Here is a 226614-nt window from a genome sequence, read left to right as displayed (position 1 = left end):
TTCAAGAATAAAAGTATAATAAGATTTATATTAGTAACTTTCCATCTTTAGATGTTACTAATAAATAGAAGTTTTTTAATTTTGATTTACATTTTACTTTTCTCTTATTATAAGGAGGAGAAAATAATTTAACATGAGAAGTCCTTCAATTATTGGACATGATATAAAGGGCCACATACCTCTTGATTTTTAACAAAGCCACCAACTATGACTACTTCTAAGTTACCTATCTAAATTGACCATGTAGACATGCTCTTTTTTTAGGTTTTCAGTCGTTGTTCGGAGTCCGTGGAGCCCCGATTAAATTTGGATCGCACATTGTAGGGCCCATTCAAGGGTGGTGCTCCCAACATAATTTTTTTCATACCCAGGACTCAACCCGAGACCTCTAATAAAGGGTGAGTCAATCCCACCACTACACTACAACTCTTGTTGGTATCATGTAGACATGCTTACCATTTCTTTCCTCCTACATTTTAAAAAATTCCATCTGGGAATTGATACTTATTTGGAGATTCGATTGATTTAAATTTATTTTAAAAAAATATATTTAAAAGTAAAGAGCTTCATACTAAAAACAACTCTTGCTACCACACACATTAATCTATTACTTGATAATTGGTTGGTGCTTGGAATAAGTAAAGAGAAGTATGATCATTAGTTTTTCTTTATTTAAAAATTGAAAAATAAAAGATTGTTTAAGTATAATTGATACGCTGCCCTTTTAAGCATGTAATATTTAATACTTGTTGATCCGATAAATTCAGCTTTACATCACATAGGGTCATGAGGGAATAAACGTACGTTTAAAGATTTTTGCATTTTCAAAACACAAATACAAAACTTTTGATTATGAATGAATGTTAAACTCAATATCTTCTGAGTACGAATGAATGCATACTTAATAGCATTTTAGCCCCTTTATTATTGAATTAGCAATAAAATAAAATACTAGTATGAACTGATTTTACTTCCCCCTTTTTTTTCTTCAAAAATCATAGTAGCCATTTGGTAGGCTCCCCTCCTTGGGCACATGTTCCATGATATAAGAAAGGTATATAGTACAATATATTTTCTACTATATTTTACTCCCTCCGTCCTTATTTATTTATCAAATATTTTCTAATTTAATTTTTTTTACTTGTTAATTTTAACAAATCAAGATAGGATAATTTTTTTCTTTCTATTATACCTTCGATTTATTAACATTGAGTTAATGTCTTCGAAAAATGGAGTGAGAAAATATATTTAAAACTCTATCAATTAATAAGGGTAAAATGATAAATTCACTATACCAATCATTATTTTCTTAATAGGTGTGTCAAGTCAAAATTTGATATGTAAAAAGGACTGGAGGGAGTAGTGTTCTAACCCGTATAGAGTTGCTTTTTCTTGGAACTTCTTTTTATGATGTATATTTGTCACGATCCAACCCACCGGGCCGTGCGGGCACCCACTATACACCCTAAGTAGGAGAACCCTTAACCATTCTAGAAAAAAATTACGGAAGTTAAAATCAAAGACTTGAACAATTTAACCAAAATTTCTAAGGAAAACTATATTTAATCTAACTTATACAAGGTTAAACAAAACCCCCAAAGATGCTGGTCTAAACAAGTACAAGAGATGCTAAGAGTAGAAATAAATTAAAGACCAATGACCCAGCTTCCACCAAGAGAAGGGAAAAATAGAAGCTGCTAGAGGATCACCTTTGTCTTCACCTAAAAGACATAGTTGATCCTGCAACCAGACTATGCCAAGTGGCATAGCAAGAGTAGTATCAGTACAAACAACACGTACTGGTAGACATCATCGTTCAATCTGATACCCACCGCATAATATATGAATAGAAAAATAAGAGATATCATAATAATTAAACTTTATCATATTGTTCATCCCAACCAAATAAGTACACTCCTTACTCCCACCTTAGGGTGTTCCCCACTCTAAATTTCAGAGTTCCACAACCATTCTAATTACAATTTGATAACCGTGGGTTTAAGCCTACCATACCACTGTTCATTTACTAACAGTCCCACCTAACAACCTTAACCACTCAATGATTTCGCCTACCCATCCCTAGTCCTAGTCCAACTGTCTTACAACATAAAACACATCCCTCTCACAACCACACTCTTCCAACTCACCTGAGTTATAGGTAGCCATTATCCCTACCTCAGTTATTCATGGACATCACAATGGTAAAACTCTCTGGCAATTAAAAATTACAACTTCTACGTGTACAATTATACCATATAGATCACATCCAGGCCTAATAGGGCCCATTCTCTTATCCACAAATCAGTTTGTTTCAAGATCATCACCCCTAATAACCAATACCCCTCAACTCAAGTTTCGTTTACAAGTCCTTAGTTCAGGACTCATTTACCACTAACCTTATTAGTTCATGAAAGTACAAATATCACCAAGTCCAACCACATTCAATAATATCACAACTCAATAGTTTCCACATGTTATAGCTTCATTCTAGGGTCCTCTCACAACCTACAAACAATTAATTTTATGTCGAAACGTGACACTCGATCCAAATATGTGTCGGAATGTGACACCCGATTCAATTATGTGTTGGAATATGACACCCGATCAAAGCATACCACAATCATGATTACATTGAGTATTTACAATATTTATATCACTAAGAACAGGTTCATCACCAAGAACAGGCCAGCAAGTGATCACTTCATACATAATCTAGCATGTTTCCTTATTCATATGCACACATGCATATCTGAAGCAATTTAACAAGTATATGAACACATATGGGAAACTAGACCATCACCTACACTATCAAACCTTTAAGGTTTATCAACAATCTTTACTTAGTTTATAGTCCTGTATACAACACTATGCATGTTATCAAATAACCTTCTTTATGCAATAATGTCACCACTAAAACACTTTTCCAAATCATTACAGCACCTTTTTACCAGGTCACATTCGAACCAGACACCCATACGACCAAATTTTTATCCGTGACCCGTGACCCACAGCTTAGTTATATGATTTCTCATTAAAAAATTTTCTACACTACACAGTAGGTATAGACTTATTACTCAGAAAAGAAAAACCTAGCCTACCTGGGCGCCAAACAATCCGTGGAGAGATAGTGTTGTTAAAACTATTGATCCTCAACGTCACGATAAGACCGGATTGAATTTCACTAATTAAAGTCTTTCGAATGCAGAGATTTCCTTCCCTCTTCTTTCCAGGTCAAGAGCAGCCTTTTTGGAGGGTTTTGCAGAAACCCTTGCCTCTAACCTCCATTTGAGAAAAGTGGAGAAAATAAAAAAATTCACGATTTAAATTCTGTCCTACGACTTCCTGCTTTGGCGATCTTATTCCCGCTCTGGCGAGGTGAGGGAACCCAATCAAGCCAAATTCTTGCGAATTTCTTTTTAATTATGATTAACGATGGCTCCGATCGTACAATATTTTCTTTTGGTCAATAACTCTTAGAGTGGTCGTAAAATGATCTAATAGAATAGCACCAAAATTCTAAAAAATATAAAATGGAGAAATTAATAGCCCTTTTGGTCAAATTTTCAAATTTTCTTATTTTGTTTATTGTCAAAAATATTTTACGAAGTAGAAAAGTTCTAATCCTATATCAACGTTGTCAAGCCAAAGAGGGGGGAAAGGGAGAGGGGAGTAGTTTAGTTATCGTGAAGTTAATCATATTTCCATTGTTATGGATCGAATTTGTTACCTAATACATATTGTTAGTAGATATAATAATTATTTAATAAAATTAATTAAAATATGTGCAAACTGATTCGGACCGGACACTACGAGGGAAAAAAAATACTCCTATGTTTGAAACTTTATGAATTATTATTATTTGGTTTTAAGCCTTTTGGGATACACACCAAAAGGTGACTCTCTCAAATGTAAAAGTCCAAAAATAGGCAGAACCATCCAAAATTAATTTGTACCTCAAGTCTGACAGACATCTCATCTCCTAAGCTGCTACTTCTGACATTGTTTCCTTCCTTTTAAAAAAAATATTTTTTTGTCGATGTCTATTTTGAAGTTTTGATTAATTAAATTCATGTTATTTTAATCCAATTAAAGAAAAGAAGTGTAATTTCTAATTATCTAAGTTTTTTTATGATATGATCATGTGTATACTTCACCATGATGTTAGAGTATATGAAGTTCTGAGTTCGAGTTTCAACATCATTCACCAAAAAAAAAGGAACTTTATGTGATTAATCTATGAAAAAGAATTAGATTTGCATATAAAGAAACATATTGATGATATAATTAAATAAATAAAAATATAATCTCAATTATATATTCTATATAAATTACTGGAAAAATCATATCGAAAAAGACAAAATCTAATAAAAAAAGTTATCGATGAGTTAGTCAATGTTTATTCTCCCAATATCGTTATTTTACTTCTTCTTGATTAGAGAACGGGAGAGTATATGAAAAAGTGAAATATTATAAATGTAATGTATTTAGGTGGATAGTTAATGTGAACTAATTTAAAATAGCTACAAGTTTCTAATAAATTAGCTAGTATTATTGTGGTCATAGATTATATCTATACACTTCAAAGAAAAATAGTGAAATAATTGTACAGCATGGTTTGTCTTAAGAGTCCTTTTTTTCCTTCTTTTTTTTTTTTGAAGATGAAGAATAATAAATGTTTATTTCAAATGTAGTAACAATTTTGCCAAACTTATTGTCTGAATATTGTCCTTTTTAATTAATGATATTATGAATATTGGCTGGTTTGGAAAGTAGTATCCTCCCAGTTTTAATTTGTATGCCAAAATTTGAATAAATATGGAGTTAAAAGATAAGTTTTTTTTTTGTATAACTATGCTGTAAAAAAAGTTATAAATATTTGTAATTTAGAGTCCTAATTATTTTTTTTAAAAAAAAGAAAGGGTAGGAGAGGCGGAAAGCTTTCCCAATGAGTTAAATGGAGTGCGAATTTAGATTAATTAGATCCAAAATAAATATCAGATTGAGAAATAATAACAATTATATGAATCCCCGCTTCATCATTTAAGCACTATAACAAAATAGACATTTAGTAGCAATAGATTTTTTAAAAATATTATTACAAAAATATTTAATGACAATTGAGTTAATAATAGAATCGCTAAAGTATTTAGTGACATTTATATAGAGCATTGATTAAAAATACCTATATTTCTAAATTTTAATTTAAAAAAATCCTAGTGACAAGTACAATTAATGAGCACTTCTAAGGAGATATATATTACTAACTCAACATATTTCAAAATCAAAAACTCTGAATAATTATTGTAAAAATTTGAGTGTCTAGAATATGAAGTACAATGAGTAGGTTGTGCTTGTTGTTGTGATAACTGATAAGATATGTTAGGAATAAAGGGAGAAACAATTGAAGTAGAAAAGAAAGAAAGATATATAATTGTTCTAACAACTAACTTTAATAGAGTTGATTTGTTTATTTAAGAAATCAAATCATATCTTATAAATTGATATCATTCATAGAAAGCCTCCATAATCATGAAGCTTCTTGGTGCATGGAGTAATTGAGAATTGATTAACACACTACTTTTGTTCTCTTTAAGTACAAATAATTACTTTCTCTTCTTTCTTGGTGAGCTAGTGGTGCTAATTAAGTAGTTTGTTTTATAAAATGAGTTGGTATTCGAAATTCATTAATCTGACTAATTTATATTTGTGTTGAATATAATTTATTAACGGAGAAATGATTCATATCAAGAATTTCTCTATCCATCATCAAATTCCTTAGTGTCAGTATTACACTCACATCTCTTTACAGCGACATGATTTGTCTAAAATATTTTTAGCGGTTATAGTGAGATACTGTTATAAAACATATAATATAACATAACATAACATGAGGTAGTATTTTCAACCTAACAATTATCTATGTTGGGTATTGTACTAAATGTTCTAATATGTGTACTTCGTTTAAGATGTGAATACATAATTTATTGTGCAAGTTTTATAGAATCAGTAACTTTAACTATATTCGGTATATAGAAATTCATCAAAAATATGTACATATAATAAGTTGTAAATTCAATAGCATAAATGAGTTAGGGGGTCAATGACAAGCAAGAAACTGTCAAAATTCATAAATTTTAAATTTTGACTCCCGATTTTTGCTTCACTGAAAGAATCGAAACCACATAATTCATAGGTCTACAATATTATTTTGGGATAGGATGTTGATAAGACTGAAATTATACTAACATCTATAAATATTCAAATAGAACCAACAAAAGTTTAAATGTATAAAATTTAAATCTCATCATGTTTCATAATTGATCTTTTTAATAGCTCCACCTACCTATAATTGAGCTGTTTCCTTTTTTGGTAAACTTTTCTCCAATCTGTTAATAGTGTTTGAAAAGACCATTAATTGCCTGTTGTTATTAGGCCTCTTGAGTAAAGTACTAAGTTATTGAAAATTATATTACTATTTATTTGCAATTACATAAGGAAGTATCCAATTTCCCATCAAAATTGAATGAATAATCCTTTGGACAAAAGATTAAATAATTGTTACTTGTGAAAAAAAAAAATATTGCTAAAGTAGTATCTAATAATCAAAGGTCATGTTATGTTAAAGAAAAATAGTATTCTCTTCATTTTAATTTACACGACAATAATAAAATATCAAAACTTTTGATTCTATCTTTTTTTTTACCCTTCACCCCATTTTCTCAACTATAATACACATATCTCTTTTTGTTTAGAGTTCATTAGACATGAATAAACTCGACTAGACGTTAATTATAAAAAAAAAAGAGATTTTTGAAATTTGTGCTCTGAAAAATAAGTTATAAATATTTTTATTATTAAATATCTTATTGAGGAAAAAAATGAAAAAATTAAAAGAAAGAAAGAATATGCTACATAAATTGAATCGGAAAGTATAATATTATCAAGAAAAAAAAGGTGTGTGGGGATGGGGGTGTCTCTATATATTAATAATAGAATTGGATCACAAAAAGTAGAAAAAACGAAAAACAAGTATTAAAAATTGAAGGAATAAAGCATCCTAAGAAAGTTAATATTTATTATTATTTTCAAAGCAAAATGTTAGAGATCAAGCACGTTATGACTACCAAATAAGATTTCTAACAACATTTTAATTTTACTCTAATCAAATAATTTATTATACACCCATCTTCTAAACAAAAAATATTAAATTAATTGCCTATTTGATATTTTTAACCAAACATAAATATCCCTTGATTATTGATAAAGATAAACTTTGATTCTTGTGATATTTGAAGAAATAAATTTAGATATTAATTAGCTGAAATGTACACTGTCACGATCCAACCCCGTAGGTCGCGATTGGGGTTCGACCTGGACCCCCGTATACATATTTATCAGCTGTGATCAAGTCGAACTATAAACAACGTAATACCATGCATCAGAACCCTAATGGGTTATAACATTTTCATAAACCTGTAGCCTCTTTTATTTGTATCACATCATGAAAGGGCACGCAAGCCGACAAGGCTGTCATACCATAATAACACGTATCATACATCATGTAGACCCAGTTGAACCAAACTAACATACACAACCCACATATACATGTCTGCAGACCTCTAAAAATATTAACGATAATATATGGCGGGACAGGGCCCCCGTCGTACCCCTGAGTAAACCAAAGCAGTTATATACATCAGCGGTTAGTACCAAAAACTAGGCTTCGATACCGTTGACACCCAATTTTGACCATCCACAATGCAAATTAGCTATCGAGTTTCTTTGAATTCGAACATTTTGAAATAATTAGCTTATATATATATATATATATATATATATATATATATATATATATATATATATATATATATTTTCATATTATTCTTAACTATTTTTATCTTTATATAAATTTTAGTATAATATACATATTTCTATATAACTATATCTTTGATTACTATTTATGTGATTATTCGAAAATTATCTCAAAAGATTTTATTTTTTACTAAATACAATGTTAGTTAGGTTAGTTATGGTTTGTATTTTTGAAATTTTTAGTTTTTTCTAAAAAAAAAAAAAAAAAACTAAAAATGCACTTATCCCACATCGAAAATACATTGAAAATTTGGGGTTTTTGGAGCCTATATAAAGGCTCATATTCTCATTAGGAAGAGAAGAATGAGGAGGTTTTTTAACCACCCTAAAGTTAGAAATTTTCTTAACTTGGCTAGGATTTTGGACTTTTGTCCCCAGCCTAAAAGTTGTGAAAATTTCTAGCTTTCAATCTATATTTTCTTCACGAAAAATAGGAGATTGAAGTTGAAATTTAGGCTAAGAACCCACGAAGGTTCGAGTCTAAACTTTTTTTTTTTTTTTTTAATTTTTTTTTCTTTGTTTTGTAGATTGGAGTTCCATCAAGCTATTGAGTGGTGGTGAAGTTGTCTTCCGCTCATCGTTTTCAATCTTGGCCCGAAAAGAGGTAAAATATTTTTTCAGTTTTATTTTATTTAATTATTTCATGTTTTATATTTAGTTGATTCATAGTCTTATTTTTTTTAGTTAGTATGTATATAAGAATAATTAGATTAATGATATAAATTTGTTATAGTTAGCATGTGTTAGGATTAATTAGCTAGCATGTGTTAGAGTTAATTAGCTAGAATATGTTAGGATTATTTCATGAAAGCACTTAGTTTTGTTCATTATTTTTCCAAATAGTTTGATATTATTATTATTACTATTATTATTATTATTGTTTGTTCTTATTGTTATTGTTGTTGTTGATTACTATTATTATTATTATTGTTTGTTCTTATTATTATTGTTGTTGTTATTATTATTGTTTGTTGTTGATTACTATTATTATTATTATTGTTGTTGTTGTTGTTGTTTTTATTATTGTTGTTCTTGTTCTTGTTATTATTATTATTGTGTTCTTCTTATCGTTGTTGTTCTTCTTATTATTGTTGTTCTTATTATTATTATTATTGTTCTGATTATTGTTGTTGTTGTTCTTGTTATTATTATTGTTGTTCTTATTATTATTATTGTTGTTCTTATTATTATTATTATTATTATTATTGTTGTTGTTGTTGTTGTTGTTGTTCTTATTATTATTATTATTATTGTTGTTGTTGTTATTTTTATTGTTGTTATTGTTGTTATTATTATTGTTGTTCTTCTTCTTATTGTTGTTGTTATTATTATTGTTGTTCATGTATTATTTATTGTATTTATATTGATTCGGGTTGTAATAATTTAGTTACTTATGTTAGTTATACTTTCTTAGATAATAATTTTAATTTATTTTAACCTAATTAGATTCCCCTAAAGATAAACCAATTCATGTTAATTTTACTCTTTAAATGTTTTTCTACCTTTACTTAGTTATTTGATAAACTTTTACTTTTTTTATATATACATCTATATTATTTTCAATGTTTTTTTTCTTCTAAAAAAATAATTCTAAAGTCTTCATATCATTTTAAATTAATATTTTCAAAAGTTAGTCAAATAATTTTCAAATCGTCGGATAACCGCGCGTTAGCGGCCACTTTGAATGCTTAACACCTTCTCAAAGTGGAAATAAGAACCTCGTACCTTTTTCTCTGAATTTTTAAGACTTAAATCTGTTAGGGTCTTTTAAATTAAGTTTTCTTAATTTCTTTAAAAAATTAAGTGGCGACTCCTCTTTTACTAAAATTGATTTTTTCTTATAAAGATGAAATTAATTTTGCACTTTGTCCATTTTTCGACATAACAGATACAATGGAACCTCTTCCAGCTGAGCTGAGCGGAATCCTAAGCTAACGGACTTCCAAAACCTGTATCTGTACCTGCGGGTATAAAATGCAGCCCCCCGAAGAAAGGGGGTCAGTACGACATATGTACTGAGTATGTAAAACATAACATAGTACAACTGAAAACATATCTGAATAAAGAGGCAGGGGATAAAATATCATATAAGAAACTTCTGTACCTGTACCCTGTGAATCATAAAAACATGTATGCTCAAATTATACAATATAGCCGGCCCTTTCAGGGACCCGGTGAATCATATCTGTAGGACCATCGTAGGGTCCGGCGCCATGACCACCTTATCACATCACATCATCAAATATATACATACGTACCCGGCCCTCTAGTGAGGGACTCGGTGAGTTGTTCATGTCACTGTAGTGTCATGTCTTCATATAGCGTATCCGACCCTTTAGTGAGGGACTCGGTTGATAATGCAGTGAACTGTGCACGATTACATACCCGGCCCGGGACTCAGTGAAAGAAGTGTTACAGTATACACGAGTAGAGTAGTGAGTAACTATATGCAATTTAAATCAATCAGAGACTCGATCGTATAAGAAAATTAAGCTATCGTCTGAGAACCCGAGTAGTAGTGTAGTCCTCTCAAATGCTCTCTAAATGCCATTAGGGGATATATCACTTAGAATCTCGAGGACCGTAGATATGTATTAAAGTAAGGCCAAATCGCTTATGGAATCAGAAACACTTGTTATCGTATAGTCTTTAAGACTTGGAGCCTGTACATTTGTTATCTCTTTAACATATAGAAGTTTAAGGAAAAATAGTTCCACTACCATAAGAGTTCGATATCCAGAAGTAAATAGGAGATGCTTAAGAATGGAATTACCCAGAGATTGTATCATGTTCTACTTACGTCTAAGACATGCCAAAAGAAGAAAGAGGATAAGCTTTACATAGTCTGTACTTTCCTTCATGTGGTCATCATGTACATATTTCTTACCCGGCCCATCATGGGGCTCAGTGAACAACCATGGCATCATAGCCTCATTTTCATGCCAAATACATGTCAAGAGAAGGGAAAGATAGCTTCCCATACACTATTTTTTAACACGTAGAAGCCTTGAAAGGCAATACTCAATTCTTGCAGGGGTTCCAATATCAAGCAGTGGATAGGGATTATGAGGCGTACTTAGAGTTCTGGGGATGGAATTATCCCCACATTTCACATACAACTCACTTAAAGCTAAGACACGCCAAAAGGAAAAAGAGATAGCTTTACATACCTCTTATGAGTTACTCTTTGTCATGTTCGCCTCTTCGTTCTTTGAACCTATTCAACACGGAAGCAATATGAATATAAAAAACCCTTGACTTTTCAGCATCTTAAGTTGCACACGAGTATTCATAGAACTCATTTCCTCGCTCGTCTCCTCGACTAGTTCTTTAGTTAGTTAAGGAGTTAACGGAAATTAGGCAGCACCTCCCCTATAACATGCCCTATCCGAATTTCCAATTACATCCCTAATCACTACAGCCAACCAACAACAATAACCTGCAGCATATATACAAGCAATTCACATCAACATTACACAATACAAACTCCAAACGACTCGCTCAAAATTACGATACCCAAAATAGGGTTTCTAGTCTCTATTTCACAAAATCCTTAACCATACGAAATGGAGGATCGTGTGGCTGCAACCAGCAACACCCACTCCTCTTTTAGAATACTTTTCAGCCCTGCAACACACCACCACACCACCTAAAGCAGCAGCACCCCAAACACAACACCCTACTCGACTTCAATTTAACTATAAACTCCAAATTAAGAGGAAAGACCTTACCTTATCCGAAATTGGCCAAAACTCGCCAAAACCCGCCTCGAAAATCTCTTGATGTGCTGAAACGAAGTGGACTGTTTGTGTCACTTCTTCGCTGCCCCAAATAGTGATTTTATGCTATTAAACAGAGTTATGTAACCATGAGATACCTTAAATAATTAATTCACGGAATGAAAGTCGGAGGCTTACCTTTTGGGGGCCAAATCCGTAGCCCTCCTCTTCCTACTCCTAACGTTTTTCTCTCAACTTTCTCTTATTTTTCTAAGTGTAAAGCTGAAGAAATGACTCCTTAGTCATCATAAGGTACCTATATATACCTCCACGTGATCGAGGAATAGCTTAGATAATTAATTCATGGAGAAAAATTGGAAACTTACCTCAAATTGGCCTTGGCCGTAGCTCTCTCTCTAGTTCCTTAGGGTTTTCTCTCAACTTTGGCTAAGTTTAAGTTGATGAAATGAGGAATTAGTCATCAACACATATTATATACCTTTTTGGATAGTGACACGTGTCAACCCCTAAGGGTGGCACGTGTCACGCCCTTAGGCAGCCACGTCATCTCATGCAACCAATCACATGCTGCCACATGTCCTTGGTGGGCCCCACCCCCGATGGGTCACCTTCTGCCACGTGTCACTTCACCACACTGCCACGTGGCGCCTCCTCTTGCTGCCACGTGTCGCTCTTCTCCCTCTTCGTGGGTTTGTGATTCTCGTCTTACTTTAAGAACCCGTGTTCTCCTTGCTACGTAAGCTCGACTTGCATTCAAGTAGCTTAACTTTGTAAGACTTCCGAGTTGGTAGCTTCCGTAAGTAAGTCGAGTCCTACTATCCATTTCTTGGCTTCCAATTCCTTTCGAATTCTTATAACCTATTTCCAACCTTCCCTATTATGGAGCATCACCTCCTCCTTCCTTAGAGGTATTTGATGTGTGTGGAGAGTAGGGGTCACATGGCCATTTTCAAGAAAGTTAGGAACACGTTTCAAGGTACAAAAGTGCGGGATATAACATACACTTTTGATTCTTATGCTCATAGATGTTCACAAATTGAATTCTTATTTTGTATTTTGATTAACTGAATCATTTTTTTTAAATCATGAATTCTTATGCTAACTATTCGAGAGACGTTTTTGAGTATATTTTGATACTTGACTATAATAGGTCCAGTTATATGTTGTGACTAATAAGTATTGGTCAATAACATTGATTCTTAGATCATCAAATTCAAACTCAGTATGGCAGAAATTTTCACGTGAAGTGAATAAGTGACAGATTGATACTAATAAAAATCACTAAGTCCCACCAGTCATGTTGCCTTCTCATACAAAAATTATGCTTATTAAGAAATTTGTAAGATAATCATCATTTTTTTAATGAAGTAATCTTCATTTTCATTTCTAACTTTATGTATTTTTCTAGAAGACTCATTCCTTGAGTATTTATATATATATATATATATATATATATATATATATACATCGAATTGCCTAGTATTTTATACTCTTCAATCTCTTGTGTCAGACATGATCGATTAAAGCTTGTTCTTTTCCGTTTAAAGAGGGTTAGTCTCAAAGTAAATGAAAACGGTTGATTTGATACTCAAAGTAAATGAAAGGGGTTGATTTGATACTCTTCAAAAAAAGTTAAAATAGTCACGAATGCAGTATTAGCACTACCCTACTTTCATCCCATCTCTCACTATTTTTTACCTATGTTGACATTGCTATTTGATCACTAACGATTTAATTAGTCATAATTTTCTTCTTCTGATGAGCACTTTGCCTTCTTATCCAGCTTTAAATCGATATCGAGTTGAAATAATTTATTCTTTTCAAATATCTTGATTTAAGACTAAAGAATTCTCCGTTATCGCCACATGTATTCCTCTTGGTTATTTTTAGAATTATGTCATTGAGTATGAAATAATAATACAAACTTAATATAACACATCGTTAATTAAGTGATGTAACAAGTAATAACCATAGTAACATTGTGAATATTTACAAGTAAATAAATTAAAAAAATATATTTTAATTAACTGAAGATTAAATATACTTAGTCAAATATAAAAAAAAATTTAAAATTACAATTTATTTTTAAACCACTCTATTACTTAATTATCGATATGTTATATTTTGTATCGCTAGTTTATTATTCTATGTTCGAGGGGAAACTAGTTCTGAAAATAATTTTTATATAACATATATACTTCCTACATAAAAAAACTAAAATTATATATTTCAATTGATTAGAAGTTAAACAATGATCAAAATCAGAATCGTCTAATTTCATCTTTTCTAAATTAATTTTTTTTTTCATCTTTTTTTTTTTTTTTTTTTAGAATCCTAAGATACATGGGACCCACTTTCTACCTCCAGGGAGTGGACCCCATGTTCTGTAGAGGGACCACATAAATGTTAGAAAAAAAAAACATAGAAAGAAAGAAAAAATATTTCAGTGTATGAAAATGAAATTAGAAAAAAAGAATAAAAAAAGAGAAAGAATGGTGTGTCCCTTTCTCTCTTCTTCCTCCTCTTCACATATTTGTCTACTGAAATAGCATAATATACAATACCCTTTTTCTTTCTCCTTTCACTCTTTGAGAATCTGAAACCATTTTTTTCTGTAATTTATGAAAGTTTTGAGCTCTAGATCTTTCATTTGTATCAGTTGCATTTGGAGGTAATGTCTTTTTTTTTTCTCTTTCATATTTTCTTGATTTGCTTAGTTTTGTTGAGCTTTCAACTTTTTGTTAGTAGTTTTGGACACCCTTTTGCTTAATTAATGGTTATCTTGAGTTAAATTTCTAATTTGCATTGATTTTTAAGCTATATAGATTTTCTTGATTTGCTAGTTTTGTTGAGCTTTGAACTTTTTGTTAGTAGTTTTTGACACCCTTTTGCTTAATCTTAGTGGGTCTTTTTGAGTTAGCCTTTCTAATTTGCATTGATTTCTAAGCTATACATGTTTTCTTGATTTGCTAGTTTTGTTGAAGTTTGAACGTTATGTTCAGAGTTTTGGACACCCTTTTGCGTAATCTTAGTGGGTCTTTTGAGTTTAACCTTCTTTGCATTGATTTGTAAGCTACATATTTTCTTGATTTGCTTAGTTTTGTTGAGCTTTGAACTTTTTGTTAGTAGTTTTTGATACCCTTTTGCTTAATCTTAGTGGGTCTCTTGAGTTAACTTTCTAATTTGCATTGATTTCTAAGCTATACACATTTTCTTGATTTGCTTAGTTTTGTTGAGCTTTGAACTATTTGTTAGTAGTTTTGGACACCCTTTTGCTTAATCTTAGTGGGTCTCTTGAGTTAGCCTTTCTAATTTGCATTGATTTAAGCTATACATATTTTCTTGATTTGCATTTGTGGGTTTGAAATTGTTTTTCTTTCCATTTTCTCTTGCAGAAATGGTGGAAGTTGAAAACTAAATCCATTGAACCTTTTTTTCTTAAAAGTTGTAATCTTGTTCTTATTCCAAGCAATTTGGTGTACTTCAGTTGAAATGGATCTATGCCATTGAACTGAATGTATATTCATTCATTGCTGAGTTAGGCTTCTAAGGACCCCTTTTGACACTTGATTAAAAGATAGGGTATTAACACTGCCTAAGAGTTCTTTGAGAAATATAATACTCTGCAAGTATTTAACAACTGTACATTTCTGTATTTATCTAATTCTGAGAGGAATATGGCAATGAAAAGAGATCTGATATTGTGAAAAAGATTTCATAGCACCATAAATGGATCTTTGGCCTCAAAATTTTGGCCAATGGTTACTGAGACCTTAGCAACTTGGGTTCTTTAGATTTATTCCTGAGTAATTATATCCGAGTTCTTGAACGAGTGTCTAAAATTTTGTTCTCTAAATGAAATGCTTGGTAGTCATCCATCTTCTTACCCTCATGATTTATAGCTATTCTGTGTGTTTGTTCTAAGCATTTTATGTGACGATGATTCTAATGTTTTAAGGAATACAGTAGCTGGTAGTTTTACTTATTTCATAATAGAGTTTAATTGTCATTACAGGTTGAATGGTAGATAGAAGCATGATTGGGTTGAACACATGAAGGGATTGAAATTAGAAATTTGGATTATATGTGACGTATGAAGCTCGTGTATGGTTGTACAGGTGGTTGTCAGTTAGAAGATGGTTCTATTTAGACTTCCAAAATTATAATCGTGTTTCCTTCTGATTGCCGAGTGCTTGGTGATTTGTCCGACCATTTTTTAATGATGGGTTCCTATTCTGGTAGTTGTGAAATTATTGAGGCAAAAGATGAGCTGGTGTTTTTCCAACGTTCTGAAAGGTCTGGACAAGTACGAGAATCAGGCAGAAAACAGAAGCCTCCTTTGGTTAGAAAAGGACCTAATAAGTTCTTAGAAGATGATATTAATCATCTTTTTGAATCCATCAATCTAAGATCATCAAAAAGTCTGGATTTGTCGGATCATGTGAGAAGAGATGCCTCAAAAAGGCCAATGAGGGGCGGTGGATCTCATTCTCCAGGAATTGGGTTTTCAGAGCCAGTCTCTCTAAAGAAAGCCTTACGGGGCTTATGCATTTCGCAGGCAGCAGAAATGGCTGCAATGAAGCGGTTATCCAAGCCACCGGGTTCTCCAAGCATTACAGAAGCTGGAAGGACTACAAGCTCTTACAGGTTTGCAAATACAAGTGAATCTGCTTTCTCTCATGCAGAAAGACTAGTACAAGATGAAAGCACTTCAGGAACATTCGACAAAGTGCCCCATTACCGCCAAGAACTGTATGTTAAATCAGCAAACCATAGTCCCCATTCTTCTCCACGACTTGTCGTTAAGCCATCCATCTCAATGCGCCAAAATAACAGAATAGTGCCAGCAGAAAGCACGTCTAACTCTTTACAGAGGACGCCTCAGTACATTGGAGATCCAAAGCTAAAGTCACCAGGTCAAAGTAACCTTTGTTCTCCTAAATATGTTAGTAAACAGACTATTAAGAGTGCAGAGTCCATTGCCAAGCAAAATGAGAGATTACTTCCGGAAGAAAATGTTCTCAACTCCGGTAAGAAGGTTTCTCAACAGCTTACACAAGCAAAGGTGAGGTTACCAAACCAAAACACTTTACATTCGCCTAGACTTGTTGATAAACCAGTCATTATGTCTGCTGAGTCAACTGCACGGCTAAAAGAGAGGACAATGCCAGTAGAAAGCACGTCAAGCACTTCACAAAAGATGCCTCAATACCCTGAGGAACCAAAGATGAAGTTACCCGACAAAAGTGCCCTGTCTTCTCCTAGATCGGTTGAAGCACCAATTATTCAGAATTTTAACTCCTCTCGCCAGAAAAAGGAGAATGCATCTGTGTCAAATCATCATGAGATCCAATCACTACGAACTGTGTCAGTTGAGGAAGAAGTCCAAACTTCAGCTGCATCCTCATCGTCATTTACCTCTGGTAATGATATATTGGGGTCTGGACCAAACGATTTGCAGTGTAATTCCAATAGAAGTGTGGTTACATCATTTAGAATAGCAAACAAAAAAGCTCCTAAGCTGAGACGGAAAGCCATGTTGCAAAATGTCTCTTCATCTAGTGCCACGAGAAGCAACAAGGAGAGTAAATCAAACAGAAGCATCACTCATACTACAAAGACAGCAGTCAAGAACAAGACCATTGTCAAGAAGAAAGCAAAACCGGAAGCAACAGAAACATCCGGCACTTTTAATCTGACCTATGAAGGAAAAGGTCCTATGGAATCACCTAAGCAACTTATCTGTCAGCAATGTCAGTGTGCTCTCAAGAATGTAGGAAATGAGTCTGGTAAGGGACCTGCAATTCAAGGTTCTGGATGTACAGCCGCTGAAGCAAGTGAAAATAGCAATAGCTGTCATGCTACTAAATCAGACTTCGCCAATAACGGCCATGATGACAGGGTTACCCCTGTCTTGAAATTCAACAAGGCATCAAAATCTAGAGAGCAAGGGGACTTTTCACAGAGCTCAAAGAGTAGTATTGGTGATTACAGTTGTAGCACAACCATCAGTGACGAGAGCAATCTAAGTGGGTCTAGTAATGGGAATAGGCCACACATGTCTAAAGACGGCAGGTGGGAGGCTATCAATCAGGTGAGGAAACATCATGGATTCTTGGGGTTAAGTCATTTCAATTTATTGAAGAAGCTTGGTTGTGGAGACATTGGCACAGTTTATCTTGCTGAGCTGCTAGAAACTAACTGCTTGTTTGCAATAAAAGTTATGGATAATGAATTTTTGGCAAGAAGGAAAAAGTTGCCAAGGGCCCAAACTGAAAGAGAGATTTTGAGAATGCTAGATCACCCTTTTCTACCAACTCTCTATGCGCAGTTTACATCAGACAACTTATCCTGCTTAGTGATGGAGTTTTGTCCTGGTGGTGATTTGCATGTCCTCCGGCAGAAGCAGCCTTGGAGAAATTTTCCTGAACCAGCAGCACGGTATGATATGGTCCAATTTAATAAATTATACTCAAACTACTACAATGAAGCTTTGGTAGGAAAAATGTGTATTTCAGCATAAACATAATGTGTCTCTGTTCTCTTTTGATTTGTGCTCGGGGGTGGTAGAATGTATAAATTAGTCTGAAATTTTTGCTGGAATAAATGGATTTTGACTATACATGGGTGATTAAAAGTTGACAATGTCTTGTTTTCTTTTAATTTCTATTTACAAAGCACTAGTCTAACTCAACACCACTTGATTGACCCCCCCCCCCCCCCCCCCCCCAAAAAAAAAAAAAAAGGAATGAAGAGGAGTCGAGTGCCATCTTTGTTGTGGCTCTGATATAGAGTTTGACGCAGACTTGTTAATAAGTTTGTTAACTTATAGACATTAAGTCAGTATACCCATCACCATAAGCTTTAGTGGTCTAGTATGCCCCGCCTATTATTACATTGTCAAGTAGCTACACAAATGTGGTGGGAGGTTTTGAATTGATTTAGAATACAGTGGGTCATGCTGATTGCTGAGTACAACAGAGGCACTGAGAGCTTCAGAAGAACAGAAGACCCAGGACATGGGATGTACCCCCACTAGCTCTCATATAAGTATTATGGAGGGACTGGAATAGGAGAGCTTTAGAAAGGGTCCTTAATGATTTTCTTCATTTGAGGAGTAGCCTCGTGTCTCTAGTTTCTTTTTGTGCACCCATGAAGTTCTTGGTTGCACAGACGATTGGATCACTCTTTCTAGATAATCATATTTTGGTCTAGGTTTCTCTACTTTTTGGTATACTACTTCTATATGGGGATTTCTCCAATGGGAATATAATTATTTACCTTGAAAAAGGAAACTTCATTGATTTTAGCCTTACAATGTCTTGAGGCTTATTGACAATGCAAATTCTTTAATTTGCTGGCTCGTTTCTTTGGCTAGATATGTCTTCCTCTGTTCCTCCTAACTCAACTCAACCCACCTGACCATCCCAAGCCAAAAAAGGAGAAAGGAAAAAAGGTAGAAATTGAACTCTGCATTTCTTCCAAAAAAAAGAAAAAAGATCAACAAGGAAGAACTGAAGATTGAGAATTCATTTGATCGGAAAATATTTTGTGGTTGTCTTAGATGTGGATGATTAGTTTATCTGTAGTGGGCACACAGTTAATTGATTAATATTTTGAATAAGTCAGATCAAATAACTTTGTGGTGAGGCTATATTAATTTGACATGGGCCTAGTGGGCAATGCCGTGGGTTGAGAACCATGAGGTCCCTGGTTCAATCCCAGCAGAGACAAAAACACTAGGTAATTTCTTTCCATTTGTCCTAGCCTTGGTGGACACAGGTACCAGTGTTGTTGGTGGTAGGTGGTATGTATCCGTGGAATTAGTCGAGGCGTGTAAGGCTGGTCCCAACACCACGGTTATAAAAAAATAAAAGAAAAAGAGAGAGAACTTTGGACTATTGTTTTAAAAGTTGTCTTCGTCATGACTGTCTTTAAACAGGGTTGAAGGATTATTGACAGCATCAGTTCTAGTAACCATTTCCTATATGGAAGGACAAGCAGAAACTTCTTTCATCTATTGACCATGTACTTCTCAAAGTAGTTTTTACACTTGTACTAGACATGCATAATTATAAAGCTATTTATCTCCATCTCTTTGGGAAAGTGACTAACATCTACCCTTGGTGAAAACTATGACTAACATCTACCCTTGGTGAAAACTATGTTGTTGATCAATCTGTTGATATGTTTATCTGTCAATTTTGTGGAAGACTTCTCTTTTTGTTCAGTTCTCTGAGGATACACATATGGTCTCTGAAGTTTTATTAGTTTCGAAGGTCGTGCATAGATACTTTGGTTTGCATTATTAAAACTTTAAGCACGGGATAACAGATTCATTGTCATATTTATCTGGCTTCCTCATTCCTGTATTTTGTGATTAGTGAGTACTTTCTAACTCATGGTACTTGCAGGTTTTATGTGGCTGAAGTCCTCCTTGCTCTGGAGTATCTGCATATGCTTGGAGTTGTATACCGGGATTTGAAACCCGAAAACATACTGGTCCGGGAAGATGGTCACATCATGCTTACCGATTTTGACCTCTCACTAAGATGTTCAGTTAATCCTACTCTTCTAAAATCATCTTCTCTGGGGGTTGAAGCTCCCAGAATTTCTGGTCCATGCACGGGCTCTAACTGCATTGATCCATTTTGTTCTGGACCGTCATGTCAAGTTTCTTGCTTTAGCCCCAGAATTTTACCTGCCACCGCACGAGCAAGAAAGCTGAAAGCAGAAGCTGCAGCCTTTAACAGATCATTGCCTCAGCTTGTGGTAGAGCCAACAGAAGCACGGTCCAACTCATTTGTTGGTACACATGAATATTTGGCTCCCGAGATCATTAAAGGTGAGGGCCACGGGAGTGCTGTTGATTGGTGGACTCTAGGTGTTTTTCTTTACGAGCTTCTATATGGGAAAACACCATTTAAAGGTGCTGGAAATGAAGAAACTTTGGCTAATGTGGTCATGCAGAACCTCAGATTTCCCGACAGCCCGCTTGTCAGTTTTCAGGCAAGGGATCTAATCAGAGGACTTCTTGTGAAGGAGCCTGAGAATCGATTGGGAACGGAAACAGGAGCTGCTGAGATTAAACGACACCCCTTCTTTGACGGTCTGAACTGGGCATTGATAAGATGTGCCATTCCACCAGAAGTACCTGATCTTTGTGACATTGGATTTGCAAAAGTAGCTCATCAGGAGAAGAGCAAAATGTTTTTAGAGTATAGTTCCAAAGAGCATTTAGAATTTGAGTTGTTCTAGTAAATCTCATACCACTGCGGTAGGATGTATCCTCTGCATCCACTCCTTGTAATTATGTCATAAAAAATGTTGAGAACATGGGGAATACATCACAAGAATGAAAGTTACATAACATCTATCTATGCAATTACCACTTGCTTTTCCTATGAAAAATGGTTTATTTAGCTTTTATTTTCTCTCGAGAGGATCAGTAGTATTCCCACTTACCTCGAACCGGTCAATGGTGGATATATTGTTATGACGCCTGGAAAGATCTATGCTTCTTGTTTTGGGTTAATATTTCCTAGTTTTGCTTTGGTGTTTATTGCAACTAAAGTTTATGTTTTTTCTCAATATTGACAAAGTGAAAAGACAAGAATGTCATGAATGGCGTTTAGCAACATGAACTACTGAAACTAGAGCAGTAATGTCCTTTGTTTGCTTTTGGCACAAAAATGTCACTACACTTGGCCAAGTAGAGTTAGAAATTAGAGCAATTGTATGCTTATTTGATTTACCTATATTGTTAAATTGTTCACAAATTCCACCGGATTGACATGATTTTGTGCGGCTTCAATTGTTCAGTCAGATTGGCATGAATTTTTGCTCTAACTATTACACCTATCTTGTTAAATTGTTCACAAGTCACGCCCAATAGTATAACTTTGTGCTTGTACAATGGTTCACAAGATCCCGCTAGATTGGCATGAGTGCGTTCCATACATTCTACCTGTTAAAAATTATTCACAAATCCCGTCAGGAATGACACGATCTTTCTGTGTTGTTAGACAAGGTCCATTGAATGTGCAAATAATGCTGTATTTGCTGCAGTATTATGTTTATACACTTGCATGGATTGGGATAAAACTATTTCAAGATAATAGGTAATCCTCACATAGGATTCCATGTATTAGTAGATGGCAGTGCATTTCTCTAGCATAAACTATACCATAAGAGACGATACATTGTAAAGGGACAGCAGGAACATAACAAACAAAAACAATCCACTTGAAATGAAATTCACTTGCAACTGCTGAGAAATTAGTGAACAACATCAAGGGAATTGCTACAAAAACTTCCCCTTTTTGAGAATTTCAGTTTTGACTTAATACATAGACTACGTATATATCTAAGGAAATATTCGGATTAATGGAGAAATACAAGTTAAAATCAAAAGCTATACAGATTCTAAGCAATGGAGCATGGTGAAGCTTAGTTGCATAGGTTTTCTTTTTTCAGCTTCTGGGATTTCAGGCCACTTATAGTATAGGTATAGGTTTAAAAGGGACGAGAAAAGCTATACAAGTTTCTGGGTATTATCTAGTCCTAAATCTTCTAGCACACCTACCGATAGGCTGATACACAGATAAATCACATATACATGCATTTCTACACTTTTGAAGATAAAAAGTGACTAGTCCTGATTATTGCCACTTGTACCTAGTGCAGGTTCTGCTATTTTAGCAATGGAAAATGATAGCTTTCTTGAAATGATATTAGTTGGTCATAACACACTTCATTTTTGCCACCATCATTGTTTATTTCTTCACTGCTCACTGCTTCCAAAAGTCGAAGCGGGCATCTGCTGCGGAGACCAGGTGCAAATTCCTTCACTGCTGACCACATCAGCAAAAGGAGAATATGGTCTAGTCACTTTTGTTTTAACCAGTGCCTGAACATCAGGGGGAAACAATTACACTAACATATATACACGAATAGACAAATAGTAGCAGCAATAATCACATTGTTGTGCATCTTCCAATTATTCAGCAGCTTATTTGCTACTCTGGAGTTACCTTAGTCCTTGGATCACAAAGTGCTCTTACTTTCTTACACAAATCATAAGCATATACCTTTGACTGACTTGGTCCATAAACGATCTTCGCTTGCTCGATAGAAGAATAAACTTCAAATGCTTGATTCGAATCACGATGGCACTTTATGACACGAACTTGGTCTTTTGCCTCCAGAGATCGACTTTGCAGATACATTATAAGCCGTGAAGGGGGGCCATTTGGAAGATCTTTCTTTCCATGAGTCAATTCCATTGTCACCAGGTCTTCCAAGAGGACATCCCATAAAACTGAACATGGATCTCTAGCCGGATTGAACCTCTTTTGTGCAATAAGATTGGAAGGTTGCTGGCAACAAAAAGGAAGAAAATATTTTCAGTGCGAGACAAGTGCACGAAATAGTGCAGAACTGTGATGGCAAAAGAGTTCTAATCCCCTTTCAATTATTCAAATGAATTAACTTATTCACTTACTTGCAACAGAATGACCCTCCGGTGAGTAACAAGAATTATTCTTCCTTTAGGCAGCATGAAATGATCTTCATAGGCATCAGTCAAGGCAAACTTTGCACGTACTCTGAAAAGGTCAACTTGGCCAAAAAATGATCCAGATTCTGCAAGTTGCAAGATTGCCTTCACAGAAGGAAGAGAATAACTATTAGTTTATAGTTGACTGTCAATCTCAACCCACAAATAAGGCCATAAAAAGTAAAACACGCAACATGAGGAACAAGGAAACATGGATCAATGCAGTTAGATATAGAACTTAGGATTACTTGTAAACATCATATAAACCCCAAAATGCTTGAGGGAATAAGCAAGCAATTCATTCTCAAATCTATTCTTTCTTTGCAGTTACACCCACAATTTTTCCAAGCTCCTCACCAAATCTTAGCTCATCACTATACCCATTTATGTACATCTTTTTTCTGATAAGGTGACTTTTTAAATTTGCATCTTAATCTCTTATTTTTTATGATGATTTACCCCTTCAACTATTCACTTCTTTGCAAAATTATACTGGACTTCATTTTATGAGGGGTAAGTAGGAATTACATAATTAAAAAAAGAAAGAGTTGTAAAAGGAGGAAAAAGGGTCGGATACTATCTAGGAAAACTCACCATAAGTGGGTTTAGCTTTGATACACCATGTTATTTAAGAAAGAAATAACCCAACAAGTTATTGTGCAAAAGAATCACTAACTAGTGGTGGCTATACACACTCGGGGATTTTACGAATGAAATTTGAGATCTTACGGGAAACACATAAACTAGAAGACTGTTGCACGTGAATGGTCACTATTTACAACAACATACCCAGTGCAGTCCCACAAGTGGGTTCTGGGGAGGGTAGGATATATGCGAACCTTTGTGGGGTGGGGGTGGGGGTGGAGGCTGTTTCCGGTAGATCTTCAGCTCAGAAGAATTGTAATCAAAGTAGGATAGGAATGAAAATAACGACAACAAAATAGCGAGATAGAATATATTTCATAACCTCGAATTTCCTCAAACCCCCGCTCATCATAGCCCTCGATGACCTTATAGGTAATCAATTCTACTTTCTGACCAAAGTAGAACTACCAAAATAATGTATATTTTTTTCGAATATGGTAAAAGTTTACTTATGATAATATTCTTGCATTAGAAGTCATGATCTACGAAATTTTTAAGTCTTTAAAATTTGTTTCTTTCAAAATCAAAGTTAGTGCACATTTTATGATGGCTCCTTTATAGTTTAATTGCTTCATGAAAAATATCTTATCCTTTGCTTAAGTAATGATGTATTTTGTAATTGTAAATTGATATGGATATACATTGCTATGCCCCCCATCCCCTAAAGAAAAAAGAATTGGATGATACATGATTTTGAAAGCTTGTGTTTGTTCATGATTAAATTTGATTGTGCATCAAATTTTTCTGCAAGGGACCTTTGTGAGGGACTTTCACAAATTATTTTTCAATTATTCTTTGTATTGTGAAGGAACATTTTGACGTGACTGTTGATTGGTCTTAGATATATCCCATATACATTATTTGATATACACGTGCAACACACCTATCAAAAACTAGTACAACTAAAGAAGGAAAAGGGGAGACTAGCCCCTTTCCTCTCCCACATAAAAGTACGACAACACTCAAACACAGGCGACGGGCTAACTACTGCCATTCTACCCTATTTATCCTCATCAATATTATAGAGAGAATCTAAGACTAGAAACCCTATCTAGAGATGAGAAATTGCACTATGATTCATGAAGAAGAGAACAATTTACTTCTGGCACCTTTTGAGCAGCAAGAAGGGGTATTTCCATGGGTTTGCCTTGGTATCGTGTTCATACTGTTGTATTGAATGATCCCGGTCGGTTGCTTTCTGTTCATATAATGCATACATCTCTAGTTGCTGGTTGGGCCGATTCGATGGCTTTGTAGGCATCTTCCTGGCTTAGAAATAGATCAAAAATCCACCCTTCGCCCACCTCTCCTGGTTTGCCTTCTGTCTTGACTGAATGGACTGAGACCGAGGAACAGACAGATCAACGGCACCGGGCATGGGATACACAGGCAGGAGAGCCGATTTGACCGCGCAGACCAAATGAGCGAAATTTTTAATACTAGAGGGCATAAGAGCATGTGCAGGGGATACCAGGGCCAGATGGGTACTCCATGACTTTCTTTAGTCAGTGCTGGGACACCATTAAACCTGATCTGGTGGCTACATTGCAGAATTTTCACGAGGCAGAAATGTTTGAGAAGAGCATTAATGCCACCTTTGTGGCTTTAATTCCTAAGAAAGTGGGAGCTATGGACCTGACATACTTTAGACCTATTAGTCTAATAGGCAGGGTTTATAAGATCATAGCTAAACTTTTGGCAGAAAGGCTGAAGAAGGTGCTACACAGACTTGTAGACAGACAACAAATAGCATTCATAAAAGGTGGACAAATAATGGATGCAGTGCTGATAGAAAATGAATGTGTAGAATCCAGACAGAGAAGTCAATGCCCTGGAATTCTATGCAAGGTTGATATTTAGAAGGCCTATGACCATTTAAACTGGAACTTCTTACTACTTATGATGCAAAGGATGGGTTTTGGAGCCAAGTGGATTAGATGGGTGAAATTCTACATAAGCACAATCAAGTTCTCTGTTTTAGTCAACAGAACTCCAGTGGCTTCTTTCCATCTCAGAGGGGACTGAGACAGGGTGACCCCCTGCCACCCTTCTTATTCATTTTAGCCATGGAAGGCTTGAGTAATCTGATTCAGACAGCAAAGGTGAAGGGTAGGGTAAGGGGCTTCCAGGTGGACAACAGTGCACTAAATGACTTGGTGATCACTCGTCTACAATATGCAGATGATACTTTTATTTTTTGTGAAGCAGTGAGAGAGCAAATGTTGATTCTAAGAGTAATATTCATCATCTTTGAAACAGTTTCTGGATTACACATCAACTGGGGAAAGAACTTCATTTATCCCATTAATGAAGTGGCTGAGGTGGATAGTTTGGCAGAAGTTTTGGGTGGTAGAGTAGGGGAGCTACCAATTATATACCTAGGTATGCCATTGGGGGCAAAGAGAAAATCAAAGGGGATCTGGAATGGAGTGATAGAAAAGTGTGAGAAGAAGTTGACCAACTGGAAGAGCCAATATTTGTCTAGGGGAGGTAGACTAACTATGGTTAACAGTGTGCTTGATGCATTACCGGCTTACATGATGTCTGTGTTCCCAGCACCAAACAATGTCATAAAGAGGATAGATGCTTTGAGAAGAAACTTCTTATGGCAGGGAAATGAAGATAAAAAGAAGTTCCATTTAGTCAAGTGGGAAGAAGTCATAAAAAAACAAGAAAGAGAGGGGAATGGGGATCAGGAACATGAAAAGGCAAAACAAAAGCCTTATGTTAAAATGGTTGTGGAAGTTTATGACAGGAGAGAATATGCTATGGAAAGAGGTGGTCAGAGCAAAATATGAGATGAAGAATAGGTGGATGACAAAGATGGTGAATACACCATATGGATGTGGTATCTGGAGATCAGTAAGAAATCTCTGGCCTCTGCTTATATCTAGAATCAGATTCCAGGTGGGTAATGGCATGAAGGTGTTATTCTGGGAGGACAAATGGATAACCCAAAGACTCCTGAAACAATTATTTCTAGACTTGTATGCACTAAGCCTCCAGCAAAATGCAACAGTGTCTGGAATGTGGACAGGACAGGGGTGGAACTTGCATATTAGGAGGAACTTAAATAATTGGGAGATGGGAAATATAGAGGCTTTTCATGACACAATGGCACAATTTAGTAATCTGGCTGATAGGGAAGATAAGGTTGTTTGGAAGATTGGCAGCAAAGGGGTCTTCAGTGTCAATTCAGCTTACAAAGACCTCAATCATTCAAATGACAGGATGGAGCACTGGCCATGGCAGATGATCTGGAGAACTAAAATCCCATATAAAGTAAATTGCTTCACATGGTTACTAGCCAAGGAAGCAGTGCTGACACAAGAAAATATGAGGAAGAGGAAGTTCCAACTATGTTCAAGGTGCTATTTATGTGAGGAACAGGCAGAGACAATCAACCATCTCTTTTTGCATTGCAAATGGGCAGATCAACTATGGAGGATATTCAGCAGTCTTAGGAAGATCACTTGGGCGAAACCAAGAAACATAGCACAACTTCTAAATTGCTGGATCAATGTGGGCAAATACTACAGTAAAGGAAGAGAGATGGAAGATTGTTCCAGCTTGCATATGGTGGACAGTGTGGAAAGAAAAGAATCAAAGGTGTTTTGGGAGCAAGAAGAACAATTTACAGGTTTTTAAGATGAATTGTTTAGCTCTTTATTATTTTTGGTGTAAACAGGTAGTATTAGTACAAGCAGAAGACCTTTTTGATGTTTTAGACTATTTGTGACAAAAAGCACAGATAGAGTCTGTTAGGTTGTAATATGTTTTGAAAGGGGGACTACATTGATCTAGTATACCTGTGGATATATAGATGACAAAGTTACCATTTAAAAAAAAACATAGAAAATATGTAAGTTGAAAATTTTAATATTATTAAAACATATCAATCAAGTTGAACCATTTTAGATTTTTCATTTAGATGCAAATCTGTGCTTTTAAATTTCTAATTTACTATTTCTAGTGAGCAGCATATTCATTCATAACCTGTCCTTAATAATTAATATATCACTTTGTCATCTAGATCTATTACTTTATACAACTTTCAAAAATTTCATCAAATTGACTTTATTTCAAGTTTAAATTTCCATGTTATGTTTTCTCAATCAAACTAATTTTCAACTACTAATAAATATTTACAACTACAAATATATACACAAGTGAGTTAACATCTTAAATTGTCTTCAATCAAATGGTATCACATACAATGAATAGAGGCAATATAAAGTTCTCTTCTAAATAAGCTCTGTGGTTCTTCAAGTAGATTACTGGAGTTTACATGTATAGTCCTATGTGACCAATACACTGTAAGGTGTCGTTTGGTTGGGACCAAGTTATCCCAGGATTAATTCCTAGGATAAGATGGGATAACTTATCCCACTATGCATATGGGATAACTTATCCCATCACTATGGTATAAATGGTGGGATAAGTTATCCCAAACTTGTCAACCAAACAAGACACCAAAATTTTATTCCTGGACTATTTTTTTATCTCAGAACTATTTATGTTTATCCCTTACACCAAATGACCCCTAAGTTAACACTTCGTCAGAGTAACTGAAGAATTACCAGAAACTAATAGCTCAGATAATTAATCAGTTGATCAGATGCAACCACCCATTGAAAAATATTTATGCTTGCACCCTACTATTAACACAATTATGCACCTCTGGTTTGACTAGAAATAAGGCTTAAAGAGACTGAAATAAAATGTGTACACATAATTTGAGAATATTTTGATAACTATACTGCTACTGCATTTCTGGTTTGCACTAGAAATAAGACTTACAGAGATGAAATAAAATTTGTTTATACCTTGGAAAACATTTTGATAACTTTAAGGCTACTAGTGTGATTCCTACCGGACATCTAGAGATTTTTCTATTACTTGTTACCTGTTGAGAAATGATGCTGACTTTAGGACTGGTATTTGACTCTTATACCACGGCTTTAGAAAAATCTCAGCAACATGTCTTAGATTATTGCTTACCTTCTTCTGTAGCAAATTAGTACAACACGAAGCTTCAGATTGCTCTATATTCAGATAGTTAGAGAGAAACAATCTTAACTAACAATAAGATTCATGCTCAATGCTCATCTATAATGCCATACTTTCTCTGCTCTACAATGCTTTGACCATGGTAGGACCTATCATCTACCATTATTTCCAAGTGCAGGGAGCTTATAATTCCCACTAACTCAGTTAAGACTTACATCACTGGTACCATTCCTATTTCAATGACTCAAATATTTGGAATTTCCCTTTTCGATCTTATGATCAAGTATATTGGTATGTCAAATAGTGGGAAAGAAAGGAAGCAAGGGTCCATAACAGCTGGTCCAAATTAATGTGTGGCATATTGCTTTATTTCCTTATTAAATCTCATGTTCAAGAATATTGGAATGTCACAAAGTAGGAAAGAAGAGAAACAAGAGACACTCCAGCAAAGTAACAACCAAGTTCTCTACCTGTCCTTGTGATTTATACTCATCATACGGTCGAACAAGATTATCACCACTTATCACTCGAGGCAGCCTCCTTCGAAGGAGTTGATCTTCAGAAGCAATAGCAGATGCTATTTTCATTCTCATAGCATTGGCACCTTCAGTTGTTTTTGACAAAAGATCCAAAACACCACTAACAGGCTGAGCAGCAGCACCAATTAACCCTTTTCCCACACCCTGTACGAAACCCTCAACCCCTGAAGCTTTAGCACCTTCCAAAGGTTTTGTTAAAATTCCGGTGACACCTCGGAAGAGACCCTTTGCAAATGCTCCTCCACCTTCTCTAATAACATCACCAAAGTCTTCCACACCTTTGCTTTCCTGAAACAAAAGAATGGACCAGAGAGAATGAATACCAAACAGAATTGAAATTTCAGCAACATAGATGTAACTATAATGTAGTAACATAACATTTAGGAGCAAATTGACATTATTTGGAAGTGTTACCATGTCAACAACAACATACCCAGTCAAATCCAACAAGTGGGGTCTGAGGAGGGCAGAGTGTACGCAAGCCTTACCACTACCTCATGGAGGTAGAGAGGCAGTTTTCCAAGGACCCTCGGCTCGAGTACAACAAACAAAGTAAGTATGGAAAGAGAAACGACAATGACGAAAATATAGCAACTAATATGAAAACAGTAACAATAAAATAGTGCAATAACCAGAACACCATAAACAACAGATGGTGATAGAAATCAATAGAAAGACACTACAGGAATAAAATACTACGAAAAACACCACCAAACCTAAACCCGCTGAGAAGAAAGACAACATTCCACTACCTACTAAACTTCTACCCTAATTCGTGACCTTCACACCCTTGTATCTAAGGCCATGTCCTCGGTAAGTTGAAGCTGCACCATGTCTTGTCTAATTACCTCTCTGTAGTACTTTTTCGGCCTACCTTTACCCCTCTCCTCGTACCCATTATATCCAAACTCTCGCACCTCCTCGCTGGAGCATCTGCGCATCTCTTTTTCACATGCCCAAACCATGTCATAAAGAGGAAATTATGTACATTACAGAAAAGGTAAAAACGAAGATTTTTTCATATTGAGAAAGGTAACATATTTGTATATATAAAATTTAGCTACACAAAGATTGTGTAGTCTCCCATAATTACAAGGCGGAGTGCATTTTACCTTGGGAGCATTTTAATGGACCCTATATATCTGTGGGTAAAAATGAAGATTTAGATTTTCTAAGTTTCAGCAATTTTACACGATTTGTAAATCAATGAACTAATCCCATTCATTCCTCTTCAGTAACTGGAGTGAAAATATTAAAGAAGTTTGACTGAGGAAAATCATATAAAAAGAGCCCTGCTAAATAACATGTTAAGTTGTGGTGCACCATTGATCAGAGTTCATTGGTATCATATTCTTGTTCCTACAGGCTACAGATTCCTGTTTTTCTACGGTTCAACATGCACATTACAGATATGGTTAAAAAAAAGATTTACGTGTTCTAAATATTAGCAATTTTACATGAGCTGTAAATCCATGATCGAATACATTATTGTTATTCAGTAACTGGGCAGCAAAAAGATTAAAGAAGTTTCTGAAAAGAAAGTCATACAAAAAGAACCCTTCTAAATAACACGTTAAGTTTTTATGCACCATCTCATTGATCATAGTTCAATTGCGGCATTCTCTTATTCCTACACCTTCCTGTTTTTGAACAATATTTCCAAAAGCTAGAACGTCTTTTGGTACTATATTGCCATCCGAGAGATGAAGTTCCATGCATTTTTTGCAAAATTCACAAAGAAAATACAGGCAAGAAAATAGAAAACAGTTGAGAGAAAAGTTAGACATTGGTGAACCTGTTTCTGCCGACTTTGAATAAATTTCTTATCCATTGACAATGCAGCAACACCTTTACTCATGTGTCCAAGTGCGCTACTTGCATTGCCTAATATATCAAGACCAGAAAGTAGTTGGAGAGGCTGGCTAAGAAGATCCTTCTTTATGTTCGCAATAGCACTACCAATCATAACACTATGCCTCGTGCATATATTTTCCACAAATCTTTGGTTTATCCGCACCTGATATGATATAAGAAAATCACACAAAACAAATTCAAATTAAATAGCTATCATTACAAAGGGGTTGCCAAAAAATGACTTGACCACTAAGTTGAAACAATCTTACATAATGGTCCTAGTATTGGGAAAAAAGAAATAACAATCATGCAAGCTGAAAACTGAAGTGGTTGGTGAGTAAGAATAAATTGTTAATAAGTGATTCATTTGAGCAAAGTAAATACATGAGCACAAAACTTTTCTTAATGACAGAATGCACATATAAAAGGGTGCAGGTTTTTCTAATAAAAGAATTATTGAAGGTCTTAGGACTTGAGAGATGTCTCTCTCTTTTAGTAGTTTATTTTTTAAATAAGTTAGAGAGGTCTATTTTTACAAATAGATTTTACCCTAGCTCAATAAGAACATTAGGATTCCTGATGTAGATCCAGGACTCCAAACTGAACCCCAGATTATAACCCCTAAACACAGCAACCAAAAAATTCAAATCTTTGAGTTGAAGCACCAGAAAATGCTTACAGTCATATTTTCAGTGTTTCCAAGCGCAGTCATCAGACTCGCCCAAAACCCAAGAACACCCACTGGCCGTTGTGTTGGGGACATGATCATAGAAACCTTCAAGCGAACTTCGGATATGTTGAGAACACTGTCAATAAGAAAAGGTCTTCTATAAAAAAAGCTTAGGACACTTCAGAAACTAAAAAGTAGCATAATGAACTGAACTTTTACCCAATTTGTATTATGGGATCAACAGACACTGAAGTAGTTTCTGTATCGTACAATCGAGTAAGATTGGTTTGTTGAATCATCCCATGAAGTCGCCAAATTATTGGTTCATGAATCTTAATTAGAAATGCAGAATTTTCAGGTCCCTGAAAGAAATTTGCCCCATGATATTAGCAATACTAAGCATAGCAAAAATGAATATATGGGAACAGACTTTTCAGAAAAGAGCAATGGTTCATCTACTAACTTGGAAACCTATGTATGGATATACACATAGATCTAACGATCCATTAGATTGCTGCGTCAGTGAAAATTTCAAAACATAATCATTCTCTTGTCCAACTCTCTGTGGCCGGAAGAGAACTGGAGTTGGAGTTAAAGGCAATTGATTGTCCACTTGAATACCCCTCATTCTTACTTTTAACCTGACTCATAAAATTTGAGATCTGTTAAACAAGTAGCTTCATAGATAATTATTGTAAGTTTGAGAAGAAATAAAATAGTATAGCCTCCATCACATAAATAGAAGGCACAAATATATTATTACCGGCTAACTCCAGACCCCAATCCTGTTGAATATGAGAGCACAAGACTCTGCACCGACAGATATAGTATCTCTTCTGGCGTATGATCAATAACTGATAATCCAAGCTCCGCGACCTCAACAATGACATGGAATTCACTCTCTGAGTTAGAAAGTGTTTGCTCTGACACAGAACTAGTTCCAGAAGAGGGTAACAAAGAAGGATTTCTATTCAAAATAGTGTAGGTTGCATTTTCAGGCATCCAATCACTGATTTTGACTACATTAACTTTCTCTTCTTTTTGGATAATGACATGTAAAGCTTTCTTTGGTCCTCCAGAGACATGGATGGGGTGATGATCAAATATCTCATCAATATTATAAGTCAGTGATGCAGCAGGATCAGATCCATCAATCATGACTTCCAACAATCGTCGGCGACCAAGATCTTCCCAGGAAAATGATGCTGAAGCATTCGAAGGAAGAAATTTCCATGAATCGTTAGCACCATCGACTTGCCGAAAACGTATAGGAAAAAACAATGAGCGGTTTTCGACCCTGCAAACACGTTTAGTCAGTAATTTGTCAGAGAAGGTCATGACAGAATATTTAAATCTGATAATCTTTAACGATACTGAAAGTAAAGAAAGATAAAATTTCAGTAGTAGTCAATGGGCAACTCTAACTGTCCCATATCCTGCCAGCCATTTCATAAATGACAATGGACACATGTGATCTGAAACAAGGAGGAGAACAAGCAAGATAAAAAAGAATGCCATGTCTCCTCGTCATAATGAATAAAGCAGCAATCTCCAGTTCTAATGTTGAAATCACTTGGTTCATATCTCTACTCTAGCCCAGATGACTAATTCAACAGGTTTGGTTATTGCGTATTAAACAATGAACTTAATACAAATGACAGTTTAAACAGGAGAATTAAAGGGACCCAAAAGGAGTATCAAAAGTTATTGATTGCTGTTGAAAAGGAAAAAAAAGGCAAAGAAAAAGAGAAAGGGAAAGAGGAGAAGAACATCTGTTGATACGAATCTGAGATCATCCAAACATATCAAAATACAATTTATCCAAGTTTCCAAAGAACGGGAAGAAAAAGAGACAAGCTTTACAGGCCTTGGTATCTCTATCACTGGTGACATTCTATCTCAAGCTTAGAAAACGTAAGGATTTTCTAGCTCAACATCAAACATGATGGTGCTATCTCACTAGAATGAAGTACAATACAAACACCTAAAATCAGAAGAAATTAATGACACAACTCAAGGATTAAATGTCAAACCCAAAGGGAAGAAGCATCACAACTGAAGTATGTGATGACAGTCAGACCTGTAAGGACTGGTGAAGGAATTGGGTCGAAGTATCACTTCATAGCGGGAACTTTTTGTTCCACTTCTCACTTCAACCTTGAGATGCATCAGGTTATGCGTAGTCTGATTTTTCAAGCAAATACACATAACACCTTCACTATCAACACTAAATGGTGGACTCCAATCATATCCATCAAGCCGCAACTGAGAAAGAAAAATAAGAATGGAATAACAGACTACATTGAGGGAGATTATGAACAACAGCAAGGAGAATGTTGATTATATACGAACCTTTAAAAGTTCCACTTTATTAGACTGCCATGAAAAATATTTTGGAGGATCTGTAGGATGAATCCACTCCACTGACTGAGAATCACACTGACGCAAGCACACACTACATCCTACCCTATTGATGAATAAGCTATGTGGTTGAAAATGCACAACCTGCAGATGAATCCAATAACTCATTCAGTATGAAATTGACATCTCAGTCATTCCTTTTCATTTGACCTCTTCAAGGACCAGCTATTTCAGAATACATGGATATTACATGTTTCAGATCTGTCGGTTAGGATGTGGTAGGGATATAAAAGTAATTCCTATGCACATCCTTCAAAGACCAACCATTTTCTGTACAATAATTGATTTTCTCACTTGATGTCACAACTCCTAACAACTTGGTAGTGAGAGTAAATCTTGTATTATTCTGATGCTTTGGTCCCAAGCTTGCTACTCTTGAGCAATGAATTTTCTAATATGATGCCTGATGTTAAGGAACCTTTACTGAAAGAAAATCTTCCTACTCATATGTTGGCATTTTAAAACCTGTTTCCAAAGCCAAGTCCTACTTTAGCATAGTCATTTTGTTGAGAACAGTAACAGTGTATTTATCAGCATTACTTAATGATGGACATCATAGCTTTTCTTTGACTTTTCCATGACTAATTTAGTGCCCGAACAAACAAGAGGCTAGGTATATCTTTTATTTTAATAAATACACAAATTTATTAATATACACAAACCTTGTGTTTGTCGGGGCCAGACATGTCACAGTAGTATGAGGTCAGAGCTAAAATGTTTGAACTTTTTGAACATCATGCCAAAACGTTAAAAACTCTAGGAAGATGGCCTCTTGTTTAACACAGTTCCCTTTTAGTCCTAAGTGGGGATCTGATACTCAATTCTCAAGCCAGGTATTCTCTCTATATCTTTGTGAGGGATTTTTTTTTTCCTTTCTCTATTTTCTTAACAAGATTATTTTCTTTTTATAAAAGTGAAGCACATACAAGGAGGAAAAGATGTCCTCAGGTGACAAAATCTCAAAGGGTGTGGATTAGCCAGCTAGTAGAAAAAGCTTGTGTGCTGTAAATTCATACAAATAAAAACACATTTTCTCGATGTAGATGTATATCAAGTGCAGGATACTTGACTACTCAAATAAGCTCCTTTATCCATGAGGGAAAACTCACCCAGTTAATATGATAAGGAGTTACAACAATTGAGGATACCTTTGTTCTGTCTGAAGTCATGCGCAGCACCACCGAAAGCTTGTAATAAAATCCATCCACACCAAAGGCCTTGACATCAACACGTTGCTGCAGGAAATCCAAGTTTATTGAGTGCCATAATTTTATCCATTGTCAATAAACCAATCTTTATCCATATTACCTTCTTTTCCAGCTCAAGAAGAGATATCCCAAAACTGAAGTTCTCAGAATTTTGAAGAGCGACAGCGATGCCCACCCGTGATGAAAGATAGGCATCATTACGCGATGAAAACAACATGACACCACCACGGCCAACATAGTGTTGTGGAGAAAGCATGCTGGGAGTTGGACTCAAATCTTCAATAACTTCAAGTACTTGAATGTTTTTCCTTGCACCAATCTGTCTATTCACTGAAGTAGGGGGATTTTTCAGTGCTAGTTTAGCTGATTTGACAGCTCTGGAAAGAGAAAGTGAATCTACATCTGAGCTTTCCAACGGCTCAATTTCCACAACTTGATAAGCCAAACATAAGAATGAGTCATTGCTAATCCAATATGGAACAAAGAACCGTATGGTTTTAGGAGCAGCAGTAGTTCCTCCCATGTCACGTTCAACACTGACGTGCAACCTCCTGTACAAGATACCACTCAATAGAAAATTAGAATCACACATAGTCTCCCGTAAACAGATAATTTCTGAGGAAATCATGGGGTGTGAGTGTACATACACAAAGAGACCTATTTCCCACATGGCATAGAAACATAGTTTTTTTCCTTATAAATTAACTCATGTAAGAATTGCAGCTTCTATGTAATGGAAAGACTGAGGTCTAGCATTTCACTCCTGAAACCAGCTTCTGCCAATGAGTTCACCCATGTAACACTCACTGATTCACAGAGGAAGAGGAAAATAATAAGGGAGGCAAAAGGAAAGGGACAAAGATACCATACAGGTGACAAGTGAGAAACACATTGATATAGCTCCTCTTCAGAATTCTAAGATCATATGCAAATTATTTTTCTTAAAGGTCAATAGGAACAGAGAAGCTCATGGCAACTACTAATTCAAATTATTCATACTATAGAGCGAGGAGTATCAAACCAGGTTTTTAATATGGTCTATATTGCAGGGATGTGCGTGATGCATCGCATATGATAGAATCGAGAATGAAGAACGGATATTTTCCTATTCAAACACAAAGCATTTAATAAACACAGGTTTTACATTTCAAACTTTACTAGTCATAGAGTTTGTTTTCACCACATTCAATCAAGATTCTATTAATTGTAACGGAAAGATAAAAGTATCCAACTTTAATTGTGTTAAGTGTCCCACATTAGTTGGGGGAATAATGTTGCCTCCTTATATGGTCTTGTGCATCCTAATCTCATGAACTAACTTTTGAGGTTGAGTTAGACCCAATATCCATCTCTATTAATGATTTACCTCATGTATATTGTTCACGCACCAAATGTCCAATCCTTGATGTGAGGAGGAAGGGGTGTTAAGCAACCTATATTGGTTGAGGGAATGAATTGTTGTCTACTTATATGGTTTCTGACAATCCTGAAGTCATGAGCTCGTTTGAGGTTTGAGTTACGCTCAATGTCCATTTTCTTACAATTTTCATTACAAGAAACATCACTATTTTGTAGGCTCTTTTGATTTTGATGGCATAGTGTTTTCTTTTTGTTGTAATAATAATAAGGAACGTAATTAAGGGGCAGAAAGATTTCTATGATAACATTTCCTTCAAGGTGAGGGAGGGCAATAGAGTTAGTTTTTAGGGGGGAAAATGCTGCGGAGACTTGATGCTAAAAGTTGATTTTCTGGGCTTATATAGGGTCTCTTGCCAAAGAGAATTATCTGTTGAGCAGGTTAGCGGAACACACGGGAAATACTTTTTGGGATCAAAGGTTCAGGAAAAATTTTCATTTCGAGGATTGGGAGGTGATAGAGCTTTAGAGATTGCTAGCTTTACTTCATAAGTATAATGAGCCAGTCGCCAGACTCTATATTTTGTGTTGGAAGGTGGAGAATAACAAAGTGTTCTTTGTTAAGTCCTTCTACGAAAAGATTCTGGTTAGGGAGGAGGATAGCTTTACATTTAGTTCGGTTTGGATACCTAAGGTGCCAAGGAAGGTGTGTTTCTTCACTTGGTAACTGCTAGAGGGGTGATATTGATGATGGAGAATGTTAGGAAGCAAAAGATTGTTTCCATACGTTGGTGTTTTCTCGGTAAGGAGGCAGGTGAGGACTGCAAGCTAGCCACGAGGTTATGGCGGGATATTTCAAATGGTTTGGCGTTTCATGGGTAATGCCAAGATCTGTGAAGGAGTTGTTGTTCAAGTGGAAGAGTGGAGTTATGAGAGGAAGGCACAAGGTGTGGAATGTCACTCCTCTCGCTTTGATGTGGGTCACTTGGAGGGAGAGAAATAGGACAACTTTTGAACGGGTGGAGATGAATTTTGCTCAATTAAGGAGTAGCCTCCATTCCCTTATATTTTACTTGTGCACCCATGTAGTTCCTGTTTGTATTGAGGATTGAGGTGCTTTTGGAGAGAATCATATTTTGTAGGGTTTCCCCTTTTTTGGTATGCCCCTTGCATATAGCCAAGTTGACCTTGTTATTATTAATGAAATCTTTTACTTGATTAAAAAAAGATAATGATAATAATAGTAATATTAATTATAAAAATATAAAAAGATTTTTGATAAGACTAGAAAAGAGAGCAAGCATTCTAGATGTGATCTCTTTCTGCTTTTCTTAGTTTCTACATCCAGGGAAGTCTCTTTGTTAAAAGCTCTTGGCATTCTTACTTTGCTTTTTGCCTAATTAGTTTTGCATTAGGGTGACTTTTATGCTTCGGCCTTTAATAAAACTGTTAATGAGCCTTGTATTTTATTAATAACTGTCAGAATATTTAACCAATGGGAATTGTGAGAAATATAGGAGAAAAATATTATTGAATTGTGTATGTACATTATTACACAAAGTCCCTATTTATAGACTCTACAATACAATTCTTTTGCCAAGTAGGATACTATTTACTATTTCTATTACTACTACTATTTATATTCCTATTAATATTCTAAGTAGGATTGTATATACCTATTCCTATTCTAACACTCCCCCTCAAGCTAGTGCATACAAGTCATATATATGCCTAGCTTGTTACAAATGTAATTAATACAAGGACCGATGAGGGACTTGGTGAGATATCTGCAAATTGATCACTCGACTTCACAAAATTAATAATCAATCTCAATGTGCTTAGTATTCTCATGAAATATTGGATTTGATGTATAATGCCAGTCAATCTCAATGTGCTTGGTCTTCTCATGAAATACTAGATCTGATGCATATGTCGATAAAACACAGAGTGATAATTTCTTGAATTGCAGTGTTGAACTTTCCAACCCAAGCTTAAGAAGATTATTTCACTTCATAGAGTGGCTTACACAATCGACATACAAGGCTAGCAGACTCCCCCTGAGCAACAAAATCAGGTGGTTGCTCTATATAGACTTCTTCCTCGAGATTCTCGTGGAGAAAAACATTCTTAATGTCAAATTGATTAAAAGGTCAATGGAGAACGACAACCATAGATAGAAAAAAGAGACATGTGTTATTTTAGCCACGGGAGAGAAAACATCACTCTTATCCAACCCAAATATTTGAGTATATCCTTCTTCTTCTTTTTTTTTTGGCAAAAGTAATTTGAAACAGAAAGAAAACACTGCAAAAAAGCTTAGATTTGTCGGAAACAATGCAATGGTCGTTGGAAAGTGCATGAAATCTGGTATAAAATATATGGAACGTCTCAAAATCAAGAGATGAGTAGATTCTAAACAAGAAAGTCAACGTAAAACTGGCCGGAACATGCTCATGCGCTGGATTATTAGATTTGATGGCTGAAAGTGGTCAAAATCTGAGAAATAAAATTATATGGGTAGGAATGATGGCATGACCTTATTGAGAAAGAGAATGATATGGGTAGGGTCGGAATGATTGCACAACCCTTCTGGAAAATAGAAATTATATGGGTAGGATCGGAATGATGGCACGACCCTACACAAATATGAAAGTAGTCCGAAAAATTACACGGTACTACGCAGATTAAATATGAAAAAGTAGTCACCGGAAAGATGCACAGTGCTACGCAAATTAGATATGAGAAAATAGTCATCAGAAAGATACATGGTGACCCTGACTTTTGCTAACATAATCATTGGCCAGACGGGCGGCATATATGGGTAATAGCCACCCGCCGACAGCGGAGGCTCTTTGATTCTCTACCAATATCGTAGAGGCTCTGATAACATGTGAGAAATATAGGAGAAAAATATTATTGAATTGTGTATCTACATTATTACACAGAGCCCCTATTTATAGACTCTACAATGCAATCCTTTACCAAGTAGGATACTATTTACTATTTGTATTCCTACTACTATTTATATTCTAAGTAGGCTTGTATATACCTATTCCTATTCTAACAGGAATAATTTGACAAAACATCATGCTAAATTCTTTTCTTTAAAACAATGATGTTGTTCATACCAGCTTGTGCACCTTGACTATTCCACCCAGTACCTGATGATAAACTATCTTACCACTTATTTTGTTATCATAGAGTTCTAGCCGCATCCCTATAGTGAATGAACTATTATTATAATTGGTATAATGCATATTTATTTTTAGAGATGATGATACGAAGGATTAATATAGCCAAAGCCAACTAATTCCAGTTTGAGGTACAATTGATAGTTTGACGTATTTATTTCATTTGTTTCTTTCATATATTTTCCAAAGTTCTATTAATGGCCAATTTTTCTGGTGACCAATTTTGATACCAAAAAGAGAGTGCAGTGAGAATGTTAGAGCCATTTCTTGGTGCATATACTTCTAGCAACATGTAAAACAATACAAACCTTTTCCTTTGTTGGTGAACCATAGAAAATGAGGAAGCATGATTATTATTCGTAAGATCCAAGATCAGCACAGAGTCCTGTTTACATGGAGGAAAAAGTAGATCAGAGCAGGTCTACAAACAAAAGCCCTTTGTTTAAAATGTACAAATGCTATGTGCATGTGTGTGTCCGTGTGAGGACACGAGTATTATTATATCCAGAAGCATAAATATGCACATATTTACTTCAAGAACATCTACCTTTTCCATTACCCAACCACCTTGAACAAATAACATCAGATATATAGGATTCCGCACATCAGCAGAATATATGTGCACAGTCTCCCGTGATGCCATAAAACCCCGATGTCGCTCTACAGTGTTTCCATCTTTCAATTTTTCCCAGATTGTAAAGTCAGCTCCGCAAGGAAGCCGATTCTCCAACTTCAAGGGAGAACTAATTGATAGCTTCCAATCATAAACCGGGGCATTTAGCTCTGTATGCAGAACTGATGCATCTGTACCAACACAGAGCCAAAGCTGCTTACCATTGCCACCAGGACAACACAAAAGTAGATCCATTTTCTCAAGCTGGTTTAGCTTCAGTGCAGAAATAGGTATCTTGTTTCCATGCCTTACAGTATTTTGTCGAGAAAATGTACTGCTCTCAATAGGCGTTTGGTCCTTACCCAAGGCGAAGGCAGAGCCCACAGCTATAGGACGACCCCATGAATAAGGAGTCTGAGAATAACCAAGGCAAGGACGGACTTGTAAACAGTGGTTAGAGCCCTTGGAGATGCATGCCCAAGGTAAGATAGCCGAAGAACCAGGACAAGTAACAATATTGTCTGTGTTATTTGCACCCCTCTCCTTAACTTGCTGCCTTGTACGAGTCCAACGTCTTCGACGTACAGTATTGTGAGCTGACTTTGTGCTACACTTGGGAGAATTTGGTGGCCACCTCAAGATTTGAAAGTCAGGTCCATAGGCCCATCCATCAACGTCAACAAACTGAGATTTGTCAACAGTCCAAGACGATATCCATTTCCATCCAGGAGGTAGGGTAGGTTCAAAAAAGTCCTTCATGATAGAAGAGAAAGGTCAACAAAAGCTAATCAACATTAACTAAAAGCAGAAGTCAGGAAATACTCACATTTGAGGAATAGGCGAAATCCCTAGTGCTCCACTGCCCTGGGTCTTTTACACCAGAAGCTGGATGATTCCGTTGATTCTCAAAAATCTCTTCAACATATATACTATAATTTCGACCTTCTGAAGACAGATCTTGAGTATGAATCATGGACTCATGACATGATGAAATATCCAATGTGATATCTGAGTCATTGCTAACTGTAGCGAGAGCCCGGAAAATAACATGTTTTTTTCCATTTTTGGTGACAACCTCCAAAGCCACATAATCATCGCCCAGTGTTTTGGTGACCACTGACAAGGGTAGGAAGGAGCGGATGCTCTCCCATGGACCTTTAGGTGAAAGTCCTACCCAAAACCCTATATCACTAGCACCAGTCTTTTCTCCCTCGTCATTTTCATAGTTTAATGCTATTTCCTTCTCAAAGTAAGTTGTTGAGACAAAAAGGCAGCCGCAAGAATTTGTGTCATTACTGTTAAGTTGGCCCTAGAAATGATATTAATATGAGTACACAAGGAGGTAATATTGACCACAATAAAATTTCCAAGTCGAGATGCATTCCTTAATAAAACGAGATGGAAAAAAAAATCTACACATATGAAGTACTGTGATATGTTTAATAGTGTGGGGAATTATGGGGGAAAAACTACAGAATAAAAAAACGAACCAAGACGAAAGAGCCAGCAGTGCAACTAACCCTTTTTCTTAGAGGATAACATCCAAAGTTTTCAACGTCAGACACTTGATGCAGCATTCTGAGTGAAGCAACCTTCTTTAAAATACTTGGACCATGTCCAACGGAAAATGACGATGCACCAACAACCTCACCTGTGTTGACCAGATTCAAACTACAAATTTTAGAATCAAGCAATTATAATTTAATTAAAAAACAAAATTCAGCCTTGCTGATCTGATTTTGAAGAAGTCAACCTACTATTTAGCTTTTCTGAGACCAAGAAAAAAATATTGTTAAGGAGATGGAGTAGAATGAAGGAGGCTAAGGTGCACTGTAGTGATAAAATTAGCTAAGAAAAGAAAAGAAGAACTCCAAATCATATGACTATCTGCAACAAAGAAATTTTAAGTTCCGCAAACTACTGCATTTATCTGATGAATAGTCCTTCAGAAAGAAGATACTTCATTTTCAGTTAAGCTATAGAAAAACTAAGCAAAATTGAGTTTCTCCCCTCCAGTTTTGATTAGTCTGAATCTGAATGCACATTTGAATATTAAGATGTGCATTAAGATTGTCTGAATCTTAATTCACATGTGATGTTTATTTTAATAACATCTGAATATAGAAAAATTGTCTTTAAAGGGGCCGCCTGGTGCACTAAGCTCCCGCTATGTGCAGTGTCCAGGGAAGGGCCCGACCAAAAGGGTCTATCGTACGCAGCCTTACCTTGCATTTCTGCTAGAAGCTGTTTCCAAGGCTTGAACCCGTGACCTCCTGGTCACATGGCAGCAACTTTACTAGTTACTCCAAGACTCATTATTTTTAAAAAAATAAAAAAATAAAAAATTAAATTGATCTAACATTATACCAATAAAATATTCTTAAATAATCAATGACAGTAGGAGGTGATGATCGCTAGGGATAGTGGTTGTGGAACTGATTGAGGATTGTGTTGGGTGACGGTAGTTCTTGGTAGTAGCTAATTGTGATTGTGACTGACAATAGTGATTAACAATGGTTGTTGATTGTGGTAGATGGTGGTGGAAACTAATAATTGTGGTGGACGAGAGTGATGGCCAAAGGTGATGGTGATTAACTATAAATAGTGGTGGTTGGTTGTAGTGAATGTCGTTAGTGATTTTGAAATGGTGGTCGGAGGTGATAAATTGTAAATGGTTGCTAATGATGGTGACAACTGACTTACATGATTTAGTGGTGGTGGTGGTGGCGGTGGCTGATGATAATGGTTTCAGGTGGTGGGTTGTGGTAGTTGATAATGGTGGGCGGCGGTGAAAATAGATGGACTAGCGATGACCTGCATGCCATTTTTGTAGAAACCTTTGAATATGCATCTTAATGATTCATACTCATTAAGTGGTAGTAAATTATAAGAACAAATGGACTGAACGATTAAGATTCAGACCTAAAAAACAAACGCATTTAATGACTAAGATATGAATGATTAAGATCAAGACCTTCATTAAGGGCAAACAAACGAGGCGTAAAAGCAAAATATCAAAATGCCAAGGGAGTTTCAAAATATAACTTTCCAATTACCTTGACAAATCAAGCAGAATAGGAGTTTATATGGAAGAATTATATGCTTGAAAGCACCAATTTACCTTTTCCAGCCTTTGCAGAAAGGTTTGTCACCTCCACTTCCAGCTTTGCCAGCCCCTATAAGAAAATGCAAGGTTGATTACAAGAATGACAAATGCTAATCGGAAGTGCCAAAAGGAACGTAATCGTAATGCTCCCAGTACAGGTGGAGGATTAGGACCGGAACAAAATTAAGAATTTTCATGTAGGAGCATGTCTTCAGGTTATTATGGGATAGAACAGGTTTTTGAGCATTCTGTTTAAGACTGCCTTATGGTGTTCAAGAATAGCCTTGAAAGACCTCCAAAGATATGGGAAGGGCTCTACTAAAACAGTTATACATATCCTCCATCTTTTTTTTTTGAAACTGGCAAAAACAAAAAACGAAATTTCGTAGAAGTACACATCTCTCTTTATTCCGATCAGCCGATTACCTTCAGAGGAACTTCAAATATGAAGAGTTCACTCCATTTAGCAGTGGCTTCATCCACATTATTTTTTCTAGTAATTAGTGGCTTCACACATTTGGTCCTTGCACTCTGAGGAAAAAGCTTTTGTTGATTTGAATCCTGATTCTCCACAACCAAGCGCAAAGCGCAGAAAAAGTTATGGCTATTGCCGTCATCATTGACAGGCAGACCCTGTTGGAGAGAGAAACAAAATGAGAACTCATAAGTAACTAAAGTTCATTGACAGCAAACCGCACTCATAGAAATCAGTAGGTCGACAACCTTGGCTTCAACTATCTGAACAGCAGCATAATGTCGAGGTTCCCTTGATTCATTGGCAACATTTAATCTATCAGAATACCTTGTAGGTGGAATCCATACAGAAACAGAATTATCAGGAGGCAGTAACTCAAATGCATCTGAGATTTGCTCAACTTTTTTCAGGTACATATCACATCCAAGTTTATTTTCAACCACCACCATCCGAAAATCATCGTCATCAAGTGCCACAAAACTAGTATTATCTTGATGTGCATCCCCACGAAGAGCTTCCTGCAGAAGCAAGAAATAATCAGAAATTGAAACATATCAACAATGACTGAAGAATATCTTGATCATCACACATTGTCACCTTAATCTTAATTGCTTTCTTCTCGAGTTCTCTCTGCTTTCTCCATGACTCAACAGCTTGCCCCAATACATCAAGATTTGCCGCACTCAGATTTACGTTTAAAATACTGGTTGCAGCAACTCTTACCCTTGTACCAACTCTGGAAGGCGGATGTAAATTGGTCTCATAAGTCTCAAACCTGTAAAATGAAGAATAAAAGTTGTGGTAAAGCAGCAAAAACAGAAGAAAAATGAGTCAACATAGTAACAAAATGACTAAGGGTGGATGGTGAAAGATATTACTTAAATATTCCATCAAAAGGTTCAACAAGTGGCTCCCACGCTTCTAATTGTGTGTTGAAGGTGGATGCAGCCATTGAAGAAATGAGAACAGCATTCATTGCCTCTAATCGCCCATGTGTTGCAAGCTTAATATTGGTGATTGTTGCATCAAAAAGAGGTGTCACCTGTAATACATAAATGCACTGATAATCAGACAAAAAAGGAGAAAAAATCATATGGGTCAAGAGAGTTTGTTGAGGGCTGCAGACCATTCCACATAAGCTGTCCAATAGAGTCACAGAAAAGCATCTGATTTTCATGTCAGCTGTTATGTTGTCTCTTGTCTTTGGCTTCACTGAATCACCAAGAGTAAATGCCAATCTACTAGAAGGTTTTTTCAGATCAGAGCGAGCAAGGAAAGTACAAGCCTGCAATGCAGTACAAGATGATTGTGTGATCAAGGAAAGTAAGCAGCAGGTCAAGAAAGTAGACATTCCAGGAGAATATATAGCAACAATGCAACAGATACTAAAAATTGAGGATGATTAAGATGCTGTAACAAAAGTGGTCATCCAGAAGACAGTATCTCTGACCTGATTGTCAACTTTCCAAATGCTCCAGCACTGAGAAGCCCTGGAGCCTGAAGATCTTGAAATGGGCATCTCAAGAACATTAGCTTGACTAACAAGATCCATCCTTGGGCAGCAAAAGTTATCCAAATTGGGTGCTTCATTGCTACGTGTCACTACACATCCCAAAGCAGCGTAACCAGGAGGAGCAACTGGGTACCAGAAGAAAGCTTCCTCCAGTCCTTTGCCCGCAATATGAGCAACTTTTGTAAATTGCACAGCCTTTGCAGAAAGTTCAGGGTTGTCAGCCTTGAACATTATACCCAGGGGAGGTGGTTCTAAGCTGAAACAACGAATGATCCCACATGTCAAAAAAAAAATTGTGCTGGTGTAAAGCGGGCAACTAAATATCAACTGAAAGGAAAGCAAATTAAGTGTTTACCCTTCAGTAATACAGTCACCCAGTACTGCATAACCAGGACGTCTTATAGGTCTCCATATAGAGACTGCAGGGCGGAGATCACTACCCCTGTCCCACCAGATCCGCTCAAAGTTTGGGGTTGAAATATAACAAGAGGTTGCTTTAGAAATCGATCTGATAATGTCCCATCCTGATGAAGTTGCACTCTGTTTACTTGGCTGGTGATGCAGGTGCTCGCTCTCACTAGTTAAATCAACAGTAGGTACTTTTAATGAAGAAGTGTACCAGCTTGAGCTCCAAAGAAGAAGATTATTTAGATCAAAACAACAGCTTTTCTGAGGATGACTACTAGTTGGATGGGCGTAGAATGACCCAAGAGCATTATCCAAACGCCAAATACTGTAACCTGATGTGAATGCAGTATTAGCAGCAACACTGAAGATACATTCCAAAAGCTTCGTTGATGTTACCAGATCAGAACGTATGCAATGAACTATGTGATTAGGAGGTGGTTGTGTTCCTGTATGAGCAACACAACCCATTGCGACATATCCAGGTGGCGCAATAGGCAGCCAAAGAGAACAATCACCAACATCTTGTGCCGTCTCAGATCCTTGAATGACAGAAAATAGGCCTATCAGCCTGAAGTCAAGTGGCTTCCTGACACGCCCATACATATTGCTCACAGCGACAACTGCTTGTGAAGGAGGATTGGGTCTGAGAATGAGAAATTATATGCATTAGGCAATACATCAAAACTTTCCAGCAAATAGCAAGTCCATTAACATGCTCTTCGAAAGGCAACAGTAGAAGCAGTTGAATGACACAAGAATACCAAAGAAAAACTATGTCAACAAAAAAATCTACTATGTTTCATAAAGATGTTTAAGTACACATGACAGTTGAAATGAAATTGAACTTGTAATGACTGAGAAGATATTTCAGGGCATATGGATGGAGGAAACATCTAATTAAAAAAGTTCACAGTTTACAACCATACATCTTGCTGAAGGTTCATGGTTTAATCTTAGTCTACAAGCTACGGAAAACCTGAAGCAAAATTACGCACCCCAGAGAAGAAAATGCAATGCTTTACTCTCCAAAAAGGGTCCTTGTCAACAATTTTTTTTGTGCATATCAGTACTCAACCAGCAAAGTAAAGTTCCATTTTTTACTTTAATTGTTTATGATTTTATGCATGGTAATTATTCTGTTGGTGCAGAAAAAATGAAATCCTAACAGTGCTTTAGAGGATCATTTAACTGATCAATCTTCTGAAGGAACAATATAAAAGGGTGTTTTACTTGCCCATAGTTATCTGATCAATCTTCTGAAGGAACAATATAAAAGGGTGCTTTACTTGCCCATAGATATCCAGGCGTCTTGGATGCTATTATGGAGTATCACCAGCATGATATTTAAAAGAATAGAAAAAACTACTACATAAGTTTCTTATTTCAGCAAAAACTCTCATAGAACTATATCAGAGCAATTTTTTTTGAGAAAAGTAACAAATGTATTCATCAGCACCAAGTTGGTACTGGAATCAATATTTTATATCAGATCACTTTGGAGCAGGGGGAAATCATTATCACTGAAATTGTACCATTATCAATCCTATTTCAACTCAGCCAGATGAAATGAGAGCATCAATCTGACATCCTCCAAAAATATATTAACCAAGAATCAGGTATCAACACTGAAAATATTGCATTTGAATTCGCAAACAAAGACAGAAAGCTATAGATAAATCAAGCGCATGCACATTTTATGGCTTTTCTAACCTTGATGTGACACAATCTCCCAAAATAACATAGTTTGACGGGGCTCTGGGTCTCCAGAATGTGAGGTTGTTAAGACGCCCGTGTTCTGCAGAAGTGCAATAGAATCAAACATCAAGATCTATTACAACTAGATTAACGAAAACAAACTTGTAAGAAATGGAAAAAGAAACACCTCTGGGACAAACCCAAATTCTATCAAATTGAGTACAAGGCAACAGGGGATCAGCACTCCCAAAATGTAAAGCTGCGGTTGCCTGATTCTGCAAATTGAGCAGAAGAGAGACAACACCAAGAGAAAGGTGGGCACATATATCCGTTGACAATAAAGAAATATTTGTTTTATCCTTAACAGAAGTATATCCGCCAGATATATCAACTGGATCAAGAATAACAAGACCAGAACCAGCCTCAACCGTTAAATCCTTTACAAGTCCCCGGATCCATGTATCATTTTCTTTTGCTGCATACCTGTTGCATCAAATCAATAAGTATCTGGAAAATGAAGGAGGTACATAACTATGCTGCTCAACGTGCTCTTCGCCTGTTCGCTACTTTTAATGAGCTTCTCATCATTCAGACCGTAATGATAGAGTTATAGCCACAGTGAAACAAATGGTATGACATTAAAAGTGCCTGACAGTGTGCAAGAATGGAGAGAGACGAAAGAACACCCCATTCTTAGCATCAAAATCAGCTGTTGTCTGGATATAAATGCAAGTAAATAACAGGATCTGTACACTGATGATTTACTTCCTCATTATACGTACTACATTAGGGCAAACATAAAACTACACCTCAGTATGGCCAAATCTTATCAGCCTCCAGTGATAACATGCTCATACTTATTAAAAAAGAAAAACTGGAAAATAAAAGATAGCTTTTAGTGACAAGGATCTTACATGAAGTTAAGGTCCATTTTCGCCCGGAGGAGTTTTTCACCATGAGCAAAGTCATCCAAAGATAATTTACTGCTATCAAAAAATGTGAACTCCGGAGAGACAACCTAAGAGAGGCAATATAACAATCAATCAATTATGCCTCAATCTAGGAAAAAAAAAGTAAGAACCAGAATGATATTGAAGAGTGTATTACTCTGCAAATGAAATCAATGAATACCAAGATAACAAGTTGAAAAAGAAAAATAAGTCCTACTGATAAACTATCGAACATGAATAGTGTTTGTAGGGAATTAATTGAAATCAGATTACAAAGATCCAAATATCCATCCCTAACAATGTACTGATTATGACCGAAGGTGAGGACAAAAAGATGGAAAAACTTTTTATGTTGCTATCTTGAGTTGGAGGGGGCATGTTAGATATTTAGTCCCTCTTCTGAACATTGCCCAGTCACTGATCCAGAAAGTCTTCTTCTTGATGCTATTTTGACCATTGAATTTCCTGTCGGTGTTCCCAGGGAACAAAAATTCTCCTCATGAATTCACCATGGAGCCATTATACCATTATTCTGCACGCACCTCAACTGATACACTACTAGGAAGCCTACTATGGACCACACGCACAGGTTCGGATTGAACTTGTAAGATGGAGCAGATGGGCTCACATTGATGTTATTCCTATGCTTCAATCACTCAGCCATTTCACTGGCGACGAGAATAAATAATATTGTGTGTTTAGATACGTTGAATTTAAATAGCTGAATATTGGAGAACATTACATAATATTTTCTCGGATACTGCAGAATATTATGCATTTATAGTAGAATACTTAACTTGCTAGAATTAGAGAATAAATACTTACTATATTGTACTAATTTAAGACTAAGGAACACTTCCTGTACATTGTTATTCAAGAAAGTCATTAAGAAGTCTTTTCTTTTCTCTCCTTTCACGGTTCTGTATAGACATACAAGATTATAGGGTACGGTTCGGGAGCCGAGCCCCTGCGCTTTCTCGAATTCGCTTTCCGTGGTGACTCATCAGATTCTAGAGTGAAACCTTTAGCTTCTCTCACTCCATATGACCAAAATAACCCACAAAAGAATGTTCGAGTTTAGGACCCTCATTCTTTTCTTTACAGCAGCTAGAGCTCTAGCTGTGTAAATCAACCTTGTATACTTGATGGGTAAAGAAATAGTTAACATTAATACTAAAGACTGAAAGCCCTCTAATAAAATTAGCTAAAAGATGGTTAAACCTATGAAATCTATTGACGATGCATTTTATCATTTTCATAAATCAATATCACTAGTAAGGCACACTGCTTCACATCTTGTAAAAAGGTACTCAAGCATTCTCATGTAAGCAAACTCCATCACACTTCCAATCATTCATACACATCTACCCCTAGCCGCACAGAAACAGGAAAACAGTAATTTTAAGATTAATGGGATATATTTTCCAGAAATGAGGTCGATTATAACCATGAAATAACACTTGAGAGAGTAGGAGCTCGCATAATAAATTCAATTAAGATACTAACAAGAAAGGAAGAACAAACTCAGTTTTCAGGTGGTACGTCTTAAAGTTAGACAGTGTTTGCTTTGTTTATTTATTTTTTGACCCTTTTGTTGCTAGGCACCCAATTGTGTTCAGTATGTGCAAATGAAGCTAATCATGAGAATTATATCCCAAAGTACAACTAGTCTGGAAATATATAAACAAAGGCATGTCATTTCCACAATTTACATATGAAGAAAAAATATATATATATTAGATCGCAGAGAGAATTTTAAAATAATTGATTTACCTGGGCCTCAAAACTGTAACTTTGTATTTTACTAGATCCATTCGGATCAAAGTCGGAAGCATCTGAATTATATAACAATTCTTCCATGGACTTCATACTTTCATCATTGTCAGAATTACTGTCAGAAATCCTTACATCAACACCATCTTCTTGGCAGACCGAGTAGCTGCTTTCGTTGCTTAGGTAAGTATATCTCCTTAAAAGCAAGCCATTCTACATAATAAACATATTAAAAGGCACGAGGTCATTTTCACAGGACTACAAGCTTTTCCATGACTAGGAAGATGGTCATGCACCTTCAGTATTCACAAATGCAACAAGTCAACACAAAAAAATAATATTTAAGTGCAGCATAATGGGTGCTCTCCAAATTGACATTATCCAAGCCAGTACTGAGGCAGAGTAGTTGGTACCTCAATTTTCACATTCACAAATCTCAGTCTCTTGCCACGACCAATAATGATAATATGTTGAATTCCCGGTGAGTGGAACCCCTTCACTTCTAACTTATCAGTCAAGCGTATTGTTTTTCCACAACCATCATAGGTGTACTCATCAATCCCTACAGCATCCGCAACTAGCTGTCTATAGGGAGATAATAATACTAAATCCTCTTTCTGCTCATAAAGAGGCGTGGAGAGGATTATGCTGTTACTTTGACTAATCGGATCATTCTTCGGATCCATCATCTCCTCTCTACCAGTCATTGCTCCCAAAGATGGCACAAAAAATTCACAAACAGATAGTAAGAAGTCTGGTACAACAAGAATACGAGGCTGCTGTATCCGTAGAACAAATGATTGGGATGCCAATCTCCATCTGCAGTCCATCACAACCATTGTTGAAGTTGGAAAGTCAACACCAGTTTCAGGAGAGTTCTGTCGATGAGCTTCAATGCATGACCCAAGCATCAGCCTCATTTCAGCCTTTGTATCTGGGCGAATATCTAAAATAGAAAATTTTGGGATAGTAATGTAAAGGTCAGCCTCCGATAATGATGTCATTCGGTAAGACACCCAAAGATCTTCAAGCTGCAAAAGACAATGACTACAGTAAGGTAAAATGTGACAAGGATACAAATTGCAATGATACAATGACCAAACAACAACTTGCTACTGAAAGAAAAACAGAAGAGAATGGGAGAGAAGACAGTAACTAATTGTTAGACTAAGCTGAAATTAGACTCTTCAAGTTGAGACCGTACACATCATAATTTAGTGTCACATACAAAATGACTCACCGCGACATGAGCCAAGCATGACCCCTCATGAGCGTCATTCCACAACTCCAACAAGGCATATCCCACTTCCACAGCCATTATAGTAACCGTTCGTGATAGGAGTATTTGGCTGTTTACATTCACTTTATCAGCTAGCATTTTTATTGTATCTTTTGAAGCAGAAGTGCTGTTGCGGAAACTAGGTGGAAGTGTCGGATTCTCTGAGAAATTCATGTAGAAACAATCAAGAATGACATTATATTCTTTATCTGTCATCATTCCATGTAATAATCCAACCTGTTTGAAAGGTTCAAAATTAACATTAAGACTTGTAACATAAGGAATCAAAAATCATATTCAAAACTCTACTTTTGGGATCTTATGAAAATGAGAAAATAGCATTTGCTGAATCAATAAACCTCTGCCCAGCAACAGCCAAATAATGGTAAACTGACTTGTATATAAAATAACAAGCAATATGAGTCACAAATAAATGTCTTTTACAAAAAATAATAACAGTATACAATCTTAAGAAATTAATATTACACAGAAGGTACTACGAAACCACTAATAGAAAGGTTGCTGACAGAACACAACCTTTACTTCCAGAACAAATGTTGGGACCTTCCTGAAAACATCTCGCAAACTGCGCCGAACATAAACATGAATATCCCTGCCTTCACGTATCATTGGTTTGCCTATACGTCCATTAATTCCCACAGCCATGTTAATCCCCAGAATCTGAATGTTACAGAAGATTTTAGAAAGCACTATTTTTTATTCCAGAATTGTTGACCATTAAAAGCAGAAATCAATTACCTCTGCGTCAAGAATATCAAGATGGACAGCTGAAGGATCTTTTTCGGGAAACCCAAACCAACGAAATTCATTTTGGACACGCAGATGGCCAAGATCAAGTTGCATGAAGCTGCACACAAAGGAAACATATTTGTCATTGCAAATTAACCTGGAGAAAAATCAAGAGAACGAGTAAACAAAAGCCACAAGTGCTAAATCCAAGAGAAAAGAAAACCTTTGTACTTCATTCAAGCATACAAAGAATTTGCTAAAATTCTTTGGCTAACAACGAGCAAAATATATGTTCAACAAAAAAGTCAGGATAAAAGACAAGGAAAAGATCAAGCACCACTTTGTAGAACACAGTGACAATGGTCAGCTGAACATCAAATTATGTATACAAATATTTTACATGAACCTTATTCTTGCTTTAGTTAAAATATATGCACACACAATTAGCTAGCCGATTGGATGATAGAGAGAGCAATGTTAGTCAGGATTCGTGGAAGTACAGGGTGGGAAGAGATGGTTAATTTCAGTGAAGTCATTTTATCATAAGCTTCTAGCGAGGATTATAAGTTTGGATTCCTAGGACACCAGGAAAGGTATGTTTTCACTTGGTTGGCAGCACGGGGAGTTAGATTGAAAGTTTAAAATTTGAGAAAAAGGGGGATTGCATATCTCAACTGGTTCTTCATGTGCAAATGTTCAGCTGAAGATGTGGACCATTTTTACTACATTGTGGCAACTCAGTTGTGGTATGAGATTTTGAGATGGTTCAGGATGCAATGGGCAATGCCAAGCACAGTGAAAGAGGCACTCTCCAACTGAAAATTTAGAAAAAGGAAGAGAAGTCAAAGAGCCTGAAATATTGCCCTACTAGTACTCATGTGGCACCTGTGTAAGGAAATAAACGGAGAGCTTTTGATGGAATATAGAATGACCATGTACATTTGAGAAATACTTTCAGGTTCCAGTATCATACAATATTGTGGATTCTCTACTTTTTGGCATACTGCTTGTATACAGGTATATGTAAAGCTATTTATGAAATTAAATTAGTAAAGAAAATCGCCCAGGAAATAAACCATCAACCTTCAGTCCAACCAATTGGGAGAGGAATCAATAGATTCATTTTAGGGACGTCCCATTAATTATAAAAAAAAAAATACTTTACGAAAAAATGATAGAGAGAGCATAAGACTAACAAAAAGCAGTGAATAATTAAAAATACAGAAAAACTGGTAAAACAAACAGGAGTCATCTTAAGAAGAACAATTATGTGTAAGTAAGCCTGTGAAATTTTAACATGGAGAGAAAGCTATAAATAGAAGTAACTTAGTTCCAAGGACTCAATAGAGAGAAATAGACCTCGATTGGGAATTTAACTGTCAGAATCATAAACTCAGAGACAGTAAGAGTTGGGATTGTCAACAATAACCGTGAAGATGATCTTTTAAATGGCATTCTAATATTGTTACCAGTGAGCCACAAATGCCACAACATTCCAACTTGAAATTGCTTAAGGAACAATTCAATATTATGTTGCATATCCATCAAGGAAATATATAAAGAATGCAATAGCATAACTTCCTGAGCATAACAAGGTATTCCCAACGGAAAGTCAGAACCTTCTGTCATAACTTCCTCAATTTTGGAGGGTTTTTGGTAGTGCCAGATTCTGGACACCACCAAGACTTTCTGTAACTTTTCTAGTAGGAGCTCTTGCCCGATAAAGACAAAAATAGTGCAAGAGAAAATGGCAAAACACTGCAAGATCATCATCCACAATGCCCTATTATCATCTTTGTAGCACATACAATCATTGGGTCAAGCATGGTTCAGTTAGCTTAAGTACTTCAGGAATTAGTGATAAGGTGGTATATTGACAGATACTTGTAAGAAAAAGGTCAAAAACAAAAAAACACGTCTACATCAATGTACACAAAAAAACAGCATAGCATCAAGCAATGAAGTCATTGTAAAAGTCCTAATTATCAAAGGTCCTCAGGACTTTGGTTCAGTAGTAAGAGCGCCATGATGATATCATGAGCTCGCAGGCTAAAACCCTGGTATGTAAGTGGGAAAGGGTGGAGGAACAAACCCATTTCAAGCAATTGTCGAGCCGTGCACCGAAACATCAGCAAAACAGAGACAAAGAGTCGAAATTATCTAAAGCTATTGCATAAAGTCACTTCCTATTTTAATGTGAGGCATCTCAGTTTCAAGGGAAAAAAATACTCTTAATTGAGAAATGCAAAATGCAGACAAATCAGAGTTTGAATAACTAAATAGCTGGAAGATGACATTCAATGTTACGCATCCTATTCTCTAGGACAGACAAACTATAAATTGGAAAACGCATAATATAGACAAGCTAGAGTTTGAACAATTAAAGATAGCTGGATAATGACTGACTCTTCACTTCTGGAATTCCTTGGGACAATTATTAGGGGGGTGTCGAGTGAAAGGTCCAGCTTTATTGCAGAGGCGCCATCGACCTCATATTTCTGAATCAACCATTCAATCCCCCCGACCTTATCAACGAGTTTAATGGCTTCCTCAGTATGGGGAGTGGCAAGCTCCATGAAATATGCAGTAATCTGCAGGTTTAACAAAGCATCCCATATAGTTTACATGTACATAATAGCAGAATACAAGTTTAATGCTAGGTCACAAGAAGCAAAAGGAAAGAGCAAGTTAAATATGTTAAAAGAAATAAAACGCTTACCTCTTGAACAAATCTATAAAGGAAAACTATACGAACTGCTGAAAGCCGACCACGCAAGCTGTAGTCATATCCTTCATAATCATCATCTTCTGTACTATGAGACTTAAATACAAACTGAACCAGGGGAGAAACCATCTCAGTAGACAGTAATGAATTTATATTTTAAAAAGATATAACAAAAAGGTAGCCAGGACGGAGCCCAAATGCAATATATATATATATATATATATATATATATATATTTAATCAAGTCCTTTTCCTATGCTTCTATTGAGCCGCGGGTCTTTCGGAAACAGCCGTCCTACATTGGTAGGAGTCAGGTCTGCGTACACTTTACCCTCCCCAGACCCCACGATGTGGGATTTCATTGGGTTGTTGTTGTTGTTGTATATTTAATCAAGTAAATATATTTTGATTAATGAAATGGTAAAATAGTCATGTAAAGAATTCGATAATGGGTCTAACTCAACCCCAAAAGCTAGCTCAAAAGGCGAGAATTTCCCAAGCCATATAAAAGGACCACCCATCCCATATTTGACCGATGTGGGACTTCTTCAACGCCCATCCTCACACCCAGGCTTAGACATCTAGAGTGTGAGCAATTTTAATATGGATGCCCAACATCGTGAACGGGAATTGGGATGGGTCCTGCTTTGATACCATGTAAAGAAATGGATCTTGGACCTAACTCAACACCAAAAGCTAGACCAAGAGGTGAGGATTGCCCAAGCCATATAAACAGAGCACCCATCCATAATTGACCGATGGGACTTCTTCAACAGGCCACATACAAGAGGTATACCCAAAATAAAAGAAAATCTATAAAAGATATGATTCTCTACAAACGATACCCAATCTTCTATACAACAAGGAACTACATGGGTGCACCATATATCAGTAGGTGATTCTGAGAAATTACGTGAAAAATTGGACAACTGACTTTCGTTGATAAAAAAACTGGTAGTCTAAAATTTCTGTTCAGAGAATAACTGAATACCTGAATGAGCGATTCAGCCCCTTGATTGCGAATATCGCATAGCCAACCCCATCGCTGGTCTGAGCCAAGCGTTAGATCACATAGCCTGAAGTTCCCAAGGGTTCCTTCTATGGAGGTAGAACTTGGATGAACCTTGTTAGATATAAAAGTAAAATATCAAGACACAACAAAAAGGCACAAATTCTAAAGCTGGGATCAGACCAGGAGATAGAAGGAATCCAACAGAAATGTCTCTGAATGACCAATCAAAATTCAATAGAGATAAAAAGCAATATGAATTTAATATCATGCAAGGGGCGCACCTTAATATCCAGAAGAAAACTTTCTTGCACAAACATAGCAAGCTGAGAACCATCCTCCTTATTGAGGAACACTGTAACACTGTCGACATTCATGTTGAGGACAAACACAACACGGTTTTTTCCATGACCAAGCAACCCTTTGACATGTGTTTGGCCCAGTTCTTCTGTTTTCTCTTTGATCACTGAAGATTCATCGGGATCTTTCGGGAGATCTTTACTAGTTACCATGTTATTTCCTGAACTCAGATCAAAGCCAAAATCGATCAAAGCAACAAGAGTAGGTCTGTTGCAAAAGAATTCCAGCTTGGACATACTAATACTCATCTGAAAAAATTTGAAGGGTAAAGCAACAGTTAAGTGAAGTTCAGTATAAGGAATCTCTCCAGCTTTTGCTCCTCTTCAAGAAAGCAATGTTTAAGACAAGTATGCTACCTGCGTATCTATGCCATCATAGTCAGGGGAATCAGGATGCCGTGTTGTAAATGTTAGAGAGACAAAATCAGAGTCATCAGACCCCAATGCCTCATAGAAAATATCACTAGCAAGACTTCTTCCCCTTGATAGCTCCTTCTCAGGGGTGGTAGCTTCAATGGAATCTGTAAAGGACAAGAAATCTGGCAAGGCATCCTTGAAAATATCATCCTCGTCAATTGCCATTAAAGGTGGCTCTTTCGCATGAGGTTCCAAGGGATCAGAGCAGCTGGCAGCACCATGATCCATTAAAACAGAGCAAGCCAGATATTGGAGACCCGGACATAAAGAACCTTGAAGTTCATCCTTAATTTTCAAAGAGTGTAGTTTCATCTTAACTGCCAAGTCGCCTTCAGAATGCAACACACGCACCTGGTAAAGAATAAAACTTCACTTTATGTTCAATTTCTAACACAAAGATGCACAGTAGCAAATGATTTTCAGTTTAACTGGTCAAAGCTAAATTGTGGGAGTTTCACAAGACCACATGTGAAGCTAAATTGCCAACGGGGTTGTTGATAACAACAATCTGTACAGAGAAAAGGGTTATCGTCCAACATGAACATGAGTAAAGTCCACTATGCTGGAGTCTCTACTGAATACATAACATGCAGGGTAGTGGTCTATCAGACAGCTATTGCAGTGTATACAATACAGTTACAACAACAATAACAACAACATACCCAGTGAAATCCCACTAAGTGGGGTCTAGAGAGGGTAGGGCGTATGATGAAACCATAACAGTAAATACAAAAGCAGTGTAGCACCTATTAGAAAGAAACAATAGCAGCCGCAAAATAGTGTGATAATCCAAACACAGTACACAACATATGACGATAGATAACAAAGGCAAGACAACACTATACCCTTATTAACTTCTACCTTAATACGCGACCTCCACTCCTTCCTATATAGAGTCATGTCCTCGGTAATATGAAGTTGCGCTATGTTCTGTCTAATGACCTCTCCCCAATACTTTTTTTGCCTAGCTCAACCCCCTACGCGTACCTCCTACAACCAACCTCTTGCACCTCCTACACTGGAGCATTTGTGCACCTCCTCTTCGTATACCCAAACCATCTCGGTCTCGCTTCTCCTTATCTTGTCCACCACAGAGGACACTCCCACCTTCTCCCGGATGACGTCATTCCTAATCTTATCGCTTCTAGTATGCCCACACATCAATCTCAACACTGCTCATGTTCCTAATACAATAGAGTTATGAATCTTAATAATATTTTCCCATGCCTTTATTTCACAAACCCCTATGTTCCAACTGGGAATTTTGACTTTTATCCGTGAGAGGAATGGCATTTCCCTCTCCTAGTCTTCTTTTCTCCCCCATCATAATTCACCACGCATATCAACTTTTTAGCCTCAGTTTCGCACCCTACGTTTTAATTTTTCATCTCCCCTTCTCATAGCTTGTTATTTTTTGATTGAACTTGTCTCCTCTGCTACATCCTCAGGATCATGTCAAGAACTTCATGTTCAAACCTACTATAGCTCCAAAAGTCTTGCATGCTTCAACCAACATCACTCGGATGTCTCAATTACCGTCGAATTATCCTATGAACACCGAAATCGTACAAGAGAAGAGAAAAATAGTTGTCGAAGGAATGCAATGAGTACCAAATTGCAAGAGACATCAAAGAAATCTCTACAAGCATCTCGGATCATTTTGAAAAGCTTGAAACACCACAGATGAGCCAATAGACCAATCACATTCACAACCACGACAACATCCCTTCTCTGGTTGAAGCAACCAGATTTCTAACACCATCTATCAAGCAGAAGATAGTTCCCCCCAACCATATTTGAGTCCTTTACCAACATTCGCAAGGCTGCACCTCGCTAGCGAAACGAAAGACAAACGTTTTATCCCCCATCCCTGAAACTTTCGGCCAGAGGTCACATCCCACGTGTCAGTAGCCCATTCAATAATCATCTCCCTGTTACCAACCTTGTTCTCATATCTCCCAACTAAGTCTTCAGAAAATCCTTTCTTGCCTCGATATGCCTCCCTGAAAGCCTGAAAGTGAGCTCAAAGCCTTCGTCAATTCTCGCACTGTCCCTCTAAGGTCAAAGCTGGCTACCCTAGGACTCCTCTGTACGACAGGGAGTCCATCTTCATAGCTTCTAGAGAGAAGTATACATAACAAGTTGCTCTATCTTGAATGACTACCTGATAAAAGTAATTTACTTTTTTTTATATAAAGGTCCTATTCAGATTTCACTACTCGTTGTCTTTTACTACAGCACACACCACAATATTATGTTTAAGTCATTACAGATGAGATGGTTAATCAATCCATGAAGCTGTTAAATCATCACTATTTAATCTATAATGAATGTACATTACTATGGCAGAATCTAACTTAAGAGAAAGGAACTTCAAACGTCATAGGCCTCTTGATTGACCAGGGATTGAGGATTTGATCAAAGAAGAGAAAATAAGTTTTTAAAGACGCTGACTTAGAGAAAGGCAAAGTTCTTCATGAATTAAAGTAAAATGGAGCGAACTTAGTTTTACTCCGCGAATGGATTATTTTTCCAAGACTTGCACACAGAAGCAGCAACGCTTGGTTCATTTCATCAATCATGCTCATCTCATGCATCAATAAAAAACCGTTTGAAATCTCTCCGCACCCCCACCCCCACAAGAAAACACTGGCAAATAATTTACCTGCGCAAAACCTAAAAAAACGAAATTACTATTTAGAACACAATAAATATAACAAGAACCAGAACTTGTACTAATGTATAGGAAGTCAGGAAAACCTTTCCACCAGCAGCAAGAACATCAAGAAGTAGTGTCTCATCAAGTCTCTCTGCCAGATCATCTACAGCCTGCAAATTTGATCGGAAATGAAATAGAAGAAGAATAAGTCTTTGTAGATACAACTACTTGAATCATCATGATGGAGGACAAGAGCAAAATATTTTTATACAAAATATGGACAAAAGAAAGATTAGCAGGGACGATATCCTGACAACCAACCTTTACATATAATGATAACTTCATCTCAATCAGTGTTCCATTAACAACAAGCTCTGCTGTCCTAGCATTTACAGCTCGAGATTCCGCAATATCCATCACGTCATCACCTAGTTCTCCAAGTATGTCCATTGGAGGAGGAGCCTAAAACCAAAGACATGTAAAGAAAGTATTGAGTTAGGTGGTTATAGGATGTAAGACAGAGAAGAACGAAAAAAGCAATTGACGTTATTTGCATAATCATACAGAAGCTCGATAAGTGGCTTTTGTAAGTTCTCTCAGCCAAGTAGCTTTCATCTCCTCATCACGGAACTCTAATATCATGGTGTTAGAGGACTCCAGAACCTAATGAAGAAAAGTAGAACACAAAAAAGGAAGAAGAGTTGCACATAGACTCAGAACCTAATGAAGAAAGTAAAATACATAACAGAAAGAACAAAAGAAACACATTGGTGGTGGTATCACAATATTTACAACGAATTAAAATAAATGAGAAAGAGCATTATTCATCCTGTACATGCAGGAACAATTAGTGTTTAAGGATTAATTTAGCCACATCTACTATGTGAGCATATAGCTAAAGCACAAAGGTTTGGTTGCAATCATGGAAAGATTTCATCGGAATGAACCTGTTACAGAAATGGACCTTGGCCTAACCCAACCCCCAAAAAGCTAGTTCATGAGGTGAGGATCACCCAAGATCATTTAATAACAACAACAAAAACAACATACCCAGTGAAATCCCTAAGTGGGGTCCGGGGAGGGTAAGATGTACGCAAACCTTACCACTACCTCATGGAGATAGAGAGACTATTTTCGAAAGACCCTCGGCTCAAAAGTCACAGTCCCAAGTAAGAGAGAAAGACAATATATATAGCATAATGGCCAAAATAAAACGAAAAGCGATCACCCAAGATCATTTAAAGAGACCAATTTTTTCGTCATCCCACATATGTGAAACTCATGTTACACCCCATACTTTTGTACCTTGGAAGGTTCTTAAGCTTCTTAAGTTTTTGGAAGGATTCTTAAGTTTCTTAAAGCTTCTCAAGCTTCTTAGAAGTTACCATGGGAGCCGGATAGTCCATAACGCTATCAAACAACTCTAAGGAAGGGAGAATGTGACACCTCATGATAGGGAAGATTGGAAATAGCGTTGTAAGAATCCGGAAGAAGTTGGAGACCAAATAATGAGTCGTAGGACTCGACTTACTTATGTAAGCTACCAACTTGGAAATCTTACATACTTAAGCTATTTGAGTACATACCAAGCTTACGTAGCAAGGATTACATAGGTTCGTAAAGTAAGACGAGATTACGAACCCACGAGGAGGAACAGAGAATGACACGTGGCAGCAAGCGAGAGTGTCACGTGGCAGCAGCTGGAGCAATGGGGTGGACCCCCACCTGCCAGCAGCCTATGGTAAGAGGAAGGGATGTGTTGGCCCAATGAGGGCTTAACACGTGTCACCACTTAGGGCTTGACATGTGTCACCACTTAGGGTTTGACACGTGTCACCCCCCTAAAGTAGCCTATATATATGTTATGACTCATTCTTATCTACAAGAAAGTCATTTATCTTCCTAAGAGAAAGAAAGAAGAGAAGAAAAATCTAGAACTAGAGAGAGAGTAGGTTCGGCGAAGGAGAAAGAAAGGTAAGTCTCCGATTTCGTTCTGTGAATTAATTATCTAGGGTATACCACGATGTTATGAAGATGTTAGTAATGTAAATTTATGGTTTGGAGCAGCACCAAAACGTTAGCAAGCAGCCACAAAGTTTTAGTTGCGCTAAAGGAACTTCCAAGGCAAGTTTTGGCGAATTTGACGAGTTTCAGGCAAGGTAAGGTTTTCTCTTTTGAACTAGAGTTTATGATGTTGTCATGAGGTGTAATACATGTCTTAAATGAGGTTGGAAGTGGAAAAATTGCATAACGATGCTTGATGTTAAAAACAAACTAAATTGAAGTCGTTATAGTTAAATCAAAGTCGCGTAGTACGTTGTGATTGTGGGCTGCGGTTGTAGCTGGTGTGGTTGTGTGTTGCAGGGCTGGAAAGGGTTCTAAAAAGGGTGTGGGTGCTGCTGGTTGCAGCCACACGACCCTCCGTTTGGTATGGTTAAAGATTTTGTGAAATAAAGATTAAAAACTCTATTTTGATATCGTAGTTTGGAGCTAGATGTGTGGAGCTTGTATTGTGCAATGTTGAAGTGATTTACTTGTAAATATGCTGCTGGTTGTTGTTGTTGGTATGGTTGTTGATATTTTGGCCGAGTCGAAATCTCGGGGATGTTGAAGTTACAGGGGAAATGCTGCCCGATTTTCGGTAGCTTCGGAACTAGTAACAAACTAGTCGAGGGTAATGGATAGGAAATGACTCCTATTAGTACTTGGTTGTAGAGTGGGATATTGAAAAGTGAAAGGCTATTAACTTTAGTATTACTTTCATGTCAAATAGGTTAAGGAGGTATCAAGACAAGACGGATTTCAATTAATCCCTAAAAAGGTATGTGAAGCTTTCTCTTGGCATGTTTTTGACACAAGTATGTAAAGCTACCCTTCTTCCCTCTTGATATGTCTTTGACATAAGTACGATGTTATAATGCTATGATTACTCACCGAGTCCCACCATGGGCCGGGTACGTTATATGATGGTATGGTAAATAAATGAGAAAGTTATGATACCGAGTTCATGACGGACCGGGTACGGTATATGTATATAATGACTCTATGAGGGAAAGTAGAGGGTATGTAAAGCTTATTCTCTTCCTTCTTTTGGCATGGCCCATAGAAAGCCAACGGACGAAGAATGCACAAAGTCTACAAGAAGCTTTATTCTTAAGTACACTAGGATGGCTAACGTTTTTAATTTCCTAGAACTTATGTCCTTTTGCCTAGATTCATGTGAAAGTGTCCAACCATCCTAAGTTGGTATAATTTATGTTGTGGTATAAAGCATGACTCTTATTCACTCCTTCAAGCTAGGACTCTTCCAATAATTGAACTATGGCTTCTCAAGTTTTTCTATACCTTGAGAGGTAGTAAGTAGGTAAAGTTACTCTTCTTTTTTTGGCATGAACTTTATGAAACGAATAGATGAAGTATATGTGATCCCAAGGAAGTCCCCATTCTCAAAGCCACTAAGATGGCCATTTTCTTGACTTCCAAAAGATATTTTATTACGCCTTGATACGAGTAGATGATTTCAAAAGTGCTACTCTGATGCAAACCATAATGACACTCCAAAGGTACTTGTTATGGCGATTGTCCTAATTTTTGAATGATAGTTCATTTTGATTATTTCAATAAGTCTCCAATGATGATTTAAATTGCATATGGTTACTCACTACTCTACTCGTGTATACCGTAACCCTTCTATCACCGAGTCCCGGGCCGGGTACGAAATCGTGCGTAGTTCACTGCATTATCCACCAAGTCTCTCATTAAAAGGTCGGGTACGTTAATAAAGACATGGTAATGCAATGACATGATCCACTCACCGAGCCCCTCACTATAGGGTCGGGTACGTATGTATATATATGTGATGATGTGATGTGATAAGGTGGAAATGGCGTCGGGCCTATGATGGCCTACAATTATGATTCACCGAGCCCCTGAAAGGGCCAGCTATATTATATATGTGAGCATGCATATTTGCTTATGATTTACAAGTATAGGTGCAGTGCCTTCTTAAGTATCACATTTATTTCCCTGACTCTCTCTCTACTTCAGTTATGCTTTATATACTCAGTACATATGTCGTACTGACCCCTCTTTCTTCGGGGGCTGCGTTCATGCCCGTAGGTACAGACGTACGTTTTGGAGACCCACCAGCTTAGGAGTCCTACGAGCAAGTTCGGGGGAAGCTCCATTGTATCGGAGCCTAGTTGTGGTACTGGTCTCTTGATTTGTACACTCGTTTTGTCTATTCAGGGGTACGGCGGGGCCTGTCCCGCCTTATGTTATCATTATACTCTTAGAGGTTTGTAGATATGTGTGTGGGTTGTATATGGGTTACATAGGTATGTATGTACAGTCGTGCGGATATAGTTTATGTTTTGGGGAGGTATCCCCCGTCGTGATGGCCTTGTCGGCTTATATGTTTTCTTGCATGTTGTATACTGTGACTCAAACAGGGGACTGGTTTGCTTATAGCTGGCAAGGGTATACGCGAGTGTCCAGTTCGGGCACCCATCACGGCCTACGGGGTTGGTTCATGACAACTCAACACCCCCGCATGCCCAAAACAGGACATCTGGAGCGTGGACAAAATAAGATTGGGACCAAACATTAGATGAACAATAAATTAGGATGGGCCTGACCCTGATACCATGTTAAAGAAATGGACCTTGAGCCTAATCAACCTCAAAATCTAGCTCATGAGGTAAGGATTGCCCAAACCATTTGAAGAGACCAATTTTTTCCTCATCCCACCAATGTGGAACTCAACAGAATCCTTTTCCTAACAAACCAAAACCATCAAATATTCAACTCGTTTCCTAACAAAGGTGTATTCAAAGTAGATATTTTTATAAGTATAATCCAACTAAGAAGCCTGTGTTTTAGCTTGTTAGGCTCTAACTCTAGTGTTTATTTGAAAGATGTTAAAGCAATAAGTTACAAGAAGAAACAAAGCATTATCCTACACCTCCTAAATACAAGCCCACTCCTATACATTTGAGCCTATGTAAAAGATCTAAGCCCATTAATTTTCAAAAATTAAACCATGTACAGAAGCCCCTTTATAGCAAAAGACCATTAGATGGTTACAAGTGGAGATGAAATTTGTAACAAAGATTTGTATCCTTTGAGAATTCCAAGCAACTCTATCTAGTCAATCAAATTTATGATAAGATAAAATTGTGTGAAATTGTCTTTCCTTTGTCAAAGGATGATCAAATCCTTGTTCCCCATTTCTTTTTTGATGGGTAATTCCAATTCCACTATTTAAATATTGAATTTCTTCTTGGAGATGAGTGACTGTCATTGTTGCAGTGTCCATGTGCTCATTGCACCCAATCTAACTATCTTCTTCTAGCATTTATAATGATATAGGCCCAAAGGTGATAAGGATCTTTCTCTTCATCTTATTGCTTTGTTTACCATTTTACTTATTCATCATTTCTTAGAAATTGAGGAGCCTAGATTGTGGTGCCGTGAATTATTTTTCTATAACCATGTATCAACTCGTGCTCCCTTCATTTCTTATCCCATTTTTCTTATTCATGCATGTTAGAATAGGAATAGAAACAAGAATAGCATATACAATCCTGCTTAGAATAGAAATAGGAATAGGAATATGAATAGGAATATGAATAGGAATAATATATAGAATCCTACTTGGAAAAGGATTATAATGTAGTGTCCTAGTTGAAAAAAGAGTCTAATGTGGTGTCTATAAATAAGGTCTCAATGTAATAATGCAAAGACACAATTCAATAATATTCTTCTCCAATATTTCTCACATGGTATTAGAGCCTCTACGATCTTGGCAGAGAATCAAAGAGCTTCCGATGCCGGCGGGCAGCTATTACCCATATATGCCGCCTGTGGCCAATAATTATGTTAGCAAAAGTCGGGTCACCGTGTATCTTTCCGATGACTTTTCGTCATATCTAATTTGTGTAGTACTGGGGGCATCTTTCCGGTGACTATTTCTCATATTTAATTTATGTAGCGTCGTGCATTTTACTGGACTACTTTCTAATATCTGAGTTGCACAGCACCGTGCCATCTTTCCAGAGAGAACTTTTTTATATCTAATTTGTGTAGCACCGTACATCTTTTCGATGAAAACTTTCTCATATCTTATTTGTGTAGTACCGTGTCATCTTTTCCGTGACTACTTTCTCATAACCAATTTATGTAGCATTGTGCCATCTTTTGAGTGACTATTTTTTCATATCCAATTTGTGTAGCACAGTGCCATCTTTTTGGTGACTAATTTCTTATTTGTGTAGGGTCGTGCCATGATTCTGATCCTACCCATATAATTTCTCTTTTTGTCGTGCCACTAATTCGACCCTACCCATATAGTTTCTATTTTTTAGTCGAATCGTGCCATCATTCTGATCTTACCATACAATTCTCTTTCTCAGTAGGATCATGCCATCATTCCGACCCTACGCATATAATTTTATTTCTCAGATTCTGACCACTTTCCGACATCAAATCTAATACTCCGACACATGAGCATGTTCCGGGCAATTTTTCGGTGACTTTTGTTTAATGTCAACTAGTCTACTAATTTCAAGACGATCCATATATTTTATGCCAGATTTTGAGCACTTTCCGACGACTGTTACACTGTGAAGAAGTCTACATGGAGCAACCACCTAGTTTTGTTGCTCAAGGGAAGTTTTGTGCCTTGTATGTCGATTATGCAGGTCACTCTATGGACTGAAGCAAGTCTTCTCGAGCTTGGTTTGGAAAGTTCAGCACATTAATTTAGGAGTTTGGCATGACTCGTAATGGAGCTGATCATTATGTGTTTTATCACATTCTGTATCAAATCCAATATTTCATGAGTAGGCTACGCACATTGACATTGCATGTCAATTTTGTGAAGTCGAGTGATCAACTTGCAAATATCTTCACCAGTCCTCATGTTGATTACATCTGTAACAAGCTAGTTACATATGACTTATATGCACCAGCTTGAGGGGAGTGTTAGAATAGGAATAGAAACAAGAATAGTATATACAATCCTACTTAGAATAGGAATATGAATAGGAATAATACATAGAATCCTACTTAGAAAAAGATTATAATATAGTGTCCTAGTTGAAAAAGGAGTCTAATGTAGTGTCTATAAATAAGGTCTCAATGAAATAATGTAGAGACACAATTCAATAATATTCTTCTACAATATTTCTCACAATGTAGAGGGGTCTCAGAATAACACTGCAATTGCCCAAACTTTTAGTCCGACTTCCAAATTGCATTGAACCAATTTCCATTTAGAATTTTCTTCAAATATGGTTTTCATCACACAAGACCTCTTTTTAATATTACTTCACTGTTTAATATTAAGATGTTCCTCTGAAAACTCCCATAGAGCAATAGCTTACGTGCTGTCTTTCTCTATCTGCTTTTAGGTCTTTATGAAATAGTTGCTACACACTTTTTGCCTCAACATTTTCTCTTGATTCTCAATTTCTCTCACTTTCCACAACCTATCTTCCTATACTGCACTTTTGCAAGTGCGTGCCTGCTCATCTATGTGTTGGGGAAGGTTTTCAATGAAGAGACTTGCATACCTTCTGCAGATCCATGCCTCTCGCACTGATGCTGATACAGGAAAAGCTACCTCCGATGTTTGCAGGAGGAATTTCATGAACTTGCTTACCAGCCATACTATAGGATTCAAAATGACAAAACAAGTTGGACAACTTCCATATACAGAGGTGAAAGAAACAAGGCAGAGGATAAAAGTACGGAAGATGAATATCTAAAATCTAAAATATGCACCTTGAGCATTTAAGATAACTGTGGGAGAGCTCAGAGTCCAAGGCATAAAGATATAAACCAGATAACAAAAGATAACATGGTTGCCATGAAGCAACTGAGTAGCCAATCCCCTAATTCAAGTAAACAAAGTAAAGTTAACGATATTAAGCCATTGATTAATATAGTAACTGCAATTCATACAACACCTACATACCTTCCAAACAAGGATCCGAGCCTCAGTTGCAAGATCAGGGGGATACCATGGGGCATATTCTGGTGGAAGATTTTCAATAGCAGGCTGCTCGGTTTCTGGCATTGTTCGATATAGTATATCTAACAACTCCATCAGCCTGCGATATCTTGCTGGTGAAAAGTGAAGGCCAAAATTAGGAACTTGAACAGAAACACGCATTGATGGATGGCCGGGATGAGGCACCTTAATCTTCACAAAAAGATAAACAGTAACAAAATTAAGCAACCACAAGAAGAGAACATCAGAATCCAACTGCTAATTGAACACCATTGATCGTGAAGTCAAAACAGAATAAACTATTTTAGTATTTTGTACCTGATCCACAATAACAGCCATTCCACACCTGTCAACAAGAGAGCATAAGTTCTTGGCATCTTCCAGGTTATGACATGCCGAAGGCTGACATGACAAACTGCACTCCCAATTATCAGAACCACATTCTGTGAAAGAAGCTGCTATGTCCCTTCCAGAGATATAAAAACGAGAATACAAACTTTGATTCTGATCACCCAGTAGGCCATCTCCCTATATCCAAGACACATATGCTAATTAGTTGTGTATAGGAAAAAAATAACTTAGCTTCTGGAACATGACATACCTTGGTATTTAAAGTAAAATGCCCCAAATCCAAAAGAAGATGGCTATCACATTGGAAAGAGCCATGTGGTCGAATAGGAACTCTGACTTTTGGAGCATCAAGATCAATATCAAGGGCGAATCTGAGAAAAAAAGTTATCAGCACCAAAGAATAATCCACCCCAAGAAGCAAGAACCAAATCATAAGAATTGAATATCAATCATGTGATGTTAGTAAAAGTCATCGCTTAAAGCAATAAAATGTAAGGTCATTGTTTAATTCGCGAAAGCCATTAGCTTTAGAGAGGCGTGTGCTTCGAACAGTAACACACGAATTGATCTCAATGAGAAGTGACCAATTCTTCGAATCTAAACTCTGAGAAGTTGGACTAACATCAGTAGTAAATAGGAAACTAACATTAGTTATTTTAATTGCAGTTTCATTATTACACTCCTATATTCTTATACATTTGGTACTTATAAATTTCCAGTAACTCGCTTTTGATGAAGTAACAGAATTTCATTAAAGGGACAAAAGCCGCCCGTATACCAGAGGTAAACCAAAAAAGTAAAAACCCTATAAAAAACATACAGTTTTACATGAATGATACCCAACCTTCTACACATATAGCAACTTTGTGGGTGCATCAAAAAGATAAGGGATAAGAGACTTCCTCAAGTTAACATAAACTATCTATCTACTCCATCAAAAGTTCTCTCTCCATATGTTCCACATAAGCGCTAGAGGAGTAACATCTCATGCCCTACGTCTTCTCTTCTACAGGTCCAACAACAACAACATACCCAATGTAATCCCATAATTGGTGCCTGGGAAGGGTGGTGTGTCCGCAGCCTTATCCCTATCTTGTGAAGGTTGAATTCTAAGCAATCACCCCCTCCGAAAAAGGTATTCTAGTCTATGCAAAAATCTCTATAACAATTTTCCCACTATCGCCTTATTAAAAGCCTTAGATCTTTGATTCTAATCCACTCCAACAATTTGGTATGGTGACGGTCTCCAAACTTACCAAGTGAATTTCCTCCCCCGTGCTTGTAACGTCTCATAGAAAATCCCTCGAAAGTTTTACCAAGTTCCTTGTACACTGACTGGAGTGAGCACAAAGACGTGAAGTATGTACAATACGTGATAAGGTTCTTTTAATTGACACTTACTTTCACCATTTGAACAATTATCTTATTTGCCAATCTGACATCATCTTTTCTACCCTTTCTATAACCGAGATCCAAGCTACTTGGTCCTTATTAGATGCTCGTGGTAGTAAACCTAGATATGTCGTTGGTAGAGCCCAACCGTGCAATTTCAGACTTGTGCTTGGACCTCAATATTGTCCATCTCCCAACTCGGGTGATCTCGCATTTCCCATAATTTGTGTGCTTCGCTTCTCGCTTGTTAATTCAAACTCCTGGAACAATGTCATCTTTTTGTGCTTCTCTTGTAAAAACACCGGCAACATGCTCAATCTATTATGTATTTCACGAAAGCATGTTTTGGAAACCACATGAAACTTCTTCAATTGTACATTTTTCCCTGTCAATAGACTGTCTTTCCAAAAAATGGGAGAAAAAGGATGAAAAAATCTTGATCCAAGGTGGGCATTTGTTGATTGATCACTTCTTATGAATTACACCTCAACTAATAACCAAATTATATATGGTTGTGATAGTTGTTTCGTGGATCAGTCCCATGTTTGGCTAATCCAAATAACCAAATTATCAGCCGCAATTTGCTTGGTTGTCAAAGATCCATAACTGCATCATAAACCTCTTAGGATTTTAGAATGTTAGTTTCGTACGAAGGGACATCTCACGAAAGTTAAGTACCCATGTGTAAGACTATACTAGGTATGTCCAGTGTTGTCAAAAGCGCTTTAAGCGTGCTTAAGCCCTGAAACGAGGCTCAAAACGTGTTTAGCGCTTCACCTCGCTTTATGTGCGCTTCAGTGTGGTCATCAAGGTTCAAAGACAAACTTTTCCTTGCCAATGAGCCTCTTTTGAAGAAGTGACACCACCACCAACAACAACAACAACAACATACCCAGTGAACTCCCACAAGTTGGTCTAGGGAGGGTAGAATGTACGCAGACCTTACCACTACCTCATGGAGATAGAGAGGCTGTTTTTGAAAGACCCTCTGCTCAAAAGTCACAGTCTCAAGTAAAAGAGAAAAATAATATATATAGCATAATGGCAAAAAACAAAAAGCGATGCAAATTTTACAAGACAAGAACAATAACGATAGCAAAGTTGTGATAATCAAAGGCAATAACAACACAACTATAAAGGCACGCCTAGACCTACGACCATGTTAAACCGACATACGGCCAGACAACATTCTATCCAAATCCGCAACCCCCACTCCTTTCTATCTAAGGTCATGTCCTCGGTGATATGGAGTAGCGTCATATCTTGTCTAATTACCTCTCTCTAATAATTTTTCAGTCCCCTACCCCTCTGCATGACCCCCAAATCTAACTGCTCGCACCTCCTAACTGGGGCGTCGACACCCCTTCTCTGCACATGCTCAAACCATCTCAGTCTCGCTTCTCTCATCTTGTCTACCACAGATGTCACTCCCACCTTCTCCCGAATAACCTCATTCCTAATTTTATCACTCCTACTGTGTCCACACATCCATCTCAACATCATCATCTCCGCAACATGCATCTTTTGAACATGAGAGTTCTTTACTGGTCAGTACTCCACTCCATATAACACTGCTTTATCATACCTTTTTTCAATTTCTTTGGTCATATATTTGTCATTCATGTTTATAAGTATTGGTCTTGAACTAAATATATATATTTGTATCTTTTTCTCCTTTTGCGCCTTTTTCACTAAAGCTCACACTTTTATTTGCGATCTGCGCTTAAAGCCCTAATGGATCTTATAGCTTTTTTGCGCTTTTCGCCTTTGATAACACTGGGTATGTCATTGTTGTAATCCACTTAAAGTAATACTAGCATGATATTCCTTGTGTCAATATTCAGCAAATAACAATCCTTACAATACGTTTTTTTAGATGAAGTAATTGATTCCATTCATGGCATCAAGAAGATGCAAAGTAGTTAGAAAAGAGTGAGCACTAGTATGTTATCTTTGGTACACTATCATAGAGCAAACAAAATCTAAAAAGCTAACATGGGAACCCATTGGGACAAAAAGCTAAAAAGCTATCAGGGGAATCCCTACAATACTATTCACCTCATAACAATCCTGCATCATTATTCACCCAATTAAGTATACAACTACTGGATTGTAATCTTCACAACTAGTTATGTGAACCTAAAAAAAAAAGGGCAGCCCGGTGCACTAAAGCTCCCGCTATGCGCGGGGTCCGGGGAAGGGCCTGACCACAAGGGTCTATTGTACGCAGCCTTGCCTTGCATTTCTGCCAGAGGCTGTTTCCAAGGCTTGAACCCGTGACCTCCTGGTCACATGGCAGCAACTTTACCAGTTACTCCAAGGCTCCCCTTCCAAAATAATTTGCCTTTTAAAACAAATTAGAGATTCTCCAAAATAGGAATTCTCTAAATTCCATTTATCCCTATGCAGATATAAAACTCTGGAAACTAAAATGTCCCTAATAACCAATGGCCAAATGGTAGAGTGGCAACAATAACAACAGTGCCTAGTTGATATTGGAATCCTTTGCTTTTCCATTTTGTCCCATTCTTGGCTAAGTTTCGCATTAATATCAAAATATTTAAGTAGTCAAAGAAAACTTTTCACCATGTGATTTTAGGTCTTCTCATCAATTATCACCACCTTCAATGATCATTTAGTCACACCTATGGACCAAAGCACGCGAAGGTCTAGGAAGACATGTTTAAGCAATCTGAGGCATTTCATTTTCTCCTTTATGTGTGCTACAATGTGAACATTAGATTTGTCCAATGTTGTATAACAGCAGAAAAATTAACATTCATGGTTTCATCTACTGTATGTGTTGAAACCTTAAGACCGAACATTCACTCCCATAAAATATTGTTAGTTGTTCTAAACTTCGCCATTACTTTAAGGAAAAAAGAAATAAAAAATAAAGAGCAATACATAAAGTAACTCAAAACTTCTTGAATTCAAACACAAGGTTTGGTCCAAGACACACATAATTATTCAGACCAGATATCATAGGAAGGGTTATGCTGCTAACTACTTTTGCCAGGAAACATATATGTTCTAGGATATGCTTTTACCTCTATCACATTAGCATGTTAAACGCGAAAAAGAATAATATATAGCCCTTGGGCATTGGGCACTACACCTTCCACGTTAGAACAAGGAAAATATGGAAAAATCATACAGTAAATTAAGTAACCTGCTTTGCTTCTTGAGTACCATCTGAAATTGCTCCTGAGCTCTGCGAGTCATCTTTTCAATATTTTTCTGCATTAGCCATTAACTATGAAAGATTAGCTTCATTCACAAAATGCTACAGTTACATGGAAGTAGAACATAATATACTGGATATTTAGAAAACATCACCTGTAACACAGTTGCAGTTTCTAATGCTACAGTAGGGCTAACAGCATTGCTCCTTTTCATAAATTCTAAAAACCGGTCATAGGTTTCCCTGAAAACCTGTCAAGTAATTTTGAAAGATAAGTGATATAGATTCGTTTGATATTCACATGCAAACCGGGGGCAGCCCGGTTCACAAAACATCCTGCGTTAGTAGGGTCCGGGGAAGGGCAGCATCCCAAGAGATGTGATATAGACAGCCTACCCTAATGCAAGCATTAGTGGTTGCTTCCATGGGTCAGAGACAACTTTCTCCAAGGCTCACCTTCCAATGCAGTGCCCAAAAACACAAAATAAAATAAACAATAACAACCTTGACATGAGAACCAATACAATGCATATGCAAAATTGTGAATTCGACATGGAATCCAACAATAATTATTATTTTTATGCACGTTATTTTTCTTGGGACATGTATGTCACAATCTGACAGAGATGACAGGGCAGAAAATCAGCTTAACGAAGGGGACAAAGAGATACATCATTTACTGTTTGTTCACACTATCTGCTCCATTGTCCATACAAATACTACTGCAAAACTAAAATTCCTTTTTTCCCTTCCCATCAATTCTTAATGATAAACAGAAGTAAATTCAAAAGAAAAAGCACCCATGGGGATACCAGTCACATACAAAGAATAGACAAGATCCCAGTTAATTTACGAGAGATCTTATATCATAATTTTCATAGTACTCTGACTATATGTTTTACTATGTTAAGATTACTTCATAATTGGAATACCAACTTAAGAGTCATGCTTAACTAGGTTAACACTATAGACAAATAATATAAATTCCAAAAGAGGTTCCATATAAGAAGAAAAACTAGTCAAATGTAATGCAGAGGTGGTTCAAATTCAGTAGTTGAGATACAAGATATTATAGTATATGAAGGTTTTGAGTGTCCCACATCGGCTAGGGATGAGAGATTTGGTCTCCTTATATGGACTTGGACAACCCTCATACTATGAGCTAGCTTTGGAGGTTGAGTTAGGCCCAAGATCCATTTCTTTACATTGTATCAGAGCAAGGTTCATCCCAATTCATTGTTTACAGATGTTTGGCCCCTATATTAAAATGGTCAACGCACCAGATGTCCAGCCATGGCCGGCTAGGGATGGGAGATTTTGTCTCCGATATGGAGTTGGACAATCCTCAACTGATGAGCTATTTTTGAGGTTAAGTTAAGCCCAAGATTCATTTCTTTATGGAAGGTAAATTTGTAGAAGCATGACATTATACAATGGAGAAGGTGGAGAACATAGAACAGATTACTGGTGTCGTTAGGTATAATGAGGATTGCTTCCTACAACTTAAGATTACTTACAGCTGGGTGCAATCCTCAAAGATTCTGCAGTACAGAAACCAATAATAGAGTAGAGAAAAAACTAACAAAATGACCAACGAGATTTATAGGAAGGTGGAAATGAAATATGATTAAGAGTAAATATCTAGCCTCTCTACCGACTCGTTATGTTATTTAGACTACACCAACTAATGTGGCGGAAGAATTGGAGAACTTCTATTAGTGAAAAGGCGAAGAAATACCATCTCATAAACTAGAATGTAGTAAAATCGCTCATAAAGGGGTAGGGGTTCATAGTACAAAGGTTTGCAATAGTGCCTTAGCGAACAAATGGATTTGGAGATTTTGCTTGGAGGACTAACGAGTCTTTATGGAGAATATCATCATTGACATGATTGGGGCACAACAAAGAAGTTGGAGGAAACCAGATACCCGGACCATATGTAGTAGCCTTTTGTGGAGAAGCATCATGAAGATGTGGGATAATTGTTACAGAAATGCCTAGTTTAAAGAGGGGGATGACACTAGAGTCAGCCTTTGGAGACAGAGGTTCTACGGAGATATCTCCTTATGCAATGTATTCCCTATCATACTCGGTATTTCTTGCCAGAAGAAGAAACCAATGGTCCACAAACGCAGGGAGCAGGAAGGAAGAGTTCTGTGGAACCACAAAAGGCAGAAGAAATTTAAAGGTTTGAGATGGAAGAACTTCACAACTTACTTGGGTTCCTCTACAAATAAAATCTCTTGATTATGAACAACTATAAATTATAATTCAAAATGGAAAGGACAAAGATTGATCTGAATGATCATCCATCCGACATTACTAAGACAAACTTCTCTTACCTCTCAGTGTGGATTCCAAAAATACCAAGTACATCAGCTTCTTTGCATGGCCAACAGCATGCTAAGCTATCGTAAGGCAAAAACTTGAGAAAAAGAAAAAGATACAAACACTAGCTGGAACTTCATGAGTATGGGGTTAGCAGTCTATCGGAAACAGCCTCTCTACCTCCTAAGGTAGGGGTAAGGTCTGTGTACAGCCCACCCTCCGTAACCTAACCAGACCCCACTTGTGACTGGGTATGGTGGTGGTGTTGTTGGGGAAGCAAAGGTTGTTAATCATCTAGTACAATTCAAGATTAGGTGTATAGTGTGGTACATCTCGTATACAGGACTTTTAAAATTATATTTTTTTTGAGACGGAATTTTAAAATTATATTGATAAAACTAAGTTTATCAAAACAATAAGATGGAATAAAGCGCATTGACGGAGGCCGATACAGCCAATAGTGGACCATGACCAACGAAACATAAAGCAATATAGTGGCTAAGAAAGTTCACAACTGGGTGTCAAACAATCATAAGTCCCTGCTGCCTCCAATACAAAAACAAACAAATAAGAACACACTAATAAAAGCGAGTAGGGGCTGACATCAACATCTATATCCTTATCCATTCTTCTTCTTTTTTGTTTTTATGACCGTGGTGTTCAGGCCAGCTTTCACGCACCTCGACTAATTCCACGGGATACCTGCCACCTCCCACTAGCAACAGGTATCAGGTAACCCATTCTTCTTTTTCTAGACACAAGGAATTCATTAAGAGGAAAGCGTTCCAAGCATCAGAATAATATAGTATGTTACAGTAAAACAACCCAAGCAGGGATCCTACAAGATTCATGCTCTTATAACTCGCATGCAATCAAATGAAATCTTGATCACATAATAAAAAGAAAATTCCATTTAAAATCACATAACCTTTACCATCAGCAGTATCCAGCAATTCTAGGGTGACGTCAATATAAGAATGAACCTTAAATTCAAAAACCATATCAATTAATTAAACTTGAGAATGAAATCTCACAAGTTCAAATATACTGGATTGAATAACAAATGCTAAATTAGGTGGAATTAAGTTACCTATATGCCAACATTTCAAGATCTTCTAACTTGCAAAGTATTTTCGACAAAAACAATACAAAATCAACAGAAACTTTCACATGTATCTGAACAAACAGGCAGGAAATGAAAGCATGGCCCAATACCGTGACATCGCAAGAAGAGATTCTTGCAGATAGACGCCAGTCAACATTTTCCCCAGAAGGTGCTTGTATGAAACTAGCTTCTAGAGCATTCACCTTCTGCTCACTAACGACACTCTGCAAAGAAACACTTCCGCTGATCACAACTGCTCATATGTATAGCAAAAAACAAATATATCAAATATGCATCAATTCCAAATTAATTGACGCCAGCTATATAATCGTCAATATCCATTCCACCCTACTATTCAGGTTAGCTCATTGCTTAGATGGGCACATCCCAACGGATTTAGTACTCATGGAATTTATCATAGTTAACTTATTTTAGCAGAAAAATGAACAATTACATTGAAATATTTGCTGCTGGTGCATTCCTGTGATACCATGCACCGAATTATGAGGATTTGTTTACTTCGTTTTCTTGTCTTTTTTGTGTTGTTCCGCAGAATTAAATCATATATCATTTCGGTAATAGAATTAACACAAGGTTACTTTAATGGAGTTGCCTCTGTTTGGGAGCAAATTACTGACAGCATTCCGACTGCAGTACAATCACTAATGATAACTAAGTTTAAAGCGCAAAAACATATAAAAGAAAACTCATCTTAGGTTAATGGACTAAGGAAATGATGAATTTCATTTCAATCGAAGTGTATCTATTTCTCCTTTTCCAATATGCCTAGCTGAATCCCAAAAACAAGAAAATGCATAACCAAGAAAAGAACATATTTCCATGCTAAAATTTCTACATTAGGAAGTTGGCACTTTGGAGGTCTCAATACCTTTCATTGGGAGGTAGATTTACTTTAATAAACTCTGCTAGATTCCTTACCAACTTATGTGATGTCCCTTTTCCCTATACCTGGTGGAGTGATCAAAATTCTAGATGCTTTGAGAAGGAATTTCCTCTGGCAAGGAAATAAAATTGAGAGCAGTTTCAATTTAGTAAAATGGGCAGAAGTTCAACAAGGGAGGAATTATGGGGGTTTGGGAGTAAGGAAGCTCAAGTTACAGAATAAAAGTCTGCTAAGAAGGTGGCTATAGAGGTACAACCAAGAGGAGCATGCACTATGGAAAGAGCTGATACAAAACAAATTCGGCCAAGAAGGGGAATGGTGTACAACTGAAGTAACAACCACTTACGGAGTTGGAGTTTGGAGGACTATCAGAAGCTTTTGGCCGGCTGTAGAAGTTAATACAAAAGTTAAAGTTGGGAGGGGGGATAAGGTTTTATTCTGGAAAGAAGACTGGACTGGTCAAGGATCTCTTCAAAGTTTGTTTCCTGGACTTTATTCTATCAGTGTGCATCCAGATAGCAAAATCAGTGAGTTGTGGTCTCAACAAGGGTGGAATTTGGTATTTAGAATGTTGTTAAATGACTGGGAGATAGAAGGGGTAATTGAACTACTGAATATGATAGAAGACTTTCCAGGTACTAACTTGGAAACAGAGAGTCTATTATGGAGACAACACCCAGATGGAAGATTCTCTTTCAACCGATTGTATAAGTGGGGTCTATCGGTAACTGGAGGAAGGATAACAGGGCCATGGAGTGCTGTTTGGAAGAGTGTGGCTCCCACTAAAGTGAAGTGTTTTGTCTGGTTGGTAGCTAGGAGAGCCTGTTTGATTCATAAAGCGTTACAGAAAAGGGGCATCAGCATAGCCTCTAGATGCTTACTATGCAAAGAGGCACTGGAAACCAAACAAACACTTATTTTTGCACTGCAAAGTAACAACACAAGTATGGGATTTATTCTTCAATTTATCTAGCCTAAACTGGTGTATGCCAGAACACACAGCAGACTTACTGAGTAGTTGGATCAGAAGGGGGGGCACCAAGAGTCAAAAGAAGTGGTGGAGGACGGTACCTGCTTGTATCTGGTGGAATATTTGGAAGGAAAGGAATCAAAGGATTTTTGAAGGATAGGAATGCTCAATACATAGGATTAAATGGAATGTAATTACTTTCTTAGGTTTTTGGAGTAAAGAACAAAATATAGAAGAGGAAATCCAATTAGTGGATTTCATAGGTTCTTTATAAGTTTTCGGTTTTTCTTTTTCCCTTCTCTGTTACTACTTTTAGGAGGTGGCCAGCATAGCCCTTAATGCTGAGGAATACAAGTTACGAGTTTCAAAAAAAAAAATCTACATTAGAGAACTAAACCTAAACATTTTAAATCAAACATGCAAGCCCTAAAACACACACCATAAGAAAATATGCAAGTGCAATTTCATGCTCAAGTCAAGCCATGATTCTAGCACCGGAATGTGCGGCCAGGCCATAGTTCGAATCCCAACAGTGATAAAAAAAAAAGGTAATTTTTTCCATCTCTGTATCAAGCCTTGGTGGAGAGTGTGACCCAGTGCATGTCTTGATCAAAGATAGCATGCAAATGGTCGATTAATCGAGGAGCATGCAAGCTAGCCATACACTACCGTTGGAAAAAAATATCAAGGATTATATATGCAAAAGGTTAGCTTCCTTTTACAAAACTTTAGGGCATCTCCAACCCTATTCTCATTTTTACTCCAAATATAGAGTTCTTTATATTTGGAGACAACCAACTCCAACTCAATTCTTTCTTTTACTCTCTAAAAAGAAATCTATTTCTCTCTCCTCAATATTATATTATTATTCTTGTTTCATTTTTATTTTCTTATTTCATAATGTAAATCATTTCTTCTTTTTTCCGAATAATCACCCTATATAATCTTCATGTAATATAAAACTTTATTCTTTTCAAATTATTTATTTAATATAAAATTATATTTTATTCTAAATTAACAACCACATCCTCAATCACAACCACAACAATCTCTATATCATACACTAATTTTTTTTCGAATATTGGTAAATCTAGAAATGACCTACCAGATTACTAAATTATTGTTGTGGTTTTGATAATTATTATGTTATGTATTGTATTGTTATCTTGTATTTAAATTATTATGTTATGTATTGTATTTTTAAATTAAAATTTCATCTTATCATTTAAATTTTGTGCATTCTTCAAATGAAAAATAATAATAATTTTAAATTATATATTTAAAGTGATGAAAATTAAAAAAAAATATAATTATTCGGGATGAAAGTAGTATATTAAATAATATATCTTTTAAAATGTTATATTACATTAAAAAATAATGACGAATATTAGAAATTTAATTAATGATCTTATATGATTTATAATATGTTAATTACAAATATTATTTAATTATATAATAATAAAATAATCAAAAAGTGAAATAGAGAGGATGAATTGGAGAACTACTATTAAGCCTCTCTATAAATGGACAATAGAGAGTGAAATAGAGGGTGGTTGGAGAGCTCATTCTCTATTTTACTCTCCAAATATAGAGACTAGAGAGTAAAATAGAGGTGGGTTGGAGATGGTCTTATAACACCAATTATACAATCTCTGACATTAATAAACATAATAAAAAGAAAAAATCACAATAGAGGATCAAGAAGGGAACCTAAATAACAAGTGAACGACAGATAGAAGATTGGAAAAGGAACTTAGTACCAAATATCACCAGTTTTTATCACAGGTAGCACCAGCCACAGACATTTTAATCACGTCATAACTTGGACAGGAGACCCAACTAAAAGGCTATACAGACACATTATGCTGTACTTTAGATTCACATATATAGTTAATTATGACCATTCAGAAAGATGACATTTAAAAAAGGCAGACCTGGGCAAGCGAACCCTCAGGAGCATATAATCCGTAAAATTTCAGTGCCAGATCGCAATGGGAGTTTCGATGCTTTAGCTTTGTGGACACACACAGATTTTCAAATCTACCGCCAATAATCTCTATGTGATCTATATCAATTATCCTTGCAGCTGCCCTACTGATGGAAACATTTAACAAATACTGGATCATATTTTCTTTTCCATGCTGCAGCGCCAATTCCTCATCTGGCTGGTAACTAAGTAATTTATTGATTGCATGCCATTCCTCCCGAGTCAATTGGTCCTCCAGTGTATTAGCTTCTTCAGAAGTGTCCCCCGCAGACACATCTGCAGTATCTGTACTCCTAAAGTAACAAGCAGAAAAAATCTAAATGTGTGAAAGAGATAAATATGGGGAAAAGATCAGTCACAAAGAACAAGAAAAAAGGAATTTCAGAACAGTTTTAAGATAAAATACAAAATTGTTTGTGAACTGATCGAAGGATATAGTTTATGACTAACCAACTAAAAGAAAACCAACTTCTCTTTCTAAGCATTCTTTGTTCAGCTGCCTCCTTTGATTTCAAAGATTCAACCTTTGCATGAGCAAGAAACCTAGAAGACAATCCACCAAATTAGTAAATCTTACCACTAATTGAAGTGAATATGATCTAGAAATTACATGAAGTTTCAGGGCATTCAAGGATATAACAGTATGGCGAATACAAGGGGTCTGAAAGAAGACAAGGATTCAGGAGGCTGAGAACTACTTCTAGGGTTATACATCAAAAGGCAATGATTTGCAAAGGGAGGGATACCACCATTGACACCAACATTCCATTTTCAGAAATCCTCTTGTATAAATAAGCAAGCTTCTTTTATGTTGGATAGCAATTTAACAATATATCTTAACAAGAATCACATTTGAGATCCCGATAAAGAACTCTTATTTTGTCTTCTCATGAATGCTGCCAAACATTATACTCCATAATGTTCAGAACCAAACTCCAATACATGTATCCAACTATCAATACAAAAAGTAAGACTTTTTTCATACGAAAACACAAGGATAATTTTTCACGCCAGATTTTCAACTCCTTCAACCACTCTTCTATTCCTATCTCCAAATCATCCAATACATGCACAAAAGTGCTAGTCAGCAAACTTCTTTTCCTCGCCTTTTGTCCAACCTCCAAGCTGCTACAGTCTCTGCCACTATTCCAGGAATTCCTCAAGAAATGTTAAACAATGAGCATAAGATTCCCTAATTCCAACATGAACACACAGTGAAGGAACAAATGGCATGTGTCCTCAGCGCCCTTCTTTTACATGCAACACCACATATCCCCTCCTTAAATTGTGCATTACGAGAATAGCATCACATGCAACACACCTAGGGAATAAAGCTACTTCAGGAGAGCACCCATTAGCCAATCTCTCTACGTGAGTTTGACATCTTACTTATTAATCAAACAAATATAATAGGACTTCACAAAGAAAGATTTTGTCACTGGCCCTCTCCATTACAAGGGGCATACTACTTTGACATTTTAATGTAGTTCGATGCTTGAAAAGTTTTGATGCGCATGGCTAAGTTAATGTTCTTATGTAGGTTCATGTATGTCAATGCTATCAAATTGGCTCGGTTCAGCTACATATATATTTGATTCCATCTGCAAAGCCTATTGTCTACATGCACCCCGAATTCCATCTGTGTAGCTTATTCTCCTAATGCAGAAGCAAGCAGTAGACTTGAATCTAACCAAAGAAAACGAATAGGCAGAGAAACCACAGACCAACTCAACACTGACATATTTTATGAAGAAGATACTTCACTTCTCACGTTTCCGAACTGGACTATGCCTCCTAAATAATATATCCCAATATATTTCATAAATATCCTTCACACGTAAATCCACTATTTTACGTCTTAATATTCACTACTGAATATAAGCAGGAACCAAATCCCTACACCACATTGAGCCGAACATTTGCGATTTCCATTTCCACTCATGAACTGATATATTTTGAGAAGCCATTTTACTCCCATCATGATTCGTCTCCATAGAGGAACCATGTGAGGAGGGTTTCTATATTTAGCTGCCACTTTGGAAGAGAGTCTTTAGCAAAGTGACAGCACTTTCGTGCAAAGTTGAGGACTTTATATTTTGCATACAATTTTGGAGCATGTATGAGATTCCAACAAATGTATTGGCTAATTGCTCTTATTAGAGATTTATGTTTTTGTTTGAAGTTTTGTTATGACTGTATACATGTGTACATGGATTTCCATTCTTTTTGCTAAAAAATTAAAACCTTTATTTGAACCCCCAATATATGGGAAAAGAGAAAACAAAATAAACAAACATTGTGGTATACTACAAGCTAAGAGACCCCTATCAGCTTAGTGAGAATTTAACCGAAAGAGAAAGGAGAGCACTAATACAAGTCAAAAAGGAAGCTAATCACCAGTTATTCCAATATCAAGAAACATAAAAAATGTTTAAAACGTGCAGGTAATAGGAAGAAAAATTGGGCAACTACCTCCATAATAAAATAACCTTAGGATCGAGATCTTTCTCAATGTTTCTGATCTCTGAGCTACTAACATTTGGCAGCTGTTGCAATGAATCAGAATATAATTGAACATAACGCCGACGAAGACGACATAGGGCTTGAATTTGGTCCCAAGAGCACCTATAGCTGCAAAAGTCCACAACCAAACAAATACTTTGATCAAAGAAACGTGAAAAATATATACAACGGATTGACATAATTCATTTAAGACGGGAAATCTAAGCAAAGATAAAGTGCCGTTAAAATGTTTGAAAACTTTCACCAATCTGGATTGAGGAATCACGAATTTATCTCAATAATCATTAGATAAAATCAATGTGGTATCAAAAGTACTTAGGGGTCATTTAGTTTGAATACAAGTTATGATGGGATTAGTTATGCTGAGATTATTTCCTATTGACTGTTCAGTTTGTTGTATTCAAATAATATGCATTGCATAAATTTTAAGAACAAGTTGTTTGTTTACAAAAATACTCTTCATTTTATCTACTTTTTTACATTTTCTTTGCAAGTTTTAGTTATTCATTCTTAAAAATAAAGCTTTCGTCTTATTTAACTTAAATATTTTTGTATGTGCGTTCCCATGATGGAACCATATGTATTTAAAAATAAAAATTTTATCTTATTTAGCATAAAATAGAACTTCCATCTTAAATTTGTTAAAGTAAAAGAGGATTTAATTATTTATATCATTTCATTTAAGCACATATCACTCTAAAATTGTAAAATTTTAAAGTTTTCATTTTAATTGATATTAAAATACAAGCTTTCAAGTGACTAAAAGAATATATAATTAAAAACATGTAATTTAGTAGTAGATAAATCAAAATACAAATAAATATAAAATTAATCAAATAAATTAATAAATAAAAATTATATTTATATAAAGTAATTTTTAAATTAAAAAATATGAAGAATTATCATAAAAATAAAGAGTAGCGAAGGTTGTAAATGTTATTATACATGGTATTAAAAATAATGTAAATAAACATGAATGTTAAAAGTGATGTATAAAAAGGGTTTAAAGGGATATCTTTGTCATTTTCCCTATTTTATCCCGGGATTACTATACCACCCAAAGGGAGGAATAACTTATCCCGATACTAATTATTAATCCCGGGATAAGTTATTCCGGACTTGTCAATCAAACAACAAATTAAGTGGCACCATGAATTAATCGCGGAACTATTTGGTGTTATCCTTCACACCAAACGACCCCTTAGTATATAGACGTATAAAGGGTTATTGGCTTCCTAGCATTCCCTTTTATCATTTATATTTGAAAAATAAATTCTCATTAAGCCAAAAGTATAACAACAACAATAATTATGCCTTAGTCCCAAACAAGTAAGAGTCAGCTATACGAATCTTCATTTCATATCATATCATCATCATACTAAATGAAATGAAAGGGAAAAATACGTTAAAAATATTTATATAAATATAATAATAATAAAAATAAAAAAAGTTCCATAACAAGTCTAAATTCTAACCTCAATTAGTAGCTATTACCTATATGGATCGTTTTCTTCCATTGTGCCAAAAGCATAATTCAAACAAAACTACAAAAGAGGTCTTTTCATACTCAAGTCCCCACACCCCTTTATATTACAATAACAACAACATACCCAGTGAAATCCCACTAGGTGGGCCTGAGGAGGTTAGAGTATATGCAGACTTTACCACTACCTCACGGAGGTAGAGAGGTTTCCGAGAGACCCTCCGCTCAAGTGCATCAAACTTAAGTAATAAAAGAAGAAAATCATGTAGAAAGCATAGCAGTTAATAAAACCAACAGTATAAAGTCTACAAGAAAGAAATTAGTGTACGACTAGTACTACAACAAGCACTAACAAGCCTAAGCAAGACACCTAACCCTACTAACCTTCTACCCTAATATGTAACCCCCACTCCTTCCTATCTAAAGTCATTTCCTCGATAATATGAAGTTGCGTCATGTCCTCGATAATATGAAGTTCCGTCGTGTCCTGTCTAATCACCTCTTCCCAATATTTCTTCGGCCTACCTCTACCGCTCTGTTAACCCCTACAACTAGCCTCTCGCATCTCCTCACTAGGTGTCGGCGCATCTCCTCACAAGGGCATCGATGCACCTCCTCTACACATGCTCAAACCATCTTAGTCTTTCTTCCCTCATCTTGTCCGCCACAGAGGCCACTCCTGCCTTCTCCCAAATCTCGGATAACCTTATTCCTAATCTTGTCACTCCTAGTATGCCCACATCCATCTCAAAATCCTCATCTCTACAACATGCATTTTCTGAACAACTGAGTTCTTGACTAGCAGCACTCCACCCATACAACAAGTTCGGTCTAACCGCTACTATGTAGAACTTACCTTTGAGTTTAGGTGGTACATTCTTATCAAACAAAACTCCAAAGGCAAGCCTCCATTTCATTCATGCTGCTCTAATGCAATGTGTGACATCATCGTCAATGTCATCACTATCCTGGATTATGGACCCAAGATATTTAAAACTCTCTTGGGAATAATTTGTGTAGCAAGCCTTACTTCCACGTCCACTTCATCCAAAATAACACGAAATTTGCACTCCAAATATTCTGTTTTGGTCTTGCTCAACCTGAACCCTTTGGACTCTAGAGTTTGTCTCCAAACCTCCAACCTAGCATTAACTTTGTCCAGAGTCTCATCAATCAGTACAATGTCGCCAATAACATACACCATGGGACCTCCTCCTGAATAGACTGCTTTATATTAACAAAACCTTTTTATTTTTTCCTACAATAAACTGTCCAAAGAAAAGGTAGACTGGTGTTGTATTCCTATCTGCTCTCATTCTCCTTCCAGTCTCCTGATCCTCCAATTAACATCTTCTATGCAACAAATCTAAATAGCAGACAACTGTCTATCACTGGAAAGGCTACAGAAATCTGTACACTAGTCATCTATTTATCTCATCATGCCTTCTCTTCTGTTAGAAAATGTCAGCAATTCAAGAGACAGTTTGTGTTATCACCTCCGATGAACTCAATTCCTCTGATCAATTACATGGTTCCTTATTTTTTCCCATATTGGTAAAGGAAGACTTTCCAACTATTGTAAAAGACTGATGTTGAAATTCCAATAAGCACTAACCCATCCTTATGAATGAGTAGTCTACCCTCTGATTTCACCTCCTCATCCATCTCATTTCCTTTACTCAAGTCCATAACTTTGTTACCATTCTCAAAAGTTTGCTGACATAAATAGCCACCTTTGAGCACTAGCTGCCACCAACTAGGGCTGTGAAGTGTTAAATCTTTCATCTCCGATCACGCTGTCTCTCTTACTCTCAGTGTTTTATTTGGGCTTAGGTTAAATAGTCTTATTTGGACTATCGGGTTTCTTTCTTGGTGTGCATTTGGCTTTGGTTTGATTTGTGAATTCGAATTTTCTATGTTATCATTAGAGTTGGTTTGTTGGCTATTTCATTTGTAAGGATTGAGACACCAATACTTTTGTGGGCTCGAGCTAGTCTGTTGACATAAACTTAAGAAGGCTCAACTTAAATGGATTTTTCATTGCAAGGATTTAATTGTGTTTGGTTCAATTTGTGACGCAAATAAGCTGAAAGAATTTGGGGCTTGTTCAAGTTTTTGTTAATTTGGTTGTTTTACTTTCCTTTTGGCCCCTTTATTGGGATTTCTTGCTTGACACTTATCAAATGAATGTATGAGATGTTGCACTTTGGTCCCAAGATCCATCCTTTTAGCTTAGTAGGCACTAGGCATAGCATACTTTTCTTTTAAGGATTCCTTGTCTTTCTGTTCAACCTAACTACCATGATTTTCGTTAAAGGGGTTTGTGGATTTTGAATAACATTCAGATTCCTTCCTAAAACTAAAAAGTGACTTACCTTCAGCAGGTATCATAAAGGACATCACATGGCATATGTGAAAGACCTATTTGGTTATAGTGTCCAAGTAAAGAATCAAAATGCCAAGCTGGAGAAAAGCATTTGAATAAAGGTAGTTCAAGCAAGCATTGGGGACATAAATGGTATGAGGGGTGGAAAGGAGGACATGGTAACAATCTATAGAGCTGTCGGTTTTATTTTTTTGATGCTATATTAGGACACAAAAATACAAGAGGTCTACCAGTCGAGGTCTGAGGGTCAATATCCATAACCATCTCATCTCGATTGTTTACTTTACAAGACGAAATCCCACCCACACCTCTTCATAAACCCAAAATCCACAGAACCAACTAACTTGCCAGAACATCAAAAGAAAAGATGCTTAAATCATTTATGAACACCAGCTACACAACTCTGGATCGTTTTCTGTTAACTCTTATTACAAGTTTTAGTTGCTGACGCACCGAACACTAACTCATGGCCTTGGGAGAACATATGGAGATCACAATCACCAATTAAAACATATTTTTTGCGGCTAGTTATAAGAAAAACATGCTTGACACAAGACCACCCGAAAAGAGATTTTCAACCCTGTAAGCAATCTTTGTGGAACAAATCCAGAAACCATTAACCACTTGTTCTTGGACTTCCCTACTATTTCACAACAACAACATACCCAGTGAAATCCCACAAGTGGGGCCTGGGAGGGTAGGATGTACGAAGACCTTACCACTACCTCATGAAGGTAGAGAGACTGTTTCCGAAAGACCCTCGGTTCAAAAATCACAGTTTCAAGTACAAGAGAAAAACAATATATATAGCATAATGAAAAAAATAAAAATAAATTAAAAATAAAAATAAAATGCAATGCAAAATTTACAAGACAAGAACAATAACTATAGCAAAGTACTGTTCCCTACTATTTCACAATTATGAAAACTATTTCTCAATATGCTGGGAATTAAATGTACAATGCCTGAAGATACAACTGGTTTGAAAAAAAACTAGCGTAGAAGGGACAAGCCAAAAGAACAACAGAAATGGTGGAGAAATGTCCCGGCCATTATGTTGTGGACTATTTGGAAAGAGAGAAATGCAAGATGCTTTGAAGGTGCAGCCAGCTACATGCAGATGGAAAAAAAAAACTATATACTTTTGCTTTCTTTTTGGTGTAAAGAGGAAATGATTAGTGATACAGAATCTATAGTTGACACACTTGAGCAGATGCCGATCTGATGTGAAGCTGGATCATTCTGTAATTATTTGAAGCACAACTCATGCAACAATTTTAATACTAATCATTTTCTCAAAAAGATCATTTATGACCATCAAATGCTTACCACATTTGCCCCTGCTGCAATCCTGCACGAGCAGCATACCGCCACCAAGAACTGGCATTCTCCGAAACAGGCACCATTGGTCTCAAATGAGAAACTTCAATGTATGTCTTATATCTTGTAATGACCTCCACAAGTCTTATCCAATCATGATATTGAACCTGTAATGGTTAACATAATTTGCACAGACAACAACAAATGTTTCTTTCTATTTTTATAACTTCCATTTGATGTTGGGAAGGTAGTGGAGATTCCTAATTTCACCAAGCAAACCAAAGAAAGTGTACAAAAAGGAAAGAAAGAACTCTAAAGTCAGAACAAAACTAAGAAGTTTCTTGAGTGCAAGGCAAAAGTGAAGGGAAGAATTTGATGGGATCAAGTCACACACTTTTCGGGTAGCAATTTCAAATTGGCCAGAGGTAGAAAACCCCAGACTTTTCTTCATAGGAACAGTAGGTCTTATAAACAAGAGAGTGAAAGAAAAGGAGAAAAAAATTAAGGGTGATCCCTCCAAGCCAACTTGAACAATCGATTAGAGAAAGTAGGCTCCAATTTCCTTGGATACCTTTTTTATTCTCCTCTCAGGGGAAATAAGCAACTACTTGGGATTCAGAGAAAGAATTATTTATCAGCTATAGGATAAAGGTTCAGGGAATTGATATAAATCGATGATAAAAGATAAGGATTGAAGAAGACAGAGAATAAGAACGTGAACAAAAAAGACTGAAGAGCACTGTGGTTTATGGTACAAACAAAATGAATAAGGTGCCTCGAAACACAGTAAAGGCGCTAGGGCAGTGTATGATGCAAAAGTGTGTCCAAATGCATTATATTATTGACGGATTGCCTTTCAATGATCGTTTCTTATAATGGAACAATTATCACAAAATTGTTTAGAAAGATTTGGCAATAAAACAAGGTGAAGGACTAGCACCTCATTAACTGTCAAAGATACGTCACTGACGATCAGAGAAGCCATCTCAAAGGGAACATTAGGATCATTTCTTTCTTGATTTCCCAGACGATGATACTTGAGGACTCCATTAATTGGTGACACCAAGTAGTTGCGATCTTCAGCCCATCCAGATAAGTTTCTACTGTTATTTGATGGTTCATTAATACCATCTTCAAATATCTGAGCAACAAGAAAAGGATTAGAAAGGAATAAAGAGAGAATACATGGAAGTGGACATGAATCCTATCAAATGGATGAACATGTAAGTCACAGGTGTTGCTGTAAACTTCCTAACCACAGTCACAGGACAACAAAAGTAAAAGGAAAAATAAGAACGTACCTCAATCCATTCTTTCGGAGTAAGATCCTCCCATTTCTTGTCCAACTTCCATGGCTTGCTGTTAGAATCATGGTACATTGCAAGCCTTTCAAGTTGCACCAACTATAAGAGGAAAAAATGCACTTAGTTCAGCAATCATGACCATCATTTTTTATTTATTTTTTTATAAAGGTAACTAAGTCATATATCACAAAAACCCATTATCCAAACGACGAGGAGGAGGAGATTCACAGTCCAAAATGAACATTGTGGTGAGCAAAAACTGAAACAAAACTTTACACTTCTCCTAAGAAGTCTACTAAAATCTTCTATATCCCCCATTAGTTCCCGTTTACTTCCAAAAGTAAAAAAGACTAAGGCAATTCATCTTGATCTTCTGGATGTGATTGCTTCTGTCTTCAAAATGCCTTGAGTTTCTTTCACACAATCCACCATATGCTTGTTGGAATGTATTGCCACCAATCCTCCTATGCCCCTCTTCTTCCCACTCCTTTCCAAGTACTCAGCATCTCAAAAGTAGTTTTAGGTATTGCACAGCTCACTCTGAGGATACAAAAGAACATGTACCACAGATTTGCAGTTATCTTGCAGTGCAAAAAACAGGTGTTCATTAGTCACTGCTTCTAGACCACATAGCAGACACCTTGATAAAATCTGTAAGACCTCTTCTTTATAGTGCTTCATGAGTTAGGCAAGCTCTCTAATAACCAGCCATGTAAAGCATGAAACTTTGAGAAGGATTTTGATATTCATATAAGTTTCCAAGGCCACGGAACTGTCAATGATGGTTGAGTGTTCAGGTTCCAATATGCTGATTTATCTGTGAATTTGCCTTTGTTGCACAAATTCCACAACGGCCTGTCTTTGACAGATGAGGGAGGTGCCAGTGAAAGAGAGCAGACTTAGCAATAAGCTTGAGACTTTGTCAATCTCCCAATCATTTAAAGCCCTCCTGAAACCCAAATTCCAACCTTGAACAGTCCAGATCTTGGAGATTGCGACATCTCTTTGGAGCTTAAGGTATATAGGTCAGGGAATTGGTCTTTTAAGTTAGGCTACCCTACCCAGAGATCACTCTATAATCCTGTCTTCATTACATCCCTACTTTAGTGGAGATGTTTAGATATATAGAATCATTGCAATACAAGTATTTAGGTATCCCAAAAATCACTTCTTCATTGTCGGATAGAGTCTCACTTGTGGTGGAAATTGTGTTTGGTATGTTTTACAATGGATGATGCAAGGCATAGTCAAAGAAGTATTGTATAGCTGCCTTTTTACTAGACTGAAGAGAAGATGCAGGGTGTGGGATGTTGCTCCATTAGCCCTTATGTGGGACATCTGGAGAAAGAAAACACGAAAGCTTTTGATGAATAGAGAAGTATTTAGGTCATTTGAGGAATAGCCTCTTATCCCTTATTTCTCTTTGGAGTAACCATGAGGTTTTGTTAGGCATAAAAGATTGTGTGTCGTTCACAGATAACCATGTAATTTTGCAAAGTTTTTTTTTTTCTGGTATAGTCTCGTTTGCAGGTGCTTTTTGTGCCCATTGTTCTTGACTTTATCAAAAAAAAAAGAGCACCCAAAAGACGGCAAACTTTGACACCTTAGGTTCATATGTCACTCTCCCCAAGTTTGCAGCTCACTCCGCAATTCAATTACTGAATCGACCCACCGGATAAGTCTCCCCAAAATCCGATCTTAGATTCACGCAGTGTTTTAAAAAATGTTTTCAGGGCGAGCCCCAGGGCGGAGCGTATCAAAAACGCTGCGGGGCGCAAATTGAAGGCGTAGATCCATAGGGCGTAAGTCCTAGAATTTGGGGCGTTAGCCTTGGGCATAAAAACATAAGTCCTGGGTGTAAAAACGTAAGCCCAAGGCATTAATTATTTTTGGGGGGGTTTTAATCCATTTTTGCTTTAAATCATATTTTTTATTATTGATGTAATGATATTTATATTTTATGTTATAATGTTTTTCAGGTTTTAGTGATTTATTCTAAAATGTATAAATTAACTCGTATAGAAAATGACATTGCTATAAATAATTTTTTAGATAATCGTGTGTGAAATTAATATGATAGATCTTTCATAGCACTATGTTCCTGAGACAACTTTATTCATTTTATGTCATTACTCTTACACTTTTTATCTTTCTTCTTCTTTAAAATATATAAACAATAATCAATGCAAATATTAATTGAGGGTGAAAAGAACTAGTAAATGTGAAGATGAATGATAATTTTATCTTAAAGATTATTTTGGCTATTATCATAATAGTAATTATAATACTTTTTTCTATATTATTAATTATGAATACCTTTCTCAAATAATAATTATGACATTTTTTTCTATATTATTGGTTATTTATTAAAATTTATTTGTGAAATCATTGAAAGTTTTACTTTTGCTTATTTTCAAAGTAATAAAATTATAAAATTGAATATACATGAGAGGTACGCCCCGTAGATCCATGGGACTTACGCCCCGTGTATCGGGGCTTAAGCCTCGCCCCGTACTGCATAAAACGCCTCGCCTTACGCCCCCGCCTTTTAAAACACTGGATTCACGTCATTCCTAAGCACTTACAAAAGTATTCATCACCTACTTATTGATGCCGAGTGACAGCAACCATTGCCACTCTCTGAAAGTTCTCTTCTTCAACGAAAAAATGCAAAGATAATTGAAATAAATCTAATCCTGTATTTGAAAAATAACTGCTTCAATCCAAGAAAAATTCTCACTACTATCCTTATGGAAGTATGAAATCTACCTCTCTGTAAAAAAAGAAAGGAATAACTATGTCACAAACCAGGCACTAAATTGGGATGCTCATGGATAACAATGCAATTAAGATATACAAATATTTTATTTCCCTCTGACCTTCAAGACAGGTTATCACCAGTTGATTGACCTGAAAGTCAATTTTCTTGAACAGCCTTTCGCATGAAACAGAGAAACAACTTACCTTACGCAATTTATCCAAAGCACCACTAGTATCGAAGGTTTCATTCCCTTGTTCATCCATCGTAACTGCTGCAAGCTTTGCAAGAGTAATCCCACATGAAAATGGATGCCCAGGATTGCTAAATTTGAGGCCACCCATTATATGCAAAAGAAGAAAAGCAGACCAAGCTAAGAGTGAAAGCTATCAAATCGACGTATCACAGTTTAAAAAGGTAAATAATGGAGAAAATGAAATCAAATAAATAGTGAAACTAAACTCAGATTAGAAAGATATCAAGAACTGACACAAACAAACCTGACAGAATCCTCATATCTGACATGAACATTGCTAATTGAAATCTTGAGATTTCCAATTATAGTACCAATTAATGACCCAAGCCAAGAATTTCCAGCAGGGGGCTGTTAATGGAAAGAGTACTGTTAAATTTCAAGGCAACTCAACAGCTGATTCGCAAGCAGCGAATATCAAACAAAAGTAAAGAATTTGCCAATGTAAGTAAATATTACAAAGAAATTGATCAGATACTACAACTGGATACACATTCAAAGAATCAATCCAAAGAGAGGATAAAAATGCTAGTTTTAGTGTAGATGTTCTTTATTCCTATCACATTCATTTGAAGCTGCTAACTATCATAGTGAATAGGCAACCAGGTTGGTGCTCGAAGAATCATTATAAAACACAAAAGGGTAAAAGGCAAAAGCCCTTTAATATTCCTCACTCCAGCCTCCACTCTCCAACCTTTCAACATAACTGCTTGAGGATATCATGGTTTGCTAATCATTCTCCTTCCTTTCAGGTTCCAACACTACAAATGTTGTATAATGGTCAAGGGACATTAAGTAGGAAATACCAAACCTACTGCGCATTAAATTCCAGAGATTATTGACAACTTTGCAAGGCATAATCAGATGATTTGCATCCTCATAAGAGGGGAGTTCATTGGGATCTTGAGGTTCACGAGGAAGGAATTTACAGGATTGGGAGTTGAAAGAATTTCATAGTCGGTTTAGTTACTGTTTGGGGAGCATATGCTAATCAATAGATCAGATGTATGGAGATGGCAAGAGAGCAGAGCTGGTCTATTCACCGTTAAATCTTATTATAAGAGGTTATTAAGGAGATTTTTAATTATTTTTTTTGAGAATGGTAACATTTACCTTTTTTATACAGATATAAGAATGGCCCACTTAAAATGTGGAGCCACCCATAATTACAAAATGAATGCTTAAAATCACTCTCAGATCCATTTCTTCCTACAAGGAATCTTTTTTTTTTATAAAGTTAACTGACTTCCTACAAGGAATCTAAGACATCAAAAATTGAGATATGATCCTCAAGGTACATCCCTTTACACCAAAAGTGAAAAAAAACTAAACACTTAATCTTCAGATGTAAAACTACTGGATCTGTCTTCAAAACACCTCTGATTCCTCTCTCCCCATGCTGTCCACCAAATACAACCTAGGACAACAATCCATCTCTCTTTCTGTCTTGCCAGATGGCCTTCACTGTTCCAGCTGCCTAGAACTTCCAGAATACCTCTTGGCGTGACCCATTGGATTCCTCTCAGACCTGTGAATATCCTCCATAATTATGAAGTCCATTTGCAATGTAAAAAGAGATGATTAATTGTCTCAGCCTCCCCTTTCATACAGAAAACATCTAGAGCATAATTGATACCCTTTCCTACAAAGGTTATCTTGTGTCAAAACAACCCTTTTTGCCAGTAACCAGGAAAAACATGCCACCTTGAGTAGAATTTTCACCTTCCAAATCATCTTCCATAGCCACAAACCTATCAGATTGTTTGTAAGTTGTACTCATTGTAAGCAGACTTAACAATGAACATTCCTTCTCTATTCCCTAGCCAGACCATCTGATCTTCTTGATTGTTTGTCCCTTTGTATTGTTCCAAAGTGTTATAGAACTCTATTACTCTCCCAATTTCCCAGTGAAAAACCAATCTCCTGAAAGTGAGATTACATCCTTGATTGTCCATCAGATCCTCTATTGTTGCTTCCTGCTGCTGATTTATGTTGTAAATGTCTGGAAGGAGTATTTCCAAAGATCCATTTCCTAGCCAGTAATCCTACCAGAAAGATTATTTTTTTTGATAACTGAGAAATCTGTCTGTGGTCCGCCCTTTGGACCAACCATAGCCTTCTAAACTCGATGGATAATGGGCTTGCCCCTCTACCCTTCTCCACTTAAATACCAGGCTTTGCTTTGCATGGTGTGGGGCTTGAACCTGTGACCTAACCACAAATCCTCCACCCTTTGCCACTTGAGCTAAGCCCTGGGGGCAATCCTCCCAGAAAGATATCCTCCTACCATTGCCTATCCCTTAGTTTTTTCTGTGTATTTTGTCCATAGGTTTCTTATGGACTTCCATAAACTAACCCTGTAAGAGTCCCTTCCTGTATTGGTCATCCGCATACCTTCCATGCCATATTTAGCTCTAACAACCTCTTTCCATAATGTTTGTCCATGAGAAGTAAACCACCATAACCATTTCATCATTAAACTTTGATAATGTATTTCCAGGTTCTTGAATGCAGCAAGGGGTGTAATATTGACAGCGGAAACCAGGGAAAGAAGAAGATCACTTATGTTAGCTGGTGTTTCTTGTCAAAAGTTTGGGTGAAGATGTAGATCATCTCCTATTGCATTGTCAAGGCCAACCAACTGTGGAGGGTGGTTCTTAATTGGTTTGGGATGCAATGGGTGTTGCCGAGCACAGTGAAGGAGGCTTTGTATAGTTGGGGTTCAGGAGGGGTAAGACAAGTCCTAGGGCATGAAATGTCACACCATTAGCAATTAAAGGGCAGCCCGGTGCACTAAAGCTCCCGCTATGCGCGGGGTCCGGGGAAGGGCCTGACCACAAGGGTCTATTGTACGCAGCCTTGCCTTGCATTTCTGCCAGAGGCTGTTTCCAAGGCTTGAACCCGTGACCTCCTGGTCACATTAGCAATTATGTGGATTATTTGTAAAGTGAGAAATAGGAACCCCCCCCCCCCACACACACACACAAAGAAGATGCTAGCCGACAATGTAATAAAAGGTGGTTTACGTTTTCTCCAGATTCATTACACATGAAACACCAACCGACACAAATGATCTTCCTTTTCCTCAAATTCTCTGCCGTCAAGATTACCCCCCTCACAGCTAACCAAGTGAAGAAACAAACCTTTTAAGAAATCCTGGGGATCCATATCGAACTGTGAGGAAAAGTTGAATCCTCCCTAGATAGGAGTTTCTCGTAAAAAGATATCACTGAGAAAACACCATTTCCTCCTGTCCTCCATCTCCAGACATCAGCAGTATCCATAAAAAAAATGTTGGTGAAGCAAATCCAATCAAATTTTGAAATTCTCCAACCTCCCAGTCTTTTAGATTTCCTTAAACCTCAAATCCTAACTTCTCCCCCTTGCATACTCCATAACCGATGGACTAACATCTTCTTTTGACAAGAAATTATTTACCTTATCAAAAAGTGAGTTGCATCCTCGCTCATATATTTACTATGAAACATGTAACAACTTAAAGGTATGCCCTTATTTTTCACAGATTATCTGCTGTAAGAATATCTTAGAGCCTTATTTTCTTTTTTTCTCTGTTTCTTTTCTTCTTCTTCTTCTTCTACTTCTTCTTCTTCTTTTTTTGAAGGGGGGCGAAAATAATGGTGTCAGATCTAGTGGAAACTCCAAAAAGGCCAAATATTACATCCCACAATACAAACAAAAAGTTTTAAGAAACATCAAATGACGCAGAACGAGCACAAGCGTATGATCGTCACTTCACATCCATTTATGAAAGGAAAAGCATATGTTCAGACACATTTAAGTCAAACAGACTTTATCTAGAAAGATGTTACAATATCTTCGATGAGAGAAGAAATTATCCGATATAAATAAGATAAAAAAGTGAAATTAGAGGAATCAGTGAAACATGAGTGCCAACCATCAAAGATCATTTCAACTTGTAAATAATAAGCACAGTTTAAGAACATACACTTCCCAACTTTGATCTTGATAATGCCTCAAGGGTGGCTGATTCCGCTTCCTGCATGATGTGCATTCAGCATCAATGTAAAATGAGACTACTCAAGAATTAGAGTTCTAAAAAGGTGTCATTCAGAGAAGTTAAAGTAGAGCTTAACCACACTGCAGACACTACAACACAACCTTTTTTTTAATTTGGGGGGGCAGGTAAAAAAAAATTAGGTAGAAAAGGCTAACCTCAGGTAACACCTTATAAAATTATTATCCATCAAAAGTATCCTTATTGCCAAGTAATATGCTTCAATTGGATTGTCCTAAATGAAGCATGTTTAACTAAGGATAACCTTAACAAGAAAGGATTTCAGCTGGCCAACAGATGCTATCTCTGTTTGAACAATAGAGAAACTGTCAACCACCTGTTTCTGCAGTGCCCAGTTGCCACTGATCCATGGAGTATGTTCTACTGTATTTTTGGTTTGAAGTGAGTCATGCCACAGAATATGAGAGATGCACAGTTGAATTGGAGCTTGTGGTGAGTTGATAAAACCATCATAAAAATCTGGTTGATGATCCTTGCAGTCATCTTTTGGAACATATGGAATGAGAGGAATAGGAGATACTTAGACGGAACCTCAACTCCAAATCACGCTCCCAAAGCTAAATGTTTACACAATCTTTTTTTCTGGACTAAGTTAGCTAATGTAATTTGCACGAATCAATTTTTGGGACTTTGTTAGTTCCCTTGTCTTAGATTGACACTGTTAAAGGGACCAACAGCTTTTTATTTTGTATTTACATTCATGTAACTATGCATCTTCTTGATGCTCTTTTGTGAATGAAATACCTTACTTCATCAAAAAAAAAGTAACCTGTTTTCTTATGACCCGAAAAAAAAGTAACCTTATTGCTAAGAATTCTGCGAAACACAAGAATGTCTAAGGAATTGCAATGAATTATTCCGAGTCTTATATACAACAGTCAAACATGGAACGTAACATCGTTACTCTGCTCAATCATTTGTGTTTATTTTAAGAATGCTTAGTCACATAGTTAACCTCACATCACACTACTCAGTTCTGACTGTTGTTTCCTAATAACCTCTTATATATCTGTATGTTCTTGTCACAATAAATCTGTGAACTTGCATCAATGAATTTCTCATCTGTTTTCTTCCGTTCACATGATATCCCTTAAAATTCTCAGAACTTTTACAAAGTTTTGGGCTGAATAAATATGCTAGTTTGCTTTCTAAAGATTTGAATATACAACTGAAAGTGGTATGATCCAGCATCCAAATGAATACAGCAACCATTGATTCAAATCAATGTTAAATTCATCATTCCGCATAGTTCTTTGATCCCCATTACATCACAATTCTATGACTTTCATCCTCCAGTGCTTCCATCTCATTTCCATATCATTCAATCAACAGAAACAATCGAGCTACATTACAAAACAATGTTTGAAAACTGAAAGCTTTTGTACGCATACACAAGGCACAAGTGCTTGAAGAGTCAAAAACCGTTCTACGTTAATAACTTGGTAGTCTTTAAAGAAGCTAAGAATGCAAAGACCATCCATCACAATGTTTCTGTGATCACCCAAGCTAGTGGAATCTAAGTGAAGAAATAGCGATAGATCACAGATACACATAAAGAGACCTGGTGAGCATTATGTTAATGAGAGAATAACCTCCTCTTTCACTTCAACTATAGGCTGCTCTATATTAAGGTTGCCTCACCATGCCTCCTAAATAAATTGATTTGTGGGATGCAGCTTTTTAGAATTCCAAACGAAGCCACTTGGAAGGGTGTCCTATTCTCCATTAGGAGGACCCCCCTCCCTGCACGCTTGTACCTTTTTTTCATTTTTCTACGGGGATAAGACACAAACTTGCAATTCCACTTTATTTTCCACTTCATCTCTTCTAGTGAGAGACCCTAAGAAGGTGGATGTGAAGTATGAAGGCAAAAAAGAGAGATATTGGGATTTGGGAATGAATTGTTTGATTATTCCTTCAAGCATCTTGGTGTTTAAATAGTGTGCACACGTAATCCTAAAAAGGAAATTGACGTAATTTCTAATCCTTAATACACAATTATAAGGATTCCAAACCTTTCCCATATATTTGCAATGAATGTGCTCCCGCCATATCAATAATTTTCTAATTATTGTTTTTATTAAGTAAAAGGTTCCATTGATAATAACAAGGTCAACTTGGCCGTAACAAGAGATATAACAATTTCCTAATTATTAATCATAGCAAATAAGTCCAACTAGCGAATCATGAATTTTCTTCGGAGGGATGGGGGGGATGAAGTTGACGGAGATTATTCCCCACACAAACGCAGTTGTGCCTTCCTAAGTGTTAAGATATTTTATGACTGGCATTAAATCATGATAACTTGATCTGGGATTCAGAGATTTTATTAAGGGATTAGATTAGGACTTTATGTTGCAAGTATATTCACACTAAGTATGCATACATTGTAAATACTATAAATTTCCAATCAAGCTAGAGAGAATGATTAAGCTTCTCAATTCTCTCATTAACCCTTCTCTTTCCCTTAAAAAGTAATATGGTAGCTAGGACAGGCCCATTGGTCCCATTTATTGTGTTTCTCAATGTTGGGCCCCTGTATTCCAGTCTTGAGCGTGTGGAGGAGTGTTAAGTTCCATATTGTGTTTCACATTGTAGGATACTCCTGTTCTAGTTGAACAATCTTGGATGTGTGGGGGAGTGTTAAGTCCCATATTGGTTAAAGGAATGCATCCTAGTCTCCTTTTTTTTTTAATCAAGTAAATGTGTTTCCATTAATAACAAGGCCAAAAATCATATACAAAGGGTATACCCAAAAATAGAGAAACGACTAAAAGATATGATTCTATACAACCCAATCTTCTATACAACGAGGAACTACATGGGTGCACCAAAAGAAAATAAGGGAGAGGAGGCTACTCCTCAACTGAGTAAAACTCATCTCTACCCCATTCAAAAGCTCTCCTATTTCTTTCTCTCTGAACAAAAGGAAAATTGCATAAGACGAGTGTTCACCTCTATTTGTTGAAGTTTTGCCTCGAAAAGTTTTTCCCGGTCTTCTTCCTGATGAGAACAAAAATGTAAACATAAATTAATTTTCTGCACTACTTAAAATTTGATGCTTTCTGAACATCAAAGATTTCTAATAATAACGGCTGCAATACAACATTGCAATCAAATCAAACAAATGTTGTATGCTCCTACCTTAAGAGACCTTCCATCAACAAGAGGATGAGCTAAAATGAAGACTCTATCAATAAGAACAATGACAGGCTCTTTGCCAAGACCTTTCCAAGGAACCTGTATTCCCACAGAAGTGATATTAGAAAGAAAAACACATGGCATACAACTGTCGAGGAAAAAAGTGAGAGTTATAAAAGCAAAATGATCCACACCCCTGATTTCTAAATGCTTTGCTACCAATTTGGTGTATGTAAATGATATACCATTAACTTATCTAAAAGGTAAAACAACATAAGACAAAAAGTTATACCAACTTTTGATATATCATGTTAAGGGTCCCACATTGGTTGGGAGAGTGGATTGTAACTCTCTTACTTGTATAGTTTTGGGCAATCCTCACCCCATGTGCTAGCTTTAGCGTTGAGTTAGCCCCAAGGTTCATTTACTTAACATGATATCTGACCCAGACCCGTTCAAATTTGTGGTTAACACTTAACAATGTTGGGCATCCATGTTATGTTGGTCATGCTCCAATTGTCCAACCGTGAGCATGTCGGAGGAGTGTTAAGTGTCCACACTGATTGAGGAAATAGTTTGGTATGTCCTTATATGGTCTTTGGCCTCGGGTAATCCTCAACCCATGAGCTAGCCTTTTTTTAGAGTGGTCACAGTAATCAAAATGATATAGGGTGATTCGTAGTCCTAATACCTGGACATATGCTATTAAATTCCCAACGAAATTTTTATTGACAGAAAAGCTTGAAAACCGCTCAAAGCAAGCACAAAATAAGCTCAGTGAGCACATCATCATTGTAATTTAATTATGAACAATAATTATAACCACAATTAAAGTAAAGTTGTGACAAGTTTATACTTGAGTAACTACAACAGGTATAACAAGTAAAGCAGAAACAAACAGAACCTATAAGAAGCATGCATCAGAACTACAACCCACGGAAATCATAAAGGCATACTTATCAAGTAAATAATTTTAAACAAGGATGATTGGAAGTGACAAAAAAGTATCTGAAAAGAAATCAACAATCAAAATACCTTAAGAGTTATGGTTCCAACAAAACCAGCTTTGACAGTAACTGGTAGTTTCAGCGAATTCAACGCCTCCGCCTTCAGTTTCAAGTCCTTGAGAACCACATCACCTATAAAAGAATGAAAGATTGTAACAGGGCATACCAGAACAAATTTAGGATGTGAAACCCCTTTTGTTTTTGTGAGAAATATTGGAGAAGTATATTATTGAATTGTGTATCTACATTATTACACAAAGACCCTATTTATAGACACTACAATACAATCCTTTACCAAGTAGGATACTATTTACTATTTCTATTCCTATTCATGTTCCTATTCTAAGCAAGATTGTATATACTTATTACTATTCTAACAGTTCCCCTCAAGCTAGTGCATACAAGTCATGTGTACCTAGCTTGTTACAAATATAATTAATACAAGGACCGATGAGGGGCTTGGTGAGATATCTACGAGTTGATCACTCGACTTCACAAAATTGACAGTCAATCTCAATATGCTTAGTCTTTTTATGAAATACTGAATTTGATGCATAATGCCAGTCAATCTCAATGTGCTTGGTCTTCTCATGAAATACTAAATTTGATACATAATGTCGATAAACACACAGTGATAAAACTACAGTGTTGAACTTCCCAAATAAACTTGAGAAGATTGTTTCAAACCATAGAGTGATTTACACAATCGACATACAAGACTACCAGACTCCCCATGAGCAACAAAACCAGGTGGTTGATCCATCTAGACTTTTTCCTCGAGATTACCATGGAGAAAAACAGTCTTAATGTCCAGCTGATTAAAAGGCCAATGACGAACAACAACCATAGATAGGAAAAGGCGGACGTATGCTATTTTAGCCACGGGAGAGAAATATCATTGTAATTCATCCCAAATATCTGAGTATACCTTCTTTTTTGGCAAAAGTAAATCTGAAACAGAAAGTGCTCGAAATCTTATATAAAATATATGGATCATCTCGAAATCAAGGGATGAGTAGATTTTAAACAAGAAAGTCACCGGCTGAAACATGCCGAATTACTAGATTTGATAGCTGAAAGTGGTAACAATCTGAGAAATAAAATTATATGGGTAGGATCGGAATGATGGCACGACCGTACTGAGAAAGAGAATTATATGGATCAGGTAGGTTCAAAATAATAGCACGAACCTACGCAAATTAGATTTGAGTCACTGAAAAGACGCAGGAAACTACGCAATCAAATCTGAGGAGTCACTGGAAAGACACACGATACTATGCAACTCACATATGAGAAAGTAGTTCGGAAAAATTCATGGTGCTATGCAAATTAAATATGAAAAGTAGTCCGGAGAGATGCACGGTGCAACGCAAATCAGATATGAGAAAGTAGTCACCGAAAAGATGACACGGTTCTACAAAATTAAAAATGAAAAAGTAGCCATCGAAAAGATGATACGGTGCTACACAAATTAGATGTAAGAAAGTAGTCACCGAAAAGATGGCACAGTGCTACACAAACATTGATGGATATGGGATTGACACAAAACAACCCTAGAAAGTCACCGGAATTGACGCATTGTGGCATGTTTGACTGAGTTTTCTTCCCTTGAATAAAGATGACACGGTGCTACAAAATTAAAAATTAAAAAGTAGCCATCGGAAAGATGATACGATGCTACACAAATTAGATGTAAGAAAGTAGTCACCCAAAAAATGGCACGGTGCTACACAAACATTGACGGATATGGGGTTGACACAAAACAACCCTAGAAAGTCACCGGAATTGACGCATTGTGACATGTTTGACTGAGTTTTCTTCCCTTGAATACGATATTCATACATATATTGGAGAAGAATATTATTGAACTGTGTATCTACATAATTACACAAAGACCCTATTTATAGACACTATAATACAATCCTTTACCAAGTAGGATACTATTTACTATTTCTACTCCTACTATTATTCCTATTCTTGTTCCTATTCTAAGCAGGATTGTATATACCTATTCCTATTCTAACAGTTTTGACAGCTGAAGGTCAATTTAATAATCATTTGGCAGGCAACCCCAAATTTTGGAAAAGCGCATTAAGGATCCTAAAATCACATAATAACATTTTGTGGAAGGCTCAAAAAATGTTTCAGAAGTTGCCATCTCCACTGCAGTTTTTTTTTTAATTGCAAAGACAAAATATGCATCAAGAAGAAGGGAACGGAGAACCCTTAAGTCGACAAAATACAACAATAAACACTAAAGATCAGTCAAACGGATATTCTCAGAGAGCCTATAAACACTACACAGCAAAGAGGACAGAATCACACTCTATCCCATAAACGGTATTCTTAAAAAAAAAACTTTTGTTTCTGGATGAAGTTAATAATCTGTTAATATTTTATCGATGAGATGCAGCGTATATAAAAATTAAATAATCTTACAAAATGACGAATTATCTACTAAGAGTGACCAGTTGTTAAAACAGATTGATATATCACACGTGGTCTAAATGCAAAAACTAAAAAAATTCACTAATGTTCACAAAAGTATTTCTCAACTCCTTCATATACTCTTCCACTTTTTTCGTGGATAAGGTAATTAATGTCGCCTAATATGGCAGGCTATTGCAAGAAATCTGTGGGCAGGCAAAAGAACTTGTTGTCCATCAGACAAGAACGCGGGACGAGCTCACGCTCGAAAAGTTAGTAGACACCATCAGACATCTTGGGGACGTCAACGAGCTTCCCGAAGAGGAGAGAATCCCCCCTCATTGAGCTCAAGGCCAAAATCAATAAATAAGACTCACCCATTTAGTTTCATATAGATAAAGAATTAATAATCTAATAAAGAAGGTCATGAATGAAACGATTTCATCTTCATAATGCTTTTGTGGAAGGTAGACAGATTTTGGATGCAGCTTTGATGGCAAACAAAGTAGTAGATTAGAAAAGAAGCAGGGTATGTCATGAGTGTTGTGCAAGCTAAATCTTGGAAACGCTTATGACCATGTAAGCTGGAAGTTCCTTCATTTCATTGTGTTAAAGATGGGCTGGGGAGAAATGGAGAAAGTGGAGCAGTTTGTGTATCTTCAGTGCATTACTCAGTGTTGGTGAATGGTAAGCCGTGTGATTTTTTAAAAACGTTCTAGGAGGTTGAGGCAAGGTATCCTTTATCACCTATGCTCTTCATTTTGACTTTGAATAGGATGATTGGACATATAAAGGGTTTCATTGGTGCGGTTGGGAGTGGTAGTTCCTTAATCGCTTCTCATCTTTTGCTTGCAGATGACACCCTGATTTTTTGTGACGCAGATGGAGATCAGCTAGATTTTCTAGGCCAAGTTTTGATTTGGTTTCAGGTGGTGTCGGGCCTTTAAATTTTTCCAAGGAAATGTGAGATCATTCCCATTGGTCAGGTGGACAACATTGTTTTGCTCACTCTAGGTTTTACATTGTGGGGTAGGGGCTCTCCCTAATATTTATCTAGGTTTATCCTTGGAGGTATCAAATGTGAGATCATTCCCATTGGCCAGGTGGACAACATTGTTTTGCTCGCTCTAGGTTTTACATTGTGGGGTAGGGGCTCTCCCTACTATTTATCTAGGTTTACCCTTGGGGGTATCAAATAAGGTTTGGAATCCAGTACTTCAGAAGGTTATGAAAAGGCTTGCAGGTTTCCCTTGTCATCAAAAAAAAAAATATCGGTAGAAGAGATGCATAGTTAAAGTTATATTAAGTTGGACAGGGTGCTGTAAAACTCAAGGATAAATCAGTAACCAGGGTGAAAGTGGAGTCAACACAGTGGATAAATGGTACACAAATGACATGGAAATTAGAAATACCTTCTTTTTAGACTGAATTTTTCTCATCAAATCAATACAACTACTTTTAGCCAAAGAAGAAAAAATCACCAGCCTTTCAGCTACAATCTAGTATAATGTGTATGAACAAATTGAATTGGAAATTCAAATACCAAACAGGAAACAGAAAATATGAATATACCTTGCCATACGCTGATTCTCAAAGCCTCCGCCGACAATCCATGGACATATTCACCAAGATATCTTCGAAGCAAATGCAGAACCTACACCATGTACATAATATTATTCAAAAGCTAATACAAAAGATGAGGAAAAAGTACGGGTAATTAAACATGACATTCTACATTCTGTCAAATACAATTTACTAAAAAGCACTAAAAAGATTATGAAGTAGGTGATTCATCGAGTAGATGCAGTTTCATTACAATGTGCCCTATAGTAAAGATAAGGAACTAACAAAGTCCAAAAAGGTGACAATAGTAGCAATAAACCAACTACAACTGTTTTTTCCCATGATAAGGTGATATTTTTTCAATCAAGTAAACCTATTTCATCATAAACAAGGCAATACAACGACCGTATATCAGTGGTATATGTCGAAAGGTAAAGAATGTACACAATCAATTGATTCTCTAAATACTACACCCACTCATCTATACAAGAGGGAAATTTTTTAGTTCACCAAGAGAAAATAAGGGAACAAAGGCTATTCCTTAACAGGGGAAAACTCCACTCTACACCTTCAAGAACTCTTTATTCCTCTCTCCATACAACCCATATTAATGCAAGTGTCACCACATTCCATGCCCTTCGTCTTTTCCTTCTCCTCCTCCACTTCCAACTGGACAAACCACTTAAACATATCCCACCATAATCTCATCGTCAAACCGCAATATAAGAGAAGGTGATCCGCATCCTCGCCCGACTCCTAGCACGTTTAACACCAGCTAATGCAAATAACCTTCCGCTTTCTCAATTTCTCTGCTGTCAAAATCGCCCCTCTTGCGGCTAACCAAGTGGAAAATCATACCTTCCTCAGTAACTTTGGGGTCCATGTTGCATCGCATGATAAGGTGTTATTATTATACACATAAACCTAAGAATTGAGAAGTGTGGTCATTAATAAGGATTTCAAATATTTATCACTAAGACCAAGGGCATGTGATGTAGCTATACTAGCTCTTATGTGGAGGGAGGAATAAGAAAGCTTTTAAAAAGGGACAAGAATGATAATGTACATGTAATTAGGGGTTACCAAAAACCAAACTAACCGATAAACCAAACCGAAAAAAATACTATTGGTTTATTGCTATTGGATTAACGGGTTTTTAATGGTTTCATAAAAAAAATATCAAGTTATCGGTTCGATATTGGTTTTTAATATTGGGTTATTGGGTAAACCGATAACCCATTAAACCTATAGTAATTTACTACATTATCCCTACATAAATATTAAATATTAATATCACTATCTTATCGGTTACTATTTTTGCCCTTTAGCCTTTAGTTCACACTATTGTCTTAGTTCTTTAATTTGTATTGCACTTGTATACTTCTTTCATGTTAGTTACTATTATTTCTATTTTATGACCAATGTAAAGTTATACTATTGTTCTGTAGCGCCAAATTGTTGGAGAAATCATATATTTGTTTTATGAGTATTTTCTTATTGGTTCAACCGAACAGTTAAGGACCAATAACCGATAAACCGAAAACCGATAAAAAATATCTTATTAGTTTGGTTTTTGATTTAGCATATTTAAAAACCGAACCGATAATATATAAAATCGAACCGAACCAACCAATGCACACCCCTACATGTAATTATCACTAAGGCCAGAGCATGTGATGTAGCTTCACTCTTATGTGAATATTATGATAGGAGGAATAAGAGAGCTTTTTAAGGGAAATTTAACAGAAAGAATTAAAAGGGTAATGTACAAGCTGCTAGACTCCCAACATATGGCTTTCATGAAAGGAAGACAAATAATGGATGCGGTATTAATAGCAAATGAAGCAATAGACTCTAGACTGGGTCAAAAGAAACCACGCATCCTATGCAAACTGGACATTGAGAAAGCTTATGATCATGTTAAATGGGGTTCCTTCTCAATATACTTAGGAAAATGGGATTTGGAGAATAGTGGATTAGATGGATCCGTTTTTGCATTTCAATGGTAAAGTTTTCTATCCTCATTAATGGTGCTCCTTAAGGTTTTCTTGAAGCTCAAAGAGGAATCAGACAAGGGGATCCCTTATCTCCACTCCTCTTTATTCTTCCATGGAGGGACTTAACAACATGATCAAGACAGCAAAAATAAATAGGTGGATCACAAGATTTGAAGTGTCTACAAATAATGAGAGGAGTCCGAAGGTAACACATCTCCAATATGCAGATGACACTATGATTTTTTGTGATGCAGATGAGGAACAACTAAGGTACCTCAGGATCATTATGGTGCTTTTTGAAGGCATGTCAGGTCTTCCCATCAACAGGGAAAGAGCCATTTATATCCCATAAACTTGGTCTCTATATGGAGCTCCTGGCCTCTTAGGAGGTGAGGTGGGGATGCCACTGGGAGCAAAATCAACGTCCAAAGAAATTTGGAATTCTATCTTGGAGAAATGAGAGAAGAAGTTGAACAGATAGAAAGCACAATATTTATCAATGGGGGCAGGCTCACTTTGATAAATGTAGTCCTGGATGCCCTTCCTACTTACATGCTAACTTTGTCCCAATACCTGCAGGGAGTAGTACAGAGATTGGATAAACTAAGAAGGAATTTTTTTTTGGCAAGGAAGCAAGAAAAGAAAGGGATACCATCTGATAAAATGGAAAGTTCTGCTCACAGGAAAAAAACAAGAAGGATTAGGCATCAAAAACTTGAAGAACCAAAGCAAGGCTCTAAAGCTGAAATAGTTGTGGAGATATGCTCATGAACCACACTCAATGTGGAGCAGGGTGATTAAACTGAAGTATGGAGATATGGATTCATGGGTCACCAAGGAAGCAACCAACCCCTATGGTGTTACTGTTTGGAGATCAATTAGGAACTGGTGGCCTTTCCTAAGGAATCATACTACTATAACAGTACACAATGGTATCAGGACAGGATTCTGGAAAGATAGATGGCTTGGTAATAGTAGTTTGTCAGAGATCGTCCCATACATCTTTGACTTAGCACTACATAAAGACAGAACAGTGGCTGAAATGTGGTCTCCCCAAGGATGGGATCTATCGCTCAGAAGCAATTTAAATGACTGGGAAGTCTGTAGATTATTTGAGTTCTTTAAAAGGTTGGAATTATTTCAAGGTTTGAAGGAAGGGGAGGATTGCCTATGGTGGACAGAGCACAACAAAGGAAGATACAACGTGATCTCCAGTTACAAGGTCATAAACAGGGCTCCACTAACCCTCAATTGGCCTTGTAGATAAATCTGGAAAGCCAAAGTTCCACTGAAGGTGGCATGTTTTACTTGGCTGCTAGCAAAGGAGGCAGTACTAACACATGAGAATCTAAGGAAAAGAGACAACATTTTGGTGACACGGTGTTGTTTATGTGGGGAAGCAGCTGAGACAATTAGACATTTATTCTTACATTGCAAAATCACTGATCAACTGTGGAAGATTTTCATCAATCTCAGAGGCATTCAATGGACAATGACTAGCAAGATTGCTGACACTCTCTCAAGTTGGGAGGAAGCAGGAATTGGGGCAAAGAACAGAAGTTATTGGATGACCATTCCAGCATGCATCTGGTGGACCATTTGGAGAGAGGAATGCTAGAAGCTTTGAGGATAGAAGTAGATCCCTACAAATAATCAAAACAGATTGTACTTTGTTACTATGTTTTTGGTATACAAAGAGTTCCCCCATAGATGCAGAAGCAATCCTAGAAGTATTAGAATCGTGCTAGGCTTGCTGTTTTTGAAATTCTTACATTTTCATACTTTTTTGTAAAGGGATTTTCAGTACTACCTAAGTACTGGTTTATAATACAAATTATTACCTTCTCAAAAAAAAAGATTTTATACATGTAAGAAGTAGCCTCACGTCTAGTTTCTTTTTGATGCACCCATTGAGGTACTTGTTTGTATGGATAAAAACTAGAATTTGGCTGAGGTCTATCCACATTTTGTATTGTATATGGGACTTTCCCCACTATTAATAAAATTATTTACCTTCTTGTCTTTTAAAACTAGTAACTGGTAATTGTATCTATTTCTATAATGAACAAAACAGTACATAGGTTGCCTTGAAACCATATTTACAAGGATACCCTATAATGAGTCTAAAACTTCAATAATAGAGAGTAGAGACAGCAACATTAGAGTACAACTGATTAAACCAAAACACAGAATCAAAATACAATTCAATTTGTGACTTGTTGCATACTATTCTCTACATTCTCAAAACATCTAAGATTCCTCTCCTTTTGGATTATCAACCAAATGTTTGCAGGGAAATTCTCCATCTATTCCTATTATTTACATTCTTTCAAGATCACCAATTTCTTGGAATGTTGCAATGGTCTCCATCAACTATCCTTTGATTGTAATCTAACATTGTTGAAAAAAAGTTAAAGAATCCATTTGTACCTAAGGCCTTGTATACCCGCACAACTCTCTATCACTTCACGCACCTCCTTTTCTCCTATAGTCCTTTCCAACCACTCCTCATTTTTTCTCCTATCTAGTTAAACGCTATCTCCTCCCCCCCCCCCCTCTCTCTCTAGGTCTCCAACTTATGTTTTCTTTAAGCAAATACTTATAAACCCCACGATTGCCCCTCCAACTTCCTTATTCCCATTCACTTGTCAGGAATTAAAGTCGTTCCTCCTTCTACTCGTGGTAGCTATCATGTGGAAAAGACTTTGTATTAGTGTTTCTTCCTTTAACCATAATGCGTTCATAGTTTTGCCTGCAACTAGTCTCGTACACAACCACCAACGAGGCTAACTCTCAATTCATGTCCTCCTTCCTAGCTCTCGTTCTTTCTTCTAACACTCGCATCCCTTCAACTCCCTACACCTCACTCAACTCATTCGCTATTATCTTTGCACATGTTTTTCCACTTTTCAGAACATCATATTAGTTGTAGATGTCATTCATCATCACATAAATACTAAATGCCTTGCACATGGCTTTTACTTTGAACAGTATCTCAATTCCTTTTTTTTCTTTATTAAAAGTATAAATAGTACCACCACCACCCCTCCCAACGCTTCCACAATTGACTGTAAGGCCATCCTAAAAAATTATATGCAAAATAGTATCCCTTCGAAAGCTCTATTATTTCTCATTTTCTAAATGACCCATATTGAAGCAAGAGGAGTGACATTCCAAGTCTATGCTTTCTTCTCCTAGCTCCATTCTTCCAGTTGAACATCAACTCTCTCACGAATCTTGGCATTATCCAAGAAACACCAAACCATCTAAAGATATCCTCTTATAACCTTGAGGCTAGTTTGCAATGTAATAGAATATGATCCACATTCTCTCCTGCCTCCTAACAAAGGAGACACCAGCTCAACCAAACCACCTTTCGTTTCCTAAAATTCTCCGCCAACCAAATCACCCCTCTAGTAGCTAGCCACGCGAATAAGCACACCTTCCTTGGCACCTTAGAAATCCAGACCGAGGTAGGTGGAAAACTAACATTTTTCCTAACCAGGAGCTTCTCATAGAAGAACTTAACGGAGAACGGATTGTTATTCCCGAGCTTCCAACTCAAGGCATTAAACTTGTCAATTGGCTCGCCTTGCTTTTGGAAGTAAATCTAGCACTCTTTGAAACTCGATCACCTCCCAATCCTGAAAATTCCTCCTAAACCTCAAATCCCAAAAAGTCACATCCCCTTGTGTCCCCCTAACTTGCTAAACAGACAACTCTCTCTAGAAAGAGACTGTATACAACACTAGAAATTCATCCTTAAGCATTATTCCCCCACACCACTTTTGCCCCAAAAAACTAACTTTACTCTAATCCCCAACCTTAAAAGTAATGTTATTTAAAAAAACATCCCACCCCTTCATTATATCCCTCCACACAACACACCAGAAAGGCATTGTGATCATATTTTTTTTTCATCCCCCTTCCATTACACCATATTTATCAGCAATCACCCCTATCCATAAAAATTCTCCCTCCAGCACATTCTCCACAACCATTTACTCAAAAGTGTTTTGTTAAAAACTCTCAAGTCCTTGACCCCAAGCCCTCCGCACCCTTTAGGAGATGTCACGGTTTACTAACGAACTAAGTGAAATTTCCTTGTCCCATCCACCGCATTACAACAACAACAACAACCCAGTGAAATCCCACAACGTGGGGTCTGGGGAGGGTAGAGTGTACGCAGACCTTACTCCTACCAAAGTAGGACGGCTGTTTTCGAGAGACCCTCGGCTCAAAAAGGCATAAAAAGGGGGTCAGATAAGGTTAAGAAATTCAAAGCGCTATAGGAAAATAAATAACGAAGGCATCACAGATAAAATAGAGTAATCACAAGTACTGAAAGTAATAAATAGTAACAGAAATAGCAGAAATGAGAGCACAAGGAATTGTAATGTGCTAATGCGCCTACGAATAGGGAAGAATAACGAGACTATGTACTAGCCTTCTACCCTAATGTGGGTCCTCCACACCCTCCTATCTAAGGTCATGTCCTCGGTAAGCTGTAACTGAGCCATGTCCTGTCTAATCACCTCTCCCCAATACTTCTTCGGCCTACCCCTACCTCTTCTGTAACCATCCATGGCCAACCTCTCACACCTCCTCACTGGGTCATCTGTGTCTCTCCTCTTCACATGCCCAAACCATCTCAGTCGCATTTTCCGCATCTTGTTTTCCACCGAGGCCACTCCTACCTTGTCCTGAATAGCCTCATTTCTAATCCTGTCGCTCCTGGTGTGACCACACATCCATCTCAACATTCTCATCTCGGCAACTTTCATCTTTTGAATGTGAGAGATCTTAACTGGCCAACACTCTGCCCCATACAACATAGCCGGTCTAACCACCACTTTGTAGAACTTGCCCTTAAGTTGTGGTGGCACCTTCTTGTCGCATAGCACTCCGGAAGTGAGCCTCCATTTCATCTACCCTGCCCCAATACGATGTGTGACATCATCGTCAATCTCCCCGCTGTCTTACATGATAGACCCAAGATACTTGAAACTACTTCTCTTTTGAATGGCTTGGGCACCAAGCTTAACTTCCACGCCAACCTCCTGAGGTGTCTCACTGAACTTGCACTTTAAGTACTCTGTCTTGGTCCTACTCAGCTTAAACCCTTTAGACTCCAAAGTATGTCTCCAATCCTCCAGCTTAGCATTAACTCCACTACGAGTCTCATCAATCAGGACTATGTCATCCGCGAAAAGCATACACCATGGCACCTCACCTTGAATTTGTCGCGTCAATGCATCCATCACCAAGGCAAATAAAAATGGACTAAGAGCTGATCCTTGATGCAACCCCATCCCAACTGGGAAATGCTCTGAGTCCCCTCCTACTGTCCTTACCCTGGTTTTGGCTCCCTCATACATGTCCTTGATCACCCTAATGTATGCCACAGGTACATCTTTAGCCTCCAAACATTTCCATAGTATCTCTCTTGGAACTTTATCGTAGGCCTTTTCTAAGTCGATGAATACCATATGCAAGTCCCTCTTCCTCTCCCTATATTGCTCCACCAGTCTCCTCATAAGATGGATGGCTTCTGTAGTTGAGCGTCCCGGCATAAATCCGAACTGGTTCTCATAAATCCACCGCATTCCAAAAGAAAATCCGTTGCAACCTTTCCGGTTTATCTTTCACTGTGACAGTGACAATGTCAAGTGCCTTGAATAGCACTTTTGAACAACTACTAGTGTTTAGCCAAGCTTTTTCAAAGTGCTTTGAAGTGCATTTTTCTCGAAAGTGCTTTTCAAAAAAACTACTTTTGGGAAGAAACTACCTTTTTGGCTTTTGAACTTTTGTTACTCTTATTTTATCCCAAAAGCTTGGCCAAACACCTTACTTTTCTAAAATAAGCACTTTTTTAGGGGGAAAAATAAGCATTTTTGACCTCGCAAAAGCCTGGCCAAACAGGCTATTAGAAGCATGTAACACAATAGCTATGAGGAAATAGTAGTTCACTGACTAGCCCTAAGAAAATCCACTACTTTGAATGCACTCAAAAAATAGGGTGGAACTAATTCACCTCGTGATTTCCAAATTTTAATCAAGAAAAGACTAGAACTTCAAAAACAATTCAATTAATGAGGAGTAAATACAAACTTTCAACATTTACTCAGCACACAAAATAAAAAATAGTGAGGTGTAAGCTTAATAGCCTGTTTGACCAAGATTTTAAAATTAGCTTACTTTTAAAAGTGTGTTTTTCCAGAAGTGTTTTTAAAGAGCATTTTTTAGTGAGAAGTAGTTTATGTTTGACCAATAGCTTTTAAAAGCACTTTTGAACAACAATTAGTGTTTGGCCAAGCTTTTTCAAAGTGTTTCTAAGTGCATTTTTCTCAAAAATGCTTTTCAAAGAAGTGTTTTTGGAAGAAAATAAACTACTCTTTTTGAGCTTATGAGCTTATGCTACCTCCCATAAGCACTTATTTTCTCCCAGCAGTTTGGACAAACACCTTACTTTTCTAGAATAAGCACTTTTTATTATTTATTTTTAAAAAAAAAGCATCTTGACCTCCCAAAACTTGGCCAAACAGACTAATAGGAGCATATAACACAATAGCTATAAGGAAATAGTAGTCCACTGACTGGCATTACAAAAACTCCACCACTTCGAATGCATACTCAGAAAATAGGCTGAAACTAATTCACCTCATGATTTCCAAATTTTAATCAGTGAAAAACTAGAACTTCAATTAACAAGGAATAAACAAATACAGTACAAACTTTGAACAATTCACAACAAACAAACAAACAAAAAAGTGAGAATGAGAGAAAATCCACTACTTTGAATGCATACTCAGAAAAATAGACTGAAACTAATTCACCTCATGATTTCAAAATTTTAATCAATGAAAAACTAGACCTTCAATTTAACGAGGATTAAATACAGTACAAACTTTAAAGAATTCAACAATACACAACCTAAAAAAATGAAGTTAGAATGAGAGTCTGTTTACATGTGCTTCGAACATGATGATGAATCAATGGCGATCTTTCACAGCGGAAGGAATCGAACGCCGAGATAATAATTAGCGGCGATCACCGCTCAATACAAGATGTCCATTAACGAAGCTGTTGATAAAACCCTAGAACTTTCTCCAATGCAGAGAGAGAGAGAGAGAGAGAAATCGAAGCTTTGGAATGTAAAAACAAGGAGTTTTTGGAGTACTTGGAATTCCTTGAAGGTAGAGAAGTGAGAATTATAAAAATGGCGAAATAAGGGGTTGATGGAAGTGTATATAAGCGGTCATTTCCTAAAACTCTGCATTGCAGGCCGTGTGATTTTATTTCCCTGTTAAACAGGTCGGCCGAGTCGGGTAACGGGTTGCGTTGGGTTGAATATTGATGCTATTTTCCTTCTGTTGCTCTGTTTTACGTAAACTTTACCTAAATTTCATAGTGAAAAGACTCAATTACGATTTATTTCTCATTTTTCTTAAATTACTCGATTTCCCTGATTTTTCCTAGATTCCTTATACATTACAGGTTCTTCTGATACATCATGTTTTGGGTGTAGAATAATTAATGTTGTTGAGGTATTTATGAATAGTAACGTACTTTCAGTTAGGATTCCTTATTTCAATCAATTATTTTGCTAAATAAGAAAAATAATCCAAACAAATTATAACAGTTATGAGTGACGTGAAAAACTCAAAAAACAGAGCATAACATCGAACATAAACTTCAATCCAAAATTTGAATTTCATAAGAATATGATACATAATCTTTCATCTTAAATTCAAATTTGATACATGAGAATAGCTAATACATAACCATTCGACATATTCTGCCCATGCTACCTTCGACTTTGGTTGAATTATCTGGAAGCTCATCAATACATCGTGCTTAGATTTATCTGTATTGAGCTGCTGAACATTTTCTTCACTTGTGTTGGTCATATCAGGAGCCTGAATTGATTCTTTCATGTCTGAAATATGTTCATCTGATACATTAACCTATATGACATGTATCAAGTTAATATTAATTTTTTTAATATTAAACGTATCTCAAAGTTACTCGTGGTTAATACATAACATAAGCAGTAAAGCTTGATATATGAGAATCTGATACATAAGCTTTCATCTTAAATTCGAATCTGATACATAAGAATAGCTGATACATAACCATTCGACATATTAGACAGATTAAGGGTTGATACATTGAAGATTGTTGTATTAGTTTTCAACTGAATTGTGGTTAATACATAACATCTTGTATTGATATAGGTTGTAAATGTATCAAAAGCAGTAAAGCTTGATACATGAGAATCTGATACATAAACTTTCATCTTAAATTCGAATCTGATACATGAGAATAGTTGATACATAACCATTCGACAGATTTGACAGATTAAGGGTTGATACATTGAAGATTATTGAATTAGTTTTCAACTGAATTGTGGTTGATACATAACATCTTGTATTGATATAGGTTGCAGATGTATCAGAAGCAATAAAGTTTGATACATAAACTTTCATCTTAAATTCGAATCTGATATATGAGAATAGCTGATACATAACCATTCGAGATATTTGACAGATTAAGGGTTGATACATTGAAGATTGTTGTATTAGTTTTCAACTGAATTGTGGTTGATACATAACACCTTGTATTGATATAGGTTGTAGATGTATCAGAAGCAGTAAAGCTTGATACATGAGAATCTGATACATAAACTTTCATCTTAAATTCAAATCGGATACATGAGAACAACTGATATATAACCATTCGACATATTCTGCCCATGCTACCTTCGACTTTGGTTGAATTATTTGGAAGCTCATCGATACATCGTGCTTAGATTTATCTGTATTGAGCTGCTGAACATTTTTTTCACTTATGTTACTCATATCATGAGCCTGAATTGATTCTTTCATGACTGAAATCTGTTCATCTGATACATTAACCTATATGACATGTATCAAGTTAATATTAAATTTTTTAATATTAAACGTGTCTCAAAGTTGTTATGATACATTACCTTTGATGTATCTATAGCAGAAGGCTCTTCAATACCTTTAACAACATCTGTTTTCTTGAACATTGGTGATACATCATGCATTTGTTGTGGAATATTGGAAGTTTCTGATTTCTAAAAGTATACAATTAACAATTATTCCTTGAAGTTGGTTTAACAGAGTAAGGCCAAGACTAAAAGATGGAGCAAAATTCATATGTATCAGTAATAGTAGATGAAAAACTCTAAAAATTTGCAGTGAATTCGATGTAAAATTGAGATTGATGGAAAGAAAGAAAATTGAAATTGAAAGAGAATGGAGATATTTTATTACCTTTTTTAGAAGTTTGAATTTGAGAAGAAGATGGACTATGATTCAAAAAAAAATCACTACTATGTTTGCTTGTAATTAGGCGTGAAATTAGGATAGTTGGGAAGAAGAAGAAGGGATGTATCAGTGAGTTGGAGAGAGAAATAAGAAAAGAGAGATTTTTGAAATTTTTACAAATGGTAGGAAATAATTGAAAATATAGGAATATAAAGTATGTAGTTTGGTAATTTTTTCATTTTTGTATGTAAGAAGCTTGACTCAATGGACATTTTGTAAATTTTTCTGTCATGTGTATTCACATTTATTATCATAATTAATAATATGTCATTTATTAACAGTTTTCTTTGCACAACTAATCAGAAGTATAAATTTATACTTTGGTTGTATTACCTTGCTCGTTTAGATAATAAATGTAGTTTTTTAAATTTTATCTCTACACCCTTTTTAAAAATTTAATGTATATTTTTTGCAGAGAAATCATTGATCGAGGATAGATGAAGAACCCTTTTGCATCATATATGCGAGACTCTAAAAGTTTATAGTTCACGATTATGTAGTCATTTTTTTCATCGCCCACCCAAAACAAATCAAGCAAAAATATTCTTCCACTAATACTTTTGTTATCTCAACTATGATATTGATAAAGAGTCATTTTACCTCTCTCGACATGGTTGTTGAGACATATTAACTAGTCAATGATTTTTTTTATCTTCTTTTCGTATTATTCTGATAGAATTAATTATTCTTTTCAACAATCAAGTTATATTTCGATGACTGTTGATCAAGATAATTATTAATGTTTCAAAATCAAAGCAACCAATCATTTTTGTGAGAAATAAAAAATATCGTAAGTGGTTGAAGGTCACATAAATTGACACATCGGCTATTATCAGAGGCGGTATATCACCCACCGTGGTAAAATAACTCTTTGCGATTTAATATTATAATTAAAGGTCCACTTACACCTTCCATTATTGTATTAGTCTCTCTTCCCAGTTTGATTTCACGAAACTTATTTCAACATAAGCTATACTTTATTGATGAATTATGACTTCAAAAATCTCCATTTATTTTCGTATAGAATTGCTCCACTTATAATAACAATTTGTTTTTCCAAGGTAGGAGTATGCACTAGTTTTTCTTTCTCTTCTTAGTTTTCCCACACAATGCATTTTTTGTCCACAACTTAACTATATACATCGAAATAGAATAATATCAAATCTCAATAAATTATATAAAAAATATCATTAAGTTTATAATTTGTAATCTATCAACATTTGACGAGTGCCTCGTAGATACAACTCTAATATTTCTATTTCCTAATATTTTTCCCGAGTTAATGACCATCAATTTTGCTCTATAGTTGAATAATAATAAGGAAAAACTACACAAAATAGATCAAAGGAGTAAACTATTACTTAAACTGGACTTATCCCAACTTATTTATCTGAATTAGATCAAAGACCAAAAATAATTACAGTACTGCCCCATCCCTTCTTCGGTCCATATCTGTTTTCGCATGACCTTCATGATACTATCAGAATATATATATATACTTTGATGGTATCAAGAAATAATTGAGCAGTGTTTTCTCTTCATGATACTATCATAATATATATATATACACTCATATATACTCTGATGGTATCAATAATTAATTGGACAGTTTATTCAGTGATTAGTTGCTTTTTGCTCCTTGATAACAATGCAGAATATATATACTCTGAAGGTAACAAGGACAGTTAAGCATTTTTCACTGCAGTGTTATTCAGATACTGACACCTTCATTATACTGTCAGAGTATATACACACACACACATATATATATATATATATATACTATGACAGTATCAAGAAATAATTGAACAGTATTTTTTCCTTTATGATAATATCAGAGTATATATATATTCTGATGGTATCAAGAAAACGCGCGAACTCCGTTTTTGGAGCATGAAATTAATGGGGTATCCATTTTTTTTTTTAGGTATAACAATAATTATCCCTAATAATAATAATAATAATAATAATAATAATTTCAAAAGGTCCATAAAAACATCAGTAATCTAAACCGTTTGTTTTTGAGTAAAAAAATTAAGTATCTTTAGAAATGAAATAGTATTTGATAAATTAGGTGTTCATTTATTTATATGTAATTTTTACTATTTTCCATACTCCAAATCACTCGGTATTTATTTTCTTTAAAAATTCAATTTATATTAGTGATCAAACATAGATTTTCAATTTTTTTTCTATTTTTAAAATAAAAACTATATTTCCTATTTTTTTCTCAATCTATTTTGGGGCAAATATTCTTTTAAATTCCCCGCCAGGCTACTTGACCCATTCCAACCGCAGTCCCTCAAGAGTTGCAGCCATAGCTAAAATAGCTCCGAACTTTGTCTTCCTGCAGTTCATCGAGTCATCTCTATCTCAAATCTCAACTCTCCAATTCCTTGACTGAAGACATCGAAGTTAGATTTCTAATACTTTTTTGCACATTTCCTTATACGTAGCTAGGGTTTTTCTATTTGAACTACGGCATTCATGTTTCTTCTATAATATTCATTTGCTTTTTAGTTTTTTTTCTCCTGTTGTTTCTGCAGGTTAAGAGTTCATCTTCAATCAAATGGACGATCCTTCAAGGTAAGGAAGAACAAAAAAAATTATACAATGCATGTTAAGTAGTTGATACTCTTTGCGTCCCAATTTATTTGACACCTTACGAATTTCGTGATTCAAATAAGTTAATACTCCCTCAATTTCAATTTATGTGGCTCATTTCGGATTTCTAGATTCAAGTAAGTTTAAGTAGTTAATACTTCCTCCATTCCAATTTATGTGGCACCTTTCAGATTTCGAAATTCAAACAAGTTTAAGTAGTTAATGCTCCCTTTGTTTAAATTTATGCGGCACATTTTTGATTTCGAGATTCAAACAGGTTTAAGTAGTTAATACTCCCTCTGTCCCAATTTATGTGGCACATTTTAGATTTTGAGATTTAAATAAATTTAAGTAGTTAATACTCCCTCCGGTCCAATTTACGTGGCATGTTTCGGATTTTGAGATTCAAACAAGTATATCTTTGACTGTAATTTATTAAATATTTTGAATTGTCAATTATTTTGACTTATAGAGTAGTACTATTTTATGTAGTTTTCGAATATATAAATTTTATTTCAAAAACTTGAAGATTCCATGCTCAAATTTACTTGACTCTCGAAATCTGAACTGTACCATATAAATTGGGACTAAGGGAGTAACATTCTTTTAGTATGTTCACAAATTGCAATGTATGAAATTAAGCATTTTATAAAAGTCATTTCATGTTAAATTGAGCAGTTTGTTCTAGAAATGTATGGTTTCTGAATTTATGAGATATTTTAGATTTTGTTTCCCTTTGAATTTGTAGAAATTTACTTGAGTTTTTTTAGCATATGCAATGCGAGTTTACAGGAAAAAATTGGAAGGGAAAATAATATAATGTGTGTTTAGTAGTCTGTAGAAATTTTTAGCATGTTCACGAATTGGAACATATGAAATTAAACAATATCTAAAAGTAATTTCAAGTTGAATTGATCAGTTTGTTCTACAAAATGCCTGGTTTCTGAATTTATGAGATATTTTAGATTTTGTTTCCCTTTAAATTTATACAAATTTACTTGAGTTTTTTAGTATATGCAATGTGAATTTTATAGAAAAAATTGGAATGAAAATAATATAATGCGTGTTCAGTAGTCTATAGAAATTTTTAGTATGTTCATATTGGAATATATGAAACTACTCATTTTCTAAAAGTTATTTTAAGTTGAATTGATCAATTTGTTCTACAAAATGCCTGGTTTATGTGTTTATGAGATCTTTAGACTTTGTTTCCCTTTGAATTTGCAGAAATTTACTTGAGTTTTTTTACTAGATTTAATGTGAATTTGAAACAAAATGGAAAATTTCACCAGGGATGAGGGGAGCAGCACCATTAGGATCCTGGTTGCTACGGACTGTCACTTGGGCTATATGGAGAAGGATGAAGTACGCAGGCATGATTCATTTCAGGCGTTTGAAGAGATATGTTCAATTGCGGAGAAAAAACAGGCAAAAATGATTTCTCTTCTCCACTTGGTTTTGGCAAATTGCTTTTTTATGTTGGTGGAATTAACTTCCCACTCCCCAGTCATTTGTTTCGATATTTTGTGACAATTATCTATAGTCCGTTTACCAAAAAATGGGCGAAAATAAGTATAAATTTTGTTGGAATCTAGTAAATACTTGAGAGGATTTGTTGCTTCCCATGAGTTGCTGTTCCAGAGAAACATGAAAGCATGCAAGTCAGACCATTAGGATAACTTGGAACGGCAGGTGCTTTCACCATTTTGTCTCTTCATCTTTCCCAATTCCCATACTCGAGATTTTTTTTTTTAGAATAGTAACTTGAGTATTAAAGAAAAAAAGGCACTAGGATAGTGCCAAAACCATAAATACAGAGAGAAAGGACAGCAGATCCAACCATGAAATCCTAACAGTTACAGAGCACCTATCAGATCTACTAAGGATACTGCCTCCTCTTCAAAACGTTCTTTACACCAAAAAAGGAAAGGAAGAGAGCACTTCATCTTTAAATTCTGTAAAGAGCTACTTCTTCCTTCAAAAATTCTTAAATTTCCTTCTCTCCAACCTGTCCACCATATACAAGCAGGAACCAATGTCCACCATTTCTTCTGTGTGACTACACCCCCATTGCCAGTGATCTGTCATACTCGAGAAATGAAACTTATCGATCAAACCGATAAAGGGAAATGTAGAATCACTTATGCTTTTCAGTTCCATTTTTCATTGTATTGTTCCCCTTGTGATGTTCAAAGTATTTTGGTGGCCATGAGTGAAGCCCACTTTGTGCTTTTTCAAGGGCAGGTGAGATCGTGTTGGTTGTTTCTGATTGCAATGATAGGTGGTGGAGATAAGATGGGGGTATGCTGTAATAAGTGATTGTTTGTAGAGGTTGAGGTGTTGGATGGTGGCTTAAATTGGCCGTGGTTAAGTGACAGTTGTGGGCAACAAGCGACTGTGATCTGTCGCTGAGGATAGTTTCCAGGAGCAGTATGAGGCAAGCGATGGTGGTTGGGGGAAGTAGGAGAAAATGACTTGTCCTTTTGAAAGACCTAAATACCACTGCATGTTCTGGTGTATTGTCTTTTCTAATTGGAGAATGTTTGCCTTAAGTTTAGACAACTATAGGCATGAATTTTTGGAAAACTGTTTTCTGAAAAATAACCTGCGTCTTGCCTGTAGATTATGTTATATTGTAATAGATTAGTGTTAGTGTCTACATTGAAAAATAGTTTATCTCTATGCTCAAATTTCATTTGTCAGTTATTCTGTACTCTTGTATTCGTATCACTTATATTGATTTTACTTTGGCTCCAGGTGGACTTTGTGCTTCTCGGTGGTGATCTGTTTCACGAGAATAAGCCATCCAGGGCAACACTGGTGAAAGCCATTGAGATTCTTCGCCGCTATTGTCTCAATGATCAACCGGTGCAATTCCAAGTTGTTAGTGACCAGACAGTGAACTTTGCTAACCTGTAATAACCATTTATCTGAACTCTGCTAACTTATAATCGCTATTCTTCCTGTATTGTCAATTTGTCATGCTTTACCTCTTTTTCTTCATTTCTTTTTGTTATTTTCCTTGATAAGTATGAAAATTACTGATATGCTTTCTTGTGGAAAAGTAATTGAAGCTTTTGCAATAATCTTATGCTCGACTTGCTCCTCTTTTTCTATGTTCTATCCGGAGATTTTCCTGTAATGTTAGTTTATCTGAAATTCTTCTTTGTTTTCTTCTTTTTTCCTATGATCCCCCTTTTCTATGCTCTATCTGAAGATTTTCCTGCAAAGTTTATCTGAAGTTGTGATTACATTTAATGCTCCCCTTTAAGTTACTTTATGTTTACTTCTTTGTTAGCATGATATTTCTCTTCTTCTCTTTTTAATCTTTTGTGGGTCTTATTCAGATTTGGTCATGTAAATTATGAAGATCCTCACTTTAATGTGGGGTTGCCTGTTTTCAGCATTCATGGCAATCACGATGATCCAGCTGGTGTGGTATGAACCTATTAAAGCTTATTTACTTTTTCTTTTCATGGAACATCAGGATGGACTATTTGTGATCATACTTTGCCTGTTGGTGTGCAATGTGATCTTCTTAAAAATTAATTATGAGATAGCAAATCAACTTTGCCCCGAAGATGGCTTGTAGTTATTCATCTTCCTTTGCAGGGAATTAATGTATAGCTGAAAAGCTAGATGCTAATTTTGTTAAAATACTAATGAGAATGTACACAAAAGAACAAGTAACAATAACTACGAAAAATAATTCGTTTTTTTTTAGTCTAAGAATGCCATCTGTTCATGCATTTAAGGTGGACAATATCTATGGGCTTCAGCTACTCCTGTTGCAGAAAATAAATTTGTTGAAATTTTATGGTGGAAATAACTGGGGTTCTTGAAAGTTACTAACGAGTTGCTTATGTGTAATAATTCATCATTGTGAATGGCGAACCTTATTCTTTTCAATCTCTAATTTTCATATGGGTGCTTTAGATTTTACAAGTTTTCTCTCAGAGAAATTTGGGTTGTCCCCTAGGGTGTGGTTTGGATGCTTGCCATAACACCACCTCGCATATTGATTATGCGAGAACAACAACAAATATGCCTCAATTCCAAACAAGTTGGGGATTGCTTTATGAATCTTGACCGTCCATGTTTTACCCTTTTTCTAATTCTTAATTGAATGTCATTATGTTGGGTTACCATTTTAAAAATAAAAAATTGAAATTCAACATGTTTTGAAGGCAAAGGGACCAACAGTCAGAAGATTAGAACCAAATGCCTTAGTGTACTTTATTTTTGGTGTAAACAGGATATGGTAGGGGATACAGTAGACATATTGTAAAGTTTTTTGTTGAGTAGTCCTCACTGAGGAAAGTGCACACACCATGTGTGGATTGTAAAATGATCCTCATCATCTTTTGTTGATGAGTTTTTTTGTGAATACAAAGTTACCTTTACTCAAAAAAAAAATAAAAAATTGAATGTCATTATGAATATTGTTAAGGCTTAAAATAAAAACTTTAAATGGATATGGAGAAGTGATAATAAGTGCAAGGAAGTGTCAAAGTGAGCCTGCATGACTTTGACTTATAGAATATTCATTGAAGATCCTTGTTTAGGAAGTTTAACATTGTTTTGGAATGGAGTAAAAAGGGAAGATGGATATCCGATTTTGCAGGGAAGGTTTACTATTGATTATTTTAAGATTCAACTTGTTTGCATCTTTGTGCTAATGAACTCAAACAATTCTTACATTGTTGTTTCCAGATAAAGCTAATGTTTAGGTGGATACCAGCTTTATTTCTGGACTAGCATTTAGAAATTATTCTTATGGATCAACTATCCAGAAAACTTAATCGGAGAAGTTGAATACCAACTTGCCATTTTCTTTCTTACGTGCGGATCTGGAGTTACTATTGTCCACTTATGTTACAGGACAACCTATCTGCAGTTGACATCCTTTCGGCATGCAATCTTGTCAATTATTTTGGTAAAATGGATCTCGGTGGTTCTGGTGTTGGACAGATCGCTCTGCACCCTATTCTTATCAGGAAGGTCAGCTTGTGGATATCTTCAATAAGAGGCTTCTGAGTTTGAAGCATGTATTTATATCTAACTACATGCTTTGCAGGGTTTAACATCAGTTGCTCTTTATGGTCTTGGGAATATCAGAGATGAACGGTTGAATAGAATGTTTCAAGTATTGTTTCTCGTTCCTTTTCAGATCTGCTGGCTGCTTGACAATAACAGATTTTAATTGTGTTTCTTTTGGTACTTGAAGACACCACATGCCGTGCAATGGATGCGACCTGAGGCTCAGGAAGGGTGTCAAGTGTCAGACTGGTTCAACATTTTGGTACTTCACCAAAATAGGTTGGTTTAGATACTGATGATAATAGTTGAAGATCTCTTTACTTAACCTATTTAAGATCTGTGCTAAGATTTAGCAGAACGATTGACAATTTTGTTTGAGCAATAATGTTCTTCTGTTTCCTCGCCACACTCTCCAGAGTAAAGACAAATCCAAAAAATGCAATAAATGAGCATTTCCTGCCTCGGTTTCTGGATTTTATTGTGTGGGGTCACGAACATGAATGTTTAGTGGATCCTCAGGTGCTAGTAATTCTGAAGCTTCTTCATTTCTGTACTCACTCTTTCAATTACCCCCCCTTCCTGTGAAGTAGGTTTCAGTTGAAGCTTCTCTTATTACAGGAGGTTCCAGGTATGGGTTTTCACATTACTCAGCCAGGTTCATCTGTTGCGACATCACTGATTGAGGGTGAATCTAAACAAAAACATGTACTTCTATTAGAAATTAAGGTTGTACTTCATGAATTCCATCTTTAACTCTTTTTTCCTGTGCTATTCATGCTTCTATATTTGAGTAATAGTTTCTACTCTACTTAGGGAAATCAATATCGTCCAACAAAGATACCTCTGAACTCAGTGCGTCCTTTTGAATATACTGAGGTAGCTTCTTTTATCCACCGGTTCCTCTATACTGAGGTAGCTTTCTTTTGTAACTACATTCCTACACAAAGGATTTATTTCAAATTCCTTTTTTGTTATGGTGCATGGTTCAGGTTGTGCTGAAGGATGAACCTGATATTGATCCTAATGATCACAGTTCGATTCTTGAACATTTGGATAAAGTAGTATGTATATTCCTCCCTTTTTAATCTTTTTTATTTGTTCAGGATATTATATGATAAACCTTTTGTACGCTTGTTATTTCTGTTCTTTTAATTGAGAAGTTTATGACCGTGATTGCATTTTAACCACTCCTGATTGTGACAGGTCAGAAAGTTGATAGAAAGATCTAGTCAAAAGGCTAATAATGGATCTGTTGTAAAGCTCCCTTTAGTTCGAGTAAAGGTGGGTTTCTTATGTGATGTGTTTCACTTTTTATTCGTTGGCCCTCTCCCTTTTTTTAATTTTACTGCCGAATTCATGTTCCTTTGTGGATGACACAGGTAGACTACTCTGGATTTATGACTATAAATCCTCAAAGGTTCGGACAAAAATATGTGGGAAAGGTACTTTCTTACACTTATTCCTAGATCACGGTTCTAATCGCTATTTACAAATCCTGGCGTCCCTCTATAGATATGCATGCAAGATTTTTTTCATGACATTTTCAAATTTGTAGGTTGCCAATCCACAGGATATTCTCATATTCTCAAAATCTTCCAAAAAGGTTGGCAAGGAAGGTAATTTAATGTTTTCTTGGGAGTGAAGAATCTATTTATATTTGTTCGCCATGCATGTTTGGGCCACCAATCTCCGCCTTTCCATGGCTTTTCATTGATGACTGTATTTTGTGTTTCACAATTTAATGGTTTAGTTCTGTCTAAGTGACCATATGATCATTTTGTTGGTGCAATCTAATTGTTGGCCATAACTTGAACAAATCTTATTCATTTATGTCATGGAGACTCTGCACATCCTGGGCTTGATACTTTATTAACATTAGCTCTACTGAAACTGGATCTCAAGTTATCCATCTTAGACAGTCATAAGATAAATCTCCAATTTGTCAAGAAGGAAATTTATATCATCTATATACTGTTGAAACATAGAATGTCCCACTTGGGTTGGTTTGTAAGGGCATCAGATGGGGTTCAAAAGGTCTTGGACTACTCCATCAATTACATTAAGGTTTTGAGTTGGATGTTGAAATCCTTCACATACAACCCAAAAGATTATATGGGCTGTCATAAGTTTCTACATTCAATTTCCTCCCCTAGATTTTTAGAGAACAAACAGTCTCTTGCGGCTTGAAAGTCCCCCCTTGCTTAATAAAACAATAGACATTTCAACTTTTGTATCAGTGTTCATTCCAAGTTGAACAGGAACATTTACACTTCCAAGTTTTGTATCAGTTCTTATTCCAAGTTGAAATGGAACATTCATTTTGTCCAAGGAGTTTTACAATTCATCTAGGAGACTAGGCTAGAGTATCTTATAGTTGCTCAAGATACTTTTTACCATTCCGGGCTTTCTAAATTTTTAGACCATCTGTAATGCAGATAGATGGTACTTGCAATGCTAAAAGATAGTTCATCCATCATTTGGATACCTTGATTCTCCTTGTCCAAGCTTCAAATTTTTGATTCTTTTGTGTTTAATAATATCGTAAACTGCAGTATTTTTCATTACCCCACTTTTATAAACATTTCTTTATTTCTTGTAGCTAAATTTGATGATTCTGAGCGGCTTCGCCCTGAAGAATTGAATCAGCAAAACATTGAAGCTTTAGTTGCTGAGAGCAATTTGGTGGGTATCAAGTCAAGTTTGAAAACTTCTCATTTCAATGTCCCTAATCACCTATTAAATAGTTCAGTGTTTGGGTTTTCATTATCTTATATCCAAAACAGAAGCATATATTGTTCTTATTTTTCGAGTTTACAAGAGTTTTCTTTGGAAAACCAAGCCCCCCGATTCCCGGGGTTCTATTCTACTAAATGGGGTGTCCTTGTTTACCACGTGAATATCCAATTTGCAGTTAAAGAGAAGCATGTATCTAACAGTAAACAATTCGACTCTCGCATTTAGTGTATAAACAAATAAGATTTGATAGAGCAAGCACAATTGCAAAGCATTTTGAGGCTGAGAACCGAACATCAAAGTCCTCATTAGTTGTCAATATTTTGGAGCTATCTAATAATGACTTTATGCTACAGAAAATGGAGGTACTTCCAGTCAGCGATCTGGACGTTGCCCTGCACAATTTTGTTAACAAGGATGACAAAATGGCTTTTTATTCTTGTGTACAATACAACCTTGAGGAAACTCGAGTGAGTGTCAGTTTGTTATGTGGTAGTCACTATAATCAGGGATGTTGCTACATTCCATTTTTCTTCCATTCCTACGTATTGTTACTTTAAATGTGTGATACTAAGCTTGAAAGATTTCTTAACAGAGCAAAATAGCTCGTGATTCAGATCCGGTGAAATTCGAAGAAGATGATATAATTTTAAAAGTTGGAGAGTGCTTAGAGGTAAGAATTTTAACTCTGTCACCGTGAGACCATATGTACTACTTTTGTAGTGGTGGGGACAAATACTTCTTTTTAACGGTGGTGTTTAAGCCAGGTTGCGTGTACCCGACTATTCCACCCGATACCTGCTATCTTCCACTAGTACAAATTCGAGTAACTCTGCCCATAAGACCATATAAGAAGAAATCACCTAGTTTTTTTTTTGTCTTTGTTGGGATATGAACCCTGGTCTCCAAGGCTTGTACCCTCACTGCCTCACACTTCATGGAGCACTAGGACAAACCCTTGGTTGCGTGGTGGGAACATATACTTTCAACACAACAACAACATAACCAGTGTGATCCCATAGGTTGTGGTTAGCCTTTTTTCAATTGGGGAAAGAGAGGTTGGGCACCCGTTCACTATCTTAAAGGGGAAGATAGTGGAGTCCAGGTTAACACATAGTTAAAGATGGCCTTCAAGTCTGGCCCTTAAGGTCCATTCATGATTGTTTACTACACCAGTGTGCTTGGTCACTTTCAGTCATCTCAAATGGTACATATGTTGCTAGTTAAAATTTAGCCAAAGATGGTATGGATCGGTCTTGGGATGAAGGTTAGAGCTGTACTCTTTTTGCTTGGAATTGGATGGATGGAGAAGTTCTTCCAAACATTCTATGACTGCGATTCACTAGTTTGCATAATTTTACATATTTATATCTATTGTTCTTCATTGTACTTATCATTGTGGGCTTCTCTTGGGGTTGTAAATTGTACAATATCATTACTGGTATCTAATGTTCTGATATGTCATTACATGGCTTGTGTAGGAACGTGTCAAAAAAAGAACTGAAAGAAATAAAGATGATCAACCTTTCTCCTTTAGTGGACAGTCTTTGGAGGTATTCCTTGTATTTTTTTAGCTAAGGATGATCTTATAGAGTCAATCTCGATTTTTATTGTCCAAACACATAAAATCCAAGGACATCTGATCCATAATGTTTAAGAACTTTGTATTGGTTCTCAGGATATTAGAGGCAAAAGTACTGGAGTAGGATCTGCAGTTTCATTCAGTGATGATGAGGATGCCTCTATGCACTCCGCCTCAAAATCTACTGCTGGAAAAGGAAGGAAAGAGTCATCTCAATCTTTTAAATCCTCTCGTGAAGCTTCTGAAGTTGGCAAGACCTCTTCAAGGGGAAGGGGTAGGGGTAGAGGCAGAGGAAGTGCTTCCAATAGCTTGAAGCAGACAACCCTTGATGCATCTCTGGGATTCCGTCAGTCACAGAGGTTTGTCCTAGATTCCTAGTAGTGATGCTCCAGTTTAACGTACTTTGTCCTGTTCCAGTCTTCTTTACATATATTCCAATTTACCTATATTTTATTCACATGCAGAGGTTTTTGCTTTGGGTTGTGCTTGTATCTTACTTTCTTTTGCATCAAAAGGTTTCCTATGTGGCTTGTTGCTGTTGTAAGCATCAAGTATTACAGAAGTTCCATTATATCTAAAAACTACATGTACCTTGATCAGAATACACCTGCCTTGAGCTAATAGGGGTGCCATTGGTTGCACAGAATCTGCTTGGTAGTACGACAAAAGAATACCAATCAAAGATGCTTCACGCTCTGAGTTGCAGAAGCAGATAAAATTCTCTGCTGCTTTTCTTAAATAAGCAAATAGATAACACTGTTTTTGCTTTGATCAGTGCAAATACGCAATTATGGTTACTACTTATGAAAGTTTTGATGGTTTAACATGTTAGTGTTTTATTGGGCTTCTTTTTCAATTCCTATATAAACTTAATCTTTCATCAATAATTTACATACAGTTGGCATCTGCTTTAGAATTTTGCTATAATTTTAGGTAATGTAAGCATTGTTTGCAGTTACTCCATGTCATAGAAGTCCTTTACATAAACTTTGTTGCTGCAGATCTGCATCAATTGCTGCATCTGCGTCAGTTCGAAGTATTGCTGCAGATGATGAGAATGTGGAATCCCCTTCAAGTGATGAAGATGCCAAACAGGACACTAACGTTATTGACGAAAGCTCAGTATGTCCTATCTTCCTTATTGTATACATTTCTTGCCCAAGCACTTCTCTTCCTGGTCTAGAACGTTGTGTTAGAGAAGGGAAAAAAAGAATATCGGAAACAAGTAAAGGTATTTAGTTTGCACACAAATTATTGCAGTCTTACATGAGCATTATATTGCATTTTGTACAATCAATGCCCGCATTCCTCACACTGCCTAAGAAAGGAAAGCAAAAGATTGGAAGTGTTAGAAATGGCAATAAAAAACCTTAGCATGAGTTGATGACTACTAAAATTCTACCTCTCCTTTCGTTGCCTGAGAAATGAAGTTAGAAATTGCAAACTTGAATAAAAGAACTTAAATTCGAGTAAGGAAGACAATAGATGTCTGTTCTATTTACTGATGATCTGTGGAGACTCCGACTTACTCTTAGTCCACATTTGCACACTAACTGTGGTGCTTCGCAGTCGCCAATTATTTGATGATCACTTTTGCATTGAGAGCAAGAAATTAGGAGTTCCAGTTGCTTTAACTATTGATCAATGTATTACTGGCCAGTGCTGTAACAGTAAACACCACCACTTTAGTTTGAATCTGTTTTCCCCTGTGAAATTTTCTTGGATGTGTGCATGAAAATTGCAAAAACTGGTTGGTGAAAAGTTTTTCTTAGATATATCATATTTTTCTGTCTCACTTTCTCCTGCTGTATGCTACATAATTGCACCTTTATATGCTGTCTCCCGTTGCTAGGATGATGATAAGACAGTTCAGGGCAAAGGACGCAAAAGGGCTGCTCCAAGGGGAAGGGGTAGAGCTTCAGCAACAGCGGCTAAAAGGGGAAGAAAACCAGATAGCTCCTCATCTTCACTTCAAAGGATGCTCATGGATGTTAATGAAGATGACGATGATGATGATGATAACATGACAAAGAAAGAGACTAGACCTCGACCTCGGGTAAGTGATGTATCAGAAAGTATATTTGGATTGAATCATATAGATGTTTTAAAGGCAATGCTTATACTATTTAGACAAATAAAATTTGAAAATTATTTCTTCTCCATGAAATATGTTATCCCGTTTAAAATGAATTTTGCTCTTTGCTTTTTCTTGAGTGTGCTTATAACTATTATTCCTTCGTTAGTGAGAAACTCTGTCAAGAATATGCTTCTGCAATCTAATATTGGGGCTTGAGTCTATTTCATTATTATGCATGATTACCTGAATACGTTCAGTCACTTCAAATGAAATTTCTAATCCAATTTTAATGGCTAATTTTTCAAGAAATAAAATCTAAACTGTGTTATTGGATAATTAATGGGTGATCAAAGTAAATTAAGGAACACGCTTAAATGTCTCTGCTTCACTGAGCATTCAAAAATTTGTGCATTTTACCTCACCTTACAAAGCAACGTTTTCTAATTTGGACTTGGCGTGCATAACTAATGTTCTTTGCAGGTAACTAGGAATTATGGTGCTTTAAGGAGGTGACTGTAGCTGGAACTTCTGATACCATTTGTTTCATTCAGGGATGTTGATTATGATGACTGAATTTGTGTACGAGTTGTAAATATACACTAGTAATTAAGTTGCAGAGTGTATTGTCACTGTTGATATGCGAGGAATAGGTCTCATTTCTTTGAAGTTTACAGATACAGTTGGCTTCAAATCTAATCCAATTTTGGACATGCATTTGCTCTATTGAACAGCGACATGGTTATGTTTCTTTTGGTGCGGTATATAAGTAGAAAAACCTTATTCGCATTCACGATTAACTCATAATTTGAAAAGTAGTAATGTTGCTTTGAGCTGCGATGAGTTTTGCAGATGTGTTGAACGTATACAATAAATGTTGAGACATAAAACACCTGCATTTTGAACACATTAGAAGCTTCAATGCCGGTACGACAAAAACAACATACCAGTATAATTCCACAAGGTAGAGTCTGGGGAGGGGTAGAGCAGTGGCGGAGGCAGAGGGTTCAAAAAAATAAGCGTGTGAATAATATCCGCAAATTAGCAGGTTGAATTAGATATGAACAGGTTGAATTAAATATAATTGAACTAGATAAAAATCAACTTTGCTTCAATACGAACAATAAAACAAAAGAAGTTAGCAAATCATATTACGATGTCTATTTCTTAGCCTTGTTGAGTATGGAAACAAGGACATGAAGAGGATGGAAGATCAAATGACCACTAAGTAATTACTCCATGAATATGAGGCTAGGGAAAAATATATCAAATTATTCCCAACACATATATCTAAAAACTTACTGTATTTCTTTGACTATAGTGTTCAATTTTATCTCTATGTATATAGACTATTAGTATGATGATATTGTTGTGACAATTTAAGTCTCAATGTTTATTTAAATTTTATATTAGTGGCCACTGTTTGGACTTTGTCTGTTATTCTCTAAAAAAGTCAAAGTATTCTTTACTTGATTATTAAATTAAATTTCTGATGAAATAATGAAGAACTTGTGAAATTTTTTCTTGTATTTCTGCTATATCTCTTTACAATCTACTCTAGAATTTATATACATTTGTATGGAATCTAATCTTGTAACAGAATGGACAAGTGTCCCAATTTCTGTTGTAACCTCCTAACAACTTAAAAAATAAATAAATGCTGAAATTACAAATAAACAAATAAAATAAACATTATGTATGTAGAGATCATATAACTATTGGGCCTTCATCTACTATCCATATAATATTTCCTGTCAGCCCAACTCAAAACTGAAATCCAAAAATTCGAAAGCCCAAATATAAGCCCAATTAAAGCATATCCTCAATCCATATCCTCTTGCCCCAACATAGAAAAATATCTGAAGAGGATCTAGACACTTCTATTTGTACGAAGTGGTCTTGAGCCTCTTCATCTTCTTATCTTCCTCTTCATCTTCTTATCTTCTTCCTTCAACATATCTCTGAGAGAGATAAATCACAACACCCCCCCTCAAGTTGGAAGGGAGGATGAAACACCCAACTTGTCTAATAATCGATGATGAAGCGGGCCAGTGAGCGATTTGGTAAACAGATCGGCAAGCTGTGAGTTCGATTTGACAAAAGAGAGGGAAATCAGACCGGCAAGGTACTGTTGACGGACGAAGTGACAGTCAAGTTCAACATGCTTCGTCCGTTCATGAAAAACTGGATTCTTTGCTATGTGGATGACAGCGAGGCTATTGGAATGTAAAGGAATAGGCAAGGAAAGCAGAACAGACAGATCGTCAAATAGGCAAACTAACCAGGTAAGCTCAGCTACAACTCGTCGCATGGAACGATACTCAGCTTCAGCTGAGCTAAGAGAAATAGAAGCTTGCTTTTTAGATTTCCATGAAATAGGTGAAGAACCAAGTGAAATATAAAAACCACTAACAGATCGGCGTGAATCTGGACAGGTCCCCAATCAGAGTCACAAAAAGCGAGGAGTTTGTAGCAGGAGGAAGAAGTCATGTACAAACCAAGTCCTGAGTCCTTCAAAAGATAGCGCAACACCCGAAAGGCAGCAGTAAGATGTGGTTCACGAGGATCTTGCATAAACTGGCTCAAATGCTGCACAATGAAAGACAAATCAGGCCTGGTGTGAGTAAGGTAATTCAACTTACCCAATAAATACCTATAGAGAGTGGGATCTGTGATGGGTGTGCCTGTTTGAGCTTGTAACTTGATGGTATAATCCAAAGGAGCAGAAATAGGTTGAAGATTTAATGAATCAAACTCGTGGAGTAGATCAAAAGTAAACTTCCTTTGAGATAGAACAAGACCATGAGATTCTCGAACAACTTTCATACCAAGAAAAAAAATGCAAATTTCCTAAATCTTTGATGCGAAACTCCTTATCCAGAAACATCTTAAGGGAATATAATTCGGCTGGATTGTTCCCAGTCATGATAATGTCATCCACATAAACCGCAACAATAGAAATGAAATCACCTTCCTTCTTTACAAACAGAGAATAGTCATTTAAGGAGTGTTTGAATCCTTTGAAACTGAGAGCAGAGGTCAGCTTTGAATACCACTGTCTAGAAGCCTGTTTAAGTCCATAAATGGACTTTTGCAGCAAACAGACATGGTTAGGTGAAGGAGGTGAGATACCTGGTGGAAACTTCATGTAGACTTCCTCATCCAAATCCCCATGTAAAAAGGCATTGTTGACATCTAGTTGAAAAAGACCCCATCCTTTCTTAATTGCCAAAGCCAAAATACACCTTATGGTCGTCATTTTAACCACAGGTAAAAAGGTCTCATTATAATCCACACATTCTCCTTGAATATCTCCTCTAATCACCAATCTAGCTTTAAGTCTTTCGATACTCCCATCTGAATGTTGTTTGACCTTGTAAACCCATTTACAGGGTAAGACTTTCTTTTTGGTAGGCAGAACAACGACATCCCAGGTATTATTTAACTGTAAAGCTTCAATTTCCTTGTTCATAGCTTCTTGCCAACCAGGATGATAAGAAGCCCGTGCATAGCTAATAGGTTCTTGGATAGTAGATATAGATTTAAGCATGTCTTGATTAACAGAAGATAAGTGACTAAAAGAAAAACATGCAACATTAACTGGACTAAAAAAATTGTTGGAAGTCATGTCTGTGTGTGTGATAGCATTACAGATATAATCCTTGAGATAGGAAGGAGTTTTTGGAATCCTAGAGGACTGTCTAACTATGGTTTCAACAAGAGGTTCAGGAGAAATAGAAAAAGGGGAGTGAGAGATAGCAGAAGAGGTAGGACTAGTGATAGGATTAGTAAGAGGGGATATAAGATCTGTAGTGACATTGCAATCATCAGAAGTAGTATCAGGACCTGGAGACACAAAATTATCAGTTGAAATGGTTTCTGGATTCTCATGAGAAAATAGATTTGGAGGATGGTGGGGAGTAGGAGAAGAGAAAGGATAAAATTCCTCATGAAAAACAACATTTCTAGATATTGAAATTTGCATAGTCTTAAGATTCAGAACCTTGTAGCCCTTTTTATTGAAAGGGTATCCTATAAATACACATGGCAGAGCCCTTGGATCAAATTTGGATCTGTGATTTGGTAGAGTAGACACAAAACACAAACAACCAAAACACTTTAAATGAGAATACAAAGGCTTTGTGTTAAACAAAAGTTCATAAGGTGTTTTATAGTGCAAAACTTTAGATGGAAATCTGTTTATAAGATAAGTGGCTGTTAAAACACATTCTCCCCAGTAGGTGATAGGTAAGTGAGATTGAAATAGCAAAGCCCTGGAGGTTTCAAGAAGATGTTTGTGTTTCCTCTCCACTACTCCATTTTATTGTGGGGAAGATACACATGTGGTTTGGTGTATAATGCCTTTAGAGGATAGAAAATCTGATTGGATTTTACCACTTCCTAATTCAAAAGCATTGTCTGATCTTATTATCTTTACATGAGAATGGAACTGCCTTTCCACCATGCTTAAGAAGGATTGCAATATTGAAAATGCATTTGACTTTGTGCTTAACAAATGAGTCCAAGTAGCTCTTGTAAAGTCATATACAATAGTGATAAAAATATTTAAAATCATCATAAGTAGGAGTTTTGTATGGTCCCCAAGTGTCTATGTGTATCAAGTCAAAAGCAGATTTGGATGTGATAGTGCTTAAAGAAAAAGGCTGCCTGGTTTGTCTAGCCATAGGACAGATAATACAAGGCGAAGTAAATTTAGAACAAGGAGAAATTGGAACAATATTTTTCATATTACTCAAAGGAAGATGACCCAGCCTGTAATGCCACAGTTTCTCTTTTACACTTGGATCAAAAACACTAGAAAAGACAGAAAATACAGACACTAAATTAGAAATACAAATGGACTGATCCTTAGGTAAGTTAAAACTAGAGCTAGATAAACAACTAGATACAGCCTTAGGAAAACTACTAGAAATTGCTGGCTGATTGGGCTTTAAGATGTAGAGTTCTCCTTGTTCTTTACCAAACACCTGAGGGTTCCTCAGTGAAAGGTCCTGCAAAAGAAAACAGGCAGTAGGTGTGAAGAGAAGAAACTTTCTGAGTTGTTTGCACAATTTATATGCAGACAACAGATTAAACCTGAAAGAGGGTATATAGAGTACATCATGTAGAATAAACTTAGAGGAAAGGTAGACAGAGCCTGAATAGGTTACTTTGACCCTTTGAGAATTTGGAAGATTTACCACAATAGGCTCAGAAAATGCTTTCAAATTAGTGAACAAACTTCTGTTAAAAGTCATATGCTCAGTTGCTCAACTATCTATTATCCAAGATCTATTATCAACATTGAATATGCAAGCATTGGAGTTAAAAAATTTAGTCATACCAGCACAAGTTAGATTTACAGCATTTTCAGTGAAAACTGCAGTTTGCTGGTTCATTTTGACTTGTTCCAAAAGTTGTAGGAGCTGAGAAATATTGTCTTGACTCAAGGACTTTGCCTCACTGTTCCCTCCTGATTGTTTTGGATCATCTGCTGAACTGAATGCATTGTTAGATTGAATACTATTTTGAAACTTTCTTTGCTTGGTAAATTTGAAATCAGCTGAAAAAACATGAATCTTGTAACATTTGTCAATAGTGTGTCCTGGTTTCTTGCAGTAATTGCAGTAAACTGTGGTTTTCTTAGTGTCATAGGCAAGTTTTTAATTCTTATGATCATTAAACCTCCTGGGTTGTTAGTTAGCTGCCATAAAAAGGGATGATTCCCCTGGGTAATTAGGGGTTGCATGAATTTCTCTCTGTTTTTCATCTTGAATAACCAAAGAGTAAGCCTGCCCAATACTAGGAAGGGGTGAAGACAACAAAATATTACTCCTTACTCCTATGAAAGTCTCATTCAAACCCATCAAAAATTGCAAGAGTCTCTCATCCTGATGTGCCTTCACAGTCTTCTCTTTTGCACCACACTTACACTCACATACACATGCTGAAAAAGTATTCATTGCATCTAGTTCATCCCATAAACTTTTCATTTTTGTGAAATAGGTAGAGATGCTAAGGTTTTCTTGTGTCAGTGCATTTAATTCCTTTTGAAGTTGAAATAATTTTGCCCCATTTGCCTGACCAAATCTATCTTCCAGGTCAGACCAGAGTAATTGTGTACTGTGGGAGTACAACACACTTTCAGCAATTTCTTTTGATAAAGAGTTCATCAACCAAGAGAGTACCATATTGTTGCATCTTTCCCAAGCTTTCTGGAGTATAAGATCAACAACTGGAACAGTTAGGGATCCATCAATGAATCCTAACTTGTTCTTAGCTGAAAGGGCTATGATGACAGCCCTTCTCCATCCTCCATAGCTTCTACCATCAAAAAGAGCACCCACCAAATTCATCCCTGGATAATCTGATGGATGGTTCATCCTTCGGAACCATATCACATCCCATGTAGTAAGGATGAGATGAATCCACAATATTAGTTGTAGTGGATCCTTCATTCCTTTCATCAGAAGAAGAACTATCTCTAGGCATTGTAAATTAGTTTATGGACTTACAAAAAAAATGATTGACAGCAGAATGATTGAAATCAGACCTGCTCTGATACCATGATGAAATAATAAAGAACTTGTGAAATTTTTTCTTGTATTTTTTGCTATATCTCTTTACAATCTACTCTAGAATTTATATACATTTGTATGGAATCTAATCTTGTAACAGAATGGACAAGTGTCCCAATTTCTATTGTAACCTCCTAACAACTTAATAAATAAATAAATGCTGAAATTACAAATACACAAATAAAATAAACATTATGTATGTACAGATCATATAACTATTGGGCCTTCATCTACTATCCATATAATATTTCCTGTCAGCCCAACTCAAAACTGAAATCCAAAAATCCGAAAGCCCAAATATAAGCCCAATTAAAGCATATCCTCAGTCCATATCCTCTTGCCCCAACATAGAAAAATATCTGAAGAGGATCTAGACACTTCTATTTGTACTAAGTGGTCTTGAGCCTCTTCATCTTCTTATCTTCCTCTTCATCTTCTTATCTTCTTCCTTCAACATATCTCTGAGAGAGATAAATCACAACAATTTCCGGCTTCCCCAATTTAAGATTAAGAAAATCCTCTTTATGTTTTTTCTTTTAAAAAGCTAACGGAATAAAGGTTAAAAGTTTGACAAGTAAACTTGTTTTGAAACTTTCATATGAAAATAAATAAATTGTGAAGAGGAGTTGAATATCCAATTTAAACTAGCAAAAAAAATAAAAAACTTATACATAGAATTTTGGATTATTTTTTTTAGAAAAAAAGGGTAACCAAAAGGAAGCCATACACGGAAAGGCGTAGCCGCAGAGGAAAAAACTGAAAAGACACAATTAAATCAACTGAAGTTTAATATATGGAAAAAAATAATAATATGCGAATAAAGTGCAAATCTTCATAAATAGTTTAATTTTTTGATGAAGGAAATTCATTCATGTAGCTCTGTCCTTGGGGTAGAATATATGCAAATGTTACTCTTACTTCACGAAGGTAGATAATTTTTTTGAAAGACCCTCGGCTTAGATAATGCATATTAAAGCAGTTTGAATAAGAGAAAACATCACAAATAATCGGAAAAACATTACATAGCATTAAGAAAATAAGGAATAATAACAATAGCCAAATAATGTGATAAATGAAGTATATGAAACAATGGATAGTAACAAAAAAGCGTAAGACAAGAAACTACAAAAATAATATTATTACTACTGATATAAACGAAAACAAATATGAGACACAGTGGCGGAACCAGGATTTTCATCGATGGGGTTCAAAAAAATAAGTAAACACGCTAATAGTATCCACAAATAAGTAGATCGGATCGGGTCATATATGAACGGGTCGGATCAAATATAAGCAACTAGATAAAATTCAACTTTAGCTCAACACTAACAATAAAATAGAGAAAGTACGCGTTTGACATAATATTAAAATCAATATGAGAAAATGTATTTTTAAAATTTTAATTATGGGTTCTGTCGCCGTCATTGTTGTATAAATATATTATTCAATTTTTGAAACTAAATAAGGAACACAAAAGATTATACTATCCAAAAAATATATTAAAATAAGAGAAATAATTAAATGAAAGTTTAATAATGAGGATTTTCTTAATTCTTGATTTGTACGTTAAAGACATATTTTTTCTTAAATTGTGGTCACTAATCTGTAGTAGAAGGATAAGAGAATACTTCCAAAATCCAATCCTATTTATTTAATCTTACTTATAATCATATTATTCCTTAATCAAATAAAAATTAAATGTTTGACTTAAAATGAGTATGAGAGAATTTTTTTTTAAATTTTAAATATGAAAACTCAAAAAAAGTTATAACTTTTACTTAATTTTATAAAAATAGAAAATTTTTTATTGTAAAGTGTAATTCATTTTATGTTGTGCTCTAAAATATTAATGTAAAATAATTAAACACATATAATATAGTTTAATATTACAATATTGGGGTTGGACGTTTCATTTATTAAGCAAATAAAAATTAAAATTGGCTGAAACTAAAATATGAAGAAAAAAAATGTTGCTACCCGGGCTCGAACCCGCAGACTTAGCTCTAGAATTTGCATTTTCGTGAACCCCTTTACCGCTGGACCAAGTGTTTGGCTTGTGTTCAGGGGGTTCATTATTAAATATATACTCATAAATCAACAAATTAATTCTATACATACGGTGTAATTTTTCGACGAAGGGGGTTCGGATGAACCCCCTAGGCTGCATGTAGGTCCGCCCCTGATGAGACAATACTCAATTATTTACTAACGTTCTATTTTATTCGCAATCTTTATATTCTTCTATTTACCGTCCTTTATAAGTTGAAGATGACACCATGCATTTCACTAGATTGTAAATATACTTTATTCAATAGTAGTATTTTTTATACACTTTATTTAACGATCCCTAATAATGACTATTCATGCAATGCATCTCATTGCAAGAAGCGCCATCAATGCATTTATAGACGCATTTAAAAATAGATTTTATGTTGAAAAATATTACACTGTCCATTCCTATTTGTATGTCATCTTTATTAAAAATAAATGTTTCTTAATATTTGCCATTTTACAAAGCCAAGTACATAAATAACATTATACTTCCTGTTTTATCTTTAAAAGTTATTAGCCTTAAAAGTATGAATTTGACCAACATATTATGTTCATTGGTCAATTTTATTAATTAAAAAATAATAATTTATGTTTATTTATTGGAAACTAATTTCAAGAAAATACTAAATAATGATAAAATAGTAAACTTATCTAATTTTTAAAAAAATGTGAGATCTAAAATGATGACATATAAATATGAACCGAGGAGGTACTATAACTGAGTTATTTTCAACAATATTGAATCTAAGGTTTACTCTAATCTATAACCCTTTTAAATTGTTGATAACAAAGTTATAAATGGTGTACAAAACTCTTTTAAGTTATTCCGTTGGCCATGAAAAAAAATTATAATTACATAAATTGGTTTAATTTAATTTGTTATTAAATTTAAAATAATACAAAACACTTTTTAATTTTATGATATTAAATTAAATTTATGACTTATGTCAAATGTATTAAAATCTTTAATTTTGTGGTCTAAAATATGACACGTGAAAAACTAAAATTAAAGTGTTATCGAAAAAGAAAAAAATCATTTTTTTAAAAATAAACTAAATAAAGAAAATAATTCATGTTTTTTTTTGAAACGGGGGGAGTATGATATAATTAGACTAAAATTTAAAAAAATATGATTTTTTAACCATATTTTTAATTACCTTTAAAAAGATTACACTTTCATGGATTTTTTGTTAAATAAATAAGACATTAAATATTTTATTCCATGTTTAAAGAAATATAATATTTTTACGATATTTCTAATAATCTTTAAAAAGATTACACTTTCATGAATTTTTATCAGATAAACAAGATCTAAAATTTATGGCGTCTAAAATGTGTGTATACTATATGATCTAAATTAAAGCAACTTTTGATCCTCTTTTAAGGTCACTATATAAGAATTTGATGAATGAAATGATTTTTCTTCTTTAATTTAATTTGTATATGTATTATATTATATCATCAAATCTATATATAATATAAAGAAGAAACATAAACAAGGTGATGTAACACCTCTCTATGATCTCTATTTGCATTTATTTTTTTATTTTTTTAATATTTTTTCTTATTTCAACTAATTATTTTATTGTAAAAATAATTTACTTAATTTATTTCAAATAAATATTTTATTAATAAAAAAACATTTACAACAAAGACTCTTACCTGCCAGATGACAAGTAGTAATTATCCTTTAACTCACGCCTTTCTAATTTCTACTTTCAATAAACTTACCCATGAGTTGCACCTCTTTTTATTTTAAATTTTTACTTTTGTTCATTTTTTAAACATAATCTATCTACTAAGTAAATAAATTAATAAAAGTTTAATAAAATAAAACTAAGGCTATCTTTATGATAAATCTTTGCAATAAAACTCAATTTAATATTTGCCTGAATCAACCCACATAGGAGAGCAATATTGAAATCTATCACATAAGAGCAATTAATATTAATATGGCCTTAATTGCAATTAATTTCCATTCATGTAGTTGTAACAATAAAATTAATCAATGAAGAGAGGATAGTAAGAGTCATTTAGCATGAAGTCTTCTTTCTCACCAACATAAATACTTCCTAAAGCTCAAATATCACACTGTTGCTGTGTTTAATTCATTGCTTTGGCTCGATAGATATATGTTTTTATTTACTGCAATTCTTTTATATTGTCTTTTTTTTTTGCAGGAAAATTTTAGGAGAGTGCAATATCCACAAAAAATGCAAATTCATAGATATATATTTATCATATACTTTTGCACTTTATTCTCATCAACTTGTGCTATGAAAGTGTTTGTATTCTTGAAAATTAAGATAAAGAGTTTTTTGGTGCTATCCTTATTCATCTCCGGTCAAATATAACTTCAGACAACAGGGAATGACAAATACATGAAAGTCGTTTCATTGAATGACAAATACATGAACGTCATTTCATTAAAGGGTCGTTTGGTAGAATGTGTTAGCAAAAATAATGCATGCATTAATTAGGTATATTGGCAGTACCTCATTTAGTAGACTCGTGTATTAAAACTTGTATTACTAATATCTGGAAATTAATGTAACGACTTGTCTCCGTCGTTAGAAATAGGCCAATGAGGAAGAATTTCGGGCCAAAAAACTTCAAGTAGTAACTTCGAAAAAATTTAGCCTAGGCCAGACTTGGACGAATTCTGAGTCAGGTGAGGTCTAGGGTGATCATTTGTATGGTGGGAGATCGAATCTCTAATTTATTTGGATAAGCTGATAGCCAAGACAATACAAAGAATTTACGGCATCGCATTCGGCCGAGTAAAACTCTCGAAATTGGATTTGGCGTGAAGAGATATTTTAATACGTTCTTGAAAAGGGGTGTGTTGTGAAATGGGGGCTTGGAGCTGTTTCCGTATATCCCGCCAGAGTGGGATTTCTCCCGCTAGAGGGAGACAGTCGCGATTTAAGTCGGGAAAATTTTTAAAAATGGTTCTTTTCTGCAAAAACAGTTTCTAAGACTTCAGGCGGTGACCTAGGGCAATTTCCATCATTTTTCCACGGATTTCCAGTAAGGAATTTACTCCCTAAATTCATCTTTTTGATTTCTAGGACCTAGAAATTATGGTTGGTAATCATTAGGGGATGGTTTGAACTCAACTAACGGTGGGAAATAGCCCTAGGATGGGGTTAGGATCATGAGTTTGTCCTAGGATGAGAATTGTGTTATTTTTTCATGATAGTTAGGCCATTGTGTTGATCCTTTATATGTATTTACTGTCTTTAGATCAAGAACAAGATGAACGAGCTCGAAAAGGGAAAGCTCTTGCATTGTACGGTTGTTGAAGCTTGAATTTAAGGTAGATGATGATCTTGTTTTCCGTATGTGTTTCATATAATTGTTAAATTGATCCATGACATGCATATGTGTATATGAATAGGGAGATATGCTAGATTATATTTGAAATGATCACTTGCTGGCCTGTTTTTGGTGATGAACCTGCTCTTGGTGATATAAGGCTGTAAATACTAAATGTATTTGTGATTGTAGTATTTTTGGATTGAGTGTCACATTCCGACACATAAATTGAATTGGGTGTCATATTCTGACATATACTTGAATCGGGTGTCACGTTCCGACACATACTTGGATTGGATGTCATGTTCCGACACAAAGTTGATTGTTTGTAGGTCCCTTGAAAGGACCCTTGTGTGAATGTAACACCTCCTAAAACGTTGTATGTGGTGTTTTAATTCTCGACGAAAATGATACTGCTTATGTATTTTTGGCATAACTTTTCATAGAATAGTCCAAATTAGGTTATTTAAATTTCTAAATAACCCCAACGGCATTACCTATAACTTTTATGGATCATACTTAAGATTCGGAGGATACGTAGGTTAAATAAATTAAATTTTGCAAGATATGGTGCTGTGATGAAATTGAGTGTTTATAGAAGAAAAATTATATCTCACGGTAGGATGCTCCAAATCGGTTGATTCTTGAACGACATGAAAGAATACTTCTAGATCTACAATTCATATTAGACACCAAATCCTAATTAGGAAGTTGTCTTGTTCAAACGCAGCTCCGAAAAAGGGCATTTCGTCAAAAAGAAGTTTATCTCACCAACTTTGGAATGATCTAGATTCATTTGACATCACCCATGACATCAATAGTCCTCCATTTGACATCATCAATGAGATTACAATCCTCCATTTAATTTTTAAGATCATCCTTTGTAATTATTTTTATTTATTATTAGGTCTCTTCTCCACACCTATAAATATCCATCTTATTTTCTAATTTTAATCATCAAGCTTTCTCAAGCAACTCTTATCTCTATACACTTCTTTACTCATTGTCAAATATAATTTTAATTTTTAGTAGTATAGAAATACTATTCCGGTGATTCTTATATTCCGGATAGTACACAAAACGCTACGGCGATGAGAAAATGCTAGGGGTTCAAGAGTGGTCATTGAGTTCTTCAATTCGGAGTAAAGCTTCGAATTTCAGGTATGTAAGGCTATTCATAGCATTAGATTGAGTTCGTCCATGCGCCCAATATTTAAATTCATCGTAATTGAGTTTTACCCTAATTTTTGAATTATAATTGAGTTAATTATTTTTCTATTGAGTTAGATATATTTATGCATTGAGATTATTCTTATTTTTATCTCTCATATTATTGAAATTATTGTTCTTGCTACTTCTCCATGAACCCTAATTGATTTGATATTCATGAATATTTTTACATGTGTTTTGAATAAACATGTTGACTTTTAATATTTATTGACAAAAAGAGTGATTTAAATTAATACTATATATGTATTTTATTGAATTTTGAAAAACCAAAAGAATTGATTTAAATAAATTTGAGTAAATGATGTTTTGAGCAAGATGTTTTGATGAGATGTAAAATAATGTTTTGAAGTGTAATGATTGATGAAGAGGTAATAAGATGAGTTTGATGTTTTTCTAATAAGACTAGATGATGATGTTAATATGAGCACATATTTTTGAAGTAGTATTGAGCACCGAGTTGGGTAAGAGTTTAATTGACTCAAACCCCAGAACTACGTAGCCAGCGTAGGATGGAGGCTATACCTTTTAAGTTCCCAAAAGAGGACTTCGATGATTGGATCCAAGATAGTGATGTCCTTTACCCTAGAAAGGTATTGGATGGATGTGGCAACGAAATTGTTTCGTTGTATCATCATTAGCTCATAAGTAATGGTTGTCGGTTAGAGAAACTCCCAACTGGAGTAGTTCTCCTTTGAAACTACTTCTTCTAAGGTATTATTTCTTTCATTTGATGTTGATGATGGCAAGCCCACATAAGTATTCTTATTTTCACTTAAGTCTTCAGCTGATAAACGAATGAGTAATGAGACTAAGTGGTTCTCGCAGAGGCCTGGTTTCTGGTGCCGGCCACGCTTAGGGTACCCTCTCGGGGCGTGACAAAACTCTACATGAAAGATTTATTAATAACCAACATAAATAGTATGCACGTTCATGAAGTCTAAAAATATTTAATCTACAAATACTTTTAGTAATACCTTTAAAAATGAGATTATAAATTGATTGTATATAATGAATAAAAGTATCTTAAGAAGCAAATGAAAAAGTAGACAACCCAAAACTATTATTTTCGGCGACTCTTCACGATCTGTCATTTTATTATATGTCCCAATTAATTTTCTGGTCTTTAGGTATAATCTACCTTGAATTGGTCCACTAACACCCCAGGTTGCTTTATTCGTTCTCTCTAACCAGTATGCTCATTATCTAGATGTCTATTCAATTGATCCGTCTCATCTTTGTTACCTCCGGTCTTATGCTCAAAAATTGCTTGACAAACTTTAAATTGAACTTTAGTTGTTTCGGCTATTCGTTCAAAATAATGTCATACTAAACTAGTTTTTTTTTTCTTTTACAGGCCGTGGAAGAAGATTACTAGTTCTAGTTTAAACATTACCTACAACGACAGTAGGACTAGTTGGTGTATCATCCTCATCCTCATCCTCATTATTATCATTATCATTATTATTTTGTTCTATTTTTACTTCAACTTCATTTGGTTCTTCTATACCGTAAGTTTCTTGATATTCATATTCAGTCATATGATGTGCGACTACACCTATTTCTCCAAATTCACTAGGTAGTGCTTCAGTTATATGAGAATAAAATCTACTTGTACTACCTCTACCGGAACCATTTTTTTCGTACTACCACTATTACCTCTGGGACACAGTATTTTAACACTTTGACCTACTTTTTTTAATTTATTCATTATGCAAGTGAAAATAATAGAAATTAAAAACACAAAAATAAAATATTTAAAAATTCAAGAATTAATATACTAAAAAAAAAGCAAGAGAAGGAACAATTATACCAAATTGCCGGAATCAAAGAAAGAATCACAAAATTCATAAGTGTTAAACACTTTAAAGTTGAAAACTTCACGTGATGTTGTTGATTGCAAAAAATAATAATAAATTGTTATCACTTTAAGAGAGAATTGAGAAATTGAGAGATAATTAGATGATTGTTGTAGGTAAAAATATGGAAGTTCATGATTCGGTTTGAGTCGATATTGATTAAAACCATAACCAAACCAATTTAATCGGTTTTTAAATGTCTAAAATCATAACCAAACCAAGTAAAATAATAACTACCAGTTTGGTTATTGTCGATTTGGTTCAATTTTTTAGTTTATGACTAATCGGGACAATTCAAATATTCTCTTTCTACATTCTTCAAATTTCTTATAAAACTCTTTTTTTCTTACGGCCCACAAGGGCGAACTTTGCTGCATATTGAGGGAAAGATATGCTGATGGCAAATCAGGTGGTCCAAACTTGTAACACAGTTTAGATTTTAAAGAACAAATCAAACGGAGGTTTCAAAATACAAACAACTTTGTCAATTAAAATAAAAAAATATATATTTAAACCAAACTAACTAGAGAATCCATAATATAATCAAAAGTACTTCAACCATCTTCCTTAGCTTAAAGGGAAAAGAGATAGTAGGGTTTTTACGTTTTACCCTTATACTTTAGTGCTTACGACTTATTAGAATTTAGAGTTGGCTTGGATTGTTGAACTTGGACATATTCTTTTAAGACACGAGCCTTAAAAATAAGTAGATCAAAATTAAATTAATAATTAAAAGATATAAAATATCTTTAATTATTTATGTAAAGCTAATATTATACATATAAATAATTATAAATTTTATGTATATAATTATCGGTTTGGTTGGGTTATTTATTTGGTTATTTTTTATCATAACCATAACCAAACTAAATATTATCGGTTTTTCAAATTTAAAACCAAATCAAATCAAATATCAATTTTTTTATTCGATTTGGTTAAATTTTTGATTTGGTTTGTGAGCAGCCCTAATAATGGGACAACAATTGGGTCTTAAATTAGTTTGGGTCAAATGAGTTTGGTCAAAATTAGTTATATAATGAGTCAAGTTCTAACTCAATCCAGGTTTTATTAAATTCAATTTTTTTTAAAAAAAAATTATTTTAGTACCTAATAATTTTTTATTATTATTATAGATATATATAACATATCAAATTGAAAAAAAAAAGTTTTTTAAAAATATTTTAATAACATTTTTCATGAGCTAATTTGAATTATATATCAATTCAATTTTTAATGAGTTAAAATAGGTTGGATTGAAATAGGTTGAGCTAATGAATAAACGGATCACGGACTTGTTATTGCCCTATTTATTTAAAGGGAAACTTACATAAATATACAATATTAAGAAAATATTTACCATCTATAGCAATAATTTTTATTTTCACTGAACACTTATAATACAGTTTTAATACATATTGCAGAGAACTATTTATAAAACATATATAATACAAGTTTTATAGATAGATAATACATTTATCACATACTTTAATAGATTTATAATACATTATGTCAATTTCTTACTACACAAACATGATATATATTTTAAAACACTTATAATATATTTATATTGTATGCATAATTCACTTTTAATACAAGTGTAGATTTATCATAATATTGCTATGTATTGCTATAAATTGTAATAAATAAAAAAAATCACTAAAATCAGTAATTAATTTTAAAAAAGTACTCAATTAAATATTTTTTCCTTATTTAAAAGAGAATTAGAATTGCCGCAATAAGTTCGTTCCTTATTCAAATAAAAGTTGTGAATTACTTGTCAACTCCTTTTCCTTAACGTGTTGGAACTCACTATTATTGTCTGTTTTTTGGTATGCAAAAGTGATAAAAAAAAGTATTTTTTTTTTGAAATAATGGACAAGTAAAAATTAACCAAAAAAAAGTAATTTAATATAACTATAATTGGCAATGTTTTATTTATGGAAATCCTAATTATATTTAGGACAAAGGAAAATAAATTTCCTTGTCCAAGACCTATTCTAACCTCTTTTCCTTGTTGTACTAAACTTGACCACTATAAGTGGTCCCCACACAAAAAGAATCCACTAACAATCACTATTATAACCTAACAAAAATAAGGAATTTAGAAAGAAAACGATTAATAATTCTCTGGTTCGATCCAAATGCAGGATCTAGGTCGAACCAAGTTAAAAATATTTGGACTTGAATATGCTTTGATGCCAAAGTAATCGAAAGAGTAATATTTACGATTGGCCAAACAATAGAAAACACCCTTGTTATCGTGAAACATTGAGAAATATATCTTGTTTCCTAGGCCCTGTGCAACACATGTTTTCAAGAAAGATCCTCCCAAGCTCACGAACAACGTTTTATTATTGTCTAAACTTGTTATTTTTTCCCTTTCCAACACTTCTCCATTCATATTGTACCTCCAAACCTCTACTTCTCCTTCATGGTGAGATAGAAATACAGCTATCATTCCTTCATTGTCGACATCTTCTACCGTGTAAACATGTTGGATTGACTTTTGTTTTCGACGTCGAAAGTAGCTCCCATAAAATTCCCAACTAGGAATTGAGTTTTCGTTGATGGTCAGTATTCCCAAATTTCCTTTGTCTCCCAATACATAGACAATATTGTTTTTGAAAAATATTGGATTATTGCATCCAGTTAAATAAAAATACTTGTATCTATCTCGATCGTATAAGTTATGATACGTCCAATCAATCTCTCCAACTTTGATGATGCATACTTCTGGTGGACAACCAGAGTTCTCCAAACCAACAACAAAACAAGCAAATGACGATGAGTCTGGAGGACACGAAAATGTCCAAGAAGAGAAAATATTCCCATGCTCCTCTAGTAGATCAGGAAGTTCAATTATGTCATTACTAATAGGATTGAAAAAAAACATGCCGCGATTACCATGACTCATTAGCAACCAATTAGCTTTTGAACTTAGAATTCTGGAACCCCTTAATTTGGGGATTGGGATAGATGTAGTCGTCACGATATTGTATACGGGGTGATAGAATTCTACAATTCCGGTATCTCCGCGCAAAGTGAACAAACAAGGCGTTTTCTTTTCTGGTTGACGAGGACGAGGTGGAGGTGTCACGGGTGCGTAGCGCCATCTTTTACAAACGGCACGAAAAGCAAAGTATTCCGCAGCAACAAGACGTGATGATATTAATCCGAGTATGTCCGATGGAATACAATCTGACCACAATGTATCCTCCATTATTCAAAAAGAATTTGGTTTGTGAAAATTTATGGACTTGTTATTACCCTATTTATTTAAACTAGAACTAGAATTGCAGCAGTAAATTCGTTCCTTATTCAAATAAAAGTTGTCAATTACTTGTCAATTCCTTTTCCTTAACGGATTGGAACTCACTATTATTGTCTTTTTTTGGTATGCAAAAGTGATAAGAAAAAGTATTTTTTTTAAAATAGTGGACAAGTAAAAATTAACAAAAAAAAAAGAAGTAATTTAATAGAACTATAATTGGCAATGTTTTATTTATGGAAATCTTATTCAAATAAAAGTTGTCAATTACTTGTCCTATTTTCTTTTTGTTTTAGTGAAAATAAATGTTTTGGTCCTATTGTTTCAAAATTCTGAAGCCCAACCCATTAGGTTAATTTTCTGAAAAAACCCTATCCAATTTTCCAACTCTATCTTCTTGGATTTTCTATCACCTTCTTCCTTTTTTTTCCTGAAAAAAGAAAACGTGTTGGGTCCAATCAAAATTATAGTTGTTTTTTTCCGAGGCTTTTCTGGAAGAAACAGGTGTGTTAGGTCTAATCAAAATAAAAAGTTTATATTTTTGGAGGTATTTTTTATTGTTCATGGACAAATGGGTTTTAAATAAAAAGTACAGTACCCTAGTTTTGATTAAATATGAAGTTTAAAAAATATATGGCAATAAGTTTGTTCCTTATTCAAATTAAAGTTGTTGGTATGCAAAAGTGATAATTTTTTTTTTGAAATAATGGACAAGTAAAAATTAACAAAAAAAATAATTTAATATATAACTATAATTGGCAATGTTTTATTTATGGAAATCCTAATTATATTTACGAAAGGAAAACAAATTTCCTTGTCCAAGACCTATTCTAACCTCTTTTCCTTGTCGTATTTGAACTCATTAATCATTATTTAATAAAAAGATCGACCCCTTTTAACCATACATTCTTAGAACCTGGAAAACAAAACAGAGTTTTGACATGGGTAAAAATTTCCTTTTTTTTTACTTTTTTTTTTCCTCTTACAAATACAATTTTTTTCTTAGTCTAACTAGTCGTATTTTGTCCGCAGAGAAGGAACGAAAGATGAAGTTGGAAGAATACAAGAAGGAAAAGTATGTGGAATCTGCTCAGCCTCCATATTCTGCACAACACCCTTGGCTTGTTATCTGTCATGGTGAGGACCTGGAAAAGCAAAGTTTTTTCAGTGTATCAGAGAATCGATATTATATGAGACATATACATGAACTTAAAGAAAAAATAATATGTGCTTATGCTGTTGAGTGGCTCGTGTTAGAAAGCATTTATTCTAGTGAATGTTATCTTTGGAATCTTATTTCAAACGATAAAATTCAACTCCCACCACTCCCTGCCGAGTGCGAGATACTCAAGTGCCTCTTGTCTGCACCACCCCATGATCCCGAATGTCAGATTCTCTTCCTAATTAAAGAGACTGAGACTGCCACTGATGAGGATGATGATGCCACTGATGAGGATGAGGATGCCATTGATGAGGCTGATGATGATAACTCTGATGATGAGAACTCCGATGATGAGAACGTCGAGGATGTAAATCAGCCTACTTTTTACTTTTGCAAGCCAGGTTATGATGAAGAATTTCATACACGAGATGTCCCATCAATTATTAAAAATGGGCATTGTGGGATATGGACAGTTTTTAAGAGTAAATTTTATGTATTAACATTTCAGACACGTCTTCTAATCTGTTTGGATCCAGATAATGATTCAGGTAGAATAACAGTCAGACGAATGGCTAACGAATCTCCAGACATAAGGAGATACAGAGACATAGAGTGCTTTCAGAATTACATCATTCAATCCTCCGACAATATTGATATGTTGTTATACGTTCACGTGTTTTTTAGCGGGAAAAACCATGGAATGCCATACCATTTTCTAGTATTCCGGTTTGACTTTGTAAAAAAGAGGTGGATAGAGGCGGAAAGCATCGGGGAAATAGCAATTTTTGTAAGTTCTTGTATAGGAGCGGGGACGACTTGTTCCACAAGAGGCACAAATCTTAACAGAGAATCCATCTACTTCACCGACGATCGTTATCTCTACATCTACAACTTGATGACACATAGCATATCATTATCTCTCCCTTGCCCACATGTTGCCAAGAGAAACCCCTACATGCACTGGTTAACACTAAATTAGTAAATGTTTAATTAGCTTTTCGTTAGTATTACAATTAATGTTTAGTGATACTTGATATAGTTTTTGTTGATTTGCATTTTGCACATTCAGGCTTCATGTTAACTTCTTATTATTTTTTCTATTCTTATTCATTATTTTCAAACATACAATACATAAAAAAGTTGACAATCTACTATTCTAGTCTCCTTCGTATGTACTCCTGGACAACACATTTTGAAAAACACATTCATAGATATCAAGATGAAGATATCTATTTCTATCTTTGACATCCTCGGCCTTTTATAAACTCGTTACTAAAAATATCTGCGGTAAATTTATACAAGTCTCTTTCGTCATAATACTAGGATCAATTCCTTGGTATGCGAGTGCATTAGTTGTGAATTAAGGTCGTAATATGCTCCTATCTCAAAGTTAAGTTGAAAGTTTCTTTCTGATTTAGTTTTAGACTTGAGTTTAAACTAAGGTCAACTTAAAACGATCATATCTCTCATACTATAATAAATTAGATGGCCAATAACCTATTCAATTAAAGGTCTTTGAGTCTTCTTTCCAACGACACCAAATTTGCCTCATTTGGAGTAAAAAGTTATGCCAATTTTAGTAGGCACTGTCCGGGTCAGGCCGCCAGAGCGGGATTGAGGCCGCGGTAGCGGGATTGAGGCCGCGGTAGCGGGATCCGACGGGCCAGAACATAAAAGTGACATATTTTTATTATCTCCTCCTTTCCCTAAGTGCCAAAATAGATGAGGGCTACCCTAAGGTATTCTAGGCTTGGAGAGAAGGGGAGAAGAGATTTCTAACGCAAGGAAGGCTATAATCCACAGATTCAGGTCCGTCTCCATAAATTCTCCTTTCAAAAGTCAAGAATCGTGCTATAATCCTTCTACAATTGCTTGGCACCCAGGTAGGCTAGATTTCTCTAATTGATTAGTTGTAAATCTGTTCACATGCATTCTATATTATATTTGACAAGAGATTTCATGCCTAGGCCTAGGGCTGCTTATCGGGCGGATCGAACGAATTATTATATTTAACGGTTTGACTTAATGGTTATCGGCTTTTAAAAGTACTAAACCGCTAGCCAACCTATAAGATATCGATTGGTTCGGTATCGGATTAGCAATTATCGGGCGGTTATCGAACGGTGTATCAGTTAAGTATAGGTTACCAAGTAAAAGGCATTTCAAATTTATTTGTATCTCCCTGTCAGTCCAGACCATCCTTAAATTGATGAGGTCAGAATATTAAGCAAATAATCTCAAGCTTTTTCTGACTAAAATAGCATTGAAGAACAATTCACTAATAAGAGAATATAATGCTGATGCTCCACAAGTTAGTTAACATTCAGAGACACTGACAGATTGACCTACAGGCTACAAGATGTATTCCTAGTTTCCTACCATAGGGAAACTGCATGTACTATCAAATCACCTTGTCAGCGCACATATCACCGCCCCCCCAAACTTCACAAATGAAAGAAAAACTTGTACCCAGTAGCCATCTCAAATGACTATCTCCATGGGACAATAAAGAGAAACATATTTTGACATATATTATTCATTGCTTAGACTCACCAGTACAGCAACAATTATGTAAGGTATGTTCCAAAGCTTTTTGGACAAGTAAATTAAGAATCAAAGTGAAGAAAGTCACTACAAAGAACGAGTCTTGGGTAAATCACACTACTAAAAGCACTCCGGCACATGTCATATATCTTATATTAGGTAAAAACTTTACCGTATTAATAAGATCTCTAGGTGAAGGAAGGATAGCTCCAGTATGATAGTAATCAATCCCTAAACCACCACTGATATCATATCACTGAATCTTCGAAACCCCTTTTCGTGTCGAGATTTTGAACTATTGTTATCCCTTCTCTCCTTCTATAGTGTTCATACCCAGCTTTTGAAAAGAGAATAGAGGCGGAGGTTCAACGACCTAAGGGAAAGGAGGGGAGGTCTGGTGGAGTAGAAGAGAAGGCGACGCAACCGCGCAAGAGAGAATGAGAGATGAGAGTATGAGAGACTGAGACAGAGGCGGCAACGACAAGTAGCTAAGCTTAGCCAAGTGCCCAAGTAGAAGTGTAGAACTCTGCAGAAGAGTAGAAGTAGGGTTGCTACTTTAAATGGGCTTGCTTATTTAATTAAATGGATTTGGCCTGTTTAATCAAATGGGCTTGACCCTTATTTTAGATTTATAAATTATAGTTATCAATAATATACGTATTTTATATGTTTAGGGATAAAATATATTAAAATATAATAAATTCTTAACAGATTAATGGTTTACCTAATAAAAAAATTGAGTAATCCGTCCTCCACACCGATAAGCCATTAATTATAAAATTTAAATTCATTCCCCACCCGCTAATCCGATAACCCAATACCAATAAGCCAATAAGTTAATTTTATGGATGGGTTATCGATAGCAGACAGTTTTGAACAACCCTACCTAGGCCTTCGGGTATAGAGTTTGGATGGCTGAATGTATTGTTATTATTGTTTAGGATATGAATGTACCATGTGGGTATGATTATCCTCTGACTAGTGATGATAATCTAGTTCTTGGTTGATTACTGTAATACTGCTAGTTGATATGATTGATGGTTCTTATAAAGATTAAGGTGAAGGAAATTGTCGATTTAGAGTGAGATCTTAAGGCTTGTGATAATCAAGGAGGGTCCATAGCAATATAGGGGCTATATACATATATTTATATGTATGAGTTCATATTGATGGTTCTATGTGAATTATCTGAGTAATGTGAATCATGAAGTAAGGGGAGGAGGTAATTGGTTTAGTATTGATAAATCTCTTGAATGAACCTATTAATTATCTGTGGTTATATGTTATCGTTAGTCTATATCATAGAGAGACTCTCAATAATGATTGAGTAAGGTTATGACATCTTTTATGTATTTAATTGTTATGGTTGAATGGTTGATATGTTGTTGTAATGGGTCTACAATCCTAGGACTGTAAATTCCATAATCTTGAACTTGCTCTACCAAAAGTGATGCCTTAAATAAAAAAGATTTGATGAAATATTGTTAATGAAGGGAAAGATAGAATGTAACTAATGAAATGACTATTGTAAACAATTACATGCAATGAACCTGTTACTTGATTGTGCAAGTATGTGAACTATTCATTGTGGACTGTGATTATGATGTTGGATCGGGTGTCACATACCGACACATATATTGGATTGAGTGTCATATTTTGATATATAAATATAGGATCGGGTGTCACATTCCGACACGTATATAAGATCGGATGTCATATTCTGACACATATATAGGATTGGGTGTCATATTCTGATACATATATGATTTGTGTATGGATTCCATGAGAGAATCAATGTGTGACTATCATCTGTGAGTTGATCTTGACTATATGTATGATGATAAAGAAACTGATCAGATTATAATTGAGCATGCCCATCCTGTGTAATAACTGATATGAAAAGACTGAAGGTCCTAGTGTTATCATGTTGACTATTGTAATTGAGATTTACCTTGTGAAACTGTACATTTTTCTTGAATGGTAAAGTGATAATATGTTCATGTATATGCTTGATTGGATTATATTATGGGTGCTAGATGTATCCGCATAGTAGGTATGAGGTTGTGGGTAAATCGGTGGAAAGTAATTAGTGTGTTGTTAATGGAGATTAATGACTTAAAGTCAGTTATTGTTGATGCCCTATGGGAACCTGGGTTAAAAAGAGGATTGGGAGGTTTTCAGAGATTCTGCCTCCAGGCAGGCCGCCCTGGCGGGAGGAATCTCACTGTGGCGAGGCCGCTAGAGCGGGATAGGTCCCGCCATGGCTGAACAGTAGTAGTTTGGAGTTGAGCTTTAGTCCCCCAAATATTTTTCTCTTCTAAGTGAGATGTTAATTATCCTAAGGTCATGTGATGGTGTGAAACTAAATATAGTAGACGGATTAGACGGAGTTAGTACTGGCCCGTAGTTTGAAAACTTCTCTATGTGATAGAAGGGCTAGGACTTTATCTATATTAGAGCTGACATCGGACCAATTAGAAAGGGTGAAATTTAGGTTTGAACGACTCTAATGAGGTTAATGGGAATGATAAGAGTTTTGCATAAGGTTTGGTGGGAAATCTGTTAACAACATGTTTCCTTCTTGTCGATTCCTTTATATTATGCGGTAGGTATCGGGTTAACCGATGATGCCTACCAGTACTATCACGACCCAACCCCGTAGGCCGTGACTGGCTTTCGACCTGTACCCCATATTCATAACTATTAGATGTGGTCAAATTGAACTACGAACAACATGATAACGTACCTACACCGGCACTATTCTAACATTTGTGCCTTGAGGAGCTGTCACTAAAAATCTCATGAAGGGACATACAAGCTGACAAGGTTGTCATTATGTGGTAATATTTACAATACATCGCATAGACACAACTGCATAAACCTTACATACAATCCACATATACATGTCTACAGATCTCTAAAAATATCAATAGGAACATATGACGGGACAGGGCCCCGTCGTACCCCTGGATAAATACATACATCAAAAGGTCAGTCTCACAAGCTAGGCTTCGATACAATGGAGCTCTCTCCAAACTTGCTGGGTGGAGTCTTAAGCTGGCGGATACCCAAATCACGTGTCTGTACCTCCGGACATAAAATGCAGCCCCCGAAGAAAGGGGGTCAGTACAATATATGTACTGAGTACGTAAGAATAAAACATCATAAAGAGATTACAGCTGAAATAGAGATGCAGGAGACAATTATGACAGTTCACAAATCACTGTACCTGCGTCTTAGGCCACAAGGTCATATATATCATCATCACATACTGTACCTGGCCCGCTAGGAAACTCGGTGTTATAATACATCACGATATTTGCACATACATGCCTACATAAGGTATTCGACCCTTTAGTGAGGGATCGGTGAAGAGAATAGGGTACATTTATATTGTACTGTCATCATATATATATATACATACATATTCGGCCCTCTAGTGAGGGACTCAGTGTTTCTTCCTTATATCACCATATATATCATCATATTTTATTCGGCCCAAGACTCGATGAATTATCGTATCGTCGCATTATCGCATTGTTATAATATCAAATCATCATATACTATATTATCTCCTCATATATTGCATCATATATATCCATCCCAGGACTCGGTGAAAGAAGTAGTAAAGCTGCGCACGACAACATTCCTGGCCCATTATGGGACTCGAGGAAAGATGGTTTATAGTATGCACGAGTAGAGTAGTGAGAAACCATATGCAACTAAGTCATCATCTAAGACTCAATGAAACAGTCAAGTGAGCCGTCACTTGAAGATCAGGGAAGTAATGATCTGAAGTACCCTTTAGATGTTATTAGGGATTATATCAATTGGGGCCTCAAGAATCATAGACGTGTATCAAGATATGCCACACAACTTATGCAATCAAGGATACAACTTATGCAATCAGACACATAGCTTAGGTAGTTAGGAAGATTTATCATCTCAGAGCCATAGAAATAGGAGCTTACATCTCCAATTACTTCAACATACAGAAGGCTCGAGAGTAGTAGCTCAACTACTCTAAAAACTTTAACATTCAAAAGTGAGTACAAGTCACGAGTCATACCCGGGACTTATAAATTGAATTACCTCCAAACTCTTATCATATATCCCTTACATAGTCTATAAGCATATGGACAGTTACATACCAATTTCTGTTCAACGTAAAGAAGGCTCAAGGACAGTAGCCAACCTACCATAAGAGCCTTAACATCAAGAAGTAGGTAGGAGACATGACTCATACTTAGAACTTAAGGGAAAGATAAAATATAACTAATGAAATGACTATTGTAAACAATTACATGCAATGAACTTGTTACTTTATGTTCTTTTTATACATATGTTTAAAAAGCACTTACCTAAGTTTCATTTTTTTCAAAATAATTGTGCAAGTATGTGAACTATTCGTTGTAGACTGTGATTATGATGTTGGATCGGGTGTCACGTACCGATACATATATTGGATTGAGTATCACGTTTTGATATATAAATATAGGATTGGGTGTCACATTACGACACGTATATAGGATCGGATGTCATATTCTAACACATATATAGGATCGGGTGTCACATTCTGATACATATATGGTTTGTGTATGGATTCCATGAGAGTACCAATGTGTGACTATCATCTGTGAGTTGATCTTGACTATATGTATGATGATAAAGAAACTGATCAGATTATAATTGAGCATGCCCATCCTGTGTAATAACTGATATAAAAAGATCGAAGGTCCTAGTGTTATCATGTTGACTATTGTAATTGACATTTACCTTGTGAAACTGTACATTTTTCTTGAATGGTAAAGTGATAATATGTTCATGTATATGCTTGATTGGATTATATTATGGGTGCTAGATGCATCCGCATAGTAGGTATGAGGTTGTGGGTAAATCAGTGGAAAGTAATTAGTGTGTTGTTAATGGAGATTAATGACTTAAAGTCAGTTATTGTTGATGCCCTATGGGAACCTAGGTTAAAAAGAGGATTGGGAGGTTTTCAGAGATTCTGCCTCCAGGCAGGCCGCCCTGGCGGGAGGAATCTCACTGTGGCGAGGCCGCTAGAGTAGGATAGGTTCCGCCATGGCTGAACAGTAGCAGTTTGGAGGTGAGCTTTAGTCCCCCAAATATTTTTCTTTTCTAAGTGAGATGTTAATTATCCTAAGGTCATGTGATGTTGTGAAACTAAATATAGTAGACAGATTAGACGGAGTTAGTACTGGCCCGTAGTTTGAAAACTTCTCTATGTGATAGAAGGGCTAGGACTTTATCTGTATTAGAGCTGACATCAGACCAATTAGAAAGGGTGAAATTTAGGTTTGAACGACTCTAATGAGGTTAATGGGAATGATAAGAGTTTTGCATAAGGTTTGGTGGGAAATCTGTTAACAGCATGTTTCCTTCTTGGCGATTCCTTTATATTATGCAGTGGGTATTGGGTTAACCGATGATGCCTACCAGTACTATCACGACCCAACCCCGTAGGCCGTGACTTGCTTTCGACCTGTACCCCATATTCATAACTATTAGATGTGGTCAAATTGAACTATGAACAACATGATAACGTACGTACACCGGCACTATTCTAACATTTGTCCCTTGAGGAGCTGTCACTAAAAATCTCATGAAGGGACATACAAGCTGACAAGGCTGTCATTACGTGGTAATATTTACAACACATCGCATAGACACAACTGCATAAACCTTACATACAATCCACATATACATGTCTACAGACCTCTAAAAATATCAATAGGAACATATGACGGGACAGGGCCCCGTCGTACCCCTGGATAAATACATACATCAAAAGGTCAGTCTCACAAGCTAGGCTCCGATACAATGGAGCTCTCTCCAAACTTGCTGGGTGGAGTCTTAAGCTAGCGGATACCCAAATAACGTGTCTGTACCTCCGGACATGAAATGCAGCCCCCGAAGAAAGAGGGTTAGTACAATATATGTACTGAGTACGTAAGAATAAAACATCATAAAGAGATTACAGCTGAAATAGAGATGCAGGAGACAATTATGACAGTTCACAAATCACTATACCTGCGTCTTAGGCCACAAGGTCATATATATCATTATCACATACTGTACCCGGCCCACTAGGAAACTCGGTGTTATAATTCATCACGATATTTGCACATACATGCCTACATAAGGTATTCGGCCCTTTAGTGAGGGATCGGTGAAGAGAATAGGGTACATTTATTGTAACACCCCTCAAAATTTTTTCCCTAAAATTCAAACCCTTCTTGTATATGGGTAGGGTCGAACTCGAGCATTGAGGAGCGTATGCATGAGCCGAAATGAGTCTTTGAGAATTTGAGCAGCGTTAGAGGTGAGGTAGGGTCATGAAGGACCCCTAGGATCAAATTAAATCCAAAAGATTCGTCGTGGCTAAGTTTGGGTGGGAGTTCGCATAAGGGGTCGACTTCTAACGACCTTATTTTTTGAAAGACGACAATCTGGGTAGCCCATGACCCATCAAATCAAAGGTCGTTGAGTCTTCTTTCCAACGCCACCAAGAATGAAACTTTTGGAGTTCGGAGTCGAAAGGTATGACGATCCTAAGATGAACTAGCACAGCAGAGATTTTCAAACCTGGGTTGCAATTGCTGGAAAACTGGGCTTGGCGCCGCAGTGGCACGACGCACCACTATCGCACCAGATACATGCCTCAGTAGTTTGGTCTCTGGCGCGGCGCGCCACTACGAGGTGTGCAGGTTTTAGGCGTATTTCAGCCTGGCGCTGCAATGGCGCGACGCGCCACTATCGCACCAGGTGCATTTTTAGCCTATTTTCAAAACTTTTGAGGAGGGGCAATTTGGGAACTTACCCAAATTATATATGTATTGCCTTTGGTCTTTTGGGAACACATTTATTAGCCTCGCTCTCTCTCTAAAAAGCCCTAGGAGCTTCTCTCCCTCTCTTCTTCTTCTTTTCCATTTCCAACAAGAAGAGTTCCAAGAGCTTCAAGATTTGAGTTCTCCATTGAAGACCCATCATCAAGGTTTTCTTCAAGTCTTCACTAAGGTATGTAAGGCTATCCAAAACATGGGTTGAGTCCACCCATGTGCCCTACTCTTGCCTTGAGGTTAGATGTTCATGAAAATAGAGTTTCTTAGTATGGTTTATGTTTGTATGAACTATGTCTCCTATTTATTTGATGATATATGTGTTGATGTTGTTGAGTTAAGAAGTCCCTAAAATCCATCATGTTAGTATGAGTTGATGGAGATGACTTGTTGTTACGTCTTGTTGACCTCTTTAGCCATGTGATTATGTTGCTTAAGTCAATTTTCTTAAATGTGCTATTCTACTTGAATTGTTGAGCGGAAGTCATAGAGTTGTGCTGAAGCTTGAGGAGATGTCATAAATGTTTAGCTAAATGAGGCTTGATTGAGTTGATTTGAGGGTGGAATTGACGAGTGGACAAGGTCCTAAATGAGACTTGCCATTATGACTTGATTGAGTTGAAATAAGAACCGAGTTGATGAGGTGGCAATGTACCACATAAAACTGGCCGTGAGGGCTTATTTGAGATGATTAGAGGAGTTTTATGAGCAGAGAGTCATGGGAGGAGTATCGAGCACCGAGGCGGGTGAGAGTACAGTCCATACTCGAACCCCAGAAACTACGCCGCCAACATAGGTAGGGATGGAACCGTTAAAGTTGGATGCTTCCCTTGGGATCGAACCGTTAAAGTCGGATGTTTCCTATTTTTATTGTTCTGAAATGATAGGACTTGACTAATCGATGGTATCCATGATTAGGGAGGCGTTCATGCCCTGGCAAGGTATGGACGGACGTGGCAACAACGTCTGATTGTTGTACTATCACTGGCGCATAGGTGATGGTTGTCAGTTAAGAGAAACTCCCATTTAGGTCTTGATAGTGCTCTGAGTCGGTTGAGTTGAGTGGTTTATGAGTTAGTCCCGTCTAAACTATTCTTGTTAGAGTTAGGACATTTGAGCGAGTTGTCCTATATTTATATATATATGTATGAGTTGAGGTGCTAAGTTGATGTTGATGTCTTCTTGATGTTTGTTTCATCCGGCCATTTTACATACTCGTACATTCCATGTACTGACGCCATTTGGCCTGCATCGTTTCATGATGCAGAGACAGGTACTAGCGATCATCAACCGGCGCTCCGTTGAAGATCCATATACGCTCCCAGCTAGTTGGTGAGTCCTCCTAGTTCCCAGAGGATGTTGAGTCTTCTTGTACAATTCTGTTGTCATTTCCTTTATTTTGATTATTGGTAGCCATGGACTTGTCATTGGCACCTCTTGGACTTAGATAGAGGTTTCATAGACTAGATTGTGGGGAGGTTGCACGGTTAATTCGAGGAGTCTTATTATTTTTGTTGTTGAGTTGATGAATGCTTGGCCTTCGGCCCTCATATTGCGAATAGTATTTCATTAATTGAGTTTCCGCTAAGAAAATATGATTGAATGAATGTGTGACTGGACCAGGTGGTTCGCTCAGAGGTCAGAAATGGCCTTCGGGTGCCGGTTACGTCTAGGGTATCCTCTCGGAGCGTGACATTTATATCGTATTGTCATCATATATATATATATACATACATATTCGGCCTTCTAGTGAGGGACTCGGTGTTTCTTCCTTATATCACCATATATATCATCATATTTTATCCGGCCCAAGACTCGATGAATTATCGTATCGTCGCATTATCGCATTGTTATAACATCAAATCATCATATACTATATTATCTCCTCATATATTGCATCATACATATCCATCCCGGGACTCGGTGAAAGAAGTAGTAAAGCTGCGTACGACAACATTCTTGGCCCATTGTGGGACTCAAGGAAAGATGGTTTACAGTATGCACGAGTAGAGTAGTAAGAAACCATATGCAACTAAGTCATCATCTAAGACTCAATGAAACAGTCAAGTGAGCTGTCACTTGAAGATCAGGAAAGTAATGATCCGAAGTACCCTTTATATGTTATTAGGGATTATATCAATTGGGGCCTCAAGAATCATAGACGTGTATCAAGATAATGCCACACAACTTATGCAATCAAGGATACAACTTATGCAATCAGACACATAGCTTATGCAGTCAGGAAGATTTATCATCTCAGAGCCGTAGAAATAGGAGCTTACATCTCCAATTACTTCAACATACAGAAGGCCCAAGAGTAGTAGCTCAACTACTGTAAAAACTTTAACATTCAAAAGTGAGTACAAGTCACGAGTCATACCCGGGACTTATAAACTGAATTACCTCCAAACTCTTATCATATATCCCTTACATAGTCTGTAAGCATATGGACAGTTACATACCAATTTCTGTTCAACGAACAGAAGGCTCAAGGACAGTAGCCAACCTACCATAAGAGCCTTAACATCAAGAAGTAGGTAGGAGACAGGACTCATACTTAGAACTTAAGAATGGGATTACCCTAGCTCATACACATATCATATCACTTACATCTAGGACATGCCAAACAAGAAGAAATGATAGTTTTACATACTTACTACCCCTCATCATATAGAAGCCCTGAGAGTCAATAACTCAACTAGTATAGGAGTTCTAGCAACAAGAAGTGAATAAGGAATGTGAATCATACTTAGAGTTCTATGAATGGAGTTATCCCCACATTTCATATACTAATCACTTAAGTCTAAGAATGCCAAAAGAAAAGAAAGGATAAGCTTCACATACCTCTTATGGGTTACTCTTAACCCCGCTTGCCTCGTCGTGCTCTGAACCTATTTAACACGAAAGTAATACTAATATCAATGACCTTCGACTTTTCAGCTTGTAAATCTATAAGCGAGTAGTTATAGGAACCATTCCCTCCGTTTATCCCTCTCGACTAGTATATTTACTAGTTAAGAAATTGGCGGAAATCGAGCAGCATCTCCCCTATAACTCGCCCTATCCGAACTTCCAATTTAACCTCTAATCTTAGAAGCCATACCAATAACAATAACCAGCAGCTATGTACAATCACACCACTATAATATTACGCAATACATGTTCCAAACAACTCATCCAAAATCATGACACCAAAAATAGGGTTTTTAATCTTGATTTCGTAAAACCCTTAACCACACGACACAGAGGTTTATATGGATGCAACCAGCAGTACCCACACCCCCTTTAAATCATGTTCCAGTCCTGCAACACACAAAGAAACCATCTCTAAAGACACCACAACAACAACAACAACACTAGTTACACTTTAAGCCAACTAGAACACGTCAAAATAGCCCCTATACGACCTGCCACATCTTCCAGCATTAATGTACATATTTTCACATTTACAACCTATATTTACATACCTATAACACGCTTGAACACTTACCCAAACATGTGACAAGAGAATCAATCCATACCTTAATAACTTAGCTTACGAAACTTGCCAAAAGTTGTAGGTTTACGCTGAACTTCTTTGCTGCCCCAACTATCAATTTTACATTGTTAAACACCATAATTTACTCAAAGAATACCTTAGATAATGAATTCACGGAGCGAAAGTCGAGGGATTACCTTGTTCTCTTCCAAGTCGTAGCTACTCCTCTTTTCCTCTCTAGTTTCTATCCAATTTTTCCAAGTGTAAGGCTGAAGAAATGACTCCTTAGTCATCATAAGATACATATATACACCTCCACGTGATTGAGGAATACCTTAAATAATTAATTCACGGAGAAAAATTGGAGACTTACCTTTGGAGGAGTCAAGCTATAGCTCTCTTGTCTCTTCCTCTCAATTTTCTCTCAACTTTGGCTAAGTCTCAAAGTGAAGCAATGTGATGACTTAGTCATCAAATACATACATATATATCTCCTTAGAATGGTGACACGTGTTAGCCCCTTAAGGGTGACACGTGTCCATCCCTCATTGGGCCAATGCATCCATGCATGCTCTCCAAGGCTGCCACGCGGCAGGATGGGGTCCACCCCCAAGTAGGTGGGTCACCTACTTGGTTCAAGTAGGTGGGTCACCTGCTTCCACGTGTAACTAACATTAACATGTAGCTCACGAGAAGCCTCTCTAGAGAGATCTGATCCTCTCTAGCATTAACATGTGGCTCACGAGAAGCCTCTCTAGCTCGATCTCAGACTGGTACTACTCCTCGATCACGGCCTCTGCCTGCTGCCTCTCCACGGCCACAACCTCTAGCTCGACCCCTACCTCTACCCCTAGCTGGGGTCCCAACATAAGCCTCGAGTACTATCTATCCTCCTCTACCAATAGTTGTAGCTCTTGTCTTATCCATCTCTCACATCATACACGCGACAACTCAACACTAACGCAGGTAACCACACACGATATGAATTGAAAAAAACAAAAGGAAAATTTCCTAACAATCTTCATAACCTCTCGAAGATAAGTACAGAGGTCTGTGTACAAATCCCCGAGACTCTACTTATACTTGGCTTATGCACACGTGAGACCTATGAACCTGGGGTTCTAATACTATTTTGTCACGACCTAAATTTGAGTGTGATAACACTCATCTCAACCCACCGAGATGAGTTAGGCTAAAACCCAATGAAAAGTAAACGTGGAAGAAATAATGCAAACCAAGTCTTAGCTTAAACAAAACGGATAATATACTCAAAATTCCCAACACTGGTTGTCACGTGTACAAGCAATTAATGAAATATAAAATATAAAAAAAGAATACAATCATAATGTATTTGTATCAAGAACATGACTAGAACATAGATAGAGTAAGAGGTGTCAGCCTGAAAAATGCAACAACTACCACAACACTCAAACAGAAGCCTCGGATGTAGTAGAAATACTAGAAGTCACGCAGGTCCGGGCTCATAACCTACACAAGTGTACAAGCAAGAAGTGAGTATCAAAAAACACAGTACTCAGCAAGTAGACAACTAAAACTAGGCAAAGCTAAATAGAATATAAGTACTCCTATAATTCCAACCAATCCTCCTCAACTACAACTTGCATAGAAATCAGCCCAATCTAATAATTCAAATATCATTTAGCTCGCAATCAGTTATAGCTCAACAACGTCTTAGTCAAATCACATCAAGCTCAATGCTATCATTCACGAATACAACAAGGGGTAAACACAATCCATAAATGGCAAAAGATATGCAATACAATGCAACGACATATCACGTATAGTGATGCATGTTTGTCCTAATGATACACATCTGATGACTAGCAGGTCGAAACCCATGGAGGACTCACATGGTCCATGTATCCACCAGAACCATTTTTCTTCGACATAATCATCAATCGTCGGAATCATTTTCTTTTGGCATGTATCATCGTCACAATATCATAACAATATATCATAACCAATTCGAATAAGCAATATTTTTACAAATCACAATAATATGATGATATTAACAATAATACACAATTCATATCAAGATAATCACTTCACAATCTATCAAAGTTATCCTCACAACAATCACATCAATACATCAAATTGCCATTTTATTACCCTTGTTCTTCGTTATTAAGATCAATCACAAAAGACAAGTAACCCGAACACACTCCTATTACTCCCTAATACACATAACAAGAAATACGAGACTCTACAAGCTTTAACAAAAGTGTAGAAGTTTAGTTGCCTCAATTTAAATCACAACTATTCTGAAACTTGGGCCTTCCCTTTACATCGTCTCTCTGAATCAACGAAATCTATTCAAACAATGATCGACAAGAACCCTCTAAACAAGTTACTGTGGCGTTCAGCAGGTTTGGTTTTAGATTATAAATGTCAATTACCAAGTTGAGGCATGTCTATTTGGTTGTACTCATACTGTGATTTTTCTATTATCACCTAAAATTTGGAGATACAAAATGAATGGAAAAGTGTTGAAGAGGGAAAAATAACAAGTTGAGACGATAATAAAACATTGTCTGTGAACTCTCGAGGATCGTGCTTGAAAACATATGTTGTACAAGGGCTAGGAAACAAGATATATTTCTCAATGTTTCACTACGGCAACAAGAATGTTTTCTGTTGTTTGGCCAATCGCAAATCATCTAAGATTTAGTAAAATTACACGGTCAAAATGGTTTATTACTATTACTATTATTATTATTATTATTATTATTATTATTATTATTATTATTATTATTATTATTATTATTATTATTATTATTATTATTATTATTATTATTATTATTATTATTACTCTTGCTACTATTCTATTGCCATTACGAATTATTATTATAATAATAATAAATAATTTTTTAATTATTATTATATTTTATTTTAATATTTAAATCAAATGTATTTAAATTTATTTTACAATATCTGAAAATGATAATTTTATGAAATAGTAAGACATTTAGAATTTTTGGCCTAAGAATTTCTATTTTTAAGCTAATAAAAATATTTCAAATATCATATTTTTTTTACAAAAATGAAAATCTTTTTGTTATTCTACCTTATTCTTGATTTTTTAAATAGGATAATATTTTTGTTATGTGCTATATATTTAAATGAGAGAAATATTTGAAATTAATAAGATCCCCGCCCCGCCCCCTCGCCCCACGTTTTCTCTAATTCCTCATTTATCTTCTTTTCATTCTTTCTTTTGTTTGTTTGATATTTTTCTATTTTTTAATTATTATTTTTACTACTACTACAACTATTATTATTATTATTATTTATTTATTATTATTATTATTATTATTATTATTATTATTATTATTATTGTTGTTGTTGTTGTTGTTGTTGTTTTTATAAATATTTCTACTACTACTATTATTATTGTTATTAATATTACTCTTGTTAATTATTATTATTATTATTATTCTTTTATTTTTTAATTTAATATTTAAATCAAATGTATGTAAATTTATTTTACAATATCAGTAAATGCTAAGTTTATGAAACAGTAAGAGTTTATTTAAGATTCTTCTACGTATGAGTTTCTATTTTTAATCTAATAAAAAAAAATCTTTTCAAACATTTAATATATTTTCAAATTCGAATACTTTTAATTTTTCAAATATTTTATTACAATATTTATTACCTTTGTCTTAAAATTATCACGTGGCTTTTCATTAAGTTCCCACTTGGCTTAACTACATTACAAATTACTCTCTTTTATTATATATAATATATAGATTCGTCGGTTTTTTTTAGATATTTATTTTGGTAAATAATTTATTTATTTTTTTGCATCTTATGGACTTTTTTGGACCATTACCTTGGAACTTTTTTCTTTAGCAAACTGAACCTTACGAGAAAACGCGACTTGACGATCTAAAATTTTATTAATTGTTATAAGTATTAGATCATAATTAAATAATTTATTTATAAGATTGAATTATATATGAACAAAAAGTAGAAACTTAATATTATCCAAAAAAAAGTAATTTATCAGAAGTTATATAAACATTATTCTTTATTAAAAAAAGGGTCATATGGGTAAAATACATAAATAAGAAAAAAATGAATAGAGCAGAACCTTAATAACTCAATTAGTTACAATTAGTTGGGTACTTAAACTTTCACTCTATTCATCAAATTCGATTCTTTCACCTTCCTTGCCTCCAATTTTTAAATTATTTTAAAGAAAATAATTACGGGTCAAATCTTTTCCGGATCCGGGTTACCCAGTATTTCGCTCCAAGATCCGACTTGAATTAGCAAAGAACAAAGCAACTTTTCTTTTTCCCCTCGATAAGAAATCGAAGTTTCCAGATTCAGACCTCACCGGAGCTTCCTCCGCCTCTGCCGCCGTCGCCGTCGTTGATTTTGATCGGAAGTTGACATTCGACACCGGTAAGTTGCTTTTTGTGGTATTTGAACAATTAAAGTGTCCTTTTTTGTACTAATTTACTTTATTTTTAGTTCAGGAATGTATGATCTACTATATCCTTTACCTTTTTAGTGGATTATCTTTGGTTAAATTTTTAAGCTTTTAATATGTTCTTTTGTGTTCGGTTTATCTCACAATGTTTGCTGAATTTGAGAATAGTATCGTAGGAATTTAATTTAAATGTTCTGAAATTTGGAAGTAACATTTTATTTGCTGCATTTCGATTATAGAGAAAAAGTAAATTGCAATTTCAATGACTGCCAAGTTGGTGTATAATTTAATTGATGAGATTTTAGGCGTGATTATGTTACTGTTGCAACACCGAGAGAAACCCTAATTTTTCTTAAGAGACAAATCATTTAATATTGGAGTGAAAAAGGCACAAATAATCACGTTTGTGTAACCAACGTGAAAAAGGCACAAGCCCTAGCGCGAGGCTCAAAATGTGTTGGGCTCTTCGCCTCGCTTAATGTACGCTTCAGTGGCGTCATCAAGGTTCTAAGGCGTACTCTTCCTTGCCAATGAACCTTGTATGAAGGGGCGGCACCAAACAATTAATATTTCACTCTTTTTGTACAAAAAATCAATTTCTTTGTTCATATGTATGTCATTCATGCTTATAATTATTAGTCTTGGACTAAACATATATATATTTGTATTGTTTCTCTCTTTGCACCTTTTTCATTAAATCTCATGCTTTTTTTGCACTCTGCACTTAAAACCCCAACCAACCTTAGAGCTTTTTTGCACTTTTTGTTTTTTTGTAAAATTAGTTTGCGTACACTCTACTCTCTCTAGATCCCACTTGTTGGTGTTGGTGTTATTGTTTTTGTTGCAAATGTGATTGACTTTCTAAAGGGGCCGAACACTTGCAAGTGTGGCGTGGCTCGACTTAAGTATACTATGCTCAAGAGTGATTGACCCTAATATCATGCTGTCAATCTTGGTTTAATGGGAGGATTGAGGATGAAGAAGTTTGTGAGTTAGGAACTAATTGTTGTATTGGACTAAAACATTTATCCAAAACAAAAATAACAGATCTTTCAATTCAACCGGAAAAGCACTAACCAAAGCAAAAAATCGCACAATGGAACCAAATTTTGAATTAATGAAAACTAATGCAATCAAAATCTGTACTCTTAGTCTTTTTTTTTAATTCCATGGGATACCTGCCACCTCCCACTAGCAACAGGTGTCAGGTAACTCTGTCCACCAAGGCTAGGAATGATGGGAAGAAATCAACTAGTGTTTTTGTCTCTGGTGGAATTTGAACATGAATCTCATGGTTCTTAACCACTTCATTGACCACTAGGTCACACCCTTGGGTGCAAAATTGTACTCTCAGTCTTCCTTAGTGCAAGTAAAGAGTAATCCTATATATCATACAAGTTTCTGATGAAACAAGAAATCCAAAAGGCATGGTACTATATATTTGAAGATCTAAAGCAGAAAAACCATTTAAAATGAACTAAATGTACACGGCATGTATTCTAAATATAGAATAGCTATTCCAAAAGGAAATGCATTGTGAAGCAAAAGTTGAGACAAGATATGTATAACCACTGTCTTTATATTTCATTATTATGCCATATTTGTGCTGCCACAATTGACGTTTGACGTCAACAATTGAGGCAATAGGAACCAAAAATGAACCTAAATTAATAATTAAGTTGGAGAGGTGGAAACAAGATTGGGTTATAAGGTCTGGAGACAATGACAAGTGATGGATGAGATATGTGAAGAGATAGGGAGACTAGAGATACATTGTCAGTTTTGTTTGTAATTTTTTTCTTTTGGGTGTTTCAGTTTAGTTGTCACTGTAAAGCATTCGGTTTTCTGGTTGGTTTTTAACCAAAGTTTATAAAGAGCTTCTGCTGGGCTCCTTAAGGCTAATCCTTTTTTCAAAAAAAAAAACAAATCTATTAGCCCAACTGAATTCCCTCACACATCTGACGCCCAAGCTTGGGTGACCAAAGCCTAAAGTAAACTAAACTTACTGATGTCCTTTAGTTTAGTATTACATTTTTACATTGGGGTTCTTGTTCTTCCAATCCCAAGTAGTTTTTTTTTTTTTACCTTTGCAGTATTGCTGCTGCGCTGCAGCTGCTCTGATGCCAGTTGGGTTGCTAGGTTGTTCTACACTCAACTTTGTTGACATGACATGCTAATTTGTGTTAATGGCACTGCTGGTATTTTTTTTTTTTATTTTTTTTTTTACCCCCATTTTGGAGGATTTATAGTGTTTCCACACTTCCCCTCCAATGTGACTCGAACCCAGGACCTACCGGTCGTGGGTGAAGGTGCCTCCTCCTCTCCTTTTTAGTAGTAGTACTATTTGATTATCGCGTAGTTTCTTATTCTTCAATGTGTATTACTACATGTTGCTGTACTTGTTTTGTATCTTTGCTATTTTGCTGTTTTATTTTCTTACATTCCTCCTGCGTCGGATACTTTTCTTTTGAGCCAAGAGTCTATCGGAAACAACCTCTTTACCCCTCAAGGGTAGGGTGCATCCTATCATCCCCGGACCCCACAGGGATTACATTGGGTATGTTGTTGTTGGCACTACTGCTAAAATTCTTATTATGACCTATTACCTTGTAATAGTGCTAATATGTGGAGAAATCCAAAAGGTATAGTGTCGTCATTATATTTTTGTGAAGAATGTTTATTTATTTTATTCTTTTAATTGATAAAGTTTTTTTTTAATCTTGTTATCAAATCTGCCTAAGGAATATCATTACAAACAAAACTTATCATCTTTAATCTGCCTTACTGTCGTGTTAATTATGAGTACGGATGACTTGCAGTTCACAGAATTTTTCTTTGTACTCCCCTGTAGCCTCTTTACTCGGTCGTTAAATGTCTTTGCTCTGTGTATTTGGTAACAAAACAAAAGAAAAACTGAAACAGATATCAGCCAGCATGTATTTCTTCTATCATGTCGGCTGCAATCATGAGCACTTGTTTCTTCTTTCCCCTTGGGGACAAGTTCCCCTTCAATTGTAATCTTCTTGAAATTGTAACACACAATTCAGCATGATTGGCCCTGAAATTTAAGCATGAAACACTGAGCATAAAAGCATGCTCATGTAATTTTACTAGATTAAATACTGAGTAGTGTTTCATGATCACATAAGAATATCAATTTCGCTTTTGTTGGTCAAATGTTGCTTTGGAACTCAATTGTGCTATCATCTTCTATCATTTACCAAAATTATTGGTGGCGTTTCTCTGAATGAAGTCGAAAGTTGAGATAAATTTGACAGTTATATTTACAATTACATGCATTTTCTTTTGTTAAGGTCATTGATCAGTAAGTTTTACATTTATATGTGTTTGGTGCAGCTAAGGTCATGCCTAAAGTAAAAACAAACCGTGTCAAATATCCAGAGGGATGGGAGTTGATTGAACCTACTCTTAGTGAACTACAAGCAAAAATGAGGGAAGGTATCGTCATAAAATCTCTTTTTGTGTTTGTTGTTTCTGTGTCGTCAAAATGATGTCACCTCCGAACGTCAATATGAATTTTATTGTTGTTTGACTGCTGGGACAGCTGAGAATGATCCTCATGATGGCAAAAGAAAATGCGAGGCATTGTGGCCAATTTTCAAAATTGCTCATCAGAAGAGCCGGTATATTTTTGATCTCTTTCACAGGAGGAAAGAGATCTCCAAGGAATTATATGAGTTCTGCATGGATCAAGGATATGCTGATCGAAATTTGATTGCAAAATGGAAAAAGGTATGTTCATCCTTTGTTCTTCAGTTTTTGTGTCACCTTTGCTTTTTTAAGTTTACTAGCATGAACATATGTCAATGTGTATTTCTTCTTTCTGAATGTATTTCGGTTTTCTCTCTTGTTTCGTACATTTCTCCTGTGTGTGTAGGTGGGTGGGTGCAGGGTTCCATAGTTGTTTATGCTCACAATTTTGATGGTTTTGCCTTTGAATTACAGCCTGGTTATGAACGTCTCTGCTGTTTGAGGTGCATGCAACCGCGGGATCACAACTTTCAAACAACCTGTGTCTGCCGAGTTCCACAGCATCTAAGGGAGGAGAAGGTTATTGAATGTGTCCATTGCGGCTGTAAAGGTTGTGCAAGCGGAGATTGACATGTTCCTTAGAATCAGCTAGTGCATTGTTTTAGATGTTATTGTACTTGTAGTAAACTTCCGTCTATTGAAAGCACTGAACAAACAATGTCTAGCACATCATAGTCAGTAAAATGCTAGAGGCTGTGTTTGATGTGATAACAATTGTGATTGCAGCACCTACTGTAAACCGTATAAGCTATTCATCGCAAACTACTTAACTTGCGTTAGAATAACTTCCATATGCTTGTTTGCAAGTAAATCACATGTTACGGCCATATCAGGATCCATGTGTACAAAAGTTATTTTGTCATTTTAGGTAAAGTATTTTGCACTTTAGTAAAACACTATAAATCACAATACTTACATATCTAGTGAAATTTCATAAATGGAGTTTTAAGAGAATAGAGTGTACGCAAACATTATCAATAAAATTTGGATCACTCCAAATTTCAAAGATATCACGTAAATTGAGATAGAAAAAGTAAGAAATATTGGGCCATGTTGGCACGGGTTCCTATATCTAGTATTATAAGAAAATAACTTCTTTTTCTCTACAAATCTGTTACAAGACTGACTGGACAATTGCCCAAATATTTTACAGTTCCAATGATTTCATGTTCGATAGTCGATCTGAATTGTGCTTCTATAAATCCGTCTCAGCACCTTTAAGAACTTTCTCTTCGACTAGAATTTTGATTGTTTTCTTCTTTGCTGGAAGCAAAAATGCAGAAGAATTCGATAGGACGTCAATGTCAACATGGTGGTTCTAATCTTCTTGAGATTTCGGAAGAACTGCACGTAAATTGAGGAAGCCAATCACAGCTCTCTATTTGCAGGAACAAGCTTCAGTAACTTGGCCAGATCATAGGACTTGAAATCTTTGCCATAACAAAGACTAATATCAAGGGGTGTCTTTCCATCCTGTGAAATGTAAATGTTCAGGTTATTAAATTTTACATATGTAGGGTATGAGTAGTGCAAACGAAATCCCCACTGTGGAAAATAATCCCCTTTCAGAAAAAACTTACCTGCAACCGGTGTTTACATCAAAGGATACTAATATACCATGGTTAAGTCATAAAAGGTTTAGTGATGAGAGTTTACCATAGTTAACTAATCACATTTTCACTTGATTATGGTGGATAATAATGTTTTATAGTTCATCTACCATTTGAGTTGGATTGGCACTTCTATTGGCGAAGTCAGGATTTCCACTAAGGAAATTCAAAAATATAGTTCATCTACCATTTTAAGACTAAAAAAATTGCACCAGCAATAACATTAGTTCCACGCTCAAGTTACAAAATTATACATAAATTTACCTTATTCTTTCTGTACTTATCTGCTCCATTGACTAGAAGAATTTTCGCTATGTCTCTGTTTCTACTTTGCATGGCCACGTGCAGCGGTGTCCAACCCTCCTGCAAGAAGGAACAACTCGCAGCTAAGCTAACAGGATGACGAAAATGTCAGAAAATGAAATAAAATGTCCACTTACATTATCAGCAACATTCACATCAACCTTGTATTTGATTAACATCTTAACAGTTTGTATAGCTCCTACTTGAACTGCATAATGTAGCGGGGTGATACCGTCCTATCAACAGGGTGAAGAAGGTATAAATATGACCTAATGCAATGAAACTTCTAAGCAAGTTGTTTGAAAAGTGAAAAGCAAATACACGACGTCTCACCATATCCCTAACTTGAGGGTTTGCATCTTTTCTTAGAAGATGACTGATCACAGCCTCTTTTTTACCGAAAACAGCATGGTGAAGAGCTGTTTGCCCTTCCTGTCAGCAAACTAACTAAATGAATACTTCAAAAACACAATGTACAAACAAGTATTAATGTTCATCAACGCTACTTACATTATTGATAAAATGAATCTTTACCTTGTCAACAACATCAATATCAAGGCCCTCCTCCAGAAGTCTATCCATAAATCGTATCTGCCCGGCTAGTGCAAAAGTGTGAAGAGGGTTCCATTTTGCCTGGATTAGACATACGTCCAAGAGTATCAGGACTTGTTCAGAAACCATCAAAAATATGTACTATTTAACTAGCATATCCGTAGATTTCTTTTGAATAATGTGGTTTTTGGTTTCTAAAGTCTGTAGGCAGTATCTAAGACGGTACGAATAGCAAGTCCCTTGCTTGCTTACTAATCTACTTATCAGAGAAGAATGTTAATATGAAAGAAGCAGCTGAATCTTCTTGGAACTTACAGTTGATATCTTATTCAGCTCTGGAGTTTGATTGCGATACAAAATTTCCATTTCCTCTGGGCTCAAAAGCTGTTCAACCTCTGGAAAAACAAAAGAAAATGCAGTTTCAGATACTTGAGATTCAAAAGATATCAGATAACTGTACCTGAAACAATGTAAGACTACTAGAATGCTAGCGATTCAAAAGACACCAGATAGTGCATCACAAGGAAAAGATAAAATAAATCAGGTTTTGAAAAGATAAGCTGAATGATGCACTAGAGCTCCTGCCAACTGAAGCTTGGTACAAAACAAAGTGCGGACGAAATTACACAACACAACTTATTAGCATCATTCACTGGAACCATCCATTCTTCAATTTCTACTCTAGTTTCCCAAACAGAATATCTCTAGAATTCAGTTTCCTCGTTTTGTAATAATAGAATATCTCTGGGCTCAAAAGCTGTTCAACTTCTGAAATAAAAACAAAAGTAGCTACTAATACTTTTATCTTTCACTTCAGGATGGATTCGGGATTTGAACTTTATGGGTGCGAGTTTGGAATTCTAACACAACTCATCTAATTTACTTGGTTCAAAATTAAGCATCTGTACTTTTAGAGCATCTTTTAACACATTACAACGTCTGAAGTCTGAAGTCTGAATCAAAACTACTGGTATCCGATGAACCCATAACATATACACTACATCCGCCCTGGTTTCCGGACAACTAGAACAGATACTAGAGATTCAAACTATATCAGATACTGCATCACAAGGAAAAAGAATAACTATTTCCCTAGAATGACAATCACTAGAGGCAGGAGCAGAGCCACGTGGGTGCAAGGGGGTCATCTGATCCCTCTTTGGCGGAATGTTAAAACAGTGTTGTGAAAGGTGATCACCTCGTCACCAATGGCGAGAGACAACCCTTCATCGCCTATTAGCTTTGTGGTGACGCGATCTTCAAAAGGCGACGCCATGGCGACAAAGGCGTCCCTTTTGTATTTTCTTAAAAAAAAGGTGCCCAATTTAGGGATTTAAAAGTTAAAAGGTAATTTTAGGTTGTTGTTTTTTCCAAATTTGCGTAGTTGCACTCTTAGACTGCGACTGAGACTCCAACCAATCGACTCAACTAGACTTCTCCAGTGACCGGCCAGACTTTTCTGACATCTCCAAAGTCCAACTTATATGTATTTCTTCTTTTCTTCTTCAGATCTTCCTCTGTTTCTTTTTCTTTCTTCTTATTCACACTTCAGAGTTACTTCTACCTCTTTTTTTCTCATTGCTTTGACTTTTGTTCTGTTTTTTCTCATTCAAGTTCTAAACTTTTAGTATGTACTATCTATTTTCAGTTTTTGAATTGAAATATGTTATTTATATATGCAATTAATTATTTTAATCTTTTTGTATTAATTGGCACCACATTTCAAAAAGGCGAGCACCGCGCGCTCGCCTTGCCTTGTGGCGAGGCATACCCTGATCGCCTTTCGCCGACCAAAACACTGGGTTAAAATTACTAGATGTTTAATCCCATTGCCTTCTTCGTGTATTTACTTCTCCATGTTTTGAAACTTTTAGTAAAAATTCTGGCTCCGACTGACTATAGATTTTGAACCCCTTAGTAAAATTCTGGCTCCGCCACTGACTAGAGGTTCTGCAAACTGAACCTTGGATACAAAACTAAATCAAGAAAGAAACTTTGCAACACAACTTATTAACATCATTTGTTGGAACCATCCATTCTCCAATCTCTACTATTACTAGCTTCTCAAATACATAATTTAGTTTCCATGTTTTGTTATATCTTCTTTCATATAAGGTCTGCCTACCCTCTATGCTACTCATACCCCACTTGTGAAATTACTCTGCTTATGTTGTTGTTTATAGAACTATCACTTTTCAAGAATTTTCCAAAAGTAATTGAACAGTTCTATAAGTGCTCAACTTGAAAACAGGGGGAAAAAGTACCTTTCACAAACTCCTCTTCCCTGGTAGACAACCCAGTTGTAGAATTGGCCATAGCTTTATTTTCTTCATATTCCAAGCAACTCTCAACATCCCTATCTTCCTCTTCTCCTTCTTCTTCTTCTTCCATTTCACTCTCCTCTTCTTCTTCTTCACTGTCACTACCATCATCAGGATCTTCCCAAAAATTAGCTTTACTTAACTTTACACTATTCCTTCTAGAAATTTCTTGAAAAGAACGAAACCCCATGTTAATTCTTCTTGGAAATCTGAAAGAAACGACATTAGAGCAGCCAAAACTGCAGGTATAAGCAGTTGCTGTAACTGTAGTCGGCCATAGCTGTGTAAATGGAGAAGTTGGATTACACTGTAACAGCATTATTTTCTCCATTTTCAATCTTTATACTAAACTATAACAGCAAATTGAAGATTCCCATTGTTGATTGAACTAGAATTTGGATAATTTTACTCTCTTTGAGGCATTTTATCGAACAGGTAAGAAGCTTCTAAAATGGGCTGTTCAAATAGGATTATGCAAGTCCATTAATTTGGGCCTCTAGTTGGCTTCATCCATTTGGGCTGTGATAGCCCATTTATGTTTCACTGTCTAGTAAAAATAGAAAGCCCGAAAAACTTTTATTATTATTTCGAATGTACCAAATAGTTTTGAAATCGGATTGATAGCCTCCACTCGTATTCTAGCTTGTCGGAGAGCTAGATTTGTCTTTAGTTGACATTTATAAAAAGTATCTAATGAATTATGAGTTCGATTCATCTTGTTTAGTAGAAAGACGGATATTCCTTGCTCATTATTAGACAATCGCTTATTCACAAACTTCGTGTGGGGGAAATAATCTATATTTCCCATCTCATAGAAAATCCTTTTATCTCTAATTAGCCTTATATCCCTCTTTGGGATATTTTAGCGATAGGTTCTATAGGAACTAGATGATGCTATTTGATCAATTCAAATACCTAGCGACAAACTCCTATGCTCCTTTCATTACTTTATTTTTGAAAAAGTTCCTGAATAACAAGTTTAAAGATTTTCTTCTTGATGAGATTGACATTGATAATAGTGACGATATTGATGATAGTAATAATCTTGATGCGAGTGACAATATCGATCATAACCTTGATACGGAGCTGAAATTGCTAAGAATATATTTTTTTGTCGCTTTCCTTAGAGCCCGTTTGGATGGGCTTAAAAAAAGTAACTTTTATGTATGAAGTGCTTTTAGAACTTTAAAGTGCTAAAAGTTATTTTTATAAATAAGCAGTTGAGTGTTTGGATAAAAGTGCTTAAATGAGAAAAATTATGTGAATTTTAGGGTTAAAAGAATAAAAAGGGTAGTTTGGGAATTTAGTTAAAATATAAGGGATATAAAAGTAATTTCTATGGTCAAAGAAAATGACTTTAAGCACTTAAAAAAAAGTTAGGAATCCTAACTTTTCATTTTTGACTGACTTTAAGAACTTTCTGGCTTAAAGTTAGCATTAGACAAACACGTTCAAAAGCTGAAAAGGGGCTTTAAATTGGTTTTGACCAACTTAAAGCCAATCCAAATAGGCTCTTAATCTCTTAGGGGTCGTTTGGTGTGAAGTTAACATCAATTAATCCCATGATAAAATTATAGTGTTGCTTAAATTGATGTTTGGTTGACACGTCCGGGATAACTTATCCCGCGACTAATAAATAGTAACGGAATAAGTTATCCCTCCCAAGGGATGGTATAATAATTCCATTATAATTTGTGATGGGATAAATTTATTAAATGACAAAATTACCCTTCAAACCTTTTTTATCACTTTTCACATATATATGTTTATAATACCGCCGCTTGTCTTCAGATTAGAGGTAGGTATTGGTTGGTTAGGTTTGATTTTAAGTATTATAGATTTTCGGTTTCTAAATACGCTAAACAGATAACTAAATCAATAAGATATTTGTTATCGGTTTTCGGTTTATCGGTTTTGATCTTGAATGGTTCGATTTTCGATTTAACCAATAAAAAAAACTTTTAAAATAAATATACGAATCCTGGAGCTGCCGTCGTTGCAACTTGCAAACCTTTGTCACAGAACCTAAAACGGCAAAATCTAAAGGGTAAATACTAAATAGTATTATATAGTGAGTAACTTATTATATATTTATACTAATATTTTTTGTTTGATATTTGTGTATGAGTAAAAATCTAAAAATTAAATTAGTAAACTATTATAGTCTTAATGGGTTATCGGTTTCTCCAATAACTCAATATTATAAAACCAATACCGAACCCCCAATAATTATTTTTTATAAAATCATTAAATAACCATTAACCCAACAACCCAATAGCAATAAATTAATAACACTTTTTTCGGTTCGATTTATCGATCAGTTCGATTTTTACACACCCCTAATTCAGATTGAGATTTCTTCAGATTCCGCTTTTCACAATGCACTGTATATAGCATTTATGTTAGCTGGGAAAGTAGAAAGAAAAGAAGTCATTTTTATAGATAATTTGTAAAGATATTCAAAGGCATAGTTCTTCCTTCTAGAGTTCCAAAATCCGAAAAATAATAAGCATTGTTCCTCCAAAATTTGCAACGCAAAGAAAATTCATGAGAATTCACACATAAAAATAATTAAGCTAAATAAGGTGGAGGTTTTATTTTTAAGAATAAATAACTAAGGATCTACCAAAAAAATATATACAAAAAGCTAAATAGGAGGATATTTTTATAAACATACAATTTATTTTTAGGAAGTATTATTTTTAGGACTACAAACCAAACAATCAATAAAAAATAAAGACAGAATAACTTATTCAAATATAACTTGTATTCAAACCAAACGATCCTTATTGAATAATCAGTGAAGCTATGCTAGTACGACTGAATAAGCGTTATGAAAGGTCAATCCCTCCCTTTTGAAACCAAAATGTATTTTGCTTTATTTTGCTTTGACTTGTTTTAGAAAAGTCTAGACATTTTGAATTGTTTGTTGATAATTTGACAATAAGATTTTTTTGGTGCATCTTATTTGGTTGCCACTATTTAACTTGTTTGGAATTTGCCAAACTTGAGACAATTTTTTTGCAACTTCAATCTCATAGGTCTGAAATAGTTTCAAGCTGAAATACAGCTAAATGTATATATTACGATATATATATAAAAGTATATTTTTGACAATTAATTGAAGTTAAATTAAATTAAAGTTGGCATAATAAAACTTTTATATAAACACTAAATATTTTAATAATAAGAAGTTATCTCATATAATATCAAAATATTTTAGTACTTTACGTTAATATATATGATATAAACCTAAAATCATCTATATCAAATATCTAATCAACTTATACTTGTTGATCATAGATGTGTAGTCAAATTGCACTCAAATATGGGTGCGACAAAATTTTTGGAAGAAGATTAAGCAACATAACATGAAAATGGAATGGATTTTCTGAGTCATGTATGTTGAGAAAAAATAACTTTGATATCTTGGTAGTTACTCCAATTAGTTCATTATGCTTTTTTAGCATGATTTTTTTTTCTGTCAGATGCATGCTATGAATATATAGCACACAAATCATAATCAAGAATTCTTTTTGATAAATGTAACCAAATTTCTCATACTGATGAATTATTGAAGGAAAATTCTTTTGAAAGTAAAGTTTTGCTCCTTTCTTTCTTCATTTGGGGACCATACCACGCGATTTATAAATTCATCTCATGTCAATTTTGTAAGAAAATTAAAATAAAAGTACTAGAAGTTCTTTATATATTTTGTACTGAACGTATCAGATTGAATTAAAATTTCAAAATTAAACGTACCATGTTAATAAACAAGAGTGTTAGGATGGGTGCCCCCACGAAAGTCCTCAAATTGCATCCTACTGCTGTTTGCCAAAAAGTTGTCGGTCTCAAACCTAAATAAAGAAGATGAGAGGATTATATGGGTGATCCCAATGAAGTCATCGTACATGTTGCCTTCATTTCTTTTGACTTCTCCTGTTTGAGCTTGTTCATCGTGTATATATAGTTTACAGAATATATATTAAATGTATAATTGGCGCTGATAAAAATATAGTGTAGGATTATTTTTTATTGTGAGTTTTTGTGGGTTGTTGTGTAATATAAAAGGGATTTTTACATAAAAAATTTGTCGGATTCATTATTTACTTTTCCAATCGATATATAGATAGTATACACTTGTTATATACAGTTATACACATATTGACATGTCATAATAAAGGGTGTGTTTGGTATGAAGAAAAAAGAAAAAACTATGTCAAGAGAATTTATATGTAATCTAATAAAATAGTATAAATTTATTCAGATATAATATTATATATTAAGGTATATGACATAATATGTCATGTTGGACTGTATATCTTTGTAAATTTCAAGTTGTGTGTATAAATCACATTTGGTCGATGCGTTTTATTTGTTTCCGTATTTTCCTTCTTAATAGCTTTGATGTAATTAGTAAGTAGCATATATCCTCTATTATTATATAAAGAACTTCACTTTATTGCATAGATCTTGCCACTTTATTAATTTATTCTCACATAAATACACATTTTACTTTATTATGCCAAATTTAGGAATAACACTTATTCCAATGTGGTTGTAGAGATTATTTTGTATCTTGTTATTTTGTTGTCTTTTTTTTAATTTTGCATTGATTATTTTTTTTTGATTCGAGAGTCTATCAGAAACATATTTTCTACTTCATAAAGGTAGGGGCAAGGTTTGCATATACATTCTACTTTATTTAGATCCTACTTGTGTGATTACACTGAATATGTTGTTGTTACTTATATACTTCTCAATATATAGTTACAAATATGGTCTTGTTTCTTGTCATTTTGATGTCTCTTTTCTTACATTTTTACGTTGGATAGTTTCTTTTTGAGTCGAGGATCTATCGAAAACATATTCTATATCTTATAAAGGTAGGGATAATGTCTGTGTACATCTATTACTTCTATGGAATGTAATTTTGATTTTAAAAAAAGTAGGTCAAAAAAAATTTATATGTAATCTAATAAAACACTATGGGATACAAGTGAACTTTGCGGTGTGAGCTTTGCATAGCTTACACATTATTGATCTCAAGCCTGAATAAAGAAGAACGGCTACAAACCTTACGGAGTTACGGTAGGCTTAAAATCATCATGAATTAGTCAATTTTATGATGACTCTTTATAATACGTACATTTTTAAAGAAAATTTCTGAATTTTGCTCTAGCTGAAATTTTTCCACTCGTAGTATAACTTCGTAATTTCTTTATCACCAAGTTGTATTATTTACAAATTTAATTGTATGGATGATGTTGCTTAAGCGATAGATATCGTTGCCGTTAATCAATACATTAGTAAAAAAATAGTAAATAACTAAAGAAGTACTACTTGTAGGTTGATGGAAGAAAAAATTAGTGATCAATCTGGATAATGGCGGGATGGTTGAAATTTCTTTATTATAATCAGAGCTTTCGAATTTGAGTCATTCTTAGAATGATAAAAAAAAATCTCCTTAAAAACACTATCCCAAAAATAAAACCTGCATGCGCAATGCGCTAAGCTGAATTTAATCGAGTTCAATGCGTATACCAGACAGGCAGACACTAAATGAGAGAAAGGCAAAAAAAGAATCTTAGGGTATTTATGGCCAAGAATACTATATGCAACAAATAGGTACTAATCTAATTAATGATGTTTACTAAACAAATGGATCTTAATTATCTTGCAGGAATAGTTGGCTGTGTAACGAATTAAAACTCACACTATTATTTTATTTTTCCTTTTTTGCAATAGTAGTTGTCAATAATTTTTATTTTCGTATATTTAAGTCTCTCTATAACGTTAATTTTTTACAACAATACCGCACTATAACAATTTTATGTTTTTCTCGAAACTGATTTTTATGTTTTATTTTACCTCTTTATAAGATCATCATAATAAGTCTAGAGATATCAATCAAATATTTTGATATTTTAATACACAATATGACAAAGAATATTATATGAATATAAATTTCCATCACTAAAAGAATTTTCTTTTTTATACAAAATATGACTAAGCTTAGAATTTGACATTAAAGTTCCTACGTCGGTTACAATTAAAAAGAAAAATTAGATCTTATACATCTCTTTTGCTTATAATAAGCAAATGTTATTATAAGTGTATAATAAATAATTTTTATAGCAATCAAAAAATATCAGAACTAACGATAGTATTGTTATAGAGACAGTTTTAATGCAGTAGTGAATAAAATTGTGGATATTTCTAAAGTCTCACTTTTTGTATTATATCAAAACAAGGTGCTAAAGAATTAGTTCAGTCTCTCTTTTTTTGGAATTAGTTGTTTTTTTAATTTCAAATTGATTTATTTTAAGAGTATAGAGTAAAATTTGAGAGTTGGCAGTAGAGGGCTGTCTGTTTTCTGCCCTAACCCTACATCTCATTAACCAAAATCATTTAAATATTTTTTTAAATAAATAATATTAATAATAATAATTAAAATGCCATTTAAATATTTGGGCAAGTGGGATTCTTTTGGACATGAAAGAAGCAAAGAATAATTAGACCTTTGACTACATTGAAGTTTGGTATATTATATGCCAGTTTAATTTATATATGATTGCCAAATTATTTTTGGGTTCAACGTGAATAGTAACTCTCTATATGTTTTCTTGCTCACATTATTAATCGTAAATCCACGCTAAAAAGATGATTACGATATATTGACAGTCGACATAAAAATTGTCATCTATAATAAATATATCCTCTCATAATACAATTCCTCTCTTATTAGTTAGAGATACAACTACTAGAGTATATTTAGACAAAGACAAATCGAAAATTTAATTTAAGTTACGTTTAAGAATTCTGAATTTGATGTCCATTTTGCTTACTCGGTTGGCAATACGTTGTTTATACGTATTAAGTAAAATTTTTAACATAAATATATAATCTAAATCAAAGTTATTGAATTCTCCGATTGAAATATTATGGCCACAAATATAATAAATAGTGAGAATTCATACTATCACTGCACCAAAAATGATTTTTAGCGGCAATTAATTAATGACAATAGTTTAATTGCCACTAAAAATATATTTTTAGAGGCAATTAACATTCTTTGTAAATATCGCTAAAGCCTATAGCGACATCGAATCTAATGACAATTCACTAATGCCGATAAAGATTTTAACACTCTTTGTTAATGTGTATAGTTATTGCTGCTAAAAGTTATTTTTGTCGTAGTGCGTGGATCCTACCCATGCTAAAATAATGTTATAAATTGTAATAATGGATATCACATTAGTGGTCCTCTAAACTCTAAAGTTTTCCCTTCTTAATGTTGCAATGAAACATTCTACTTCTCAGCAATGGGACATAGCATTACTGCAGTCCCTCACCAATAAATGATAGGATAGGTTTTTTTTTTATTAATGATTCCGCATTTGAGTTTAAGTTTAAGTTTGAATTTTGGATATGAAATTTTTGTTAGAAGAGTGTTTTAATGTCTTCACCACCAGATATTGCATTAAGAGCTTCTATTGCATCAACGGTGGAAATTTTTCTTTTTAAATAAATTTTACGTAATGAGAATTCAGATTAATCAAAGTCTCGAATATCAAGTAGGAAATCAAAAAAAGAAAATCAAACCAATCCATTTTTGTTTTGATTTTTGTTGATAAGCTAAATATAAATATATCAAGCCGAAAAAAATATTTGTTTAGTACATAAACAGATTTTACGAGTTGAGTATTGGGTTGAATCGGAGATTTTTTAATTAAAATGGGTTTATGTTTTCTATTTTTTTGGCTTAAAAAGTCAGGTCCTACGTCACTAAAAAGTGGTTGAATTCCGATTTTAATTCATCTTTTGAGCAAAATAATATGAGATAAGTGATTTTTTTTTTGACAAAAAAAGATTAAAAAAAATTACTTTGTTCATCTATTTTCAATAGTTCAATGACCGTTTAAGCAATAAATTTTATTTTATAATCGTTACAAAAATTTCATGACATATTTAAGATCTTATGTTCTAAAAAAAAAATATTTTTCTCTTAGACTGTATACTCAATCAAACCATGTCACAAAAATTTAAACATATGAAATAAAAGATGATGTTCTTTTTATAGAAAAAAATAAATCCATAAACCAATATTTCACACTCTGATATTTTGTAATTAATAGGTTTTGTGCTTTTATTATAATATAAATTATTATTATTATTATTATTGTTGTTTTTATGTCAGTTGGGTGTTTGGTTGGAAAAAGACACAAGCTCAAGGGAACCATTCTTTAGTCTACTTCTCAGTGTTTCTTTCATTTTCACTAAATTTAATGTTCTCAACTGCTTATTTTTTGTTGGATAAAATTTCAAAAGTTTCTTTTCATAATATATATATATATATATATATATATATATATATATATATATATATATATATATATATATATATATATATTATATCCTTACCCTTGTTAATTTCTTTCTCTTAACATGTATTCTTAATAACTTTTTCTTTAACCTCACCCCGAATATGACAACAAATGTGTCCTTTCAATTATTGACGAACTTCAAATCCTAGGAATTTACAGATTAATCCATATATATATATATATATATATATATATATATATTCAATTTGATATTTCAGTGTTGCTCTGGACCATCTTAATTAATTAGTAATTGAGTTTTGAGATTGATAGAGTGTGATAAGGATACCCTTATCTTTTAAATGTCAACGAAAGATGAAATCAAAATTTAAATTTAATAATTTTGATCATTCATTGTATAAATATCTCGAATATATTGATTCAAATGAATCCATAGTCAAAAGAATGACATTTGAAATAATAACCAAACAGCAAAATAATGCAAGGAGAGAATTGAAATCGCAATTTTTTGTGTGTTTAGTATAGAAGAAAATATTTTTTAGAATAAGATCAGTTTAGTTAAACTATGATAGTATACTAGTCACTATTATCATTTTTATCCAATTATCAATTAAGACTAATCATAAAATTTAAAATTCTTTTAATTCGACCTATGCATAAAATTTCAATTTTAAAAAAATACAAAATCGTCAGTACAAATTATATATCTTCTGTTTCATTTTATATGTCACCCTTTCCTTTTTAGTTCGTCTCTAAAAAAAAATATCACATTATTATAATAAGAAATAATTTAACTTTAAAATTTCCTTTTTACCCTTAACGAAATGATTCTCAGCCATATAAATATTTGGACCAAAAATTTCAAAAATCTTATAATTTTTCTTAAACATTGTGTCACGTCAAAGGATGCCATATAAAATGAAACGAAGAGAATAATTTTTTTTTTTTTTTGATTTTGCACCCAATATTCGAAATCCATGAAACACCGACTAAATTCAAATTGTGCGTTAGGTCCATTCGAGAGCGGCGCACCAAATTTGTAGTTGGTGGTTCCTTCCGACTAATTTTAATAATATGGCCTATCTCTCAACATCACAATTTTTTTTCCTTTTTATCATCTACAGTAGTACAATATGTTATGAAAATAAAATTACCTTATATTATTAATTTTTGTTCAAATTTTTTTTAAAAAAAAATGGATGATCACATGTGGTTGTAAAGGTTTCTATTAAACTACTATCTGTCTTTTTTTATTTTGTTTTTTTGTTTTTTTTCAGAACTTGACATTAGCACACAGAAAAGGACAAATTAAGCATAATAATACGTAATAATTTAAAGAATAAAGTACAACAAATAGCAGTTTATTTCTTACTTCTATAGAATCAGATCAAGTCAACTTAACAATTTCTTCACAATAATTAATTTTTATAAGAAAAAACAGATGAACTGTCACTAGAATTTGTAGTAGTAATCTCAATTAAAGAAATCATTTATGAAATTGATAAGGTCCTTCTATTCTTCTGACTTTTTAGAGACTCGACTTTTTAATATAAAATAGAGTTTTTGTGTAGTGACAATGCAAACAATATTAATGTGATTAAGTCATTTAAAAGGTAATTACAAGTAATTGTGTATATTAATTGATAATATTTAAAGTATAAGTTATATATATCGTCAGCACAAAAAAAATCAAATCACCTAAATAAATATCAAACTTTGAGTTTTGATCGCATTTTAGTTCAAGTAACTTTTGGACATGTCAATAATCCGTCTATTTACTAACTCAGCCCATCTTGATCTGCCCAAATTAAGTACCGCCCGCCCATTTTCTACTTCTATGTGGGACCTTTCAAGTGCGACTCTGAATTCAGTCGAACCCTACTATAAATATCATACACCACGTGGAAAACCACAAAAAATAATAATCAAGGAAATGCTTTACGTACCCTCAAACAGTGGCGGATCCACCTTATGCCGAGGGGGTTCATCCGAACCCCCTTCGGCGGAAAATTGTACTATTTATACATGGTTAAAATAATTTTTTATGTATATAAAGTAGATGTCGAACCCCCTTCGACTAGCTCGTGTGTCTAGTTATTTAGATTTTGAACCCCCTTATTTAAAATTCTGGGTCCGCCACTGCCCTCAAACACGAATTTTTTTTCAATTTTAATCGAGTCCTAATATGAATACCAAAATAGCAGGAGTAAAAACCAAAATAAATCTATATAAATATTAGAATTGTTCAGGTCAGAGAATCCCTTATTAATTGGCCCATGACTTGGCCAAAAAACTGAATTTTCTCTCTATTTGTTATATTTTTCAGTTACATACTAAAACAACTCCTTCAAGTAAGAAACTAAACTGTTTTTAGAAGAAAAGAACCTAACAAAAAACTTTCTTCTTCTTCTTCTTCCATTTTCCTTTCTAAAAGAGCAAAGTATAATCCGAAAAAACAAACACTTAAAGAAACTCCCCTTTTCTTCTTTCTATCAATTCTTTTTGGGGAATTTTTTTCATCAAGAATGAGAAATATAGCAAGTTGTTACAATGAACATGCTATAAAAGTAACAAATTCATATTGTTCAAATCCATCAAATCAAGTACTATATCATATTCCTTCACTACAAAATGTTGTTACTTGTATTTACAAAGTCAAAATTCCAATAGAGAAGCAATTCTTGGTCAAAATTACATGGTGTTGCTTATTACAACATGGATTTTCAGTAAGCATAAGTGATAAATTCACCAACAATTTCAAGAAAATAGTAACAATATTAGACAAGTCAAAAGGGTCGAAAACAATTGATTTCTTATGTTCAAGATTCGACGTTTGTTGGGATCTCTCTAAGGCAACATATGAAGCTGGTCCTGAACCGATCAACGCGTTTTTTGTGAAGGTTCTAGTGAATTCTGAGGTGGGGTTGATTCTTGGTGACATGGGGCATGAGTTTGAGCTAAAAAAATTGAATCTTGATGATAAATTTTCAAGATTTGTATTGGTTTCAAGAAATGAACATTTTTCAGGAAGTTCTGTTTTGGTCACTAAAGGTAAGTTTTGTGACACTGGAAAATGTCATGACATATTGATCAAGAATTCATCTGCAATGTTGTTTGTATCCATCGATAAGAAGAATGTTATAGAAGTGAAGAGATTACAATGGAATTTTCGTGGAAATCAGACGATTTTCTTGGATGGATTGCTTGTGGATTTTATGTGGGATGTTCATGATTGGTTGTTTAATCCAAAATCTGGATGTGCAATGTTTATGTTTAGGACAAGGAGTGGATTTGATAGGAGGTTGTGGCTTGATCATGAGAAGAATTTGGAGCAAAAAGAAGAAGAAAAAGTTGGATTTTCTTTGTTGATTTGTGCCACTAAGAATCCTGATTAATTCAGAACCAAAAAAAGACTCATCTTTTAGTTTTCATTTTTAGTTTTTTTTTTTTTTTTTTTGGTTTATCTTCTTGATCTTCTTTCTTTTTTGTGGAAGAAGATAAAGAATGGTCTATGTTGTTCACTTAGCTTGCTCGGACTTTTTAAAAAATATTGATAGATACATGTCGAATTTTTGAAGAGAGTAACTGACACAGATGCAAAAACATTTTAGAGAGTTCGAGCAATATAGGAAATGGTCATGGCTAATATAATTTATAAGGTGTTTGATTATGCAGATTATGGAATTGTAAATGAAAATTTCACTTTTCAAGAGTTCTACTTTTTGAGTTCTTTGTTTATTTGTGCTAGTAAGAATCTTGATCAATTCAAAAGAAAAAAAGACTCATTTTTTTTAGTTCTTCATTTTAGTTTCTTTGATTCTTGTTTATCTTCTTTTTTGTTGAAGAAGATAGAAATGGTCTATGTTGCTTCAATTTATCAAAAATATTGTTGGATGCGTATTTTTGAAGAATCTTATATTCATGCGATAATAATTTTGGAGAGTTCGAGCAGGTAGAGATTGACCATGGTTATTGTTAAGGTGTTTGATTAGGCAAATTATGGAAAATGAAAATTTTACTTTTCAAGACTTCAATTTTTTCAGTTCTGTTTTTGCTGAAGAAAGATAGGAATGGTAATGGATTTTATCTTCTTTTTTTTTCATAATTTTTGTTGAGCAGTTTCATGGAAAATTCTTGTGTCAGAAGGGTTTAAAGAGAATTTATTACAGAAAGATATGATGTAGACTTTCCTAATATATAAAATAGAAAGATACAAAAATAATAGTAACATATGACATGAGATGGGCAAAAAAGATTCTTTATTGTGAACCTTAAAGTGGACAACATGGGCTTCATTTGTCTCTGTAAAATTTTCCTTAACCACATGTTACATGATTCTCTAAAGTTAAAAATTCTACTACAGAAGAGTGTGGTAGGATCTAGGACGGTGTCAAGAATTTGGCTGTGCAAAAAATAAATTCAAGTTATGTTAAGGATGTATATAATTAAATATATATATATATATTTATAACAGCTAACATTAAACCTTTGTATATCATGAAATTTTTTGGCGAAGAATATGCACTGAATCACCCTTTGTGTAAGATTGAATTTTTTTCAATTCACTAAATATTTATAATAGAATTTATGAATATATAGAATAGCATACTTAGTATGATCCTATAAAGTGAGGTCTGAAACGAATGGGTGTATGTCAGACCTTATCCTTATCTTTGTGTGATAGAGAGGTTGTTCCCTCGACTCAAGAAAATGATTTTCGGGACAGGTTTGATGAAAAGTGTAAAAAAAATGTAGTGACAATAAAATACTATGACGAAATATTAAAGACATAAAGTACTCACCGAAAAAAAAGAGTAAAGCTAACCAAAGTAAACGTCACAACAGTAATAATAGAATTGAATAATAATAATAATAATAGAAAGGAGTAGGTAGATGCTTCTTGCTAGAACCATGCTCTGCCACTAGGAAAATGAATATTATTGGACTATTTACTAATCATCTATCATAATTCTCAATCTCTATACTCTTTTATCTAGAATCATGTCCTTAATGAGCTAGATGATTCAAACCTAATCAGAAATGCTTAGTTTTTATAAATTTAAAGGTTTTATATGCACAAAGGTATATGTATATGATAGTTTTAAAACCTACTCACAAACCTGAGGGATTATTAATGTCATTTCTATTATTTTTCATGTAAAATTTATTTTATGGGATAAAACTTAGAGTAATTCTATTGAAACAAAATAAATAAAAATAAGTTTAACAAGTCATTTCTGTAACTTGAATGACTATCCATATAACTTCTATTTGGTGAAAACAATAATAAGCCTTTCAAGTTACATTTTATTAAATGTTTATTGCAAAAAGAAATTGATAAAAGTTGATCCTATATTGTGGCTATTTTTTTAACTAAGTGAAAAGCGGATATAGGCTACTAATGTAAGAGATCGAAAGAGAACACCAACAAAGGTCCAAAAGTTAAATGAAACTGATATGTAATTGGGCCATCTTTATTGGGTTTTATCTGGGCCAACAACTCAACTCAACAGCCCAAGTATATGACTTGCATCTTCTAGGTAGGAATAGCAACGGATAGCCACTTTGAGCACCTCTATTTAAGTTCTATCTATTTTAAAAACTAAGGAGTCGTTTGGTAGCTGGTTAAAGTTAATGCATGTATGAGTAATACATGAATTAATTCTAAGAATATATATATATATATATATATATATATATTGTTTTATGACAGAAATTAGTTATGCATGATTTAGCTATTCCACCTTCTATTCTACATGAAATAATAGATAGATTTCCTTATAATTTATATATGTATTAGTAATTCGGGTTTTGAAATTTCACACATTATACATGAATAATTTACCTCACAATCATCTATCAAATGTTTACTTATCCATAATTTAATGCTTGCACAACTAACCTTCAAATCAACTACTAAATGATCCCTCAATTTAAAGTTTAGCGAGTATTGAAAAACTTCAGACCTCCTTATCCGCTTCTTCTTTATCGTAACAGAGTGAAACAGAATGGATGTAATTCAACTAGAATGAATTGATAGAGTGTCTTCTTGGTGACCTATAAATAACAAAATATGACATTAACACTACTATTAACACTTTAAAACATGTTAGGAATGTCTTGTATGAAATTGTTAAATCTTTTATGTAGAAAGTTCATATAGTTGGACTGGTAATGCAAAGCTTAAATGATTTTACCAATTTCAGATATTCAAATATGAAGTTAAGTTTCTACCGATACTAACTTTAGATATAAGGATATGAAGTTAGTTTTTAACAAAATCAACTTTAGACTTGTATAAATAATATTTAAAATGATAGATCTCTAAAATTAACTTTAAACTCATTAATTTTAATTTGTCTATTTATCCTAATTTTAATGGATAGATTTATCTTGTACCTGTTATTGATAGGAGATGGTATATATCTCGTGAAATTAGTCGAGATGTGCAATTTTATTATGTTACTAATATTTGCTCTGCTATTCTATCAAAATCTGCTAAAGAAAGAGTTATGGAACGTAAAATAAAAAAAATACGCTATTTATAAATAATAATTCTCCAAGCTGACAATTCAAAATTCATTTTTCCATTGCTCTTTGAGGCGGTTTGAATGAGCGTGGACAATTTCGAAATTTCCTATCCCTCCTAATATCATTGGAGCGAACGTCCAACTCAAGGGTTTGGTTAAGATCAAATATATAATAAACCTAACCATAGCATAAAGTCAAAGTAGCCTGCGAAACAAGTCAGCTCCTCTCTTCACCTGAGCTTAAAAAAATACCCCGTCGTTCTCCTTCTTCTTTCCGATCGCCGGAGCTTACCAAATCCGACGCCGTTTTCCCCTCCGATCGCAATGGTACCACCACCACAGCCGGCGGCGGCGTCGATTCACTCTCCGCCATCTCCCCAATATACTCAACAATTCTTAAGCAACGTTCTCTCCCAACGAGGTCCTTCTTCTCTTCCTTACTCCGAAGACGTCAAGTGGCTAATCCGTCAACACCTCGTTTCGTTAATCGACACGTGTCCTTCTCTTCAACCGAGAACCGCTACTTTCATTCACAACGACGGCCGTACTGTGAATCTCCTTCAGTCAAACGGCACCGTTCCGATGGTATATCTAGATGCAACCTACAACATTCCGGTCATTATTTGGTTAATGGAATCTTACCCTCGTCAATCACCGTTGGTGTTCGTGAACCCTACGCGCGATATGGTCATCAAAGACTCACATCCATTTGTGAACTCTTCCGGTATTGTTTCGATCCCTTATTTGACGAATTGGGTTTACCCAAGTTCGAATCTTGTTGAATTAACTCGTAATTTGAGTCATTTCTTTAGCCGTGATCCCCCTTTGTACACCCGACGGAATCCGAATCCGAACCCGCATCCTCCGCCGGGTACTAGTTTTTCGAGTAGTGGGTCGACCCGACCCGCGATACCACCTCGGGTGTATCCACCATCACCTTATGTGAGTGGGAGTGGAGGTGGGAGGGATCCGTCGGAGGTGTTTAAGAGGGATGCAATAGATGATCTTGTGGTGAAATTGCATAGTGATATTGAAGGGTTGGGGAAGGCGAGGGAGGCTGATATGGAAGGGTTGTTTAGTGCACAAGGAGTGTTGAGGTGTCGAGAGGAGGAGTTGAGGAGAGGGGTTAAGGAAATGCTGGATGAAAAGGAAGGGTTAGAGCAGCAATTACAGATGGTTTTGATGAATGCTGATGTATTGGAGGGGTGGGTTAGAGATAACGAAGCGAAAGTGAAGAAAATAGGGAATGTGAATGTGGACGTGGCGTTTGAGCTTTGTGATAGTCTTTCGAAACAGATATTGGATTGTACAGCCTCGGATTTGGCTATGGAGGATGTGATTTATTCGTTGGATAAAGCTATACAGGAGGGGGCGATTCCTTTTGATCAGTACTTGAGGAATGTTAGGTTGTTGTCGCGTGAACAATTCATTCATCGTGCCACGGCTTCAAAGGTTAAGGCTTCTCAGATGCAGGCGCAAGTTTCTCATATGGCTTCTAGGCTGTCTCAATATGCTTTGTCATAGATGTTTTGAATTACTTGGATTATGTGTGCACTATGGACGGAAGAGGTTAGTTTTTTTCAAGATAGGTTACTTGTGAATAATATGTCAATGCTTTATTTCTGTACAAAGAAATTTTGACACTGCATATTGGCATTCAATGACTGATAGCAAAAACATAGTGTGATTTGAGAGATTTTCCTAAATAATCCCCGATTTTTTAGTTTCTTTACGAGTTTTTGCAAGTCTAATTGGCGTTTGGACCAATGATTAGCTTATGTCATTATATTCAAAGAATGAGTTGTAACAAGTACTAAATCTATACATCTGCCTAAGATGGTTTAAGCCTTGTATATTTGTACCAATGAGTCCTTTTGTAAGTTATCATCTCTTTGTATACTACGTAACTTATTGTACTTCTCATGCTTCATTTGTTTACCACTTATAAATTTATCATTGGAAGTTCCAAAACTGACCCATTACCGAATTTTGAACCGCTCCCTAATTGACTCTCGGTTTCAAAAGTAAAAAAAGCTCCAAAACGTATCTCTCCTACTAAAACTGTTTGGTGTATGTTCACTCGTTGTCACATTGGCATGAAACTTCAGTAAGTGGAGCTTAATTGGTTGATTTGATAAACAAAAAGTAAACATCAAGGTTTATAGAGGAGATAAGTTTATTATTGGGCCATTTGGAAGATACAATTATTGTGAACACAATCTTTTTCTAATTCACTTGCATTTTCTCATGCTAGTTTGTCTAGCTATGATTCAGAGGCATTTCAGTTGAGGAGTTCTGTAAGCCCATTTGTTCTCTCTGAATTGACAAAAACTATTTGGGACTCCAACTTCTTTAATGTATTATAGCTTGAAGTCACATAAGATGCCATTTATATGAATGATTTCTATAAGTTGAATTAGATCTATGTCTTTGGAATTTTCTTTCACTGGATCTCCTACACATTATATGCCATAAAGTTCAGCTAGAGTGGGTTAATGCTAAGCAACTCCTTATAGAATTGTGTTCTTGTGGTATTTATACCACATTATGAACTAGACGTTTACATTTTAAAGTTAGAGTGAAGAGAAAATCATTAAATTCATATTGACTTTGTTTAAGTATCAAGGGACAAAAATGTATGGTAAGTGGTTTATTTCTAGTCATTTAGCTGAAGAAAATACTTGAGATTGTTGCTTGCCCTAAACTATACCTAGGTCTGCCTTATTATCCAATTTTAGGGGAGAGGGCGGGTGGGTTATTCCTGGTGTTGTCAAAGGCGTGCTTAAACCCTGAATCTAGGTGTAAAACATGGCGAGTGTTTCGCCTCGCTTAGTGTGTGCTTCAATGTCATCATCAAGGCTCTAAAACATAACTTTCCTTGCCAATGAGCCTAATCTTTTCTTTTTATATGAAGATAAATTTTGTATAGTTGACATCAAGAAGATGCAAAGTTACAAAAGATATGTTAGCTCTTACAACAACATGCCTTAAAACACAGGGAGCTAATCAAAAGCAAAAGAGGGCTATTAAGCCAGGCTCAGATAAATGGACAATTGAAAACTAAATACAAGAGGGCTATTATGCCAGGCTCAGATAAATGGACAATTGAAAACTTACTACAATTGACTTAATAACAAAGACAAGACTTGTCCATAGTAAAAGATTCGATAGTTGGTAAAGTTTCCTCCAAATACCACCTCCATGATAATTATGGGTTAAGAACTCTCCTCCTCTTCTGGCTCGGGGATACATTTACCTTTTCTTTCCTTTTTAACTTTGTCCAATCGCAACTTGATTGCCATGAACTGCTCCAACATGTGTTTGTCTGATAATATATTTGAACGAGGGTGCTCTTTTTCTTTCTCTATCAATGCTTGTACTTCTTTACAAAGATCTTCAAATGCCTCCAAGACATTTGATTTGCCTACATCAGCATGATCACGTTGGCGATCGTCTAGTTTCAATTCAAGAAATTTATTTGTTATTTTTTCTATACCTTTGGAGCCATAGGAATATGGTTTTCCACTTGGTGAAAAGAATAAAACACCAACATATGCTCCGGTCAGAGTTGAATATTCATTTGCTTTCTTGAACAAACTTTTTTTCCTTTTCGAGAAAGTAAAAGTATGTGCTTTCTTAGACTCAATCAACTTCATATCAATCTTTTGCCTACCCTTCCTGGCCCTCTTATCCATTGCAAAGAAATAAAATAATTAAAGAAGAAAATAAGATGTCATGGCTGAATAAGCCTGAGCAATTTTGAAAGGAATGATTGTGTAATTTATAGTAGGTGCGCAAGTCTATTTGTCACGTGTATTGTCATATCTATTTACTGTATCCATATTATGAGTCTATTTGTCATGTTTTTTTTTTATTGTTTTCGCATTATGAGTCTACTTGCCACCTATATGTTTATTTAGTGTTTTCATATTATGTGAATCTATAATGAGATTACCATGAATCCCAACAAAAATTGTCTTTTTATTTTTTCCACTACAATTGCAAATTAATAATGTTGTATTGCATCTAAAAAAAATGAAAACTAAATTGTCACATTTATTTAATACTTTCATATTATGAGTTTATTTGTCACGTGTATTGGCATGTATATTGATTGTTTTCATATTATGAGTCTATTTGTGACGTGTATTGTCACGTTTATCGAGTGTTATCATATTATGTGAATCTATTACAGGATTATCAGGAATCCCAACAGCGGTAGTTAAAATGATTCTGTAACACCCCAAATTTTTTGTAAGAAAAAAAAATAATTTTTTTTGTTTTGTTACGTTTTCGGATGATCTGACTTCGGGAGACCATAAACTCATCAGAATTTGGAAATTTGGGAAAACTCCGAAAATGAAAGTTGTAGATAATTGAAATACCTTTCCAACCATATGTCATGGGCTTATATATGACATCGGAATAAAAAGTTATGGACATTATAAGGCAGAAGGGTCAAGATGGGCAGAAAATTCGGCCCAACCCGATTCCAAGTCGGGTCAGACCCATATTTCTTACCATGTAAGGGATAATTTCAGCCTTATTTCTTCCATTTCATACCAGACACTTCCAGAACATCATATATATATATATATATATATATATATATATAGAACTTCTAGGCTAAGAAACCATTTTTGACCCAAATTCGAGTTCTAAATTCCAAAGCTCGTGAAGAGAAAGGCGTTGCACGTTGCGTTATCTTCACTTTGAGCTCAAAATCAGCGAAGAAGGAGTGTATTGATGTGGTTGCTTTACACTTAATGTAATATTGAGGTTCCTTTTTCCTTATTAGCAAGCTTGTTTAGAGATTTAACGGATTAGAATGAAGGAAGTAGCGTTATAAACTTGTTTGTTGCTTTGTTGAGACTTATGGATTAGGGGCTGTTTTGGTTGGATTAAACAAGTGGAGTTAGTTAAGTTATGATGTAGAATGATTGTTGATATTGTTGATAAGTTGTTGTTTTCGAAATTGGGAGAATAAACTCTTGTTTGGCAAACCCGTTTTTGGTTGGGACTGCTGTTAGAAATTTTAATATAACGCCTTGTGTAAAGCTTAGTTTAGAGTGATTCTAGATGTTCTGGAAAGCTATTTCATAGAGCTATAACTTTCATTTAGGCTCCAAAATCCAGTTTTGCTTTTATCGACTCGAAAAAGGGTGATGAAGTACAGGGGAGGTGTTGCCCAGATTTTTGTTTTGAAAATCCTACATTGACTGCTGTTGGTATTTTGAGCATATCGTTTTATACATAATTGTTGTAGGGGTGATTCGAAATTGTATGAGACCCTAAGACATATATCTATAACTTTCATTAAGGCATTTCTCCCATTTATCCCTTCGAAACTTAGCAACAATACAAGGCAGTAGTGCTTGTGTGCTAAAATGCCAAGGTTCGTGTATAAACTTGAGTTTGGAATATTATTTCCAATTCAACACCATTGCGGGTCCATAATTTACACAAAACTCAAACTAGTAATTATCACAAAACTATTATCTTCCTTTGTGCATAAAGACAAATCAAAGTATAAATCCGGTACATGGCATGACTTGAGTTAAAAACACACTTTAAAATAGCAAAACTAGTCACCCAGTTCAAGTTACAAGCATATGGTTTTGTTTTCACAAGCCTTCAAAATTTCATACATAAGCGCCACGTGTATCATGTACAAGTCCCCAAAATATTTACAAAAACTAGATGCATATGCAGATGTGATCTTCACCAGGGCTCCCAAAAAGTCTACTCCAAATGGCCATCTTCAAATTTCATCTCGCGCATTACCTATGATAGAAAACAACTATCGCTAAGCGTAAAGCTTAATGGTGTATAAACTTTGGGCTTGGAGCCATTAAATTCGCCAATTTCCTTGTTCGACGTAGGTGGCTCAATAAGGTAACAGTAAGTCCAAGTGAACAAGTATAACAAAGTATCGAATACAAACCTTGGATAGTTTCAAAATATCAACACTGCTATTCGAAGGCTCAAGTATCAAGAAAGCTTATAATTCAATTCAAAAGAGTTGTCAAATAATCAATTTCGCTCAATATGTACGTCATGCCATCACACTAAGCACAATCATTATTAAGACGGACCGGAGCCCCGAAATCAAGAAGGACCGAAGACCATATCAAGAAGGGTCGTCACCCAATATCAAGAGGATCAAAGACCATGTTGAAAGTGGCTTTCCACTCGTACTCGAGAATGGATGAAAATCCACCGTCAAGACGAAATGTAAATCCAAATTCAAGATGGACAAGATCCGAATCGAGAGGCATGCCAATATCGATGAAAAATCACCGTAACAAGAAGGACAAAGTCCCAACAAGAATGCAAAGTGATCAAGCAATTCGTACAAGTAGGCGATTTAGCAAAAGTTTTGCAATACTTGAGATAATAATCATACCATGATATAAGACGAAGTGTAAGGAAACAACCCATCAAGATACTTCAAATTTCGGAAAATAAAATATTCCAAGTTCAAGTTTATACACAAACCTTGGCGTTTTAGCACACAACAAGTTCTACCACCACTCGAGGAGTTCAATTCTTTTACGCCATAGACCAACCAAAATTCACTTCGTCAAACAGTTCCTCTTAGCTTGTATAAGAGCATATACACCTTAAATACACAATCAAATATCTACTTAAGTTTAAAAGTCTCAGCATATCGAAACTAAACATGAAATCAATGAAAATCAGCCCAAACTATCAAAACGGAAATTCTGGGCAGCACTACTGCCTTGTATTGTTGCTCAGTTTCGAAGGGGTAAATGAGAGAAATAGGCTTTGTGGCCTCAATGAAAGTTATAGATATATGTCTTAGGGTCTCATACAATTTCGAATCACCCCTACAACAATTATGTACAAAACGATATGCTCAAAATACCAACAACAGTCCATGTAGGATTTTCAAAATAAAAATCTGTGCAGCACCTCTCCTGTACTTCATCACCCTTTTTCGAGTCGATAAAAGCAAAACTGGATTTTGGAGCCTAAATGAAAGTTATAGCTCTATGAAATAGCTTTCCAAAACATCTTGAATCACTCTAAACTAAGCTTTACACAAGGCGTTATATTAAAATTTCTAACAGTAGTCCCAACCAAAAATGGGTTTGCCAAACAAGAGTTTATTCTCCCAATTTCGAAAACAACAACTTATCAACAATCATTCTACATCATAACTTAACTAACTCCACCTGTTTAATCCAACCAAAATAGCCCCTAATCCATAAGTGTCAACAAAGCAACAAACAAGTTTATAACGCTACTTCCTTTGTTCTAATCCGTTGAATCTCTAAACAAGCTTGCTAATAAGGAAAAAGGAACCTCAATCTTACCTTAAATGTAAAGAAACCAGATCAATACACTCCTTCTTCGCTGATTTTGAGCTCAAAGTGAAGATAACGCAACGTGCAACGCCTTTCTCTTCACGAGCTTTGGAATTTAGAACTCGGATTTGGGTCAAAAATGGCTTCTTAGCCTAGAAGTTCTCTCTCTATATATATGATGTTCTGGAAGTGTATGGTATGAAACGGAAGAAATAAGGCTGAAATTATCCCTTACATGGTAAGAAATATGGGTCTGACCCGACTTGGAATCGGGTTGGGCCGAATTTTCTGCCCATCTTGACCCTTCTGCCTTATAATGTCCATAACTTTTTATTCCGATGTCATATATAAGCCCATGACATATGGTTGGAAAGGTATTTCAATTATCTACAACTTTTATTTTAGGAGTTTTCCCAAATTTCCAAATTCTGATGGGTTTATGACCTCCCGAAGTCAAATCACCCGAAAACGTAACAAAAAAAAAATATATTTTTTTTTCTTAAATTTTTTTTGGGGTGTTACAGATTCTGTTGTATGAGACGTAGTGTTGGCTAGTCAAGAATTCCCATGTTCAGAAGGTGCATATTGTGGAAATGAGGATGCTAAGGTGAATGTATGGGCATAGTAGGAGCGATAAGATTAGGAATGAGAATTTTCGAGCAGAGGTGGGAGTGACCTCAGTGGTGTACAAGATGATGGAAATGAGTCTGAGATGGTTTGAGCATGTGAAAAGGAGATGCGTGGATGCTCTAGTGAGCAGGTGCGAGAGGTTAGATATAGTGGGTGCGAGCAGAGGTAGAGGTAGGCCGAAAAAGTACTGGAGAGAGGTTATTACTTATTATATAGGACATGGCATAGCTCTAGCTTACCAAGGATATGACCTTAGATAGGAGGGTGCGAATTAGGGTAGAAGGTCAGTCGTAGTAGAGTATTCTCTTGCTACCCGAAGGGTTTAGGCTAAGTGGTGTTTGTCATTGTATTAGCTTTATTCTGTATTGTCTTGCTCTTGCTTTTGCTTTCTAGCACCATATGTTTTTATGATGTTTCGGTTATTGTACTATTTGATTGTTGTTATTTTCTCCGTAGTAGTTGTTACATTTTCTTCACTGTCATTTTATCATTTCATCCTAATTTTGATTTGTTGTACTTGAGCCGAGGGTCTTTCGAAAATAGGTTCTCTACCTCCACAAGGTAGTGGTAAGGTATGCATACACTCTACCTTCCCGTATGTTGTTGTTGTTCGAAGAGCCAATGAAATCTACAAAAGAACCTACGTCATTTACAGGAAGCAGTAATAAACATCTACCCTTAAGAACTGAGATAGGGGTTGAAATCTACTTTGCGCAGACTCTTCACTTCTTATGCCACACTCGTGTCGGATTCTCCACAAATACACTTTCTTTGTAGAATCCGACACGCACCCGTTGACCTTTTTAAAGAGTTCGAACAACATAGGTTGAAATCCTATCAAAACATCTTATGTTCCTTTCTATTCAAACACACCCAAAAATACAGCTAGGGATCATTTTCCATATGTTCTTAATGGCTTTGCTGATTCTCCAAGAATTCGAGCTTTCAACTCCTTCCCATATAGTCAAAGGTAGTGCCCAAGAGAGGTCAAAAACTGATATTTCATTGTCATAAAAAAAAATTCAATTTTTTGTCAAATATTTGTTATTCATGCTTATAATTGTTTCTCTTAGACTACCCATACATATTTGTATTTGTTTTTCATTTGCACCTTTCTTCATTAAAGTCCACACTTTATTCGCGCTTAAAGCCATGGTGGAACTTAGAGATTTTTTTGCACTTTTCGAGTTTGATAACACTAGTTCTCCCTTGGTGATAGTGGTTGATTTGTCCCGAGGCCCAATATGTTTGTTTGATTTATAATATATCAATCATCAATGGCAAAGGAACAACAACAACAACAACAATCACCCAGTGAAATCCCACAACGTGGGGTCTGGGGAGGATAAAGTATACGCAGACCTTACTCCTATCAAGGTAGGACGGCTGTTTTCGAGAGACCTCGGCTCAAGGCAAAGGAAGAAAAGAGTAATTTCTAATAGTTAGTTTAGCAGAAAAAAAACCCATCACAGTGAGGTTCGAATTTATCTAATCATGTGAATTTGAAACCTTGAAATTTCTTTTTGTTACCTTTTTTGATGAAGTAATTTTAAAATCTTGATGTATACAGTTATATTATTAGTAGGATGGTGCGGAATATTTTGGAACCTTATTTTAATAAATGCAGATTTGGGATGACTTAGAATGAAAAGAGCATCATATAAATTAGGAGGGAGGAAGTATATGATAACCTGCAGGGATTTTGATACTTTACAGGAGGTAAAGCATCAAACACTTCCTTAAGGCTTGACCTTTGCTTACTGTGTCAGGCCCTTCAAATAAAGGGGATTGTTGAGTCTTTGTTTAGAAGAAAGGGACTTAAGTTTTAATTCTTAGATAAAAGGGAACTTTTTTGGATTAGTGGTTGAACTAGCTTTTGGAGTTAAGTTGGTGCAAGGGCTATATCTTACGTGGTATCATAGCCTATAATTGTCCCTGTTTGAGGGCCCATGTTATATTGTCCACACTCCGGTTGGCGATCTGGGATTGCGGGGTATTATAGTGGGGTAGAATCCCACTTTAATTGGGGAATGGTTGGTGATTTTCTTATATGGACTTGAACAATTCTCTCCTTTCGAGCTAACCTTTGGGGTTGAGTGGCTCAAGGACCGTATCTTCACAACCTCCAAGTTTTTAGCAATTATCATTCAACCCCAAGCCACTTAATTACTCGAGTACTGTCAAAGTCCCTCTTTTTTAAAAAAGGAAACTTACGGGGTCTTTGTCCCCAAATATTCTCTGCTGTCTCTCCATACCAGAAACTTCATCATCTTGAATGTATATTCTTATCAGTCCACCTTTATTAAATTTGAAATATGATGACTGACTTGTCTCCCTTTTGTTTTGATTTGCTTTCTTTCACCTTCTTTCCAATTTTTGATGGGCCTCGGTACTGGATTTTTGAAGTGTTGTAGATAAGATAGTTTTTGGAAATAAACCTAGTGATATGTCTTGCAGTCTTGACGAAGAATATTAACACGGATTTGATTAATCTTGCAGTAGAAAAGAAATAATTGATGGTCGAGATTGACAAAGGAGACATGAGGTTTTGGACTTAAATGTCAGTGAGCTTGCGACTGTGGGGTGGAGTGGGGCAGTCGAAGATTATTATATAAGAGGAAGAAGTTGGATGTCAGGGTGAACAAACTGGGAGATATATGTAATTCCTTTTCTACAGGGAATCAAGGAAGAAATTCTTCTGATATTGCGGTTACTCTTTCAGAATCTCATCCTGAGACCTAAGTATGCCATTCTTTTCCGACATGGCTTCTATTTCTTCACATTTCTAAACTTTCTCAATTATTGACCCAAAACAAGTTTTCCAGTTTCTGTTCTTTTCTATTTAATAGGAGAATGAGAAACTCAGAAAATCTCTCAACTCTGAACAAGATAATTAATGGTTTGTTGTTAATTTCTGATCTCTTCATTTGGGAGCTCCATTGCTTGGGCTCTTCAAAATATTGCCAGATGTGTATCGGATCCTCCAAAAGCTATGTATAGTTTAGAGGATCCACCATGGGTGGCAACATTTATGGAGGGTCCAAGCAAGACTGTTTGAATGATCTGCAATGTGGTACTGGAAATGAGTATAATCTCTTGAATGATCTGCAATGAGGTACTGAAAATTCTTAATGTTCTTGGGACTTGCAACTAATCAAGTTGTATGAGTTGTTAAGTGAAGTGGTCTATCGGAAACAAACTCTCTACACCTTTAAGGTTTGCGTACACACTATCCTCCCCAGACACTACTTTGTGGTATTACGCTTGACGATTTGATATAGATGAATTAAGCAAGTTTTTGTTTTTGATAGGTATGGAGGAGACTATATAGTTTGAAGTAATTGCTTTGAAAGCTATTGTCATTATTTGATTCACTTGTTGTGCACTTGCTTAACATTCGCTTGAATTGTTGTATGAAATGAGTGTAGTATCTATTCTCAATTTAATGTTTGATATGTGAATCACCGACTCACACGATATCTAGCTATCAGGGTCCTTCGTTTATCGTCTTGGCAGTTGAATATTGCCTTAGGACTAAACATGATCTTAAGTTCTCCCTATGGCGCGATTTAATTTCAATTGTTTAAATTCGAGATTTTTGAGATTATTACGGGTGAAACTACGGTTGTGGTTGCGGGTTTATTCGAAACCTATGTTTTCGATGCAGAGCATAATATGTGTGAATACTCACTACAACTTGAATATTGAAGTAGATATGAACCAATAATTTTAAGAAGTACTATGAATTTTAAATGTTGAATCCATTAAGTCAAATCTGTGAATCTGTCTTTGTCAACTGCTATTGGTAAATTGTTTTTCCACATGATTAATTTGAATTTATAATGCGTTAGACCTATTAAACATGAAAATGCTTTATATATATATATTTTTTTTTAATTTTCAGAACTAAGATATCTAACTAAAGGTTCAAAGATATCTAAATAAATATTCTTAATAATGATGAAAGACGGATCCAAAATAATTAAAATTGTAAACTTTATATTCAATAGTAATCATATTAGTGAATCTTGTCCCTTAAAACTTACCCAGTGTTAATTAGGTAGACGTCTATCAAGCAACGGTGTTGTCCCTATTCATGATTGTTCATTTAAAATAATTTATTAAAACTCACTTATCAATCAGCAATTGGACTTATCATTTATTATTATTTGATACATCTTCTGACTTTCTTACTAACTTCAATTATTTTTCTAAAATAAATCAAAGTGAGTAGCAGTTCCATATGCAGAAACATGGAGAATGATGAAGCATTACGTTGCAAGAATCAACATGCCTTGTGCCTTTTCATTATAAATTCAAGGAAAATAGTCAATTTTGGCCTTAAATTATAGAATAGAATAATTTATCCCCCCCCCCCTCTTTTTTTCTTCAAGAAAATACAAATAGCAAATAATGAAATGATTATAAAAAAAGAAATATTGAGAAGTTCTCGTACAATGACTTATTAATCGAAATCAGCATGATTGGATATCATCTAAACATATGAAAGAGGAGCAATTATGGTTTAATTAGATACATGTATATTTTTCCCACTTATTTTAATTTCACGAGGTATAAATATATAATAACTTTTTTTTGAGTTAAAAGTTTATAAGAAATAATTTTTTTACTCCGCTCCACGTTTCATAAAAATAGGAATGAGATTTGAATATGCCTTATTCTCTTCATATATATTTATGAAATTATACGAGATATGTTATTTTAAAATGAAATCATTTTCCTTTGTATGTATCATGCTTTGGTCCCTCCTCCTCTAATGGTATTTTTCATTTTGTTTTGTTTTAATTTTTTTCCCCGTATATTTGTCTTGATTGGTGAGAACTGAGGCTTGAGGGGCTTTTATTCTTGCCCTTTAAAAGTCTATTAATTAATAAATATTTTTCATCTTGATTTAGACTTGTTAACTTTATACCTAATTCACAAAGGTTGAGCTCTGTAATTAAAAATTTAAAACATAAGATACATTTCCTCTATTCTTTTCTAAACTCTAATGATAATTTAGTTTTTTAATGCTACACATGATTGTATAATTGATAATTCTAATAAGGAAATATACAAAATAAAGCTATTAATGTTATCGGAGTGTTATATGATAGAATGATATTTAACATCAATCACAGTGAAATATAAGTTCCAGAGAATAGTTATAAGATTAATAATGTTATATGTTTGTGAGTTTGAGTGTAAAAGTCCAACATATACACAAAATGAGTGTTGTAGAGTTGCATATCTTAAGATGAATACACAGTCATATAATATTAGAATATTAAAAGTTATCATATTCACTAGAAGGTGCAAGTAGCAGGCATTGAGGATGAAATGAGTGAAGTTGCTGTAATAATTTGGTCATATCATGGGTCGACTTACAGATGCATTGATTTGTAGGTGTGAAATCATGGTGAGTGAAGATGTTAAAAGAAAACGAAGTTGACCTAAAATCAACCTACAATTTCATGGGATCAATGTAGATTTAGGGTATGTTCAACTTTCTCATGTTTGGCCGGTCAAAATATCAAAATAATAATAATAATAAAAAAGACTTATCTAATCCAAATAGGTACAATAAGTTCTATAAGTGACATTTTAAATTCATTAATATTATATATAATTATTTTTAGAATAATATTATTTATTACTTATCAAATACCAAAAAATACTCCCTCTATTCTATATTAATTGAATTTTTGAGGATTTTTTCATTGTTCAAGGTGGATGTTTGAAACTTTTTTCATAGTTGCCCTTTCATTTATTGAAGTTTTTTATTTTCTAGGAGATAAATCACACTACTTGCAAAGTTATATTTATGATTTTACAAAGGATAATAGTAGAAAGTATGATTCAAATTATGTCATTAAATATTTTTCTTAATATATGTGCATTGCCTCACAAATTCAATTAATATGAAATAGAGAGAGTAATAATTTAGAAACCTCTTTTTTTTTTCTTCCTAACTAGATGAATGAAGATTTTGACATTTGACCATAAAGTTAGAGAAAACAAGGGACCTAAGCACTTGGTTTCTACTTACCATTAAATCCTTTTTTTCTTGTTTTATTACAAAACTCAAAAAGTAGACTAATTTTATGGCAAACGTTGCTCTCATCCTCACATGATTTTGTGGGCTTATGTTGTTGTTTTCACTCAAAAACACCAGCCATTTGTCTTCTACCCATTGTTTTGATTTCCTTTCCCCCCTCTTAATTGTTCAATATTTGAAAAATAAAATAAAAATTCTAGGTAATACTACCCTTAAATTTTGTCATTAATTACTCCCTTCGCCTTGAAAGAGGAGATACTAATTATTTTTTAATCACATCTAGGGGAGAATCAAACTCTCAATAACTAAAAAAGGAAAATAATAAATATATAATAAATCTCACTATAAATTAAAAATTCAAATAACCAATTAACCGAGTTACTTATTTTCAAAAGAAATATCAAGATGATAGAAATTCTCACTCATCTTTTAATTATTCTCAACAAATTTGAAAATACATAAAGAAATGATAGTCTGATTTCTTTATAAATACAAATAGTTAACTAATTTCCTCTTAGTAAGTGGCATTATGACATAGTTAATATTTAACAATCATTTAAGAAACACATATGGGTAATTTGATCAAACATTCCTCATGATTAATACTCCCTCTATTTCGTATTAACTGAATTTTTAAGATAATGCACACATATTAAGAAAAAAAATCAAGGACAAAATTTAAACCATATTTTTCTCTATTATTCTTTTGTTTAATCAGTCTCATAAAGATGATTAAATGTGAAATTATAAATATAAATAGTCCGTTATTGGAGTATAACTTTGTAAGTAGTGTAATTTAACTCCTAAAAAATTACAAAACTTCATTAATAGAAATGGTAAACATGAAAAAAGATTCAAACATTCGTATTGAATTTTGAACAATTCAACTATTTTGAACAATGAAAAAAACTTTAGAAATTCAGTTAATATGGAATAGAGGGAGTACTATCTATCACACAATTTTCCCTATCAAAGGAGGAATTTGAAATTATCTATGAAATCAATTTAATAAGCCTTAAATCTAAGGTTTTTTCGATTTATTGACATTAAATAATGAACACTTTAAATCACATACATTGATCTTTCTAAAATTTGAATTGTAGATATTTAATAATAATGCTATTAATAGGTACTTAATTAGAGTATCTTTTTATTCTAATGTCTAAATAAAATTTACTAATTAACTTAAAAAGTTGTCAAAGGTATTTTACTTTTACTTATCAACTTGATTTAAAAATACAATACAAATAAATATTTATTAGATAATAAATGTCTTTTTATCCTTAATCAGAACAAAGGTCTCTAAAATTTGAAAATAGAGTTGACTTTAATAGAAAACATTTCACTCCTAAAATGAAGCTTTTCGGTTTCATCCCTCCCTAAAACGTGTATCGAACACCAAGTGGAAAAAACCTGAAAAAAAATGTGTGAGGGCAAAATGGTCAAATGACAAAAACCGCTGGTTGCGTGCACAAGGGGTCGATAACATCGATGGTATTGTAGCCGCCCACCAACTCCTTGTGGCCTTATTATAAAAGCCTAACTTTCTCTCCCAATTTCCCAACTCTCTATAAACTTCTCTTACTTTCTACAAATCTTGTTTTTAAGCTTCTTAATCATGTCTTGCTATAAGGGAAAGTATGCTGGTAAGTAATCTTATTTTGCTCAAATCTTGATTTTTTGATCCAAGATTGGATTTTTTTTGATAGATCTTGTTGTTTTTTCATCTGGGGTTGTGTTGTTTTTGGATCTAGGTTGTTGGGTATTTTTTATTGTTTATTTTTCTGTAAAGACTACAACTTTCTTGAAGAAAAAAGTTTTGATCTTTGTGTTTGAAGGATCCCTTTCATGGTCCCACTAGTAGATCTTTATCTTTGTTTTTATCTTTGGTTTGTTTATTGAGATTGTTCTCATTTGCTTCATTTGTTGCTTAATTATTAATCATATAGTTTGAGTTTTTTTTATAATCTCTGTTGCATGATTAGGCTGGATCTGATTTATCTTGTGCTAGTCAGTTGTAGCATGTTAGTTCCTGTTTTAGTTTAGTTTTTGTATATCTTGATAGCCCAGATTTGATTTGTTTATAGTTTCTAGATCTAATAGTAGGCTAAAGTTGAAATCTTTTTAACAAATAGTACCAATTGTTCTTGAAAATTAGGATTCATGTTCTTGATTAGTATGGCTACGTGATTAAATCTGTCAATTTGAGTGTTTTTGTTTTATGTTTTAGTCTATGTTGCTTGGACTCTTTCGAAATTGTTGCCATATGCTTGTTAGATCCATAAAGATGGTGTATTTTTGGAGAATTGAAATAAGTTTTAGTGGTTGTTAAGAGGTAATAAATGGTTGATTTTCTGCAGATGAGCTTATTAAGAATGCTGCATACATTGGCACCCCTGGAAAGGGTATCCTTGCTGCTGATGAATCCACTGGAACAATTGGAAAGCGTCTCTCGAGCATCAATGTGGAGAATGTAGAATCAAACAGGAGGGCTCTCCGTGAGCTTCTCTTTTGCACCCCTGGTGCTCTTCAGTACCTTAGCGGTGTTATCTTGTTCGAGGAGACACTTTACCAGAAGACTGCTGCTGGTATGTTTTGTAGAACTTAATTTGTTAGCACTGATATGCATTTTACTTGATTGTTGAATTGAAGTGTCGTTCTCAGCTCGTTTAGGATTGAGGCGTTCTCAGCTCGTTTAGGATTGAGGCGTAGTAGTTCCCGATTCCAATTTGTTTAGGACTGAGACATAGTATTAGAGTAGTAGTTGCATTACACTGATGATCTGATATTGGTGGCAGGCAAGCCTTTTGTGGAAGTCATGAAGGAAGCCGGAGTCCTTCCTGGTATTAAGGTTGACAAGGGTACTGTTGAGCTCCCCGGGACCGATGGTGAGACCACTACTCAAGGTCTTGATGGCCTTGCAGAGCGTTGCCAAAAGTACTATGAGGCTGGTGCTAGGTTTGCCAAATGGCGTGCCGTGCTGAAGATTGGTGCCAATGAGCCATCTCAGCTCGCCATTAATGATAACGCCAATGGACTTGCCAGATACGCCATTATCTGCCAGCAAAATGGTCTTGTACCCATTGTTGAGCCTGAGATCCTTGTTGATGGAGCTCATGACATTCAGAAGTGTGCTGATGTTACCGAGCGTGTTCTTGCTGCTTGCTACAAGGCTCTCAATGACCACCATGTCCTTCTTGAGGGTACCTTGTTGAAGCCTAACATGGTCACACCCGGTTCTGAATCCGCCAAGGTTGCACCAGAAGTGATTGCTGAGTACACCGTCCGTGCCTTGCAGCGCACAATGCCACCTGCTGTTCCCGCTGTGGTGTTCTTATCTGGCGGTCAGAGTGAAGAGGAGGCCACCGTCAACCTCAACGCCATGAACAAGCTCCAGACCAAGAAGCCATGGTCGCTTTCCTTCTCTTTCGGACGTGCTCTTCAGCAGAGCACCCTCAAGGCATGGGGCGGAAAAGAGGAGAATTTGCAGAAGGCACAAGCTGCATTCCTTATCAGGTGCAAGGCCAACTCCGAGGCTACACTCGGAAAGTACGCCGGAGCTTCCAACTTGAGTGAGGGTGCTTCCGAGAGCCTTCATGTCAAGGACTACAAGTACTAGATCAAAGTTTTTAGTTTTGGTGTATGTTTTTTCCTTATTTCTGTTTTGAAAATGAGATGACAATATGGTTTTACAAAAATGTCTTTATCTGTGGACATAATGTGTAAGGCTTTTTTTTTTTACGTTTAATAAAAAACTTTTGAGAAACAATATTGGCTTTGTGACATCTTCATGTAACAGTTTTTGGGGTTGGTTTATTAAATGAATATTATGTATTGCCATTATGAACTGCCTTTTTTGTTATGCCATTTCAGTCGTGCTATTATAGTTAATTGTGTTTTAAAATCTCTGAACATGGTTAAATGGTTCTTGATGCACTGCCTTCTTTTTCTGTGACTTTAAATGTTATGTTTCATGTCTTACACTCTTATGGTTGTCAAGCTAACCCCATATGGGACTGACGGAAGGTCTTGTTTTTAGTACGACTGATTAACCTTATGCCAATATAGGGATATAAGTTGTGATGTTTTTAGTACGACTGATTAACCTTATGCCAATATAGGGATATAAGTTGTGAAGGTAGACTCGTTATCCATACTTGGATGATCGGAGGACCAACCAGTATAGGAACAGAAGGAAGATGGGGATGAACGGAGGACCAACCAGTATAGGAACAGAAGGAAGATGGTTATGAAGGCGGTCTAGTTTTTCGTACTGGCCAACCTTATTCCAATATAGGGATAAAAGTTGTGAAGAGGACCTCGTTATTCAACATAGGTATAGACGAGAGATAGTTGTATAGGTGATCTTGTTATTCATACATCTTATCGGATGAATGGAGGACCGACCAACCTCGATCTTTATAAGCATTAACGGATTCTGGAGTGCCTATCACTCTCTTGGTTAAAATTAATTCTTGGTTTTAAAATGACATTAAGGGGAAAATGATCTTATAAATAAATTCCAACGGTTAGTTTTTTTTGTATAGGAATCTGTGGATTGGTCCCAATTTTCTTCTTTTATTGGTATGTGAAATGTAGTTATCTACATGTGGGGTTGTTTGCTACCTAACCTATTTTCTTGATTGTGGTCCCTTGTCTGTTTGCACATTTGACTCTTTTTTTCAACTTATCTATCATGTGATACTTTGTGGGGTAGGTGTGTGGGCTCAAATTAAAACCGCTTTTCTTAGTAATGCTTTTTTCTTTTGTGTTGGTGTTCTTGGTTTGTCTTGGCTCAACCCTAAGGTGCTGGAAATTATGAGTTTTCAAATTTAAATCTCAATGAGGTAAGAAATGCTAGGTGAGTTTTTTGATTTGCCTTAGCCTAGTTGACACAGTAATGTGATACATGTGCTGGTAAAAGATAAATAAATTTCGATAAAATAATCGAGGTACATGTAAGTTGATTTGAACACCACCGTTATCAAGGAAAAGAGTTGGTTGTCTGCCATATTTCACTTAAGGCCTACATGATACATCGAAACCTCTCTATTTCTATTTTCATTATGTGGGCTTATGTAGGGAAAAAAAAAGGGCTTGTGTGTTTAGAATGAATGTAATTTTAGTATATTTTAACTTTCCAAATGGCTAAAGTGAGTCTAAAGGCCCAAGAGTTGAAGGCTAATACATATGGAAAACAATTAAATTTATGAATTTGGGTTTCATGATTTTGAAATGGCAAAATAAATAATGTTAGTTATTGTGAATATGGTGAGTATTGGTCATGCTGTTTTCAATGGATCTACTAAATTTCACGTTAAATGGAGTCCGTTAATCAAATTTAGAAAAATTAACATGTGTTAATACACACAAAAAAAGGATCAAATTCATGAATTCAGATTTCATGACCTTGAAACGCCAAAATAAATGGCCTTAGTCATGGCAAACATAGTGAGTGTTGATCACCATGTTGTTTCTGATGGACCCTCCAAATTTCATGATAAACAGAGTATGTCAACTAAATTCACCAAAATCAACATATATTAATACACACAAAAATAATAATTAAACTCACGAATTCAAATTTTATGACTCTGAAATACCAAAATAAACAACATTAGATATGTTGAATATGGTGAGTATTGGGCACTAGGCCCTTTTAATGGACCCACCAAATTTCAGCCAAACGAAATCTGTCAACTAAATTTAGAAAAGTCAACATACACTAATACACACAAAAAACGTCAAATTCATAAATTTGAGATTCATGACCTCAAATGTCAAAATAGCCACGTTAGTCATAACAAACATGATAAATATTGATTACTAGATCATTTTTGATAAACACTTCAAATTTCAGAACAATCGAAATCTGTTAATCAATATTCATAATAAAATATAATTTTGGTATGCCTATAGGAGGATTTGAATATGTTCCATTTAGGCTAAAAGCCCAATACTTTATCAAGTGAGCTATACGATTTAAAGAATACGTATAGTAAATATGGATTGGTACGAAAAGAGATCGACCCTCTTCTTCTTCTTCTTTATTGTCGGGTGCTTTATTGGGCTGCTATATATACTCGACCCAAACCTAAACTTCAGTAAGAAAGCCCATATCCAGTAAATTCATTTGTTTTAACGGGCTGGGATGCCAGAATGGGCTTTGTGTGGCCGATCCGCTTTTTTTATGGAAAATTTATACCACTAGAGTCATTCCCTAGGTCGTTAGGATGATATTATGGAAGGATTCAAGAAAATTCGACCCGGACCCCTGACACCTAAAAAATCTGTGGGCTAACACATACGAAAAACTGTCAAAATTGCCTAATTCCTATTGCCTCGCCAATAAAATGCTCCTAAACCCCTCTTAAGCGCCGTCGGGGCTACTAGAGTCGTTTCTTAGGTCATTAAAGATGCTACTATGGAAGAATTAAATAAAATTCGACCGGACCCCCGACACCTAAAAATTCTGTAGGTTAACACACATGAAAAACTGGCAAAATCGCCTAATTTCTATTACATCGCCAATAAAATGCTTCTAAACCTCTATAAAGCGCCACTAGGGCTACTGGAGTCGTTATCTAGATCGTTACGGACGTTACTGTGGAATAACCCAAGAAAATTTGACCTAAAACCCCGACACCTAAAAATTTCGTGGGCTAAACACACACAAAGCTGGCAAAATCACCAAATTCATGTTGCGTCGCAATAAAATCCTTCTAAACCCCTTTAAAACGTTATCGGGGCTACTAGAGTCATTCCTCAGGACGTTACGGACGCTACTATGGTTGAATCCAAGAAAATTCGACCTGGACCCCGACACCCAAAAATTCTATGGGCTAACACATACGAAAAACTGGCAAAATTGCCTAATTTTTATTGCGTCGACAATAAAATGCTTCTAAACCTCTCTAAAGTGCTGCCGGGGCTACTGGAGACGTTCCCCAGATCGGTATGGATGCTACTATGGAAGACTCCAAGAAAATTCTACTAGGACCCCCGGCTCCTAACAATTTCGTGGGCTAACACACACGAAAAGCTGACAAAATTGCCTAATTCTTTTTGCATCGCCAATATAGTGCTCCTAAACTACTCTGAAGCGCTGCCGAGGCTGTTGGAGTCGTTTTCCAGGTCGTAACGGATGCTACTATAGATTAATATAAGAAAATTTGACCTGGACCCTGACACCTAAAAAATCCGTGGGCTAACACACACGAAAAACTAACAAAATCGCCTAATTCCTTTTGCATCGTTAATAAAATGCTCCAAAACCCATCTAAAGTGCCTCCTTGGCTACTGGAGTCGTTCCCTAGGTTATTACGGATCCTACTATGGAAGAATCTAAGAAAATTTGACCTGGATCCCCGGTACCTAAAAATTCTGTGCGTTAAACATACAAAAAGCTGTCAAAATCGCCTAATTCCTTTTGCGTCGCCAATAAATTGCTCCTAAACCTCTCTAAAGCGCCATCGGAGCTACTGGAGTCGTTTCTCAGGATGTTACGGATTCTACTATGGAAGAATCAAAGAAAGTTCGACCCGGACCTCCGGCACCTTAAAAATCTGTGGGCTAACACATACGAAAAACTGGAAAAATCATCTAATTTTCTTTTGCATCGATAATAAAATGCTCCTATACCCCTGTAAAGCACCGCCAGGCTACTGGAGTTGTTTCCTAGGTCGTTACTGACGCTACTATGAAGAATCCAAATAAATTCAATCAGGACCCCCACCACCTAAAAATTTTATAGTCTAACACACACGAAAACTGGCAAAATCGCCTAATTCCTGTTGCGTCGCCAATAAAATGCTCCTAAACAACTCTAAAGCGCTTTCGGGGCTACTGGAGTCGTTTCTCAGGTCATCACGGATGCTACTATGGAAGAATCCAAAAAAATTGAACTAGGACCCCCGACACCTAACAATTCCGTGGGCCAACAGTCATGAAAGACCGGTAAATTCTCCTAATTCCTATTTTGTTGCCAATAAAATGCTCCTAAACCCCCTCGTAAGCACTGCCGGAGCTACTACAGTCGTTTCCTAGGTCGTTACGGATGCTACTATGAAAGAATACAAGAAAATTTGACCCTTACCCCCGACACCTAAAAATTTAATGGGTTAACACACATGAAAAACTTACAAAATCGTCTAATTCTTGTTGCGTCGCAAATAAAATGCTCCAAAATCCCTCTAAAGCATTGCCGAGGAACTGAAGTTATTCCCTTGGTCGTTAAGGATGCTATTATGGAAAAATCTAAGAAAATTTGATATGAACCCCCACACCTAAAAATCGTAGGCTAACACACATGAAAAATTGGCAAAATAGCCCAATTCCTATTGCGTCGCCACTAAAATGCTCCTAAACCCCTCCAAAGCGCCACCGGTGAACTGAAGTTATTCCCTTGGTCGTTACGGATGCTATTATTGAAGAATCCAAGAAAGTTCAATTCAGTGCCCTGGCACCCAAAAAATCCGTGGGTTAACGCATACAAAAAACTGGCAAAATGCCTAATTCCTGTTGCCTCGCCAATAAAATGCACCTAGACCCCTCTTAAGTCCAACCGGGCTACTGGAGTTGTTCCCTCGGTAATTACGGACGCAACTATGGAAGAATCCAAGAAAATTCAACTAGGACCCCAGCACCTAAATAATCCGTGGGCTAACACACATGAAAAATAGTCAAAATCACATAATTTCTGGTGCATAACCAATAAAATGCTCCTAAACTGGTCTAAATCACTATAGGGGCTATTTGAGTCGTTCCCCAACTTGTTACGGATGCTAATATGGCAGAATCCAAGAAAATTTGACCCGGATCACCTGCATCTAAAAATTCCATGGGTAACACACATGAAAAACTGATAAAATCGCCTAAATCCTTTTGAGTTGCCAATAAAATGCTACTAAACCCTCTAAAGTGAGACCGGGGCTACTAGAGTCATTTCCTAGGTCGTTACAGATGCTACTATGGAAGAATCCAAAAAAATTCAATCCGGACCCCCGACACCTAAATATTCTGTGGGCTAACACACACGAAAAGCTGGCAAAATCGCCTAACTCTTGTTGCATCGCCAATTAATTGTTCCAAAACCCCTCTAAAGTACTGTCGGGGATACTAGAGTCGTTCCCCAGGTTCTTATGAACTCTAATAAAGATGAATCCAAGAAAATTCCACCTGGGCCCCAGCATCTCAAAAATCCGTTGGTTAACACACACGAAAAACTATCAAAATTGCCTAATTTCAATTGCGTAACCAATAAAATCTCCTAAATCGCTCTAAATCGCTGCCGGGGATATTGGAGTCGTTTCCCAAGTTATTACGAATGTTAATATGAAAGAATATAAAAAAAATTGACCTACACCCCCAACACTTAAAAATTCCATGGGCTAACACACACGAAAAGCTAGCAAAATCGCCTAATTAATGTTGCATCGCCAATAAAATGCTCCAAAGCCCCTCTAAATCGCTGCCGGGGCGACTGGAGTCGTTCCCTAGGTTATTACGGATGTTATTATGGAAGAATCCAAAAATATTCACATGACCCCCAGCACCTAAAAAATGTGTCGGCTAAACACATGAAAAAATGTCAAAATCACCTAATTCCTATTGCGTAGCCAATAAAATGCTCCTAAATCGCTCTAAATCACTCCGGGAATATTGGAGTTGTTCCCCAGGTAGTTATGGATGCTAATATGGAAGAATCCAAGTAATTTGACCAGCACTCCAGGCACCTAAAAATTCCATGGGCTAGCACACATGAAAAACTGACAAAATCACCTAATTTCTGTTGCGTCGCCAATAAAATGCTCTAAAACCCCTCTAAAGCGCCGCCGGGACTACTAGGGTCGTTCCCTTGGTCGTTACAGATACTATTGTGGAAGAATCCAAGAAAATTCAACCTGGACCCCCGGCACCTAAAAATTCATGGGCTAACACACACGAAAAGCTGACAAACTCTCTTAATTCCTGTTGTGTCGCCAATTAAATTCTCCTAAACTCCTCCAAAGAGCTGCCGGGGCTACTAGAGTCATTTACTATGTCGTTACGGACGCAACTATGAAATAATCCAAGAAAATTTGACCCGGATTCCCGGTGCCTAAAAAATTTGTGGGCTAACACACACGAAAACCTGGCAAAATCGCCTAAATCCTGTTGTGTTGCTAATAAAATGCTCTTCTACACCTCTTAAGCATTGCTGGGGCTACTGGAGTCGTTCCCCTGGTCGTTACGGACTCTACTATGGATGAATCTTAGAAAATTCCACCTGGACCTGCAGCACCTAAAAAATCTGTGGGGTAACACATACGAAAAACTGTCAAAATCGCCTAACTTCTATTGCGTAACCAATAAAATACTTCTAAATCGCTGCCTGGGCTATTGGAGTCGTTCTCTAGATCGTTACGGATGCTAATATAGAAGAATCCAAGAAAATTTAAATCGAACCCCTGACACATAAAAATTCCGTGGGCTAACACACACGAAAAGCTGGCAAAATGTCTACAATAAAATGCTCCAAAAAACCTATAAATCATTATCGGGGCTATTGGAGTCATTCCCTAGATTTTAACGGACGTTATTATAGAAGAATCCAAGAAAATTCTACCTGGACCCCCATCACCTAAAATATTCGTGGGCTAACACACATGAAAAACTAGCAAAATCGCTTAATTCCTGATGCGTCGCTAATAAAATGCTCCTAAACCCATTTTAAGTAATGCCGAGGCTACTGGAGTCATTACCTAGTTTGTTACGGACGCTACTATAGATGAATCAAATAAAATTCGACCTGGACCCCGGCACCTAATAATTTAATAGGCTAACACACATGAAAAGCTGGCAAAATCGCCTAATTGTTATTGCCTCGCCAATAAAATATTCTTAAACCCCTCTAAACGGCGGCTGGGGCTACTGAAGTTGTTTCCCAGGTTGTTACGGATGCTACTATGTAAGAATCTAAGAAAGTTCGATCTAAACCCCAGGCACCTAAAGAATCTGTAGGCTAACACACACGAAAAACTAGCAATATCGCCTAATTTCTGTTGCCTTGCCAATAAAATGCTCCTAGACCCCTCTTAAGTGACGCCGGGGCTACTAGAATCATTTCCTAAGTCGTTACGAATGCAACTATGGAAGAATCCATGAAAATTTGATTCGTACCCCCGACACCTAAATAATTGGTGGGCTAACAAACACAAAAAACTGGCAAAATTCCCTAATTCCTTGTGCACCACCAATAAAATAGTCCTAAATGCCTCTTAAGCGCTGCTGGGTCTACTGAAGTCATTCCCAGATACTTACAGACGCTACTATTAAAGAATCCAAGAAAATTTGACTAGTACCCAGAACCTAAAAAATATGTGGGTTAACAGACACGAAAAACTGATTAAATCGCCTAATTCCTGGTGCGTCTCAAATAAAATGCTCCTAAACCCCTCTAAAGCACTGCTGGGCTACTGGAGTCGTTCTACAGGTCATTACTAATGCTACTATTGAAGAATCCAAGAACGTTTGACCTGGACCTCCGACACCTAAACAATCCGTGGGCTAACACATATGAAAGACTGACAAAATTGCCTAATTCCTATTGTATCGCTAATAAATTGCTTCTAAAACCTTCTAAAGCACCATCAGAGCTACTAGAGTCGTCCCCAGGTCGTTATAGACGCTACTATGGAAGAATCCAAAAATATTTGACCCGTACCCCTGACACCAATAATTTTGTGAGCTAACACACATGAAAAATTAGCAAAATCACCTAATTCTATTGCGTTACCAATAAAATGCTTCTAAACCCTTCTAAAGTTCCATTGAGGCTACTAGAGTCGTTCCTCATGTTGTTACGGACGCTACTATGGAAAAATCCAAGAATATTCAACCTAGACCCCCGGCACCTAAAAATTTTGTGGGCTAACAAACATGAAAAACTAGCAAAATCGCCTAATTTGTATTACGTCGCCAGTTAAATACGTCTAAACCCTTCTAAAGTGCCATCGGGGCTACTGGAGTTATTCCAGAGGTCATTACGGATGCTACTATGGAAGAATTCAAGAAAATTTGATCCTGACACCTCCAACACCTAAAATATTCGTGGGCTAACACACACGAAAGACTGGCAAAATCGCCTAATTCTTATTGCGTCGCTAATAAAATGCTTCTAAACCCTTCTAAAATGCCATCGGGGCTACTGGAGTCGTTCCCCAGGTCGTTATAGATGCTACTATGAAAGAATCCAAGAAAATTTGACCCGTACCTTCGGCACCCAACAATTCTATGGGTTCACACACATGAAAATTGGCAAAATAGCGTAATTCCTATTGCGTCGCCAATAAAATGCTTCAAAACTCTGTAAAGTGCCATCGAAGCTACTGGAGTCATTCCCTAGGTCATTAAGGATGCTACTATGAAAGAATCCAATAAATTTGACCTGGACCTCCGGCATCTGAAAAATTCATGGGCTAACATACACAAAAAACTGGCAAAATTACCTAATTTCTTTTGTATCGCTAATAAAATGCTCCTAAAACCCTTCCAAAGCGTCGCTGGGGATACTGGAGTCATTTGTGGGTCATTACAGATGTTACTATGGAAGAATTGTATAACATCCGACCCGGACCCCCGACACCTAAAAAATGCATAGGCTAACACACATGAAAGATTGATAAAATCGCCTAATTTCTATTGCGTCGCTAATAAAATGCTTCTACTTCCTCTAAAGCACCATCGGGGCTACTGGAGGCATTCTCTAGGTCGTTATAAACGCTACTATGGAAGAATCCAAGAAAATTTGATCCATAGCCCCGGCACCCAACAATTCTGTGAGCTAATATACACGAAAAACTAGCAAAATTGCCTAATTCTTGTTACGTTGCAAATAAAATGCTCCTAAATGCCTCTTAAGCACTGCCAGGGCTACTAATAACGTTCTCTAGGTTGTTACGGACACTACTATAGAAAAATTCAAGAAAATTCGACCCATACCCCTGGTATCTAAATATTTTATGGGCTAACACATACGAAAAACTGGTAAAATTGCCTAATTCTTATTGCGTCGCCAATAAAATACTTCAAAACCCTCTAAAATGCCATCGGGGCTACTAGAGTCGTTCACCAGGTTGTTATGGATGCTACTATGGAAGAAAATTTAACCCAAACCCCTAGCACCTAAAAAATTCGTGGGCTAACACAGGAAAAACTGGCAAAATCGCCTAATCCTGTTGCGTCTACTAGAGTCATTTCCCAGGTCGTTACGGACTATACTATGGAAGAATCCAAGAACATTGGACTAGTACCCCCGGCACCTACATATTCTGCGGGCTAACACACACTAAAAATTGGCAAATTCATCTAATTCTTATTGTGTCGCCAATAAAATATTTCTAAGCCCCTCTTAAGAAATGTAGGGGTTATAGGAGTCGTTCCCTAATTTATTACGGAGGTTACTATGGAAGAATCTAAAAAAATTTGATCCGGGCTCCGGCACCTAAAAATTTCAGTAGCTAACATACATGAAGAACTGAAAAATTGCCTTACATCTGTTCCATCGCCAATAAAATGCTCCTAAACTCATCTAAAGCACCACTGGGCTACTAGAGTAGTTTCCTAGGTTGTTACGGACACTACTATGGAAAAATCTAAGAAATTTTGATCTAGACCCTCGGCATCTAACAATTTGTGGGATAATACACACAAAAAACTAGATAAATCGCCTTATTTCTATTGCGTCGACAATAAAATGCTCCTAAATCCATCTAATGCACCGTCGGGACTACTGGAGTCATTCCTCAGGTCGTTACTAATGTTACTATTGAATAATCCAAGAAAATTTATCCCGGACCCTCAGCACCTAAAAAATCCGTGGGGTAACGCACACGAAAATTAATAAAATCGCCTAATTCTTATTACGTCGCCAATAAATTACTCCTAAATGCCTCTTAAGTGCCGTCGGAGCTACTAGAGTCATTTTTTAGATCATTACGAGTGCTACTATGGAATAATTCAAGAACATTCGACCCGGATCCCTAGGACATAAAATATCTGTGGGTTAACACACAGAAAAATTGGCAAAATCACCTAATTTCTGGTGCGTCGCAAATAAAATGCTTCTAAACCCTTCTTAAGTGCTACTGAGTCTACTGGAGTCATTCCCTAGATCGTTACGGATGCTACTATAGAAGAGTCCAAAAAAATTTGACTCAGACCTTCGGTACCAAAAATATCTGTGGGCTAACACACATGAAAATTGTCAAAATCGCCTAATTCCTGTTGCTTCGCCAATAAAATGCTCCTAAACCCTCTTAAGTGAAGCTGAGGCAACTAGAGTCATTCTCTAGGTCGTTATGGATACTACTATGGAAGAATCTAAGAAAACTCAACCTAGACCCCCGACACCTAAAAATTCTATAGACTAACACTCACGAAAAACTAGTAAAAATCCCCTAATTTCTATTGCATCGGCAATAATATGCCTCTAAATATCTCTAAAATGCCACCGGGCTAAGGGAGTCATTTCCAAGTCGTTACGGACGCTACTATGAAAGTATCCAAGAAAATCTAACCTGGACCCCTGGCAACTAACAATTCTGTAGGCTAACATACACGAAAAGATGTCAGAATCGCCTAATTTCTATTGCGTCGCCAATAAAATGCTCTTAAACCACTCAAAAGGGCTGTCGGGGCTACTCGAGTCATTTCCCAGGTCGTTACGGATGCTACTATGGATTAATCCAAGAAAATTCGACCTGGACCCCAACACCTAAAAAATCTGTGGGCTAAGACACACGAAAAACTAGCAAAATCACCTAATTTATCTTGCGTCGTCAATAAAATTCTCCTAAACCGCTCTAAAGTGCAGCTTAGGCTTCTAGAGTCGTTCCCTAGGTCGTTACTGCTGTTACTATGGAAGAATCCAAGAAAATTTGATCCAGACCCCTGGTCCCTAAAAATTCTGTTGGCTAAAACACACGAAAAGCTGGCAAAATCACTTAATTTCTGTTGCGTCACCAATAAAATGCTCCTAAACCTCTTTAAAGAGTTGTTGAGGCTACTAGATTCATTCCCCAGGTTATTATGGACTCTACTATGGATGAATCCAAGAAAATTCCACCTGGACCCTAAGCACCTAAAAATTCCATTGGCTAACACACATTAAAAAAACTGGCAAATTCGCCTACTTCATTTTGCGTCGCAAATAAACTGCTTCTAAACCTCTCTACGTCATTACAGACGCTTTTATAGAAGAATCCAAGAAAATTCCACCTATACCCCTAGAACCTAAAAATTTGTGGGTTAACACACACTAAAAACTATCAAAATCGCCTAATGGCTAGTGCGTAACCAATCAAATCCTCCTAAACCACTCTAAACATTGTCGGAGCTATTGGAGTTGTTATCAGGTCATTACAGATGCTAATATGAAAGAATCCAAGAAAATTTGACCCGTACCCCCAACACCTAAAAGTTCCATGGGCTAACACACACGAAAAACTAGAAAAATCGCCTAATTCCTTTTACATCGCTAATAAAATGCTTCTAAACCCTTCTAAAGCACCACTGGGCTACTGGAGTCGTTTCCTAGGTTGTTACAGATGCTACAATGGAATAATCCAAGAAAATTGACCCGGACCTCCGACACCTAAGAATTCTATAGGCTAACACACATGGAAAGCTGGCAAAATCGCCTAATTTCTGTTGCGTCGCCAATTAAAGACTCCTAAACCCCTCAAAAGCACTGTCGGGGCTACTAGAGTCGTTCCCTAGTCGTTACGAATGCTACTATGGATGAATCCAAAAAAAATCCACCTAGACCCCCAACATTTGAAAAATTCGTGGTCTAACACAAACGAAAAACTATCAAAATTGCCTAATTCCTATTGCGTAACCAATAAAATGATCCTAAACCGCTCTAAATCACTGTCGGGGCTATTGGAGTCATTCTACAAGTCGTTACAGATGCTAATATGGATGAATTCAAGAAAATTTGACCTGGACCCCCGGCACCTAAAAATTCCATGGGCTAATACACACAAAAAACTGGACAAATCGGCTAATTCTTGTTGCGTTGCCAATAAAATATTCCAAAACCCTTATAAAGCGCTGCTGGGGCTACTGGAGTCGTTCACTAGGTATTTACAGATGCTATTGTGGAAGAATCCAAGAAAATTCCACCCAAGCAACTTAAAAATCCATAGGCTTACACACACGAAAAACTATCAAAATCACCTAATTCCTATTGCATAACCAATAAAATGTTCCTAAACCATTCTAAATCGCTTCCAGGGCTATTGGAGTCATTCCCCTGGTTTTTACGAATGCTAATATGGAAGAACCCAAGAAAAATTGACCCGAACCTCATCACCTAAAAATTCCATTGTTAACACACACGAAAAAAACTGGCAAATTCGCCTAATTCCTACTGTGTCGCTAATAATATGCTCCAAAATCCCTCTGGGTTAGTGGAGTCGTACCCTAAGTCGTTACGGAAGCTATTATCGAAGAATCCAAGTATATTCCACTTGGACCCCAAGCACCTAAAAATCCGTGGGCTAACACACATTAAAAACTGTCAAAATCGTCTAATGGCTATTGCGTAACCAATAAAATGCTACTAAATCGCTCTAAATCACTGCCGGGGCTATTAGAGTCATTTTCCAGGTCGTCACAGATTCTAATATAGAAGAATCCAAGAAAATTTGACCCAGACCCCCGGCACCTAAAAATTCCATTGGCTAACACACATTAAAAACTAGAAAAATTATCTAATTTTTTTTGCGTCGCCAATAAAATGCTTCTAAACCCTTCTAAAGTTCTATCGGGGCTATTGGAATCCTTTCCCAGGTTGTTACAGATGCTAATATAGAAAAATCCAAGAATATTTGACCTAGACTCCTAGAACCTAAAAATTCTGTGGGCTAACACACATGTAAAACTTGAAAAATTGCCTAATTCTTTTGCTTCGCCAATAAAATTCTCCAAAACCCCTCTAAAGCGCCGCTGGGGCTACTAGAGTCGTTTCCTAAGTCGTTATGGATGCAATTATGGAAGAATCCTAGAAAATTCAACCTAGACCCCCGACACCTAAAAATCTGTGTGCTAACACACGCGAAAAACTAAACAAATTGCCTAATTCCTAGTTTATCGCTAATAAAATGTTCCTAAACGTCTCTTAAGCAATACCGGGGCTACTTAGGTCATTCCCTGTTCGTTACGGATGCTACTATAGAAGAATCAAAGAAAATTCGACCAATACCCCAGCACCTAAAAAATCCGTGGGCTAACACATACGAAAAACTATCAAAATTTCTTAATCCTGTTGCGTAACCAATAAAAAGCTCCTAAGCCATTCTAAATCACTGTCGGGGCTATTGGAGTCAATCCCCAGGTCATTACAGATGCTAATATGGAAGAATCCAAGAAAATTTGATCCAGACCCTAGCACCTAAAAATTCCACGGGCTAACACACATAAAATAATTTGGTAAATTCGCCTAATTCCAATTGTGTCGCCAATAATATGCTCCAAAACCCCTCTAAAGTGTCGGCGTGGCTAGTAGAGTCATTCCCTAGATTCTTACGAATTCTTTATTGAAGAATATAAAAATATTACACATGGACCCCAACACCTAAAATTCTGGGAGCTAACACACACTTAAAATTGTCAAAATCATCTAATGGGTATTGCGTAACCAATAAAATGCTCTTAAACTGCTCTAAATCTCTACCGGGTCTATTAGAGTCATTCTCTAGGTCGTTATGGATACTAATATGGAATAATTCAAGAAAATTTGACATGGACCCCTGGCACCTAAATATTCCATGGGCTAACACACGAAAAACGGGAAAAATTGCCTAATTCCATTTGCGTTGTCAATAAAATGATGCAAAACCCCTCTAAAGCACTACTGGGGCTACTGTAGTCATTTCCTAGGTCGTTACGGATGCTACTATGGAAGAATCTAAGAAAATTCGATCTAGACCCCCTGTACCTAAAAATTCTGTGGGTTAACAACACACGAAAAGCTGGCAAAACTGTCTAATTTCTATTGCATCGCTAATTAAATACTCCTAAACACATTTAAAGTAATGCCGGGGCTACTAGAGTCATGCACCTAGTCGTTACAGACACTATTATAGATGAATCCAAGAAAATTCTACCTATACCCCAGCACTTAAGAAATCCGTGGGCTAATACATACGAAAAACTATCAAAATTGCCTAATTTCTATTGCGTAACAAATAAAATGCTTTTAAACCACTCTAAATTGCTGCAGGGATATTGGAGTCGTTCTTAGGTCGTTACATATGTTAATATTGAAGAATCTAAGAAAATTTAACCCGAATCCTTGGCACCTAAAAATTCCACGGGCTAATACACACTAAAAACTGGCAAAATCGCCTAATTTCTGTTGCATCACAAATAAAATGCTCTAAAACCCTTCTAAAGCGCCACTAGGGCTACTGGAGTTGTTCCCTAGGTTTTTACAGACGCTATTATGGAAGAATCTAAGAAAATTCCCCTGGATCCCAAGCATCTTAAAAATTCATGGGCTAACACATACGAAAAACTGTCAAAATCACCTTATTGCTATTGCGTAACCAATAAAATGCTCTTAAAATGCTCTAAATCGCTACTAGAGCTATTAGAATCGTTCTTCAGGTCGTTACGAATGCTAATATGAAAGAATACAAGAAAATATGACCCGAACCTCCGGAACCTAAAAATTCCATAAGCTAACACACACGAAAAATTGACAAAATTGCCTAATTTCTATTGCCTCACCAATAAAAAGCTCTAAAATCCTTAGAAAGCGCCTCCAGGGCTACTGGAGTCATTACCTAGGTCGTTACGGATGCTATTATGAAATAATGCAAGAAATGTCTACCTGAACCCCCGACACTTAGAAATCTGTGAGCTACCACACATGAAAAACTGGCAAAATCACCTAATTCCTGTTGCGTTGCTAATAAAATGCACCTAAACCCCTATAAAGTTCCACTGGGGATACTAGAGTCGTTCCCCAAGTCATTACAGATCCTACTATGGAAGAATCCAAGAAAGTTCGACCCGAACCACCAGCACCTAAAAATCCGAGGCTAACACACACGAAAAACTAGCAAAATCACCTAATTCCTGTTATATCGCCGATAAAATTATCCTAAACCCCTCTTAAGCGCTACCGAGTCTACTGGAGTTTTTCCATAGGTCTTTATAGACACAAATATAGAAGAATCTTAAAAAATTCAACCCAGACCTCTGACACCTAAAAAATCTATGGGCTAACACACACGAAAGTCTGGCAAAATTGCCTAATTCTTGGTGTATCACCAATAAAATGCTCCTTAACCCCTCTAAAGCACTTCTGGGGATACTAGAGTCGATCTCTTGATCGTTGCAGATGCTACTATGGAAAAATCCAGGAAAATTGAAATAGGATCCCCGGCACCTAACAATTCCATGGGCTAACAAACACAAAAAATTGGCAAAATCGCTTAATTACTGATGTATCGCTAATAAAATACTTCTAAACCCCTATTAAGTGTTTTCGGGGATATTGGAGTCGTTACCTAGTTTCTTATGGACGCTAATATGGAAGAATCCAAAAAAATTCTACCCGAACCCTCGACATCTAATACCTATTGCGTCGCCAATATAATGCTTCTATACCACTCTAAAGCGCTATCGAAGCTATTTTTTTTGAGCAACATCCCCAAGCCTTATTATACATAAAAACATAAAAAATATATGGAGGGGGACATAAACCATACCTCTAAACTTAAGGTGGTTCATAAGTCGGCTAACCTACTAAGGTCAGCCAACTCATCCCCGATATTAGATAGAAAATGATAAACCTATGAGAGGATTCCTCTCAATACAATGCGATTAAGAAAAAACGTAAATGAGGGAGACTCTCTCCTTTCATGTAAATACAAGAAAGAAACTTATACTAGTCCTATTCAATTAAGCTATATTTAACACATAGTTAAATTGAATTAGAGAAAGTATACGAAACTTCTAATTTCCATGGACGTTGATGTCATCATCGTCCTTCTTAATCTTTTCATACCGTGTTTGGCCATGCGATGCAAGTGCATCATGCAAGGAAGTACATGATGCTGCAGGTTTGTATATAAAATTCCTTAAGTCAACAACCTTTGTTCAAGGTCGAGCACTAACGTCCTCAATTATTCGTTCAGACTGTAACTTCTTGAGCTCAATAAATGTTAGAATTACTACAACCTACAACATTTGGAATCATTTTTAAATGTTTTGCAGGCTACAAATTGTTGAGTGTTATTGACTGTGGCTGGCTTTTTTGCAACTGCTGCTGCTACTACTGTAAAATCTAGGTTCAGCTGCTGTAACTCCAATACCGGACTCCAAGCTGCTATAGTTTTGCATCTCAGGTATCCTATGTTGTTGCTGTAGTTCTATACCAGATAACCAAACAAAGAAAAGGATCCCATTATTGGTTTCTGTGTTGATTCTCTGCAGCATTCTTACATCTCCAGAATAACCTCTAGGTTGTCCTTGGTTGCCCTTTGCATCTGTTGTGCCAAGAGATTAACCAGAAATTACCTACGATTGTTGGCTTTTATGTTCCAGCTTTGTAGGTACCTGCATAATCACAAAAGAAAAGAAAAAAGAAGCTATTTACTCTAATCCCTACCTCTAGGGGTAAATTGATTATTCTAGAAAGACAATAAATAAAAGAGACTCTCCACTTTACAAAACTCCAAACTATGAATTTATACATAAGGAGTTCTCTACTATAATTAATGGTATACAAATCAAGGAGGTTGTTTGATCCTCTTCAGTTTTGTCCTCCTAAAGTTTGCCATCCCCATTTTGTCCAAGATGTAGTTCCTCTTATTTCCTTAGGAAGCTGGTGAGGACTATAGAATTGAACCATGCTGCCTACACTGTGACTGTGTTTGGAAAGTGTATCCACAACAAAGTTAGCTTCCCTATAAATGTGTTTACATTGAAAAAGATCCAGCATTATGATCAGCTCTTGCAAGTCTGTGATATACTTTTTGATGGTCCAGGGTGGTGTGATTTCTTGTTTTAGCCATTTCACAAGTAATTCAGAATCAACCTCCAATAGGAGCCTGCTGTAGCCATGATAAATGCACCAAGTAATGCCCATTAATGCAGCCTGCACCTCAGCTTGGTTGTTAGAAACAACTCCAAGTGGTGCAACAAAAGCATATAGGAGTTTTCCTTTGTGATCTCTTAGGATGCCCCAACTCCAATTCTTCCAGGATTATCCAAAACACTTCCATCAGTGTTAAACTTAACCAAATTGTAGGCAGGTCTATGCCAACTAACTTGTGTGATTTTTAGTTCATGGATGCATCTTTCCACCATAGATATTAGCTCCTTCCAGTCACTTGGCCAGCTAAGGTAGGGGAATGCTGTGAAGATCAGCAAATATAGTTCTTTGATGATTGAAAACTTCACTCTTGTACTGCTTGACCTTTTGCCTCCATATTTGCTAGTACATCTGTTCTTCCAGAGGTTCCAACAAATAAATATAAGAGTAGCTTGCAATAAGAGTTTATGGACTTTATTATTTGGTTTAGCCAGCCACCATTTCATCAAATTGCCCCTCAGAGGATTGCTGCTGTGTTGTATACCCTAACAATCAGAAAAATACTTTCATATGTGTCTAGCCATGTGTCCAGAGGTAAATATGTGATCTATATTATCCCATCCTGGCTTGTAACAACAAGGACACTAAACAGGTGCATGACCAAAGTGTTCAATACTTTCATTTGTGGGCAGCTTTCTTCTGAGTGTTCTCCAAACAAGAAAAGATATTTTGAAAGGGATGTGATTGTGCCATATATTATTATCAGTCATGGTTTTTGTTCCTTTTTTGCCTGATCTAGTTCTAAGCTAAAGCACAAGTGAATTTTCCTTCTAAGGTCAACCTTCAACAAGCTGTATCTGGATGGTCAGGTTGATACTTGATAGGGAAATTAAGGATCTTCTGTATCTGGTGCTGTGGTACATGTTGCCTCACTTTCTCTTCATTCCATTATCCATTATTTAAGAACTTAGATACAGTGGTATTGTTGAGCCTAGGTAGATGATTATTGTGATAAGCTAAGGGGCCAATCCCTAGCCAATCATCCCACCAAAAGCTGCAAGAACCTGAGTTAATGTGCCATTGTATATGATGCTCAATATCAGTTTATATGTCATCATTTTCTTCCACATAAGTGATTGACCAATGTTCCATTTATTGATTACTAGATGAGCTCTTTGACAGTAATTGGCCCTAAAAAAACTCCCCTATAGAGTTTTCTTAGACCTAAAGATCCACCATTATTTATACTGCATTGCTAGACACACATCTTTCAGATTTTTATGCCAACACCTCCTTCTTCTGTTAGATAGCTGAGTGTATCCCATGATGCCCAATGGTATTTCCTTTTTTCTTTGTTCCATCCCCAAAAGAAGTCTTCTATAAGAGACTTTATTTTTTTGATGGAAGTGGAAGTAGGAATCACAACAGATAGAAGATGAATTGGAAAAGACTGCAAAACATACTTCACAAGAGCTGCTCTCCCCCCATAACTGAGGACTTTGGTCTGCCATCCTCTAATTCTAGATATCACTTTGAACACCATACTAGTAAAGTATATGATCCTTTATCTTCCAATATATAAGGGGCATCCCAAGTAAGTAATAGGACCATGGTTTGTTTTGAAACCAGTGATAGAATTGACCCTTTCAGTGATCTCAGGATCAGTACTCATAGGGATCATGCATTGACTCTTTTCTCTGTTAATAAGCTGGCCTAATGTCTGCTCATACATTTCCAATGTCTTCATGATCAGCTTGAGAGAGTATCTACATGTTGAAGTGAAAATGATTATGTCATCAGCAAAGCTCAAATGACTAATCAATGGACCTTTCTTCTCCATGTGGAA

General features: G+C 35.6%; 11 protein-coding genes across 12 annotated transcripts; 7 read left to right on the top strand and 4 right to left on the bottom strand.

Moving 5' to 3' along the window:
• The first annotated feature begins 14099 nt into the window (after positions 1–14099).
• LOC129882115 (serine/threonine-protein kinase KIPK2-like) lies at positions 14100–20977 on the top strand. Its single transcript, XM_055956269.1, has 3 exons — positions 14100–14283; positions 15628–18053; positions 20027–20977. The coding sequence occupies exons 2-3, from the start codon at positions 15832–15834 to the stop codon at positions 20868–20870; spliced, it is 3066 nt and encodes a 1021-aa protein (XP_055812244.1). The 5' UTR covers positions 14100–14283; positions 15628–15831; the 3' UTR covers positions 20871–20977.
• An 859-nt stretch (positions 20978–21836) lies between these two features.
• Positions 21837–113484, bottom strand: LOC129882114 (uncharacterized). The gene is made up of 63 exons (XM_055956268.1): positions 113217–113484; positions 104261–104342; positions 100290–100393; positions 99258–99353; positions 99069–99116; positions 96024–96074; positions 92304–92407; positions 92010–92127; positions 89043–89144; positions 88682–88882; positions 87751–87908; positions 82502–82660; positions 80480–80572; positions 79977–80322; positions 76279–76392; positions 72891–72986; positions 72724–72791; positions 68410–68530; positions 68127–68336; positions 67773–68000; positions 67580–67689; positions 67369–67465; positions 60359–60457; positions 60116–60256; positions 59896–59964; positions 57076–57486; positions 56644–56967; positions 56342–56473; positions 55345–55458; positions 55032–55216; positions 52635–52743; positions 52413–52556; positions 51837–52112; positions 51010–51627; positions 50597–50809; positions 48788–48891; positions 48061–48356; positions 47889–47973; positions 46126–46821; positions 45708–46026; positions 45384–45542; positions 45136–45299; positions 44855–45032; positions 44506–44775; positions 44209–44415; positions 43798–43852; positions 42197–42327; positions 41503–41985; positions 40611–41429; positions 40372–40448; positions 35617–36067; positions 35457–35543; positions 34240–34392; positions 33968–34152; positions 32651–33184; positions 32351–32528; positions 32107–32249; positions 31897–32023; positions 31159–31380; positions 29295–29651; positions 23116–23274; positions 22703–22990; positions 21837–22521 (listed from the first exon to the last, which is right to left on the bottom strand). The coding sequence occupies exons 1-63, from the start codon at positions 113229–113231 to the stop codon at positions 22396–22398; spliced, it is 12609 nt and encodes a 4202-aa protein (XP_055812243.1). The 5' UTR covers positions 113232–113484; the 3' UTR covers positions 21837–22395.
• A 4398-nt stretch (positions 113485–117882) lies between these two features.
• LOC129882113 (double-strand break repair protein MRE11) lies at positions 117883–130368 on the top strand. Of its 2 annotated transcripts, none has more exons than XM_055956266.1 (23): positions 117883–118018; positions 118151–118190; positions 119501–119636; positions 120966–121123; positions 121556–121646; positions 123090–123209; positions 123286–123354; positions 123436–123527; positions 123665–123767; positions 123867–123974; positions 124062–124124; positions 124238–124309; positions 124452–124529; positions 124628–124690; positions 124804–124864; positions 125848–125930; positions 126338–126451; positions 126577–126654; positions 127463–127534; positions 127660–127922; positions 128565–128685; positions 129416–129619; positions 130121–130368. In XM_055956266.1, the coding sequence occupies exons 2-23, from the start codon at positions 118174–118176 to the stop codon at positions 130151–130153; spliced, it is 2199 nt and encodes a 732-aa protein (XP_055812241.1). In that variant the 5' UTR covers positions 117883–118018; positions 118151–118173; the 3' UTR covers positions 130154–130368. The 2 variants fall into 2 exon arrangements, with proteins under 2 accessions (XP_055812241.1, XP_055812242.1); XM_055956267.1 differs by having other exon boundaries at positions 118125–118190.
• Positions 130369–146787: 16419 nt separating this feature from the next.
• Positions 146788–147891, bottom strand: LOC129881967 (F-box protein At4g00893-like). The gene has a single exon (XM_055956076.1). It carries the CDS (start codon positions 147889–147891, stop codon positions 146788–146790), a length of 1104 nt encoding a protein of 367 aa, XP_055812051.1.
• Positions 147892–148788: 897 nt separating this feature from the next.
• LOC129881421 (uncharacterized) lies at positions 148789–150252 on the top strand. The gene is made up of 2 exons (XM_055955628.1): positions 148789–148884; positions 148972–150252. The coding sequence occupies exons 1-2, from the start codon at positions 148881–148883 to the stop codon at positions 150078–150080; spliced, it is 1113 nt and encodes a 370-aa protein (XP_055811603.1). The 5' UTR covers positions 148789–148880; the 3' UTR covers positions 150081–150252.
• A 16021-nt stretch (positions 150253–166273) lies between these two features.
• LOC129882112 (protein BUD31 homolog 2) lies at positions 166274–170824 on the top strand. The gene is made up of 4 exons (XM_055956265.1): positions 166274–166417; positions 169803–169904; positions 170011–170198; positions 170412–170824. The coding sequence occupies exons 2-4, from the start codon at positions 169811–169813 to the stop codon at positions 170565–170567; spliced, it is 438 nt and encodes a 145-aa protein (XP_055812240.1). The 5' UTR covers positions 166274–166417; positions 169803–169810; the 3' UTR covers positions 170568–170824.
• Positions 170825–170951: 127 nt separating this feature from the next.
• LOC129882111 (ankyrin repeat domain-containing protein EMB506, chloroplastic) lies at positions 170952–175221 on the bottom strand. The gene is made up of 7 exons (XM_055956264.1): positions 174727–175221; positions 172778–172857; positions 172445–172543; positions 172244–172342; positions 172048–172146; positions 171872–171970; positions 170952–171470 (listed from the first exon to the last, which is right to left on the bottom strand). The coding sequence occupies exons 1-7, from the start codon at positions 175112–175114 to the stop codon at positions 171366–171368; spliced, it is 969 nt and encodes a 322-aa protein (XP_055812239.1). The 5' UTR covers positions 175115–175221; the 3' UTR covers positions 170952–171365.
• Positions 175222–185464: 10243 nt separating this feature from the next.
• Positions 185465–186838, top strand: LOC129881420 (uncharacterized). The gene has a single exon (XM_055955627.1). It carries the CDS (start codon positions 185654–185656, stop codon positions 186521–186523), a length of 870 nt encoding a protein of 289 aa, XP_055811602.1. The 5' UTR covers positions 185465–185653; the 3' UTR covers positions 186524–186838.
• Positions 186839–189837: 2999 nt separating this feature from the next.
• Positions 189838–201060, top strand: LOC129882110 (protein ELC-like). The gene is made up of 2 exons (XM_055956262.1): positions 189838–191227; positions 200119–201060. The coding sequence occupies exon 1, from the start codon at positions 189983–189985 to the stop codon at positions 191180–191182; it is 1200 nt and encodes a 399-aa protein (XP_055812237.1). The 5' UTR covers positions 189838–189982; the 3' UTR covers positions 191183–191227; positions 200119–201060.
• Positions 192874–193353, bottom strand: LOC129881966 (agamous-like MADS-box protein AGL29). The gene has a single exon (XM_055956075.1). It carries the CDS (start codon positions 193351–193353, stop codon positions 192874–192876), a length of 480 nt encoding a protein of 159 aa, XP_055812050.1.
• Positions 201061–205167: 4107 nt separating the features above from the next.
• On the top strand, positions 205168–207446 carry LOC129882109 (fructose-bisphosphate aldolase 6, cytosolic). Its single transcript, XM_055956261.1, has 3 exons — positions 205168–205323; positions 206038–206265; positions 206476–207446. Exons 1-3 carry the CDS (start codon positions 205296–205298, stop codon positions 207294–207296), a joined length of 1077 nt encoding a protein of 358 aa, XP_055812236.1. The 5' UTR covers positions 205168–205295; the 3' UTR covers positions 207297–207446.
• The last annotated feature ends 19168 nt before the right edge of the window (positions 207447–226614 follow it).

This window comes from Solanum dulcamara, chromosome 3 (genome assembly GCF_947179165.1).
Source record: "Solanum dulcamara chromosome 3, daSolDulc1.2, whole genome shotgun sequence".
Lineage (NCBI taxonomy): Eukaryota > Viridiplantae > Streptophyta > Magnoliopsida > Solanales > Solanaceae > Solanum > Solanum dulcamara.
The sequence above is the reverse complement of the archived record's forward strand: the minus strand, read 5'-3'. Positions and strand labels throughout refer to the sequence as shown.

Bases quoted from the DNA above. Each gene is read 5' to 3' on its own strand.
- LOC129882115 (XM_055956269.1), top strand. From the start codon at position 15,832: ATGATGGGTTCCTATTCTGGTAGTTGTGAAATTATTGAGGCAAAAGAT. The intron at 18,054-20,026 runs GTATGATATGGT...TGGTACTTGCAG, and splicing joins TTTCCTGAACCAGCAGCACG to GTTTTATGTGGCTGAAGTCC.
- LOC129882114 (XM_055956268.1), bottom strand. The intron at 99,117-99,257 runs GTAGGAGCATAC...TGTTCTCATCAG, and splicing joins TTGATGGAAGGTCTCTTAAG to GAAGAAGACCGGGAAAAACT. The intron at 68,337-68,409 runs GTATGTCATGTT...TCTTGGATATAG, and splicing joins ATTTTACTTTAAATACCAAG to GGAGATGGCCTACTGGGTGA.
- LOC129882113 (XM_055956266.1), top strand. The intron at 123,975-124,061 runs GTTGTACTTCAT...TACTCTACTTAG, and splicing joins TACTTCTATTAGAAATTAAG to GGAAATCAATATCGTCCAAC. The intron at 129,620-130,120 runs GTAAGTGATGTA...TGTTCTTTGCAG, and splicing joins AGACTAGACCTCGACCTCGG to GTAACTAGGAATTATGGTGC.
- LOC129881967 (XM_055956076.1), bottom strand. From the start codon at position 147,891: ATGGAGGATACATTGTGGTCAGATTGTATTCCATCGGACATACTCGGA.
- LOC129882112 (XM_055956265.1), top strand. From the start codon at position 169,811: ATGCCTAAAGTAAAAACAAACCGTGTCAAATATCCAGAGGGATGGGAG. The intron at 169,905-170,010 runs GTATCGTCATAA...CTGCTGGGACAG, and splicing joins ACAAGCAAAAATGAGGGAAG to CTGAGAATGATCCTCATGAT. The intron at 170,199-170,411 runs GTATGTTCATCC...TTTGAATTACAG, and splicing joins TGATTGCAAAATGGAAAAAG to CCTGGTTATGAACGTCTCTG.
- LOC129882111 (XM_055956264.1), bottom strand. From the start codon at position 175,114: ATGGAGAAAATAATGCTGTTACAGTGTAATCCAACTTCTCCATTTACA. The intron at 172,858-174,726 runs GTACTTTTTCCC...TTGTTTTTCCAG, and splicing joins GGAAGAGGAGTTTGTGAAAG to AGGTTGAACAGCTTTTGAGC. The intron at 172,544-172,777 runs GTAAGTTCCAAG...TGTCTAATCCAG, and splicing joins AGCTGAATAAGATATCAACT to GCAAAATGGAACCCTCTTCA.
- LOC129881420 (XM_055955627.1), top strand. From the start codon at position 185,654: ATGAGAAATATAGCAAGTTGTTACAATGAACATGCTATAAAAGTAACA.
- LOC129882110 (XM_055956262.1), top strand. From the start codon at position 189,983: ATGGTACCACCACCACAGCCGGCGGCGGCGTCGATTCACTCTCCGCCA.
- LOC129881966 (XM_055956075.1), bottom strand. From the start codon at position 193,353: ATGGATAAGAGGGCCAGGAAGGGTAGGCAAAAGATTGATATGAAGTTG.
- LOC129882109 (XM_055956261.1), top strand. From the start codon at position 205,296: ATGTCTTGCTATAAGGGAAAGTATGCTG. The intron at 205,324-206,037 runs GTAAGTAATCTT...GATTTTCTGCAG, and splicing joins CTATAAGGGAAAGTATGCTG to ATGAGCTTATTAAGAATGCT. The intron at 206,266-206,475 runs GTATGTTTTGTA...TATTGGTGGCAG, and splicing joins TTACCAGAAGACTGCTGCTG to GCAAGCCTTTTGTGGAAGTC.